At 38.1% G+C, this 264,807-nt stretch overlaps 20 protein-coding genes and 2 non-coding genes across 43 annotated transcripts; 9 read left to right on the top strand and 13 right to left on the bottom strand.

Moving 5' to 3' along the window:
* The first annotated feature begins 11,920 nt into the window (after positions 1-11,920).
* LOC131298369 (thaumatin-like protein 1b) lies at positions 11,921-13,281 on the top strand. The gene is made up of 2 exons (XM_058323798.1): positions 11,921-12,041; positions 12,425-13,281. Exons 1-2 carry the CDS (start codon positions 11,981-11,983, stop codon positions 13,099-13,101), a joined length of 738 nt encoding a protein of 245 aa, XP_058179781.1. The 5' UTR covers positions 11,921-11,980; the 3' UTR covers positions 13,102-13,281.
* Positions 13,282-14,666: 1,385 nt separating this feature from the next.
* On the top strand, positions 14,667-17,370 carry LOC131336311 (thaumatin-like protein 1b). The gene is made up of 3 exons (XM_058372100.1): positions 14,667-14,740; positions 15,339-16,032; positions 16,966-17,370. The coding sequence occupies exons 1-2, from the start codon at positions 14,667-14,669 to the stop codon at positions 16,018-16,020; spliced, it is 756 nt and encodes a 251-aa protein (XP_058228083.1). The 3' UTR covers positions 16,021-16,032; positions 16,966-17,370.
* A 4,674-nt stretch (positions 17,371-22,044) lies between these two features.
* Positions 22,045-29,581, bottom strand: LOC131298368 (probable phospholipid-transporting ATPase 4). Of its 2 annotated transcripts, XM_058323796.1 has the most exons (11): positions 29,461-29,581; positions 26,840-28,834; positions 26,627-26,737; positions 26,137-26,413; positions 25,956-26,044; positions 25,758-25,845; positions 25,480-25,680; positions 25,221-25,346; positions 24,137-24,235; positions 23,078-23,269; positions 22,046-22,985 (listed from the first exon to the last, which is right to left on the bottom strand). In XM_058323796.1, exons 2-11 carry the CDS (start codon positions 28,621-28,623, stop codon positions 22,332-22,334), a joined length of 3,621 nt encoding a protein of 1,206 aa, XP_058179779.1. In that variant the 5' UTR covers positions 28,624-28,834; positions 29,461-29,581; the 3' UTR covers positions 22,046-22,331. The 2 variants fall into 2 exon arrangements, with proteins under 2 accessions (XP_058179780.1, XP_058179779.1); XM_058323797.1 differs by lacking the exons at positions 25,480-25,680; positions 25,758-25,845; positions 25,956-26,044 and having other exon boundaries at positions 22,045-22,985.
* A 23,013-nt stretch (positions 29,582-52,594) lies between these two features.
* LOC131298367 (thaumatin-like protein 1b) lies at positions 52,595-56,457 on the top strand. The gene is made up of 3 exons (XM_058323795.1): positions 52,595-52,895; positions 53,723-54,425; positions 55,895-56,457. The coding sequence occupies exons 1-3, from the start codon at positions 52,745-52,747 to the stop codon at positions 56,073-56,075; spliced, it is 1,035 nt and encodes a 344-aa protein (XP_058179778.1). The 5' UTR covers positions 52,595-52,744; the 3' UTR covers positions 56,076-56,457.
* Positions 56,458-59,538: 3,081 nt separating this feature from the next.
* On the bottom strand, positions 59,539-67,205 carry LOC131298362 (oligopeptide transporter 7-like). 2 transcript variants are annotated; one of them, XM_058323784.1, is made up of 6 exons: positions 67,088-67,205; positions 66,378-66,963; positions 62,448-63,020; positions 61,504-61,759; positions 61,097-61,279; positions 59,539-60,335 (listed from the first exon to the last, which is right to left on the bottom strand). In XM_058323784.1, the coding sequence occupies exons 1-6, from the start codon at positions 67,119-67,121 to the stop codon at positions 59,715-59,717; spliced, it is 2,253 nt and encodes a 750-aa protein (XP_058179767.1). In that variant the 5' UTR covers positions 67,122-67,205; the 3' UTR covers positions 59,539-59,714. The 2 variants fall into 2 exon arrangements, with proteins under 2 accessions (XP_058179767.1, XP_058179769.1); XM_058323786.1 differs by lacking the exon at positions 61,097-61,279 and having other exon boundaries at positions 67,088-67,158.
* A 7,529-nt stretch (positions 67,206-74,734) lies between these two features.
* Positions 74,735-76,573, top strand: LOC131298363 (UDP-glycosyltransferase 92A1-like). The gene has a single exon (XM_058323787.1). The coding sequence runs from the start codon at positions 74,833-74,835 to the stop codon at positions 76,360-76,362; it is 1,530 nt and encodes a 509-aa protein (XP_058179770.1). The 5' UTR covers positions 74,735-74,832; the 3' UTR covers positions 76,363-76,573.
* Positions 76,574-81,196: 4,623 nt separating this feature from the next.
* LOC131298361 (oligopeptide transporter 7-like) lies at positions 81,197-87,280 on the bottom strand. 2 transcript variants are annotated; one of them, XM_058323782.1, is made up of 6 exons: positions 87,050-87,280; positions 86,366-86,963; positions 84,269-84,838; positions 83,149-83,404; positions 82,734-82,916; positions 81,197-82,063 (listed from the first exon to the last, which is right to left on the bottom strand). In XM_058323782.1, the coding sequence occupies exons 1-6, from the start codon at positions 87,084-87,086 to the stop codon at positions 81,437-81,439; spliced, it is 2,271 nt and encodes a 756-aa protein (XP_058179765.1). In that variant the 5' UTR covers positions 87,087-87,280; the 3' UTR covers positions 81,197-81,436. The 2 variants fall into 2 exon arrangements, with proteins under 2 accessions (XP_058179765.1, XP_058179766.1); XM_058323783.1 differs by lacking the exon at positions 82,734-82,916 and having other exon boundaries at positions 87,050-87,261.
* A 2,122-nt stretch (positions 87,281-89,402) lies between these two features.
* LOC131298365 (uncharacterized) lies at positions 89,403-92,024 on the bottom strand. Of its 4 annotated transcripts, none has more exons than XM_058323789.1 (5): positions 91,583-91,952; positions 91,423-91,491; positions 90,054-90,122; positions 89,893-89,961; positions 89,403-89,810 (listed from the first exon to the last, which is right to left on the bottom strand). In XM_058323789.1, the coding sequence occupies exons 2-5, from the start codon at positions 91,479-91,481 to the stop codon at positions 89,633-89,635; spliced, it is 375 nt and encodes a 124-aa protein (XP_058179772.1). In that variant the 5' UTR covers positions 91,482-91,491; positions 91,583-91,952; the 3' UTR covers positions 89,403-89,632. The 4 variants fall into 4 exon arrangements, with proteins under 4 accessions (XP_058179772.1, XP_058179773.1, XP_058179774.1 ...); XM_058323790.1 differs by having other exon boundaries at positions 89,403-89,789; XM_058323791.1 differs by having other exon boundaries at positions 89,403-89,786.
* A 1,529-nt stretch (positions 92,025-93,553) lies between these two features.
* LOC131298364 (putative F-box protein At3g52320) lies at positions 93,554-95,017 on the bottom strand. The gene is made up of 2 exons (XM_058323788.1): positions 94,421-95,017; positions 93,554-94,325 (listed from the first exon to the last, which is right to left on the bottom strand). Exons 1-2 carry the CDS (start codon positions 94,975-94,977, stop codon positions 94,319-94,321), a joined length of 564 nt encoding a protein of 187 aa, XP_058179771.1. The 5' UTR covers positions 94,978-95,017; the 3' UTR covers positions 93,554-94,318.
* A 5,418-nt stretch (positions 95,018-100,435) lies between these two features.
* Positions 100,436-108,433, top strand: LOC131298359 (26S proteasome non-ATPase regulatory subunit 4 homolog). Of its 3 annotated transcripts, none has more exons than XM_058323780.1 (11): positions 100,436-100,643; positions 100,772-100,885; positions 101,533-101,638; positions 102,721-102,835; positions 102,925-103,134; positions 103,217-103,529; positions 105,050-105,173; positions 105,788-105,891; positions 106,045-106,113; positions 107,902-107,988; positions 108,139-108,433. In XM_058323780.1, the coding sequence occupies exons 1-10, from the start codon at positions 100,632-100,634 to the stop codon at positions 107,956-107,958; spliced, it is 1,224 nt and encodes a 407-aa protein (XP_058179763.1). In that variant the 5' UTR covers positions 100,436-100,631; the 3' UTR covers positions 107,959-107,988; positions 108,139-108,433. The 3 variants fall into 3 exon arrangements, 2 of the variants coding, with proteins under 2 accessions (XP_058179763.1, XP_058179764.1); XR_009190492.1 differs by having other exon boundaries at positions 100,497-100,643; positions 107,902-108,008; XM_058323781.1 differs by having other exon boundaries at positions 100,497-100,643; positions 107,902-107,964.
* A 1,267-nt stretch (positions 108,434-109,700) lies between these two features.
* On the top strand, positions 109,701-114,452 carry LOC131298358 (proteasome subunit alpha type-7-like). Of its 3 annotated transcripts, none has more exons than XM_058323777.1 (3): positions 109,701-110,048; positions 112,138-112,639; positions 112,760-112,885. In XM_058323777.1, exons 1-3 carry the CDS (start codon positions 109,876-109,878, stop codon positions 112,868-112,870), a joined length of 786 nt encoding a protein of 261 aa, XP_058179760.1. In that variant the 5' UTR covers positions 109,701-109,875; the 3' UTR covers positions 112,871-112,885. The 3 variants fall into 3 exon arrangements, with proteins under 3 accessions (XP_058179760.1, XP_058179761.1, XP_058179762.1); XM_058323779.1 differs by lacking the exon at positions 112,760-112,885 and adding an exon at positions 114,050-114,452 and having other exon boundaries at positions 109,703-110,048; positions 112,138-112,552; XM_058323778.1 differs by having other exon boundaries at positions 112,138-114,452.
* Positions 114,453-115,318: 866 nt separating this feature from the next.
* Positions 115,319-115,392, bottom strand: TRNAI-AAU (transfer RNA isoleucine (anticodon AAU)). Its single transcript has one exon. It is a non-coding gene; the product is annotated as a tRNA-Ile (tRNA).
* A 5,206-nt stretch (positions 115,393-120,598) lies between these two features.
* LOC131298357 (rac-like GTP-binding protein RHO1) lies at positions 120,599-137,595 on the top strand. Of its 2 annotated transcripts, XM_058323776.1 has the most exons (10): positions 120,599-121,742; positions 122,737-122,930; positions 123,677-123,900; positions 124,758-125,517; positions 135,005-135,092; positions 135,259-135,368; positions 135,570-135,633; positions 136,859-136,923; positions 137,030-137,095; positions 137,188-137,595. In XM_058323776.1, exons 1-10 carry the CDS (start codon positions 121,031-121,033, stop codon positions 137,287-137,289), a joined length of 2,385 nt encoding a protein of 794 aa, XP_058179759.1. In that variant the 5' UTR covers positions 120,599-121,030; the 3' UTR covers positions 137,290-137,595. The 2 variants fall into 2 exon arrangements, with proteins under 2 accessions (XP_058179759.1, XP_058179758.1); XM_058323775.1 differs by lacking the exons at positions 120,599-121,742; positions 122,737-122,930; positions 123,677-123,900; positions 124,758-125,517 and adding an exon at positions 133,640-134,138.
* LOC131298356 (3-dehydroquinate synthase, chloroplastic) lies at positions 126,542-131,860 on the top strand. Its single transcript, XM_058323773.1, has 8 exons — positions 126,542-127,354; positions 128,412-128,562; positions 128,649-128,816; positions 128,902-129,128; positions 129,942-130,065; positions 130,799-130,861; positions 130,965-131,108; positions 131,495-131,860. Exons 1-8 carry the CDS (start codon positions 127,047-127,049, stop codon positions 131,624-131,626), a joined length of 1,317 nt encoding a protein of 438 aa, XP_058179756.1. The 5' UTR covers positions 126,542-127,046; the 3' UTR covers positions 131,627-131,860.
* Positions 137,596-138,454: 859 nt separating the features above from the next.
* On the bottom strand, positions 138,455-141,639 carry LOC131298355 (heavy metal-associated isoprenylated plant protein 26-like). Of its 2 annotated transcripts, none has more exons than XM_058323772.1 (2): positions 141,503-141,639; positions 138,455-139,056 (listed from the first exon to the last, which is right to left on the bottom strand). In XM_058323772.1, exons 1-2 carry the CDS (start codon positions 141,581-141,583, stop codon positions 138,664-138,666), a joined length of 474 nt encoding a protein of 157 aa, XP_058179755.1. In that variant the 5' UTR covers positions 141,584-141,639; the 3' UTR covers positions 138,455-138,663. The 2 variants fall into 2 exon arrangements, with proteins under 2 accessions (XP_058179755.1, XP_058179754.1); XM_058323771.1 differs by lacking the exon at positions 141,503-141,639 and adding an exon at positions 140,131-140,388.
* A 5,402-nt stretch (positions 141,640-147,041) lies between these two features.
* On the top strand, positions 147,042-153,885 carry LOC131298353 (protein FREE1-like). Of its 4 annotated transcripts, none has more exons than XM_058323770.1 (11): positions 147,042-147,638; positions 147,831-148,180; positions 148,327-148,413; positions 148,508-148,639; positions 149,457-149,588; positions 149,709-149,774; positions 149,900-150,007; positions 151,352-151,444; positions 152,502-152,535; positions 152,763-152,833; positions 153,474-153,885. In XM_058323770.1, exons 1-11 carry the CDS (start codon positions 147,215-147,217, stop codon positions 153,549-153,551), a joined length of 1,575 nt encoding a protein of 524 aa, XP_058179753.1. In that variant the 5' UTR covers positions 147,042-147,214; the 3' UTR covers positions 153,552-153,885. The 4 variants fall into 4 exon arrangements, with proteins under 4 accessions (XP_058179753.1, XP_058179752.1, XP_058179751.1 ...); XM_058323769.1 differs by having other exon boundaries at positions 147,048-147,638; positions 147,819-148,180; XM_058323768.1 differs by having other exon boundaries at positions 147,057-147,668.
* A 774-nt stretch (positions 153,886-154,659) lies between these two features.
* Positions 154,660-158,129, bottom strand: LOC131298352 (F-box protein At4g35930). 5 transcript variants are annotated; one of them, XM_058323762.1, is made up of 6 exons: positions 157,851-158,119; positions 157,670-157,746; positions 156,599-156,989; positions 155,710-155,784; positions 155,507-155,616; positions 154,660-155,278 (listed from the first exon to the last, which is right to left on the bottom strand). In XM_058323762.1, coding segments are annotated over exons 2-6 (846 nt in total). In that variant the 5' UTR covers positions 157,672-157,746; positions 157,851-158,119; the 3' UTR covers positions 154,660-155,010. The 5 variants fall into 5 exon arrangements, with proteins under 5 accessions (XP_058179745.1, XP_058179747.1, XP_058179748.1 ...); XM_058323764.1 differs by having other exon boundaries at positions 156,599-157,106; positions 157,851-158,117; XM_058323765.1 differs by lacking the exon at positions 157,670-157,746 and having other exon boundaries at positions 157,851-158,129.
* A 3,490-nt stretch (positions 158,130-161,619) lies between these two features.
* Positions 161,620-186,697, bottom strand: LOC131298350 (RNA cytidine acetyltransferase 2-like). 3 transcript variants are annotated; one of them, XM_058323758.1, is made up of 27 exons: positions 186,430-186,697; positions 185,451-185,562; positions 185,267-185,358; positions 183,238-183,409; positions 183,023-183,145; positions 181,694-181,867; positions 180,138-180,242; positions 179,921-180,054; positions 179,742-179,835; positions 176,990-177,088; positions 175,116-175,252; positions 174,796-174,887; positions 173,470-173,590; positions 173,302-173,389; positions 173,088-173,187; positions 172,956-173,008; positions 172,332-172,508; positions 172,199-172,236; positions 170,056-170,152; positions 169,606-169,785; positions 169,412-169,520; positions 169,207-169,276; positions 168,984-169,113; positions 166,835-166,963; positions 165,190-165,315; positions 162,341-162,406; positions 161,620-162,269 (listed from the first exon to the last, which is right to left on the bottom strand). In XM_058323758.1, the coding sequence occupies exons 2-27, from the start codon at positions 185,553-185,555 to the stop codon at positions 162,036-162,038; spliced, it is 3,045 nt and encodes a 1,014-aa protein (XP_058179741.1). In that variant the 5' UTR covers positions 185,556-185,562; positions 186,430-186,697; the 3' UTR covers positions 161,620-162,035. The 3 variants fall into 3 exon arrangements, with proteins under 3 accessions (XP_058179741.1, XP_058179739.1, XP_058179740.1); XM_058323756.1 differs by having other exon boundaries at positions 180,138-180,248; positions 186,422-186,617; XM_058323757.1 differs by having other exon boundaries at positions 186,422-186,617.
* Positions 186,698-201,857: 15,160 nt separating this feature from the next.
* LOC131298351 (RNA cytidine acetyltransferase 2-like) lies at positions 201,858-219,743 on the bottom strand. Its single transcript, XM_058323759.1, has 25 exons — positions 219,471-219,743; positions 219,283-219,371; positions 217,623-217,773; positions 217,402-217,524; positions 217,039-217,203; positions 215,259-215,369; positions 215,042-215,175; positions 214,863-214,956; positions 213,569-213,664; positions 211,560-211,696; positions 211,302-211,393; positions 210,022-210,142; positions 209,851-209,938; positions 209,639-209,738; positions 209,505-209,557; positions 208,621-208,782; positions 208,488-208,525; positions 205,128-205,224; positions 204,635-204,814; positions 204,440-204,548; positions 204,232-204,301; positions 203,984-204,128; positions 203,476-203,604; positions 202,760-202,886; positions 201,858-202,110 (listed from the first exon to the last, which is right to left on the bottom strand). Exons 1-24 carry the CDS (start codon positions 219,573-219,575, stop codon positions 202,794-202,796), a joined length of 2,682 nt encoding a protein of 893 aa, XP_058179742.1. The 5' UTR covers positions 219,576-219,743; the 3' UTR covers positions 201,858-202,110; positions 202,760-202,793.
* LOC131299361 (small nucleolar RNA snoR100) lies at positions 213,138-213,245 on the bottom strand. Its single transcript, XR_009190746.1, has one exon. It is a non-coding gene; the product is annotated as a small nucleolar RNA snoR100 (small nucleolar RNA).
* Positions 219,744-234,087: 14,344 nt separating the features above from the next.
* LOC131298349 (uncharacterized) lies at positions 234,088-239,387 on the bottom strand. Its single transcript, XM_058323755.1, has 5 exons — positions 239,200-239,387; positions 239,073-239,110; positions 238,681-238,720; positions 234,451-234,582; positions 234,088-234,360 (listed from the first exon to the last, which is right to left on the bottom strand). The coding sequence occupies exons 1-5, from the start codon at positions 239,332-239,334 to the stop codon at positions 234,238-234,240; spliced, it is 468 nt and encodes a 155-aa protein (XP_058179738.1). The 5' UTR covers positions 239,335-239,387; the 3' UTR covers positions 234,088-234,237.
* Positions 239,388-254,688: 15,301 nt separating this feature from the next.
* LOC131336307 (protein FD-like) lies at positions 254,689-255,258 on the bottom strand. Its single transcript, XM_058372094.1, has one exon. It carries the CDS (start codon positions 255,193-255,195, stop codon positions 254,689-254,691), a length of 507 nt encoding a protein of 168 aa, XP_058228077.1. The 5' UTR covers positions 255,196-255,258.
* Positions 255,259-264,807: the final 9,549 nt, after the last annotated feature.

Here is a 264,807-nt window from a genome sequence, read left to right as displayed (position 1 = left end):
CGTCCTTCGAAGTCTCTTCCATCTACACCCTCAATTGTTTCGATTCCACTTCGAGCTTTCCGATCTCTGCAATGTACACCGCAAGATCACTCGTTAGTAACCCATAAACTTTGCACTATAGTGACTCCATATATTTGTCCATCCACATAGTAGTTTTTTTCGAACAATTAAAAAATTCCTGTTCTTGAGTAAAAACTTCTGTAAACTAAAAGAGGTGGCCATTTTAATTAGTTAGATTTTGGCTCAAATTTTATTGAGTTGGATGCTGATGGTCTTATAGGCAGCCAATCTCTTAGGCTAAAGCCTTAAATTATAGGGGTGCGTGAGCTCATTAAGCTTATGCGTGACAAAATAATGATTACTAAGATTTCAAACCGGATTTGAACAGGATTATTTAATTCGTTCAGCTCATTTGACAAACTGCATCTATGTAGTGATGGGAATGCCTCATCACGATACAAAGCATGACATATCCTACCGGATTTTGGCCGCATTGAATTACACTTGGCCGTATCGAATTACTCTCTTGGCTGCATCGAATTGCACTTGACCGCTACGAATTACTCTTGGCTGCGTCGAATTGCACTTATCCGCGTCGAATTGCACCTGACCGCGTCGAATTGCACCTGGCCGCCTTGAATTGCACTTGGCCGTACAATTTGATGCGGCCAAGTGCAATTAAACGCGTCCAAGTGCAATTTCAAGCGGCCAAATGCAATTTGACGCGGCCAAGTGTAATTCGTAGCAGTGCAATTTGACGTGGCCAAGTGCAATTCGTAGCGGTCAAGTGCAATTCGACGCGGCCAAGTGCAATTCGAGGTGGACATGAGTAATTCGTAGCAGCCGAGTGCGATTCGATGCGTCCAAGTGAAATTCGATTCGGCCAAGAGCAATTTAATGCGGCCAAGTACAATTCAATGTGACCAAGTGCAATTCAACGCGTCCAAGAGTAATTCGTAGCGGTCAAGGGAAATTCGATGTGGCCAAGAGTATATTGATTTTTCTTGAATAACCGAATACTTTTGTTTGTAAATAATGCATATTTATTTCATCCCTGGTACACTACTCCTTTTCTTTTTCTTTTTTTGACAAATTGTTTCAATAAATACATTATTTTTAAGTTTGAAAATTACAAATAATTACTTATGTTTTAAAGAAAACTTAGCAGAAAAAGCTAGTCTTAAGGTACTTACAATTGAATTGAATGAAAGTCGAATTTAATTAACTCAAACATGACTCGAAATGAGTTTCAAAACATGTTTAAATCTTGACTTGTTTATTCGTTAAAAGACTAGTTTTTAATGAGTGTTGCTACAGGTACCGAAATTGGGGGACCGAAATCGGACCGACGGCCGCCGGCGGGCCGTCTCCGGCCACCGGACGGCCGATCCGAGCCGTCCAAAAATTCTAAAAAAAAAAACCGAGGGGGCCCGCGCGGGAATCAACGTCATCCGAGGTGTGTAGGGTGCTTGATCGGAGCACCCCTTTTCGTGTGTATATGCACATATACACACGAAAAGGGGTGCTCCGATCAAGCACCCTACACACCTCGGATGACGTTGATTCCCGCGTGGGCCCCCTCGGTTTTTTTTTTTAGAATTTTTGGACGGCTCGGATCGGCCGTCCGGTGGCCGGAGACGGCCCGCCGGCGGCCGTCGGTCCGATTTCGGTTCCCCAATTTCGGTACCTGTAGCATTTTTGGTTTTTAATTAAGGAGAAGAAAAATAAGATGACACCTATTGCAAGTGGAGTGGAGTGTAGTTGGTGTCTTTCTTATTCTCCGACGCACATGGGCAGGGTTCGATTCCTGCGGTTCCTGCGGTAAGTACCCATCCCTCTCTTCAAGTCCCCTAGAATATAGTAGATTAGGAATAACGAATGACAAAAAAAAGCCCAACCCTATTACGTCTCAAGCAATTTTCTTCATAAACTAAATTTGCAGACGTCTCAACATTACATAGCTATTTGTGGGAAATTCTTATGCATCTATTTCAAGTTCGAAGCTAAGATATTACCACGTGATATGAGCGTTAAAGCAGATGTTTAACTCTCCCCAGCAGACTATGCAGACTTGAAACTCAAGTATTGAGCGAAAAATTCCAAGCAGTTAACTTTACGCTCATATATTTATTATGGAAAAAAAACAATTCTCCTTTGTTCGAAGCAAATACATCTATTTTCAATTTATGAAAATCCTACTAGGAGAAAGGAATGTGGGGGTGGGGTTTGAACTCTCATCAAATTAAGTGTCCATTACCTGCTCTACCAACTGAGATGGGAGGCAACTTCACGTTTACCTTTTTTTCCTATTTCGTACATTTCTCCTCTACTTTTTTGTCTTTCCCATAAGTTCAAAGGTCCAAACATGAGTTTGAAAATTCCATCTTTCGTGATGCATGTGGTATCAACGCGCATATCAAGGCGGCTTTCTAGTTGGCACCGCGTGGTTTATTTGGGAAGGAAACTTCTTGAGTCTCTGTTTTGGAAGGAAACCATTAACCATACAGACTTTCTCTAGCTTCCTTCGATTACTCGCACCCCCGCTCGCTCTTTTTGCATTCTTTAAACAGGTTTTTCTCATTAAAATTGAAGAAGAAAGAAATACTCCGGTCTGAAGTGTTTCCATCTGTTGATCAGAAGGGATAACCGTCATCAACAAATCAATTTCACCTTGCTAATCCATAAATACTTCAAATCGATTTGGGGTTCCTTCCATGATACGGATGATCAAATGCCAACAACGGCTCCATGCACTCAAATATTGAGAATTCACACATTCCATTTGCCTTGAGAAGGATCGGGGGACACCATGTAAGAGGGGGATACTTTTTGAAAAGACAACGGTAGCGATCACTGAACGCATTAGCCGGAATTCTAGTGATGCAGTTTTTCTGAACATAGCAAGGAGGAATTGCAGTAAGGTATCTCCGTCCCATTTTGTTTGCCTGGAATTTTATAGTACATTTCGGGGCATTTCAAATTGTTCTTTGAAAAGTCTAAGAACAAAAGTAGAACAAAACCCAAGTTCTTCGTCTCCAGTCTCTACCATGTCCCTGTAAAATTCATAATCCTTAGAGATTGCCATACACTCACAAAGCTAAGAGATCACCCCAAGTTTTACGTGGTTCCCCAAATAGTTTATTGAGTATATCTACGACTCACACCAGTTCCAACTATGTATGGAATGAAAAAAAAAAGTACAACTTACATGATTTACTGCGTATAGCAAGTATTTAAATCATATTCCCATCATGTACCCCTGTTTGTGTTTCAATTGTGCCAAGGTGGGCAAGCTACTGTCATACAAACTCGTGGGCCCATGGCATAGTTGCCAATGAGATTGAGAGGCGGATATGTTAACAACCCGGATAGTATATGTTGTAACGAACGCTATGAATGCAAGCTAAGAACGAGAAATTGAAAACTAAACAAGAAATCACAAAGACACAAGATATACGTGGTTCCCCAAGATGGGTACGTCCACGGGCGAGGAGAGAGAGGATTCACTAACCAACGTGAAGAAGAGATACAAAGAGCCGGCTATAATCCGTAACTCTAGAAAGGCCACAATATGAAAGCCCAAAAGATAATTTTTAGAAGTACCCCAAAAGCCTTATTTATAATAGGCTACAAAAACGGGAACAACATAATTAACCAATGTGGGACTAAAGAATACAAGGCATTCCCAACAATTCTCCACCTTGACTTGAATTCCACCGAACTAAATCACCAAATATAGCTATCCCCTTCTAACCTCTCACTCGCCAAATGCCCCCGAGGGGCGATCAACTGCAAATACCAAGCAAGTCCAAGCAATGCTTGAACTTGGCAACCGGAACCGGTTTAGTCAACATATCTGCTGGGTTATCTGCCGTACCCACTTTCTTCACCTCAACTTGCTTCTGTGAGATGATATCCCGAACGAAGTGATACCTGACATCGATATGCTTAGTCCTCTCATGATACATCAGATTTTTAGTCAAATGTATAGCACTCTGCGAATCACAAAATACTGAACTCACACCCTGTGCAAGACCAAGCTCACAAAGCAAACCTCTCATCCACAATGCCTCCTTCACAGCTTCAGCAATGGCCATATACTCCGCTTCTGTTGTAGACAGTGCAACTGTAGCCTGTAAAGTAGCTTTCCAACTAATGGCACTTCCGGACAGAGTAAAGACATAACCTGTCAGAGACCTCCTCTTATCGTGGTCACCGGCAAAATCCGAATCAACATAACCAACAGCATGATCACCAGAATTGACAATCCCAAACAATAGACCAACACCTGCAGTTCCGCACAAATACCGTAGTATCCATTTCACAGCCTCCCAATGTGCCTTTCCTGGACGCCCCATATAACGACTAACGACACTAACTGCATGTGAAATATCAGGACGAGTACATACCATGGCGTACATAAGGCTCCCAACTGCGCACGAATATGGAACCTGAGACATATACTTCTCCTCATCCTCCGACTGTGGTGACAACTCAGCTGAAAGTCGAAAGTGTGCTGCCAAAGGGGTACTGACTGGCTTCGAGTTCTGCATGGCAAAGCGCTCAAGTACTTTAAGAACATAAGACTTCTGATTCAAAAATAATTTGCCAGCTACTCGATCTCTGCAAATCTCCATACCCAAAATACGTTTTGCCGCACCCAAATCTTTCATCTCAAATTCACCACCTAACTGTTGTTTCAACCTGTTGATTTTTGACACACTCTTGGCAGCAATAAGCATATCATCAACATACAACAGTAGATAAACAAATGAACCATCTGGAAGTTTTCGAAAATATACACAACTATCATACTCACTTCTTGAATATGACTGGCTTATCATAAAAGTATCAAACCGCTTATACCACTGCCTAGGGGATTGCTTGAGGCCATACAAAGATTTACGAAGTAAACAAACGTGATCCTCCTTACCAGAAACAACAAATCCCTCAGGCTGACGCATATAAATCTGTTCCTCAAGCTCGCCGTGCAAAAACGCAGTTTTGACATCAAGTTGCTCTAACTTAAGATCATAACATGCAACAATAGCAAGTAAAGTGCGAATGGAACTATGTTTTACAACTGGTGAAAATACCTCATTGTAGTCAACACCCTCCTTCTGGCTGTATCCTTTCGCCACTAGCCGAGCTTTAAACCGAGCGTCTTCTACCCCTGGAATACCTGGTTTGCGCTTGAAGATCCACTTGCATCCAACAATCCTCTTCCCTTTCAGCGGTTCTACTAACTCCCATGTCTGATTCTTCTGAAGAGACTCAATCTCCTCATTCATAGCAACAAACCACTGTGCAGACTCAGCGCTCAAAACAGCTTCCGTATAGCTTGAAGGCTCCTCATACTCAACTGTTTCAGCAACTGATAAAGCATAGGCCACCATCTCAGAATAAGCCGAATACCTTTCAGGAGGCCGAATCTCCCTCCTTGGCCTATCTTTAGCAATAGTGCGTGGTTGCTCAACTAATGCATCAACCTCTGTGTCTGAACTCTTGAACTCCTCTTCAATTGGCTTCTCAATGTGTTTCTTCCCTGAGTCGGAAGCTTCACCCAAAAACTCCACCTGCTTTGGAACACTATGTTCCTGAACTGTATCATCAACCTGCTTAGACTCCTTAATCAGATAATTTTCATCAAAAGTCACATCCCTACTGATCAAAAACTTCAAATCATCAGAACACCATAACCTGTACCCTTTGACACCTGCTGCATAACCCAAGAAAATACACTTCTTGGCTCGTGGCTCCAATTTACCCTCATTCACATGAGCGTAAGCTGGACACCCAAAAACACGCAATACAGAATAATCAGCTGGATGACCTGACCATACCTCAAACGGAGTCTTACACTCAATAGCAGTCGACGGAGACCTGTTCACCAAATAGCATGTTGTGGAAACGGCTTCAGCCCAAAATTCTTTGCCCAATCCGGAATTGGACAACATACAACGTGCCTTCTCCAAAAGAGTCCTGTTCATTCGTTCAGCCACACCATTTTGCTGAGGGGTTTTTCTCACTGTGTGATGCCTCACAATGCCCTCATCACTACAAAATCTATCAAACTCGCCAAGACAAAACTCCATACCATTATCAGTTCGCAAACGTTTTATTTTCTTACCAGTCTGATTCTCAATCAAAGTTTTAAACTGTTTGAATGTATTAAAGGCGTCACTCTTATGTTTCAACATATACACCCAAACTTTACGAGAGAAATCATCGATAATACTCATAAAATATCGAAAACCACCTTTAGAAGTTACCTCTGCGGGACCCCAAAGATCCGAGTGAAAATAATCCACCGTGCCTTTGGTGCGATGAACAGCTGTACTGAATTTTACCCTGCACTGCTTGCCGTAGACACAATGCTCACAGAAATCCAGTTTCTCAATTTTCTGGCCACATAGCAAACCCTGTTTGCTCAAAACTGTCATCCCCCTCTCGCTCATATGCCCAAGGCGCATATGCCACAAACGAGTCAAGTCTGAATCTGAAACCTTGGATGAAGCAATCGTTGCTGCAGCACCTAAAACTGTACTGCCCTGGAGTGTATAAAGGTTACCACGCTTTTGACCCTTCATCAGTACTAATGCACCCCTTGAGACTTTCAAAACTCCACCTTCACCGAGGAATTTGCAACCATGAGAATCAAGAGCACCCAGGGATATAAGATTTTTCTTCAAATCCGGAACATGTCGAACCTCAGATAAAGTCCTAACAATACCGTCATGCATCCTAAGCTGAATCGTTCCTGAACCAACAGTTTTACAGGCCATGTTGTTGCCCATCAAAACTGTACCACCATTGACCGCCTCATAAGTAGAAAACAACTCTCTATGCGGACACATATGGTATGAACATCCAGAATCTAGAACCCACTCGGTATTAGAGCGAGAATCGCCCTCTGTAACTGATAACACATTATCTGACTCATCTGAACTTTCAGCAATTTCAGCAATTACTTTACCCCCTTTCTGGTCTTCTTTTTCCTTCTCCTTGAGTTTTAAACAGTCAGTTTTCCAGTGCCCGGGTTTTTTGCAATAATTGCACTTTCCCTTCTTCTTACCTGATGATCTGGATCTTCCCATATTACTCGACTCCACCCTTTCTGTTGTTCTTCCCCTAACAAACAAACCCTCCGCATGTGCATCACCCTCACCTGACACTTTTTTCCTCAATTCTTTCGAATATAGGCTGGCCTTAACATCCTCCATGGATATCGTGTCTTTGCCATACAATAGGGTTGTAACAAAGTGCTCATACGAAAGTGGTAAAGAACATAGCAAAATTAGGGCTTGGTCCTCATCCTCAATTTTACTATCAATATTTTTCAGATCCATAATAATACGGTTGAACTCGTCTAAATGATCTTTAACAGATATACCTTCTCGCATACGAAACGTATAAAGACGTTGTTTGAGATATAACCTGTTGGTGAGCGACTTCGTCATATATATGCCTTCCAACTTCAGCCAAATTCCTGCTGCTGAAGTTTCTTCTTCCACCTCGCGAAGAACGTCATCTGCCAGACTCAACTGAATAGAACTCAGAGCTTTGGCATCCGTATCATCCCAATCTTCCTCTTTGATTCCAGAACTAGTCTTGCCTAACAAAACCTTGTGCAATCCTTGTTGGGTTAGCAGAGCCTTCATCTTTACTCTCCAAAGACTGAAACTGCTGCTCTGCCCATTAAACTTCGCAATCTCAAATTTAGCCGCCATAGCCACAATCGGAAACGAAACCCTAGTTTTTGCAACCTAAGGCTCTGATACCAGTTTGTTGTAACGAACGCTATGAATGCAAGCTAAGAACGAGAAATTGAAAACTAAACAAGAAATCACAAAGACACAAGATATACGTGGTTCCCCAAGATGGGTACGTCCACGGGCGAGGAGAGAGAGGATTCACTAACCAACGTGAAGAAGAGATACAAAGAGCCGGCTATAATCCGTAACTCTAGAAAGGCCACAATATGAAAGCCCAAAAGATAATTTTTAGAAGTACCCCAAAAGCCTTATTTATAATAGGCTACAAAAACGGGAACAACATAATTAACCAATGTGGGACTAAAGAATACAAGGCATTCCCAACAGTATATATTCAAGGTACTTATATTCGGTGTTTGCCACCCGAATATAGACTACGGATACAGTATCCCCCAAAACTATATCAACCAAAACTAATCTGGTTGGCAAACTACTAGTGATCTAATTCAGTTATGTGAAAACCAAATATACTATTCAATGATGTTTCAACTTCAACTCAACCAATGTACCAACGGGGTTTCCATTTTACTTAATCCCGAAAATTTAAAACCTTTGAACTAACGGTGTTTCCAATTTTCTGAATCAAGAAATTGTACAACAAAATGCCAGAAGGAAAATTTATGCTGAACACGATAAATGATAACCAAGTACTAAAAGAAATTAAAAACCTATGTAACCATTGCTACTGGGAAATATATGTAGAGAGGTACCTGCTTGTTGTCGCCGGAGATGGGAGGGTGGTACCTGCTTGTTGTCGCCGGAGATGGGAGGGTGGCAAAGAGAAGACTGATCGGAGAGAGGTTGGGTGAGGAAGGCATCAACGTTGTTTTAAGAACCTCGTGTCTCCAAAACGGGAGGTTTACCTTCCGACCGCGTCTTGAAAACAGGAGGTTGTCCTTCTCGGACGTCGTTTCGGTTTCTCCTGACCATATATAAGATCGGTTCTTGTAAACCCAAGTTTTTAATTACACCGACGTTGTTTTAATAACCTTCACATTTTTCAAAACCGGTGGTCAGTGTACGCAAGTGTCGTATATATGGATTTCTCCATTCTTAACATCGCGTCTTAAAAACGCGAGGTTAGTCTATGTCATGTCATTTGGTTTACCTTTTGACCTAAAGATAGCGGCGTGAAAACAGGAGGTTGGCCTACTTCGACGTCGCTTCGGTTTCTCCTGACCATAAGATCGCGTCTTGTAGGCAAATGATTTCTGTACACTGATACTGATGTCGTTTTGGTACCTTTACGAGAAGATATTTTTTGGTTTTTTTTTTTTTTTAACTAGAAAATCGCAACTAGAAAACCGGAGGTTGGTTTACACTGACGTCGTTTAAGCTTAAATTCACCTTGCACCCCCAAAATATTAGGGCTGACACTGATCACTGCAGCTATGAAATCTTGACCAATTGTTTTACTGCATCTATGGAAAGATGGGTGCCTCATTGCAATACTCTCAACATTGTTTAATATGGCCAAGATTCATATCACACTTGAGCAATTTGACTCGTTCAACTCATTTATCAATCTTAGGTGTAAGTACTTGACCGAGTGCGTCAAGAAACAATCGAAACGCTTCCTCGCAATATGGTAACTACAATATAAATAAGGGAGCCGATAATGTCATGAGCATTTCTTTTCCTGCCATGACCCTTTATTGCACGGCAACTCCTTATTTAAAGTTCTTGAAGAACGCATGCCCATCGTCGGCTACTTACGCATTCGATAGTGGGGCTGTCACCTGTACCTCTGCTACTTACACCATTACTTTCTGCCCTATTTAGGGCAAATCTTCTATGTTACCTCTAAGAGTCGGTCCATCAATAATAGTACTCCTTTGGAGCTTGTTTTTACGGATGTATGGGGTCCATCTCCTCTTTTTTATTTTTAGATATATAATAGATATCGTTTTTATGCTATCTTTGTGGATGATTTTTCTAAGTTTATATAATATTTTTCCAAGTTTATATAATATTATCCCATATATGGTGCTCAAATATGAAGTGTTCACTATTTTCCCCAAATTTCAAGCCATGATTGAATGTTTGTTTACTTCCAAAATCAAATACATTCAATCAGATTGGGGTGGCGAGTATCGTAAGATTCACACCTATTTTGAAAAAACTTGGTACTCCTTCATCGGCTTCCACGTCTCCATACTCATGATCAGCAAAATGGTGCAGTTGAATGCAGGCATCGCCATATTGTTGAAATTGGCCTTTTCCTCGTAACTCATAGCTCGGTCCCTGCGAAATATTGGAATTAAGCATTTGAGACAGCGGTGTATATATCTCATAAATCGTCTTCCATCCACTGCCATTTCTGGGCACACTCCGTTTGATCTGCTCTTTAAAAAAATTTAGCCGATTACTCATTTTTTCAATTTAGTTGCCTCTGTTTTCTTTACTTACGGCCGTATCGAGAACATAAGATGGATTTTCAAAAATTGGCGGGCTTATGCCTAAAGATCATGTAATTCTCTGGTGAAAAAAATAAAATGTAAGAATGAACGACTGGAAAAAAAGATCTCAAAGACAAAGAATGAAAGTAAGAAGCACCAATCAACATAGGTATCAGCCCCAAAAGTGCCATTATCTTATCAAATTGAAGTACACGTGACAATCCATTATCAGCCCTACTTTCATCCCAATACAGCATAAAGTCGAAACAAAGGCTCTCTTTATCAGCAAAAAACATTTCTTCTTCTTCTTCTTCTTCTTCTTCTTTTCCCTTTACTAATGCTTTTTAGGGATAATGCCACCAAACAGTTTTGTTTTGGATTATCTAATATTAAAATTATAAACTAGAATATGAGGATAAATAAATTAATGAAGGGTGTTAAAGTCAGGACATAAATGTATTCAAACCGGCCACTATGATGGACACTTAAAATAAGTTTTCTAAATAGGATATCCTTTTAATTCTCTTTAAGAATGAACCGGCCATCGCATGATGACATATAAAGAAAGTTAGGACCAAAACCTTAATATTGAATTCCATGTTCGATCTATATTTGCTGGAGTAAAACGTTAATTTGCTTCGCGCTCCTTTTTCCTGACTCTTAATCACGGGCTGTATTGAGCTAAGGTTGGACAATTGGCCTTTTTTTTTTCTTTTTTTTTTTATGCAGCTAACTATATGGTTAAGTTTTAATTCCATTGAGCTTAGGTTGGACCATTGGCCCTTTTTATTTTCTTATTATTGACCTTTGGGGTTTTGGGCTAGTATGATAATCAATCACCACCGGAGATTTAGGTTTCCATGCATGTACTCTTGTTAATTTTCCCTTGGTTTCTCAGTTGGTTCCTTGCCAACCTTGATTCCTTTTGGGCTTGAGCTGCTTATGAATGTCGGGTTAGAATGCTTTCCCTCATTGTGATGTGTTTGCTCTTGTCCTTTTAATCTCTTGAATCCGTTACGTTTGATTAATAAAATATATTTTTTCGTTGTTCAAAACATACTATATGGTTAAATACTACTTACTATTAAGAGCAACAGATCAATAATTTTTTTTTTTCACAGCAAAATGAATTTTTATAAAACTCGAAAGGATACATCGAGAGGGGGAGGCTGAGGAGCATAAATGCTCAAACTCAATCAGGGGAAGGGGAGACGAGAATCATCCAGCAAGAAGTTGAATGATAAAAGCCAAAACAAATTACAATTTTAGCAAACGGATACCATCTAAAAACCTTTTGAAATCATCCATAGTGTACATCCTAATATTGAATTTGACTTTAATCCACATAGCTATCCTGAACTTAATTATATCCACCACCTCCTTTTGAGCTTGCAGTCGCGTTCTTAAAAATACATACATTCCGCATCATCCAAATGGACCAGATTGTTATATAGAAACAAACTTCCCAACCAATAAGAAGACGGGTCAGACGACAGGAAACCAAATAAAAACACTCGTTACCGGCAGCCGGCAATTCACAGTCAACTTATTCTATTATTTCTAGGACTGCGAAGATGAAACCGAGAGAATCTCCAGTGAGATGATGAAATCTACTGTGATTTGCCACAACTAGATGTGAAGAACTGGTCAAATCAACTGTGATTTGCCCAAATCCGGCTTTGCTAGCTTGAGCTTCTCATTGCGGTGTGTATAAATAGACACCAATTATCGAATTCAATCAACTAGTATATTTTAATTTTCGAATCCAATCAAATTAGTAGAAGTCTCTCAATCAGCTGCTTTCCAATGGCTAGGCTTCAATTGTCTCTTCGTGCTCTTTTCTCCATTTGTCTCCTCTCCACTTCAGGTAATTAATCCAGAGAAATAATCACCTTTCTTACTGTTTATCTGGTAATTTTTTCCTCACTTTTTCGTTGTTATTTTCATGTGTGAGAGACATATTTTTTGAAACAACAAAGAGAAAATGACAATCGTTTTGCATTGAAAATTTTAACTTTTTAAAAATGGCTTTCAATTCAAAGTACACTAGTCACCTCAAATTAGAAGCAAAGGGTAGAAAAGTAATTTTAATTTAGAACATTGATACTTTAAAATAGGTAAATAATTTGAGACATTTGAAAATTAAAAAAGTAGACAAATAAAATGAGATCAAGGGATGGGGTATTTACCAACAATTGAAGTAAATCCTTTGCATGTTTTTCACGTTTTCTTTAATTTTTCAATCCACAGGTGTATTTTCACAAACAACCCTCACAATTGATAATCAGTGCAGCTACCCAGTATGGCCAGCCCTATTATCCAACCCTGGATCGCCTCAACCCTCCACCACCGGCTTCAGGCTCGATTCCCATTATAACACCTTAGTCCCTCTCCCCGCCTCCTGGTCCGGCAACCTATGGGCGCGTACCCGCTGCTACGAAGACTTCCCCAGCGGCCAATTCCACTGTGAGACAGGTGATTGTCGCACAGGCACAATTGAATGCAACGGCGCGAGCAGCGTCCCTCCCACCACCCTCATACAAATGGTTTTCGACTCTGTTGGCAACCTCGAGTACGAGATCAGCGTCGTCACTGGCTTCAACACGCCCATGTGGGTGGTCCCATTTGGTGGGACTGGTGAGTGCAAAATCGCCGCATGCACGGTTGATATCAACGCCGTGTGCCCGGAAGAGCTGGGGTTGGTCGACAACACAGGTGAGACCGTGGCATGTATGAGCGCGTGTACGGCTTTTGGGGACCCCCAGTATTGTTGTACGGGGGCCTACTCGACGGCCGCCACGTGCACGCCGACTCCTTATTCAGAGTTCTTTAAGAACGCATGCCCATCGGCGGCTTCTTACGCATTCGATAATGGAGCTTACAGGTGTACCAGTGCGACTTACACCATCACTTTCTGCCCTAGTTAGGGCGCTAGGGAAATTTGCTTACACTTTCTAGATGTACTATGTCTTCTATTCCTTCTTTGCAGTAGTCCTCTATTTTGTTTTCGGATGTCTCAATACTGTTTGCCTTTGAGGTCCCGATCAAGTTGTTGAGAAAGAAAAATAAATGGGTGAGATAGGCTTTTCAATTTTTACCGGTTAAAATTGGTTTTCAGTCCAAACTGTTCAAAACACTTTTGGACGACGCACGCGATTGAGCATTGTAAACTTTATTTACGGATTACTCCGCAAAGAAGTTTTTCTCATGTACGTTTATGTCTTTCCAGATCAGAGATCTAACAATGCATTCTAGGCACGTACGCGCAAGATCGATGGGGGTTGTTATAGGTAGCCAATCTCTTTGGCTAAACTTATATGGGTGCTTGAAGCTCATTAAGCTTACAACGTGTGAAAATTTTCAATTTATCAGAGATCAACTCCGAACTTATACTATGATTAAAGATTTCAAACTAAACATAAACAAGATAACTTGACTCGCTCAGCTCGTTTATCTGTCCTGGCCCATCACAAAACTCTAAATAAACAACGATGCAGTTACTACAGCGATTCAAACGAGTTGCAATCATTGTGTACAAATGAAGATTTTCGTACGGTCTATCTCTATGAAAAGAAAATGACAAAACCGAAATACTATTAGAGACATGAGAAAATAAAGATACTGGTTAATGAAAACATTAGGGGCAATTCCTCCAATGATTTAACTCTAATTTTTGTTATCAAATATTTCAAATAAAACCTGTACAAGATTATTTGACTCGCTCAGCTCATGTATCTGTCCTGAGGTGCAACTTGACCCATTGCAGCAATTAATGCAACCAAGAAAAGATAAGAAGGCACCATCACAATACTCTAAATAAATTAAAGATACAGTTAATGTAGCAAATGAGACGATGCGTTGCAATCATTGGATATATACAAATGAAGGTCTTCGTTCGGTCTATCTCTATGAAAAAGAATTAAAATGACAGAACGAAACACTATAAGAGACATGATCTAATGATGCAACAATGAGGGGTAGGGAGAAAATCTTTTATACTATATATCTGGGACTGCGAACATGACAACCAAGGATATGATCTCCAAGAATCTCAACGGTGGTTTCCTTGATCGAGCTAGATGTGAAATAATTTTGAAAACTATCTTCAAATAAAAATTGGTGGATTACACCCTAAACTAAACAAAATAATTACGCCGGCGGACATCATTTCCTCAATCAACTCATTCTACTATTTCCCTGGATTGCGAAGTTGACGACCGAGAATTTCCAATAGTAAGATGAAATCATGTGTGATCTCCCGGCCACCATTTGATGTGAAGAAGTTTTAAATATTATATTCAAAAGCTGGTCGGCTTTGTGCCCAAAGCCGGCCGGCCTTGCTGGAGCTTCTCAAGGCATGCAGTGTGTATAAATAGGCAACAAATCTAGTATCACAACCGAATTTCGAATCCAATAGACTGCAATTTCATTTTCGGAAAGGAGAATCGAGTTAAATTAGTAGAACCCTCAGCGGCTTTCCAAAGTTCCTACAATGGCTAGGCTTCAATTGTCTCTTCTTCTTGCTCTTTTCTCCATTTGTCTCCTCTCCACTTCAGGTAATCCAAAGTAATTAACTTTCTAATTGTCTATTTGGTAATTTGTTTTCACTTTTTCTTTGTTAATTTCATGTGTGAGAAACATAGTTTTTGTTTGGAAAAATTACAAAGTAATCGGCAAATCCAAAGAACAATTCCATTATGTGCAAACTTAAAACACAGATTACATGCACGAAACGTATATAAACAGTAAATGAAATGATGATTCAAAACCGATACAGAAATGTGAACCAAAACCTGCATTACACACAGTATCCTTAAAATAGATTCGCCTCTTACCAAAGTGTGTTAAGGTTGAACCGGCGTCTGTCTCTTAGGATTTGGACTACTACCCACAGAACACCACTGTGAGCAACCTTAACGGACTGACCTTCCGCTTGCCTCTCTCATACTTTTTAAGAATGAAACTCGGAACTTTGGTGTATGGTATCCGATATTAATGTAGAACGTTAACTCTGAAGCAGGATTACCAAAATTTAGAGCAAATAGAGACTCTTGAGTTGATGATAGGAACCAATACAATGGGATGAATGGAGTCTTTGCCCACAATTCAACAAAATGCTCTACATGTTTTTCACATTATCCTTAATTCTTCAATCCACGTACAGGTGTATTTTCACAAACAACTTTCACAATACAAAATCAGTGCAGCTACCCGGTATATGGCCAGCCCTATTATCCAACCCGGGAGCGCCTCAGCTCCCCACCGCCGGCTTCTTGCTCAATCCCTTATACTACGCCGACGTCCCTATCCCAGCCTCCTGGTCAGGCAACCTATGGGCCCGCACCCGTTGCGCCACCGACCCCACAACCGGCCAATTCCACTGCGAGACAGGTGATTGCGGCACAGGCTCAATCGGATGCAATGGTGCCGGCGGCGCCCCTCCCACTACCCTCCTCGAGATCACACTTGGCTCTGCTGGCGGCCTCGACAACTACGCGGTCAGCGTCGTCACAGGATATAACACCCCCATGTGGGTGGTCCCATCAGGTGCGAACGGTAAATGCAGCATCGCCGGGTGCACAACGGACATCAACGCCGAGTGCCCGACTGGGCTGCGGTTGATCGACAACACAGGTGAGACTGTGGCGTGTATGAGCGCGTGCACGGCTTTTGGGGACCCACAGTATTGCTGTACTGGGGCCTACTCAACTCCGGCCACCTGCGGACCAACTTCTTATTCGGAGTTCTTTAAGAGCGCATGCCCATCAGCGGTTACTTACGCATTCGATGGTGGGGCTTCCACATGTCCCTCTCCGACTTACACCATCACTTTCTGCCCTAGCTAGTTACGGCGCTAGGTAAATTTGCAAACGCTTACTGCCTCTACTATGTCTTCTATGAGATTAAATTCTTTCTATCGGCGGTGGAAAACTCCATTTTTTTACTATCGACTTTTTCGGTTTTACCGTGTGTTTATTGTTGATTTGAACAGTTCATCTTGTAGACCCCACATAATAGTGTATCCATGCAAAAAATAAACTTGATCGGATATTGATAGGAGTGTCAAAAATTGAATTTTGCGCTTTGTAAAATGGACAATTTATCTTTATTATTATTGACAGAAATCAGATCGTGCATTTTATAAATCAAAATTCAAATTTTGACATATCTATCGATTTTCGATTAAGTTGATTTTTTGCATGGCAATACTATACTGTGGGTCTTATAATATGAGCTGTTCAAATTACAATAATAGACACTTGGTGGGGCTCCATAATGAACAGTGGTGGAAAAGTGAAGTTTTACACCGGCGGTGGATAAAATTTGTTCTCGTCTTTCTATTTGTTAATTACTTTGTTGTCCTAATCCTCTATTTTGGTTTAGGATGTCTCGATACATTTGTCCTTAGTTTCCAGGTCCCGATCAGTTGTTGAGAAAGAAAAATAAAACACGAGAACGTCTAATTTTCTAATTACCTTTTTATGAGTTTTGATTGATTTACAATCCCATTGTAAATCACTGAAAAGTATTTCTAAAACTTATGAATCACTGTTATCTTATTGACTACTTGAAAAGTATTTCTAAAACTTTTTTTTAAAATATCAAGGACGAGTGATTTTTTTTTTTTGCAATATGTGATATGAGTGAGCCACATTTTTACTCCCTGTCGATATCAATGGAGAGGTGGTCATTATGGGAACCCTACTTGTGTTATCAATATTTTTTTTATCGTTATTATTATTAGTATTATTTCTATATTATTGTTGTTTGTATTTTTATTGCATGTGCAGGCTAGGACATTTGGCTCAACCCTATGCATTTGAAAGTTATAAAGATACATGGCATGCTCCTACACATTTAAAACTTGATGAGAAGTTATTTGGACAAGTGGAAGCAAAAGATCGGAACAAGATGAAAAGTAGTTAATGGAAGTTATTTCCTACATTTTTTTTGTTTCCTAGAAATAGCCTCTTAGGTCTCTCCAACAAATCAAAGAATCTATCTTTATTTGTCTTTCAGGTTTTTTCTTACTAACCCAACTTTTGGGTTATAATTAGAAGTAGGAGAAACTTAGAATCTTATGTATCGATTTTGTTCGTGAAGATTGGTGTTTGTCTTGCATCACTGATTTTCTTTTATTTGCTGATACATCATTGAAGATTAATGGAAGAATCTCTTTCGTTAGTTTCCAATTTTAATTCGTGCTATCAACTTCACATTTGATTCGATTGCCACTTCGCATCCGACGAAATCCTGAACTACGGTGAAGAACCATGGATTCACCTTTGGAGACAATCCACATTGCCCTTGTTTGTGTTGTTGACTTTGTTTTTGTAACGCCCCGATTTTTGAGAACGTTAATTTAATAAAATTTCCACATTTATTAAATAGAAAGAAACATAAAGTCATTACAAGTCAAATTATCCCCAAATTTGTGTTACACTTATTTAAATAGATAAGGTAGGGGTACTAGGGTAACTTCTACTCCTCTGGACGTCCGTCTTCTTCTGCATTATTCTGCTCAGCATCAAACTCTTCCAAATTATAAAATTCCCCCTGTACGTCTCTAAACTCTGGCATAAGATGCCAGGGTCACAAAAGTAATACCGTGAGCAATTAAGCCCAATAGCTAACTCCTACCCCTATGTCCCATACACTAACAAAAATAACATATAACAATTTATCATTTCTATAAAAAAAATTAGCATCACAAAATAACCAAAGGTGTCAGTGTCTTTCAGAGTTATCACAGCGTATCATAAACCGTGTCATCATTTTTCAAGTATCGATTCCACTTTCCATTTTATTCCTCGAGCACTAGTTCCGCTGACCATCTTTCAGGACCTATCGGGCTACCAGGCTAAATTCAGATTTTGCCACCCAAAAGCACTGATTCCGCTGACCGTCTCTTTCAGGACCTACCGGGTTCTCAGTCTTTAAACATTTCCCATTTCATAACGCATACACGGCACTAGTTCCGCTGACCATCCTTTCAGGACCTACCGGCTCCTAGGCCACACACGCACACCCGAGTCATGATTCCGCCGACCATTCTTTTAGGACCTACCGGGCTCTCATGCTCACGCACGCACACTTGAGTCATGATTCCGCTGACCATCTTTAATGGACCTACCGGGTTTTCATGCTCATACAATCATTAATCTTTTTCACATTTCTTGTTTCTCGTGTCTCGTAAACATGCATCATTTTCTCTTGTTCACATTATTCTTTCAAAGCTTGCTAAAAATCATGCGATAATAATAAATCACTAATTTCATGCAATTCTATTTCTAACAACATTGAAAATTATAACATCACAACTTATCAACAAACATGCAATTAATTAAGCACTACAACGATAACTCAAACAATTTAATCACAAGATATCATAAATAAATAGTTAACCATATAGCACATCAACATTATACTTAGGTGAGCAGATAGGAGGTTTCTACCGTTCTTCTTGGCGGTAACGGGTTACGAATTCGTTGAGTCAAAACGGAGTGACGTCGCCTCGGTTGGAATTTGATGAAAAGAAAAATAATTTCTTTGAACTACGAATTGGGAATTTTAAAGATCGACTAATGGTTTTGAGTGGTGGTGGAATTTTTCCTCTTCTCCCTCTCTCTTGGCCGCCTCTCTTTCTCTCCCTCACTTTCCCTCTCTTTAAACGAATGCAAGAACAAGAAAGAAAAGAATGAAGAAGTGACGTGTGGTGTGTGGAATAGAGGGGAATGGACCTATTTATACTCATGAGAGGAGAATCTAAATCTTATCTAGAAAATCATAACCATATCTTATATAATTATGACCACATCTTATAATATCTAAATCAAATCTAATAATATTCAAATCAAATCTTATATAATCTAATAAAATTCAACTATATCTAATCAAATCTTATAATATCTTTCCAAATCTAACAAAATCCAATATCAAATCTTATATAATCTAACAATATCTAACGAAATCGATATAATATCCATTAAAATCCAATAAAATCTTGTCCTAATCATATCTAATCAAATCCAATCTAATAAAATCTAATCCAATCTTAGTATATCTTGTAAAATCTAGGGATATCTAGGGAAAATCTATATCAAATCTCCCAAATCTCTCCTAGATTTCTCAAATCTTCCTAGATTTCTCAAATCTTCCTAGATTCATCCATATCTTTCATAGATTGTTAGGATCATGAACTTAAGGCTACGGTTCTATAATAGTTTAATACAAGGATATCAATCTCTCTAGGATTTGTAAAAAAAATCTAGGTTAGGGTTTCCATGTACATACATATCCTTATAGCTTTACATATTTACTAAATAGGGTTTTGGGGAAAAAAAAATGAGTCATTTATTAAAAGAATACCAAATTAACATCTAAATAAAAGAATTTCAATTAAAATATTTAATTTTATTATAAAAATTTACGGTTGCTACAGTTTTCTCAAAATATCTATCGATATTTGAGTGAGGGAAAAAATAGGTAAACAGTACCACATCTCCCTTTTAAGAATTATATTTAAATTTTGTCAACAATTTCTTGTACATATGAACCCGTAAAGGAAAATGCTTATATCCTTTCCTTACTTTCACTAAAATTTTCAGAATAAATTTTTTACTACTTTCTTGACAAGTGATTAGAGAGTCTTAAAGAGTCAACCAAATATCTATGTAGATTTTCAAAATCTAATACTCACAGATGATTAAATATGATCTTAATTAAATTTGACATAGTCTTAAGAGGTAGTTTTAGAATTCTCAAAATTTGATTTGAGCTATGTTTTGAGTGGGTCCCACATGTCTATTTGGACGGACCCACATACCACGCGTTGTGTTCATCTTCATGAGAAGAAAATTATTGCACACTTGGTTGGCTAAAATATCAGCCCCTACAAATCATAGTAGTGTCCACAAAAGAACGTGCATGTACCATAAGTCAAATCACAAAAGTTCATATTAATATATATTTTATGGATATTAACACACTTTCACATATATCAATCCACTTTTTTTTAATATCAATACATCTTTTAGTTTTACCTATTATTTTCGGCCGGAACTTATTGTCAACGCGAGGCTCCATCATAGAAAAGGGGTCGAAATCGAAATCAACGCAAAAGACGAATCCTATCTACCAATTCAAACCCTAACAAAAAACTCTATGTAACAAATAAATAAATAAAATAGAATAAGCCAAGAAAGTTATGCAACGAACGGGGTAATCCGTTTCCATCATAGAAAAGGGAGTCGAAATCGAAATCAACGCAAAAGACAAATCCTATCTACCAATTCAAACCCTAACAAAAAACTCTATGTAACAAATAAATAAATAAAATAGAATAAGCCAAGAAAGTTATGCAACGAACGGGGTAATCCAACGGTCAGAGATCGACTGCGAGTAAAAAAAGCGAATAAGAGAGATTTGGTGGATCAGATGAAGGATTTTGGAGGAGATGCCTGGGGATTTAGAGAGAGAAAGGGGAGAGGAGACAGAGAGAAGGGAGGAGAGATGACGGAGAAAGGGGAGCATCCTGGTATTGAGGCGAAGTTTTTAAGTGCCGGGGGGCACCGGCCACGTGGTGCCGAGCACCATCTTGTCGTTTGGATGGCTCAAGTCTATTTGGGTAAATTTTGAGAATAAAATTACCAAAACACCCCCTCAAGCACAAACAGATCTGAGCCATTCAAAACACGTGTGGACGGTCAAGATGCGTATTCGGTACCACATGGCTGGTGCCCGCTCGGCATTGAAAAATTTCTCGGTATTGAGACACTCACCAAAGAGACTTCAATCCAATATTCCAATCGAAGCAACAAAAGTTTCCACCTTTAATTTAGGATTAATTGCATTTTTACTCCCTGAGATTATTCAGATTTTGTTTACTTCGTCTCTCAAATTTCAATACTTTTTATTCCATCCCTGAAGCATTATAGTTTTGACCTGTTGGGTGACAATGGAATCCTATAGACTGCTCCTATCAATAGAAGCTCTTATTAAATTCGAGTCGTTGGCATCAAAATGAATGGCGAGATCGACCGCCCTACAGCCCCTATAGTGCGAGTTGCACTACAGGATTTGCAAATTTGTATATGTGTATCCAAGTTAGGGTCCAACATTATTCCACATGATGAGCACGGGACTTCAATAACTCACTAAATTTGAGTAGATTATTGGGAGCATACAAAATATGACACGGGACTTCAATAACTCACTAAATTTGAGTAGATTATTGGGAGCATACAAAATATGAATTAGAAAAAATTAAGTGTCATTGTAGAAGACATACTAGAGATTTTTGTACTGAGTTGAATGAAGTGAGTAGAATGAAGTATCGAATTTTAATCAAATTTGACGGGGAACAACACGTTGAATACTTTTCTTCAGAATTAGAAAACACGTGATTGATTGGGCTCGATAGATTGGAATCTAACAATGAAAGACAAAATATGTATAACTAAATATTGAGGGACGAAGTAAACAAATTTTGAATAATTATGCAATTAAAGTGAGGAATTCTTTGTCTAATTTAACCTTTTGTTATCCTCTCCTGTTTTGATTTAGTTGGATGGTTGGAACAACGTTATGCTGAAGATTTGCGCGCGTGAAGAAATTTTATGCTCATGGAACAATCTAATCAACTCGGGCATTTGTTTTTTTATCTTGTTCCAATCGAAGGGTTGTTTTTCTCAATGGACGAAATGGCCATCGGCTTGGTCATGAATGTGTACGTACCACGTTATTTTTATTTCTATTTTACACTATAAGTTAAGCTTTCAACTCATACAAGCAGGAGATGTAGCAAGTGTGTCAATCAAATTTCATGGGCATATAAGCATAAGAAGCTTTGCAGGGGTTCAGAATTCCGAAAAACAAATTGTACAAAGAAAGAAAGTAGGTTAATCAATATGAACAATTTCCACAAGCTGTAATGAGATCATGTTATATAGGAGTTTTTTTTTTTGGTATATAGGAGTAATTACATACAATGGCATCACACCTCTTGTATAATGAATGGGACCTCAACACACCCCCACTAAAATGAATAACACAACCAGTAAAAAATCGAAGCATAAACGGCCAGGAAACCTACATTTATAAATGAGAACAAGGCCAAAAAGAAAAAAAAATCCCAAGAAATGTTACTATGGAGTCATTATGACTTGTGGAGTGACGAATGCTTCTTTGTTAGTCTCCCTTTCAGTTGCCTGATCTTTGCATCTACCCTCGCAGTAAACCCAATCTTCGTCTCCTGTCTTGCTTTAGATCGCTCTCTCATCCACATATGTTGATCCTTAACATCTTTCTTGAGGTACTTTATTTCTTGGATGATGTGATGATCCATTGGATGGAAACACCTTTGGAATGATATATGAATCAGATATGGGAGGTTGCAAGCAATGGTTACTAAAAGAGTGGTGAACCAGTACATAGGAGCAGGAGCGAGGACTTCAACAAGGAGTTGGAAGGCATTTTTAGAATAGACCGGTGGCATCATTCCGTAGCCTAAGAGGAATAGGTACCATGTGGCGACACTGCCCCATATTAAGAGGTGTTGGATCCAAGTGAAGTGACTCATAGAGAGTGCAATCTGGCAATTGACTGCACAAACGATGCACGTAAACATGGTGGTCCCTATGGCTGACATGTCGGCAGTTTGGCCTCCAGATCGGAAGGGTTGGTCATAGAAAATGATTAAGTTGAGGAAGAATATCATGACAGAAGAATAGAGTCCATTCCCCATCCACCCAAATATGCGGTACCAGTCGAAAAACAAGTTTTTTGGGCCTTGTTGATAAAGGGCTGGGAACTACAAAAAAATGCAGGGGGAATGTGTTCATGGGATAGTATTTGAAAACAAGACAACGAATGTTTAAAACGAGGGTGTTCGTGTTGAACTACCTGTAGGCAAATCTCTGATGAAACATCTTGTTCGAATACTCCAAGTGAAATGACAGGTAGTGAGGTGAGAATAACATTGAATAGCAACATGTACCAATCGTCATAAATTGATTGCCCAGAAAAGTTGGCGAGTGCCTCAAAGTAGAAGAGTGTGAGGCCGAAGGCTATGTTCTTGTAGAAGAAATAACAAATCTGAATGCAAATGATTAAAGTTTGTATTAGATGTGAAAATAAACAGAAGCATCAAAGCACCTAACTATGCAATGCTTGTTGAACATGCAAGGGCAGAAACAGAAAACTTTTATTAGAGTGGTTATGTTGTAAGAGTGTTGCTACAGGTACCGAAATTGGGGGACCGAAATCGGACCGACGGCCGCCGGCGGGCCGTCTCCGGCCACCGGACGGCCGATCCGAGCCGTCCAAAAATTCTAAAAAAAAAAACCGAGGGGGCCCACGCGGGAATCAACGTCATCCGAGGTGTGTAGGGTGCTTGATCGGAGCACCCCTTTTCGTGTGTATACATATACACACGAAAAGGGGTGCTCCGATCAAGCACCCTACACACCTCGGATGACGTTGATTCCCGCGTGGGCCCCCTCGGTTTTTTTTTTTAGAATTTTTGGACGGCTCGGATCGGCCGTCCGGTGGCCGGAGACGGCCCGCCGGCGGCCGTCGGTCCGATTTCGGTCCCCCAATTTCGGTACCTGTAGCATTTTTGATGTTGTAAAACTTCTTAGAAAACATAACAGAATATATAGCATTACGTTGTTGATAAAAAAAAAACAAAAAAAATAATAGCATTACGTTTTTCCCTACCGAGCCATTGAAAAGAAAAAAACGGAGACAATAGTCCCCAAACATTTACCAACGTAATTTCTCCGTTCAATTATAAAAAATCTATTGTATTGGTTTTGCTTTTCTACGAGTTTCAGTGCTTACGGAAATTAACCAAAAAGTAGATTCATTTTTCTTATTTTCAATCCAATGTTAGAATTGAATTGGGAAGAAAAAGAATCATCCTTAACATATCACACCAATAAAATTCTCTCAAGTTATTACCATCTGAGCAATTCTCTTGTAACACCAGTGTCCATGGACAACCAGAAGTCTTTCCAAAAATCGAAACTGAGCAATAGCAAAGTCACTAGCCATCACAGCCTGCAAATGAGCTGAGAATTTTGTAAGATTGACTATAAAGAGAAAAATAAAGTGCAAAAAGTAATCATCCAAACATGGTTAATGGTCCAATTCCTTAATCATACTGTCCGAGAAAACAAAGAAATTCGCTATCGTAGAAAGCTAATGGAAGACTGAAATGGTCCATTGAAAAAATATGTGGTAATGTCCGCTAACAGTTTCACGTGGGTAGTACATTTAAGATATGGTTTAGATTTATAACCATTGATATCAGCAAATGGCAACATCTGGGGTTTACAGGACTAAACAACTACTGCTTTTCTTTTACGTAACAGAGAATAAATGGCAGTGCCAGACCATAACAAAGATGTTGAATGATGAAAAAAATAACTACTTGATTGAAAACAACAAATGTTCCCATTGTAGTTGTAGGTGAGCTATTTCCCTATGAGTGATTTTAGGTACCCCACTGAAAAGTCCTCCATAAAAGTCCAGGTTGAATTTATAATCTTTAGACATGATAAACAACCTACGAAGCTAGTATATTGCTTATCTTTCTCTTTTCACACCATTTCTCATATAAAATACTCCCTCCGTTCCGATTAGTTTGTCTAATCTCGGGTTTCTAACTTATTAAGGAAACCAAATCTCATTCATTGATTTGAAAATTTACATAATCTCATCCATTGATTTTAAAATTAGACAGTCAATTTGAGACATCCATAAGTCAAAAAGGGGACAAACAAATCGAGACGGAGGGAGTAAATGACATTTCCAAGGCACCAAACAAAAAAACTTCTTAATGCCCACACCTCAAACCAAGCCACAAGACTAGTTCTAGATAAAATTTACTCCAAGTGGGACTAAATGATATACTATCTCTTGCCTTTATAAAACAAAGCCGTTTCAAAAGCACCAGCAACATTAAAACTCTATAGGACTCATTAATTTTATCAACCATTTCCCAGGCACATTATCCAAGAAGATTCTAAGAGATGTTATGGACCTGCATTCCTTCAACGCCACTGATGCCAACACCAATATCTGCTTCTTGAATCATTCCAACATCATTTGCACCATCCCCAATTGCTAACGTGATTTTGCCGGTTCCTTGTTTTACCAATCTTGTCACCTAGTGATGTGACCAAACAAATTAAACCAAGACAAGTACTAAGAACTTATAAAAAAGATATGGAAGTTAACTACCAGGAAATAGAAAGTCTAGTGGGCAAAGCATATTGATTGATAAGAGAAAAAAATATTACCAAAGCTTTTTGCTTAGGAGAGACACGACAGCATATGACAGATGCACAAACAACCGCTAGGTTCAAGAATTCATGCTTCAGATCATCCTCTAAAACATATGAAAGGGTCTTCCCATCGATAATTAATGCAAATGCAGCATGCGGATCCTTTTCAAGCTTGATCATTTGAGAGGCATTTGTGATTTGCATCATAATATTATCCTTCACAGTTGCAACAAATTATAAAATAAAAGTGTATAAAATTTTGAATATTATCCACATCCCTTATTCAAATGTACCTTTCTGGAATCTTGTGCTGACGTGCCTGTATTCAGGCTTGTTATACAAATTTGCTTCATGCCCTGTCGAAGCAGACTACAGGAAAATCTGCATCACGCAAATAATAGTTTCAGTGCAGTTGCAAGTTACGATGGATTATGCGGAGCTCTCTGACTCTTTTACAGTTTGGTTATGAGTTTGACAAATAGAATACCGACCCTATGTTGATTGCTGTTTCCAACTTATCTCCTGTCAAAACCCAAATTTTGAGACCTGCTTGAGCCAGTTTATCAATACATTCAGGCACCTATTGAAAATCCGATAGTTAAGTTTGGAAAGGATCGAAACACAAGAATGTAAAAAAAATATTATTCCTCTCTAGCAATGACATAGAAGTACCCCTTTCTGCAGTTTGTCTTCAACAGCAGTTGCACCGACAAGGATTAAATCCCTTTCCATCAGATCAGATACCCGTTCAAGCATTGCCTCCCGATCACCACCAATGGAAGTCTTCGCTTTGATAAACTCATTGTTCCAAGCAAAATACTCTTCCTCTTCAAGTTTTCGATAAGCAAGAGCTAATGTGCGCAAACCACCTTCCCCATAGTCCTTTAGGTGTTTTGTAGTAGCTTCCTCGTACATTCTTCCATTCTTTGATAACCGGTCAAAGATGATGCTGCATAACCCAAGCATTGCGGAACAATGCATCAAATTACCATTTCAACATAGCATAAAGTCAGTTAAGCAAAAGGATGGCCTTGAAATATCAGAGGCAATAAGAAAAGCTCAAATTTTATCCCAATGACATCATTATACAGGTCTAACTTCCTCCAATAACAGATGTCAAGGGAGAAATTGGAAGTTAAGGAAAGGATTTCATGAGCCAAACCTGTCTGCACCTTTACAAAAGAGAAAAAGTTGGCCATCCTTGTCCTGAATAATAACAGACATTCTCTTCCTTTTGCTAGTAAAGTCCAACAAATTGAGAATTTTGTACCCCCTGAAAATTCTCCAGATGACACATTAGATGCAAAAAGAAAAAAGATCGGTTAATTAAGAATTTTCGATCCATGAAAGCAAATTATTCATTTGATCATCTAACCTTTCAATTTTCTTTTTAGAAGAAGGATATCTTTCACGAACAAATACGCTGGATTGAGTTCTTTTACAGAACTCAAACCCAAATTCTCTTGCTGCAACAAGAAAAGCACCTTCATCAGGGGATTCTGCTTCATAAGTAAATCCACCAGTCTTTTCATTTGCTTCTGGAATTGCAGTGTGACAAATAGCAAGTATACGGAAAAACAACAATATGACATCTGCATTTGGCTCTTTCGACCAATTTCCATACATAAGGCGGCTATCCTCAAAGCTAAATCCATTTATTGGAGGTTTTTGATACTTCTCGTCTTTACAAGTAACAACAGTCTCCAGCTCAATTTCTGATACATCCATACCACTTTTAGGAGTTGATTCGAAGACTTGATTGTCAACATTTAAAGCCATCTGCCTTGCAGCAGCAAGTTCAACTTCACTAAAACGAGTCCCATAAGCCATACCAGCAATGGAACACTTGAGGAAATCCATCTGGTTGCATGTCAAAGTGCCAGTTTTATCAGAAAGGATTGTGTCAACCTGACCCAACTCCTCATTTAAATTCGACGTCCTTGCTTGAGCAGGAGTTTTGCTTTCTTCGTCATACATATGGGTGTCCTTATTAATGAACATTGCTTGGAGAACCTTCACCACTTCAATAGAAACATACAAAGATATGGGTATCAAATACCCATACAGAATAAGGGCTGTAATCCAATGCAAAAAGGCTGACGCAAAAGGGTCACTAGGATCATAGAGATCTACTTTATCTGGTTGCACATACCACCATTGTGGCATTTGGAACGTTGTCTTCAAACCAAATCCAAATGAGCTGATCAATGAGATTAATACAAGGAGGCTAAAAAGAATGTAAATGATTTTGTCCATTTGTTTTTCAACCCTACTTCTTTTCGAAGGAGATCGTGTTCCGTTTTGCATGACTTTGCTATCATGACCAGTGAATATCACCACTCCATAAATATAAGCCGTATTCCGAAGCTTTGAATCTCTGAGGAGAATCTGACTAGGATCTAACGGATAAATCTGACGATCATACTCGAGATTACCCACAAAAGTGTAAAGGTTGGGATTTGGGTCTTCGCATGAAATTTTTCCCGTAAAATCCTTGAAAGTCATGTCATTGTCCAATGGCAAAGTTACCTCCAAAGCTCTCTTGACTTTCAAGTTTGTCTCTCCATCTAAGTTCATAGTTTCCACGTAACAAATTCCATCCTCATAACTAGACGACACAAGTAGTAAATCTGCAGGAAAAAATTTGTCCTTTTCCACTTTCACCACATCTCCAACTCGAAGTTTCATCCATGGCTTAGGACCAAATACTCCATCCCCTTTATGCACCCTAGCTTTTCTCATATTTACTTTCATATCCTGAATAAACCTTCGCGAATCTTCCATAGCCTCCTTTGCCATACTAAGACCAATCACAAAGGCTAGAGGAGCAATCATACTCACAGGTGAGAACGGAGAAACCTTTGTGATCGACAGACATGCAGCTAGTAGGAAATACAAGTTGGCAACGCGACGGAATTGCTCAAAAATTGCCTTGGGTAGGAATGTGATGACGTTGTACTTTGTGGTTGAAATGTAGTTAGAGCAATATTTAAGAGGTTTCTGTACATGGCGACATGGTTCGTTGCAGATTACAATTCGTGAGAATCCAGGGCCTTGGAATTGATGTGGCTCCTCTCTTTCATTGTCCTGTTGATGAATGCATGCAAATGTATATAGATTGCTCCGACGGAGCCTCGCCCTTAACCTTCCTCGTGTCATTTGTTTAAGGGGCTCAGCTCGTTATAATTGTATTACCATATAACCACCTCTCAGGAAATAATAATAATGATAAAAGCCCCAAAACTCTTGCCTTCATGCACCCTTGTAGTTGAAGGAGCCTCTTGTGCAATGTATCCTCCTCCAAGAATTCAACAAGCCCAGAGGAATGTTTGGTCACAAGATAATTCACAAGTTTACAAGAATGCCAAACCTGACAGAACATCAAACCCATAAATAGATTAAAAAAAAAATTCTGCTAATACATGACATTTTTGCATTCATATGTCACTAAGACTTAATAAAATAATCACATCTGCATTTATAGGTTGCCAAAAAAGACACTAGAAAATGATCAACAATATGGGTAACTAAGGAAAATCTATCAATCACCATTCCAAAATTCAAATTCAGGATTTCATCCCTATTCTTGATTCTTAGATTCTGGGAACAAGATTAACAAAGACAAAACGGAAACAAAGAAATAATGACCCTATTCTAATTGATAAGCTATCCAAAACAATAGAAAAATAAATTGGAGAAAAACAATGTCATCAAAAAAAGAACAGAAAAAGATCACCAGACCTTTCCCAGTTGAACCCATGGTAAAGAATTGCTAACAATTTAAAGAATGTGCACCAAAAGTTATATAATCAAATTATCCAAAATGAAAAAGAGAGAGAGAGAGAGAGAGAGAGAGAGAGAAAGAAAACACCACCGCAACAATTCCAGCTGAACCCATTGTAAAAAAGAATTTCTACAATAGACCACAATTGAATTTGGCCGCAGTCTACAATTGACCGCAATAAACGAAAATGAGAAGAGAGAAAAGGAGGTTACCTAGAAACACGAGCATCATAAATCCATTTCTAAATGGAAAAAACGCAAGACAAATTCATCAAGAAAATAATGCGATCGGAGAGAGAAGTTACAGAGATCGCAATGAGAGAGGAGAGAGAGATGACCCTCCCTCTCCGTCCAAACCAATGACAGGAATAACACCCCACCCCCCTCCGTATTTATTTCTCTGGTGAATCTATGAATCTATTGCTTTTTTTGTGTGTCTTTTTTTTTAAAGAAAAAGGAAGAAAAATATAGTACTAGTCATGCAAGGAAAATGACATGGCAGTAAAAGCTGTTACTAACTAAAAACATCCAGCTGAGCCTGACCGGAGAACAAGTAGTCTAGTTTTAGTTATAACCATACTCCATAATTACTAATTTCATCACCTGGCCATCTTTAAAATGAAAAAGGAAATAATTTCATCACCTGGTATGAGAGTGTGGGTCCCCTTTATCTACGTGGGCATGCTAAAGGGACGAGAAATTTTTGGGTGTCGGGTGGATACCACGTGGTGCCCGACCAGCCTATCTTCGCCGTCCAAAAGTGTGTTGGATGGTCCAAATTAAAACTCTCTCTCCTGTCATCCCACCACTCTCTCTCTCTTTTCTTTCTCCAAATCCTAGCCAATACGCAATAGAATCAGCCGAAAGTGTCTTATATTGACAAATTCACCCTTTTAAATAATTGAATAAATAATAAAAAGCACCAAATTCTCCATTTTTTTATTCAAAAGTAAAATTTTTGTAATTTATGACAATAGTTTTTTCAAGTAGTTAAAAAACAATAGTTATTCACAAGTTACCTTTTTGATCAAAACAGCTTCACCAATGGATAAAAAGGTCATCTTGATTCAAAATATTAAATGAGAGTTAATAGTTTTTTATTGTCCTTTCTTATTAGAAAAGGTAAATTTGTCAAATACAAATCACTTTTGACTTATTTCATCACATATTTAGACAAATTGTCGCTAGTTGGAATTGGGAGATTCGGTCAAATGCACATAGAAATCACATGAAATTTATTATTATTTATCATACAGAAGGGAAATGTCCGTCGTTAAAACAAACAAGAGAGTTTTTTTTTATTTTTAACTTGACCCACCCCACTTCATGATTACTCCTACTATCCGTCCTGGACAGTTAGGTGGACTATTTTTGCAGGGACAAGCTCTCTTCCTACTCCATTACTTACATTTTATAAGAGAGATTATCCGGAGAGTGTCAATTTTTCAAATTTTCTCACTTCTCAAATATTTACTAACCATACTTTCTGGTTAGTAACTTGGAGAGTGCGAAATCAATTTCCTAGATTAAAATGAGGTGATTTCAAATTTCACACTAATGTATGATAGTAGTGGAGCTTGTAGCATCCCGTGCCGGTAATCTAAAAGCACCAAATAATTTTGCTACTTTTATATTCCTCCTATCTTTCATTGGATGAATTCATTTCACAAAACCAACATATTACGAGTGATCAAAAAGTATAGTGAAAATATTACGTATAGTACTAGATACTTATTCATGTGGAACTCGTATTTATTGTGAATATGAAAGTAAAACTTTTCGATACATACTTTGGTATTCGTAGCATCACTTTTCCAAATAAAAAATAAAAAATATTCATACTTCAAGTCGTTTATTTCGTATAACTTGAAAAAAAATATTTACAGAAACTCAGTTTAACGCATATCAATAAACACTTGTGTGTGTATATATATACACGGGACGGTTCAAGGGACACCCAAAAAAACACCTCAAATCTCAATCTCATAGTTCCTGATCAAATTTTTATGATCTGAACCATTCAATGTGTACAGAATGTGATTTTAAGGGTGCTTGCGAGAAATTAGCAAAAAAAAATGACCTGAAAAGACTTGATTTGAGCAGTTTTTATTTGAACCGTTCAATAAAAAATTGTTCGAAACTGTTCGGATCAAGCCTTTCCCAGTCATTTTTTTGGTTGATTTCTCACGGGTACCCTTAAAATCACGTTCTGATCACATTGAGCAGCTCAGATCATCAAAATTTGATCGAAAACTATGAAGTGTTTTTTTAGGAGCCAGTTCTAGAGACAATACATTTGACAACACATTTTTCAGAGCCCCCACGTGAATAATCGGAGCCATTCAATTTGTTTAAAACATGTTTTTAAAGGTTCTCATAAAAAATCAACTCATTTAGATATCGACAAGGGCTTGATCGGCTTATTCAATTTTATCCTATCGAATTTGATAAAAATCAATTAAATCAGCCGATCAAGCCCTTACCGATATCCAAATGAGTTGATTTTTAATGGGACCCCTTAAAAACATGTTTTAAATATATTGAATGGCTCCGATCAATTGTATGAAGGTCCCACGTGGAATTTTGAAAAATGTGTTGTCAAAAGTGTTGTCAAATATATTGTTCCTAAAACCGGCCCCATATATATATATATATATGATCGGCCACTTGTGATATTAATTTGTCCATGTGGTTGTCGATATTCAATCACATTTATTTACTTTGCTTCAAGTTTACGAAATCAACTATTCAGACTATGGTGAGAGAAGTGATCTGTGACGACCCGAATTTTCAGGCCTTTCTTTTTCGAATAAAAATATAGACTTCCGTCCCAAATTTTATTAGCTTATTTTAAAATCAACAATTAATACGTCGTATTAAGAATAAAATTGTTTCAACAAAATAATAATAATAATATTTTGTTAAAAGATATTATGTATAATAATATTTTGTTAAAAGATATTATGTATAATTATATATATAAACACTTACTCCGTATATATATACACCTCACTCTCACATCCATCTCCATCACCAACCCCACCACCTCTCTCTCTCTCTCTCTCTCTCCGTTTTTCTTGGCCACCAACCACCACCTGTACCCCCTACCTCCTGCCATCTCCTGCACCCCTACCATGACTTCCAAACCCTGCTTTACAGCCTGTCTCTCTCTCTCTCTCCCAAACCGCCATCTCTCTCTCTCCACCTTGCTTGGGCACCACCCAACCTCCTACCCTATAAATACCACCTCCTCTTTCCCTCCAAACTCACACCCAACACCCCACCACTGGAAAAACAGAGTACAATGAAAAAAAGGAGAGAGAAAGCTTCAATTTCGGCCATGGAGGTTTAGAGAGAGAAAGAAAGTGGGTTGCTATCGTAACAACGTGCTATGGCCCAATTCGAAGTTCCAAACTTCAATACCATCCTCAAGCATATCACAAGGAAGCACCCCCGAAGTTCTCGTTCCAGTCGTCTTCTCCAAACTTCCGAAAACGCTCCGTTTGCGTTTCAAGCTCGTACAACAAAGACTAAGGTAGATAAACCATTAAAATACCATCTCCTATGTATATTTAAGTTTTTTTGACCTTACCCATGGTCCCAAGAAGGCCCCATGCATCAAAACAAAGTGACAGAAAAATCTGCAGAAAACCAGACTCGACATTGCGGCCACAACACATAAACTTGCGGCCGCTATATTTGACTACGTTTGACCTTGCGTCTCGAGGTCAAGTCATGTAAGACATTGCGGCCGTAAACTTAACCTTTCGTCCAGAACCTGGACCTTGCGGTTTCGATTCTTACTCTTTAAATGTGTTCCGGAGGACCGGGCATAGTTTTATGATCCATTTTGACCCTCGATCGTTATGTTATTTATATTTAATTAGTTACCATGCAACCCTATTATAGTAGGAGTAAATTTATCACCCGAACATGCATTATTCACATGTTATATGATTAATTTATGTATCAAAAATAAAAAGCATGCTTTCTTACTACGTTAATTAATTGAATTGATACCAGGATACTATTGTATGATTGAGTTACTGTTTTTTGTGCATCGTACCAACTTTAAAATGTTAGATTATGATTTCTGTCGTTCATTACAAGTATTGTTTGGATATCAAAACACCGTTATATGATTTTCCTGCTTCGTATTAATTTTAAAGTTTCAGAAATGTTATTTATGATTGATAGATTGGACTTAAGAGCACTAGGTTGGTATACGCTAGGAATCATCTAGACGATACTAGGTAAATGATGAATTTAAAAAGTGATTGAGTTAAGATTTGGAGATGGGTGCGAACAAAGGCCCAGTCTCATGTTAAGATAAGTGCTAACAGGGGCCCAGTCTTGTGTTAATGTTGGTGCGAACAGGCGCACAGCCTTGTATTAAAATGGGTGCAAATAGAGGCCCAGTCTTGATTTTAGTGACAATCCTAGCTGATGGTACACCATGGGCAGTTCCAAAGAGGATATCGTGCCCTTGTTATGGTTATAAACGGAATATATCTTTTTAGAGCCCGTGTGCAAGACAAACAAAGGGGGATTGTCCCATGATACAATCATAGTTAGGGATTGAGGGTAAGATTGTGTAGTGCTAAACCAGAGTCAAACCAAGCAAACACAAACACACAACACAGAGAAACACAAGGATTTACGTGGTTCCCCAATAATCGGGTACATCCACGGAGGGGCAGCGGATTCACTATATTTACTGGAGGAGGATTACAACAATCACTCAGACTCACACAGTATTGCCTCACAATCTACTCGTGTATCACTCTCTTCTCTCTGATTTCTGATACAACACTCTGAACCAAAGGTCTCCATTTATAGCCAGATGAGACCCTGTTCATTTGCCACGGTAGTCTCCCTTCATTTTCCACAAAGGAGGCTGAAGGATACTCCACAAAAGAGGCTGAAGGATACTGGAGTAAGAGTCAAAGATTTCCCTTCATTTTCCACAAAGGAGGCAGAAGGAAATGCAGGCGTGGGTTGGAGCCACAAAAGTCAACAATCTCCACCTTGGCGACAATCATTGAATCAACACTGCCCTCTGCGCCCTTAGGCGCGCACTACTCGAGAGATGTTGATCAAGTCCAAGCAATGTTGGAACTTGATCCCTGTAACCACTTTGGTGAGCATATCCGCAGGGTTATCTGCAGTCGGAATCTTCTGAAGAAGAACATCCCCTTCCTCTACAATCTCCCTGATGAAATGAAACCGAACATCGATATGCTTGGTGCGGGAATGGTGAACCTGGTTTTTCGCCAAACAAATGGCACTCTGACTGTCACAAAAAACCTCCACGTTTTCTTGAACAATTCCCAAGTCCTCAATCAAACCATGTACCCAAATAGCTTCCTTGAAAGCCTCTGTCACTGCCATATACTCTGCCTCTGTAGTAGATAAAGCCACCGTTGACTGTAACGTTGACCTCCAACTGATTGGCCCTCCAGCAAGTGTAAACACATACCCTGTAGTCGACCGTCGCTTATCTAGGTCACCAGCATAATCGGAATCCGCGTAACCAACCAAATGCTGACCAAGTTTTCTGTTTCTCTCGTACTTCAATCCAACATCCACAGTACCCTGAAGATACCGTAGAATCCATTTCACAGCCTGCCAGTGCTCTTTCCCTGGATTGTGCATGTATCGACTGACCATGCTAACTGCGTGTGAAATGTCCGGCCTCGTACAAACCATAGCATACATCAAAGCTCCCACAGCATTGGCATAAGGAACTTGAGCCATTTGCTTCCGTTCGTCTTCCTTCTGCGGCGACATCGATGCACTAAGTTTAAAATGAGCGGCCAAAGGTGTACTGATAGGTTTGGCTTTCCTGTCAATCCCAAATCTCTGCAACACTCGCTTCAGATACTGCGTCTGAGTCAAACAAACTGTGCCTTTCGCCTTGTCCCGCTGAATTTCCATGCCGAGTATTTTCTTTGCCTCCCCGAGATCCTTCATGTCAAACTCCTTACTGAGTTGAGCCTTCAGTCTGTCAATCTCCACCTTGCTCTTACATGCAATCAACATGTCATCTACATATAAGAGCAAATAGACAAATGATCCATCTGGGAGTTTGCAGAAGTAAACACAATGGTCAAAGTGACTTCTTGTGTACCCCTGCTCCATCATAAACCGATCAAAGCGCTTGTACCACTGTCTCGGCGACTGTTTCAACCCGTATAGCGACTTCTTCAGTTTACAAGCCCAATTCTCCTTTCCTGCGATTCTGTAACCATCTGGCTGAGCCATATAGATCTCCTCATCCAGATCTCCATGTAGAAAAGCGGTCTTAACATCGAGTTGGGCTAACTCAAGGTCAAATTGTGCTACCAATGCAAGCAAGATCCTGATCGACGAATGTTTGACGACAGGGGAGAACACCTCGTTGTAGTCGATCCCCTCTGTCTGTGCGTAACCCTTGGCTACTAATCTTGCTTTGAACCTGACTTTCTCAGATCCTGTACCTTCCTTCTTTGCATAAACCCACTTGCAGCCAATAGATTTCTTGCCCTTGGGAAGTTGAACCAAATCCCAAGTCTGATTCTTGGAGAGTGAACCCATCTCCTCATCCATTGCCTCTTTCCACTTGTTACTATCTGTACACTGCACTGCCTCCCGGTAAGTGGAGGGGACATCATCGTCTGTCACTGGAAGTGCATAAGCTACTGTATCAGCATATCGAGCAGGTTTCCGGATTTCCCGCCTCGGTCTGCTGGTTGCAATGGATTCTGGCTGCTGTGGTATTTCCTGTAATGAAGCCTCCTCTTCAATAATGACATCCTGATCAACGGGTTGATCCTCAGGACGGCTGACTGTCTGAACAGTCTTGGCTGGAACAAGGGGAGTCTCAACCTCCACCTGTTCTGAATGCTCCACCTGCTGCTGGGCATTCGGCTCCACATTCTCCTTGGAAGGAACCTGCTGTAACATAGCAGATTCGTCGAAAGTAACATCCCTACTTAGAATCACCTTCCTGGACTCGGGACACCAGAGCCTATATCCCTTAACGCCTGAAGTGAAACCCAAGAAAACAGCTTTCTTGGCTCGTGGATCTAACTTGGACTCAGTTACATGATAGTAAGCAGAACAACCCCAAACATGTAACGAATCATAATCTGTAACTGGTTTTCCAAACCATACCTCCATCGGAGTCTTCCCTCCGATTGATGCTGACGGTAAACGGTTGACAAGATGGGAGGCATATTTGAGAGCCTCACCCCAGAACGCCTTGCTAAGCCCGGCATTTGACAACATGCACCGAACTTTCTCCACCAAAGTGCGATTCATGCGCTCAGCTACTCCATTCTGTTGCGGCGTCCCCGCAACTGTGAAGTGTCTGACTATCCCCTCCTCCCGACAGACTTGGAGAAAAGGATCTGACTTGTACTCGCCACCGTTATCTGACCTCAGCTTTTTGATTTTCCTTCCTGTCTGCGTCTCCATCATTTTCTTCCACTGAAGGAAGATTGGAAGGACCTCATACTTGTGCCTCATGGTATAAACCCAGACACGTCTGGAGAAATCATCAATAAATGTCACGAACCATCGTTTGCCTCCCAAAGTTACATTTTTGGTCGGCCCCCAAACATCTGAATGAACATAGTCAAGAATCCCCTCTGTGCGGTGAACTCCAGTGCCAAACTTGACTCGAGTTTGTTTGCCCAATATACAATGCTCACAGAAGCCAACTTTCCCTGTCTTGGCCCCTTTCAACAAGCCTTGCCTTACTAAACCCTGTAAGGCCTTCTCGCCAGCATGCCCTAAACGCATGTGCCATAGCTTGGATGCATCGTCTTCGTCTGAGCTAGTAGTAACGGCCACTCTCCCTGTGACTGTGCAACCGTCTAGGAAATACAAGTTTCCTTTTCGGCTACCTTTCAAGACAATGAGCGCCCCTCGAACTATCTTTAGCACTCCACCCATCATCGTAATCTTGTATCCTTTCACATCAAAGGCTCCAAGCGAAATGAGATTCTTCTTCAAGTCCGGAACATACCGAACGTCTGTTAGCACCCTAATCGTCCCATCATGCAACTTCAAACGGATTGAACCTATCCCTTGGACTTTGCAAGCGGTGTTATCGCCTAGCAAAACAACTCCTCCATCGAGATCTTGAAAACTCGAGAACCAGTCCCTGTTGGGACACATGTGGTAGGAACATCCCGAATCTAGTATCCACTCATCTGAATGGCCAGGTGATGATGAAACTAATAGTGCTGACTCTAGATCATCCTCTGTCTCCTCTGCAACATTTGCAGCTGGTTGTTTGTTCGGACAATCTTTCTTCCAGTGCCCCTTTTGACGACAAAGGGCACACTCGTCTTTCCCCAATCTTCTCTCTACAGACTTCCCCCTTGATTTTGAGCGAGACCTCCTTCGCCCTCCACCACCAGTCCTCCTAGTGTCGGTTCTGCCTCTTGTTGTCAAAGCTGATGCGGACGGGTCACGGTGAGCTTGCTGATCCCTCTTCCGTACCTCGTTATTCATCAAAGCATTTGAAACGTCATTAAACTTGATTTCTTCTTTACCGTACAATAAAGTAGTAGTCAAATGATCATAAGTATCAGGCAATGAATTTAACAACAGTAAAGCTTTATCCTCATCTTCTATGGAAACGTCTAGATTTTGCAAATCAGCCAAAATCTTATTGAAATTGTTCAAGTGTTGGTTCATAGTCGTACCTTGCACGAACTGGAACCCGTAGAGCTTCTTCTTGAGATACAACCGATTCTCAATACTCTTCGTCATGTACTTGTTTTCCAATTTCTCCCATAGCTCTTTAGCTAACGTTTCCTTCATCACGAAGTATTTCTGATCCTTCGTAAGACAAAGTCTGATGGTGCCACAAGCTTGGCGATTAAGCTTTATCCAATCCTTGTCTGAAATGTCGTTCGGCCTCTCCTCTAACGTAATATCCAACTCCTGTTGATACAGAACATCCAAAACTTCGCATTGCCACATGCCGAAGTTACTTGTTCCGTCAAATTTCTCCACCTCGAACTTAGCATTGGAAACCGTATTCCTTTGCCCATAACTGCTCGAAGTGACCTTGGGATGCTCGGTATTCTTCTCTGCAGATGAAGAAACTTCCGAGGTCTCCTTAAACTCTTCTTCCGCCATTAGAACTCCTTAAACTCCACCCACGTGAATATCCGGTGCACAAAAACACCAAAAAACGGCGCTTTTTAGCCAACCAACGGACAAAACACCAATGTCAGAGCTGAGTTGCGGAAAACGGAGTGCGGCGTTGGATCCGAAACGTCGAGAATAGTCAGGAACGACTACTCACTTGCGCAAATCAGAGTTGAAATGGCTCCGAAATCGCAAAATAACACCTTCTGGAATATTCCTTGGATCAGAGAATATTCCCTCTGGTTAGGACTGACTGGACCTGCTGACTCAGCAATAAATGCTGACTGGGCGCTAATGACTGGGCCTTTTTGCTGATGTGGCGCACACTTGGGGCTGACGTGGAAAGACACGTGGCTGAATACGTGGCTGATGACTCAGCCTCTCTGATGATGTGGCTGGTGACGTGTCTGGTGACTGGGTGACACGTGGCGTGCTGACTGGGCGTAACCTTCTGAAGCTTCTGGATCGATGATGTCAAGCTGACATCAGCGTCTCTAGGGGAGCCAGTAGCACTGGATAATTTTCCCTGGCTTTGACTAGTCAAAAACCAGCACCTGGTTTTCCTTTTGAGAAGCAGGGAATAATTTCCTTCTCCCAAGAAAATTGACCCCACGTTCACAGAACCATCTTCTTCAGATATATAAAAGAAAAACAAAAGATAAGACCCACTGTTCTTATTCTTTTCCTTTAAGCACGCACTGTTCTGGTTCCAACTTCAAACCGCAGGTGCGGCTTGCTCCGACAAAGAACGGCGACGGCGATGGCTGTTCCGAGATCGTCTTCGCCGAGGTGCACAAGACTTAATGATCAGATCTATTTTTCGATCACTTTCCAGTTCTGCGATTTCTGGACAGAACTCGTTGTACACGCAACTCCGTCGAACGGACCGTGTGGCTACTGTGGACCTCCGTTGTCGACGGGCCTTGGTGCGTTGGAATCGTCTCGATGAGATGCACTAGACTCAGTGCTCAAACTGAGTGGAGGATCAGAAATCCGTGCTGTGATTTTCGGACAGAGACCCTGAAACAGAGACAACAATGGTGTTTTGTGTTCTTGGTTGCCACTACACTGCTCTGATACCAATTGTAGTGCTAAACCAGAGTCAAACCAAGCAAACACAAACACACAACACAGAGAAACACAAGGATTTACGTGGTTCCCCAATAATCGGGTACATCCACGGAGGGGCAGCGGATTCACTATATTTACTGGAGGAGGATTACAACAATCACTCAGACTCACACAGTATTGCCTCACAATCTACTCGTGTATCACTCTCTTCTCTCTGATTTCTGATACAACACTCTGAACCAAAGGTCTCCATTTATAGCCAGATGAGACCCTGTTCATTTGCCACGGTAGTCTCCCTTCATTTTCCACAAAGGAGGCTGAAGGATACTCCACAAAAGAGGCTGAAGGATACTGGAGTAAGAGTCAAAGATTTCCCTTCATTTTCCACAAAGGAGGCAGAAGGAAATGCAGGCGTGGGTTGGAGCCACAAAAGTCAACAGATTGATCTTGAGGAAAATACCATAGATTTCATATAAGGAAACGGATAGTAAGAAAAGGATGAAGTGTTATATTTCTGTTCTTCAATTATTATCAATTGTATTATCTGCTAGTTGTAAAGTAAGGGGTTAGTAGGATAAGGGTTTTATCTTCTGAGTTTCGACTCACGGCGTTTAAAAAAGCTAGGTACCAAGGAGGAGCAATACATCTAGCTGGAGGAACCGTACGTCACCGAAAACCTCCCGAACCAGGAAGGGGAGTTGGTGAAACCATGGAGAAACCATTAGAAGTCGTTCTGATCTACTTTTAATACCACACTTTCAAATCCAAGAAATGTGATCATTAGTTCCGTACCTTTTTTAAAACTCATATTATGTTATCTTTATATTTCGAATATTAAGACTTCTGCTGCTAAACTTTGTTTTCGAGATTAAAGTTCTTCAAAATATTTTTGATATTGTTAAATCAAGTGAAATTAATTTAATTAACGTGTCCGAAAATCGGGGCGGTACATGATCCCAATTTTTTGTGAAGCCCTTTGTTACCGTGTTGACACTTAAAACACATATGTACAATTACACGGTTTTTCTTTCTTTATTTGGGGTATTAGGCCCCGTTTCCACTAACAAAAACACTAAAAACTTAACGTATTTTACTTATTTCGTTTCCACTACCAAAAAAATTTCAGCATTTTACCATCTCGTTTTTACTAACAAAAAAGTCTTTAACAAAAACTTTTTTTGTTACAGTAATTCTACTCACAAACCCATCAACAACTTATTCACAACCGAAAACACTTAACAACTTTTCAACCACAAATAAAAATCTACAAAATTTTCATTATCGGAAACACACCCTAGTCAGGAGATTGGCTTATTCACAGAAGAGCCGTGAATTAGCCATTTGCAAAGCTGAGTGGTCTCAACCGTCCATTTCAGCATTGGACGGTCTAGTCCGAATTTTATTGTATTGCTCATTTATAAATATATATAGATTCGACTTTTACCATCTCTGTTTGCATAAGAAACGTTCCTAGGTTGGAATGTGAGAAAGATATTCAGTGAGAGATTTCTAGCGATTCTTTTACTTTGGATATATACATTTCTCATTAATCAAACATTCTATTTGACAGATTTGTGGATTAGTTTTGGGGGAGTCTTCTACACTTGGGTCTACCAGATTCTGGTAAAGCTAACTGTTTTGCTGTTCAAGTACTTCGTCCACATCAAGGATAGAATTGATGTCTATTGTTTCGTGACTTTAGTCCATTCCAGTTTTCTTGGATTGAGTTGGTCAGGAATTAAGGTGGGTGGATTTTGATTATGTTGGTTGTTTGCTCATGCCAATTTAAGATTCAAGGTTCAACATGTGCTCCATTACTCGATGCATCTAATACCCCATTCCACTTAGTTTTTCCAATCGGGATGAATTAATGAGTCACAAAAATTTGGTGCAAATGGAATATTAATGGGGCCTTAGATATGCCTGGGAGGAGTAATTGTAATGATAGGTGCTGAAAAGCACCTATTTAATCCTTCTAATTTATGCCTTGTTAAGTCCATTTATATTGTTATATGGAGAGTAGTTATGCTTTTCTTTTGTTTGTAGATATTTGAAGGCTTGATATTTCAATGAGTTAAAGTGTAAACTTTAATAAGTTTAGGGGCCTGCTTGTAGCATGTGCTAAGCTCTGAGGACCTGAAGTGCATTAACTCTATTATTATTTGGGAAAATCGTGAGCCACGCCAGCGGAAAGTTTTTGTTTTCCTGGCAATTAAGAAAAGGAGGAGGGTTTGCTTTGAGGGAGAGGATATAAAAAAGAAGCAATACACGCACATAATCAGAGGACGCTTTGGAGACCAAAACTGTGACGAATTATTTCCGAACAGGGCTGCGCATAAAACAGGGCTCCAGCTTCCATGGCCGGCTAAATCCCTTGTCTGGGATGAAGATGAAACTTCGCACCAAGTAACTCTATTTTATGTATGGGTTTTAGGTTTATTATTTGGATCGATTGTTTAACTAAGAACCCTTTCCGTTTCAATTGAATGGAATGATTTTGATGGTTTTAATCTATTGAGTATTTGTATGCATGCTTTCAAATACGAGTTATACAATGGTTTTCATCGATTGTGGTTGGAGCTCTGAGATAGATTATACTCGTAAGACGGGCCGTGCCGTTAGGCGGCCAGATCGTATTTCTGAGACGGTCCGTGCTATGGGATAATTTATGTCTTTTAACAACTCAATGATTTTCTTGACGATTATTGCTAGGGTTTGCAAGCCCTCACATAATCCCTTCTGATTTGAATAATTAATCTTTCCTATGCACATTGAAGTTACGCGGTCGAGGTGGATTCGAACCCTAGATTTCTCTCCAATCGTTACAAACTTTCTATTTAATTATTTCTCTTAGTTTAATAAATTCTCCAAATTCAAACAACCAAACTTCCTTTGCCCGAATTAATCTAAAAATTAATCGAATTTGTCGTAACTCAGCCATACTGTCTCAGTTGGATTCTATTCTGATGTACTCGGTTCTTTTGTTACACAGGTTTTTGACCATAATATACTGTTCCAATTGAATTTAGTTAGGTGACATGGACATGTCTAAAAAAACTCTTTAGTAAACGTAGTTTGGTTGCTACGGTGCTAGGGTAAATCTCTTCCTTTTCTATTGTGCTGCTGATTTTGCTTGGAAAATGACCTTGAGGTGCCCCCTCTCTGGTTCAGTTTTGCCATTCAGGTAGTTGGTACTTGGGGTGCTTAAGACTTGAGATTTGTAATTCGTTTCATTTTGCTTTGAAAAATAAATGTATTGTTCCGTTATTATTGCGAAACCAACGGGCATGAATTTCTTAGCACGAAGCCAACCACCTAGTCAGTTATAATGTCCGAGAGAAGCATACACTCAGTTCATCGCATGCTTGAGGCTTCTCAACCGCAGGAACTGGGAATGAATCCTCCAAAAATAAAATGAGTTCGCAATTACTACCACAAGAAAGTCACCCCCTCATCACTTACCGCTATTTATTCTTTGATTCTAGGGAGAATTCACAACTTTTTTTCTTGGCGTTCCTTTTTATTGATAAAGGGGTGACCTCGTGCTCTTCAAGAAATGAAGGCAAAGGGCAGCCCAAGCCCGTGCACATCAGGGATCGGTTCCAGTCGAGAGAGGGGAGAGAAAGGAGGCAAGAAGTTATTCATGACTAATAGCATGAGGTATGTGGTGATTTTAGACTAGGAACAGGGTGGGGTGCTTGTTGTGTTTAATAACATATTCTTCGTATATTTTGAGAAATATTTTCAATAGTCTAGACGCCAGAAGCAATGCTCTCGAATTACTCCATTTGAATCGTTGGATCAAATAGAAAGAAGACAAGAACTTATTTAACGGTCATGCTAATAAGTGCTCCTGGGGCATTAGTTTAACCATAATAAATGCAGTAAATTTATATTTACTATAGCCCCCATTAATTGTTTTGTAACCAACAAAAACTATTAGTTTCGGGGAGGTAAACAACATTAAATGCATCAACGATTGATGATTTCATATTTTCCAATAATATCCCTCTACACAAATAAAATTTATGTTCTTAGACAAGCTATCGTTTCACGCAATTGGCGGCCTATAGTATAGACTTGTTCTTAGTCATTCTCCCCCATATTTTTAACTAGTATTTTTTTTATTTTTTAAAATTTTTTATTTAACTTTTCGCTATAACATATAGAAATGTGGATAAAAGTTGATGTAAGACAATAGAATAGCTAAAAAAAACCACCTGTTTGTTAGTCTTTATTGAAATTTTTTGCTTTTATAATAATTTTTTTACTTATTAGACTCCTCTTATTAAGACAAATATTAATCCTGAAAATATAACATGAATGTAATAAAAATTCAAACAATGTGAACAAAAAAATAATAATAAAAAAAAGTAAAAAGCTTTAGGAATTTGATATTATAAATTATTCATCATATCTCGTGTAAAGCAGACATAAGCCTTGACTTCAAAATTTCTAAAACGAACAAAAACTAATAAAGAACAAGGGCACATTTGGCAAAATAAATATTTGGTACTAATACAATTAATAGCAATAATTGAGAGCCCCTCGTTTACCAATAGTATTAATTAATTAACCTTCGAAGTTAAAAGGGTGGTTGTTAAGTTCTTAACTCAATTAATCCATTAATGTAATGTTCTAAAAATTGTCAATAATTAATGCTCATTTGCTTAGACAATGGCATAGAGCCTACAAATTAATAAGGATATCAATCTATGCAAAAAAATTATGTCAAACACCAATAATCTTCACACACACAGAGATGTTAGGAACTGGAAAAACATCTGTTGTTGGAATTTGGATGGGATTGATGATACTATGCTTAGTTGTGGGGGAGGTACATGCAATGTCATGTGGATGGAAATGTTTTTTCAAATGCATTACCATTGTCGACCCATATGCATGCAACAATAGTTGTTACTACGATTGCAAACAAGAAAGAGGATGGAAGTAGTGTTGTCTCTGCCGCCGCCAAGTAGATTTGCTTTCACTGAAAGAATTAAAAGTGCACCAAATTTGCACCCGGTAAGGAATGGAAACAACCTAAATCATCATCTCTCTTATCCACATATTCATCCTTTTCATTCGATTGGTATATATGCATGATATTATGTTACCATATAACTTTGCTTCTGAATCCTATGTACTAGTATAACTTCAAATGAGAATTCCCTCTCTCTAATGCAAAACGAGGCCCACCAAGGGTCCCATGTTGATAATTCGAACCGTTAATTTTGTAGAGTTCAATGTGTAAATCATTCATGCAAAGAGAAAATTAGGTTGATTGAATGCCAATAACATCTTGGTCAAATTAAATTTGTGAAAAAAAGTTGAACAATAAGAATTTTGACCGTACACCAATGTAATTTGTTCAAATGCCTACCGATATCCGACAATTCTTTGCATAAATGAGTTACACAGTATGACCTAAAAATTAAACAAGGGTTTCTTAGTTTGAACAAGGATCCCTTTCAAACGGGCAACAGATTGAATAATATTAGTATTGGGAAAAAAAATAACTTTTCAAAATTAATTTAGGATCCCTTTCAAAAAATTAATTTTTAAAATTTTCTTCCAAAATCAACACTTTTCTTCCAAAAATTTTAAAATTTTAGTTTTTAAAATTTTTCTTCCAAAACTAACACTTTTGTTCCAAAATTTGATATATAAGATGTATGGAATCAGGGTGGCATATGAGTTACACGTCAAGACCAGACATCTCTTCTCTTCTTTTTTCCTCCCAACTTAGGCGAATGATTAGGTTTAGTTTCTAAAGAAAGGTCCAGGTTTATTGTTACTGCAATATGTGATGTTGTTGGCATTTTATTTGAAATGAAAATGTGGAGCATTCAGTTTCATAAAGGGAAAATAAAAAGAAAAAGAAAACTTTAAGCAAGGGTGTACGGCCACCTTCAACAAATAAGATTGACGCACACTAACAAAATCTAATGCTAATGTGATTGCCATGAAATCTAACGGCCAAAGTTGATAATGATACCCGAAGTGAACATCTCAACAACATTGACCAATTTATTCATTGGCAGGGACAAAGTTTGCATAATTGATGGGGTAATTCAGGCAAAAAGTCCTCTTGGGCATTGGTGTCCGATCAGAGTCCAGAGCTAAGTACTTAAACTTCACGTGGATGTGTGGTTATAAATGTGTTAAGACAATACGCAACGGTAATCCAAGTCGAATGAATAGTTTCTCAAAATTCAGGGTCGCGTGAACGATAGAAAAGCATTACCAAATGTTACAGTAAAGAAGAGAGGTTTATATAGCTCAACTAGGAATCAACCACAAAATATATATACGTGCACCTTGTAAGAGCATAAAGGTGAGATTATTCGTTCACTCAGAAAGCAATTTATCCGAGTCATCGCTGAATTATTTATTGACTTGGGAATGTAAAGATATGCTAAACAATATATAAGCAGCTGACTGCCATGATGTTTCACCGTCAGAGTATCAACGAATTACAACTTCAAAGCTGCTGTCTTATTTGTGAATTTACTCGAAGAATGAAGGCCAATTTGTTTTCTCTAGTTACCCTGATCAGATGCTTCATCTCCTCAGAAGAGATCTTACCAAGTAGTGGTCACATACGGTAGCCAAAGCTTGACTTATAGTCTGCAGATGTTGAACACATGCACAAGTTAGGGTCATGATTATTCGAACAGCCGGAAGCATACGGTCATACCACATGATTTCATTGACTGGCGAGATTATTAATACCACATCTCCGAATATTGAGTACATGATCATGAAATTTACTGTCCAACAAAAATGCAGTTATTCTACTAGCTAATTGTTGCATTAATCCTCCAAGCTAGACATGACTCACCTAATTTAACGAAGCGCACGCGACTTGTCTATTGTGGTGCTAATTAAGGACCACTGTTTCGTGTTATTATCACATCTCAGTTGTTGAAAATTGACCCATGTATCATGCATGGTTGCGGCCCTTGTGGGCATTCCGGCTTCAATAAACTTCAACTGCTAAAATGGCTTCCACAAACTTTCAGGAGAGAACAATATCAAAGTACTCCCCAAATGTAAAATTCTAATTAAAGCTACCCCTAATCAAAAAAATTAAAGCTACCCAAAACTGATTGACTAGCAAAAAAACTACCAATAGCAATCAAGGCAGATTTTGCAAGAGTTATAAACTTGTAACTACCAATGAGGGGTTGGTTTAGTGGTTAGGAACTTGAACTTGGTTGGACAAGGCACAGGTTCAAGTCCCCGTAGCCCCAATGAGGGGCTAAACATACTCCTATATAACACCACCCATAAGTGGTAGGACCTTAGCTTTGGCCCTAATGTAAGTGAGGTGGGGCCCTCTACAGATAGTGATGTGGTGTAATTGGGCAATACACCACCCACACGTGGTGAGACCTTAGCTTTGGCCCCGACATAAGTGCGGTGGGGTCCTCTACAGATAGATAGTGGTGTGATGTGATGGGGCAATACTTCCTGGCGAAAGTGACGGGATACCATACCTGCACTCCCATTTCCCACACCAAAATAAATAAATAAACTTGTAGTAACAATTTATTTTCTGAGAAAAAAGACAGTGAAAAACTGATAGGGAGGTGGGAACATGCAAGAAAACAACAGGTCAATGCATGGTTGAGGAACTGAATGAATCAAATCGGGCAGAACCATCGATAACTACTCTGTGAAAAAAGAGAAAAGAAACAACTGTTCTAAGCAAAGAATGCAGAAGTTAAGTGAGAAATTATCCATTCAGTAAGAGCAGAAAAGAAAGGAGAAAGAACACATTCGTAAGAAAAAACTCCTTAGTTTATTTCCAGAAGTATATGAAAACCGATGCTCACACAATATACGTCAGAGAGTTTATAGGTTAGTGGTGGGCAAGAGTTGAACCTTGACCCAATTTTTGGGTTACCGGATGGATACCACGTGGCTGTGCCCACGTGCTGCCCGAGCAGTCCATTCGGGCAAACCAAAAGTGTGTTAGACGGTCCAGATTGAAACCCTCTCTCTTCTCTCACCCCACCACTCTCTCTCCTCTTTTTCTCTCCAAATCCAAGCCGTCCAAAGCCAAAATAGATGACCAGAAACGCTGAGCAGACACTACGTGGTACCCACCCGGCACTGAAAATTTTCTCCCAAACACCCAATCAATTGGTCAGGCATTAATTACTTTGTAATTTTCTCACTTTGCATTTCTCGTTTTGCATTAGTTGATGATTAGTTTGTTTTTGTCCAATGATCTTTAAAAATACACCGTTATATAAGTGTCATTGGGCTTATATAATTATATTCTTCCTAGATAACGAAAAAAAAAGTACTTTGGATAATTTATTGACGAAAGTATATTACATCTACTCTTCTTCTTATCTGACTACACAAACGACTATCCAACTTGGAACGAAAGATTCATATCAGCAAAAATTAAAAAAAAATAAAAAGGGAAGAAAAGATATTCTAGGTTCATTATTTCCTAAAACAAAAAAGAATCCTAGATTTTTGTCCATACAGAATACTTTTTGTTCACGGGCGGCATTCTCGGCTTGCCTCTTGAGCTCAGTACTAGAGGTGGAAAATTTGGAGAGATCAGAAGATGAAAGTAAGAGAATGAGATCGTCCTCAGCCACGCCTCTGATCTTAGTAAGTCGGAAGCCAGCTTTGAGAAATTACTAGTTTCATGTTGAATAACTATGAATGAGAAAAATGGTCACGTTATCGCTATTGCACTTGTCAGTACCAGCCTTGAGCAAAGGCGAGCAAGATGTTCTCCTTTGGGCCCAAAGATTGTTCTATTAGGTAGTTGCGTGAGGTTAGTTTTGTTAGGTTAACTGAATGCTTAGCACATCAGTATTAACTATGTATGAAGACCGGTGTAAGCAGTAAGTAGGAAGGATAAACGGATCGATTGCTACTCGAGTTCAAAATTGGGAACATTGAAAGTCAAAAAGTAGACAAATAAATTGGTAGGAATGGAGACATGGAGTACTTGCTTGCCAACAATTTAACTAATTCCTCTGTTTGTCACATTTTCTTTCACTTTTCAATCCTCAGGTGTGTTTTCACAATCAACTTTCACAATAGTCAACAACTGCAACTACCCAGTATGGCCAGCCCTATTGTCCAACCCCGGAGCACCACAACCCCCCACCACCGGCTTCTTGCTCAACCCCAACTACTACAACGACGTCCCTATTCGGCTATTCCTGCCTACTGGTCCGGCAACCTATGGGGCCGCACCCTCTGCTCCACCGACCCCTACACCGGCCAATTCGCCTGTGTCATAGGCGATTGTGGCTCGGGCACCATCGAATGCAACGGCGGTGGCGGCAAGTATCCTGACACGCTCGCCGAGTTCACGCTCGACGCCAACGGGCTCGACTACTATGACATAAGCCTCGTCAACGGCTTTAACGTCCCCATGAATGTGGTCCCCCAAGACGGGACTTGCACGGCCACCGGGTGCTCGGTGGACATCAAACGCCGAGTGCCCGGCGGAGCTTCAGGTGATTAGCAACGGGGCGGTCGTGGCGTGTATGAGCGCGTGCGTGGTTCGGGGCCCCATGTACTGTTGTACTGGGGCCTACTCGACGCCTGCCACATGCGGGCCAACTTCTTATTCGGAGTTCTTTAAGAGCGCCTGTCCACAAGCGTATAGCTATGCGTTCGATACTGGGACGCTCGCGTGTGCCCCTACGACTTACACCGTCACTTTCTGCCCCTAGGTAAAATTGCCAACTATTTCTGCCTCTCCCGGCAGTGTCATCTTTTCGTTGCTCCTCCTCTATATATCCTAGTCCTCTATTTTGTTTAGGATGTTTCAATGCATTTGTCCTTTTTAGATCCCAATCGATCGTTGAGACGAAAGAAAAAGAAAACACGACAATGTCTAATTTTTTTACAATTTTATGAGTCTTGAATGATTTACCGTCGAATCCATTGTAAAATAAAGAGTTTAACCGTACAGTACAAAGCTATAAATGCTACTCACAAAAGGGTGTGGGAACTATCTCTGGAGTCCATACTCATACAGAGTATTTGATGCATGTGGACTCAGTCCCAAACATTTAAGGGACATTAACGAGCTAGCGTGTTAAGTGCACTACCAGTTGTGCTAGTGATCACCTGATGTCATCTCTAATTTTGTAGGGTCGCTCCCAATTGAACTGATGGAAACCACTAAATGCTATTCTAGTACGATATTTCATGCAATATGATAGTATTGATTTGGAAGATAGTAACAGTTAAAGCTTAATTATGATTTGTTGTTATCGCATCTACGGTTTGAAAAGTATTTCTCATGAAGAAGAAGAAGAAGAAGAAGAAGAAGAAGAAGAAGAAGAAGAAGAAGAAGAAGAAGAAGGTGGTATTGGTACTATACCTTGATAATAGTAATGAGAAGTTGCCTATCAAAAAAAAAAATGTAATGAGAAGTTGGTACTGCTTCCCCTTCGTCTAATACCGGCTGCTCTTATTCCCATCGATATGCCCGTTGCAATTTCGTTATTATATAATGGACAAGTGACATTTTATTTCCAGTATATGATACTGAGTATACTACGCATGCTTGTCGATTTCTATTTGCGTTGTACGATTTTCTAGTTTAGCGGATTTAATTTGCTTGATGTAATATTTGTAATTTTTTTTTCCCAGTTTTTATAATGAAGCACTAAATGGAATTTTCTCAGCTATCGCTTCTTGCATCATATATATTTTTTATTTAATTAGTCTCTGCAGCTTGGCAAGCTAGAAAAGGCTTACACTGTGAGAGACTTACTGGCCAGTCACTGATTTTAACCCCTAGGTTCGGATTGAACGAACAGACATGGGATGCAACTCTTGGATTCCAAACGGCCATGGGATGTGTGTTTGCTGATCGTCGGGAACTTACGAAAAACTGGATCTGATGGGTTGAACCAAAATGGATACGAATTGAAGGGAAGCAACTTTTCGGAAATAAACTTCGTTTAAATTTTTAAAAAAAAAATGAGATAAAATACTTGAAACAAATTTGTCCCAAAAGGAATTAATACAAAGGCCCAAACCCAAGCCATATCTCAAGGATATATGGGAACTTGTCTCGTTAAATGCTCATGTGAATATAGCTAGGATCCAAAATTTTCTCAGAATTACTGTTCCCGAAATATTGTCTCTTCATGAGAAACCATCACGGGATTCAGAGCTGGACATGCCCCAATCAATCTACTACTATCATCGTTCAGTTTCGGATACCATGTGACAATCTGCCACATGGTATTCAACGAGTATTGAATAATTGACATTAATGTTAAATTTGACACGAGAGAGGGAGTGTTAAATACCACATAAGCATTTGATCGGTTGGTGTTCCTTCAGATGTCAATTCTTCCACTTGACATGTCATGTCAAGTATAACATCCTTGATACTCTAAGTTAAACTCCTAGTGTAGCTACACCGGTTGAGTCAACTTTCCTAATTATGTAACCGCCCTATTTAAAATCCTATTGGTTGGCACCCAATAACCCAGTATTTTGTATTATAGTGGATTAATTTCTACATACCTTAGCGGAGTTCTGTGAGAGGAGGCTCAACTTCTATTTATTTGAAGGCAAAAAGGTTAATGATTTAATTTGTCATCCTTCACAACCTTCTTACTCTGATCTTTATTTACTTGACAGTTAATATATATTTCTGGCTCATCGACTAATCAGACCAACCTGCTCAATTTATTCAAATACGACACAAAATTAACAGGTTATTTTTTCAGGAACACTAGTATGACACGACATAATAACACACAAATAATTAATGATTTCCGGTTAAAGTCAAACTCAAGATCTATTAAAACTATAGTTATAGATATTTAAGTGTATATTAGATAAGGGTTGCAGGTATACATGATGTGGTATGTGACATTTTTCAACTTTAACTAAGATCGAGTTCATTAATTTTCTTGAAGTCAATATATCCTTTTGTTTCATATTGATGTAACAATTTTGCCTGCTCTCAACTCTTGAGACAGAAAGAAAGGGAAAAAAAAAACTTTAACATCTTCATATATTTGAAATTCTTAATTAAAACTAGTTCCTAGCCATGGAGAGATTATTCACTGCCCATGGGGCACTACGTGACATTGCCCCATGCCTCTTTCCACCACATATAGTTGTGGGGTCCTTATACTTAGTCTCAGGCCCCACAGAAATATGTGGTTGAGGGAGAGGCCTGGGGCATCACGTGCAGAGATGGATCTACTTAAGGGCGTATGGGGGCCACGGACCCCACATTGTTTCGATTTTTTTTTTCAAATTTGAATATTAATATTAGTTGTTGTTTTTTGTTTGTTAAGAATTATTTTGCATTTGATGTTATTTAGACATTTAAATGCTTTAAGAATGTGTTCATTTTTTAGTCCCAAAACCCAATTCTTCTCTCTGCTCATGGTCTCCCATAAGTTTTTTCTTCAATTATTAATCTCATTTATCTTTCCATCTTTCTACACTCATTACCCAAAAAAACCTCTCTGAAAATCTAAACCAAACAAACTATTAGATCCCCGAATTTTGAAATTTCAAAATTTTATCGTTCATAATCCGGCCCTTGTATTTACAAAATCCTAATTCCATCCCTAACCACGTGGCAGTGTCACAGGGGCATTAAATTCAATTTTTCCTAGCCATGATCACAATAAAACAAAGCGGAACCGAAATGGCATGACACGTTAATAAGCAGAATTGAGAGGATCTTAACATGACGGTGGCAATGACACGATATGAACACGACACCATTACCACCCTAATATAAGTTAAGGGAAGTGCTACAATACACACCCCTTATTTGGGTGTGTATCATATGCACTCTTATTAAAATACACCAAAATGTTATGAATCCCAAAATATTACGAATTTATTGCTAAAAAGTTACGAATCATATTGTTGAAAAGTTATGAATTTTTAGTATAAAAGTTACGATACGAAATAAAATGTTATGAATGACCGGTCCTGCAAGTAATTTTTTATGAGGTGGCACAATATGAACCACACAATAGGTGCATATGGTACACACCTTAAAGGGGTGTGTATTGAAGACTTTCCCATAAGTTAAACTCTATCTTCGCGGGGTTTAGTCAAATAGTAGCTCTCCTAAAACCACCCCACCATCTTCCATAATCCAATATTCACATACTTAAGTAATTACAGAGAGAGAGAGAGAGAGAGAGAGATATGCCGACATAAACAGTGGCGGTGGGGATTGAGCAGCTAGCTAGCTCTACAACAGAGTCGGTCGAATTGGTGTCATGCACTTTTCATGTATAAATATAGACACCAGTCCCTATTCATCAGGTCACGTGAATTGCATATCTCAACCGAAATTGAAATCCAATCAAATAGTTGTAGGATTCAAATGGCTGGGATTCAATGGTCTCTTCTCTCCATTTGTCTCCTTCTCTTCACTCCAGGTAATTCCCAGAAACTTTCTTTTACACTAATTCGCAGTGATTTCACTTTTTGTTTTTTTGTTTTCATGTGTTTAAAATTGTACGGCGTAATATTTTGTTTTGTAAAATGTTTTTGAATGTTGGCCCAGAACAATACTCCAGTTTTTAATACAACTCGATCGGAATAAGTTCCGCAAAACACTTTTCAAGTAAAAAATGCGCAGTTATTTCATATCTTATTCGTTTTGAAGTGAATTGATTTTTAAAGATACAAAAAAACGTCGTCTTTAATTCTGTCTGTAAAAGATGGATTTTTTTTAAGGGAAAAAAAATAAAAAATAAACCGAGATCAAGCTGATGTTTTGAGAAAACAAAACAAACTTCCATGAGCTTTGTATATTGTACTTATTTTGGAATTGGAACGAAAATGATTTTGGAGGATTTGAAAACATCTTCTTCTTCTTTTTCAATGAAAATGGGTTACAGTAATACTTTCGTGACAGTTGCTATGTTCCTCATTCGAATTAGTTTGGTGAAAGATATTTTGACAAACTTATTGTAAGATAACCTCAAAATGTCCGAAGGCTACGAATTAGTTTGTTTTTCGATTTGGAAAATAGTTTCTGTGTCAAAGAAACAGTGCATGCATGTGAAGTTCGCGTAAGTTGATTCGGAACACTTTGCACAACCAAAAAATTTGACGTGTCTTTTCAAAATTTGCTCCTGTTTTGTTTCTAAAGAATTGAGAATTGAAAATACTGAAGAATACGGAATCTCTCTCCCAACAATAGAATTCTAAACCCCACTCCCTCTGTTTTTTCACGTTTCCTTGGTTTTGTAATCCCCAGGTGTGTTTTCAGCCACATTCACAATAACCAACCAGTGTAGCTACCCGGTATGGCCAGGCCTACTATCCGGCGCTGGAACACCTCAGCTCCCCACCACCGGCTTCGCCCTCAACTCCGGTGCCTCCACCACCATCCCTATCCCCACCTCTTGGTCCGGCCGCGTATGGGGCCGCACCCTCTGCTCCACCGACCCCACCACCGGCAAATTCACCTGCCTCACAGCTGATTGCGGCTCCGGCACCATCGAATGCAACGGCGCCGGTTCCGTCCCTCCCGCGACCCTCGCCGAGTTCACGCTCAACGGCGCCAACGGCCTCGACTTCTATGACGTGAGCCTCGTCGACGGATTCAATCTGCCCATGCTTGTGGTCCCACAGGGCGGGACCGGGGGCGGGAACTGCACCGCCACCGGGTGCGTGGTGGACCTCAACGGCTCGTGCCCGGTTGCGCTGCGGGTGATTGGCGCCACGTACGGGAGCGAGTGCGTGGCGTGCAGGAGCGCGTGTGAGACGTTTGGGGACCCGATGTATTGCTGTACCGGGGCTTACGCGACGCCCAATACGTGCCAGCCGACTTCTTATTCGCAGTTCTTCAAGAACGCGTGCCCGCGGGCGTATAGTTTTGCGTACGATGACGGGACCAGTACATTCACGTGTGCATCTGCGAATTACGTCATCACTTTTTGTCCAACTCCGGCTGTAAGGTAAATTTACCGACACACCCCTCATGCGTCTTCCATTCGTTGCTTTTTTTCGTAATTTTTTCGTTGGTAGTTATTCTTTCGAGCAATGCTAGGCATACAGAAAAAGGGGTTGCATAAGAGTTATCTCAAAAATACTCCGAATAGGAAATCAACAGTTCAAACGGTGAATTTTGATTTCTTCGTTTCGGCTATTTTCGGGGTACCTTCTATGTATGGGTATATAGAATTATTGTATTGTTTAATTATTATTATATTAATTGCAAGAAGAATACCAAAAACACTCAACAGTCATGTTATTGGTTTTTTTATGCATTTTTAACACTTTTTAAGAAGTTTTTGGGTGCCGGACGGATACCACACACGTGGTACCCTGTCAACAATCCTAGCTATCCAAATATAATAGTTCGAATTTTAAAGAGAGAAAAAGAGGAGAGAGAATGGTGGGGTAAGGAGAGAGAGAAGAAATAAATTTGAATTGTCTAAAACACATTTAAACTGTGTCAAGCGAGTACCACGGGTAAAATAGACGTTTTTTGCCTCTTTGGTACAATGACGGTTGTTTTTTGTTTTACCCTTCTTGAAACGGTTGGGTCGTCACTTTCGCGGCCAGCTAGTTGAGAAAGGTGGCGCCGCAATTTTTATAAAGAAAGTTGCTGATCTAATTAAGCACCAACTATTTTTATCACTATTTTAAGGATGTTTTAAAATTACAAGTTGTAAACTTCTCTAAATTTCATGGATACTTAACTACAATGTCCTATGTTAGATGTGAAATAAGAAAATCTGGAAAACGGAAATGTATTTTATTTTGGTTTTGGTAGCGATTTTCGTATTTTTTTATCGTACGTATTTCATTCTCCATTGTATACTTATATGTGATGAAGTAGTAACACTGCCTTATCAAGTGTCGGCGAAATTCAATTTACATTCACATGCAAGAAGGCATAAAAAAGCAATTATATATTAAAAAATGTGAAAATCAATTATACATTTCTTTCTTTCACAAACAACTAATATGATGTAAGAGAGAATAGGAGAATGGAAAGTCAATTTTTTGCCTATCCTTAGTATCAAGATCTCATCCATCAAATAACCTTTCTTTTTATTCCTTGGCAAAAACTAGAGGGGGGTTTCGGCGAATGTGAATTTTGTGAGAATATATAGTTCGTTTTGTGAATTTTATGAGAAGAGTTAAACTCTTGACCCTCTTTCTCTTGACACCTAGCTAAGTACATCGTGATACCGTAGAGCGAAAGGCCTCTGGGTGGCAAAGAAGTGATATGTTTTCCCAGTTTCTGCAGCTTTCCCAGTTTCTGCAGCCACACCCATAAACTATTCTTTTCCTTAGTTTATTTTGATCTCATTTTTTCTAAACAAATATCAACCGTCGAGTCCAACCTAACAATGTTTTACTAATCATTGATTAAATGATTAACCTAATGAAAATGGACTTTTAAAAATGGATGCAGCCAGAAGTCATCAGGAGGGCAAAGTGAAATTCCGGAGGCAACAAACATCTCCAGCAGCAGTCCGGAGGCAACAATCATCTTCAACAGCAGCAATTCGAGATGCTCTACGACTCCATTTCTCTTCATCACCACCTTCATCGCCGCTTTATCGGTTATTTGGCAGTCGAGGCATCTGAACTGATCGTCTCTGTCACAGTCTCTTCACTTTGTTCGTTGTATTTGTTACTCCTTCTGCCCGCGATTGTTAGTGAGGGATTTCAAATGGCCCGAATAGTGAAATTTTGTTCTTATAGAACAATTGTTGCCAGCGGCCTGCATTCGAGCCTGGACGGTTTCTACGTAGAAAACGGAATAGAGAGAATAGACTGTGATAAGTCGTAGCTGGCGTAGGGAAATTATAGTATTAGATTAGTTTTATTTTTTTAGTTATTTTAGTAGTAGGAAAATGAGGTGCGTGAAGAATAGTTGATTATTTCGGGATTTTATTATTGGGTTTTTATATTGTTAAGGTTAAGGTCTACTGGTGCAAACTATATAAGATGAAGTTTTGGTTTGGTTGGGTTGATGTGATTTTCCAACTTGTGGGTACATATGACTTTCGTATTCAGACATTTATTATTTTGTGTTATCTTTCACACCTTATGTATTATAGATTACTCCCTCCGTTCCTAAATGTCCAGACTACAAATCTAGGCCTATAAAAAATGTATTTGTTTCGTTAAAAAATTTGAACTTTTTTTCACAAATCAACAGAGATCAATGAGTTCATTCTAGTTATGAAAAAAAAAATTGAATTTTTTAATGAAAAAAAATTTTTTTTTTTTTTAAAAAATCTAAGATTGCGGACCGAACATTTATTTAGGGACAAAAGGGAGTATTATGGGACAAGCTCATGATCTCTTCATAGCTTGTGAAAGATCAAGTCACTATTGTTTGGTTCATCAATGAGAATGATGTATTTGGATTCTTTTCATTTGATTGGAGGGGCACGACCTAAAATGTATGGGAGAGATTATTGGTGAACAGCCAGATCCGATGTTGTGAGGTCAACAACATTTATATCTGTATCTACCGATGAAGACACAAATGTGTCCAAAACCATTCAATACATATGAATTCCCAAGGCTTCGAATTATATACAACAGTTTGCAGCTTTAGGTTGATAGGTATTAGTTTTCGCACCTTCAGATATGGTTATACCCTAATATACTGGTGAGATTGGGAAATCGCATGCTTATTGTTTGGCTCCCGGTACATAAAGGTTCTTTTTTTCTTCACCTGTCAGTTCATGATTACTATGGCCGTTACTTGACCCCTACGACCAATTGAGACACTCTAAAAAAAAAAAAAAAATAGAAAATTAACAATTGCCATGATCTATTCATGCTACGCATCGTTCTATATTTCCGATATTGTTACCCTACGACTAGCCGACAATGTTATGTGTTTAAGTTTTCGCACGTGCGGGGGAGTGTTAGACTTGTCCCACATCGCTCATCTAAGCCACCCAAACTTGGTTAATAAATTCTAGAGGGCTACTCCACCTATAGCCAATTGGTTTGGAGTTGGATGCTTTAACATGGTATCAGAGCTAGAATTTCGGAGGCTTTTCCCCTTTGTCTGTGCTTGCACTTTATTTCATTGTGATTCGGAACAGTGTTCCGAATCCTTTGTTCACTTCTCCACGTGCGAATCGGGCGTTGCACGTGCGGGAGAGTGGGAGAGTGTTGGGATTTGTCCCACATCGGTTAAATATCTCCTCCAAAACTAGTATATGAGCTTGTGCAGCCTCTCCACTCTTAGCCAATTGGTTTGGAGTTGGATGCTTTAACATGGTATCAGAGCTAGAGTTTCGGAGGTTTTTCCCCTTTGTTTGTGCCATAGTTGCACTTTATTTCATTGTGATTCGTGTGTTCCGAATCCTTTGTTGACCTCTCCACGTGCGAGTCAGGGGTCGCACGTGCGGGGGAGTATTGGGATTTGTCCCACATCGGTTAAATATCTCCTCCAAAACTAGTATATGAGCTTGGGCAGCCTCTCCACTCTTAGCCAATTGGTTTGGAGTTGGATGCTTTAAGAAAAGCAAAAACAAAATAGATGGAGCCTTTGTTTGCTCATCCATGTAGCTGTCTGGCATTGCAAAGTGGGGTCAAGTGACTCACTGAGTTGAAAACATTGCTTAAAATGTCTGAGTTTCTGTTGTGTTTTAATACATTTGACCCCCCCTTAATATCAAAAAAATGCCCAAGAACATTAAAACTACAATATATTTGTAATTTTGGAAACCTTGGGCAGCTGAAGAGTTTCTGACTCTCTAGCTCTTGAACTGAACCAGATTAATCTGGGTATCCAAACCCAAGCCCAATCCTCTTAAACTCGTGAGATGTAAGAAGATAAGGCTAACAGGCCCCAAGCCCAAGCCAGCCAGCGGCCCACGAGCCACAGTCTTGTCTAGAAAGCAGTGACGGATTCAGAAATGTCATTTAGTGGAGGCACTTTGTTAATTATAATGGTGAAAATTTATTTTTTTAGTTAACCATAATAAGATCGTTACATAATTAAGGCATGCAATACAAACTACAAAAATATATAACACATACTTTCACTTAAATTATGTAAAAATAAGTACAAAATCTCAGACAAAATTTGAGAGTGTGTTTTACATGAACATCGATAAATTTTAGAATGATCGATATAGTTTTATTAATGATATTATTTTAAAATATTGCTCTTAGACGGTTAAAAATAAGTACAATTAAGAAAGAATCGATCCAAGTAGACAAATAGTTCAAAAATCAACAAGTATAAATGCACCATATGACGAAATTGAAACATAAAACTAATTTTATATGTATATTTTCAAAATATACACACTTGTTTATATGTAGTAGCACACCTAATTTCATAATTATGCAAAACATAAGAAAATATAACAAAATTATTTTAGTTTCGAGCGGGGACACGTGACCCCCTTTCCCTCCGTCCCTGTCGGGAAGCCGCAGCGGCACACACGGTTATGGGTCGAGGCCCAAAGCCCACATAACATGCGCTCTCTCCTTGAAAATACTGCCCTTTAGGCAACATCCCATCAAAAGGTTTCTTCTCAAACTAACGTGGGACTAGGTGACTTTTTAACATGCCAACTTTGAGAGAGAAAATTTTTGATTCATCCCTAAATGAAATTTATTTATTCTTTCACCAGCTTCAATTCCTTACTTGGCGGTTCAAATAAAAAAATTCCTTACTTGGGATTATCTAAACCCACTTGAGTCCATCTCATGTGGTATGGGGTTCCACCTTAATTTAGAGGTCAAAATTCAAAATCTCTTATAACAAAGTACCAATTTTCCAGCATTAATTAATTTTATAGCCATCAAATTTCATAAAGCTGGAAGGAAACTACTACTAAGCATGTGTGTATCAAACTCAAGAATTCTGTTGAAGCTTCGGGGTCTCAGGGACTTAGTCTATAAATGTTGGGTGAATCCTGGTCCTGGAAATGAGATTCAAGAAGCCGAGTTGGAGATGCCTACCCATTCAGAGAATATCGAGTAGTAGGTTTTTTTTCATAATCAATTTTCGCACTTCTCTTTTTACGAATGTGAAAATCACTACTATAAAATGCATACCGATACATTCAATTCTAATGTTGAATATTGGCAACTTAAATTAAATGAAACACGGGCAAGAAGTTGGATACAACCAATGATGATGACAAATTTCAAATACAACCCATGTACAGTTTATTTACATATGTGCATTTGATGAAGAATCACTTTCATCTTTCTAGCTTTCTTGCTTCTCATCACATTCATCACACTTATCTTATATAACCAGGGCAACCTTTAACAATAATCCCATCCGCGGTAGGGCAAGAAGCCAAAGGGCACCCATCAGGGTCACTCCCCCACCAGCTGAGATCAACATGTTGCATCCCCAAACACAAGTACAACAAAACCGCCATGAAGGCCAAACCGGCATCAAGTGCACCCGACAACACATAGTTGTGGCGGCCCCACCATCCACGGTAATATCTATAAGCAACGAAACCCGACGCAAAGCCAATAATAATCCAGCTTGTGTAATTGACAGCAGTAGCAGGGGGCATCGTTATTGTTGCTCCTAAAAGCACCGGCATTGTAATGAGTCGAATCCAGTGCTGGTCTGGAAAGGCTTTGTGCAAAAGGAAGACTAGTAGGGGAGCTATGGCCCCGCCTAAGAAAAACCAGTTGATAGCGGAGTAGTGGCCGAGATCTCCGAAAATTCTTTGGGGCCCGATTAGGCCCCAGACAACAGAGGAGTCGTAGAAGACGTGGTCACGCGGGCAGGTCCATGGACTGCCTGGGGGCAGAAGGGCTCTATCACATATGTTGGGAATTGTGTCCATTAGCCACCATGCTGTTACTAAATGTACCAGCGCTGATACAAGAGCACCTACCACCTGATAGGAAGTACAGGATCAAACAGAGATATTTGGGTGGTTAAATGAACCAATCTATTGGAAATCGTTAAAAAAGCTCGTTTGGATCGACTCGTAATGCATACAAACCAAGGTTCAAAATATACTAAAGCTCGTTAATTCTTTTAGCTAGCTTGGTATGTCAATATTGGATAAAAAGCAAGCTGGGCTTGTGAATTTGGTAATTCAAGCTCATTTAAGAGCATCTCCACTAGCTTTTGCCATTTGGGCAACACCATCACAGAAAACTTGGCTCGTTGCTCCATCAATCCAAGGTTACTTTGGCACATTTTCTCATTTCAAGCTGTTGGTTCGAATTGTTGATTTGATTGGCAATTTTGTACAAGTCAAACTTGGTGCCAAATTTGGCACCACCAATGCTTTGCCAAAATTTGTCAAAGCTTCTGGCTCACATCTAGAGCTGTTCTTTTGGTGTTTAGTAACCAAAATTTGGCTTTGTCTATGGATTTGGAACATAGTGGAGTTGCTCATCAGCTCAAATGAAAAACAAGTGAGGCTTTAACACACTTTTGGAACTCGGCAAGTATTGAAGAAGCTCGCACAACCACTCCAAGACTCGACTCATCTCAAAACGAAAATATTAACCACCACCACATGCAAACTTGCGAATAGTTTAACAGGTGACCATAAAACGGAAAGAATTTTTCCGCCATGGAACAAGTTTTGGAATCAAACTCGTTTATTTTTCTCAGAAAGGAAAAAGAACGAAAATGGAGACTGACCTGGGCCATAAACATTGATCTAGGAGGAATTTTCATGTAATAACCGAGCTTGAAGTCTTGCAGAAAGGCAATCGCTTGCTTCATACTAACAAACCCATACACCTTAAAGCACATGTTAGCTACTGGATATCCTGGATATATATACCCAATAATGTAGTCTGTTATCACTCTTAAGGCTGGAGTCTAGCTAGCAGAGAGAAAATAGCTATGTCAGAACAGTGAGAATTCCAGAGTCATTTGAAAGAAAACTTAATTCATATCATATCAATTTTTGGTAAATGTCTACCAATTTTCATAACGAGTGGAATAATTCAAATAGACTTCAAGTTCCAATAGAATTTTGTTGAAACATGAATAATCAGATAAAGCACTGTGATAAATACAAAACAGCAGCAGAGTTTGAGTACCTGGTTTGTTGTCGCGGTGATGACCCCAATGGGAAGGGTGAAAAATAAGGCAAGGCCGCATGCTATCAAGACTCCCCACCATGGAAGCTGGAGTTGATCCTTGCAGTACTCGCAAACAAGTACAGTTGCAGTGATGTTTAACAGGAGGATACAACTGAACCACCATTCAGGAACTTGTTCGTACTTTCTCATGAGCTTTGTGTGCACATCCATTTGTTTTTCCTTGAATGCAGACTTGCTTTGCTGCCACAATTCTCTGTACCATTGTACTAAAACTGAGTTCTAAGCTTCTGGAATGCACTAAAAAGTCACAGATGATGCAAGGTTTCATATTACACCATTTTGTGACTCAATCTCGGGACGATATAATCACTGTAGAGGGAAAGACACTTGAAATGTAAGAGACAGGACAAGTTTAAGAAATTTTGCCCCTCCAGACACTAGAAGACCATGAAGAATCTGGTTGAATGAATATTTCAATGACCCTACAGCTGCTAGGTCCCTCTCAATTATTAAATGGAGGACCACTACTTTTTCTTTTTCTTCTTGTGATTCAATGAATGACCACTCCACTGTAACGAGGTTAAAAACGAAGTTTATTAAGAAGATCCCAAGCATTATGATTTCAATTTTACCAGAACCTTCTGCATTGTGATATGTGTGGAGCATGAAAAAAAATTTGAGATTCCAAATGGAGATAGAGGAATAATGTCAGGTAACCCTCATGCAAAACCTATATACAGGAAGCAGCGAAGAGTGATGTGTCAATGGCTTTATTTCGCTTTTGAACCCCACTGATGGACTTTCTGATCTCTGATTACGAAATGTAAAGATCATTCTATATCAGGTTTTGGACTATAAAGTATGTTTTTCAGCATTCTATGTCATTTTAATGGGTACACAAAACAAGAACCAAGCTCAACCAGAAAACTGCAGCTTATTACCTTCCATGGAAGACTAAAACATGAACAACGCTGGCAGTGACGCAGGCAAAACTGAGAGCATATGTCAAAGCAAGGAAAGTACTGAGATAAAGAGGGCCCTCTCTATCATACGCCTGGAAATCAATATGAAAGTTATCGCCTATTATGGAAGTGATATTGTAGTTTTGGCCAGTGGAAGTGAAGAGGCCATCTGAGAAAATAGGGAAAGTCTTGAAGTTGAACATATTGAGCCAATATGCAACTGGAGCGATAACATACGTCATAAGCATAAACCCAAGAGCAACATTGGCAGTAGCAAACCATGGGCTAGCAAGTGGACTCCCAAGGTAAGAGGAAATGCTGGACCAATCAAATCCGAGTGCACCGATCCCTAGGCCATGCAGGCCTGAGCCTAGCTGGTGGGCCAGGATTGAGTTTGGGAATATCCAGCATAGCCAGGAAAAGGAGGTTAGCATTGGGAAGAGGTAGCCCGGGAAAACATAATACGCAAAACTGCAAGTGAAGGCTATGAGGAAGAACCGGTTCCTTGTTAATCCACCACCTTTGGGCCTCTCCTCTTTCTCATGTAGTGCCCTGCCACATATAAATACACAGAAAGAGTAACTAAAGCAAGAATATGAACAAATTTTACTATTTTAACTTTGGAATGAATACATTCCATCACTTTAGGCTCCAGAAATGTTTAGATCCTCTAGGTATATGAATTGGAAAGCACAATGCAGATATATTTGTCTCACGTTGTCCTTTCTCACCTTCTTGTTAAGCAGTATATTAAAAGAGATACAAAACTTAGAAAACAGGCTGAAGAATAATAGCATGGTGGTATTTACTACCTAGAAATGTAATAATACTATCCGTAAAAGATTTTCCAGCTTCTGGTTCTATTTTTTACGCCTTGTTTTTCATGCATAACTCATAACCACACAGTAAATTCAAGTTTGGTTTCATAATGTTTTGCTTTCAATACTAGATCATTACCGAATCAAGTCTTATTCAATCCAGCTCAGAAAATTTCAAACAGTGCCGGAAGCACCGGCACCATATGGATTTTGCCGCAGATGTTCAAGTTTCGCGAAGCAGTACAGACTATAGTGCAAGTATATAACAACGTAACCATAGACTATTCGTAAGTTATTCACCAAGGTTATCATCAAATGAAAAGGTTTCCTCATAATATAGTCACTTTTCGCAGGTCCATGAATCCTCCAGCAAAGTTGTGAGCCTGCCATGTGTCTAGTTTTGATGATCGACTCAGCTTATCTCCAAGATAAATGTGCTCATAGATAGGTAGAATTCCATGGGAAAAATTAGTAAATTAGTCTGATAAAACCCTCTATTCTAATTTCATTTTGAGAAAGGGGCAAAAAATGGGAATTTGAACTGCAAATATAATGGAATCCTATGGCTATCTTTCACAATAGTTTAATCACAATTAGGGCCGGCTTTGAGGTAAAGCCGGAGGTGTGACCGCTTTAGAGCATCTCCAGCCTTCACTCATATTTTTCTTCAAATTTGAGTCAAATTTTGGGTAAAAACTCATTTTGGGTAGACACATCTCCAATCATCAAACCCAAATTTTACGCATCTCCCTCTTTCTCTCTCTCTAACTAGCCGTTGGAGAAATTGGTCAATGCAAAAGGTGTCTCAGATTTGGACAAAAAAATGGGTAAAACCCAAAATTGGGAAGGGTTTGGGTCAAAGATTGGAGAAAGATTTTTGTAGTTTTTATCCCATTTTTAAATTTGAGTCTTAAAATAGGTCAAGGCTGGAGATGCTCTTAGGCCCCAAGATTTAATAAAGAGAAACCAAGGCATAGGGTTGGGAAAATGACGGCCAAGGACGTGTTTGATAATTAATACCCTCTAAGGATATTTTCAGTATTAACAAATGTTCTCAGCATGTCCTTGACGGGTATTAATTATCAAAACACGTCCTGAGCCGTCATTTTCCCTTTTGGCTTACGCCACCGGCCCACCAACAAGTTTGGGCCGCTGCTGGTTGCCCATGAGACCTGTTTATGACTTTAGTGAAAGTGTGAAGCGTGAACAGTACAGGTTGAGTATCGGAAAAAAAAAATGCCGGAAGTCTTTATAAAGGAGGGGCTTATGGCCATTTGGGCTGAACTTGGACGTGCAATCTCCCCTATTATTGGAGATGGACATAGATCCACTAACGGACCCAACTCAACTGTAAATACCCACGTGGGCCAAGATTAGGACAGGTATCTTTTTTCCTTCATAAAAAAGAACAAAATTAATTGTAACAAGGAAAAATCATAGGAATAATAGTCAACCACACTTGGGGGATTCTCGAAATTATGGCCAAGAGAAAGGTATCTTTTTCCATCATAGAAAAGAACAGTACAAAGAAAAAATCATACTAGGAATTATCCTCAACCACACATGCTTGGATTCTCAAAATTATTAATGCTATTGACACCTTATTGTTATTGACAGCTCAACAAGGTGTCAATGAGAATACCAAAACACCAAAATTATTGGTACATTTTTTACACTTTTTAAGACACTTTAATTCATAGAAAATTGCAGGGGTTTGTCCTCCTACTGTTTTTAGCATGTCTTCATTATTAATGCTCCGTCACCTTGACGTGGACTACACAACCAAATATGTAACTCTTGTAGCACCAACAATACAACATGGCGGTGCTCAAGGAGCATTGAATGACCACCCGTGCCATTCCTTGATCCTTCCTCAAACGGTTATTATATGTTAGATAATTACTAGATTACTAGGAGGGCCAATTTTTTTTCCCATAAAAACCTAGGCTTTGTTTGAAACCCATGTACAGAAAAGAAAAATAGAAGAGAAGGAAAATGAAAGAAAAGTGAAAGGAAAAATTTATTATTCACTGCACTTGAAATTCTTATTTTCTTCGCTATTTCTCTTCCAACCAAACAATACAAGGGAAATTTTATTAATTTTTCTTTTTTTCCCTTACCTTTCCATAGGTCCCAGCCAAGCCTCACACACCAAATGAGGGACGCGGGGGCTCTGCTGCCCACCATGGGCAGCAGCCCCAACCCACACTCACACACAGCACCCCACACTCACACACAGCACCGTTTTATCAAAGGAAAAAAAAAAAAAAAAAACTCTTCCGCTTGCAATCCTATGGAGCAGAAACGTGATTATGAGAGCCCTAGAGTTAAAATTTAATTATGTCTCTTTAGAATAATATGATCAGAATAATAAGATCTTCACGTCAATTCAAACGGATTGAAAATTGGAGCATTTAATTTTTTAATCATATTTTTTAATATATAAACGGTCTAAAAAATTAAGTGTCACTTTTTAATTCGTTTGAACAAGTATGAAAATCTTATTATTTTAATCATATTATTCTAAAGAGATATAATTAACTTTTATCTATAGGACTTTCATAATCACGTTTCTGATCTACAGAATCCTAAATAAAGAGCAGATACTTAATTATAAGAGTCCTAGAGACAAAAATTAATTATGATGCTTTAGAATAATATGATTAGAATAATAAGATATTCGTACTTGTTCAAACGAATTAAAAAGTGGCACACTTAATTTTTTAGACCGTTTATATATTAAAAAATATGATTAAAAAATTAAGTGCTCCAATTTTCAATCCGTTTGAATTGACGTGAAGATCTTATTATTCTGATCATATTATTCTAAAGAGACATAATTAAATTTTAACTCTATGACTCTCATAATCACGTTTCTGCTCCATAAGATTGCAAGCGAAAGAGTTTGTTATTTTTTCCCTTTTATCAAAGGGTGCCGTGTGGAGTGCTGTGTGTGAGTATGGGTTGGGGCTGCTGCCCATGGTGGACAGCAGAGCTCCCGCGTCCCCAAATGAGCTCTACACGGGCATGGGACCATCGCCACCGTCCAAACAATCATCAGAAATAAGATCACTAGGTTAGTCAAACGTACCTGAGCAACGACACTTGGACAAGATTCTGGGGCCACCACATGGCGGCGGGCTCCACCAAAAACCGCCGGCAAATCCCCGCCAACCCGAACCCCAACACCTGCGTCGTCACAACGACGACCACCGCCACGAAGAACGTCATGTTCTGCTTGTAAAACACCTTGACGGCGGTGACGACGTGAGTCGGGTGAACGTCTGCCAGGCCGGCGTTCGCGAAGATCGTTATGAGCACGTGCTCCTTCACGTTGAACGGGCCCGGATTCAACGTGAATTCCCACCTTTGCCCCTTGAGAAACACTCGCTCCGTGAGCGTCGCCGCCATGAGGTGGCCGAGCGGCGCCACCGCGATCTGGGCGGAGATGGAGGTGATCGAGAGAGGTTCTCGGCGGAAGAAGAAGAACTGGTTGAGGAACGAGAGGAGGGCGCAGACTAGGGTCCCGAGCGTCCACATACGGAAGGTCGCCGCCGGTAGGGTCCCGTCGTCGGTGACCGGAACTGTCAGTGCTACTTGCTCGATCGGGGAGTTTTCCTCTTCGTACTGCGAGGTGCCGGAACCGGAGGCATCGCGTTGCTCTGCTTCCTTTTGAACTGCGCTTTTGTAACAAATTAGAAGCCGAATTGAATTAGTTAATTTCGAAAAATAGTAAGTGTTCAGTAACAAATTAGAGTTAGGAGCTGAATTGAATTGAATTAGAAGTTACTAATTTCTTACTTAGTGGAGCTGAGATCTCTTGAGCTGATTTCATCCCCCTCCCCTCTCTCTCTCTCTCTCTCTCTCTCTCTCTCTCCTACGAGGTTATTCTACTGTTCTAAGAGCATCCACATTACTCTCGCCACATTCTTTTTGAAACTATAATAACGAGCAAATCCTTTAAAACTGTGCTGCATCAAACTCGTTTCTTACCTCGCTATTCTGCAAATTATGTAACTTTGCTACAGGTGCTCGTGTCTCTTAGCAAGGTACAGTTCATCAACTCCACATTATTTTATTATTTAAACTGTGAATTTGGACCCACTTGTTAGTCTTTTACTGTTATATTCTTCTATTCGGTGCAAGGGTTTATGTATATCTGGTACCTATGCAAGTGTGAATGCATTAGTACTCATCAATTTATTTTACAATCCGATGTCGGGCTAATTTGTGCAAACTTCGATTAATTTCGGGATCTTAAAGTTAACAATCGTTTTACAACCTAACGTCGGGTCAACTTGCGCACATCTCGATTAATTTCGGGATCCTAAAATTAACGATCGAACAAACCTCTCTAGTGACCCCATGGTTGATGGTCGATCGGAAACATTTGATTTCCTTGATATTTGAACATGTAATCTCATGGAGGTTAAGGTCTTATTGGCTTTCTCATATCCACTTGGCCATTGTGGCCCGTGAGACTATTATTACTAATTGATCCTCGCCATTAGACGGGTAAAATTGATTTAATAGATTATTTCAGAATCTAAAAAGTAAATATTTGATAAAATTTAAAAACTTTCATTTGATCTCCTATAATACAGTAAGGAATAGAGGATTAAAATAATGAAATATACATTCAAACGAAAAATGCGAAAATAGTAGTAGCATAAAAAATGAGTATTATAACGAAATAGAGTTAGAATAGAGAGTCTGATGTGGAGTGTATTTAGAAAGGTGACTTGTTAAAATAGAAAAACAACTTTTTGAGTGTAATTTGATCTAAAATTTACCTAGACTGATGCGGATGCTCTAAAACAAGCAAGAGGTTATTCTACTGTTCTAAAATAAGCAATTACTATCTCTAGCGGGCCCTATCTAATTAGGTCCAACTAAGGTGGCCGACCGTTCAGCCAGAGACTTTTAAAACATTGGGGGTTAATCTCTCCGACATCTCGTTTTGAATGAGATTATTCAGTTGTCTTAGAGCATGTCATGTGGTGCCCTAATATCCTTCAACACTGCGCATCTCTGCGGTTTAACACCAGGAAAAAAAACACCACATATCTTTCCATGGTTTAGTGATGATAATGGTGTAATTTGCTTGGGCTTATATCACAAAAGGAGAAAACGAACACGGGCAAGGAGTTGGATACAACCAATGAAGATGATCAAATTCAAATACAACCAACATACAGTTATTTACATATCTGCATTTGCTGAAGAATTAGGAAAATTTTCAAAATGGCATCTGTACTTTACCCCAAATGTCACAGAAACACATGAACTTAAGTTTATTTCAATTAGACACCTGTACTAACAAAATTTCCAAATTTAGACCCCCGCCGTTATACTCCGTCCAAAAATCCAAAAAATCACTGACACGACATCTCTTACCCGTTTAAGTGGCCCCATTGAACATGTTTCTAACAAGGAACAATGCACCCAAGCCAAACCCCTCACTTTACCTCACGTTTTGGAGGGAAAATGACCTTTACCTAATTGATTTCCCTCCATTTCTCTCTCTAGAAGTCTGGCTATTATTCCACCATCTCCGTCAAAAGTGATGGGTTTCTTTTGGGTGCATCGTCCCCTATTAGAAACATGTGCAATGGGTAATTTAAACGGGTTGGAAATGTTATGTCAACAATTTTTGAACGGAGTATAACGACGGGAGTTTGAATTTGGGGATTTTGTTAGTACAGGTGTTTAATTGAAATAAACTAAAGTTCAGGTGTCTCTGTAACATTTGGTGCAAAGTTCAGGTGCAATTTTGAAATTTTCCCGAAGAATTACGCCAAACAGACAAATAACTAAAACAACTCTACACTTATCATACATTTCTTCTTTTGCTACAATCACATTTCTCTCTCTTTTTTTCTCTCTATTAAGTAAATTTGTAATCATATTCATCACACTTGTCTCGTATAACCAGGGCAACCTTTGACCATAATCCCATCCGTGGTAGGGCAAGAAGCCAAAGGGCACCCATCAGGGTCATTCCCCCACCAGCTGAGATCAACATGCTGCATACCCAAACACAAGTACAGTAAAACCGCCATGAAGGCCAAGCCGGCATCAAGCATGTATTAGCATGTATTAGTTTTGGCTTGGTTGGGTTGATGTGATTTTCCAACTTGTGGGTACATATGACTTTCGTATTCATACGTTTATTATTTTGTATTATCTTTCACACCTTATGTATTAGCATGTATTACTCCCTCCGTCCCTAAATGTTCAGACTGTAAATCTAGGCATATAAAAGATACATTTTTTCGTTAAAAAATTTAAATTTTTTTCACAAACCAATGGAGATCAATGAGTTTGGAAACTTTATATCCATCTCAAAATCAATTAGCAATGAGTGGAGAGGTTCCAAATATTATTAAGCGATCACCCATTCCACACCCAAGCAATGTGGGACTTTATTTTCTTAACAAAATATGACTTTCGTATTCATAAGTTTATTATTTTGTGTTATCTTTCACCCCTTATGTATTAGCATGTATTACTCCCTCCATCCCAAAATGTTCAGACTGCAAATCTAGGCCTATAAAATATACATTTTTTCATTAAAAAATTTAAATTTTTTTCACAAATCAACGGAGATCAATGAGTTCTTTCTATTTATAAAAAAAAAAATTGAATTTTTTAATGAAAATAATACATTTTTTTAAAAGTCCAGGATTGCCGGCCAAACATTTATTTAGGGACAAAAGGGAGTATTATGAGACAAGCTCTTGAGCTCTTCATACTTGTGAAAGATCAAGTCACTATTGTTTGGTTCATCAATGAGAATGATGATTTGGATTCTTTTCATTTGATTGGAGGGGCACAACCTAAAATGTATGGGAGAGATTATTGGTGAATAGCTAGACCCGATGCTGTGAGGTCAACAATATCTATATTTATACGAGAATAAATTCTTTACATTGTCGGTGTAAACATTTGTATCCTCCAAATCAATTGCATTGCGCTATGTCGTCATGTTTTATTAATTGGGATCATTATTTTAACACGTGTCACAATGCAATTGATTTGGAGGAAACAAATGTTTACAGTACTGGCGGTGTAAAGAATTTATTCTCTATTTATATCTACCTATGAAGACACAAATGTGTCCAAAGCCGTTCAATACATGTGAATTCCCAAGGCTTTGAATTATATACGACAGTTTGCAGCTTTAGGGTTGATAGGTATTGGTTTTCACACCTTCAGATATGGTTCTACCCCAATATACTGGTGAGATTGGGAAATCGCATGCTTATTGTTTGGCTCCCCGTACATAAAGGTTCTTTTTTTCTTCACCTGTCAGTTCATGGTTACTATGGCCGTTACTTGACCCTTACGATCAATTGTGGCACTCTTAAAAAAAAATATTAGAAAATTAACAATTGCCATGATCTATTCATGCTACGCATCGTTCTATATTTCTGATATTGTTACCCTACGACTAATCGACAATGTTACGTGTTTAAGTTCTATGGTTTGGTTTTCTCAGCAGCCAAGCAAAGCAAAAACAAAATAGATGGAGCCTTTGTTTGCTCATCCATGTAGCTGTCTGGCATTGCAAAGTGGGGTCAAGTAACTCACTGAGTTGAAAACATTGCTTAAAATGTCTGAGTTTCTGCTGTGTTTTAATACATTTGACCCCCCCTTAATATCAAAAAAATGCCCAAGTTAAAACTACAATAATATATTTGCCATTTTGGAAACCTTGAGCAGCTGAAGAGTTTCTGACTCTCTAGCTCTTGGACTGAACCAGATTAATCTGGGTATCCAAACCCAAGCCCAATCCTCTTGTACTCGTGAGATGTAAAGAAGATAAGGCTAACAGGCCCCAAGCCCAAGCCAGCCAGCCAGCCGCCCACGAGCCACGGTCCTGTCCGGGAAGCCGCAGCGGCACACGGGGTTTATGGGTCGAGGCCCAAAGCCTATTTGAATTTCTTTTGTTTATAAAAATAGGGAGAGGGAGGGAGACGTGGGGAGGGAATCTAAAATATAATTATGTATAGAGGAAAAATTATTCTACAAACATGAAGCACCGTCATACAGTACTGCCCTAAACCCAGTCTCCACCACATATATGTTTTCAATAAATAAAACGGGACTACTACTGTTAGCATGCATCGAACGTGAATGGAAAAAAAAATTAAAATTATCTTTTTTTATCAATGTACAGGTGTTGTCGGCGTTCGATACACATGGAAAACATTAATGTGATATTTTTTTTGTTCCGTGCATCAAACGTGCACAACGCTAGTAGAAAAATAAAGGAATGACATTTTTTGTGTGGTCGGGGACCTCTTTTATATGATCTTGGTCTTCTCTTTTTATAGGCCCGAAAATGGCTATTACTTGCCATAATTCCATTACCGGCCCCCACTTTGCAACATGCACGACAAAAATCACACATCGCTATATCACAATTTCAATTTTAAGTTATAAAATAAACGGTGATGCACAGTTTAACTTTTAAATTATTGACAAAACTAGACTATCTATTTACTAAATTTTTTTATATACCCATCGATGTTCGATCAAATTGATTGTGTATATAACTTTGTAAGTTCTACAAGATGAATGGTTCAAGTTATTGTAATACACACACGGTGGAACCCACGAGTGGCGATGGCAGAAACCTTTGGTTTTATCGTTAGATGGACTGAATCTAAACTCGGAGGAGAAAAATAGGAGTATTATATTAGGGAATTTTGATACACTTGGTATTAACTTATTAGCTAAAAAATTATTGGAGGGACTTTTTTTTTTTTTTTTTGATAGGCAGGTTGGACGACTTTTTGGTGGTTACTATGTCCTTAGTTGCTTAGACCCACTAATTACGTTAAAGCAAATATAAATAAATAAGTAAATGGGTTGTCAAATGTACGCTAACCTCGAATCTTCAAAGTTCAATTAGCGGAGATTAATCAACCGATGGAATAGAACAATATGATTCGATTAAGTTTTTTTTATTAATTGATGTTCAATTATTTTGATTTTCGATATGAACAATACGTACATTAAAACTCAGAACGATTCAAATCAATGAATATACATATATATGATTGATTCCCGTATAATTAAAATCACATGAGATAATAATTCTATTTTATATCTCATGAAAAAGTCTTAAGAGAGAACCATGTACATGAGAGATCATTAGGTGAGGAGATTATTTCCCCATTTTTCTTAAGGTACTATAAAGTAGCGTAAAGTATAAACTAGTCCCAACTATTGGTTGTATGTGTTTGACTTAATTTGTGGGCCAGGATGACGTATACATATACGACAGAAATAAATATCTTTATATGTGTATATATTAATGTAATACCACCAGGTCTAACGACTCTCACCTCTGAAAAAGATAGAAAATATTACAGATTGATATAATTGGAGACATTAGCATTTTTCATATGTAAATATTGCATACTGCCACGTATATTTTCTAAGTTGAGTCAATTACCAAAATTTATTTTTCATGCAAAATGCATTTTAAGAAATTAAACAAAATGCATAATCTAAAAATCACGAAGACCATATTATCTTTCCTTTTAAAATTACCCTTCAAATATGAGTTGATATATATGTGAATTTCGATGCATTTTTTTCTCCCACTGTAAATTCTGAATTTGAGAAGGAAGCACAAAATTATAACTTTTCAAATCATTCATCTTGACTAGTCAAAATCGACAAAAGTTAGCACTTGATTTTCCTATAAATTACATAGAGACACCTGGCCTTAAAGAAACATCAAATTAACATCTGACGTATTAAAGAACTCATCAATTAAATTCATACCGTTAACTTCCGTCAAAAAGAAACAGAAAATATGTTTCTCTCTCCAGTTTTCCTACCAAATAGATTTTTTTGCACAAATTCAGAAAATATTTTTGTGGAGTCCATTTTTGTGTCCCACACAAATAATCCAATATGTTCATTAGTTCTAAATTATTTTTTTCGAGCGACTTTGTAAAAAATCAGCTCCATCGAATGAATGTAAATATTTGATCCAAACTTACTATTTTTTATTCAAAATTCCGAATTAAAACTCTAAATGAAAAGGTGTAAAATTGGATCAATATTTATCCGATGGAGCTGATTTTTCACAACTACGCAAAAAAATATTGTAAAATTAATGAACGGATCGGATCATTCTTTGGGACCCAAAAGTGGGCCCCACAAAAAATATTTGTAATATTAAGAGAGAGTTTGAATAAAAAAGTTGAATTAACTTTTTTTTGTCTTTATTCAATTTTTTTTCACATTTGCTAGTTTTGGGTCAAATTTTTGTGACTTGTTGATTCGTCTCGATAAGATGAATAAGAAAAATATAAAATTTTGATCGAAACTCACAAATTTTTGACTTATTTTTTTGTCTCATCAAAATAAATTTTTGAATAAAGACAAAAAATAAGTCAAAAAACTATTAAAAAATTATGAGTTTCGATCAAAAATTTATACTTTTCTGATTCCTCTCATCAATATGAATTAAAAAGTCACAAAAGTTTAACCCAAAACTACCAAATGCGAAAAAATTTGAATAAAGACACAACAAAAGTTGTAATCCGAAATTCTGAATAAAAAGTTGTAAGATTGGATCAAACATTTGCACTTATCGGAAGGAGCTAATTTTTATTAAGGCCGTTTGAAAAATATTTTAAAACTTAAGAACGGTTCGGATCATTTGTGTGGGATCCAAAAATGAGCCCCACGAAAATTCTGTGCAGAATCTGTGCAAAAAAATCTGTTTGGTAGCAAAACTGGAGAGAAACATATTTTCCGTTTATTTTTTGACGGAGATCGACGGCAGGGATATAATTGATGTTTTCTTTAATATGTCAGGTATTTATGTGATGTTTCTATATGTGATTTATGTAAAAGATCGGGTGCTAATATTAAATTTTTCATTTTTTTAATCACATCACCGTTCACCTTTCTTTATCCAGTGATTTCTTCCAACGTTCACCTTTTTTTACACGCCTTTAGGCTCTGTTTGGAACCTAGGGAAAGGAAATGAAAAAAAAGAAAAATAAAAGAGAATGGAAATGGGTGGAAAATTTTACTATTCACTACACTAGAAATTCTTATTTTCTTCACTTTTTTTCTTTGAACCGAACAATGAAAAAGAAAACTTTTTAATTTTTCTTTCTTTTCCTTTTCTTTTCATAAGTTCCAAACAGAGCCTTACTCTTCTTCATCTCGTCGTCTTCCTTCTGAAACACGAGAGGTGCTATTGACACAGCTGTAAAAACGAATCCGAACAAAGCGTTTGTTTTAGTGTTTGCACATACTAATTCCTAGCACCAAAGTAAAAGATTTAGATTTCATTCAAAAAACGACCTGACAGTGAAAGTGTGTGATTTTGGGGTTCAATTAATTAAACTCCCAAAGGCCAAAAGCTCTACTCCTATATACTCCTTCCACAACTACGCATCTTCCATGTTTGAGACAGAACAGAACATTCCCGTTGACCAGAACATTCATCACTCTCTCTCTCTCTCTCTCTCTCTCTCTCTCTCTCATACACGCATTGTCCCGGCGAGATGGGCGCCTCTCAAGAACACATAGTGATGCTACCATTCATGGCCCACGGCCACCTCATCCCTTTCCTAGCACTTGCTCGACAAATCCTCCGTATGACCAACTTCACCATCACTATAGCCACCACCCCTCTCAACACTGCATACCTCCGCTCAGCCGCGGCCTCCGACCCGACTCTCTCCTCCGCGGCCTCCGAATCCTGCCGCCTCCGCCTAGCCGCCCTCCCCTTCAACAGCTCCGACCACGACTTACCACCCAACACCGAGAACCCCGAGTCCCTCACTCCGAACCAAGTCATCACCCTCTTCCACTCCGCCGCAGCCCTTGAATCCCCCTCCCACCGCCTTGTCGCCGACATTGTCGCCGAAGAAGGCCGGCCCCCCATCTGCATAATCTCCGACGTCTTCCACGGCTGGGCAACACGGGTCGCCGAGAAGATCGAAACGGTCAACGTCAGCTTCACCACCTGCGGTGCTTTTGGCACCGCCGCCTACATGTCGCTGTGGCAAAACCTCCCTCATAAGTCCACAGACTCCGATGAATTCCCCGTGCCGGGTTTTCCCGATTCGTGTCGTTTCCATCGCACCATGCTTAACCAATTCGTTAGAGCAGCTGATGGAACCGATCCGTGGTCGAGATTTTTAAAACCACAGTTGGCCCTTTCCTTGGGATCGTTCGCGTGGCTCTGTAACACAACAGAGCAAATCGAAGTACTGGGTTTGGAAGTTCTAAGGAAATATACCGGAATTCCCGTTTGGAGTATTGGTCCTCTTCTCCCTCCAGCTATGCTTAATTCCAATTCATCTACTACATTGACTCTACACAGTGGGAGAGAATCAGGGATTTCAACTCAGAACTGTATCGAATGGCTTGACTCCAAACCGAACAACTCTGTAATTTACATTTCATTTGGATCACAGAACACAATTGGTTCATCCCAAATGATGGAGTTAGCCAAAGGTTTAGAACAAAGCGGGAAGCCATTCATTTGGGTGATAAGGCCTCCACTGGGGTTCGACCCGAAAGGGGAATTCAAATCCAAATGGTTACCCGAAGGATTCGAAGGCCGAATTTCAGATAGTAAACAGGGTTTGTTGGTGAGGAAATGGGCGCCTCAACTGGAGATTCTGCGACACAAATCAACGGCGGCGTTTGTGAGCCACTGCGGGTGGAATTCGGCGTTGGAGGGGATGAGCCAGGGGGTGCCGATAATAGGGTGGCCGTTGGTGTCGGAACAGGCGTACAATGCGAAGATGATGGTGGAGGAGTTGGGGGTTTGTGTGGAGCTGGCGAGGGGACTGGGAAGTGTCGTTACGGCAGAGGAGGTGAGGAGGGTGGTTGAGTTGGTGACGGAGGAGGGAGGGGAGATGAAGAGGAAGGCGGTCGAAATCGGTGAGAGAATGAAGGCAGCGGTGAGAGAGGAGGAAGGGAGGAAGGGGTCTTCTGTGAAAGCAATGGAGGATTTTGTTTGTGCGATCCTCTCCGCCGCTGGTGAGAGGCGGAGGAGAGCAGTTGGGGTGGTGCATGGTTAATTGAGATTATAACAAAGCAGTTAAATTTCTTCTGATTATCCCATGCATATATATGCACCTTGCATATACTTTTAATTAATTTCCGGCCTACCCGTGTGTTTTATTAATTTCCAATTGGAATAACAGACTGTCCATATATATATGCTTGTATTTTCTCTTTGTACAGTAGTATTATTATAAAAAAAAATTGGTCTAGGTCCATTATAGAAAACTTGTAATCCAGTTAGTTTACCTTTAATGTTTGTAATCCCTCCAGCCCACTAGTATTATTTAGTAAGTCCTTAAGTCCACATCTTGAAAAAAAAAAATTAAACCAAGACAAAGTGTCCTCCTATATAAGTCGTCATATAGCTAGAGGGAAATCCTAGATCAAAAATAAATCTGGAGCACAGTCTCCTCTCTTTCTCTCGGAACAAAGCTCACCGCGAACGCCCTGACCGTCAGCTAGCTCCGCCACGGCGGCTCCTCCTTCGATTCGAAATATGCTCCGTCAATAGCTTCGTCCCGTCCAATTCTCTTGTTCTTGTTGTTCATCGTCGTCTAGGTTCTTCTTGTTGTTCTTGGGGTCGGTGTGAGCTGCGCCGTTCTTCAAACTATGTCTCTGCAACTTGCTGCTTCTTTTGTTTCTGTCATTTTTCTAGCAGATTTTAAGAACCACGAACCTGAATTTCCAGGCTGTTCTCTAGTAGGTATCATTTTTTGTTTTTGTGTTTGCTTAATCTTTGTTTACTTGTTATGGGTAATTACTACTCCTTAAAGATTCCTTCTCTTTTTTGCTGTGTGGGTTTTTTTTTTTTATAATGGGCTTCTCATTATTTTGCAGTTGGAAGAAGGTAGAAGTGAACCAGTGACCTCTTCGGGAGGTTCCAGAGATTAAACGAATGGTGGAGATTGATTCTTTTTTAGAACAACCTTACTCGTAATCAGTAAATTCCGCTTCTGAATTTTCTTCTTTCCTGATCATTCTTAAATGGGTCTCATTTTTTTTTTTTTTATCAGCAATGGGTTTCATTTGATGGTCAGGAAAAAAAATGAAATTTCATCTTAATTTTCATGTGATTGTAGTTGAGGGTTGGTTAAAAGGGCATTAAATCTTGACAGCAAAGTTTGGAAAGGGGCTGTGTGGGGGGTTGTTCTATTTCCTTGGAATTATGAGCGTTGGAAGAAAAGGGATGGATGCTTCGATTCAGAAGTCCATTGAGAGAGTTGTTCTTGTTGTTCATCGTGGTCTAGTTTTTTTTTTGTTGTTCTTGGGGTCGGTGTGAGCGGTGCCGTTCTCGATTGCGGAGGCGGGGTGGTCGGAAGATCTATCTTTGTTTTTATAATGTACACAGAATAATTAAATTGTGACATATAAGATTATATGTGCAATTTTTTTAATTTCTTACCAAACATAAGGCAAAAATACAGATTAGGACATATAAGATTATATGTGCACTTTTTCAACATGTAGAAAACATATTTGACAAGGTACAAAGTTCAGATATACACATATAATATTATATGTGTTTGTGTTGGCAAAAAATACGTTCCAGATATCCATAGATAACTTTATATGTCTCATATCTATCTTCGTTTTTAATAATGCACAGATGACAGATTGAAACATATAAGATTATATATGAATTTTTGTTGATGTAGTACCAAACATAAGATGAGAACGCAGATTAAGACAAATAACGTTATATGTTAAAGTGTGATGGATCCAAGAAGGGAATGACTCAAAACAAGTAAAAAGAAAAAGATAAATTTTTGTTACACATATAACGTTATATGTTAAGGTGTGACGGGTTCAAGATAGAAATGGCTCAAAACAGGAATAAAAAAAGAAAAGAAAAATTTTTGTCACACATATATAACGTTATATGTTGGCGTGGTGCTTGGGGTGGGGGTGAAGTGGTTGTGGTGGGGGAGGAAGTGGTAGTGGTTACAAAGTTGCAACAAGATCGTAAAAAATAGAAAAATATATTTTTTTGTGTTAGCCAAACAAGACCCTTGTTTTTTTACATAGGGTAGTTTTGTCATTCAAATAATTAGTGGACTAGAGAGGTTAAGAACTTTAGAAGTGGACTAATAGCATTAGAACAACAGTGCTACTCATACAACAATTCAAATGCAACAACTTATGCAACTTCTCACATACATGTATATAAGAGATTGTGTTTAGTGTTGTGTTTGAATTATTATGTGAATATCATTTTTTAGGTTAGAAACATGTTATAATGGACCTCCCAAAAATTCTTCCCGGTATTAATTGCCTAAAACAACCAATCAAAATGACATAGAAGAAAAATATATATAAAAAATCAAAGGACGACGTTCCTCATTAGAGATGAAGATTGAAGAGGCCAGAAGGCGCCGGTTGAGATTGGAGAGAGAATTGATGATGGCGGCGGTGAGGGAGGAGGATGTTGGGTAAAAAATACCCGATCACCCACACAAATGAAGCGTAACAAAAATAAATAATCACACAAACACACAAGATTACGTGGTTCTCCAAACTCGGGTACGTCCACGGAAAGAACAACTTTCACTAATATTAAATGAGTACAATGAGATACAAAATACCCTACTCTAGCTCTCAAGCTCCTAATATTTTTATCACCCTCAAACTCACACAATATTCTCACAATTTCCCCTCTGCCGTAGCCCACTCTTGCACGGCACACATACACTAAAGTATTGACTTTTCTCTATTGTTCTCTGCCTTTTCCACACACACCTCACAAACGGCACAGAAGCCTATATAAATAGGCATGGCTAGCACAAAAAGACTCTTGGAACCAATTACTACCACAATTACTCCATGCACAGCCGGCTAAACACTTCCAAAAAAACACAATAACTTAAGTCAATAAATGCACCAGCCAACCAACTATAATTATTTTATTTTCTTTTTCTTTGTCACATGGGCAAAATCCAACAAACACCCCCTTTTGCTCATATGAAATTGCACCCCCTTGCTCGGGCGCCTCGCACCCCCTCGCTCGGGCGCCTAATCGAAAATATCGGAGACCAAATTTGGTGCAAAAGAGACCCTTTTCTTTGCACACAAATTTCCTTCAACTTTTTCAAAAGCCAACAATTGAGGCTCTTCCTTCTCAATGTTGCTCGCCACACATAATGCCTCGCTTGTTTGCGCTTTCACACGCCATACTTGGGTAACCCGACGCCCATAATTTTTTCCTGCTCGGTATCCACCATTTGCTTCAACTCGAACTCGAAGCTTGTACAAATTGCCCGCCATTTTTCCTTGCAACATCACTTTATCATTCTTAAAAACCTTAAGAACATCATCCCTTGCACCTTGCAGATACTCCTACCGTCCCAATTGAAGAGTCATTTTTTGAAGTTCGTACTACTTTTTAATTAATTATATCTTATAATTTATAATATACTAGAGAATTGCACGTGCCTGAAGGCACGATGCAATATATTTTGATAGCGTATGTACCTGCTCATGCCTGAAGACGCTTCATATTCGTAACTAATCTCAATCTAAACCAATCACATTGCACTTGTGCTTATTTACCAATTTGCAGATTAACAAACAACCACAACCATGATTGGCTAACCCAATTGAAATATTATCACCATCAACCGACACAGATTGCTTCACACAAAAAAAATTTGCAGCTGTTGTGGTATTTCGGAAAAAAGAGCAATCACAAATGACAAAAAGGCATGTTAGAAGCCCCATTCATTCAACACACTTGCGCAACTCCACAATCTAAGTTGCAACAAACAAACAAAAAAAGGGAAAGAAGAGAGCAAAAAAGAGAACATGAGTTTCCCTTTTGCTAACATTCATTGGATAGGAAGCCGCAAGACAACATTTGAGGCCAGGGTTGCATACCCTGCAAAACAAAAGAGGAAAACTCAATAACTTGTTTCTCTCATAAACTTAATTGGGAGATTTCGAGAGAAGAGGGGAAAAGAGAGAGAGAACTTTGTTCTATCTAATAACTTTGTTTGTTATTTTGCACATAATGTGTCACCTCTCTCTCTATTTATTTATTTATTTTGGATAGGCACCTCTCTATGGGTTTTTATATGAGTTCTTATCATAGTTTCATTTTCCTTCCAGGTTATATTTATCCATACACAAAGCAATACAGGATTAAGAGATAGAAGTTACCTATCCACTCATTAGCATTGAGAGGACCATTTTTGGGTCTGGTTAGAACATCCATCATGCAGATTCTTTCCTCATTGTTTTGAAGAAAAAAAATTAAAAATTTGTACTTTTCCAATTCTTCTCACTGAGACAAATCAATAATTCACAAAAATTTAATGCAAAATTTTCAAATACAAATTTGTTTTGAGTAAAGACCAAAAAAAAGTCATTGTTTCACTTTTAAAGCCAAATTGGCCCTAAGTGGAGATCTCTCTCTCTCTCTCTCTCTCTCTCTCCTATGAGGTTATTCTAGTATTCTAAAACAAGCAATTAATCGGCGATTAATCACTGACGAGGCTTATCCGGTTAAGTCCGACTAACTATAAATCCCATTAATCCCTGAAAGATGACCGACCGTCCGACTAGCGTCTAGCAACTTTTAAAACATTGTGTCCTTCTCTCTAGCATTTTGTTTTGAATGAGTTTATTCAGTTGTCTAAGAGCACGTCACTCAGTGCTCTGGCATTTTATTTTGAATGAGTTTATTCAGTTGTCTTAGAGCACGTCACTCGGTGCCCCAACGCTCTTCAACACTGCACATCTCTATGGTTTAATGCCCAAAAAAACACCACATATCTCTCTATGGTTTAGTGATGGTAATATTGTAATTTGCTTGGGCTTAGATCACAAAAGGAGAAAACGAACACGGGGAAGGAGTTGGATACAACCAATGAAGATGATCAAATACAACCAATATAGAGTTATTTTACATATCTGCATTTGAGAATTACACCAAACAGACATATAGACTCTATACTCTTTTTTTTTTTTTTGGTAAGTAGCAACTCTATACTTAATCATACATTTCTTCTTTTTCTTTCGTCTTTCTAGCTGTCTTGCTACTCATCACATTTCTCTCTTTTTTCTCTCTATTAAGTAAATTTGTAATCATATTCATCACACTTGTCTCATATAACCAGGGCAACCTTCAACCATAATCCCATCAGCGGTGGGGCAAGAAGCCAAACGGCACCCATCAGGGTCGCTCCCCCACCAGCTGAGATCAACATGCTGCATCCCCAAACACAAGTACAGTAAAACCGCCATGAAGGCCAAGCCGGCATCAAGCGCCCCTGACAGCACGTAGTTGTGACGGCCCCACCATTCGCGGTAATATCTAAAGACAATGAAACCCGATACAAAGCCAATAATAATCCAGCTTGTGTAGTTGACTGCAGTAGCTGGGGGCATATTGATCGTTGCTCCAAACAGCACCGGCATTGTAATGAGTCGAATCCAGTGCTGGTTTGGAAAGGCTTTGTGCAGAAGGAAGACTATTAGAGGAGCTATGGCCCCAACTAAAAAAAACCAGTTGATGGTGGAGTAGTAGCCGAGTTCACCGAAAATTCTACGGGGGCCAATTAGGCCCCAGATGACTGAGGCATCGTAGAACACGTGGTCGCCTGGGCAGGTCCATGGACTTCCTGGGGGGAGAAGGGCTCTGTCGCATATATCAGGAACTGTGTCCATAAGCCACCATGCTGTTCCCAAATGCACCAATGCTGATACTAGAGTACCTACCACCTGATAGAAAGGTCATCATCATAAAGGATCAAGCAGTGATAATTAGGCTGGAAAATGAACCAAGCTACTTGAGCGCTTAAAGACCAAGGTGGAATACACATCAAAGCTCTTTAACTTTCTGACCTTGACTCGAGCTTGCTCAATAAGTTCATGTTGGATTAAAAAAATCAAGGTAGGCTCGTGATCAGCTAAATGGTAGCTCGTTTAAGAGCATCTCCATTGGTTTTTGCCATTTTAGCATGCGGTTAACAAAATTTGGCTTGTTACAGTGACATCTTTATTATTTTTAACAGTGCAGCTCCATTCGTTCAATGTTATTAAGCAATACCGCTCATTTTGTATGCCGATAAAAAAAAAATTTACTGCTCATTTTCTACCTTTGAATCAAGAGCATTATTGTGATGTGGCAACAAATGGCTTTGCATGAATTAGCTTTAGCTTTGGCTATGTATTTGGCACAAGAGTTGCTTTAAGATGGGATCAAATGGCAAACAACTGAATAAGTGAGGCCTGAGACACAACCACTACTTGACAAAAAGATTAACACCACTTCGGTCCTATGAATAACTTAGCGGGTGACCTGTAAAACAAAAAGATTTTCGCCGACATGTATTTGGAGTGAAATACTCTATTAACTTTTTCCAAATAGAAGAACACAAGTGGAACTGACCTGAGCCATGAACATTGTTCTAGGAGGAATTTTCATGTAATGTCCAAGCTTGAAGTCTTGCAGAAAGGCGATCCCTTGCTTCACACTAATATACCCATACACCTTAAAGCACATGTTAGCTACTGGATATCCTGGATATATATACCCAATAATGTACTCCGTGATCACGTTTAAGCCTGGTGTCTGTATATTAGAAATAGAATAGCTATCTTAGAACAGTAATACAATTTCAGCTAGCATTTGGAATATACTTAGACATTTCATGCCAATTTCGATCATCTTTTTAACATTTGCATTTTGCAAATATAGTGGAATAATGTATATAGACCTTCTGGAGCAATAAGATTGCAACGTGGACAATACACAAATCACCACAATATGGGAAAATAGCACAGCTTGAGAATGGAGCCATGACCTGGTTTGTTGTGGCGGTGATGACCCCAATCGGAAGGGTGAAAAAGGCGGCAAGGCCACATGCCAGCAAGACTCCCCACCATGGAAGCTGGAGTTGATCCTTGTAGTACTCGCAAACAAATATGGTTGCGGTGATGTTCAACAGGAGGATGCAAGTGAACCACCATTCAGGAACTTGTTTGTACTTTCTCATGAGCTTTGTGTGTATATCCATTTTCCTTTCTTGGAAAACAGACTTGCTTTGCTGCCACAATTCTCTGTGCCACTATGATGGTGAGTTCAACTTTAAGAGAGTAAAAAAATAGTATAACATTTCATACAAATGTTTCAATTTGCATTGCAGCCCTTTAACTGGCTCAATCTCCTAATCAAAGGTACAGCCGTAGAGAGAAAGACGCTTGGAATTTTATAGAGAAATTACAAATAGATGGAAAGACACTTGGTATTTAATAGAGAGAACCTAGTAAACATTTACCGCTACACACACTGAAAATCAAGAAGAACCTAGTAAAACCTAGTTCCAAAGACGCCCAATTTATTGTTTCTCATCAAGCATCATTAGACGGTGAATGAGACTTTTACCAAAATACGGTAAATTCCTAGGCATTGCAATTTCAGTTGCAATTCTCTCTTAAATGAAATCAATAGAAACTCTACTAGACTCCAAAAGGGGTATGCATACAGCACACATAGACTGGACAGTCGTGACTCGTGAGGTCCATTTGGTTTTGCTTTCGATTTCACCAAGTTAGGAACTTATAATGGGACAATGGGTACACAGAAAGAGTATTCAACCACAATCTTCTTATTTTAGATATGCATCGTGGGCAACAAAACAATGGGGAAATCCTCGTGCAGATGGTGGAAACTGTTAGGAAAATGCTATTCGCACCCAACTTAAAGAGAACCCCACCAAGAATGACATGGTAGTGGATTTCTGCCATTTTAACACATACTAGACATTTTGATTTCCAATGAATGAATATAGGTCACATCTTTCAGTATGTAATTTCTTTACGTACATTCTTTTTTTTTTTATGTACATTCTGCTTGCATAGCATTATCAAGAAGAGAAAGTTAATGCATATAAGGAACTGCTCAAATGAAAAAATGCTTATTACCTTCCATGGAAGAGTAAAACGTGAACAATAGTGGCAGTGAGGCAGGCAAAACTGAAAGCATATGTCATAGCAAAGAAAGTGCTGATATAAAGAGGGCCCTCTCGATCATACGCCTCGAAATCAATATGGAAGTTCTCATCTATTATAGAAGTGATATTGTAGTTTTGGCCTGCAGAAGTGAAGAGGCCATCTGAGAAAATGGGGAAAGTCTTGGCATTGTAGATATTGAGCCAATATGCAACTGGAGCAATGACATACGTCATAAGCATAAACCCAAGAGCAATATTGACAGTGGCAAACCATGGGCTAGCAAGTGGGCTCCGAAGGTAAGATGAAATGCTGGACCAATCAAATCCTAGTGCACCAATCCCTAGGCCTTGGAGGCCTGAGCCTAGCTGGTGGGCCAGGATTGAGTTTGGAAAAAACCAACATAGCCAGGAAAGGGAGGTGAGCATCGGGAAGAGGTAGCCTGGAAACACATAGTATGCGAAACTACAAGTGAAGGCAATGAGAAAGAATTGGTTCCTTGTTAATCCACCTTTGGGCCTCTCCTCTTTCTCATGCAGTGCCCTGCCACGTGCAAATATTCAGAAACAGTGGCTAAAACAAGAATTGGAACAGCTGTAACTACTTGAACTTTGAAAACAACATACCAATTATGGGTTTTCCAGCGGATGTTCAAGGGTTGTGACAATGGATATAACTCGATAACCACAAAAAGAAATAGTGCCCTTACTTTTTTTTCATAGGAAGATTACAACTCCCAGACACCAAACAAATTCCCTAGGTATGCAATAACTCACATAATATAGACCATGTGGTTCAACGTGTTCTGATAAAGTTGTTCAATGATCATCACACTGATGTCATACCATGAAATGAAAAGTGTTTCTCAGGTCCATGGCCACAGTTCAGTTATGGTCCTGCCATCAGTCATAATTTTCGGGGGCAGAGCCCAGCAACCTCCCAATGTTGTACAGTATAGTTTGTCAGTAATGTTTCGGTATTGTAAATAGTTATGATATAAATAGAAATTTGCAAGGTCTCTAAAACCGTAATTCAAGTTGAGTTTGATCCTTGAATCAAATATACTAGGTTGCTCCTTGACAGATTCTCTTACTTTTTTCCCATCATATAACCAAATACTCTCTCTGTTTCGATTTGTTTGTCCACTTTTTGATTTTTGCAACCAAATTAGAACGGAGGGAAACATGTGAGAATTTTAGTTAATCAGAATAGTATTGTATAAATACACTACGCACGAAAAGGAAGAATATAATGACAATGTGGTGTTGTCAATGATAATGTATTATTGTCAATCTGACCCTTCCCCAGCATAAATTCTGACTCCGTCACTGAAAAATTTAATGATCGATTCTGCTTCCCAGTTACCTCATAACTTTAACAACTTCCTAAGGCTGAGGAGCTAGTGGGAATTTCAAACCGCCACCCCCTAATCTGAGTATGGGCTCCCTTACCTAGTCAACAGTGTACCACTCAAGTTTGCTTACCTCCTAGATATGTGTTCTTAAACCAGTCTTATTGTATAGGTACTAGGTAGAATTCCATGGGAAAGATAAATAAACTAGTCTTTATTGTTTTTGCATAAAAAATAAATAAACTAGACTGATAACCCACTAGTCTTTTTTTCTTTTTTATATGAAAAAAATGTACGGAATGTGAGAATACAATGGACACTACATATAATGGAACAATAATACTTTGTTGACTACATTTTGGGTACCATATGATGTGTCACCCTTGCATTGGAGGAATATGCTTCATTTGTCATGCAGTGGATTACATTTTACCTATGGATTTGCGACACATTAGATACTATCCAAAATGTGATTCTCAAATATGGTCGCCCATAGCATTGCTCATAATAAAATCTTGTTTTTTTTTTTTTTTTTTTTTCTTCTGAAGATAATGGAACCTTGATCGACTACCACGGCGACAAAAAGACGTAGAAAGCGAATCCACATTTGTCAACTATCTTTGTTGAACACGCCACTGCGTAGTGTCTTGATTCATCAAACCATCACCACCGTCCGATCAATCGTAAGAAATAGTAAACGAGTAGATTCATCAACGTACCTGAACAGCGACACCTGGACAAGATTCTGGGGCCACCACATGGCGGCGGGCTCCACCAAAAACCGCCGGCAAACCCCCGCCCACCCGAACCCCAACACCTGCGTCGTCAGAGCGACGACCAACGCCACGAAGAACGTCAAGTCCCGTTTGTAAAACACCTTGACGGCGCTGACGATGTGAATCGCGTAAACGTTTCCCTCCCCCGCGTTGGCGAAGATCGTGATGAGCACGTGCTCCTTCACGTTGAACGGCCCCGGGTTCAACGTGAATTCCCACTTCCGCCCCTCGAAGAACACTCGCTTCGTGAGCGTCGCCGCCATGAGGCGGCCGAGCGGCACCACCGCGATCTGAGCGGAGATGGAGGTGATCGAGAGAGGTTCTCGGCGGTACCAGAAGAACTGGTTGAGGAACGAGAGGAGGACGCAGGCTAGGGTTCCGAGCGTCCACATGCGGAATGTCACCGCCGGCAAGGTCCGGTCGTCGGTGACCGGGACTGTGAGAGCTACTTGCTCGATCGGAGAGTTTTCCTCCTCGTACGGTTCGTACGGTGGTGGCGTGGTGGAGCCGGAGGCATCGTGTTGCTCGGCTTCCTTCTGAACTGCGGAAATTGTAACAAATTAGAAGCCGAATTGGATAATAAGTTTAGTAAAGTAGAAGCTGAATTGAATTGGGTTAAGTTCTTACTTAGTGGAGCTGAGATTTCTCGAGCAGCGGATGTCATCTCTCTCTCTCTGCTAGGAGTTTGAAGTTTCTCTCTCTTGCATTTCCATTTGAATTCCGAAGCTGAATTTTCTCGCTCTGGTGTTTTTTTTTCTTTCCAACTTTACTTGTCTCAAATCTCGATAGCAGCTTTGAGCTGTCAAACTCGAGAAAACGTTTAGGTGAGAAAATTCCGGGGTATAAAATTCATACGTATGGACAAAATTATACTACTATGCACATGAAAGCGAGGGCGTGGTTGGTTGTGATTCTCTACTTCTTTTACTCCAGTTTATACACTACCCCTCTTTTAGGCTCTCTTTGAAACTTGAAGAAAGGAAAGGAAAACAAAAAAAAATTTCCTCCTATTGTTTGGTTGGAAGAGAAAAAGAGAAGAAAATAATAATTTTAAATTTTGAGAATAGTAAATTTTCCTTTCCTTTTTCCTCTCATTTTCCTCCCATTTTATTTTCTTTCCCTTTCTTTTCTTTTTCTTTTCTTTTCCACAAGTTCCAAACAGAGCCTTAGTTTTTACACACTTAAACTCTCCTCCGTCACATATTGTTTTTCGGTATGCAAAATAATAACGTAAAAATAATATAATTCTTACAAGAAAAATTCAAAAAATAATAATCATTTTTAATAGATATCGATGAGTTTTTTTAATTTATGAAAAAAGTTTGAACTTTGTCTTCAAAAAATACATTATTTTTTAATATATTTTTAGTTCTCGTTTTGCGAACCAGACAAACATTTTTGGACGGAGGGATTACTAGTATTTTGAATATGAATCTAGGCACAGATTGTGTCTAAATTAGAATATGCTATTTTGATATGAATCTGGGCACACATGGTGTCTAAATTAGACAAAGGAATAATTAAACGAAAAAAAAGAAGAAGAAAAGAAGCAATAACAAGATTGGACCATAAATTTGTAGAGAGGGCATTTTTTGAAATCCAAGTACACCAAGAAAAATGATCCCAAAAAAAAGTACGACAACAAGATAGTGTATCGACTCTAAAAATATATATTCTTAATTAGGTGTCCGAACCAATTGCTGTCCACTTCGACTAATTTTGAGAGTGAGGACTATAAACTCACTGTACATTGGCGAGGGCCCCACTTAAAATGGTCCTGACCAAATGAAGTAATAGAACTTTTACTAGTTCGAATCTGAGAACTTAAAGGAAGCAATCCTTAATATCAAGTATTCACATGCCCACTAAGTCAATCCATTGGGTTATTGACTACATATTTGTTGATTTAAGTTACTTTTCATAATTTATATTTAGACACAAAAGAAATACAAGTACAATAATTAGTATACTAGTGTTTACACAAAATAAATACTCCTACAAAATAACAACCAAAAAAGCCTATGGGATAGGACTATAAAATTTATATTCATGGAATTTTATACATCGGAAGTGCTATAGGCACATCATTTTTTACCACACTCCAACCACATCAGCTGAGGTGGCAGCTGAGCCTACTAAAAAAAAACCCAACTCAAAATTGAAATCCGCTCTTCTCCCCCACGCCTAAACACAACGTAGAAAGAGGAGGAGGACAGCGACCACCACCAAACCCTAACCGGCCAACACCATAACCATCGGCGACCTCCACTGCCATCACCACCACCGACATCGAGCAAAAGACACTTGCTTTCCCACTCCAACACTGAACATCTACCCAAATGAACAACAAAGACACACTTATACTCAGCTTTTCCTTAACAATCGGAGAGATTCAGAGAAACATGGAAATATTGGCAAATTAAAACCCAAAGACTAATTTTTCCAACTATATCTATATATCCGTGATGTAGAAGGCCAATGAAACAGGGGTTGAAATCACCAAAGAAAATGCCAGTGATTTTGCCGTCGGGCTCAGACCGAGCCCTAATTCGTTTAAGCCATTGATTTTGACGTAGAAGGCCAATGGAGCAGAGGTGTAGAAGAACAGGAGGAGGCGGAGAACGCCATCGACTTTGTTGTTCCGAGCCCTAATTCGTTTAAGCACCGAATTCAATTTCAAACGGGTACTAGCAGAGGTTTCTCGTAGTCGTGAAGGGGCGGCGCTGATGGCGGCAGAGGTCGCCGGTTATGGAAAATGCGAGTCCAAACTCAGATCCATCGCAGCTTTTTACTCAAGCTACAACACAATTAGACTAATTATAGCAATAAGATTGAACTTTTTGCTTCATCGAATCCAATCAGTCAATGTTCTTCAAACCATGAGGTGAAGATCTCCATTTCGCAAAGAAATAGAAAGGGAGCAAATCCCTTCAGGATAATCCTAACCTTCTGTGTTCAAAAAAAGTAAACAAACTACTAATAAGAAAATGAAAAGGGAAAATATATCATTCCCGCTTAAATCTTAGACCCTTGTTGCATCAAATTCAAGGTCTTAGCACAAAACTAATGGCAAAATCAAACGAAAATGAAAAGCAAAATAGTAGCAAATCAAAAGTCCAAACGAACCTCCACTAGTAGTAGTCATTTTACAGGAACTCCACTCCACAGAAAGTCAGAAAATATTGAACAGAACATGTAGTAAATGAGAAATTAATAGCCCCCCATTCTTTCAGTCTTCAATAAATCCATACAGCTCAGCAAGCCCCTCCAGGGCTTCTGACTTGCCCAGGAAGTGTGCCAATCCAACTTTTTCATCCTCCTCCTCGGCTTTTGCCGAAAGATCTGTGTGGGCAGGGGCGCGGGCCTACTGTCCAAAATCAAATGTTGGCTGTAAACCAGAACAAATATATCTGTAATCCACAAGTAATGTAATATGCAGCAATGCAGGTCACAAAGACAATTCAACTCACCTTAGACTGGCTATGGATCTGACTTGTATCTCTGACAACGCGGCCTTGCTGGCCCACATCAACTCTTGACTGTAAACCAAAACAAATATTTCTGTAATCCACGAGAAATATGAAAATGACAAGTAATGTAATATGCAGGTCTCAGAGAGAATTCAACTCACCTTAGACTGGAGATGGATCTGACTTGTATCTCTGACCACGCGGCCTTGCTGCCCCACATCAACTTTCGGCTGTAAACCAAAACAAATATTTCTTTAATCCACGAGTAATATGAAAATGACAAGTAATGCACAAGTAACAATGAGCAATGAGCAATGAGCAATGAGCAAGTGGTGTTAATACCAAGTACATATAGCTTGTTATGCATTTGCATCAGTCTAGGACAAGGTGCATGATTTTTCTACGAGGTACACACAAATATGGGTTGCTCAGTTGCCATTGTTTTAGGGCAGTTTATGAGAGAATCTCCAACGGTATCCTATTCCTCATGCTGCTGTTGTAATATAGTAGCCATGTTCAAAAATCACAATCTGAGGTATACCAAGTGCTATATACTATATAGGTATTCGTGTTGCTATATTTGGCACGATTTTTGCCTATGCATTCTTGGTATTAACACCACTTGCTCATTGCTCATTGTTACCTGTGCATTACTTGTCATTTTCATATTACTCGTGGATTAAAGAAATATTTGTTCTGGTTTACAGCCGAGAGTTGATGTGGGACAGCAAGGCCGCGTGGTCAGAGATACAAGTCAGATCCATGTCCAGTCTAAGGTGAGTTGAATCGTCTTTGAGACTTGCATATTACATTACTTGTCATTTCATATTACTCGTGGATTACAGAAATATTTGTTCTGGTTTATAGTCGATAGTTGATGTGGGACAGCAAGGCCGCATTGTCAGAGATACAAGTCAGATCCATAGCCAGTCTAAGGTGAGTTGAATTGTCTAGGCACTAGGGGAACCCTTGTTTTAAGTTTATGGTTATTTAACATTTTTCGTTTGTTTGCAATCCAGGAGTGACTGAGGTTCAATTTATGGACAACTCTTTTGTTGTAACCCATAACTTATGGGTTAATGCACATAGTTGTCAATTGATAGAGAGCTCATTTGTATATATAGCTTGGTATGCATTTGCATCAGTCTTGGACAAGGTGCATGCTTTTTCTACGAGGTACACACAAAAATGGGTTGCTCAGTTGCCATTGTTTTAGGGCAGTTTATGAGAGAATCTCCAACGGTATCCTATTCCTCATGCTGCTGTTGTAATATAGTAGCCATGTTCAAAAATCATAATCTGAGGTATACGAAGTGCTATATACTATATAGGTATTCGTGGTGCTATATTTGGCATGAGCTCTCTATCAATTGACAACTATGTGCATTAACCCATAAGTTATGTATTACAACAAAAAAGCTGTCCATAAATTGAACCTCAGTCACTCCTGGATTGCAAACAAACGAAAAATGTTAAATAACCATAAACTTAAAACAAGGGTTCCCCTAATGCCTAGACAATTCAACTCACCTTAGACTGGCTATGGATCTGACTTGTATCTCTGACAACGCGGCCTTGCTGTCCCACATCAACTCTCGACTGTAAACCAGAACAAATATTTCTGTAATCCATGAGTAATATGAAATGACAAGTAATGTAATATGCAGGTCTCATAGACAATTCAACTCACCTTAGACTGGAGATGGATCAGACTTGTATCTCTGACCACGCGGCCTTGCTGTCCCACATCAACTCTTGGCTGTAAACCAGAACAAATATTTCTTTAATCCATGAGTAATATGAAAATGACAAGTAATGCACAAGTAACAATGAGTAATGAGCAATGAGCAAGTGGTGTTAATACCAAGTACGCATAGGCAAAACTCGTGCCAAATATAGCACCACGAATACCTATATAGTATATAGCACTTCGTATACCTCAGATTATGATTTTTGAACATGGTTACTATATTACAACAGCAGCATGAGGAATAGGATACTGTTGGAGATTCTCTCATAAACTGCCCTAAAACAATGGCAACTGAGCAACCCATACTTGTGTGTACCTCGTAGAAAAAGCATGCACCTTGTCCTAGACTGATGCAAATGCATACCAAGCTATATATACAAATGAGCTCTCTATCAATTGACAACTATGTGCATTAACCCATAGACTCCTATTTATAGACCCTCTACTACAAAGGACTCCAAATGACATACATACCCTTAAACCTACTGCATCAAAAGTGGGATACAAAAAAAAAAAATAGAATGAAAGGATAAAATGCCCAGTATCATATGGTTTTGCCACACCTCCGTAGACTAACAGATAGGATGTGAAAACAACACAGCGAATGCAAACTTGGTATTGAGAATCCATTGTTCCAATGATGCACACGAAGCACATTCCTATCCTATTGATATGGAACACTCCTAGCCTTTGGTTGCCTTGCCAAAGAAAAGACCTTTCATTCACATTTTTTGTTTTCACAAAGGCAGTTTTTATAGAAGTCTTTGACCCTTGAATTTGGAGGAGGGTTCATTAAGCTAAAGAATATAGAGAACCCTAAACTCTGCAGATCATGAAACACAAAAAATAAAATAAAAAATAAAAATCAGCTAATCGATAGTGAGCATCGACAACTTCTTATACACTTTATATAAATACTAGCTAGTCGGTAAACTCTAATCCCGGTTCCTAGCAGCAGAATCAGAGATGAAGTTTTTGAAACAGCTTAACCATACCACTTCATGCTAACATAACGAAAGGGCAGGAGTGCAGTTTTCAAAATATAGTTGAATCAGATGAGCCACATTGGTGAAATATAACAGAAAATAGGTTGCTAAATGCTACCTGCTGAAGTTCAAAATGATTGCCACTCAAATGCAACCTTGATTCTCTATCCCTAACATTTTAGGTATTGAATGAAAATGGAACTCCGAACTGTCAACCACAAAATCCTTCCCAAGAACTAGAATAGAAGAGCCTCACAGACAAGAGTTCTCTTACCCTGTAGTTTTTCCATGGTGGATGCCAAACAGGACGTGGCCATCTACTTGGAATTCTTTCCATAATGGCTGAGGTTGAGAAATTCCAGGAAGACAGTAAAATAAAATTATGCCATGCCGCGTGTGTCAACATGTCACATCAACTTCAGTATAGCAATGGATGATTGTCTAAGCTGCTCATTGAGCGTGACCACAAAACTAAAGAGCAGCAGCTAAATGTAATCTATATTGCTCTGTATGCTACTCTAGTTAGCAATTGGTTCAAAAGAGCCTTGCATCAAGCTCAGGTATCATCCCAAGTGGCTCGCCACAATTTGCAATTGCAACAGTCACTCTCTTAGTCTCTTTCTTAAGAGAGGCATTGTTCACTCAGCTGTCGATATTCTATATTATATGTCCAAGCAATAGAATGCACATAACAAATATAACTGCATGACTTATTCATTTTACAACATACAAAAAGGAAAGGAGAAGATAAAAGAAGAAGAATATAACAGACCGGAGTTATAATAAAGAGTCTGATGTATTGTGGATAGTGTCTTGATGTTTAACTTAGTCCAAAATTTGTTGAGCCTTGTGCTGATGCTCTAAGTGATGTAGTCTAGTCTCTTGTAAAACTACCACATGTTCAGATGACTTAATTAATCAGAAGTGCAAGCAAACCATATTGAAATGTACATTCAATTTAGTCTACCTCATAGGAGGCAACCTAATAAACCAAATATAATTATCATAATCCTAGAATAGTCATCCTACTAGAAGCCCCCATTGGGGTTCCTGAGAAATAAATTATTTGTTTCTAATCAAATGATCAAGTAGTGTGATGTCTTCCTCATGATAGTAGATGCGGAACTTCTTGTCATTCTTTCTGACCGAAGCTAGGAAAGATGGGAACTTGTTGCTCGTAACCAACTTTTCAAACTTCCGTCGAGTATGATTGTATGAATAAACACAAATGTGATTGGGTGATGAAGAACGAGAATTAATCTCTCTTTCTTCTTCAGTACTAGTCATTAACATCTCACCAGTAGGGAGGTTCCCAAGCAAGCAACATCCGTGGTCAGCGAAATCATACGGAATGTGGATGAGGTGAAGAGTCCATGGACAGACTGACAGTGTTAGGGGTTTATCTAATACCCATAGCTGTAGTTTTCGATCAACTAACCCAGTTGCCACGGCCAGATAGTCTCCAAATTGAAGTAATGAACCCGTGTAGCGCAGAATTGGTGGTTGGGGAACCAGCGGTAGAAAAATCTCATCTTTAAAAGAGAAAGCAATGATACCGTGTCCGATAGCATTCCACCAATAGAGAGCACCATGGGCATGGATATAAACGCTTTGGAGCCGCCGCGTATCCATTCTCCGATCAACTAATTGGATGCTTCTCCACGCCGCGTCCTTGCCCAAAGTAAGAATCTCACATTCTGAGATACACCGAATACAATCGTTAATTGTTTGAAACTAGCAAGCTTTAAGCAACTTGTATTGGTTGCGAGCCGAATCAAAACCTAGATGGCACTTGCAGTGTTTGAAAGATTTATGTTTCTTCGGGGGAGGACTAGGAAGCTCCATAATTTCACCGGTAGAGACGTTGCAAATCCTCGCCCGACAATCCGTGTACATGCAAAAGAGGCCGTTAACCACCTCCGTAACACCATCTCCTCGTACGTTAAACTGGTGAAGCAACTCTAATACACCTACCTTATTCCTCTTCTTCTTAACTAGTCCTCCTCCTCCTCCTACTGTAAAAGGGTGAAGCGATTCTAACACAGATGCTCCGTAATTTGCGTAGAGGAAGAAGCCTAATCCTGAGACAGGGGGGTTGACGTCCGGACGTACCATTAATAAGCCACGGCGGGAACAGGAACGAGCGCGGTGGGCTTTGCAAAAGGAAGGATCGGTGATGGTTGAACGCCACAGCTTTGAAACACACTTGAATCGCATCAGGGAATTGGCCGGAAGCCTCGTGAGCAACTCTTCGGCCACCAACTCGCGAGGGAGAACTGCCGAAACTGATCCACCGCCATGGCTCTCTCTCTCTCGGGGTTTCTTCGATATCTGTATGAGCATTGGCATGTCTTTCCTTTTTCTTGTTCCCCTCTCTTGCTCTATTTATATCCTGATAATCCCTACTAATCTTCAAGTCCTAATTTAGAATGGATTTTTTTCCTCACGGACAGTTGAATCTCATCCGACGGACGACAATCTCGACTGTCGGCCATTGAATGAAATTCAACGGCTGAGATTTAAAATCTGCACCCCTCATAGGTAGGATATATATATATATATATATATATATATATATATATATATATATATATATAATACGAATCTTCAAAGCCGAATTGAAATGGTTTCCTGCTTGATGTTGGAATGTTACTGGTCATATTGGTTTTACCATAATTAAGGTGGGGCCCATTTGGTTTTAACCCAAATTTAATATATATTTGGTTTGGAAAAAAATGCTTACCAAAAAAAAAAAAAAATGAGAACAAAAGTTTGTTCATATTTTTTTCACAAAACGTTTTTAACATAAACTTTTAAAACATGGTAGCACGAATTATCACAGAGTTCCCAATTTTTTGGCAATTTTTATTTGTTTTTGAAACCAAGCAAATTCCATAGATGATAAGAGCATTACACATTGGCCATGGCTGCCTTAGCAAGTTTTTGGGTTGCTACAACTTCAGAGCTAGGAACTTAAATTTTACAACCTCAAAACTGGTAGTGGTAGTACACTGGTACACAAATAATATAACAGAATAAATTTTTTCCACCGTCAGTGTAAAATTCTATTTTTCCAACCACCGCCTATTATAGGCCTCAGCGAGTGTCTATTATTGTGATATGAACCGTTCATATTTTAAGACACACAATATAGTATTGCCATGCAAAAAATCAATTTGATCGGAAGTTGATAGATATATCAAAATTTGGATTTTGATTTTTAAAATAGACAATCTGATTTTTGTTAATAATAATAAAGATAAACTATCTATTTTACAAAGCAAAAATCAATTCTTGATACTCCTATCGATGTCCGATCAAGTTTTTTTTGCAGGGACACACTGCTATATGGAATCTACAAGATGAACGGTTCAGATCAACAATAAACACACGCGATAAGACCGAAAAAGATGGTGGTGGAATAGTAGGATTTTCCACCGCCGGTGCGAAGAATTTAATCTCATAGCAGAAATCCAAGAGAGGAGGGAGCAAAGTGGGAGCTGCTACTGGATTGATAAGCCTCTCGACAAAATCCATGCTATTGGCAAACCTTCGTCACTTCTTTGTTGTTAACCCATTGCAAAGCCAATATACCTGCTTTAACTTCCACCCAAAACCGCGGAACTAGCTTGAAATTCCCTCACTTGCTGAGCTGCCTCGATGTCTTGACCCCTCCTTTTAACCCAAGGAGCAACTCCACGCATTGACTCAGCATCCCAAGCCTCATCCATAATGAAGTGCCAAGCTTCATTCAAGATCACCTCCTCATTCAGCAAGTTGAAAATGCACGAAGTCTCAGAATCCTTCCCTGTATAACTTTTAGTCATTGTTGAGACCTTAGAATTCTCCAAAACCCTCACTTGCTTCTTCTTGTCTTGATGAAAACCTATTCGCAAGGCTGCAAACCTGGCTAAAGCATCGTCCAAACTTGCCAACTCTCTTAGAATTTCCATATCATTTCGACTGCACCTAACTTGCATGGCTAAATAGAAAGACGAATAATTAAAGGAAATTTTCACTTTGACCCCTCATGGTTTGCACCGGGTGCGGATACACACCCTCCTCCTTTGAATATCAACACATAACAGCTCCTGGTTTCTGAACTAATGTGCACAGTGAGCATTTCCATCCACAATAACAGATCATGGTGTACACGCTCTTTTTCAGCAATTGGATCAACTTTTTCCTACTATGGATTACCAAAATGCCCTTAATTAATAACAAATATAAGAACAAAACCCTATCAATCCATTTGGTACCTTTCCCATACGTCTCTCATTCTTCGTTCATCTTCTGCAATCCAGCCATGGCTTCCTCATCCACAACCAGCTCTAAGGGTTGTGATGCTCTAGACTTAAGGTACGTACCAAAGAAGTGTTGATGTGGGAAGAGAGCTGCAATTCGAGTGGTGGAGTCCGAGAAGCCATCGAAGGGGAAGCTCTATTACGTCTATGATTCTGAACCAAGGGGTTTGTAATACCTGGGCTTGGTGCAAACCTGTTCAAATCATTCATGTAGGAGACAAGATGGTAGAAGAGAGCCTAATGGTGGAAGAGAGGCCAAGGGTGGAAGAAAGCCCTAGGGTGGTTCATGAAGACCCACATTTAATGGCTAGACTGGTGATGGTGGAAGCAAATGTGGAAGCATTCAAGACGATGATGAAGTGAATCTGGTGGACATCTGCATTGTGCGTGCTTTGCACAATTTTGGTGTTGATAATGAATGAAGCTGAGCAGCAAGTAGGGTTTGGAAGGGGATTAGGTTTTTTTTGGGGTTTTTTTTGTTGGGTTTGGTGTACGTAGCTAGGGAAGTAGTTGGGGACTGTGAGTGTTTTGGTGTAATGCAAAATTGAAAGCCAATGTTCCACGCGAATGAGTCTTTGTATTGAACTTATGTGATTGAATCGTAATAGTGCAGCATGTTATTCTAATGTTTTGCATTACAGTTCTAACATACAAACTCACATTGCACATTATAGTTCTAACATAAAAAAAGCTGGGTAGAATATAATTCTAACATACAGTTCTAACTTATAAAATCATACGCATAGCAGTTCCATTGCAAACACACATTCCATTGCCAATAATAATTGGAATTCCATTGCCAAAAAGACTGCATAGCAGCAGCCAGCATTAGTTCACAGTTCCTAACGCCAAAAAGACTACATAACAGCCACACAAAGAGTTCCTAATGAAGTAGCAACCTACCTAGCAGGCACACAAACATTCGTAATGTCAAAAAGATTGCATAGCAGCCACATAATTCAGTTTGTACATAATTAACCATTGGCAACTACACCACCAATGTCAAAAAGACTACATAGCAGCAACCAACATTACTTAACAGTTACCATAAGTAGCAGAAACCAAAAAAATAACAGATACATAGCAAAGCCTAAGCCACTACATCCCAGTGACTCCAGCTTGCTTTTTGCCCTTATGTTCTGAAGCACTGTTGCCAAAGAAGGTCCTCCAACTAGTTTTGATGATGAAGCTTGACCACCTCTTCCAACACCTATTCCAGTCACACCTTTTCCGGTGCATTCCAGTCGAGGAAACAGAAAGCATACAGTGATGGCCTAGAAAATGCGAATGCATAGTAATCATTATTCAGTCAACAATAATCCAAATCCATTTTGTAAAGCATATCCTGCCTTAATAGTAATTCATGTTCCTATTATTCTCTTAATACTCAGAGTACCATGGATTCAACCTCTTAGTTACACCATACCCAGTACCAAAGTATCCTCCTAATCGTGAAAGGAGACTTCAAATACCAATGTAACTGATATAGAACTCAAGAAAATTAGTTCCTAGAGAGACATGAACTGGCATTAGCCTTACAATTAACCAAATTTCAGATACAAGTCCACAACCCAAGAATCAAGTGAAAAGATACATACAATATGGAAGAAAAAAGTAGGAAAATCGAAAGGGCACCCTGCATTACCCAAAACAAAAAATTACCATTGAGGTTGGCCATGTCATGATGAGCTTCGGCTTCAGCGTTGGAATTACCGACTCCCGTTCGAATCCTTCTTCTTCTTCTTCTTTTTGAAGAGTTGGCCTCTAGTGAAATTAGCGAATTGAGTTGGATTTCGTTGGGGATATATTTGGAAATGGAGAATTGAGGATCAAAGTATTTGATAGGTGGTGATTGAGGGGGGTTGAGGAAAATCGAAGCAATCGCCATGGACACATGTGCAAGAACTGAAAATGTCGGGGGGCTTTTATTTACAAATAAAGCGCGTTTGTTAAGTGCGAATTTGATGTATATTAACTTCACAGATTGAAGATGCGAAGATAGTACAAGTTCATGCATACCACATTGAGAACTGAATATGGTTTATATTAAGATTATTTCATAAATCGAAATCGTCCATTTTGTATATATTGTATAGAACATTGACGGTATTAAAAATCATATTAATCGGATACGAATCAAAATCTCATCGGGAAGTAAAATAAAAATTTTACATTTATAATCTTGGGTTAGACTACATTGGAACAAATCCAAGAAAACTAGCGAGTTTTCGTCGGGGAGAGGGAACCTCGCGGGTTCAATACAGGACCTCCAACTAAGGGTAAACTTCATTAGCACCCCTAGATTTCACTCAAATTATATTGTATACTTTTTATCATCTAAAATCACATTGCGTCTCTTTATTTTTGTGTAATCATTTAGCACTTGAAGCCACCTTTTCAGCAAAACAATTTTCAAAATACCAACTTTTTCCTCATTTTCTTTCTTTTTTTTCTTAATCACCGCAGGCATGTTCTGCACCTATAGAAGTTTCCAAACATAACCAAAAAAAAAAAAAAAACCCTAAAGACAAAACCCATCTTTCCATCCATCCATATATATACTCACCTAATGGTATCAACATCTTAATAGCCTTCATATCCACCAAAATTGACAAATAATTAGAAAACAATCAACCCCGTCAATCAAAATAATGGTAAAACCAAGCCAAACAACAATCGAATTGAATAGGTCAATAATGAAAATTGAATTCCACTACATAAGTGGATCAAACTTGGTGCCCTTGGTGCTTCTGCTCATCATGCTTGGTTTCCTACACTAGGGAGTGGTGTGGTTGATCGGTCAACGGTGCCAACGGTTTTCAACTCCAGCGGTTCGGCAACTGACATTGGAATAGGGTTAGGGTTTTTTGATTTCCTTGGGTTTGGGCTTAGCCCATCTAGGTGTTCGAGCTTCGGCCCTTTTAGGTGTTTGGGCTTCAGCCCATAGGTGTTGTCCTTGGTTGGTTCCTTACCAATCAAGGAATTGGGTCTCAAATTAGGCAAAAAATTATTCTTAGTTTTGTTAGAAATACAATGTCATTCTCATTGTCCTATTAGTCAATATAGAAATCCTATTTGCATCGATGAATAGTGTAGGGAAACGGTACCGACCGCCGCGCGCGGCCGTCTCCGGCCACCGGACGGCCGATCCGAGCCGTCCAAAAATTAAAAAAAAAAAACCGAGGGGCCTAGCGCGGGAATCAACGGCATCCGATGTGCGTAGGGTGCTTGATCTAGACACCCTATTTTTCGTGTATATATGTGTGCATACACGAAAAATAGAGTGTCTAGATCAAGCACCCTACACACATCGGATGCCGTTGATTCCCGCGTTAGGCCCCTCGGTTTTTTTTTTAAAATTTTTGGACGGCTCGGATGGGCCGTCCGGTGGCCGGAGACGGCCGCGCGCGGCGGTCGGTACCATTTCCTTACACTATTCATCGGTGCAAATAGCACCACTCTGGTCAATATATATTCAAGTGGATCAAACACAAGTAAACTGGGTAGAACTTGTGAATTTGATACTACTTACGGGGTATTCGTGAAGTTTAACCCTTTCTAAGCCTCCTCTACAAGTAAACATATACTTCTTCTCACTCCGTCGTCATACAAAACACAGAGAGAAACAAAGAGAGAGAGAGAGAGAGAGAGAGAGAGAGACGCCTCCAAATCCTTTCGCTCATTCTTCAATTTCCAATCATGGTGCTCGAGGTAACCTCTTCAATCCATCTGTTCCCTCCTCCTAGTTTCTCTCTCTAACTTTCCTCGTTCCGTTGCGTATTGTACGAATTCTAGGGTTCCTGATTGATCCTTTTTCTTTGCCATGTTTTCTTGTTCAGGCGACGATGATTTGCGTTGATAATTCCGAATGGATGCGGAACGGCGATTACCCCCCGACAAGGTTTCAAGCTCAAGCCGACGCCGTTAATCTGATCTGTGGGGCCAAAACTCAGGTCACCGATCTCAGTAGCTCGATTTACAATCCCATTGTTTTAATAGGATTTTTGATGTACATGTTTCCTTTTACTTCCTGTGTGGTGTGTTTTTAGGGTTTGTAGCTGAATGTAAGTAAGTGGAATGTGATTTGCAGTCTCAACCAGAGAATACTTAGGGTGTTCTGAAGAATGGAGAATTCACGTTATTAGCTTGATTTATGCTCACACACGCCCTAGATGTTTAGAATTCACTTTAAAATGGAGACCACTGATTCACTATCCGATGTTTTAGTTTCAAAGCTGTATTCTTTTTGCATTTTTAGTAAGTTGTATTTTAGGGTTTGTATATGGTTGTTTTACAGTTGCACACACCATATGTGTTTAGAATTCAAGTTAAGATGGAGACACTGTTGTTTTACTATCCAGTGTTTTAGTTCTATAGTAGTATTCGTTTTGCATCTTTAGTAAATCTGTGTTCTAGGGTTTGTAATTTGCGGAGACAATTTATGTTTAGCAATTAAGTTAAATTAGTGATAAAGTATTAACTGTTTCACAGTCTGATGTTTTTTTTTTTTTGGTTTAATATATATATTCCCTTTTGCTTCCTGTGTGTTGTGGTTCTAGGGTTTGTATCTGAATGTGACTGATTGGAATGTGATTTGCAGTCTAATCCAGAGAATACTGTTGGAGTTCTGACAATGGCAGGCAAAGGGGTTCGCGTTTTGGTCACTCCTACTAGTGATCTTGGCAAGATCTTAGCTTGCATGCATGGTCAGCTTCTTCACTTGGCTATGCTTTGTAGATTGATTAGAATTGTTTCATACAAGAATGATAATTTAAGTGCTGCCATGGGTCAAGTTTGTTTGTTCGTCCCCTTGGCACGATCACAAACAGTTTAATGGGACTCGTGTCTTTTTCCTCAGTACCCATGTCCGACTGATACAACGCACGGGTGTGAGTTTGTTACATGTGTCCAACCCACTTACCTAATTTAAACACTTGGATCCTCTAATTTTTATTTATTTGAAGAAAAAGCAGCTCACTTAGATAGAAATAAACGTTTATACCGTTCAACTGCATTTGCGATAGAATTCCAATGGTTTTCCTTTACCCCAAGTTTGATTTCTGAAGTGTTTAGAATGTGCCTTGCTCCAATACCCAAGTTTTGCACAAATCTTAATATCTCAAAATTGAAGTTTAGGACGGTTGACCCTTGGATACACGGCTGCAGACACACCTGGTACTTAATATTTATATCTGGGTCTCCAAGTCCGTGCTCACTAGGACTATGTTCGCTTTGGGTCTCTAGACTCAACCCCTCCCTCTGCGCACAGTCCCCAAGGAGCTATCTTTCCAATTATTACTCTCATTCTTCTTTCTATCTCTCTCCACTCGTTACCTAAAAACCTCCCTCAAAAATTAAACCAAACAAAGCCTTTCCTTTATTTTCAATGCATCTTGGACTTGACAAGCTTAAAAGATTTGTACAAATCATTAGGTACTCTTTTGGAGTATGAAACTGCTGGTTTCGTCCGTAACATATTAGTTTCTGTGGTCATACTTGCACATTCTCCTTGAGTAATGATTTAGATAATCCATCTACAAGAGTTGAATTTGTGTTATTTCACTCTGAGTCCTGAGCATAAAGGTTTTGACTGAGTTTATTGATGTTGTCAGTCAAACTGCGGTGAGAGATTGTATGTAGGTATATACCCAGTATGCCTTGGTGGCTTAATGTTGGTTCAAGCACAATTTTTTTGATAGTCTAACAATATGATATGATTGGTATCTTTCACCCTAAGTGTGTCTAGTGTTGTTCCTATTTGCTAGAATTTCATTCTGTCTGAGTTCAGGTCTAGAAGTTGGCGGTGAGTGTAACTTGGCAGCAGGGATACAAGTGGCACAGTTGGCTCTCAAGCATCGCCAAAATAAAAAGCAGCAGCAAAGGATTATAGTATTTGTGGGGAGGTAAGTGCTCCTTGACCCTTTGTCTTTTTTGCATTTCTGTTTTGAGTTTATTATTCTTTTTCACTCAGCTTTTAAATGTTGTCTTTTAGTCCTGTCAAATATGACAAGAAAGTACTGGAAATGATTGGAAGGAAATTAAAAAAGAACAGTGTAGCGCTTGATATTGTTAATTTCGGTGAAGAAGATGAGGGAAAAGCAGAAAAGCTCGAGGCCCTTCTTGCTGCTGTAAACAACAACGACAGCAGTCACATTGTTCATGTTCCTTCTGATTCAAGTGCTCTCTCTGATGTCCTTATAAGGTTGCTGGCCTTGGCTTCTCTTATTTGCTTGAGTTGAAATTGTATTCTATAGGAGTTACTAATTTCCTATTCCATATGGCAGTACTCCTATTTTCACTGGGGATGGCGAAGGTGGAAGTAGTTTTGCAGCAGCTGCTGCTGCAGCTGCAGCCGGTGGTGTGTCTGGCTTTGATTTTGGTGTGGATCCAAATCTGGATCCTGAACTGGCTCTTGCTCTTCGCGTTTCAATGGAAGAGGAGAGAGCAAGGCAAGAAGCAGCTGCTAAAAAGGCTGCAGAGGAAGCTTCGAAACAGGAAAAGGGAGGGGAACAGCCGTCTGCATCACAAGATGCCACTATGACTGAGAATGTCAATGCTGCGGCTCCTGGAGCTGAAGATAAGACAAGTGATCTAATGGTAGGTATCCTGTTCCTCTTATTTACTTTCGTAATTCCCCTTTCTGAGTGCTGTTCCACTTATTTATTTTCACAATCCCCCTTCTTAAGTGACGTTCTTGATACAATTTGGCCTGTGCCAAACTACTTAAATGTTTAAAAGGTTTGTATTGAATATGCCAGTTGAGTATCACAGCCAGAGGTATATGCTTGAATGAATATCATAGGGTGTGGAAAGTGCCAGAGTAAGGAGGGAGAAGCTTCCACTGAAGCTGTTGTTTGGAATTTTCCATGTGTTTTATCAACTACCCTGTTGAGAAACGGGCACAGAGTTTAGGCATCACATGCCTATCAACCTATCAACTATTCAATCGAAAAACTTACTTTTAAGTTGCCAAAGGTGGCTCCTCGTTCTATTCAGTCTGAGCTGCCATCTTTCGGCATCACATGTCCATCAACTATTCAATTGAGCTGCCAAAGTTGGCTCCTCTTTCTAATGTGGTATATTACTAGAAAAGTTGGATTTCTGGTGTCTTATGGTCATTTATATAAGTTTGACTTTGAGAAAGGGTGAGAAAGAATGTGTAACTTTGGTTCACAGATTTGTAAAACTTTTGCTTCTGATATCTGGTAGTGTTAGTTTGAACTGTTAGACGAGCTTCTCCACCCCGCCAAAGGAAACAAATACTGATCTTGCAAATTCCTTGATCACATAGCTTGATAGCTATAATTATTATGTGTACACTTAGTACTTATGAGAACTCATAAAATATCTCCAGCTATGTTTTTTGTACATGCATTATCTACGCATTACAACTCAGTTTCTGTTTTATTATGATCTACTATCACAATTCAATCCATTCTCCGACTTATTATCTGTTTACTTGCCAATATTTAGTCGGGAATAATAGCTTTTATGTTCTGGTTTTGACTTTTTGAAATTTGATCCATCCTTCCGGTGGTTTTACATCTGAGCCTGGTCGGCTAGTTGTCATCCCATCAACTGCTTCAGTTTGCCGTAGACTTAAATTTGTGTGGTAAATGTTCCACCATGAACTTCTTGGTGTTGAATGTAACCTGAATGTACACATTTCTTTTCTTTCTCCTTTTTCTGTTAATATTTGCAGGAACCGTAATTGTCTTGTGTAATTTTATGTATAGGCAGTAATTATAACATGCATTTTCCTCATAGAAAAATCACTTATGGTTTGCTCCTACCATTCATTTTCCAAAAAAAGTAAAGGGGAGAGGAATAGAGATTAAGGTTTTAACTCCATTCTATCTTGTTAGTGATGTCCCATGAAAGTTGTGTACCTCTTAGCTTTGTGTGATATTGTCGCGTCGCCGCCTTTGAACGCTCTCTCTTACGGTCTTGCGCAACCATTACTTCCTCTATCGGGGTGGTAATTGCAGTGAAAGAATTTCACAATATTTTTAACCATCTAGTTGTTGAGCTCTTTGTCTCCTCACTTAGCCCTTTTGGTTTACAGCCGACAGTTGGCAGCATTGGTACTCATGTTATCTTCCTTGAATTGTTCACAGGATGACGAGAATGCTCTGCTACAGCAGGCCCTTGCCATGTCAATGGATGACCCTGTTGCTAGCGTTGTTACGCGAGATACGGATATGTCAGAGGCAGCCGCAGAGGATGAAGACTTAGCTCTTGGTAATCACTTACATTTGTTTTATCATCATTTAGTTTATGTAGGATTGTATGGTGTGTTGAGTCTCATAGACATCCACATCTAAAGTTAATAAAAACTATCTTTTCCCCTTTAGACTCTAGCGTGATGTTTAGTGACGTCCTTATTGCTATAGACCATCTAGTTTGTGTCGTTGTCAGTGTCTAGGCGTTGTTCTTTTTTGTTTTGTCATTGTAACTCGGTATTAGTCTATGGGACCAACGAATCCTGGGGACCAATCCTACCAAGCATGTATAGCTTCTTGTGCCCTACCCTGAGGCTACACTGGGACATGATGTTTTGAGCTTTTGAAAAGTGTGATGCTATTGTTGTTATTTTCCTTTTACGAGCTGAAACTGCCATGCTGTGGTTTAAAATTTACTCATCAGAGAAGCTGTAGAAAACATCACTTTCTTCATCTCCAAGTGGTTTCTATCACAGAAAGGAGTTACTATCACAGAAAGGAATTGTCATTTTGCTTTCATTTAGGGAGGACCATGCCACTATAGCATTCTGCATCTAATTTAATTTCTCACTGAGATCAAGATTCCGCTTGTACGTCTATGCTTAATTTTTTCCGCTGATGGGGAACATGCAGCTCTACAGTTGTCTGTTCAGGACGGTTCAAAAGATCAAGCAAGCCAGACAGATATGAGTCAGCTGTTGGCCGATCAGTCGTTTGTGTCTTCAATCCTTGCTTCGGTAATTTTTTCTGCACCAATGGCATCAGATATTAATGTGGTGGTTTCATTCCTTGTGGCGGATTCATTACTTTCTTTTCCCTCACCAAAAAGAAAAGACTTTCTCAGAGAGCTTTGTTATGTTTCAATGATATTATTATTTTTTGTTTCGCAGCTTCCTGGAGTTGATCCAAATGACCCTTCGGTCAAAGATTTGCTCGCATCCATGCAAAGCCAGTCTGAGGTGAGTGAAATTATCTTTTAAGTTCATCATGGAGACGCTCCAAATTCTTGTTTATGTTGAGATCTGCATATTACCTCTGATTTTATTTCCTTGACCTTTCTTCAATCCTTAGTTATATGGTACCTTCCTTGTCTTGAATGTCACTTATGCCTCCCGGTGACTGATTTGCTTCACCTCTCCAATGATACATTTGTCATTTTTATATTTCTTATGCATTACAAAAACATTTGTTCTGATTGCGGCCTTCCCCACTTGTGTCAATCATCATTATCAAGTGTATTGTGGGTTTGACCAAGGTTTATTCTGCTTAGTGTACTATGGATTTGACCATGGTGCATTCTTCTTTGTATTTAAGTCCACGGGTTAAGGTCATTTCTCAACAATATTAAGCTCTTTCTTTCCTTCATGTTAATTGGTTGAGGCATTTGAATTCAAGCATTCTTCTACTTCCAATTTATCCTAGTTAATCTTAGCCCCCTATGATTGTCTCCGGCCTTGAAAGGTTGGGAATAATATTAGGAGAATGACGTGAAATCTCAAAAGTTAGTAAATCCGATTTTCTTTTTAAGTTTCTTATAATACCATGAGTTGGAGTCCCTTGGGTGATGCTTGTGGACGTGGCTCATACCCATTAAATCTTAGGCACCGCCTTCTTACCATTATGCTTTCAGCGGGGCTGGTTCAGGCTACGGTTCACACTTGTGAGGGAGCCATCCTCCCTCTTGTCTAGCTTTCTAGCGGATAGGGGATGGTTCGGTTACACCCAGGGAATTGTACTGCAAGCAGTGCCCGCTGCTAACCCTTGTCCGCTGCTAACCCTTGTCCACTCAGCAAAAAAGAAAACACCTTCTTAGGATTGAAATTACATAGGGTGCTTGTTTTCTTATGCATTCATTCTGGGTTGCTTCCCTTTGGAATTTCTGTGCATACAGGCATTGCTCCCCCTTGCTTTGTTTTGAGATATGTATTTGAATAATTATCACCCAAAATAGAAAGAGAAATAATGCAAGCAGCAAAGTCTTGTTTCTATTGTGGCATTACCTGAAGTTGGGCATGTCAGTAGCTTGTCCCTACCACAAAATGTTTTAACTGACTCCTTTGTGGTAGAGTTGGACTCAGACTTTGGATTTGATTGCTGTCAACTGTGAGTATTTTTTTTTGCGAGTTTTTTTATGTTTTTATCCCCTGAACTATGCTCTGTTTGTCTACTTCATCCTTAAACTACAATAATCACCTATTTCATCCCTTAACTTTCTCATTGGAACCAATTTGGTCCAATGTTAAAGGCTTCCCTTCCTTCAACTATTCTCCGTTTGTCTACTTCGTTCTTAAACTATGCACCGTTTGTCTATTCCGTTAACATTGGACCAAAATGGTTCAAATCAGGAAGTTGAGGGGTGAAATAGGTGATTTTTGTAGTTCAATGATGAAGTAGAAAAACGGAGCATAGTTTAGGGAAGAAAAACAAAAAAAAAAAACTCTTTGTTTGCTCATCCTTGGTTGCCCTTCATTAGTATGGGATTCTTATTCTATGTTTTGACGTGTATCTAGCTTTTAACTATAGCCCCTAATTGTATCTACTTGTATTTTAGTTAGGTCCTTGCTTGTAGAACTGGATGCATTTTATTTTGTGCTTCACTTGTGAGTTGTGACCTTGGTGAATGCCGATTCAAGGACTATTGTCCAAATGAGTATTTGATTTATGTGATTATGTGATGAGAGAGCTGTTTGTTACATGCAAATTAGCCAATGTAAATTGATATCTAATGTCACTTGTAATTTCTGCAGTCCGAGCAGAAGAAGGATGACGAAGACAAGGCACCAAAGGAAGAGGACAGTAAATGATGCTTGGTGTGTTGATGCCTAAAGTCACTCGTAATTTCTCAACCTCCTAAGTTGGGAATCTCTGCAGATGCGTTACAGAAAATGTTGAATTTGATGCCCAAAAAAATGCCATCGTAATACTAATTTTGTTGGGAGATTTGGCACCTAAACTCATTCTTCGTTTCTACTTTTGTCATGCAGATCAGGCTGTGCTCCTCTGACTAGTGATGCGAGGGAACAGTGCATGGGGATGTTACTTTACTCTATAGAAAGGAGACTGTAGAATAGATTGTCCTCGAGCATGGATGTTTCTTCTGTACTGCCTTCATTATAAAACCTTGGTTTTCATATTGATTTCCTGCGTCTTTCTAATGAAATGGTGTAGTGGCTTTTGGATTTGTGCATTTTTTTACTTTGATCCACATCTTCATGCTTGATTCTCAGTTGCATGCATTAAGGGCCCATTTGGTATAAAATCCTGTACGTTTATTGTCTTTTTTCTTGTTTTTTGTCTGTATCTAGACATGAAGCACGTCTGATTATATCCTCGAACGAGCATCTACGGATGTTACTTTTGTCTTGATACTGAATCCTGCTTTAGCACTGGTTTCTATGAACATGGCTCCAAACTCACAAAGCCTTACCGTCTCCTTCTTCGATGGACACTTTGCCTTTTTATGGCAAGAAAGTTTGCCTATTTTGACGTTGGCAATGTCAATTCACTTTCGACATATGGGTTGGAGGTGCTATAAATTTGAGACGAAATTAACCACCAAAACAAAAAGAACTTATATCCTCCTCCAAAGTACTTCCTTCAAACCCAGTACGAAAGCGTGCTTACAAGTGTAAATATATAGTAATTTTTTCTACATTCAATGTTACATCACGTCATTCAATGAGGATAGAACTGGTAACAAAGATGGTAAAACTTGGCATTTGCATTATTGCAGATGTGCTTGTTTGATGAATGCTGATACCAAGCGACGATTGTCCAAAACACAACTGGTCTTCGGCACAATACCAAGAAGGACTCGTACATTAAAGTAATTGTGTTGTTTTAATGGCTGTCGTAATGAGCAAACAAAATTGGAAGGTGGGAGTAACTACAAGAAGCCCAAATACACGGGATGAGATAAAAGGTGCGTGAAAATAGCAGCTCCCAGTCATTAGTGAATAAGAATTACTCTTGTCCGTAAAGAATTACACGTGGCCGCAAAGAATTATTTTCAGCCGCAAAGAATTACACGTGGCCGCGAAGAATTATTCTTGGCCGCAAAAAATTACACATGGCCCCGAAGAATTACACTTGGCGTGAAAAATTACTCTTGGCCGTAAAGAATTACACGTGGCCGTGAAGAATTACACCTTGTGCGAAAAATTATTCATGGCCGCAAAGAATTACACCTGACACGAAGAATTACTTTTGGCCGCAAAGAATTACACGCGGCTGCAAAGAATTACACCCGGTGCGAAGAATTACTCATGGCTGCAAATAATTACACGTGACCTCGAAGAATTATTCATGGCCGCAAAGAATTACACGTGGCCGGCAAATAATTACTTCTAACCCATGTGGTGCCAGCTCATCTAGGCCGTCCAAAAGTGTGTTGGACGGTCCAGATTGAAACTCTCTCATCCCACCACTTTTTTTTTCTCTTTCCAAATCTGAGCTGTCCAAAACAGAAATGGACAGCCCGAATGTGCTGAGCGGACACCACGTGATACCCACCATGCACCCAAAAATTTCTCGACTAATTTTATAGATTGCCACTAATGAGCTCCATAATGGCAAAATGGTCCTAGATGATTTGGGTGTCTTCTCCCCCAAGCCCAAAAATCGTCTTCACCTTCACTACGAAGAAAACCTCAGTAGAAGTGGTCCAAACCAGGCGATTCAAATAAATACAGCAACATCGATCAGTAGCTAAAAACGAAGCAATGGCAAGATACGACAGAGCAATAACGGTGTTCTCTCCCGACGGCCACCTCTTCCAAGTAGAATACGCCCTCGAAGCCGTCCGAAAGGGTAACGCCGCCGTCGGCGTCAGAGGCACCGACACCATCGTCCTCGGCGTCGAGAAGAAGTCCACCGCCAAACTCCAAGACTCCAGGTTAACGCTGTGGTTGAATTGTGATGTTTTAAGTTGTTAGGGTTAGGGTTTTGAAAGCCTTCGTAAACCTAGATTTGATCTTTTGAGATTGTGTTCAAATGGAATTCGGGGAAGCAATTAAATGTTTCCAGAGGCGGACGCAGGATTTGTGTCTAGCATGGGCCTGAATCACGTGTATTTTCATGTTGGCAATCCAAATTTAATTTTATAGGTATATATTGCTACCCGCGGAGTCTGAAGAAGAGATGATATTGTGTGTATGTGCGCAGCCACCATTCGTACAATCTAAAAAAAGGATTGATAACTTGGAAGTTTGGGGGATTTTTACCACATGTAGAAATTTCAAGAATTTTTTTTACTCAATAGGACTAGCAAGGGCCAATCCCCTATAAAATACGCGAGAGTATTTGGAGTTGTGCAGGGGCCGGGTCCCCCCTTGGACCGCCCCTTATATGTTTGAAATAGTTGCCTTGACGATCTCATTACAGAGTTGTTAGGTTCGTTTCGCTTTTCAAATTCGTTGGGTTGTTTTGCTTAGCGTTACTTACTTTCTCCTATTAGCTCTCTTGATTAGAATTCTCTCTTAGAACTGGTATAATGCAATTCAATATAGAATACTGATCTTCAATCCAGAAACATCTAGCAAAAACAGCGTATTATTGCAAAATGATTCATTTAAAACTTTTTTCTAGAGCATTTTGACGAATTCTTTAATAGGGTGCCTAACTCTCCACTTCCCTTGTTTCCAGTTTATCACAGCTGATTACTTTAGTCCGTGGCAAATGTTAAGGAAATAAATAAGGGAATACGTTTGAGATTTAAACTTAAATGGCTTTGTCATGAGCATTTTCAGTTAATGGCCTAATTCTGTGCAAAAGCTCTGTTTTTTCCTTGGTAGCTCTTGACTTGAAAGGTTGCAGTAGATTGATTACTATTGGAGAAGTGAATTTCTTTTTCTGATGTTGAAGTTGGTTGGCAAGTAACAATTTTTTGAAGACTCATCCATGTATTTAGTAGGCAGGCAAGATGGTATTAACGGGGGTAGAAACTTACTCTTATACTGCAAATTGGCGAAGAGGGTCCTATCTGTTTCATCATTACTATCACTGATGTTCTGCTCTCTTATAATGTTCCGGTGCTGCCACATGAGGACGATTCTATCTGTTGGGCATATTTTGTTAGCGTGTTGTGATTTAATGGCCTTCTCATAAGAAATTCCTTCTTGACAGTGATATATGTTGTATATGTAAATCCTTTATATGAAAATATGCGGAATTCGTCTATGAAAATGGAATCAAATAAGAAATATTCCTTTTTAGGTGGTGTACGGGCTGCTGCTCAATCAATTAGTTATGAGAATAAGATCTTTTTTGTAATATATAGTTTTGTTGGTTGGTTAATTGGTCACGTTTTCTTTTTTATTTTTATCTATCCGCTTTAAATCATTGATGATTCCATTCCAAAAGAACTAGAGATACCTAATTGCATTGTATACAAAGAAATGAATTCATTGGAATAACAATCTCACACTTAACATTTCAAAAGTGCCTTCCTTTGGAAACCATTGTGTACGAACAAACTGTTTTAGGCTCCTTGTATGCTGTTAACAGCAGGACTTATTTTTTATTAGCAAAAAAGGATATTAGAATAGAGAAAGACAAATCATTCGAGATGTTGCTGGGAATGGGATCACAGTGGACTAGAAAATTCCTTCAGAGATGCAAAACCTGAAGAATCTCTATATTTGAATTACCTGGGCTGCTATGCATGCTGTAAAATTTTAGAATTCCATGGGAGTGCTTGTAGTTTTTCAACGTTAATATGGAAAGCACCCTTAAGTATCAAAAGTTGTGTCTCTCGAAAATGAGTTCCACGATGAGCCGGAGGGTCATGTTTCTTTCACCACGAGAGTTCTTACACACTATCCAATCCAGACATGTCCCCTCATGGAACTGCTGATTAAGTTCCGTTTCCCTATATGCGGATGCATTTGTGCTATGCCTTTTTCGCCCATTGTGGCATGATATGAACACTGAATGTTTTTTCAGAATGATCGTATTGTTACTAACTCGCTTACTTTGTGTTGCAGATCAGTTAGGAAAATTGTAAACCTTGATGACCACATTGCATTGGCGTGTGCTGGGCTTAAAGCCGATGCTCGTGTTCTTATCAACAGGGCTCGTATTGAATGTCAAAGCCACAGGCTTACTGTTGAGGATCCAGTAACTGTCGAGTATATTACGCGTTACATAGCTGGGCTTCAACAGAAGTACACACAAAGTGGTGGTGTGAGACCATTTGGTCTTTCAACTTTGATTGTGGGCTTTGACCCTCATACTGGGGTACCATCTCTATATCAGACAGACCCATCAGGTACATTTTCTGCATGGAAGGCTAATGCAACTGGGAGAAACTCTAATTCAATGCGAGAATTTCTGGAGAAAAATTATAAAGAAACCTCTGGGCAAGAAACTGTGAAGCTTGCAATCCGAGCCTTGCTCGAAGTAGGTATCTTTTGGCTCATCTTTTTACACATTTGTTCGAAAATTTCCTGCCCTGCAGAATTTCATGACTCTTATTATTTCTTCCAAGTTCCAACTTATGATGTGCCTTTTTGTTTGGAATCTCATCTATCTGCGGTCTGTGCTAATAAATTTCTCCTGTCCAGAGTATTTTTTGTACCATGTCACGTACATTAGAATGAATGTGAGTTTATGATGTGCCTTTTTGTTTGGAATCTCATCTTCATACATCTGCGGTCAGTGCTAATATTTTTCTCCTGTCCAGAGTATTTTTGTACCATGTCACGTACATTAGAATGAATGTGAGTTTATGTTTCCTTTATTGGAGGAACTTTGCAGATTTCTGTAGGATGCAAAGTCTTTTTTCCTGAGGGGCCATTGCTTGTGCAATCGTTAAAACTCAAATCTGGCCAGAAGCCATTGTGTGCAGATAAAATTGGATGATACTTCTGCCCATGATGGTCAATGCACCCCAAAGTGAAAGCTGTGATGCCTTTTTGAAATGGCATTCCGTAAAGTACTTGCATAGTTACATATGATATTGTCTCGGATCAATTCAATGAGGGAAGTGCTATCCTAGTAGATAATTGCTGTAGGTTTGGACAGAATACCCCAATTTTCTGTGTCTGCTATTCCAAGTTTGCTAATCGCTTCATTTGCTTGCATATTAGCTAGTTCTGGATATGTATTGGCTGATTCACTAGTGATATGGTGATTCTTGACCAATATGGCCAATTTGGCTGCTTTAAAGCTCTTTTTTTGCTGCTGATGACTTTAATTAAGTCACAACTGCGATTACACTGTATCTTGATAATGCGCTTTATAACCACGCTTCTAGTGCCAAAATATTGCGTCTAATATTAACACTCTTGTATCTTCGGATTTATTTATGAGCTCATGGAACACCTATTCAGACTGGCGGACTCCATTCAAACTTTTTGGACAGTGACCTAAAATCGTAGAATAGACTGTGTAACCGCAATGCTATATTTGTAATAGCCGTTACTCGGTAGGTGTAATAAATTTGTAATAGCCATTAGGTATGATAGATTTGTAATACATTTGACTTGTGTTTTTGAGTTCGTCAGATTCAAGTAGATGTTTGCAAGTGCATATTAGCGAATTGATGACGAGTACGAATTAAAAACTTAGTATAAGATTATAGAGGATACTGTAGCTTGGATATTCTCAATTGGTGCTCTGATCAGTTTAACCTATAGCCATCTAGAAGGAATAAGTTGCCATGTAGTTACTTATCACAAAAAAAAAAGTTGCCATGTAGATTCTGCATCTAACCTATTGCTTTCCTTCAGTTATATGCTAAATGAGTGTCTGATGTATGCACAATTAACAACTTCATGTGAGTTAAATTCTACCTGATGGATGCCACAAGCACAACACTGCAAGGCTAAAAGAAGACGACTAGTTGCCCTTGTGTTTCCGACATCTTCTCAACTGGAATATCTTAGTTGCCTTCAGGTTGTTGAGAGTGGGGGAAAGAACATTGAAGTTGCTGTGATGACCAAGGATGGCCTGCACCAGCTCGATGAGGCTGAAATCGATGCAGTTGTTGCTGAGATCGAAGCGGAGAAAGCAGCCGCTGAGGCAGCGAAGAAGGGACCTCCCAAGGACACATAATTTACTTCATTTTCGCCTTGTTCCTTTAGTGGATTGTTCTCCATTCTGATGATTTTGCGACTTGTTTGAGTTAAATTTCTATTATTTTCTGGTTGATGTGGATTAGACTGATGTCGGTCGGCATTTTTGTGCCGAAGTATTCCTGTCCATTTTGTACTACAACTCTTCCCCTCTGAATGGCTTGAACTCTACGAACTGATCTTTTTTCTTTCGAATCATACTTAATGGTGGAAGTTGTAGCAAACCGGATGTGTAAGCATGGGGTTTTTTATTTTTTCCTGGGGAAAGTTCCAACAATGATGTGGTCATTTGATTGATATGTTTATCTCTTTAATCTGAGTCGGTACCTTTATATTTTCTCCAAAATACTCATGCTTCATGTCCGAAATCTGAAAAGTTAAGGGTTCGCTCTCTTAACTGAAAATTTAACTCAATGTCTAGGACTTAAGGATTTGCTCCCTCTTAGACTTCATGATCGAAATCACTATGGGTCGGTTCATGTGGGACTTTTTCCCGAGTCTTCGGACTTTAAACAAATTGCTAGTGGCAATGCAATTGGCCCTGGGAATTGATTGGGGCATAAGTTGGGCCAAAAACTCTTGAGCTATCGAAAAATAAAATAAAATAAAAAATCCAACAATGCCAAGTCCTTCGTTACAAGTGTAAAAAAATTTACCGTCACTCCAGTGTCAATTAGTTTACTTATCGAAATTAGAGGTGTGAGCTTAGTCTCAATGGGTGCTCCTTGATTGGCTTCTTGTCAATTAAGTGATTAGATCTCGGGTCCTTGGGCACAGCATTACACCTAGATTAAGGAATTTTTGTTCTTAGATTTAAGAGTACGATGCCATCAACCCTTGTTCCTTTAATCTTTGTATCAATTTCAAAGATTATAAAATTTTCTTTTTGCCGCTCAAAAAAAAAGTTTACTGATCGAAAACAAAGAATATCAATTGGATTGGAAAAAAAATTACTGACAATAAATATTAAAGGAAAATGATAATGTCAAAACTGTTTTTGTTATGTTTAGGCATTATCACAATATAATAAATAACCATTGTTTCTGGGTGTGTTTTTAATTTAGTTTGTAAAAAGAATCAAAGGAGTGGTTGGCCCATGCAGGTCTCGAACCTGCGACCTTCGCGTTATTAGCACGACGCTCTAACCAACTGAGCTAATGGGCCGCTTGTTCTGTTCTTACGATTTAGAAATACTCTACTCTCAATAAATCTGGCCCATTAACCTAAGCCTTCAAAGAGATAGAAGTCTTTGGGAAATCCCGCCAAGCGAGAGGGAGAGATTTTGAAGCTGAAATTCTTTTGGACCATCAATCGGACGACACCACCATGAAAGAAGATTGCGAGGTGAACTTTTCCCGCACCATTTTCTCCTTCTGAATGATTCCAATTTTTATTCCAATTAATCGGATTGTTCTTTTCATGTGTAGATGTTCATGGAGTGTTGTTAGGTTGAGTAATCAACGAGTCTTAAAAAGATGTTCATGGCATATTATTAAGATGAGTAATCAACGAGTATTAAAGCAATGCCTTTGGATTGACCAGTGGTGGTCTTGTGCTAGAGCGTGTGTTCATCAACATATAGTTGTAACATTCATGGTTTGGATATGTTTGTGTAGTGGCGGTAGCCAAGCGGTAAACGACTCTCACTCCCTTGTGGGTTTGGGATCAGGAAGTGATTGGTCCCTCATGGGGCCTGCTGCGAACTTAGGGTTCCTATGGTCACGTCAAGGAGAGGTTGCTATAGTTGATCGATGACTCCACCCTTTTGGCTGACTAAGAAACTGTCACTAGTAAAAAGGCTTGTTCAGTTTACTTTTGGGATATTGTTTATGCGCCAAAATATGGAGTCACGATTGAGAAGAAGTACTGTGAGTCTGTGACTATATTCTCATGTGTAAAAACTAAAAATGTTTAATGCATCTTCTTGTTCCTGTTAAGGAGTTGGGGACACCACAATGTGGTTCCATGTTTCTGCAAGGTTTGTGAATTGGGATGTAATTCCTGAATGGACCTTTGGGTTGCTGAGAAACAAAAAGTTTTGAATCTTCATATCTTTTGGTTCCCAAGGAGTGTCATGGTGCAGATTTATTTGTGACTGCTTTTGTGAGAGTTTTCTTCTTCCACGATATTTCTCATTCCTTAGGTGCTTTTGTTTCAGTACTTTATGCCTCTCATTCTGAAAGTGCAACTTGCTACTTCCCACTTGGATGCTTCAACCATTATACGCTATGTTTGGATATCTTGTGCTTCTTGTGAACAATGGAATACCATACATGGTTTTGTAGCTGCGGGCACTATCTGCTTATACATTCTTCCTAGATGTAATTGTGCTTGAAAATGTGTAAGAGAACCTGATTGTGACTACACATGTACCAGCGGCTTGAGTAACTGGTAGGTGTGAGGCTCATGCGAAAAGACAGTGCAAGTTTTGTTATCGGACCCAGCTAGTGTTCATTATAGTGGTTCCTTCAATAAGGAACACATCCTTTTCCATTAATGTAATCTGTAACCTGTGTTCTTACCAGCACACAGAAAGAGAAAATTTTGGTGAAATGAAGCGGAAATGTCTCTCTAAGTCACCAAAATAGTGTTGAACACTGTTGCTTCCCATGGAAATATATGCTCCTTGTAACATCTAGCAATCAACCCTTATGTGTGTCGAGATTTTGTTGCCATATCCATCTGATTAATCACATTCAAATTGAACGTGGGAGATGGAAAATTCATAATAGGGCTATTGAGTCTAAACTTGGTAATTTTGTGGCCTTACTGAATGTAACTTACTTTTGGTGTGAGAATTGATTGTGAACCGGCTGCACTTGTTACTTTCTGTTCGGAGAAAAATCATCTTAGTTCCCTTTTATGGGTTGGTAGTCTTTCTCAATTTCTGTACTCATTGTTCATAAATTACGCAGATTGAAGAAAAGAAGCAGGCTGCTGCCGATGTTTTGTATCAATACTCACAATTCGTGATGGCATGTATGGGAAATCAAGTTCCGCCCTGTGACTTGAGGTTGCATGTAATGAAGGTAATCTGATATTCATGCTCATTTTGTATTCTTACTTCCATCTAAATTTAAGGTAAAAGTCAAATCTTTACCTTTTGAGTATGCTCGGCTGTAGGTGGTATTGGTAACTACTATGTCAGGTGGTGACCCTGTGACTTGAGTTTTTCGTCTGGAATGTTGGAAGGTGTAATGGATCATGCAGTATGGGAATCAACCAAAACATGGTTTGATTTCCGAATCTGTCAATTGCCACTTCTTTTGTCTGAAAAGATAACGGTGATTATATTGTACTTCTTGGAGGAGAATTAGAAGACGCAACTCCTAAAATGATCACGATATCAGATTTTTGCCTTGATTTTTTTTTTCCCAAATTTCGTCAGGAGATTTCAGGTTTGCCAACTTCTCTGAGGAAGGAGTCGTCCCAAAGAGCAGGCGAGTCATCAAGCTCATATCTTCCAGAATTGCTGAAGTAGATGGTTTTTGAGTAGTCTGAAGCATATTTTCAGCATGTAATTAATATGCTTGACCTCCATCCCCTTTCTTAGGCCCCCTACGCATCTACAGTAGTACTTTTCTCGGATTTGTGGTGTATTATATGGCATTCATGTGCTCAGATTTACGGAGTATTAGTTTTTCAAACTAAGCGTGAACAACTTGTTTTTTCCGGCTAGACTCGGTTTACTACTATAATTACATTGTGCGTGGTAAAGTATATCGAGTCAAATGTAAGGATCCCAAATGTAAATGGGAATATTGGTACCAAGGATCCCTAGCCGTATTTTTCTAAGAAATCAGAAAAGTAAAATTTTGCTGTTGAAATCTCAAAACATTTGGGACAAATGTCCCATGCTTCAAAACGGTGAATATTTGAAGTTAAACCTCAAATAGTTCCGTCTGGGAAGGCTGGAGTAATAGTTGTTACTCTCTTATCTAAGGTAAGAAGACGGATAAAAATTTCTCTTTTTTTTTTTTCCGAAATGAATATGCAAAGTTAAGGTCGGCGTATGCTGCATGGATTCGGATGCTCTATGAGGATTCTCTGGATTCTCTTTCAAGTTGAGAAGCCTCATGTCAGGTGCATGGCCTATTTCTAGTTCAAGTCGAAAGCCTCATGTCAGAGTCACGCTTCGAATGAAATGTTGTGAGCCGTTTTCGATCTACAAAGGTGACATAGCATAAATAGAAAATAACGGATATTGTTATGGATTTAAAAAAGCTCACGTATACTCTCGAGAATAATTTTGTTTACCCTCCTTGTGATTGGCAGGCCGCAGAAATTGAATGGCTTCCCATCACAAACTCACTATTTTGCAATTTTGAGGAAGGTAATTTTGTCAGAATACTGGATAATGTGGCAGTTGCCCTGAAATGCTCTCTGTTGCCTTTACCCATTCCTTCCCTAAGAAAGGTCTGCAATTAAAATTGCAACTATTCAATGAGTACAAATTTGCACCTGGGCCTCCTAGTAGTAACATCCAAATTCTGCCAACTCAAGGGTAATAATGGGGTACAAAACTTCCAGGCCCGCCAACTTGCCTAGTACTGCAATTATAGCTTGGCAATATCACTTCACTTTCAATTTTTGGTTTGTTGTACTTTTTGGAAATCGGCTAATGCATGGGTGCACAGCACCGTGTTTTGTGCCTTTGGACCATTGATCTCAGAAATTAACGGTCCAGATTTTTACAGCGCCGTGCACAGCACAATAGCTCCCTTGTGTCCCTTGTTAGATAAGTCTCGCACACAGGAAAATTTCCAAGGAAACAAATACTCCATCGCCATAATCCCAAATTTAATTTGGGCATCGAATGGGTATCGAGGTCGAGCTCGTGCTCAACTGTTAAAAAGTTAACATTTTCTAAAATTTGTTAAGCTTTTAAACTAAGCTCAATAAATTACGTACTACTTAGTTCGCTCGGCTTACAGTGTGTAAAATATTCATCTATGCTAGTATATAATAAGAAAATCTAGCTTCCAAAAAATAAAATCAAGTTCTCTCTTTAGTTCTCTCCCCAGTGTGGCATTCTTTTAAAAAAATTCATGTTCTCTTTTTCCTAAACTTCTCAAATATCACACGTTAGAACCAAAAAAAAAAAAACTTACAAATTTTCTTCTATGCTCAAACATACTCTCATTAAAATCTTTACGTTTAATGTTAAATCATAAATAATGAGGAAAAATGAAATAACAAGACTTCATCCGCAACTATAAATAACATTAAACATACTCCATAATATATTGTACGTATTTTTTTTTCTTGCTGCCGTGCATAACACGGGTATGACCCTTATACTGCATAATTTATCTGATTAAGGCTCCGTTCCGGAACGCGAAATAAGTACTTATTTTGAAAGAAGGCAATTTTAAGCTCAAAAATGATGGGTTTATTGAAATATAAAAATATACAATATGGATCTTGTTTGAAAGATCTCAATGAGATCTTTAATACGGTGTAAAAAAAATTGAACAATTATTTTTCATTTACGCTATTTTTTAGTTTGAAAATATGAAATAAGTACTTATTTTTTAAGAAGGTGTTCTAGAACGGGCTCTAAATCTCGTTTGAGTTCAACTCTTTATATGGAAAACCAAACTTAAACATTCATATAAACACATGAGTTTTTAATTGACTACTCAGTAGTCAGTTTGTTTGACTCTTTTTTTTGTTTGACTTTTTTTTTCACACTTGAGACACGGGTAAAAAACATATTAATTAAATAGTAGAAAAATGGTAAATACATAAGAAAGTTACCCTTTTTCTACTATTTTTTTTATTAAATACATACCTTTTTTTATTAGGAAACTTAATAAAAAAAATAGTAGAAAAAGGGTAACTTTCTTATGTATTTTTTGTTTACCTCCTCCCAATTTTTTTCCCTGCAACATTCAATTTTCTCTTTTCCTACCAAACATGTACTATTTGATTTTCAAAAAATTACCTCCCCTCCTTTTAAGATGGGAAAAAAAATTACTCCCTACTCCTTATAAATATGCCTTGGCAATGTCAGTTACATTCTTCAAATAGTATCATTTATGACCCCCTCTCTTTTGAAGAATTTCACTACTTACCGTAACAAGCTGGTCATGGCCGTTGAAACTTGGAGTTACCAAAGTACCCTCGCAGCTTCCCATATCAAGCACTGTTCTCGTACCACTTTCCACTCCTTTGACCCAACTGGATGTACTACCACTCCAAGCCTGTGTTGTCTTGTTCCTGCATAGAAGCCTACGCTGTAAATTCCAGTCAACCAGAAGGGTAATATCGTCATCGTATTTCAAATATAAATTTTTTGGCACTCTGCCCAAAACCCAGTGCTCCGTGTATGTACCTCTCTCCAAAGTTGTGCTGTACTATTCATCTCCCCCCACCACATCTAGAGAGAGAAACACACATTCAGAGATAAGAGATAGAAATACAGGAGAGAGGTTTCTTGAAGTTGCAAGAAATTTCAAGGGTGTTTTGAAAGGGTGCTCTTTCTCAAATTAAGATTCTTGTTGACAAAAGATTCAAGACCGAAATTGTGCAAAGGTAAGTCCATCATCAGTACATATATATAGGAGTATATGGGAAAATAGTACTACTAGTACGAGTACTTGCAGTTGTACTGGGGTCTCCATTGATGAAAGCATCAGAGGTCAAAGCCATGCTTATTCTGCTGTCAAAGTACCAACAGAACCAAAATACTCCTACTACTTTTTGTTTTCCCATTGGGTTTTGAGAAGAGTTTTTAGAGAGAGGGGTTGAAGAAATCTGAGAGAAAGGAGTTTTTTTAGAGAAAGGAAAACAGGGGGAAATGGGTTGCTGTTATTCAAGAATAGAGAGAGAAGAAATGGTGTCAAGATGCAAAGCAAGAAAGCGTTACATGAAACAGTTTGTCAAGGCTAGACAATCATTCTCCGCCTCTCACTCCATGTACTTGAAATCCCTCAAAACAACCGGCTCCGCCCTCCTCCAATTCGCCACCGCCGAAATCCACCACCACCGCGACGACCACCACCACGCGCCGCCGCTCTTCCCTTCCCCGCCGCCGCTACCCATCACTCCCCTGCCACCGCCACCTCCTCCTCCAATGAGCCCCACTTCATCCACGTGGACAACCACCTCGACCACCGCCTCTACCGCTCTCCCTCCGCCGCCGCCGCCGCCTCCTCCGCCGCCACCGGCGGCGGAGTCGGGGTGGGACTTCTGGGACCCTTTCATGCCGTCTTCGTCGAGGGCGGTGGCGGAGGAGGAGTGGGAGGCGACGACCGTGACGGTGTCGGAGGCGGCGGTTACGACGAGGGTTGGGGCGGCGAGGGCGGCGCCGTTGTCGGTGGTCAGTGGGTATTCGAAGGACACGTCGACGACGAGTGAACTTGCGATGGTGGTTTCGAGTAAGTCGAAAGATTTGGTTGAGATCGTCAAGGAGCTGGACGAGTATTTCCTGAGAGCAGCTGATGCTGGGGCCCATCTCTCATCACTGTTGGAAGTTCCAACTTGTGGTTTTCCTGATCAAAGATCACCAGGTAGTCTACTCCCCAACATATACGTACACCTGTGTGTGTGTCTCTCTATGTTACATCGGCGTCGTGCTGCGGCCCGAGCAGCGGTGGAATGCTCGAAAACATGTAGCTATTTCTTGAATAAATAGTGTTCATAAGAGTTCATTGTAGATTAAAATTACAGAATAGGCTCACTAGGTGTATGTCAAAATTGCGTGTCCGATACTGATACTTATTTTGTGCATTGAGGAGGGCCATGTAACGTTGTAGATCACTAGAGAAAGGCGGATCATATCGGAAGGAATTAAACGGTGATAAAATTTTGGTGATATATAATAGCCCTTGTATATATGCACACATGGGAACCAACTTGGTTCCTTTTGAATTTCGAGGGCTGAACTTCGTTATTCGCGATTTTAATGCGTTTAGGGCAGTATATGCAGAAGATTGCTTCAGTTAAGAAAGCATAATGAATGGAATGTTTTTTAACTGAATAGCGGATTGACCCGCCTTCTCTAAGAATGTCTTAACATTCGATATTGGACACAGATTTTGTGAATAGAGAAAAGGAATCACATTGCAATGGAGTGAAAAATGGTGATAAAAACTTGTGGTGTATTGTACCGGTAACATATATGTATGAACCAACTTGATTCTGTTTCAATTCAATTTCACCACCAATAGTCAAATTCACTCATTATTTCGAGTTAAAATCCTTTGTACCCAAATTTCTTTATACACCTGCTGTGATGTATTTCTGGCTGTTGGATCAAGTTGGAACCTTTTAATCTTTTAAGATTCTCATGCAACAAAATGGATAAAAATGCACCTAAACAGGGGTATAGAGAAATTTAGGTACAGAGTATTTCAGGGGGTTTAAGCTAGTATATATGTAGAATGGGCTACATGTAATGGATGATAGCGAAAAAGCCTTGGACACCGTCGTGAAAACGTATGATTCATTGTATATATACAATTATATGTCCTCTTTACTCAATTCCATTTCTTTTGTTTGCAGCCAAGGTTAATGGGTATGGGAAGAGTTTGAGTCCATTGCTGTGGACGTCATGGGGTACATGTCAAAAACTGGAGGGGTTTGGGGAACTGGGTGGTGGAAGCAATTTTGGTGGTGGAGATTTCGTCCGCGGGAGTCACTGTTCTACTGTGGAGAAACTATATGCTTGGGAGAAGAAATTGTATTTGGAAGTCAAGGTATTATTCCTAATTGCTTTTCACAATTTTCAATTCCCATTGTCTGTTCACTTTTCTCCTCGTCTCATTCTTAGGCTGTGGCCACTCTCCTTAGTCCTTGCAAATGAATCCTAATCTTCATCCCGAGTTATACACACATAGAATGATGTGGCATTTTGTAATTCTTACACTTCAAACCTTGAGGCACGTAACTTCATACGATTGCGATTTTTGGAAATTTGTATTTGCAATTCATTATTAATCATGCTAATATGGTGCTCCCAAACCAATATGAGTGGACACCTAACCCAACTTTTTGTTATCTAGGGTGTAAGACTGGCCCAGCCATCCCTTTTTGTGATACCCTTGTTGGTTAGGAGAGCATCGCGTGCACATGCCATATGGACAGAAAATATCTGAAAGAGCAGTGCTATGGGAATAGATGTCTGGACACTGATATGGACAAGTTTCAGATGTGCCAGAGCTTCGATAAAATGTGGGCCCCACATGATGCACGTGGAACCCACATACACTGAATGGTTCCGGCACATCAATGTCTCAAGTATTATCCTGTCTAAAAGATTGGTGATATTTAAATTATGGACATGAATTAAGGAGAACATGTAATTGTGCTAGTGTCAGTATTATATTGTGAAATTCAAACACTCGACTTTTTGATGCGAGTAAAATATTGGACAAGTATCCAACAATGGAGAGATTTAGTGATATTTATGTCCTTTTGCTTCTTGTTTTTTGTGGGGTCTTAGAATGCTGAGACTTTAAAAATGGAGCATGAGAAAAGGACTGAGCAGCTGAGGAAGCTAGAACTGAAGAGGGCGGACTATGTGAAGATAGAGAAAACCAAGAAAGATGTTGAAAAACTAGAATCGAGAATTATGGTGGCTTCCCAAGGGATTGAGACTACCACTGTTGAAATAATCAAATTGAGGGAATCTGAGCTATACCCACAACTTGTTGACCTTGTTAAAGGGTTAGTTCTCTCTCTCTCTCTCTCTCTCTCTCTCTCTCTCACACACACACACACACGCACGCATTCACACACACGCACATATTTGGGCATTTGCAGGCATTGAGGGACAAACGGGGGGCTGGCTAATGAACGGCGGTAGTGGTGCATCTCGGTGGGTTCCACCGAGATCCCATTTTGATGATCTGAACTGTTCATTTTTATGGATTTCGGTGAGGTACACTACACTTTTTAGCGTAGTAGCGCACTACTGGGACACCTTGTCCGCATTTTTCAAGAGGTGACCTTATACTGGTGAATTTACTGCATGTGACTCCTTCACCAACTCACATGGCTTTAAGTGCACCCCCACCCAATGAAAGGAGATTCTTAAATCATAGATTATGACTGCAGACAGCTGAGCTTTTGTAATTAACTACTCCAAGTTTGTCTTTTTAGTCACTGTTAGACTCAGGAGAATGAAAAAGTATCAGAAAGACTCTATAACATACAGGAAAATTGAGTTGAGTGACTCTGTAAGATTAATCTATCCTTTAAGTTGATCAGGGCGGATTCAAAAAATTTGTTGTGTGGCGGCAAACATCATTGAGAAGCGTGCATGAAAATTTTCCTAATTAGCAAGTAGAAGCAGTACTCGGGGATAGTAAGTAGAACGAAAACTACTATCGACTAATAAGAAACTGATATATCTCACCTTAATGATGCATGATGAACGCAGTGCTACAGGAGAAAATGTCTTTATTCAATATATACAATGAAGCTGTTCATCGTTTTCATCAGCTTAGGACTCGTAAAGAAGCTTGCACAATTGCTATGAGAGAAGTGCAATTTTCTGTGCTCTAATGTGTCTGATTTTACAGATTGATGGGCATGTGGAGAACCCTATACGAATGCCACCAAGTCCAGACACACATAGTAAAGCAGCTCAAATATCTCAACACCATTCCATCCACCAACCCAACATCCGAAATTCACCGCCAATCCACTCTCCAACTCGAACTAGAACTCCAAAAATGGCACCTTGCCTTCTGCAATCTAGTGAAGTCCGAGCGCGACTACATCCAGTCTCTCTCCGGTTGGCTCCGCCTTAGCCTCTTCCAATTCAACAAAACCGCCCCAGTCCCCAAAACCCTAGAGGATTCTGCAATTTACTCTCTCTGCGAAGAGTGGCACCTTGCGATGGACCGTTTACCTGACAAAGTGGCGTCTGAAGGGATAAAGAGCTTCTTAACGGTGATCCATGCCATTGTGGTTCAACAGACGGAAGAGCAGAGGCAGAAGAAGAGGTCGGAATCAGCGTTTAAAGAGCTTGAGAAGAAGGTGGTTGAACTCAGATCACTCGAGGCCAAGTATGGCCAATACTCGATGCATGGAGCCTCTACTAGGACTAAGGACCCGATTGTGGCGAAACGGGAAAAGGTGGTGTGTTTGAGGGCCAAGGCCGAGGAAGAGAAGGGTAAGCATGAGAAGGCTGTGAGTGTGACAAGGGCAATGACGATGAACAATCTTCAAATGGGGCTGCCTCATGTTTTCGAGGCAGTGACGGGTTTCGCAAACGTTTGTATCCATGTGTTTGAGTCAGTATGCAACGAGGCCAAAAATACTCACGGAATGCATGACGTAAAGAGATTACTCTTTTAGAGAATAACCCGGCAACTAGTTCCAGTAATTAAACAACACATGCATCTGGAAATTGAGGGTTTTGTATAGATGTTTGTGGATTCACCTTTTGCATGGGCTAATCGAACCCTGGAAATTTTTGCGAATGTTAGGGTTTCAAATCGAGCAGGTCTCTCTGCGAAGCCTGATGCTGTCTTTTTGGGAAGGTGAAACAGATGGTGACTCTCATAACTTAATTTAGCCGGGTATAAAAGTGGTTGCAAAATGGTAGGTGATAGGAAAGTAAGAGTCTTTATATATTTATGTCTTTTATAGTTTGTTCTGTGGATGCGTTGTGACATATTCTAAGTGCTTTTAGTCTAGTTTTGAGAAAGTTAATGTGAAAATAGTTTTGGATTCAGACTTCTGTTTTGTGCAGTTGGATACTACTGTTAAATTCAAGTGGAAGGAGCTTCTCTTCGGTTGGAAGACAATTGGACGGGTCCAGTATAGGGGTAGAAGGAGCTGAGCTGAGCTTATACAAACTAGTTGAGCTTCATTTGTTTACTACACGAGATTCACCTCAAGCTTGAGCTCAGCTCGACTACTAACGAGACGAGCCTGCTCAAGCTGCTTGCAAGACTCTACTTGGACTGTGCAACTTACTTGAGTTTAAATCACGGTGAATCAATTAGTAAAATTTTACCCATTAACCTGTTTCGTAAGATTTTCCAACCATCGTAAGTCCAAAGGGGACTGAGGGCTCATTTGGTTAACAGTATTATTTGCTTATTTTCTGTCGGAATTTAAATGAAAAATAAGCAAAAAATTATAAATAGTATAAGTGGGTGTTTGGCACAGGTAATGAATTATAGATTCTGAATTATAAAAATCTCATGATAAGAATCTTTGAAAAATGTTTAGTAGAGGTGTGAATTAGTACAATCATCTTACTATTAGATTCTGAGTGACCATTTGACCATAAAGCCCTTCATATTACGTCTCTTTCTATGTTGTGGAACAAAAATCCCAAAAAGACGAAATTAATATCAAACCAAAACATTTATCGTATACAGAAAAACTCATTTATGAAGTACTTCGTAAATGTGTTTTTACGGAACTCAATGGTGAGCGTCCAAAAGTGTTTTGAATGATTTGAATTAAAAATTAATTTTTACCGATAAAAGATATTTCTTACCAATCAAAATTTTAAAACATATCTCAACTATCGATTGTCAAAATAGACAATTACGATTGCACGATTTTGTGAATAACTCATTCACTGCGCTATGGTATATGCTCCATCTAACAAAAGTTTAGGAAGAAGTAATTAAGCTGGTTAGATTTTGTGCTGGGTGCTGTGGCAGGCAAGTCTGTATCCGGACCTACAGGTATACTCTCCACCTACCACCACCAACACTTCCCTCTCCTCTCCTCCTCCAACCCAAATTCCCCAAACCCAATTATGTAAAGCCAAACCAACCCAACCCAACCCAACCCAACCCATCTCTCTCTGTCTCTCTCCCTGCGCCCAATTAGCACCAAACCCCATGGATCCCTCCTCTCTCTGTCCAAGAAATGTTGTTTCTCTCTCCACCCACCGCGCCTCTCTCTGTCCAAGACACGATTCTCTCTCTGCTCGATTTCCTTCTCTCCCTGCGCCCTCGACCCGTAACGGTTTGAAATTTGCTAAATTGCAGTTGAAGGTTTCGGCCAGTTCAACTGCTCAGGTGATGGAACAATCGCCGAGGGAAGCGAGTTCAAGTGTTCCGACCACTGTAGACGTCGATTTGGGTAACCGGAGCTACCCGATCTATATCGGGTCTGGGCTTCTTGATCAACCCGATCTTCTCCAAAGGTATTCAGCTTCTCTCTCTAAGACCCAATTTGGGCGAAATAAAAATATGTTTTTTTTTCTGTCATTCCTTTTTTTTTTTTTCCTTCTTTCTTTAGCGTTTTGCGTTGCATTTCTGTGGATAATTGGTTCAACTAGACAATAGCATTATAAAGAGTTAAGTTATGACCAAAGTTTTTGAGCATCCGTACCGTCTCTCTCCGTTTTAGACTAAATTACTTTTTAAAAAGTCACATTATTTAGCTACTTATTTTTAAAATATCTACTATGTGACGTTTTTTACGCTCACTTTTTATTCAATTAAATATTCATACTAAAAAAACCCAAACCCGCAGAACCAAAACCGAAAAAGAAGAAGAGAAAACCAGTACGTTGGAACCAAAACCCCCCGCCTCTCTCTCTCTGGGCTTCAAAAGCAACAGACTGAAATTCCCAAAAACTCTGATAAAAAAAGAAAAAGAAAAAGACATCGAAAGCCTTCCCATTAAAAAATCACTCTCTCTCTCTCGTCTTCATCATCTTCAGCTTTCTGTTTGGAATACATCACCGCCCATTCCGTGCAACCATTACCGCCGTTCTGTTTGAAAGCTGATTAAAATAATGGATGACACTTGATGAACAGTAACTCGTGGGAATAAACGAGTTACTGTAGCAAAGTTAGAATTTTTTCAAAGTAGAGAGGGAGGAAGAGAGCCTGATGAAGGGTTTGTGGTTTTTTTTTTCTCCTGTTTTGACTCTTTAATTTATTGAAGAGGTAAGTAAAGAGGCAGATGATGATGCTCTTACGAAAGTCCACAAAAGTCTTTCGATGAGTTGGTTCATATTTTTTTTTTCCTCTCGTCAGGATGAACTAACTGTCTGATAAAAAAAGTTCAAGCAAAACTAACAATAAGGTTAAAAAAAAGGGATAAGAAGAAATAATCCGAGAATAAAGTTAGGTCAAACTTAGTCTAACTCTTCAAGCGACAGAACTAGCATTAAACTACTTGAGCAGCTTTCTAAACACCATGGTCTTTTGCTTTGATTGAGTTTGAAATTGATTCAATTCATTATTGTGTAGGCATATTCATGGAAAAAGAGTCCTTGTGGTCACTAACACCACCATTGCACCGATATACTTGGATAAAGTTGTTAGTGCCATAACACATCAGAACCCAAATATTTCGGTTGAGAGTGTGATTCTACCAGATGGTGAAAAGTACAAGAATATGGTATGTCTCATGAGGTTTTGTTTTATGGTATTTCTGTGGATTTTTGTGGAGAAGTTGGGGTTGACATGAATGTTATACCATGATAGGACGTTCTAATGAAAGTGTTTGACAAGGCAATCGAGTCACGGTTAGATAGACGTTGCACGTTTGTTGCCCTTGGTGGTGGTGTCATCGGCGACATGTGCGGATATGCTTCTGCCTCCTTCCTCAGAGGAGTTAATTTCATTCAGATTCCCACAACTGTTATGGCGCAGGTATGTCACCATTTGCAAAACCTATCATCTTGTACGCTTTTGTTTGCAAAGGCCACTTCATCGTTGAATATTTCTTCTGTTCCAGGTCGATTCTTCTGTTGGGGGAAAAACTGGCATAAATCATCGTCTTGGGAAAAATTTGATTGGTGCTTTCTATCAACCTCAATGTGTGCTTATAGATACCAACACATTGAGTACTTTGCCGGAGAGAGAATTAGCATCAGGATTTGCTGAGGTTATAAAATATGGGCTCATTAGAGATGCTGAGTTTTTTGAGTGGCAAGAGAAGAATATGAAGGCATTGATGTCCAGGTGAATTATACATTTGCTCTTATGCCTGGCTTTTTGTTGATTGTGAAAGTGATCAATATTTCTATAGCATGATCTCTCTCCCTTGGAGTCACTGTCTTTTGTTGCGAATTGATGGGATCTCTTTGCATATCCAAAAAGAAATGGAAAGAACATTATGAAGGTTCCTTGTGGTGACCTGACGCATAGATGTAATCAAACCAAAAGGACTACTTGTTAGAAATGAAGTTAGAAAGTAGAAACTATTAGTTTCTATTGTTCCTTTTAGAAGCAAACTTGATGTCATTGCTTTCAATGTGGTGTGCGTTTATAACACGCATTGGGGCCTACATAGACTTTGGTTCCGGTATGGGGTGTGGGACTGTGGGTGTGCATTACTAGATTCATCTAATTTTGATTTCTAAGGCAGGGTACCCCGCAAGCGTTAAATTGCTATTTGTTTTTATTATCTAATATAAAATGGTATTTGTAAATAATGCCTAATAAAGAGAATTGCATACCTAATTTGTGAGCTTTAAACATAGTTGTGCACTTGTGTAGTAAACTCGAATTGGCAAAAAGGTTTGTTTGGTGTATGGCCAACCTGTATCCCATGATCTATACCCAAATCTTGTCACCTTTAAAAGCGCCCATGTAATCTCAAGATGACACAAAAAGGACATGAACTTGTCCAAGGTTGAAGTATTCTGGTTGCAGGAAGAGGTTGTGTGGGGGTTTATCCCTAGAAAGGGAAAAAATGGTGCCCAGGTGCATTCATGTTTATTATGGATTTCTATATGAATCTTATGCAGAACTCACTGGCTTGCTCCTTTGCAGGGACCCCAATGCACTGGCTTATGCTATCAAGCGATCATGTGAAAACAAGGCTGAAGTTGTATCCCTTGATGAGAAGGAAAGTGGGCTGAGGGCAACATTGAACTTGGGTCACACTTTTGGACATGTAAGTTGTGTGTTCTTTGGAATTGCATAGATCAATGTTCTGGATAGGGAAATGTGCTTGTTTATGTAAATTTTTGGCACCGCTGCATGAGCAATTTGTCATTCGTTATGTTGAGTTTGAAGAACTTTGAAGTGCTTCAACAACTTCATAAGAAAATTTGGTTCCTAAATCTTGTAGAAGACATTGAACATCATTCGTATTGTTCTAGCAGATGTACACAATTTAGCTTGGTTTTTGGTTAGTACCTTTGTTGGATAATCTTTGTTCATCTCATTATTTTTCCTAGTATACATTCCTTGTTTTTAGATGATGAAAGCTGCAATATTAGAAAATTTGTGGGCTGCTTAGTAGGTTGTCAGAACTAAAATTTGAGCTACAATTGGTGTGGCCAACATCTAAGAAATGTTTGCAAGTATATACCTGACACTATTGCTACACCAGTACTTTGACTCATGAACTTACCCGTTGAGATTGGCACCCACGCCCACCAACCCCACTCCGCCCAAAAGAGATGAAGGAAAAAAAGAAGAGTGAGGCTGAAACGCCATGGTTAGCTTGTAGCGTCTGCTGCTATTTTATCATACCTCTCTCTTTTCTAACTTCAGGCACAATGCCTGATTGTGGGCATACTCTCTTTATTTTGGTTATTTTGTCATTATACGTTCTTTTTTTTTTCCTTTAAAGGAATTTTTAGCTGTTCTTTTGTTATCGTACGGGACGTGCTATTTTACAGGCTATAGAAACGGGTTATGGCTACGGAGTGTGGCTTCATGGAGAAGCTGTTGCTGCTGGCATGGTAATGTGTTCAATATTTTCATCACCATGCAGGGAGAGAGATAAAATAGTTGTTTTGACATGCAGCGTGTTTATGCTGAAGGTGGTTGAGTGCATTTTTGCAGGTTATGGCTATTGACATGTCATACCGCCTCGGCTGGATCGACGAATCCATCATGAAGCGAGCTAGCAATATCTTGAAGCAGGCTAAGCTACCCACTGCTCCTCCTGATACAATGACAGTTGAGATGTTCAAGTCTGTCATGGCGGTAAGATAAACTAAGTTGTTTGGAAGCTAAAAACAAATACTCCCTGTGTCCCTTAATTTTGGCCATCTTGGGGTATTCTACTTGTATTTTTTTGATCAGCAGGGTATTCTACTATTTAATTAGACAAAATTGTTGCACTTTAAAAGTTACAACATTTCATAAATACCCTTCTGTAACCCATTGTGAGTTTGAAACGAAAACACTGTCAAGAGTTGCCCATCCAGTCATTGATTTTTCAAAGTGAACAAACAAAATGGTATAATGGACTAAAATCAAGGGACAGAGGGAGTAGATTTAGGTCTTAATATACCCCTATGAACTTTAATTGTCTCTCACGATTGTTTATCTGCATAGATATATACCCATTTATATATTTTGGATCGCAGGTTGATAAGAAGGTAGCTGATGGGCTATTAAGGCTCATCCTCTTGAAAGGTCCATTAGGCAATTGTGTGTTCACAGGGGAGTATGATAGAAAGGCTCTTGATGAAACCCTCCATGCTTTCTGCAAGTCTTGAAACCTAAGCTTTAGCAACTATATTAGATTTTGTACCAAATCTTCGTTTATGTAGTTACATCGTTGCATTATCAAGTTTCCCGTGTATTTTAAGCAGTTTTTTTCCGGCTTCCTTGTGTCCCAATGGTACGAAGCCTGCCTACCACATTGTATTCTATGGCCAATTAGCCACGCTGCTACTTGTTAAGCATTGGCCTTTATCAATAAAAGATTTGACATGATTTTTGCATCTTCACCTTCTGTTCATCCGTACCTTGTCTTTGTTTTCTTCTTCTCCGATCTATTGTAGTCATGGTTGGTTTCAAACACGGTGCAGAAATGAGAAAATTGAAGGGGAACCATGCTGAAATTTGCGTCTCTAAACTCTAAAGTGACAATCTCAGAAATATCAGCACTATTTTCTGCATTTTCATGGAAGCCCCACAGATGTCACTACTACTTTGAATTTTCTGTAGCATTGTTTTGTGTTAAAAGGACTGCAACATTTTCCCTGCGGTCAGTCTCCCTTCTGGAAATATAGGCTTTCCTTTTCTCTGTGTTTTTGTTTTCACTTGTTAAGCGCCGCTCAATTAATCCCTAGCGGCCCAATGGGCCAATCCCGCTGTCTACTACGGGGGTCTGATTAAAGTCAGTGCAACGTTTCATATGGATTGATAACACACGTGTAAGATTTCGAACCTTAAACCTTTGGAGGGAGTAAACCTGTAAGTTTCAAGTATTCTCAAAGCAAACCCTCAGGAGCTAGTTTTCCCCTTTTTGGTCAATGTTTCTGAAATCGAATGATGTGCGGACCATATGCTTTTGCTGATCATGGTGCATCTCTCATAACTGCAAGTTCAATTGGTTAGCTGCATGCAACATTAGTTTTCAACGGCTATAAATCGTGTTTAAATTCTATGAAGCCAAGAGAGAAGGTTTACATCGGATAATGCGAAGGGCCGTTTTCTTATTTGTTTATGTTAAATGCTAAAGACAACTCAATGGGCTGTCGGTTAGGATTAAAAAGTGTAAAAAGTATACTGGAGTGTGCATTTTTTGTTGTTGTTGTCTTTTACTTTGCTTATTCGGAAAGAGCTTAAAATAAGCACAAAAACAATATAAGAACAAGCAAAACCATTTGAAACCTATTTTGATTGTTTGCTTGTATAGAAGAGAAAATGTCAATATTTGAAGTATTAAGTAGTTAAGCAACTTAACTCAGGTAAATCAGGTTTGAGAAATTATTTACACAACTTAGCTAGTTCCATTTCCGAAAGAAACCGGGGTCTGGGTGTAGTGCATAATCCAAGCCATCTATCTCGACTATTAATAGTTTAGGTTTCATCTCAACCCTGTGAATTGTGATGCACCCCTACACTGCATGAACCCTGGTTACAAATAAGACTAAAACCAAACAGGCCCTATTTATGAATCGTGCTATAACCTAACGGTTGGCCTGATGTTCAAAATTTGGTACTCCACCAAAAGCTATAAATTTTGCTCAGTCTCAATCCGTATGGAATTTTGCTTCAATTTTAGTTCAGCTTCCCTAATGATCGATGGAGTTGGTTCTTCAAAATTCGTCAAGATGGGCTAGTCCGGACACCCTGGTAATTAAAAAAAAAACCTGCTCTCTTTTTTTCCGGTATTCGATTGTTAAGGGTGTCTGAATCGATTTACCGCACTTTAACTAATTCTCTCCCTAGTCTGTTCAAATGTACGTCATCCACGCTAAGACCACCGAATTGACAAGAAATTATGTTATTGCGGTCTGACACCAATAATCGAACTTTAGTTTAATCGTGCGGGAGCAAACCCACCAACTAATCCGACTAATCTCAAACCAAACGCTCTAATTATAAAGAAAAACAATAATACTACGTACACTTTTACCGACCACTTCTCTCTCACATATGTGTCGGCTCCACACATTTAATTGTAAAATGAATCCCACTATATATGAGAGGGGATTAATCGGTAGTCGTGTCCGTAGTATTATTGTTATTGAAAGGGAAAAAAAAGCAAAGTCGCTGAGATTACGGAAAATGCGCGAAGACAGCCAATGAGAGCCAGTAAGAGTGCGGTTTCGTTGGGCAGGGAGTTGGTCTGCCCCCAACGAACGCTTCAACGGCATTCTTTCCCGGCTTAAAAATCACACCACACAACAACTATACATACAACACACAAACACATACACCTCTCTCTCTCTCTCTCTCTCTCCACAAATTCATCATTTTCCCTTCTCCATTTCCAGTTTATTGCCCATTAGGGTTAGGGTTGGCGTTAAGCGCGTAATGCTCTGCCGTTCTCTGTGCACGTGTGATCGGAGTTGCTGAACGGAAGGGGGAGATAACGGAACGCACATTGGTGTGAATTCTTGTGATCAGGTCTTCTGAAGAAGATCTGAGGGATTTTTTCTTTGTAGGGCTGGAAAAATGAGTGCTTCGAGGTTCATCAAGTGCGTGACGGTTGGCGACGGCGCCGTTGGAAAAACATGCCTTCTGATATCTTACACCAGCAACACTTTTCCCACGGTGAGTCTCGGATTTGTATCTCTAGGCTTCTTCTTCTCTGCTTCAATTACGTTCGTCATTTTTTGAATTGCTTAATCTTTTGTGATTTAATGTTGTAGTGTAATCAATTGCTTCTCTCTGTTCTCCACGCAATTGAACAGGGTTCGATTCTTGGCGTTAGGCCGTAAGAAAGTTATTTCTTGTGAATACCCTAGTCCAGCGTAGATGGCCTACGTTTGACCGGACCGGGGAGGGGATAATTTGGGGTGCGCATAAGCTGGCTCGGACACCTGACCGTTGAACCGAAAAACAAATTTGCTTGCTTTGTCGGGTTTCATGACTGTTTGTGGCTGGATTTTATGATTGGATTCTGCATTGCCATTTTCTTCGTGTATTTGTTTGGGAAATAATAAAAGGAGCAAGGTAGGATGGGCATTCCAAAAGAAATGGATCTTTTTGTGTAATGGTTATTGTTCCCATACAATTTGGGGAGTAGATAGAAGTTGATGAGCAATGGAAGGAATTGAATTCAATGTTTGGGTATTTCGGAAATTAAGTTACATTTGTTCATCAATGCATCATTATAGTATCGCTTGCATAAAGGTCGTAAAAGGAAAGAACCAAGAGAAATTTTTGGAGGGATCATGGGTTTCTTGGATTTGATTATTGTGCATGGCTATTGGCCTTTTGTTAGTCTATGTTATGAGTTTTTTGAGTTGTTAATCTGTGAGGCTGTTTTATGTTTTAGTGTAAAATTCTAGCCATGTATTTTGGTTTCCGTGTACTTTGTGATTTGTGGAACCACCGGGGAATTATTGTGATTCTGTTTGTTGTCAGAGAGTTTAGACACCTCTTACAAATTCGATTTTTTCAATGGATGGGAACAGGATTACGTGCCGACTGTTTTCGACAATTTCAGTGCTAATGTCGTTGTCAACGGGGCTACTGTCAACCTCGGGTTGTGGGATACTGCTGGTATGTTTGCAATTGCAGTAGCTGGTTTCTTTGGTTACACAGTTACACTTGTATCAACACACGGTAGTCTGATTGTAATTTGTAGCATGAAATACTGTATATATATTTTTTAATGCATGTGTGTGTATTTGTATTCTTATGGGTCTGGCTTTGTTTTCTGGAACAGGACAGGAGGATTACAATAGATTAAGACCTTTGAGTTATCGTGGGGCAGATGTTTTCATCCTAGCATTCTCTCTCATTAGCAAGGCCAGCTATGAAAACGTTTCCAAAAAGGTGAGGAGTTGATGGTTTTGTTTGAGACAGCTCTCTCTCTCTCTGTTGATGGTTTTGTTTGAGACAGCTCTCTCTCTCTCTCTCTCTCTCTCTCTCTCTCTCTCTCTCCCTCTCTCTCTCTCTGTGATTCTATCGATAAGAGACCCTGCAATTTATTTATTTATGATGAAATGCTTGTCCTTTTTTCCTCTTTTATCGCAGTGGATTCCTGAGTTGAAGCATTATGCCCCTGGTGTCCCTATAGTTCTTGTTGGCACAAAACTTGGTTAGTCTCCTCTTGATTCGTTATTGATCCTCATAACTTGCAACACCTTTAACCTTTGTTTCTTGTTTCTTTTTTCCCTCGAGTAAGTTAACACTTTTACTTAACATCAGATTTCCTGAAATTGAATTTGCTCTCATAAATGATCATGTGTAAAAAGTAAGTGCTGCATCATGCATGGTTTCATTTACTTTCCCCTTTTTGTGTGTGGAAGTTTTTGAAGATTGCTTAATAAGTTTCATGAGTTTTGGAGGTCATTATATTCCGAATTGGTTGAAGCGTTCCGGCCCCTTTGGCTTGTGTTTAGAAAGTTACCTCCCAAGTCCCAGCCACATGGCTAATAGGCTACCTGCCTTTAATGAAGAATGAGAAAGACAGAAAGAAAGAATAATCATTGATATTCCTGTGATGCATGGAAGTGTTCCAAGCAAGTGAGAGTTTCTTGATGCTACCAGAATTGAAGCAAATAATTACTCTCATTCTTTACTCAAATGAGGGGAAGGTTTTTTTGCAATCTATATTTGTCTTTTGAAAATTCGACTTACACCTTTGTGATATCCTTGATTTGAAGCTTGTAACTGTTTCTGCTGGCAAGCCTTCTTTCTGTAGCATGAGTGAACCATTTTACTCACTTTGGTTTGATGTCTTTATGAAAGCTTGGGAGTTGGGAGTATTAAACTACCTTGTCCAATACTTCTTACATGCTATTGTTTCGGAAGGAAATATAAAAAATTATTCTACAGCTGTTTAATTATTCAAGATAGGAGTAACTTGGTAGTAGGTTGAGAGGGCATATTAGAGGACGAGAAGGGGGAAAAAAAAGAAGAAGAAGAAGAAGAAAGCTCAACCAGGATGGTAAGTTGGTCACTGGTTGGATGTGATTCCATTTCATGGATACGATGCCAATGTTCAATAGACGATAAATGTATAGTCTTCATTGTGTTTTTGGCTGTATGACATCCTAGAATACGTGAAGAGATCACATAAAAATTAACATTGCCTTGCGAACTAGGGGAAGCTTTGATCTAAAGCAAAGGTTGACCTAAGATTGAATTCAAATCAAGCCGGAACTTTTGCTTAATATCAGTCTAGCTCAGTCCCCATTGCATTTTCATGCTCATTTGCATGCTGTTATTCTGTTTTAGTCAGTTTGTTTGAGTACATGATCATCATCAATGATTTCACACAATGAAGTGGTATTTCTCATACTTTGTCATCATAACCTCAGATCTTCGGGATGACAAGCAATTCTTCATAGACCATCCTGGCGCAGTGCCAATTTCAACCGCACAGGTAAACACTACAGACTACTGCTTCTCGTGTTCTTTTCAAGTTTGCATGGCATTTTCTTACCTCTGCTTTTCTGATATACTGTTTCTCAAACTCTTTTGTCTTCAAGGGCGAGGAGCTAAGGAAGCTGATAGGGGCACCTTCTTACATTGAGTGTAGTTCAAAAACACAGCTGGTATGCGTAACATACATCAACCTTCTCTCCCATTTCCGTCATTTTTTCTCCTCGCTGAAGTGTTTCTCGGAATGTGTCCTTTGTTGTGGCAGAATGTGAAGTCCGTTTTTGACGCAGCCATCAAAGTCGTGCTCCAGCCACCCAAGCAGAAGAAAAAGAAGAGTAAAGCACAAAAGGCCTGCTCCATATTGTGAACAATATAACAGGACAGAAGAGATGATCACCCTCCCATCCATTCCATTTAATCCCCTTTGTATCCTCTTGTTGACCCCTTTTGTCCAATGCTATGGACCGGGGATCGATCTCCTTCAGCTGTGGGGGTGGAAGCAGTATTTTGTGCTATTGTGTTCTGTATTTCTAGAGCCACATTATGTTTGATTCACTTCATTTTTCTCCCCACCCGGTTTTGATTTGTTCTCTTTATTGGTAGTGAGGAAAATCGAAGTTGTGATAACGAGTTTGTCTTTGCCATTTCCAATGATGCATTTCTATTTGTTGCACTTTACAGAGTCCCGCAATTAACTGTAAAAATGGAAACCGAAACTTTAACCAATGCACCGGATCCAGAATTTCAGATCTGTCCAGAACCGTTTGATGCTTGTAATGTCAGAAGGTCTCGAGAACAGTTTGATAACTGTTTCTTTGTATTGACGTGAAATTAACAAAAAGACAATTTAAAAAAGGACTACAAAAACAAATGTATTAGGCCAAACACCTCTTAGCTGCACACATACCCAGCATTTTCCTGCATAATTCATTCGAGCATAAGAAGTTCCGAAACTATCTAGCCTGGTAAGTACAGTTACTTCGTTTTCAGAAATACAAGTGGGAACATTTGTATTTAAGATTGACATCCGCTTTTCACGATTAAAGGCGAAATAGAGGATGGGTTGGAGTTGCTCTTATAGTTACTTCGTTTTCAGAAATCCAAGTAGAACTGCATAGATTTAGAACATCTACAATTAAGATTGACATCCACTTTCCACGAGTAAGGTGAAATAGAGGATAGGTTGGAGTTGCTCTTTCAGGTACTTCGTTTTCAGAAATCCAAGTAGAACTGCATAGATTTAGAACATCTGCAATTAAGATTGACATCCTCCTTCCACGATTAAGGTGAAATAGAGGATGGGTTGGAGTTGCTCTTCCTCTATATTTGAAGAAATAGAAGGTGGGTTAGAGATGCCCCAAGGAAAAGTCTATTAACACAACACTTTTGCACAACAATATACGTAACATGCTTACGTGACATTGTATCATTCGGCACCGTAAAATAGCATCTCGTCCCTTACTCAATGATACAGTGCCACCTAACTATGTTGTGCATGTTGTATCATACCTCATAAAATAAAGCATGTAAAATACCTTGAAATTAATCAATTTACTGTGAATCTGGTAAGATTATCAATCTTATAAGAGGTAATAATAACAACACTATCAAACAAAAATCTCTTTACAGGAACCCTGCTTACAAGACAATCTTCTGGCATATTTTACAAGCTACCATTCAGCCACCACAACACAAACCATGTCTGCTTATTTGTATACACCTATTACACAGATACATATAATCACATCACTGAGCAACCAGTTGGATTGTCATCACTGAACGCAGTAATATACTTCACTTCAGTAGAGCTAGCCCTTGCAAGGCGGGTGATCTGAGGATCCGGCACAAGCTCGACGTTCCTCACGTACCCCGGCGGCGCCTTCCTGTCGTAGACCCCCTGCACGTACGGGTGGTCCACCACGTCGTACGGCACGTACGGCCACATCTCGGCATTCTTCCCCGTCTTGTGCCGCACCCTCATCAACACCTTCTTCGGGTCGACGTAACCGATCACCGTGAGTTTGTGCTGCTTTGGGTCCACTTCTATCCGGGATACTCCTTTCATGCCTTCCACTGATTTCCTCACCTTCCTCTCGCACCCATGGCAGTCCATTTTAATCCTTATTTCCACTGTCTGATACCATCACAAATCAAATATACAATTGCTATTACAAACTTTGAGTTACATATATTTTGTGAGCAAAAATACTACTATCAATTAATGAATTTACACATAATCAAAAAAAATTTTTTTTACTATATTTACACATCCATTCTTCTGAAGAAAATTACGGTAGATTCATTATAATTATTCCGGTAATTTTTGTCCGTTCATATGCCTTGTTCGATGCGAATTGTGAGGCATGACTTGAATTGTTATGGTTGTATATAGGCCTGTTTAACAATCCAACCTACAATTCGGTGCAAATCGAACACACCTGAGTGGACTTGCAACTTTACTACTAATTCTTACTCTCTACCAGTTTCAATCTTAATCCCGATTCGAGTTCCTTCTTCGCTATCAATCTCTTGCAACCTCTACCACACACCAAACGAGGCCGTATAATACACAAGCCTAAATGGTTTTCCTGGTAACAAACCAACTACTGCTTCCGTCCCTTTTTAAATGTCCCGCTTTGTAACTCCAACTTATTAAAAAAATATCATCATTACACCTTTCAAATCAACTTTTACCTTCACTTTCTCTATTAAACCTCTATGGAAGCATCATCATTATATTTTTACTAACTTTTCAAAATGAAATCTACTTTTAGAGGCAAAATAAGCAAAATAAAAAATGTACTAACTTTTACCCACTAACTTTACAAAATAGACATTTATTAAGGGATAACGCAAAATGAAATACTGAACTTTAAAAAAGAAACGGAAGGAATACAAAGCACAACAGCTAGCTAGGATCTAATACCACACTCCATTCTTCCCCATTTGTTGGTTCCTTTTGGAGATTCCAATATAATAAATATAATAATGCGAGATTCCAATATAATAAGGGAACACAAGCTTTCCTTTTTAATCACTTGATTTTCCATTTTACCCATCAATGAATGGAAGGGAAAAAGTGGAAACTCAATAACTATTGCCCATTTAATTTTGGAGCGAAATAATCTTTTCGGGACAACAAAAAATACTAACTGAGACCAACAAATAGGAGCGCAGAAAGTATATATGTATATGTACGTAGTAGTACCTGCAGTTGTTTGTTTCTCTTGAGCTTTTTCCTTCCATAATAACTAGGAGGGCAGTGTTTTAGAATATCGTCAAGAACACCCATCTCCACCACCCCTTGAATATTGCAAAATATTGAATGTCCCAAACGGGCTTTTGGTACAAATGAAATGAATTGGGATTTAGGTACACATGCTTCAAGAGTTCATGTGTATATATAGTGATGGAAATTGGCAGGCTAGCGGAGTATTAGCTAAGCTGTTGTGTCAAAAGGCTTCTGAATCTGGTTTGTACGTGTGGCAAGTAAGGGGTACCCAAGTCAATGAAGTCATCATGATCATCCAGCACTTACTGGAAGTCCGAGCCTTATCTATTATCCATTCTTTGGGGTTTCAGGACAAGTGTGGGTCAAACACTAACAACTCAATTATTGACTCGTGTGTTTAATGTCTTCGGGGCTCCTATGGGAATATGGCCACCGCCCCGAGAGGGACGCGGGGGGCTGCTGTCCCGTAGGGGACAGCAGCGTGATGCTGCCCAAAATCAATTTTGGGGTTTACTTCGGTCTCGCTCCGATAATCTGAATCGTTCATTTTGTAGAGCTCGTCGAGTAGAACAACTATGCAAAAAATCAGCTTAATTGAATATCATTAAATACTTGATCGGAGCCCATATAACTCTCAGTGGGTTACAGTGGATTTGATCCAGTGTTTCGGATCCATTCTTTTTAAGATAAAAAGGTTCCGATCAGATACTTAATAATATCCAATTAAGCTAATTTTTTACATAATTGATCTACTCGACAAGCTCTACAAAGTGAACGATTCAGATCATCGGAGCGAGATCGAGGTGGACCCCAAAATGGGGTGCAGCAGCCCCCCTCCCTCCCCCCGAGAGATTGATTATCTAGTGTTTTACATTTAGTTGCGATGGAGTCATATATTGTAATTGTGTGTTAAAGTGGATCACAACGTCGCATGACAGTGTTGTAAAACCTACGCCGCGCGCCACGTAATTCTTCAGAGATGAATCATTCGCTTTCGTTAGCTCTGCACTTTCCCTCTCAATCAGTTCTCGCTCTCGTAAATTTTGTATCTTGGAATAATTTGAAAAAATGTGCTTACACTCTCGGACCCCAGCTCGTGCGTGCGTGCAACCTACCCCACCGTAGAGCCACCCAATTAAATTTCTCCAACTCTACTAAGCTTTTTTGTAACTTAATTTTAAACCTCAAAAGTTCTAAACTTTAATTATCTATTCATTTGATTACGTATGTCCGCGTTTAATCATTCATTCAAAATAACTTAAGCTAGAGGGTGATATGGCTGATGATGTGACGTATATTTCAAATCGACTAATTTTTAGCCGTAGAAGTAAATATGTGATAATAATACCTGCAGTTGCTTGTTTCTCTTGAGCTTATTATTGCTTTCATAACTTGAACGACAGTGTATGATATCAGAGAGTGCACCCATCTCCACCACCGCTTGAATATTGCAATGTTTTGAATATTGTTCCAAAGGGGTAATTCTTTTCCAAAATGAAAATGAAAATGAAGGGGATTGAGTGATTATATATGCATTATATACTTTATACAGTATATAGATCGAGTTCATGTGCGTATTTTGTACAGAAGTGGTATAAAGGCTAGCTAAGCTATTCAGCAAGTTGTACGTGTCACCGTCTGGAAAGCTGGTTTGTACGCGTGGCAAGTAAGGGTACCCACGTCATCATTAATTCTCCAGCACCTACTGGAAAGTCCCAAGCCTTTATCTCTCTCCATTCCTTTCTGCAAGGGCAATAGTTTTCACCGTGTTTGGTTCACAGTTTTGGAGTGAAAATTTTAAGTTAAAATGTAAAAACATGTGATTGAATGTGAAATCTCAAAAATGGGTGAGAGATGAATAAAAGGAAAAAAAAGTCTGTTCAGATTTGATTTTGAACGGAAATAATCTAGTGATGGGTCCCTCGAAAAGGGAGGCGGGGGCTGCTGCCCCTTTTGGGCAGCAGCGTGCTGCTGTCTCGGGTTTATGTGCCCACTCCGGTCTTGCTTTAATAATCGGAAACGTTCACTTTGTAGAGCTCGTTGAGTGGAATAACTGTGCAAAAAATCAGCTTAATTGGATATCATTAAATACCTGATCAAACCCTTTTTATCTTAAAAAGAATAGATCCGAAACACTGGATCAAATCTACTGTAATCCATGGATCGAGAGTTATATGGGCTCTGATCAGGCACTTAATGATATCCAATTAAGCTGATTTTTTGCATAGTTGTTCTACTCGATGAGCTCTACAAAGTGAACGTTCTCGATTATCAGAGCAAGACCGGAGTAGGCCCAGAAATCCGGGACAGCAGCACGCTGCTGCCCCCTTGGGCCAGCAGCCCCCCGCCTCCCTTGAAAAGCAAGGCAACCGTCTCTCTCTCCAACTGTTGAATTTAGAAATGTCTATTCTGAACCGACCTTTTTTTTTTTCTTTTGAGAAATGTCTGTTCTACCTACTTTTTGGTCTCACAACTTTTCAAATAGTTTGCATTCACAAATAACTTTATGAAAATAAAAATTGAAAAAGGGGAACCGAAAACAGTCAAATGCAAAGAATAGTTAACTTGAAGGGGCAAGGGCGGAGCCACCATAGGTCTGCCGGGGCACGGGCTGCCACTGCATTTTATTCTTTCCGTTTTAGTTTTTTTTTTATTGGTAGTTTAAGTTTTACTTTAATCAAACATATTGATTTTATACAGTTGAACCAACTAGTTAACACAATTAACTACAATACGTGGATATATCAAGAAATCTTGTCAATAATTGAAAATATGGTGAAAATTATCTATTTTATTTAGAATTCATACTAGGTCCCCCTTCAATAGTCAAAGTCATTTTTTAACATTTTAATCGTTTATTAGACATTCCTAATTAAGTGCTTAATCAAACTATCTAACTTTTTTTTGCAAGACCATGTTATTCAATAAAATACTTATAGAAAATAAGAATGCACTACTTTACATTTTTCTTCTGGAATGTCGGTTGTAAAATCTCTATTATATGTTAGGCTTGCGTGGAGAATTCTGAAATATTCTAGAGATGTGAACAAGAAAATATATTTTTTATGAGAATTCTAAAAGGAGAATATGTGTTGTTAGATTAAAATAATCCTAGTCATTTATTGAGGAGGTGGACGACTATAAAAAGAAAGTGTGTGCATGTGTATAAACTATTGTAGAAGTATTCGTCCACCTAATATTAATTGGAAAAATTTGCACCTACTTTGAATTTTAAAAAACATACGAAAATATGAAGTTTGTTTATATGAATTTGCACCTACTTCATGAGGTGGTGGCCTTATTAGGTGAAAAATATGATTGGATGTAGTAGTCGTATGGTTTTGGTACATTTGTTTTGAAGTTTATTCTCAAAATTACAATAGGCGTTTTGAATTTTTTCAAGACAAATGTATTTTCTTCGTGTTGATACAATTTCATATCAATGCACGTAATTTTTGACAGAGACAACAAACACTAGCTTTACACTCGTAAGAATTCTTGTACTCGAAGGTAATCGAAGCTTTTTTTTTTTCATAGATATGGAGAATTCTGAGTTTGATTGGACAGACCCAACTTCTATTGTGGATTTTATGGGTAAGTTTTCTCTGCCTATGTTTAGTAATGTTGGTCTTTTTTCAAGATCCTAAGTACATGTCTGTGGACACATGCACGTCTTTTGGATATCTTTTAACCACTTTTGTCAATGGTATCAAGTGATACAAGGATGGATGGTTCTGTCAATGATGAAAAGGAAGTGGATGAGATGATGCAGGATGGTGTGGATGAAGTGGATGGGACGAGGCAGGATGGCAGTGAAACAGAAGTGGACAATGCGAGGCTCAATGTAGGTGCGACGGGGCTGGATGATGAAGTGGATGCGACGAGGCTGGAAGAGCATGGTAATGTGCCTAAAATCCCTCTAGCTGCTTCGTTTTTTAGTATGGCAATTTTACCAAACTAACCTTAAAAATCAATAGAATTTAGAGAACTTATCAATTTAAAATTGCCCACCCACGTGTACCAAAGGAACCTCCACAAAACCGGTTTGGGGTATTGCCCACCTCTTGTTAGGTTTCACATACACATGTTTTCTCCTCAATTGATTCTAGGGTCTCTGGGAATTGGTAATGGAAAATATGTGATCTTTCAAAGGGATAAAGAAATTCGGTTTGGCTCCTGGTACAGAGAACATGGTTCTCTTTGGCTTGCTAAGTGAGAATTTTATCATGTATATATGGTCAGGCTACGAAAGCATGTTACATCCAAGTAACAGTTAAACAAGTTATCCAAACAAGTATTCAAGCATATATAAGTACATGTCTGTGGACATATGCACATCTTTTGGATATCTTTTAACCACTTTTGTCAATGGTATCAAGTAATACAAGGATGGATGGTTCTGTGAATGATGAAGAGGAAGTGGATGCAATGTTGCATGAAGGTGAAGATGAACTGGATGCGACGAGGCAAGATGGCAACGAAACGGAAGTGGATAATGTGAGGCTCGATGTGGGTGTGATGAGGCTGTATGGTCGTGAAACAGAAGTGGATAATGCGAGGCTCGATAGTGGTGGTGGTGATCCATCGAGGCTGGTGGTGGATAATGTGAGGCTCGATGTGGAAGAGACAAGGCTAGATGTTGAAGTGGATGCGATGAGCGGCGAAACTAACGTGTATAATGCGAGGCGCGATGGTGGTGGTGGTGATCCATTAAGGTTGGATGGTGGTTATGGTCCATCTACAGTCGGTCGGGTTTGGAGAGGAACCATTGTATACCGGAGGTTTCGGAAGCGACCCCGTCCAAATCCAGAAGAACAAATAGCCCTGCCAGAACATAACAAGCAAAATTCAGTAAATCAAGATGGTCCATCTACAGTCGGTCGGGTTTGGAGAGGAACCAATGTATACCGGAGGCTTCGGAAGCGACCTCGTCGAAATCCAGAAGAACAAATGGCCCTGCCAAAACATACCGAGCAAAATTCAATAAATCAAGAAGAACATCCAAAAGAACAAATAGCCCCAGAACATAACAAGCAAAATTTCGAAGGTGTAAAGCAAAATTCAGCACAAAGTGAGGTGGCCTGCTCGATATAGTTTTCGTTCAAATATTAAGGCCCCTAAAGGTCTTTACTCTAGGGATCCTCCATATTTAAGAATGCATAAAATGAGGCGAGAGAGGGTATTACTTGCACGAGAACGACAGTTCAAAGCTTCCCAAAAGACTGTTGGTTTATTTCCTGATTGAGGAGTTTAAAATTGTTAACAGCATATACTTTCATTCTGCCCCTTTTGTATTAGGGACATGCGTTTAGATTTCTATTGTCTTTGTTTTGAATTAAGTAAAAGTGGCAATCTCAATCCATATTTTAGAACCCGCCCAGAGACAGAGATAAAGAAATTTTCGAACCACTTATAAACAAATTTGAAAAATAATTTTCTTTGTATATTCATTTGATAAACGAATTTGTGAGAAAGTTAAAAAAAGGTAACACTAATTTTCAACTTGGTTTTGGTCTTAATTTTTTTTTTAAGGTATTGCCTGTGAATGTGATAGCAAATGCTGCTGATGATGTGGGTCATAAGGGTGTAGCAATTAGTATTTTTAAAGCATTTTTATTACTCTAACTGATTTTAATTTTCTATTAATTACTTTTCTGTTTTCTATTTACAAGGTCGAAGGATATGGCCAGGATTAGAAGTGGGATTGATTTGTAATAGGATTGAGTATTAGGGTTTGGTAATCAGGGGATTTGTAATAAATTTGGATTTTGAACCACTTATAAACGAATTTGGAAAACAATTTTCCTTTCTGTATTCATTTGATAAACGAATTTGTGAGAAAGTTAAAAAAAGGTAACACTAGTTTATTGTGTGGTAAACTTTTGAGAAAAATGTTTATTGTTAAATTTTACGTGTTTTTCGGGACAAATTTTGATGAAAAACTAATTCTGATAGGATAGTTGAAGACTCGATTTCTACAACTTTTTTTGTTAATTGAACGGTCTAACATCATGAGGAGATATCCACCTGGAGGGCTCCAGACATAGGCAAATTCAAAGCCAATTGCGATGTGGCTTTTCCAATGCCTGGAAAAAAGGGTAAAGCTGTCGCGGTTCTTCGAAACTAGAAGGGAAAGGTGATGGAAGGCGTAGCGAGGTCAGTTCATACTACATCCAGTCTAGGGGGTGAGCGTTTTGCCATTAGAGCGGCGTGTGAAATGCTTCACAGCTTGGGCTTGAAAGAGGTAGAAGTTGAGTCTAATAACAAGCAAGCGATTACACTTAGCATTTCTGAGTTGGTTCCCCCGTGGTTTGTGAGAGCTGTGGTGATGGATATTCGTGATTATGCAAAGGAGGGTGCTCTCTTTCTCAAATGGGTGAAGAGATCGGCGAACAATGTGGCCCATGAAGTTGCATCTTTAGCTTTAAGAAAATCTCTACCTTGTAATTGGGTTTTTAATCCCCCTACTTCTCTTGTAGTAACAGTTTTGGAAAAGGATATTAATGAAAGCCCAAGGCGTTTTTTTTTTATCAAAAAAAAAAAGGGTCTAACATGCGATAATTAAAAACGTATAAGAATTAAGCCTGTATGGTTTGAATTTTGAGAGAGGTTTTGGGGTAATAAATGAAGAGAAGAGAGAAAAAAAAATGATAATAATAATTGAAAAGAAAACGTATTAAGAACCGAGCCCAGAAAAATGGGTTGTTTAGACTCAAAGCGAACAAGTTCGTTTCTTGTAACTATTTTTTTTTCTCCTTTCTAACAACTGAAATGGGCCTTAGTAAGACGAAAATTTAAACCGACTGTTAAGATCCGGACCCAAGTATTCCCAATCCGAACCGTCGACGGACTTTGGCGGGCATCGGTTGACGCCAACCAGACGTCTTCTCTCTCTCTCTCTCTTCATTTCCCACCCTGCAGCTTGTCCACCACCTTCCTCCACCGATTCAATCTCCACCATCTCTCTCTCTCTCTCTCTCTCTCTAAATTTCGTCCTCTCACATCCTCAAATCCCCCAATCACCACAACCCAACAACCGATCCCCTAAGAGAATCCCAATATGCAGCAAAGCGATACACCCTCTTCCTATTACCAATACTACCAATCCCACCTCCAAAACCCTAACCCTAACCTCATCGATCCTTCCTTGGCTTCTGCCCCTCCGGTTTCCTCCACTTACTCTCCCTCCGATTACTCCCCTTATTCTAATCCTTCCACTTACCCTCCATATCCTCAATACACCGATCATGCCCCCAATTACCCACCAAATCCTAATCCTCAACCCTATGATTTCCCTCACCTCAATCCCCAGACGACGCCGTATTACCCGCATGATCAGAATCAAGCCGCTGTGAATTACGATCAACCGGCTCTGAATTACGATCAACCCGCTCCGAGTTACGATTATACAAACGCTAGCTACAATGATTCCAATCAAAATTCGTCATTTTCGTCGAATTTGTTTTCATCGGTCCCGGATTACGGTAACTTGTACGGGAGTAGTTCAAATTTTGGTATTCGTTTTGCTTGACTTCGACCTTTCGTGGAGTTTATATAGTTCTACCCTCCATCCAGGGATAGAACTTTGTTTTTTTAAATGTCCTTTCTTGTTTTCATTTCTTAATGATTTATTTCTCATTTATCGGATTTCATAAATCTGGAAGGAACAAATACAGGTTATGGAGATGAGGGTAAGCAGAGGGCGGAGATTGGATCAGGGTATGATTATGGAATGGATGGTGTGTATGCATATAAGGGGGGAAAGGTTGCACCTTATGGTGCTGGAGGAAGCGGGTCTGGTTCGGGTCCAGGTTTGAATTCTTCTGGTGTGATTTTTGATGATTATGGGAGGCCAATTGGTTTGGCAAATGGGAAAGAGAAAAATGGGTCTGGAATTTCGGGTAAGGTCGAGAAGGCGATCCCGAAGAGTGTGGCACAGGAGGATGTATATAGTGGTGTGCAGAAGTTTCGCGTCAAGTTATTGTCGGAAGGGGTGGGTCAGAGTGATGTTGATGTTCTTTGCCAGGTTTGTGAGTTTAAGGATTCCCTGTATTTTGATGTCATGATTCTTGGAATGATGGTTTCTAGTGTTTTGTCTGCTGCCATAAGTGGTTTTGCATTTCGTTTTTGGTGAATCTGTTATGAGGGTTTTGTTTTCTGAGTTGATTCCAGATTGGATTGGATGGGATCAGAATACTTGATTTAGCAACTAGTCGAACACTACGAATATATCCACTAGAGACAGTGATAAGATGTGAAGTAAGCTCCCTTATTTGTCTTTTGGTGTTCATGATTTGAACTGCAACCAACTTGTAGAAATGATGATTGAGGAATTTCCCCAACTCTCTTTCAGGTGCTAGATTCGTATATATTTGCCTTTTGGGCCAAAACGTCCATTGACGTTGAACCGAGGCGTATCAGGCTTAAATCTAACAGTTATACCGCAAACAACATTCTAGACACGGTGACAGCAGCAACTTTTCAGGTAGGGGATGTTGTATTATTGTTTGCAGGTTCAGGGTTTTCAATTTTGTTGGACTTTTGGGTATTGGAACATACTGGGTATTGGAAGGGTGCGGCTACTAAATGTGCTAAAATGCAAATGCTGTAGTTCCCTCCTTGAAAGCTAATTTCCAATCTTGGAAAGCCGTGTTGTACTGCTTCCAATCTTGGAACCCGTTTTGTACTGCTTTGAATTGTTTTTATGCGATGCTGGGATTGTTTTTGGTGTCTCACAGAAACAATTAGGCTTTTTTGAGTTTGGCACAGTTTCTAGTTCTGAGGCATGGTAATCTGCCAAAACCAAGCAGATTATGTATAGGATACCCGATGCATCTCGTTGATAGATGCATGTTGATTTAAGAACAAGTGAGTAGGATGAGCTTTATAGATTTAAATCATAGTGGACAGCATAATAACTATCCTCGAGAGCTCCCATCTTAAGGAGGTGGCTAACCAACTGTTATACACAGTTCTGTTAACAGGATGTTTAATCATTCACAGGTCATATCATTCACATGTCGTAACAGATTCTACCAATCACAATCAATCATACAAAATGAAAATTTTGAAAGAAATGGGACATTTTTGATGTGGGTGTTGGACACGTTGGAAGAGTGTCTGACACTGGTACTTGACCTCTACCGAGGTGTCCATGCTTTATAGGTATGCACCACAGGGACAAGAAGAAGGGATGATTATACATGGCTTGTTGCATGGATCTTTCTTGCGGCACATTATGGCGTTTTTTTTTCCATCTGCTGATGTTTTAAACAACTCCTTGTTCTTTCATTGGTAAACAGATCAAAGAGATGGGTGGAAGAAATAAACCCTCGGATATTTCCAAGGTCTCTGAGCAACCATCTGAGAAGAAGAAAGGCTTTGTTGATTGGGTGAACTTGATGAAGCCAAGCACTGAGGAGAAAGATCACTGGGTGAGATTTCTAATGCCATTGTGTTGATTTAGTAAAGGTTTTCTTGTGTTGTTTGCATTTTACAAATAATCAATTGTCTCTCATGAATTCCAAATTTTTATTAATGTTTTCCTTATGTAGATTCCTGATGAAGCAGTTGCCAAGTGCAAGTCTTGTGGGACAGATTTCGGAGCTTTTGTGCGAAGGGTAAGAAGTGATATTATAATTTTATTTTCGTAAGTGGCACAGCTTGATTGGGGCGTGATTCATGTCTCCTTTGATTTGATTGTCCTTCTGTTTGCTTTTTTTGATGTTGTTGTCTCCATTTTCAGCATCACTGCAGAAATTGTGGGGGTATTTTCTGTGACAAATGCACCCAAGGTAGAATCGCCCTCACAGCTGATGAGGCTGCAACGGTTAGAGTCTGCGACCAGTGCATGGTATGTAATGATGTTGTTTTGAAGTGCTTTTATTTCACATTAGCAACACGGGGAAAGTTCCCTCTCTCTCTGAACTTATTGGGTGTAACTCAAAGGTCGTGAATTCCTGAGGAGCGTAGAAAAGATTTTTTGTCAAGGTTGGTCGAGACTTTTGGAGGCAGGATAAATTATCTGCATTGAAGACAGGACCTTAGAGAGAGGTGGAGGAACAAGAATACAGGGCTTTATTATCCCAGCTGGTCGATGAGGCTTTGAATTGAGTCCTTTGGTAACACGTGTGTGGAGTTTGAAGGCTGTCACAAGGATTTTAGTACACAACCAACAAAAGAACTCACCCAGATTTAAAGCATAAATTTTTTACCATGTTTGGTCTGTACTTACCATGGCTCGGGCTGGCTTTATGGGAGCAAAGCATCAATGGCACGCGGAGCACATGCTGGATGGGCAACCATTTATGTGCGGGCTTTTCCATTACACAAGATAAAACCAACTCAACTGTGTTTCATCTCGGTCGGGGGTCATTGGGGTTTTGATGCTCCAAATAATGATTATGAAGTTCTGTTTGTTGGGTAAAACACTGAAAGAAATAAAGGAAAGAAAGAGGAGGTAATGAGGATTGTAGGACCTTAGGATGTTATCCTTTCGGAATGTAGGTACAACTATTATGCGCATGGAAGGTGCCTCTGCACTTAAGAATAGCTGTGATTAATTTTTTTCAGAAATATCAGTACCTTTAATATGACAATGCGAGTCCCATTATTTCAGATACGATTTTCTGCTGGGTAGATGATTCCTTCATTTGTGGCTGGACGCTGCAGCTGTTTTCTTCTTTTCGGGAATTTAGTTTCAGTATTCTGAATTGATACATTTTTTTTTTGAACTGCGAATTTTTTTTTTATTAATCTCAAATAAAAAGATTTCAGAGATTAAATGGGCCCAAGGCAAGATGGCATCACAATGCTGGCCAGAACTGGAAAAAAAAAAAAGGATGGCAAGAGGCCAACCAAGAAACAAAGAGAAAAACGCCTGTATCCCAAAAGAAACCACACCTAGAATCCACGAAAAAATGCAAAAAATCTAACTCCTACACCTCTACATAGATCCCCAAAACAAGAAACCTCTTCACCAATAGAACACAATCACTCAAATGAAGATGCAACAAAGGACCCAAACTAGGACACCACCCTATTGATTAGAGCACCTCTAGAACACCACCAGAGCACCAGCAAAAGCCAGCGAGGTTTTTCTTTTGACTCAGGAAGTTTGCGTCTTTTTGTTTCTGTCTCATGATTAGCATGGTATTGATACCGAAATACCTTTTCCCGCGCCTGTGTGTCCTTGCAGGCAGAAGTTACCCAAAGGCTGACCAATGCAAAGGAAACAGCTGGAAAAGTCGCTGCATTTCAGAGTCACGAGGATCTTGCAAAAACACTCAAGGTGAATGCAGTTTTTTGTCCTGAATATTACGTTTGAATATGCATTCCAGTTTTCATTCTACACATCACATTTGCATTCCTAGTGACTCCTAACAAAGAGCTTTGCTTCTTATTCTTTTTTAATATATGCTTATACTTCACATTCCTAATTATTGAGGACAGATTTAGTTATCGCAGAAGTTATTTCAAAGCTAAATACATGTATCTACTACCAAAGGCTTGTCTTGTTGTTCTCAATGGTATGAACATTAAATATGTAATGACTTACACGGTGTTTAGATATTCTTAAGTTTTCTAGAATTTATGAACAGATTTAGTTATCGCGGAATTTATTTCAAATCTAAATATGTGTACCTATAACCAAGGGCTTGTCTTGTTGTTCTCAATGGTATGAACATTCAATATGTAATGACTTACACGGTGTTTAGATATTCGCAAGTTTTTTAAAATTTATGGGCATATTTATGTCTAATAACAGAGAGTTTGAAGTGTGTAGTATGCTACATAATTGGCAGGCAGGCAATTTGGGATGTCACAGTTTGAAGCTATTTCTTGTATATTGATACTCTTGTTTATTTGTGTTCCTTGAGAACTTGGCACATCATGAAAGAAGGTGCCAAATGGTGTTGTTTCAGAGGAATATTTCCAGAAAGGTCACGGTTTAGGAATTGACCCCTTTCTTGTACCGAGCTCATTGTGGTACTCCTGATATAAGTTAAACTTTTTTATGAAGCCAACCCTATCAACTTTATGGATGGAAACGAGGATCGAACATTTAAGCTTATGCTTAGTGTTGTTTGGAAATAAGTGATTGTTTTATAGAACACTCTCTCTCGCCCCATCACCTGAATACGCGGGCTTCAAATTTGCTTTATTAAGTTGAATACAACAATTGTACTACCTGTATTCAGGCTTCAGATTCGCTTTATTAATTTGAATACAACCATTGTACTACCTCTTTCTGATTTGCTTCAGTATCATTGTTGTTATTATTTCCTCCTTTATGAAGTATGTGAGGTAGTTAATGCACTGCTGACATGCTTGATTATTTCTAACAGGAGGAGATGGAAAAGAATCGCAAGACTTCCACAGGTAGTCATCAGTTCTGAAAGAGTTGTCTTCCCAATTTTAGAGGCATTACAATCACATTTTCATGTTACTTAACCAAATAAAAAACGAGCCTTCAGTCCCAATCATATGGGTCGTTTTCTCTAAATGCATGTGATCCAGCTCCCCTAACCTTGCCACTTCTGATTGCGATTCTGCTTAATTGGATAGTTTTCTCTGTTCTATTGCTTACACGGAACGACTGTTAACAGGTTTGACATTCAATGGATCTGGAACGCGGATGAAGGAAGTTGCCTGTCCCACTTGCACAGTTCACTTACAGGTTTGCATCCTTCCTGCTGGCTATAGGGTATATGGATTTTGTATTTGTAGGCTAGATTACCAAGAGAGTGGAAAATAAAATGGGAACCAAACAAATAAAAGTTACTTTCCGTCACGTTCGTTGTCTTCTTTTATCTATTTGTTTTTCACATTTTTCTCTCCCTTAATAAATCCACAAACCCATCATCCAAAGTTCCAAACACAACCATTTCGTTTCTGGAGTACAAATGGAAATGAAACAGAAACCAAAGAACTTTCTTCGGCTTTTTGGTTGATTATTTGCTTGTTGCTCAATTTAATAAGCTAGTCTGGCTGGGGCGAATGGCTTTTTTTTTTTTTGATTAAAATCTCCACTCTCTCGTCCAAATAAGCAAGGTGAATGCCAAACGGTTTTGCCTATTTTTTTAATGTGAACCAAACAGGGTCACTCATTTTCTGTCTTTTCCTTTACGCTTCCTTCTCCCTTCGCATGTACCCATGATCCAGACAAGGCTGTAATATTTCTGGAAAATGTGGATCAATGATAATAAGCAATCCATAGCCAACTCCTGCTCTAGCCTGGACAATCAGACATCCAACCCATAGTTGCATTCAGCTTGACAATATCTTAAACAGCACACATCAATGGGTTTTTTCTGCAGGTCCAGGTTCCAGCCTCTGGCTCCGAAACAATAGACTGCAGTGTTTGTCAGCATCCATTCCTTGTAAATGCTCATTGATCTACAATATCTCGTGTTCCTGAACGTGACCTTATGATACTGCCACGAACAGTTCATGGGTTCTTATTGGAGTTTCTCTAATTAAGAAGAATGTGCAACTGGGGTTTTCTATCAATGTATATCCAATAATGTGTTACTATTATTACACATGAATCTCAGTTGCGTGTGTGTGGGCTTGTGCATTCTTTATTTCCATTGAATATTTCTTGTTGGCAGGTTAGATGAACTCGTGTAATTATTAGTCCACGTGAATCTCGGTTGTGCGGGCGTGGCCTTGTGCTTTCTTATTTCCATTGAATATATCTAGTTGGTAGGTTATATGAATTCAGACCCATCCGCATGTGTTGTCTATGAAGATTTGTTCAAATATCTCTTTGCCCGTCAGTTTTGCCCCGTGATACTATGAAGGGGGTCATGAAATTTCCTCATCTTTTGTCGAGTCCATGTTTGATTGGCCAGACTAATAGTGTGAAGATACATAATCTCATGACAAGTTATCGACTAATAATCGAGGATCAATACCCCCTCCTCCGAGATACTGGATATTTCATGCTTCGTAGATTTGTTTGTGAAACATGCATGTTCTCTCTACTAATCACTGTATTGCACTGCCAGAAACGCCTCTCATGGTATTTGTGGTCCTATGAAGAAGTAAACAGGAATTGAAAATTTGAAAGTAATGACTCCATAACTACAAGCCGTTTGAGGCGCCAACTATTTGAGCAATTGGCATATTAATGCAAGGGTATTACTTCGACCGTCTGAAAATAACATTCAGAAGCAATATTCTAAACGCCAACTAATCGGCTCCTGAATCTGGGCATTAGACCATCACTCAGATAGCGAGCACAAGTTGGCCTAGGCAGACGACTTTTAGAACAATCTTCAAAAGGCAAAAAATATTACTTTTTGCCAGCAAACCTAGCGAATGAACTCCTACGGGTGGAAAAATTATCCCCTTCAAATGATATTTTACACTGAAAAAATAGCAATCGGAATCAGTAAAACATAGAACAGGATTACAAATTCTGCCTGAAGGCTGAAAGTAAACCATAAGCAGCAGTAACAGACGCAGCACACAAGAAAATATTCCCTTGTGCACCTGAAATACTTGCACAATAATAATAACATAAATTAATACCAACTCTGTTACTAATACTGAGTTCCATGAACAACTACCATTTCCTAAAACCAAATATACTAACTATACACGAAACCAGTTTGAATGCATTATTTGCATAACAAGCACCCAATCCTTCAAATTTCTACCGCAAGCCCGAAATCCCAATATAGCCTAGGACTGCTCCACCAAAACTGCAAAATTGCAACCATAGTCTACTCCAACTAGTACTAGAGGATATAGAAAGCAGAATATACACATCGGAATAGAGATCCATAAGAAATAAAACTACCCCGAAAACCAGAGATCGATACTAAATCAGACTGCTCCATGAAGAAATCAACGAAGTTTATTCTGAGCAACAGCCTGACATAACTCATCCTCGTAGAATAGAACTCGATTCCGATTGGAAACCAAGGATTTGCATAGGGGCTTTGCTAAAACAGAAGGCACCATGTATCTTGAAGGGAATGTGGATTCCTGGAAAAGAACAGCAGCAATCTGGCGCATCTCGGTGCACTTGACACGGGTAGGCGGGCGGGGTCCATGCTTTGGTGCTTTAGGGGTGTGTGGGCTAGGAATCCAGATACCCTTTCCATCTCTCTTGCTACAAGAAAGAGTATAAGACAGTCAAACAAAGTTAAGGCTGTCTTTGAAACAAGGATTTGGGTGAGCAAATGAAAAAAGGTATTCCAATAAAGTATCTAAACTGTCTAACTCTTCGGCATTCCATTTCTCCATACCATTCTCCTTACATGGATACCGTGATCCAAATACAGCCTAGTAGAATCATACTAGTAATTTCGAGGTAGACAAGTGTGATATTGAATATTACCCTAGAAAAGGCCAGTGTTCTGTGGGGAGTGGAGTCATTGCCCTTAACATCTCTTGGCGAGACCGATCTGGAGTAGTGTAGTTGAAGTGGAACTGCCTAGCTATCACAACCTGATCCAACAGCATGAACGAAAACATCCTTCTTAGCCATCAGCACATAGATAACAAAATGAATACCTTAGCCACAAGGATAGAGATACTAACAGCCTTTCTGACTCTCTTGGAGACATGGAAAACTGCTCGGAGTTGGTCATGGTGCAGGTGGCAGAGTATTTTGACCTCAAATCATGAAATGATTAATAATTAGTTTCCTCCAAGACTGTTCAATGCACAGCGTAACAGATAAATGCATGTGTCACTAATCCAGATTCAGTTTTGCAGAAAAATGAACACGAACAGTTGCATAAAACACTGAATACCATGTTGAGATGTCTTCTATAACTATTTTTTCTGTTGGTGGTCATCTGAGGTTAATAGGCAAGTGGCAAATATCTTCAGAATTGATCATTAAGTGGCTAAGCTTCATTTGAGCACAATTCAGAAGCATCTCTTGCGCTAAGCAAATATAATGCAGGCAACTTTTAACTAAGAATGTAAAATGAATAGCACAAACAATAGCAAATCTCATCAATGGAAAATCCAATTTCCAAAGGACCAAAGTCTGTCAACTTAGCAAGAAGTGTCTTCAAAGCCTCAAATAGGACCATGGAGACAGTGTTTGGGGAGAAAGAACATAATGAATCATAACAACTTTAAGCGAAAATAAAACAGCATGCAAAAAATGGATTTTGGAAGGAATGGTTTCTGCATATCATGCAGAATTCAGAACCCAACAAATAGTTCCCTAAATTCTCTAACTGTGATGTGAATCTTTTTGTTTACAGACAACGGCAACTTTCTGAAGTGAACTTCACAAAACAACCAAAGCACAAGTATCCTCAAATTCAATCAAAATATGGAGTAGCCCCATACTCAATGGTATCACCAAGCTACCAATTGCTAATGAAAAGTTGATGCACATCAATTTATTTGACATCAGCTTTTTAATTTCACATGAGATCAGCAACCAATTAGGGAAGAGGACGTTAAATACCAGTAAATCAATTGGCAGAGACTCAAGCCTTGAGTCGCACTCGAACTCTTCAGCACAAGGGGTTTTCGGTGTTGTCAGCACATCATTCCTGTTGTTAATCATATCAAATGGTCCAGCCACCAGACTAAACCCAAACCTTTCAGGCGATAACATCGAAGGGCTCCCACAAATACCCTTGTTCTCAAGCGCTAACGAATTGTCTGTCTCTGGGCCATCCAACACAGCAACCCTTTTCTTCCCGAGATCTGTACAAGATTTGGCGGCCAACGCTTTATTGTAACGAAGCTGAGCAAGAGCACCTGGCTTCAGATACTTGTTGCTTGAGTTTCGCATCCGCCTTTTCTGTTTTGGAGTCTTTGATTTCTTATCTTTCAGAGCGACTTTTCCCATCCTGTTTGTTTCAAAATTCTCTAGCTTTAGGAGTACTGTGATTTCAAGTTTTCATCCTTTTTTCCTCAACATATCTTAGTTTTCATTCAAATAACTTAATAACCCCTACCATTTCGACCTGAAACTTACATATTCAATAGACACCAGTTAAAACCAAGAAAAACAGATCTTTTCAGCAGAAAATAACATGAAGTTCTAAAAAAACACCATTAGGGCCTAAACGAATAAATCTCCCATTTACTACCCTAAAAAAGGGAACACTTCTTTATGGTGTGGAGGTGAGTTCGAGCGGGGAAAAAACTGCCCAGAAGGACAAAAAAAACTAATTTCTTCTCCCCTCTTTTCTACTTTCACAAATCAGGTTTCATTAGAAATTGATTACAATTGAAGAGGAAAGGTTTTTCTCCCCTTTTTTTCTACTTTCACAAATCAGATTTCATTATAAATTTATTTCAATTGAAGAGTTTTCCTCTTTTGCATAACACGATCTGCAAACATAGTGTGTGCCCGAGCGTCTCGTATGATAAAAACGTAAGGAGACAACCATCAAAATCAGATCTTTGCATCAAAAAACCAAAGAGCAGTTCTAAAATACGACGGATACATAAAGCACTGCACAATAACTTGAAATAAGCTTGGCTTGAAATGAAGCGTTAAAAACAGAACACAACCCGCACTTACATGACTCAACGTCACTCCCGGCCAGAAACAGCTAGAAAAATCATCAAAACCCCATAAATAATCAGGAATCGAAAACCCTAGAAGAGCACTGAAATCAGACGGCGAAGAAAATCTCCCTCTTACCTAAGCAAAACAGAACAGAGCAAAGCAAAGCGAATCGAAAATGAAATACTATTCAAACCTGAAACCGACAACGGATCGGGGAAATCAGAGAGGTGCGAACTCCACAGCAGCTTTCATTAATTGGCAGTGGCGATAAACGAAAAACTCCAAAACCCTAGGAAACAACAGGGCAAACGCCGAGAGAAACTAGAGAGAGAGAGAGAGAGAGAGAGAGAGAGAGAGAGAGGGAGAGGGAGGGAGGGAAAAAAATGGGGCCTAGGGTTTTGTTTCGGAGTGGGGGAGGGTTTGAATTTTCTAGCAAATTTGCCCGCCAAAATTTTGCAAGTGAAGTGGAGAGTTATTAATAGAAAAATGAGAAAAAACGCAGACCGAAGGGCTTTGAAGAAGGGGACACGTGACTTGTGTGGATTGGAGCCTACTTCTCGAGAAATTTTCCAGTGCCGGGTGGGTACCATGTGGTACCCGCTCTGCACATCTAGACTGTTCATTTCGATTTTGAACGGCTCGAATTTGTAGAGAAAAAAAAGAGAGAGAGTGATGGGGTGAGATAAGAAAAAGCATTTCAATTTAAGCCGTCTAACATACTTTTGAACGGCCTGGACGGACTACTCGGACACCACATGAACACGGCCACGTGGTACCCGTTCAGTACCCAAAAATTTCTCCTAGTTCTCTGTTATGTGTTCTTGGGGAATCCTAGGTAGTATTGGATTCTTTATCTTAGGCCGGTGATTGCGGCTGGATAAATTACGTGACTAGATTTGATCACTTAAAATATTTCAATTTTATTTTTGGCAACTGATTTTCGCGCTTCAAAATTTACTGCAGGCGCTCCACCTTTTTATTTTTATACTGTGATGTTGCTGGCAACATTAGTGTATATTTTGTTTTTACACCAGCAACATCACAGTGTAAAAACAAAAAGGTGGAGCGCCTGCAGTAAATTTTGAAGCGCGAATATCAATTTCCTTATTTTTTTTAAATAATATATAGTATTTTAATGGAATAAAGAAATTATTTTGTTATATCCTTGTTGGTTTGTTGTGACGTACTTTGTCCTAAATTGGTGGAGTTATTTTTGTTAGTAATTTTTTTATAACCTTATTCTACACTACCCTTGGGGAAAGGGAAGTGGGATGGGGTGTGATTCGTGTGAACTCACCCTTTAGGGCTACCAACGAGCCAAGTTTTGTTGTGTTCGAACTCGGCTCGTTTACTGAATGAGCCAAAAATTCGAGCTTTGTTTGGCTATAAACGAGTTAAGCCCGAATTATTTATTGCACAAGCCAATGAAAACAAGCTGAGCTGAGCTTTGCATAGCCAAACCTCAAGTTGCTCGCAAGCAGCTTGATTGTTTTGTTTCGTTTGCAGTCCTTCCCTCACTAAATCAAGTTTCAATAACCTGCTCTACCAACTGAGTTAGAAAGCAAGTTCAAATTTGGTGGAATAATAAAAGTGCTAAAAAATTTCTTCGTATTCTGTGAAAAATGAAAAAAAAAAAAAAAAAAACTCATTTAGTGACGAAAAAAAGACATTTAATTACTTTTAGCATTTTTTTGGGAAACTAGGGCTAAGACTTGCTTCATGGGCTTGGTATATAGTGAGGCTTGGACTCTATCCCGGGATGGTGGGCTTTCGGGCACAACACATATGTCGAGAGTGCAAAATGACTTGACCTCAAGCTTTTGGGCTGACTTACTCGGAACCCGACTAATCTTTAGATAACCAATCTCACTGTTTACTGGTAGGAGCCCAATTGAAATCAGAACAAATTTTGTCGGCCCACAATAGTTAATGGGGCTTAAAAGATTTCGAACCTAAGATCTAAACGAAAACAAATTATGAAGTCTCAAGCGTTCACTTCCCAATCTCCCTTTGTTTTCAAGTTATTAAGATATTACTAGGCATTCAATTTGATGAGACCAAACTTACGGGGCCGTTTAGTTTGGGACCCAACCAGTTTTATGATTTTGAATTCTAATAAGAAAATATTTGGAATTTACGTAAGTGTTTTGAATGACATATATAAAAAAGATTTTGTGTCAAAGTAGTGATTGGGGTAAAACAGACTTTCTATTAACAAACGTAGTCCGTCTCTTGATGTAATCTGAATGGGTAATGAATAACATTTGTTATCGTTTTTGGCCCATTAACAACCCAATAGTTGAGAAAATGACAAAAAAACAAAAATCAATTTACTCTTTACATTTTTCATTTTTCACAGACTTCCATACACTTTAATAACAGTGCAGTGGGCTAGGCTAAATGTTTCGCATTTTCCTTCTCAAATTGACAAATTGTGGCTCTAATTGTTCAGTTTTGAGATTACTCCCAAACAGCCACAATTCCATAATAATGCAAAGTAGAAAATGAGATATTGATCCCCCCAAACACCCCTTAATATGACCATGTGACCATTTAACGTATAATACTAATAATAGACTCGATAGTTTAAAGGGACGGTCAACTCGACAAGCACAACATCCTGTGCCTAACACCGCCAAGGAGATTCTGTTAACAGCTAAAAAACTAATAAGCACTAAACTAATTAAGCACTCGAAGTAGTACATGAAAATCTACTACTTTTTGACTTATGAGGCCCATGAAATCTTCAAGGCTATTATCGTCCAAGAATTTAGGTGCAGGAATAGAAAAAAGCCAAGAATCAAGTACACAAATAACTTGTCACAGCTTCCGAGCTTTAAAAAAAAAAAAAAACACTTTAGACTTGAGAGCGTCTCCAAACGCTGGCATTTTATAAGAATAGCTATTGCTATACTATAGTGATGACTATCGATAACTATCAATCTGTCACATTATGACAATGTTGCTTCAATGGTTTCCTAGCTATCTAATGTTACCATCACCACTTTTCCTCCGTTTTAAACAATCTCACCCAACAAGAGTTATTATCTAATTTTCACATTAAATTAAATGCAAACTTCACTTCATTTCATTAACTAAATTTGGAAGCTACACAACAAGCACAATATAAATTAAGATAGTAGATATTAGTTAGCCATCATAAATGAAGTTAAGAGAAGCATATAATCTCGAAGTCAAAGAGAGCATATAATCATGGAGAAGGCTAACTAATAGAGTATCTATCTTAACTTCCCCTTCTCCATGATATCACTGGAGTTTTGGTAGCTTCAGTGGCATTCGTGAAGGTGCATTAGCTGCATCGGAGATTTTTTTCGGGCAAGAGAATGAGGACCATCTGATGTTGCTTCTCAGAGAGAAAGGCAATGTTCGTTGATTGAATTTGATTGAATTGTGTGCTTATTTTAGTGCATGATATCATCTGTCTGTCAAAATCATTACCACCTTGCTGAGTTCGTTTGAACTTTATTAGTTCCTATACTTATCTTAGAATCAGTAAAAGCCAATACTTGACTATTTATCTTAACACAATTGTATTTCCGTATAACCTCTGGGAATTGATTCAGCAGTGGAAGCTTAGACGATCATGACAGTTTCTTTGCAATTTTTCGAACCGAGTGATGACTGTAGGAGTAATTTGGTTTCAAAAGTGAGCATGACAATGAGCAACGAGCACAAAAGTGAGAATGACAATGAGCAACGAGCACATGGTGTTAACACCAAGTGCGCATAGGCAAAACTCGTGCCAAATATAGCACCGCAAATACCTACTATATATAGCACTTCGTATACCTCAGATTTTGAACATGGCTGCTATATTACAAACAATAGCATCTGGAATAGGATACCGTTGGAGATGCTCTCATAAACTGCCCCAAAACAATGGCAACTGTGCAACCCATATTTGTGTACCTCGTAGAAAAAGTATGCACCTTGTCCCAGACTGATGCAAATGCACACCAAGCTATATATACAAATGAGCTATCTCAATTGACAACTATGTGCATTAACCCATAAGTTATGTAATTACTACAACAAAAGAGCTCTCCATTAATTGAACCTAAGTCCCTCTTGGATTGCAAAAAAAAGAAAAATATAAACATAAACTTAAAACAATGGTTCCCCCCTAAATAAACATAAACTTAAAACAAGGGTTCTCCTTGTGCCTGGACAATAGGTTAATTCACAGAATAAATATGAACTAGCCATCCAAGAAAACTGGGTATGGCCCCTGCAGAGTGATACCCATCCATCATTTGACGTGTGGCACTTTCTAACCTATCCAGTCATTCCGGTGTGGTAAATACAGTCTGCAGTCTTGTAGATTTTAACAGCAATGCTCATCAGACATCTACAGCAACTACTTGCTTGGATGACGTTTGCATGTAGCCTTTCCTTTTCTCTTTTTACTATCAGCAGTTTTGTTGTTTTTCACAGCATTATCCCTGGTGGACTTTACACTAATAAGGCCACTGGAAGATATTGTTGAGCAACTTCTGAGAGCCTGTTCAAACCCAGCCTCGCGGTCTGCAATAGAATATTGTTGCAGCAACTCCGGGTTTAACTGGCCTACGTTTTCGGTTTTCATCTTTTCCTGGATGGAAAGCACATTACACTATTAGTCTGAAGATATCAAAGCATTTGTCTTTCAGAAACATAACTCACCATTATTTGCTTTGCACCATCTTCTAAATCATCGTCCACTGATATGCTATGAGGCGTCAATGAAACCTGATTGTGAAAAGGGAAATCATCAAAACCATGTTTGGAAATTAAAGCAAAGCTCACAGAGAAACCTATTCCAGGCACCATAAAAACTGCACAAGCAACTTGGATTCTATTTTCATTCCCTTCATATGCTAAATCCGTAAACTCTTTACTATCAATGGAACCAATATTCCTCAATTTAGGTAACGTTTATTCCATCAGCAGACCCAAGACTGACCACACAATATCTTCCCAAATTCATCAGAGATTACGGAATGAAACTCCCACAACAGCTGCAGGAAAGAAATGCCAAAAACAAACTATATGCGAGACATTTAAAAAGCTGGAGATCTCTATACTAGACACTGCAAAAAATGCGTAAAGGTGGTATTCCATCACAAGTCTTACAATTACCTTATCAGCCTGTCTGTTAGAGACGTATGGGAGGAGGATATAGACTTTGCCTGGATATAGATATCCGGGTTCTCCATATCCTTCATTTGTTTACAACTTCCTTATTTTTAGACACCGCCCCCAATATCCTTACCACATTACCAAAATACCCCCATGGTCCTACCTTGATGGCCCATTTACTGTGTTCACACACAGAGAGAGAGAGAGAGAGAGAGAGAGAGAGAGAGAGAGAGAGCAGAAGAAGAACTCGTCGACACAGACAAACTCGACGACGACGACAATTCAAACACTGATTCCGGCCACGATTCCAACTCCGATTTCACTTTTTTGTTGCACACGACGATTCCAACAGTTCACAACAAACAAACAGCTCCAATTTAGAGCAAAAAGGAATTAAACTAGAAGCTGAAAAATCAAGGACTTCCTCAGCCATCACAAAGGACACAGGATTGAATTCAAAAAAACTAACTCTAACACATATCCAAATGTGCATTGGATTAATACCTTACTGGTAGGGCCTTTCGGTGGGATCAGACTCGTCATTCTCGAGTCCGTCGAGGTTGTCTCTGATCAGAGTAGTAATAATCTTCCTTGCCACTCGTTCTCGAGTCTGTCGAGGGAGTCTCGATCGGTGGTTCGATCGGGTAAGGATGGGAGAAGAGGGGGGAGGGTTTTATTTTGAGATCAAGGTGGATTCCGGCGAGCTGGCCGGCAGGAGGAGAGAGAGAATTGGGTGGAGGGAGAGAGAGAGAGAGAGAGGGGTTTGGAGAGAGAAAAGGGATGAGGATTAGACATAAGAGAGAGAGAATAGGATAAAGGGACGAAAGGGTAATTGCATTTAAAGGGACGAAGGGCAAAAAAGGAAATTCTCAACGTTATCCCTCTTCTAAAACTACAAAACAAACAAAGTAACTTCTAGTCACCCCTTTTAAAAATATAATCCCCCATCATATCATATCCCCCTTCTCAGCTTCTCCCTCCAAAATTTTAAGGCACCGGAGAAATATAAATCTTAAATCGCTAGTAAGACCCCTACGGAATATTCTAACTTGGTCCAAGTATGATATCCTATACAAAGTAGTACAAGTAAATATTAAGCCAGAGAGAGAGAGAGAACACTTCGACAGTCCTCCATGTCCACAACTCCATGCATCCAAATCTTAGAGGATTAGTGGAGTTCAGCTTTTATACAGTCTCAAGCCCACACTGAGGCCAATACAAGTTTACCCAATGATGAAAGCCTTCCAGACACAAGCTAAGGCAGTAAACTCTGGACAGGGCAGAACTCCATCCTTTTGACCAAAATCCGTCTGATCTAATTTCAGGCCTTTTTAGGTATGGGCTGAAGCCTCAACAGACTCCAGCCCTGAAGTTTCAACCTGACTGAGCCAAATCTTTTCCAGCCAAAGTACCAAAAGAGAAACAAGCCTTAATTTTTATTCTTTACTGCAACGTTTAATGTCCCAAATAAATATTGAAATTGCATAAACGTAGCTATGTGGGTTTCAACTTAGGACATAGGTTAAAGCAGAGCTTCTGGTAAGGACCTTAAATGCGGACCTCATAGTTCGGAGCCCCATGCTACAAATCGGAGCAGTTCAACTTGTTTAAAACATGTTTTTAAGGGTACTTGCAAAAAATCAGCGCAAACGAATATCGTTAAGTGCTTGATCCAAACAAGTTTTTTCATAAAACTAGATCAAGCACTTACAGATATTCGTTTGAGCTGATTTTTTGCAAGTACCCTTAAAAACATGGTTTAAACAAGTTGATCAGCTCCGATTATTATTAGCATGGGGCTCCAAACTATGAGGTCCGCACCGTAGGAAAGCAAGGGATCCCTTACCGGAAGGGGACTGTAGGTTAAACCTTTGCTAAATAATACAATGAAAATGTAGTTTCAATTCAGCTTAAAAAAGATCAGTTTCAACTTAGACCATTATCATGTAGACTTAAATTGCTTTAGCGAAGGCTCAGTTTCACCTGGGGTGTATGCGGGACCACTAGAATACAGGATCTTCCAAACTAATGAAGAAATTAAAGACAAATATCTAATGTGGGATGCTCCACAAACAAGATTTAAGTACATAATTTTCATACAAAATGCCATCACGCCGCCAATTGAAATTCTCAGAGTTCAAATCAAATACCCATGATTCTCCTAAGTCCTAACCATTAAAGTAATGCTGCTGCAAACATCCTAAATGGAATTTAGCATAAAATATTCTGTGTATCACTGTATCCTAATCCAGCTTCACAAAATATACCACAAACTACTTGTAAGATATGATACTCAATTCTAGCCATGTTTTCTACCATGAAACCAGAAACCACTTGGTTGTACTAGAAAGGATTGGGGATTCCATGATATATCTTAAACAAATCAAGCTTACCATCCTTTCTCGAGGCAAACTTGGCTCAAAATCTTTCGTTAGAACATCATACAAGTATTTGTAGATTTTCGTCATAACTTTCCTGAACAAAGACAATATTTGCTGCTTTTCTATCTTCATCCTTCCCTGTCATGAGATAAACCAATTAAACTTAAACAAAATGTCCAAACCATGTTGGATGAACCACAAGAAACAAACAAATAAGAGTGAAAACTAAGCTAAGTCTCGCACTGCTTTAGTACGAAACATATTAATGAAAGAATAACACTTGTCCCGCAGGCCTTGACCATTCAGCATAGTTGCAGTAACTTTTCAACTTTTTCAAGGTAAAAAAGAAACATGCATGCAAGTGGTAGCACCTACAATTGTCAACTAATCTATGCAATTGATTCATTGCTTCACTCGGAGCCCTTTTGAGCTTCGATCTGTGATTTCAGGGGTCACGATTTGCAAGTTACACAAGCAATTTTTTGACTTGGGACATCCTCCGACCTTCAATTACTGATTTTGGGCTTGCTTTGATCAATGATTTGGGTTCTGGACTAGAGCTTGGGTTTCTGACATGGTTTGGTTTTGCACTCTCAGACTTCAATCTTCAATATTGATTGGGGTTTTGGTTGGGTACTCATCTCTGTCAATTAACTCAACTTTGTGGTTATGTCACGTATGTTTGAGGTTTTTTCCTGTTGCAGTGGGATTTGTGTAGCTTGAATCAATAGAGGAGCAGAGTGCAATGTCAGGTGTTGGGGAGGGATTACCTTCCAAGGGTGCTCAGTTTGAGGTTTCATTTCACTTTCATACTAATGGATCTTTACTAATACAAACTTGACAAACTTAATGGCACTAGTGCACCGTACACACTTTGCCAACAACAATCACCGTTCTTCAGATTCTTTTATCTTTTCCTTGATTTCATCTATTTTTTCATGCAGCTAGCAGTTACAACGAGACGGAAGGGCTTCTATTGACATAAAAATAAGCAAATAGATCCCGCGTGGTTAATAAGTTGATGGAATGGAAAGTAGAACTCAAAGGGTGTGTCGTTCGTTATGAAAAAGCAAAAGAGAGGATAAATCTTCAAAAAGGGAGAAGGAACGTAAAATGCTTCAATAAACAGGAAACTAAGACGGAAAGAAAGGAGGTAAGGCGTTAATGGGCTTGGTTGAAGAAAACAAAAGATATGTAAGCGCATAATTAGTTTACGACAGAGTTTAAAGAAACAACATATACTGATCAATTCTGCAGTTGATATGAAAAAGACGCTAGAGCATAACATGCACAATCTTGAGTACTTTTGGTTGCAGTGCATGTTTTTTGATAGCTTCATGCTTTGGGTTTTTCTGTGCAAGTTTTCTTCTTGTTTCCTTTCTTTTCCTTCGATTGTACTCCTCAATCGTCAGAATGTTTTGTCTTAAACCTTTCTTAATGTGACATAAAATTGTAGTGCTAATGTTGGTTTCCTAAACCTAGAAACACATCAACGGTTGTGTATACTTCTTGCCTCTGCCAACCGAGTATTAAAGACACACTTGCACTTGGCTATCGCATCATGAAGTTGAAGATAAAAAAACCAGAGCAGCCAACTCCACTCTTTTTTATTTCAAAATTTCTGAAGAACTTTGTGTAAAGAGAATGGAATATGGACCTCAATATATGCAATATCCTGCAGCTGCAAGCCCATGCACAGTAAAACAGAAGCTTCGAGGTGTGATAAGGTAACTGGAAGCTTCTCCTCAAAATAGCACTTAGCAAGCTCTGGAACCAGATGGATGACCTGCACATTGCAATGAAATTGAACTTTGATTCATTAAAAAATCTGATAATGCCATCTCTAACTGAGATACGGACGGCGAAAGCGAGATACACTAAAATACAAAAGAATGCTTCAAAAGACCAAGCAAAAACTCTTAGACCATGTTTTAGTCTTGACTCATTACACTATTGCATAACTGTAACTACACAAAATAGTAGGCATACCTAAATAAACAAAAACAAAATTATCACTAAAGCATATAACTAGGGCACAACAGTATAACTGTGAGAAACTGAACCAAGGAGAGCAAGGAAAGATGATCCTACCACTGGGCTCGCTGATATGTTCTAGCTTCCATTTACCACCAAAATGCATACCAATGTTTTGACAATTGGAAGGAGAAAAAACCGAAGATCAAGAGAGAACATAGTAAAAGATCAGTTGTAAATGGATTCTCCAGAAAGCACATTTAACACCATATAACTGAAAGAGTAGGGATTTTTTTTTTCCCAAAAGAACTGATCTCATGATCTCCATTATAGTTAGGAATTAGGACTTTAGACTCGAGAAACAGTTTCTCTTAGCATAGGCTAGCTTTTGCGAATTCCTGACACTTTTCAATTAGTAATAAAACACCTCGATTTCCCTGGAAACTTGTGCAACTAATGGACCATCAAAGTACAAAGCAATAGTCGTAGCTCAATACAATTGGCAATGGTGGTTGCACACCAAAGAATTTTTTTTTTTGAATTTTATTAGTAGAAATTTTATTTCAGGCTTTAATTGAACACAAAGTCCTGTATCATGAATACCCCATCAACCCATGTAATTCATAATTGAACTTCTAATACATTATCCTAAAACAAGGTATACATCTTGATGACAAAAAAATAGAGAGGAAAAAAAGAATCTATTGGTATCAGTCTCGTGCTCTAACTAATGATACACGGATCCCCGTTTTTGGGCTAAGTACCAGTGTCGACACAACATGGGTGTGGGTGTGGGATTCATTGGAAAATAATCGGACACGTTGGAAGAAGAAGAAGAAGAGAGGGAGAGAGAGAAAGGGAGAGAGAGAGAGAGAGAGATGGATGAAGACTCGAAGAGCTGCTGGCTGCGATTGGCTGCGAAGAAGGTGAGAGACAGAGAGCTGACGCGCCAATCTGCTGCTGTTGTTTGTTTTAGCATGGCGGCTAGGGCATTCTAGTACTTTGTCGGGCCATCTATTCTGGGTTGGGCCACTATTTCTTGTTTATTTCGGGCTCTATTCTTTTATTATATGATTTGGACTTGGGCCATTTTTATTAGTAAATTGGACCAGAACTTCTTTTATTAAGAAGGCTTTCTATGTCAAAAGTATAAATAAAAGAAAAGAAAAGAACGTACTATCCAAAAAACCGATATAAAAATAAATATTTTGTATAAAATACATGAATTTATATAAAAATAATACAAAAATTTATATATAGATATTCAGCGGATCCCCGCACCCGTATCCAAATTTGGATACATATCCCCGAATCCTCTATTTCAGCTTTGAGGTGTCAGACCCTTAGATATGTACCCGCACCCAATTCACGTACCCGAGTCTATGTAACATAGCCTCTAAGTTCTCTCTAAACAATAGACAAATCCATATATCGAAAAACCAGAGCATGTGCCCAAAAAATCTGTGCCAACCTATTTACCACATTTTCCCCCAAAAGAATAGTCGTGAATTTATCCAGCGGTCTAATCTTGCTTGGCTCAAAATATAAAATTTTGTCGAGAATAATTGTAAAAATTTATGAATTTTTTATCGCACTATGTAGTCACACTAATATAAGAAATATTGTATACATATTACAGGTTATAATAGAGCTAGAGCTAAAGAAACTATTGAACACCCTATTAAAAGTTCCTGGAGACGCCATTGACAAGTACTAACCACAAAAGTGGTAACCATAGGCCAGGATGCATCAAAACCACTTGAATTATAAGTTGAAACATCATGGGCCTATTGTGACAAAATTCAAAAATTACTCTGGCTAAAAGTTATAACCTCTCGATAACTAGTGTAAGCTTCCAGCTGCTTCAAATCATCTGAAGAAATCATTGACTTCACAAGCATTGTATCTTTTGATGATACTGAAGGTTCACCTTTAGAGAAGTTGATCTTAGGATCCAATATGCTACATGAGAGAAGAGAGATAAGTGAGTGTGTTCATATTCAACATGTGAAAACCGTCGTCTGGTAGAAAAAACATCTGGGAACAGAAGTTTACCTCATGACAAGCTTGTAATCTAATTCCCTAAAGAGCACAGTCAAACTTCTCACAAACTGTCTTTTGAAACCTGTGAAAGATCAGGGAAGTTAAAATTTAACCATTTTGAAACCGGGTAAGGAAGAAGTCTACCAACCCAAAAAAGAGAGAGGAAGGAACGAGAAGGAAAATTAACCTTGTGTTATCCACAGAAAAAAGGACTTACGCTGATAAAATGAAGTAAGAAAACCCACTGGGCCATTTCCAGTGTTTTCAATGTCGGAAGTGTTCAATGGCTTAAGGACAATGCAGCTTTGCTCTCCAGTCACATTATTCTGAAGCATTAGAAATGGTCGTTCAACGAAAAGTAAAAGTTTTAAGAATCTGAGCTAAATTATAAAGAACTCGGAATATATTTACTGGATGGTCACAGATGTAGAAAGGATAAAACTTATGTTTCTTCCAGAACCGGAATAGATCAGCACCAAGCCCGAAAGAAGCACCAATGTAATGTATCCTTTCAGGCAATCGTTCAGAGAGATGAACAAGCAGAGGGGGTAGATTCTTCCTTGGAGTTATCGTCTCCTCTAGCAATGAAACCTGCAAGTTTTGGCGATTTTAAACGGATGCAACATAACTAACATGTACAAAACAAAGAGAAAACATCCACAAGTAGGATAATCGGTGCATCTCATACACACGTCCAGAGAATGCAATTCACTAGTAGCTTAAAACAAAATCACAAAATGGAAAGATCAATGACCCCTCAGCAAAACAAATCCACACACATTACATAAGAGGGGAACACAGAGAGAAAGGAAAGGAATTTGTCGAACTCTATAAGCTACCCTCTCCTCCCAAAAGACAAACCTCTTTGGCAGCTTCTCCCACATTGACCTGGACATTTGCGCCACCGGCTTTCTTAATGTCTAATTCAGTAATATCAGTTAACTGGCCTTCATAATACCTGAAAATAATAAAAGCACATCTTCATTAAAGGTAATATCAATAAACCAAGGCTATCAAAAAAATCATGTGAACAAGAAGAAGAACGCCATGCAAACAATTGAGAATAAGATGACAGGGTTACAAAAATTAACTAACATAAGCATCCAAATGATAAATAGGTTATTTCCCTTCATACAGAAACGGGCTACTAATCAATACTGAGAACCCTGCTCTTCCTCTCGTCAATCTATAGGAAACCAGGAGTTTGGTAACAAAAATCCCTTATAGTGAGTTTCGAGTAATTTGAAGAATTGCAGCAATAAAACTATTGTTCCCAAGGTGTAGTAACAGGCTCTCCACTTCTCTTTGGCCCTTTCTTTTGAATGATTCTGAAATCAGATGCACTTTCTGTTCTCGATGCAAAGGACCATCACACAAGGAAAGAAGTTTAAACTAAAATTTTAATGGCAGTTCAGACAGTCATGACTGTCACTTGGGACACAAATGACAAATTATATGGTGAGGATGACTTAGACCTACAATACTACGTATTCTCACACAAATGACAAATTATACGGTGCACCGTGCATGTCTTCGTTCTGCAACTTGTGAACCTAGGGTGTACTTATTCAAATGGAAGTAATAATAATAATTTTCTAAATAATATTGCTTTGTTGACCCGAAATAGACTTCACTTGCAGAATTCTCAACAATGTGTTTGCTTCTTAAATACTGAAATTGCTTTTGTTACAATCCACAAGGTTGTCTGCAAGAAAATACTACCAATTTATTCATAAAACCTGTGAGTTTTGACACAATTTTACTTCAACAAAGCATAGTGTGAAACTTTGTTGAGAATATCCAGAGGATCTTGGCACTTCCAATAATCTGGTCAAAGTTAATAGTATCTTTAACTCAAAACACTTTATACGCCATTATCTGGGTCAGTATGTACTGATGTACAAGTTTTTGGGAATACAGAAACTTACTGGTTACTATTCTCATGAATTCTTTCAACTCTGAAAATGCTGTACTTCAGCCAATATTTCTTTAAATAAATCAATTTCATTCCACCACATATTGCCATGAGTTCCAAGTTTCACTTTGATTGCGGCACTCTTTGTTTGGTTCATTTTTATTACTCCTACCACTCTTTATTGGTGTCCAAAAATTGCTCTTTCAAGCAGATGACCGAGGGGTCTTGCTTAGAGCAATGGAAAAACCTGAAGCTGCGAAGCATGAGACACTGAGAACAGGCCCTTGGAGGAAATAATGGGTAATTTTATGTTTGTTCCCAGCAATCTGCACCTACCCCACAATTGCTTAAGTGGGAGATGTCTCCTTTAATTTGGAGTCTTTGCACAAATCCATCTACAACCGTTGAAATTCAATGTTACAACTTCAACCTATAAGATACAATTTTAATTTCCAATGCAATAAAACCCAAATAATAAGCAATTCTAAACCACCTTTCAGACAAAATAAGTCACAGAACCAAGTTTATAAATAACAAGTCAATATACACATACAAGCACAAATATCACGAGAGAGAGAGAGAGGTCCTTTAGTCCTTATCATGATTTCTACGAATTGTTCCATTCTTCTATGAAAGAATGCATTAATTCTTGGATTGAAGTGTTCCAAAATGAATTTTCACCTCAAAACGGGGGCGGAGCCAGGATTTGACTGGAGCGGGGCCATTAGGAAAGCAAATTTTTATGTGCATTTCTATAATTTTTACAGAGTGATTTTAACAAATTGAAGAAATAAATCTCGAGAAATCGACAAAGTCAATGCGATATTCTTTGAACTACTGTGATATAATTTCATACTTCAAGGCATCATGACTTAATACTTGACCAGCTAGATTGTAACATTGCAATATCCAGCACAATCATGCGTCTATTTAAATTTTCACAAGAAACAGTTCACCTAGATTGAAGTTTGCAAACTGAAAAGATGATGAGAACTCCACAGTTATGTATTTAATCCAATGGCATTGATAAAACTCAAGGACTATGGCGAAATGAATTCTGGAGGCAAGAGTCATAAAGTATCCACAAACCTCGTGAGTTGATCCAAAGCAGCCGATCCATATCCATGCTACAAACATAAAAAGTGAAGTCATTATTGTACTGTTCAGAATCATGAGATATTTGTTACTTGGAATTTTAGGAAGTGCAAGGACAGATAGATACCCCCAATGCAAGTGGGTGCACGGCTATTCTTACAATACGTACACCAGAGAGGGAGGGGAAATCAGTCTCCTTATACACTTCACTAATTTTCCATGGAAGTAGATCCCCAGCAGGTTGACGACGCATACGCAAGCTTTGCAGTGCAGAATCCCGAGAAATCTGTCCCTCCAGGCAGACCTGTTTGGTTGAAGATTAAGTGATGTAAACTTCAACGAAACATATTTTGTAAAAACTTGGAACACTGTACCAGATTACAAGAAATCAATGACGTAACGAGTATGTGATTATGGAATATCTTGCCAACCTTATCATATAGTCAATCGAATTTTTATTTTGCAAAGAAAAAGAAAGTCATCGTATATGCAACAAACTGGATAACATGAGAACATATTCTAGGGAGGGGAAGGAGAAGAAAAATTAGAAAATCACTTGATTTATGCTAAATATGTTGTATTCCAATAAGGACGTAAAACTACGCTACAATCAGAAATCAAAACAATTTTCCATGCGAACCTTCACATCAACTTCATGTAAGAGAAAAAAGGGAAGGAAAATAATATTGCGTAACAAGAGAAATTAAACAATAAAAACAGCTCTTAAAAAATTGTGTATCAAGATACTCACTTGAATTACACAAAGGATATCTGGTAGAATATTTTTAGATTCATCAACAGGACCTGCATAGAATTTGTCAGTGAATACTTTTATTTGGAAGAAAGTACACTGTACACTTGCATATGGGATAGGGAAATATACCCAGTAACACAAATAGGTGGTGTGCTGGAGCATCAGCCATCAATTGTAAGTCATTTGGAGAATTTTTGTAGTGAGATGCAACATAAAGAGCAACCATCCGCTATAAAATTAGTAAAAAGGGGGAAAAAACAAGTTACAGACAGAAATGGAAGTTGGTAATAATGAAAGGAAATTAGAAAAGCTTGTTATAAGTTTCACTAAAGGTTTTAGGTACCTGCAGTAATACTTCACTTTCTTTGTGGAAGGAGAACAGAGTATCTCTTTCAACATAATACAAATTGCATTCACTGGGATGAGGAAACCTAATAGCTCAACAGAGAAAACACTAAAACACAGGAGGAACAACCATCTTTTATGTGATGTTAGCTAGACCAATGCTAACCTGCTGATTGGAGGGGCCGAATTTGTAATATCCAAGCAAAGTAGACGGTTGAGCCAAGACTCTATAGGATCCCCACAAGAATATCTGATGGCCTCCTGAAGTTCCAATTTCCGAAAACTCCCTATCGTAAAAAGAAGGTTATAGCAGATGACTGCATGGTTTCCACAGTAAAAAGAAGAAATGAAGAGTTTTTTTATCATTGATATCGAGTCCTTATGCCGCATAGTGAAAGAAAGACACATTGACTGTTGCAAAATAATAAGTTGATCTTAGACAAGGGAACAGATTATGAACGAATTAAATGTTTATGCAGCAGACAAGAAGCAAAGCCAGTAATCAAAATAAGAACTTCTTTGTTTTACCATATCCACAGAAAGAATAGACATGCCCAATACGACAGACACTGATAGGCGTCCAACACACATTATTATTATTATTATTATTATTGTTGTTGTTGTTGTTGATATTATTATTATTATTATTATTATTATTATTATTATTATTATTATTATTATTATTTCTCTGGAGTCTGGACAGTCAAGGAGATGCCTTGGACATACTTGTCCACTTCCCAAACACACTGTATGCCACGTTTGGGGTGTTATTGAAGTTTTGAAAACACTTCGGTGGCAAAATATATCTACACAAATCAACGGGGCACAAACTTGTAAACCCCCCAAAACACCATTGAACACTCACAAAACACCCAACCTGGCTTAGCCAAAAAAAAACACCCAACCTGGCAACCGACCAGCACCTCCACCAGTGATGGACATCCAAGCTTAGGTTTGATGCCTAAAGGGGCCATGGTATGATTCCTGGTCTTCTCTTCACTATCTGTGTCTTATCCGTTTATCTCTGAACTTTACTACCACTGAACCCTATGAGCTAGCCCTTGAAATGTCTTCATTCGATGCATAAGTAGACCATGCAGAAACATTTGGCTACAACCTCAAGATTCCTTTCCAAACCCTATATTTCTTGTCTAATATTGATATGTGTGATTTGATTTTGCCATTTCACAATATTTTCCATCGTTCAGCCCTATCTACTGCTATGATGTTGGAGAAGTTTAATAAACTCCCCGAACCAATGTAAGCAATTTAATATCATTTGGATTCAGCACTCCTAAAAACAAACGAGGCGATAAACTCTTCCATCACCTAAAAGTGGCTCTTTCATGAATAAATAAATAAAAAGAACTTGAATCACTTGATGAGCTTTTTCTATTAGGATGGCTTCAAGCTTTCAGCAATGAGTGAGTCTCAAATCAAAGACTTATGAACAGATGAATGCCTTCACAAGTAGAGGCAAATTAATTCATACCATTTTGACTCTCATTAGAGCCAGAAATCTGACTTTGCTTCTCCAAATGACTAAGAAGCTTCAGAGACAAAGAACGACCGGTGCCTTCGTATCTGTATAAATAAAGCACAAGAAAGTGATTAAAAAATATTTCAAGTAAAGTACCATAAAAACATTGAAAAGCAACAAACGAGGTTGTTGTGAGGTTGTTGTAATGTAGACATACTTGCAAGAATAGAAAACAAACAAAGCATATATGCATCAAACTAAAAATTTAAGTACAGAACAAACAAGAAATTGTGAGTGAGGCTCGAGCAAGGATAATAGGAAGCGCAACATACCCATTCACTGTTGACGACAGAAAAACCATGTAAGGCCCGAGCAAGGACCGCACTAGTGGTAGGGGAATGGCAGCTGCTTCATCAATAACCAAAAGCTCAACTTGGGAGAGTTTTAAATGGTCGTGGGGCTCTATATACTGTTTCAAATGCACAGTCAGATCAATGATACAAAAAATGCCAAGATAACCAAAATCACCAAAAGAACATAACTACAATATAAAGAACAAGAGATCCACACCATTCGTCTACTTGTTTCCCAACGAAACTGAAACCAGTGAGGAAAATCGTATGCAAGTTATCTGGCCATCCAGATAACCCATTGATCATTGTACGAGTATTCAACTTTCATATGTATGTTCAATATGTTTGGATAGTCTAGAAGAAACAAACAATGGGCATGACATATACAGCAAATCGGACGATTTGGAATCCATGTATACGTGCATTGTAGTGGTAGTGACTCAAACATTTAACGTCAACCGTTATAAAGACAAATAAAAAGTCAGCGCAGCACAGGTTATGAATATGGGTAGGCTCGATGAAAGCATGCGGCGTTTGTAGCAAAAGGAACAGGGGATGCAACAACCAGGGTTATGGTGGTTTTGATCACGGTCATCCTATGGCAAGTAACGTAGTTCACAGTTTGTAAAGGTTTCCTTCAAAATTCCAACCATCCATTCTTATGGTTCAGAAAGGGAAAGAAAGAGAGAAGAGAGATTCAAAAATTACCAAAACTGATCGAACATTAACCAGAATGGCATCCTCTAATCTAAGTGCTAAATGCAACTTGGTATTGTAATCTAGACAATATAACACCAGAACGTCCTTGTCCATGGACTAAAATAGACTGCCACCATCCAAATAAAACCGTTGGTCCTTTCTTCCATTCCAGAACTTCAAGAAAATTGATTATGATAGCAAACTAAGCACATCGAAATGTCTGTACTCTCAACAAGTGCTGCCAAAAGGCAAAAAGATGCCAACGTGTCAAATTGTTTCTTATTGTGTCCCATTTGTTTGTCTTTGCCTTTCAGGACGCATGCCAATGACATATGTGACCACTATCCAGCCAAGATTTATACAACCCTACACTATTTTCTTCATTGTTAAAAGACAGACAATCTTCGGGTGAATATGAAGCACCTAGATACAGGTTATGCTTTTGGAATGAAAGAGAACTTCAAATCCGCTTTGTCTACGAACGAGCTATAAGTCAGATCAAGTAAGTCACAATACAGAAGCAGAAGCAGAAGCAGAAGAAGCAGCAGAAGCAGAAAGGAAATAAAACACGGTTCTATAGGGTGAAATAGAAAACAGGAAATAAAACAACTGAATTGGCAGGAACATAGAAGTAAATCAGCCAACGCACCCAGTTTAGGCCGAAATGACTGGTTGATCACAAAGATAAAAGCTTTGAGGTCTTACGCAAATGTCATGTGAGTAAAATTTTCACAGTAACTGGTGCGACATATTTTGTTGAAGGAATTCCTTTCATAAGATCCAATAGTGCAATGGCCACAGCTGCCAAAGAAAAAATGTAATTCTGCCCACACCCAACTTGTGAAGTGGCATGGCTAAATTCTGATATACTTGATACCCAGGACTTAAATAAAATGAAACACATCAAGGTTTCCGAGTTTCATCAGTTTAAAATAAATCTCAGAACAGATGGATCAAGCATGAGAAAAAATAACAAAGGCCAATGCACAAAGAAAGGGTACACCCTTTCAAATTAGTTTCGCATGTGGTGCAATTTAAAAGGTAAATATCATTTGTGTTTGTGGATGCAAGTAAATTTCAGGAATAAACAAATTGACGAGCAAAAAATAAGATAATAAATGACAAATTGCATAATCCGTCACATATCCATTTACCTGAACTGTTTGTCTATGCTGCTTGTATATATTTATCTGTCTAACTGCTTTGCGGCACTCTGGATTACTACTTCTTAGCAAATCATAATCAAAATGCTCCTGGAAGGAGGAAAGACCAAAATGAAAAGGAAACTAAATAAGGAAATGCATAATACTAAGAACGAATTTACTTCAAACGAATCAACTAAATTGGAGATAAACTGGAATTCAGGATTCAGATCACTGAAGGGCGAAGGCATAGAGCATAGGACATAAAGCAAAAGACAAGTACAATAAAATTCCCAAACAGAAAGCGAATGACACAATTTCCAATTCCCGAAACATTGTACACTCTTGTGCAGACAAAAGAGGTTTCATACATGTAGTCCTTCCCCAGATCTTTCGGCGCCGTGAAAATGCACCACTTACCAACATAAACCAGTCCTCGAAAAGTTGTTTTGTTCTTAATGACAGAGAAGTGCTTCAGTGACTAGTGAGCTAGTCTTTCAAGATACCTGATAGACACCAGAATCTCTGGATAAAAGAGAAATAACAAGAGCCCTGATAGACACCAGAATCTCTGGATAAAAGAGAAATAACAAGAGCCCTGATAGACACCAGAATCTCTGGATAAAAGAGAAATAACAAGAGCCCTGACAAGCTGGCTTTGAGTTACTTTCGGAGGAAGAAAACATATAGCCCAAGGACCATAGTAATTCTTACTAAACCTCCACTTAGTTCTACCAATTGGGTCCCCTTCTGAATTGGACTTCCACTAAGGTTTGGATAGCTGGACTTCAAGACAAACATTCACTCCTAAGAAGCTGAATCCATGTCAGGCACCATAGCAGCTTTCTTATACGAGTGACCATGTTTAAATATGTAAGAAACACTGTATAAGGATTTTCTATTCATAATTTACATCCAACTCAGAACCAATTGGGAATGAGTGGAGAGGCCGCCCAGGCTCATATACTAGTTTTGCAGGTAATAATTAACCGATGTGGGACAAACTCTAACACTTTCCCGCACATGCAACCCCCAACTCGCACATGGAGAGGTAAACAAGATTGAACAAATACTCCAAAACCACTCTGATATCATGTTAAAGCATTCGAACTCAGTATAAATTGGCAATGAGTGGAGAGCCCATGCTCATATACTAGTTTTGGAGATAATAAACCAACGTGGGACAAACTCCAACAAATCTATTGTTCTACATAAAAAATCCCGTTATCGAAAGATTGAATACTTGCATACTATCATGCTGCTCTTGCTCTGTCTTTTTAAATAGCAACCTTTCTTCTATCAAAAACTAATTAGTGTATGCTTAATTTAACAACACCACAAACCAAAGGGAAGAAGGGGGCAAGGGAATCAAACAAGTCAGGGGGTGTATGTGTGTTTATGTTCTTTGTTTGGAGCACCAAACATAACAATGGCTGATTATCCAAACTATGACACCTAATTTTCTTAATTCACATCTCTAACAAATGCAACATACTTGAAATGTCCACAAATAAAGAGGATAAATACGACGTTCCGCTGAAGTAGAGGAAGGCCCGTAGAAAATGCTTATGGGACATAGACTTCTAAACTAAATAAAAGAAAACAAGGAAAAAAGGAAAAAAGGAAAAAAGGATAAATAGCAGACAAGGTCTCAACACCCCAATTATAAGCCAAAACATCCACACCAATAGCTAAAATCTTTAAAAAGTGCAATCTTCACAGAAGGAATCCTTTCAACCTCTGACATCAATTTCAATTTATAACAAACAGCCTTACTGACTACCCGGCAGATTTGACATTCATATGCTTCTTCTTGAACTTCCACTTACACTCTCTAAAAGCATAACAGGCTTTTTAGGAATGATCCCCCCCATGAAGACAGTACTCCAACCCCTGAGAAGATATCTTTGCTTAATTGCTCATAGCAAAATGCACAACCGTATCCTTCTAAATGCATTGCCCCTCAAAAGACCTGCTTTCCTATGTCTGCCATAATCAGAGGTAAAGTGCAACCTCTTGAGATCCCTCTCCTTTGAGGTGTTACTGGTTCAGTTATCTCAATGGTTCTACTATCATTACTAGTAAGTTTAGTCCAACGATATGCAATGATGTTCTTGAAACATATGGAAGGCAATGATGAAACATTTTCCAGTACCCCTCCATGCTTGTCTCCATAGTCAGAACTCAAAACCACAACACGCCATTCCATTTTCATAGTTAAGCTAGATGATTGAATCACAATCCAAACAGGGACACATTGCTTAGCGAGTTCCATTGCCCCAAACAGTATTCCCCATAGCAACAAAAATGGTTTCATGGAACATTTGCTCTTGCAATCAAGAGTCAAAGTTCCATCCATAGGAATTAGGAATTTATTTGCAAAACTAGTCAATGGGCTTTTGTCGAAGTCCATTCATCAATGACTTCCATTGTTCTTGTTTGTTTCAAGAACTCATCACACTTTTGCCGAATAACCTGATCTTCAGCAAATGGGGAAAAAAAAAGGTATCCGTACAAACCATGTAATCACAAATCCGTACCCCGAGCGCACACACATTAGATACAAGAACACATAAAAGTCAATGTGCACAACATATAGGATCTGAATTTCAAAAAAAAAAAATTTAAAGGATGGACCGATTTATCTAAAACAGAAATGTAACATCAAATTCCCAAAAACCTAAAAGCAGTTGCAATATGAATGATAATACACACAACATGCTCGTCACTACATTTGTCAATCATTACAAAAGGAAAGACCAACCTTGTATTTCAGCGCCTGTAATCCCCGACAAACGAACTCAAATAGGGACTTCAAATTTTCCGGTGTAGGAGCAGTTACAAAGATATTTGAGTACCTACATACAGTCATAAGGTCTTTAGAGAAGGAGATAATAAGAGGAAACTGAAATATATAGCTTTTTCATCCTGCGTGTAACACACCCAGCAGCAATAGCTCCTGCAATTCCTAAACCAAGAGCCGCTGATTTCCCTCGCCCACGTGCTGCAGTAAGTGCAGTAGTGCTCTGAACTTTCTCGTCCAAGATAGCATCCAGGAATGTAGAAACTGCTTTACCCTATTTTACAATAACAAGCAGATAAGCATGGTCACTCCCTTCAATAAATTTTCCCATATGATGACTATAACATGGATATCTACCTGATCAAATGTTGTACACATCCCAACCAATGGACCAACAGGGAAAACATCAAGAAGCTGCTCCTTTAAACTCAATAAGTCTTGCTCTGCTCCCGGGAGAGACTCCTGGTCCTTCATCGAATGGAAGTAGAGAAACAATAACTAAAGGAAACTGGATTCACATGGTACAACCAAAGGAAAAAAATTAAAGTAACCTATACTACAAATTTGACACCACCAAGGATACCTTCTTATAGTAAATCTTCTGCATTTGACACAACACGACATTTTGCACTGAAGAATACTTACTACGATCCTACAGAAGAGCGCAAAGATTTTGAAAATGGGCTTCAAGGATGCTCATGAATAGCTCATGAAAACACGTCCCATTGGTAATTCTCGAAAAAAAGACCGAAATACCCCTACCCTGAAAGGTTATTAACCAGTCTTGGCAAGGCAAAGCACAACTCTGTCGATATCCTACCTCCAAGCCTATCTAAGAACCAATCTCTGTTATAAAATGGACCTTCCGACTATTCTTGAATTTCTTCACTACCATTCATAAGAATGCAGCATAGCCTATAAGCAATAATCGTAATTTTATGACCGCTAAAAGTGGACCTCGATTACTTGAAGTTGCCTATCTTTTTTGTAAGTCTAAAAAATGAAAATGTAGAAAGACTAAAAGCACAAATGCGGACACGAACATCCAAGACATGGATACATTGATGCGTCATTATAACAATTGTTAAGGCATCCAACTCCAAACCAATTGGCAATGAGTGGAGAGCCTATATTTAACCAATGTGGGACAAGCTCTAACAACAAGAATTAAGACATGAAACAGAAAGGACACAACAATTAGTAAATGGTTTTCTATGTGCAGGCGAAACAATAACAGATACTGGATTTCCATGTGTAGGCAAAACAATAACAGATGCTGGATTTTTACATTGTATCTCCATTCATGACTTGCATATAACCAAAACAGTTTTTTCTTACGTCAAAATGTTTTTCTTTGTGTTTTGGTAACAGCAAAAAGCTATTTTGACAGTCTACGCACTTGAAAACAAGTGCACACATTTTAGGTGATGAAACACCTTCGTAACAAATTTGAATGTTTTGAGATTTAAATTTTGCAAAATTAACGAAAATAAAGGGCAAATAAATAGGTATCACTATAAATTGTTTTTCTTGAATCACAGATCGCAAATCAATGTCTTCAGTACTTTTACTGTAATTCTTTTGTGTCTAGGTCAAGGAGAGACATGTGATCCTCAAATGTCCGAAGCTTGTCTGGTCTCAAAATCAACTTAATAGGACACACTTCAGTGTTTGCTACATGTTAACCGCCGACACACCACGACCACCCACATAGAATAGATTGTAAAGTCAAGTAAACTTCTTGATAGGATAAGTAACAACACAGAAGGCCAAAACCACTATTACGTTAAATGACAAATCAATATGCACAGTTTTCTCTGCATCATGTATACTCACATCACTAAAATAAGTTTCAAAGAAATTGCATATTGCAAAATAAAAGAGATGTTGTCCAGGTTTTAGCATAAGCTTGCCTCGATAATGGAAGACACAGTTGTCAACTTCATATGTGATGAGATTGGTAGAATGTTAAGCTCATCATCCATAACCAGGCAGGCTTTGCATGATCCAAGAGAGAGCAAAAACCGTTCATTGAAACGAGAAACTATCTCTGAATGTGACTCTGTTCTAAACCTTCCATGAACATCCTGCAAAACAGTATATAATAACGTAAAATGAATATAGCCTAAACATTGACATGGAAAATGAAATCATGAATGCTTCTACTGAACATCACAGAACAAATGTCATTGTATTTGATTCAAATGGTTACCAACCTTACTGTCAATTGAAAGAGGTGCCAGAGAACAATGTGCCATAAACCATAATTTTACGAAGCCAAGGGAGATATTACAGATGCAAAAGAGAACTGATGTGAGGAAAAGACATCCTAATAGCTCTCTAATAAGCAAAGATGAAGAGAAGATTGCACATGTTGGCTTAATGAATTTTGATACGATGTTGGATGGAAGACCTTTGGAAGATGGAGCAATGTTCATTGGTGCTACCAGGTTGGCAAATTCATGACTTGAATGTGAAACCTAAGGAAGATTGGATCACTCAGTTGGAGAACATAAAGGGCTACGGAAGTTCTTCATCTGCATGTGTATGGAAAGAAAAATGGCAAGAAGTATGCCATGTGTTTTGGTCCATCACAACAAAAGGCCAGTCATTTCACGGAAAAGAACATGTTGCAAGCTTGATGGACCTACTTCTTAAAATATGGTCGACCAAGGCAGCTTTGCCGCCGACCATCCTAAAAGGATTAGCCAAGTTATGTCCTTTGCTCCACTACTACGAAATACCGATATATCCCCACGATTCCCATGCAAACAATCTGTGAGGGACTCAACAAACAAGTCACTTCCCTCAATGCATGCACTAAAAGAGAGGATAGATCGCAAGAAATAAGTACTTAAGGTTACTAGCGATTAAATTTACATCAACTCATATTTTAATGTGACAAGTGAAATCAGCTCTTACATGCTATCTTCAACGATCTGCTACAATCACATTAAGAGATGTTTTTGCATATATGACATTTGTTCTGTGATGTTCAGCAAAATGAATATGTGTATGTGTATGCATATATACACACACACACACATATGCTAGAATGCTGTTCAGAGATGCTTTTGCAGGTATTGACCCAGATTTTCTATATATAGATAGATATATATATATATATATATATATATATAGAGAGAGAGAGAGAGAGAGAGGGAGGGAGGGAGAGAGAGAGAGAGAGGGACGGGAACAAAACATATACAAATCATAGGACAAGGATGGGGTTAGTAACAAACCATAACCATAGTACATAGACTGCTTAGAGAAGAAAGCGAACGAAGAAGCAACACGACCAAACCACCACCTTCCACTGTCTCAATGGTTCTTGCAAGGATATTAGGTGTCAAAGCCTCAAAGTCCTGAATCCATTGAAACAAAAACTCTCTATCACACCACAAATATAAAATAAGTTGATACGTGTTGATATACAAGTATTAAGAAGGGACCAAACCTGTAAGATGCACATGCCATATGTGTTTCCAAGGATTCTATCGGATTCTCGGTACAAGCAATAAGATATGGCCCCACTTTCAAGGAAAATTGAAAATGGATCAACCTTTTCAGGATCTAGAAGACCCCTTTGCATTAACTTCTTGACCTGCTTTGTGCGTTTTCTCTTGTGGCTGACAATTAAGTAGCAGAATAAGAACATAGTTGCATTATAATGGTCGACATGATAAAGTACAGGCCTTAACGCTACAAGGATAAGAAGAATTATCATCAAAAGAGAGGAAATGCAAAACATAACCATTTGCATGCACATGCAGCGAATCCAAATAGTACCAGCCTTAAACCCAAATTCTAGAACCCAAAGTATGAACCGCAGCCTAAGCTTTAAACAACAAAAGTCTTACTATATATTGGTCTCAGCCCATCGAATAGACTGTCCTCGAACCGTCGAAGGCAGTTCCTTTCAACACCAGCCTGGGGTTCCTTTTACAGTACACAACTCCGACCTATAAAGCATTCTTACCATATTTGCCGAACATAAAGCTGCAATTCAAAGCTTCACCTGTCGTGCTCTTGTCAAAAGGTCATCCTCAATGCTGTCTAAGATCCATTTCTAAATCGAAGCAGGCTCCGATATACGATTACGTATTCAATAGATCATATGGAGATGTTAACTTACAACAAATGAGATCACTTTGATTTTAGTAATATAGAGCCAATTGATAACCTTAATACTGGTATACTATGTAGCACGGATACGGACACGGATACGGACACGGACACGGCAATTCTAAAAAAATGGGGACACGGACACTGCGGGGGAAACGCCACGTGTATAAATAAATAATAAATAAATATATGTACATATATATATAAAAAATTATGAACCATTGTATATGAATAATTTCACAAACTGTATAAAAAATTTTCAAGGGAAAAATTACAGTTTAACCCAAATGTTTTGAATAATTTCATATTAACCCCCAAAAATTTAAAAAATGTTACATTTTAACCCCCAGCCGTGTCCCCGCTGTGTCCCCTATCAAAAAATAATAAAAATTACCCGCCGTGTCCCCGTGTCCAATACGTGGACACGGCGCCCCTTTGGAGTGTCGGTACTACATAGCTGGTATAGTAGTATATCAAATATAGAGCCAAAAAACTCAGCCCAATGGTTGGACGTAAGTTTACAAAAAGACAACTGAGTAAATATAACACGGGGAATTATGACGTAAGTTTACAAAAAGACAACTAAGTAAATATAACACAGGGAATTATGAGAATCCAAGGGATCAACAAGCAAATCACAGACAAAATCCTTTCGGCACAAGCAGCAAGGGCTACCCAAGCTTCTCCGTTACATGTTTGACGTAGTTGCGATGTGTCAAAATAACTACCTTTACGCCAACAATGGATAGGAATAAACCATTTTCAGCACATTTTCAGGAGAGAAGGAAGAGACACGTGACCAACATCTGTCAGATAAGAACATGGAACCTAAGAAGAATTTACCCCAGCTCTAAAGAATGGGAAGTCAACACCACTGAGGGAGACTATTTTAGAACTACGTGTATTACAACAATACAAGATGCCCCTTGTCTTAAGGAAATTTTAGGCCCTTGTAGTTAAAAGATACAATTTCAATGTAAACCATAATCGATGGGCTTAAAGGACTCTCACTTTCCTTCCTTCTTATATCAACTTGTCACCTCTATCTTCTTTCCTCCTCTCCTACATGAGAGGCGGAAGCAACCACAGCACCCTCCCTCAATTCTTTTCTCTACTCCTCCAATATTTTTTTCTTCCTCATAGGAGTCACAGCTTAGAATGTTTCATTTGGATATATAATGTCCCATACTCCTATCAGAGCTTACAAATTGATGGTCAAATATTCTCATCAACCTAGCTATATTCTTCTCCATACGGCAATGTTCAAAACCAATTTTCGTTTAGTATCATTTTGCTTGTGAAAAGACTCACAAAAAACTCTTTAACAAATTTACACTCAATTATCAAACTAGTTTATGTACCTGCTTAGTTCGAGTTTCTCCTTGTAACACCATAAGACGGTCGGGCGAGATTTAATGACTGCCTTACTCAACATGTAGTGGAGATTGACAATCTGCAGGACCCACATTATTATCAAAACTCATAAAGCCAAAAACAGTTAATGAATAGAGAATAGCAATAGCCACGTCAAAGTAAGAATTGAACCTGATCCCGTGATTTGTCACCAATGATGACAAACATGGACCGATTCCTTGTCTTTACTCCATTTTCAATCAACGTCCTAATGCGATCATCAACCTTCTTCCTCATGCTGTACCTGAAAATAAGATGGATAAAAATCACTCTATGAAAAACGAATTCCCACTTGTTAAATTCTAAGCAAGCTAAGCACAGATCCCATCCAGTTGGTTCCAAGCACAAAAGCAAAGACAACCCAAAATAGTTTCAAGTTAAAAAGACATTCCAGTAACTAATAAAGACAACTAAATCACTGCGGTAACCACATATACACAGGCATTACTTTATTCGCTGCGTCTCATTAATTGGCAATGTCAAAGAACGTATGCAACCAATCCAATCCCACCCCATAGCAGTAAACAATTCATCCACCTTTCCCAACATAATAATCTTCCTTCCTTATCCCACCACGAAACCATTGATTGGAGGTCGAGCTTACAATTTAAACCCTTTTACCATCACAACTAAATATCAAATCGTATATCCAACTACAACAAGTAACTCAGGTGCACAAAGTCATTCAAGACAAATAGCTTCATGGAATGAGTCTTTGCCAACTTAAACATCATTCACAGCATCAACACAAACTGCAATCCCATCATAAGTTCATAACCACAGCATCACTTCTACGTACCTTTGGGGCACAAAATTTTTACAAAGGGCAAGATTCTATTTCGGAAATACAGATACAGAAATAGCAGAGCATTGCCACAGTGCTATAAGCTTTCTTAAGGAATGATTTGGGGGAAAAACAGTACTCCGTTTCAGAAAATAGTCTGAAATTTTGAGAAAAATACTCTGTTACTAATTCAAAGTGCACCAAAAAGCAGGGCCGGACCTCAGCAGAAGCGTAGAAAGCTACCGCATCAGCCCCCGAAAAATCGCTACAAATATACTTCTATTTACTAGACCCCAAAATATCACCAGACAGTACGTACCAAGTTACCTAAAGGTTTATGATTGAGCTGATTTTCCACAGGCCTACTCGGATTTTTTTTAAATTATTGAATGGCTGATTTTCCACAGGCCTACTCAGGAGTGAGCCACCGTGGCTGTCGGTTCTCACCGTCGGTGTGTTTGGTTGGTTTCTCTGGTTTTTCCGAATAAGAAAACAGAGAGAGAGAGAGAGAGAGAGAGAGAGAGAGAGAGAGAGAGAGAGAGAGAGAGAACTTCCTGTACGTATCGTCGCGGCGGAGCTGCAGCTTGCTCGGATTAAAGAACTAGGTTGTGGGCTGACACAAATATATATAGAGCTATTCGTAATTAATTTTGGCCGCTGATTTTGTGAATTTTTTTTTTTTTAATGCTACTTAAAATACACTTGTATGAGAGTGGCGGTAACAAAAAAAAAAATAATTGGCAAAATCATTTCCCATAATTTTGACACCCTTATTATAGAGTACTCCCTGTCCATTAATAAATGTCCTTCATACTTGATTTGAATGCATCTGATCATTTGGATGTTTGGTATTTTTTGTCCTTAACTTTGCATATTTTCTCTTTTGAGACCCCCTAATTGAATGTTTGACAATTTAAAAGTGTCGTTGTTGCGTCAAGTCATATCCGGGTTAGGATGAAAAATATCGATTGTCTTGTGATTTAATTGTTTTGTATTTTTTAGACGATTAGTTTGGTTTTGTCCAAATTCTCTAAAGTAATCTCCGTTTTATAAGTGTCGCTGTGCGATTATCAATACAATCTTTTAACTTTTTGACCAAAAAAAAAGAAGGAGAAATGGATACATTTTTATATTTTGAATCTATTTTTTTAATGAAAAATAATAATACTATTTTCTGCCTCCTAATCTTCTTTAATTTCTTTTTCTAAATTTCAAAAATAAATTTTAACAAGTATAAATACCAAAATAATAAATTTAATAAGTCATGCTAAAATAGTAAATTTAAATTTATTATTTTGATGCTAAAATAATGATATATTTATATGCATGAATTATGAAAAACTAAAGTAAATTTTTAGAAGTTACTATGAAAAATGTATATCTATAGACTACGGAAAACAAATACTCCTCACTCGATGTAATATTTCAAATCACATACGTTATACAAAACATAATAATGCATAAATTATGCACACGTGCATAGACTACTTTTATCGAGTCATGCAAAATATAAACATAAAAAATGAATCATATTATTCACGAACTATAATCAATTTACTTCAATAATTGAATACAATGTAGCACAATAACTCTACAACCACAAACACACAAACCTTCTCCCGCTATGTGTGGCACCCACACAACTACACCATTAAGTGTGTGTGGACCTGGAATTGGGGACCCATGCCAAGCAGGGGTGCTGAGCGCATCTCGGCAGTCAAAAAATGTTTTGAACGGCTCGAATGCAAAGGTACTAAACGAATTTAAAAAAAAGAAAAGGAAAAGGGTGTTTCAATCTGGACCGTTGATTTCGAGATGAATGGCCGGATTGATAGCTAGGCACCCGCTTGGCAGGAATGCCGCTCGGCAGGTTCCCTAGGTCCGTGTGGACCTACAACTTAATGCGAGGGAGTTTGTGTGTTTGTGTGTGTATGCAATTTTAGTTGTAGCACTACAACACTGTAGTAGTAATCTATTGTAACTTTTTTCGGTATTAATTTTGTGCTATTTTTGCTGCCGAGAAAATATATTAGGGATTCAAAATGATATAATCAAAAATTGATAATCAAAAGTTGTCACATCAATTTTTTATTAGGAGAAATTAAATAGGCATCCTACCTATTAGACTTATTTAGGCGTCCATCCTAAAGGGTTTAAATACTTATGTTTTCATCCTCAAAATACATTGTTGCCCCATTGTACCCCTATCAATATATTATTATAGTATATTTGTGTATAGAATATTATCACTTCCCATATTTATAGGGGTTTATTGTTGTTGGTTCCTTGATTATAGGGATTTCATTTGCCGTTAAAAAAATATGCTATGTTATCAGATTCTAGGTCATCCTCATATTCAAATTTTTTTTCTTTCGATAAGTTTACTTCATGAAGGTAACTTTTTCACGTCTTCGGCTTCAAAATTCTCCTTTATTCCTCTGTCATAGGCATTCATCACTTCCTTGGTGGCTTTTAATTTTTATGGTGCTGCGAATAAGGTAATCTTCCTCTTCTGAAGATCCCGTTAGTACCGATGCCGGAGTTAGCAAATGCGAGAGGGATCCAGTGCTATGCTACTTCCGCATGTGGCTCTCCGTCGGTGGAATCATTCATAGGCATGGAGCTCCGGCTGCCAGTAGTGGTAGTGCTCCTACCCCGCCCATGCCTCGCTGCCGTTGCCCGCAGCCTACCATAAACAGTCATGAATGGTCGAGGAGCTGGTCGAGATTCTAAGGTTGTGTCACTATCGCTTCCGTCCGGCCTCTTAATTGTTGCTGCAGCCGTTACCGGGATATAAGTTTTAGGTATTATGTTTTTCAATTTTTGTCTTGTTTGTGAATTGATGATTTTATTTGATATTTAGAAAAGAGAGTGAACGACATCAAAACAGTCATGAATGGTCGAGGTTCTAAGGTTGAGTCACATTGATTCCATCATTTTAATCGCCGCCGGTACCGAATTCCATTGTTGGAATATCAGTTTTAAATATTATGTTTTTCAATTTTTGTCATGTTTGTGAATTGATGATGTTTTGTTCATCTACTTCGATTGAAACCTACACTTCTCAAAACTTGTCATGTTTTCTGATTTTTGTCATTTTTTAATTTGATCATGTTTTGTTCATCTATCTTGATCGAAACCTACGCTTCTCGAAACTTGCCATGTTTTTCAATTTTTACATGTTTTTTAATTGATCTTGTTTTGGTCATCTATCTCAATCAGATTTTGTGAACTGATCATGTTTTGCCATGTTTTTCAACTTACACATTTGTTTTTGTAAGGGTTGTGTTTTATTTTTAGATTTTAGAGGAATGAAAATATGAGAGAGAATATTAGGAGAGAGAAAAAATTCAAAAGATTAGGCGAGAGAAATGTTTGAAAGAGGAGAGAGAATTGAGATAAGATAAAAAAAAAAAAAAAGAGAGAGAGAGAGAGAGAGAGAGTAAGATTTGAAAATTAAGAGAAAGAAATGGTAGTTTAGGATTAAATTGAATTTGAGAATAGAAAGATAAGTATTTAAACACACTAGGATGAGCACCTAAATAAGTAGGGTAAAAAGGATGTCTAATTAAATTTCCCTTTTTATTATTCATTTAAGAAATTGCTAAGGTTAGCAATGTAAATGTTTACAGTGACATAATCGTCTACTTCTCACATAGGAGCTTTTTTCGTTGATGACTTGATTTATGCTATCAAATCAATTGTACTTAACAAGAAGAGGTGAGATTTCAAAATTGGATAACCAAAATTTGTCACATCTTCTTTTCAAATTACAAAGAAAAATTATAAACTATGAATAGTAGAAAATAGTTTTTCTAAAAATAATTTTGAAATGAATAAAAACTATTTACAAGAATAGAAAAAAACTATTTAAAAAAAACAAACTTTTTAATAAAATATATATATATTTTTGGAAAATATTGTTCGAAAGGAAAGAGAGAGAGGAAAAAGAAGTGAGATTGAACATTTTTGTATAATGATTGGTATATTTGATTGAGAATATATACGATATGTTAAATTTAGTTATTGTCAAAAAATTGCTAGTTTTGGACCTTTTGGTTATCCAAAGCCCACAATTTTGATTATTTCTAAGGAGGTTGTTAAATTTGACTATAGCATTGTGAGTCATATTTTGCACCAACATTATCAACTTTAAAAACCTTTTCCTTTTGATTTTAGCATTGTGGATACTCTTAGAGTTTAATACTACCTCCCAAATTGTTGATCATATTTACTATTTGGGACCTCTCAAAAAATTGATTAAATTTTTAAATTTATAATATTTTAATATATATCACTTGTGGATCTTATTTGATATATCTCAATTAATTTTATTAAACAAAGCCTTGAAATTATAAAAAATATTAGAGATTGTGATATATAAACAATTATTTGAGTAACATAAAAAATGAAACATAATCAACAATTTGGAGCGGAAGGAGTACAAATTTATCAGCCCTATCTTAGTATTCACGTTTTCTTTACTACTTATTCGTTTCCTTCTTCGTCTATATTCCCGCTTGAAACATTGAATAATAACTTCCATGTATCAATCGGCCGGTTTTATTTCAAAATTGAGTTTCCATTTTTTTTAATACTTTGGGCGGATCGGTTCAGTTTGAACCAGATCAGATCCACGTCCGACTCGATTCGCCAGATTGGTAGTATTTTGGTTCCACTTCCATCCGTCGCATATCTCGATTTGGTTCAAGATCGAATCAATTTGGTCGGCTTGGTTGATTTCAGTGTTCGATTGAAAGGATGATACAAATATATTTTGGACCTTAAGATTGGTACACATTTTTTCAACGGGCTGAGATTACATGGTAGAAGGGCTAACGATATATTTGGAAAGGATGATATATAATTTCTACCTTCTATCTAGCTAGCCGAAAATATGGAAAGGATGATACAATGATTTTGGAAAGTCATCACCTAAACGGTTTAGGCTAAACCTGTATGGGTATTCCCACGCGTGGGATTTTGGAAACGGCAATTAGTTGTATATGCATTCCATTGATTGGCTAATGGATTTTGGAAACGGCAATTAGCTATATATGTATTCCATTGATTTTGGAAACGGCAATTTGTATTTCATAATTTCCATTGATTGGCCAATGTAATTAATTAATCAAATTTGCTTTGAATGTTTGAAAATAATCCTTTTAGGTTAATAAATAAGTAATTTATGGAATTATTGTCTCAAAATTGGAATTTTTTTTAAAGGGATCCTTTTAATTAAGGCATGATTTGTATTTTGTAGAATGAATGAAACCTAATAAAACATTTACGGTAGTAATGAGTAAGTTAACCTTTCTAATTTCTTTTTACGTAACAGCCAAAACAAAAAAATCATTTTACGTTAATTTAGATTCCAATTAAGATTTTCAAATTTCAAGTTTAAATAACATCACATTTATGGACATTAAAACGCAAGTGTTCTTTAATTCTCTTGATTGCATTTCTCGGTATCAATTTTTCCGCAAACTCCCTGTAAGTGTTCGAGTTCTTTTTCTTCAAAGCCATTAGATTTCAATGTAGAATCATTATTGTCTAACATTTTAATGTTTGGTTCTCTCATATATTGAATCACTTTCCTAATCATTCACATCCCACTTATTTGAAGTTTTCTTCTGTTTTATTCTTCTCATATTTTGATTTTTGGCAATTGACTTGGTGGGTGTGTAATGGTTTTGAACAGGCTACATTTGGTCATCAATGGCTATTTTTTTCCACTTTATTGGATAGCGTTATTTTTTCCACTTTCAGTTTTGTTGATGTGGTTTTGATCAACTTCTGTTCCGTTAAGTTTTGATCCTGAAGGTGGCACACCATGACACATCTATGACTTTAGTGGTAAGTACAAATTAAATTATTGCATATTGTATTGCTAATTCCTTCGACTCTTCTTCTTCTTCTTTTATTTATGAAAATGACTTTTGGTTCATTTTGGGTTTCAATTCATGAGAAAATGGTACCGATGATTAACGATTGCTTTACTTATCTTTTATTGTTTCTGCATTGGTCTCGATGGGTTTAGTCAGAACCCTAATTGTTTGTTTGATTTTTTGGAAAGAAACTTGCATGTATCGAACTCTTAAAATATAAAATGCAACAGCCCAATAAAATCATTAATTTGGACATGCAAGAAAACAAATAAGACTAATTACGTAATTAATTTAGAGCTGACATTTTTACTACTATTCTCACTAAATTTGTGATTTGCTGTAAAACTAAATAAAAAGTAATGACAAACAAAGAAGCTTTTATGCCAATGATATTTAAAAGGTGCATTAGTTGGGAGTTATCCTCGGAGTTAAAAGGACCAAGTTTCATCAAAACATGGAAGAAGTGGTGGATTCATTTTTAAAGAAAATTTCATAACGAGAATTCTAGCTCATTACTTAGTTATATACACTTGTGGTGCATATAACTAACAAAGAAACTAAATTATATACACCTGCGGTGTAAATATTTATTTTATCCAAATCAATTACATTGGGCCATATCATCAAAACAGTGGTCCAAATTAATAGAACATGATGCCGTGACGCAATGTAATTAATTTGAAAAAAACAAATGTTCACACCCTCGGTGTAAATAATTTAATCTCTACCAGAAGATAACTCACATGTTCTCATGCTTAGTTAAATTTATTGTGTCTGTCCATTTGCAGGATGAATCATGAGATGTTTTGATCCTATAAATGGCACACCAATAATGACGGCCGGCCCTTCTTTTAGAACAGCAGGAAATGGAACGTCAAAAAAAAAAAAAAAAAAACACATCGTGTTAGCTCGACATCATTGCGTTGAGGCTAAAATTGATGAAATAAATTTCATTAGCGCTATCATGTATGTAGACAGTAGATACGTACGGTAGATTTTCTACTAAGAGGATCATAGGCACCCTAAGAGTTCATTGTACAATTTATACCATTGTCCTGTGCATGACATTGATTTTATTTATGATTTTCTTTCTGAGGATAGCACAAGAAATTGGTTCGGGGTGGTTAGGAACTGACCCAGACCAAAAAAACAATGGACCGAAATTGTTTTGGGGTGGTTCGGGAACTGATTTTGGTCCGGTCGATTTTTTTGTCCTGCGTTAAGATTGAGATGACGACTGAGATTTGTTGTTGTTGTTTTTTTTTTTGGGATTTAAGATGGGCGTATTATATATGTTTAAGTTGGTGTACTAAACACATATAATATATCATCCCTTAAACATATGACTTGGCGTACTAACTAGGCTTTTGTTGACATATCATTCTTTTTTAGGATTGTGATCGAGAAGCCTAGAAGCTCAAAAGGATCAATATGCTTGAAGATTTTTTAGTCTTGACATATTTCATGTTCTCTTTTTAGATGTCTCCTCGAGGCATGCATTTTCATTAATCTATATCATTTTTTATTTTCATCAGTGTTTTGGATGGTATTTTTTGATTTGATCAAGATTTATGCATTTGAGTTTGTTCTATGCGTCTTAGTTGGTTAAATTTGTTATTCAATTTTAATTTGCGTGTGTTGAATGTTCAAGCCGTACCTTCAGGCACGGGCATTCGCTGGTCTATATAATATGATAGGGAAGTTTTTGAATTCGTATATTTTGGACCATTAGATTGGTTATCTATTTTTTAAACGGCTGAGATTTACGGATACAAAACCTAGCGATTGGAAGCCATTCTTACTACTACAATGCCCACTTTAATTTTCGGCCATGCAGTTAAATGTCCCGCATTTTCGGCCACAATTTCAGGATGCAATTATATGAGGCTTACAATAAAGCTACGCCCACCGCATGGCTCGGCCACCGTACGCCGTTCCGGGCCCGCTCCGGCCACCGTACGGGTGATCCGAGCCGTTCAATAATTTAAATAAAAAAAACGAGTGGGCCACATGTGAAATTAGCTCAATCCGATAATTATATGTGCTCGATCCAAGCTATCCTCAACTGAAAAATCAAAAAACCCAGTTTTTCAAATTTTCCAATTTTCAGTTAAATGAAGCTTTGATCGAGCATCTACGCACATCGGATCAAGCTTATTTCTCGCTTGACCCACTCGATTTTTTTTAAAATTATTTAATGGCTCGAATCACCCGTACGGTGGCTGGAGAGAGCTCGGTGGATGGCCCATGCGGTGGGCGTAGTCTGACTGATGATGCTTACTACTATAACAAGGAAGATTATCCCACGATTTCGGCTCCTATTTAGGCGTTAGGTAAAATATCCATATAAGATACAGGGAAGATTATCCCATAATTTCGGCTCCTATTTAAGCATTAGATAAAATATTTTCAGCTCCTTTCTTTTTTTCTAACGTTTTTGGCTCCTATATGCAAGGAGACTTATAATGAATATATACCTTCTATTTAGGACTAAAGGAAACCTAAAACTTTCAGCCTTTTATTGGTTCCCTGTGATTTTGGGAAATTTATCACATAAAATAATTTAAATTTTGAATATATCTTCTATTTAGAAGGTCCATGTTTTTTTGGTTTGTTTGTCATATGCATAGGTTTTCCACATCCTCCAACTTTTAAACGACCATTATCGATAGTGAGGTAAGTTCAATTTTTTCAGTTCTCATGCAAGTTTGATTTCTTTGTTGAACGATTTTTAATCATATTGGGTTTCCTTTGCCGAAAGCGACTTCTGAACGACCATTACCGATAGTGATGTAAGTTCGATTTTTTTAGATCTCATGCAAGTTTGATTTTTTTCTTGAACAATTTTTACTCATATTGGGTTTTTTTTAATGAAAATTGGGAGTTTCGTGAACGATTTTTTTACCTGTAAGGGAAAATTGTTTCTGCGACACCAGGGGTGGTCACATAATTTTTTTCACAGCTGATTAAACTATAAAATTAATCTACGTAATTAAATTTGAAGTCGTAGGTTTCAAGGAACAAATCACAAAAAATAAAATAACCTTTGTCGGAAAATTGCAAGGGATTCAAACATCGAAAGATTTTTTTTCAGTTCTCATGCAAGTTCGATTTTTTCCTTGAACGATTTTTACTCATATTGGGTTTCTTTTGCTGAAAAATGGGAGTTTATTGAACGATTTTTTTTCAGTTCTCATGCAAGAGATTCAAACACCGAAGAATTTTTTTGTAGTTCTCATGCAAGTTTGATTTTTTCTTGAATAATTTTTACTCAAAATGGGTTTCTTTTGCCAAAAATTGAGAGAAAAAATATGAATGCGAGAGAAAAAAAAATTCACAACCTTAGGTCTTTTACATTAATCCTAACTTTGTTATTTTTTCTACCATCTTCTTACTTTCTAATATTTTACTGCAGGGGTGATCACATAATTTTTTCCACATCTGATTAAACTATAAAATTAATCTATGTAATTAAATTTGAAGTCTTAGGTTTTAGTAAGGAATAAGTCACAAAAAATAAAATAACCTTTGTCAGAAAATTGCAAGGCAGTCAAACATCGAAGGATCTTTTTCAATCTTATGCAAGTTCGATTTTTTCCTTGAACAATTTTTACTCATATTGAGTTTCTTTTGCCAAAAATTGGAAGTTTCTTGAACGATTTTTTTCAGTTCTCATACAAGGGATTCAAACATTGAAAGATTTTTTTGTAATTCTCATGCAAGTTCGATTTTTTTCTTGAACAATTTTTACTCATATTGGATTTCTTTTGCCGAAAATTGAGAGAAAAGATATGAGTGTGAGAAAATAAATTTGACAACCTTTGGTCTTTTACGTTAATCCTAACTTTGTTGTTTTTTCTACCATCTTCTTACTTTCTAGTATTTTACTGTAGGAATGATCAACGAAAATATTAAATATATTTAGAGAATTCTTGCTTCGAGCTTAAATTCGAGGTACTACTATTTTTTTTTGGATTGGAAGGTTTTTTTTTCTTTTTTTTTTGATAAGCAACAAATTTTATTAGAACTCGACAAAGGGTATATCGAGGTAACCAGAGGGTACATCTGGTTGACATTATCTGCTCTGTTTCTGACTGTCATTTATATGGGTACATTGAAATCCTGACCAGAGGGTTATTTTTTATATGATAGCTTCTTCCTGGAAGTCAGAGGTTTTTGTCATGGACCTGTCCCTCCTTAGATTGGTCCAATTAGCTTAGCTTTTTGCTTAATGTGGATTACAGGCCTCATATTCAGTTGAGGTGAATATTAATTTTTTTTTCCGTACTAATGCTAAGTGAACCAATCTTCCAAGGAACATTTCTTTCTTTATTTGTGTGATATTTTTTTCTTATGAGACAACTTCGATATGTGTTAAATTATCAGTTAGTCACTAGCAACCCTTAGTAATACTATAATAAAAATTGATAACCAAAAGTTGCTGCATCAGTTTTTGATTATTCATTTAAGATATTGCTAAGGTTAGCAATGTAGATGCCTACAATAGTATAATTAAAATTGGATAACCAAAACTTGTCCTATCATTTTTTCAAACTACAAAAAACTAAAAACAGTAAACAGTAGAAAATAGTTTTACTAAAAATAGTTTTTTGAAAGTAATAAAAACTATTCACTAGAAATAGAAAATAGTTTTTAAACCTTTTTTTTTTTTGGAAAAAAACTATTTTTTAAAAACTATTTTCTAAAAAATAACAATTTTTTAGTAAAATAATTTTTTTGAAAATATTATTCGAAAAGAAAGAAAAAGGGAAAAGGAAGAGAGATAGAACATTTTTGTAATGATTGGTGTATTTGATTGAAAATATATAGGGTCTATTAAATTTGATTATTGCCAAAATGTTGCAAATTTTGGTTATCCAAAGTCTAAATTTGATTATTTCTAAGAAGATTGTTACGTTTGATTATAGCATTGTGAGCTATATTTTACACCAACATAGTTAACTATAAATACCTTTTATTTTTTATTATAGCATTGTGGATACTTTTATGGATCTTCATGAAAGCTTTGTTATGAATTTAATCTTTTTTCTAGTATGTCTGTTTTCTTTGCAATCATGGCACAGCATATATCCAATTTATATAACAGCTTAGTTTCAAAACAATACCCAGTAACGAGAAAAAAGGGAAAACATAGTATAACTTCTGTTCTTTTCGTTTCGACATGGAATCTGATTCTCATCCCTTCTAAGCATTAAAATTAACACATAGGAATAAAAATATACTTAGGAAAAAATAGGAAAGCGATTATTCTACCTTGGTTCTAGCCGAAAAAGCGGATAACGAGTTCAGACTGTTTTGGACGGCTTTGAAAAAATGGGAGAAAACGACGGAGCAACGGGACGCCGGGGCTGACTTTGGGTAATTGGTTTGGAGGTGCTCGGGTCGTGCTAGAGTGGGTGTAGCATGGATTTGTGTTTGGATGAGTGAGCAAGCGAAACCCACTTCGTATTCTCTCTCTTGACAACCATGGGAGAAGCTCAAGCTTTCTTCCTTTCTTCTCTGAATTGAATTTCCAGTGAGTGTGGTGGTGTGTTTTTGTGTGAAAATTTCAGATGGAGAGGAGGGGTGTGTTGGGTGGGTCCCTCCTTAATTGGTGGGTCCACAAGAGGCTCATTTGTTGGGTCCAAGAAGATATGGGGTTATCTTGCTATTTTTGGAATTGCAAAGGGAGAACTTGTAATTTCTACTATGGGATTACAAATGAAGTCAGACTGTCAGAGACTTGTCTCATTTTCTGTACGTGTGATAAAGTGAGATACAAAGAGAGTTCCAGAAACGCAGAATAGGGGCCAAGGGTGTTGGTCCAAGTCGATCAATGATTGGGTACTCGTTTGAAGTCCGATTTTGATGAGCTTTTCGCATGTTCACGTCGACGAGCTCTACGTACTAATCGGAGCAGATTGGCAAGGTTCTCTCTTGATTTAGGAGTTCTGGATATCCATTTTTGGGGAGATCTAAATTTGTATCTAGTTGTTATGTTAAAAACTACCTTTGCCAGGGAAGAACTCTCGTAACCCCATTATCATCATAGTGAAAGATTTGGTAGCGATTACGCTCCCGTGAAAACTACGTGAAAATTCCGGTGTTTCGTGATTTGCTTGCTTGTTGCTATTTATTTTTCGGCTCCTAGATTTGTTTCTTGTTATTTTGGTTTGTAATATTTAGCCTATTCTCTATTTGCACGAGGAGGGGAAAATATTCGCAGTGTTTCGGATATTTTTTCCCACCAGGGTGTATTTACACAGAGGATATTGGAGAGAGGGACGAGGTGTGGTGAGCAAGTTTAAACCGAAAATAGGGAGAAGAGGGTGGCAGCCGAATTTCCTGCGAAGAGGAGGTGATGGTGGCAGTTGTGATTTTGGATAAGGGTATAGGGTTTTCGGTTGGAAGAGGTAAGGTGGTCAGTCGAAAAAAATGGAGTCGGGTAGGGAGGGGGTGGGTCGCATAATCCCTCATTTTCAGAAAACAAAATATTGTTAAAGTTAATAATAAAAACTACTAACACGTAATCAATTAATTTTTTTTACATAATAATTATTAAACTAACTAATTAGAAGAAATTAATAAACTAACTAATTAGAAGAAATTAATAAACTTTGGGATAACAATAAATGTTTTATTCAAAAAAAATTAGGGCCAAAATTAGGGCTGTTATAACTATGTCCACCAAAACTCACAATTAAATCTAAAATTATAATATTTTTTATGATTCAAAATCTTTGTTTAAAAAAATAATTGAGATTTATCAAACAAGATTCATGTTGAATATATAAAATATTATGTTCTTAAGGCATTTTTGCAGATAAAAAAAGAATATATAAAATATTATAAATTAAAAGATATAGACAATTTTTTTAGACATCCCAAAAAAGAAACAGGCACTACATTCTGGAATGGAGGAAGTATTATTAGAGGCTTGAGTACATGCTATTAAGTCCAATACCGCTTTTTTTTTTTTTATCAACACAAATAATAAGCAATATTCGACATGGTATGATAGGTAGCATGTGGACCTAAAATCATACACGCCATGTGTATATATTGAGCGTGTATGTTAATCTCACCCGTGCATGTTAGCTTTGCTCATGCATAGAACCGGATGAAGAGGAAAAGTGAAAGTTGCATTCATGGGAAAAGTGCGGAGGAGTTGCGTAAGAAGAGGATGTGGGTGGGTTTTTTTACGTTGGTAACTGTATAGAAGGTGAACATGAAAACAAACGTGGGTGGTTAGATTTCCCACTCCCACATAATAACTTGAAAGGAAAATAAAAATAACCAAAATCAGCCAGTGAGGTAGGAACGTGGGTGTCAAATGTCAAAGGAGAGGAATAGGAAGTGGGGTGCAGTTGTGTGGAACATGTTCCACGTGGATTTTGTAAATGAGAAATAAGTCTGTATTCTCAAAAAATAGGGATTGAGTTTTGGGTGGCTTGGAGTTGGAAGCATCACTACATTTGCTTAAGGGTGCTGTTAAATACAACTGCGAATTTGCTACATGTAACCAATTCATAAAAGGAAATTTTTGGATTCCTTCCTATGAAGCATAGTTATCGATACCGTTCCGTATCGGCCGGTACGTACCGTTTTGACAGAAAACCGGTACCCTAACCCCTCAATTTCGTTCCGGTCCCAATACCGGTCGGTACCGGACTTTTCGAAAAATACCGGCCGGTATCGGGATACCGAGATTTTGCAGCGTTTTTTTTTTTTACTTTATCTGGTACCAAAAAAAAAAAAAAAAAACGTTTCAGGCCTTTTTTTTTTTTTTTACTTTTTCTTGTCCCAAAAAAAAAAAAACATTTCAGGCCCAAAAAAACTAAAATTTTTTTTAGCAAAACATAGGCTTAACCTTAGTACGTGCGCGAGGCTTAGATCCCGGATTTGCACCCCCCCTGCGCACGAATAATCCGTGACGCGCACCCGGTTAATTGGTTTCCGAATCAGTTTTCTTAATCCGTGACGTGCACCCGGTTAATTGGTTTCCGAATCAGTTTTTTCAAATTGCCTTCGGCCACGGCACATTTTTCCGAGCGCGCGAGACCTCTTATTAGGTTCTCATTCACAAGTTCACTAGTGTGCAAAGTGATTTAAAGTGGATAAGAGTTTTGTAACTAAGCAATGTGGGACTACAGAATCTCTAGTAGAGATATTTTATGATAAATTGTATGATATGGGGAATTTTTTTGAATTATAATTATATATAATTATTATATATATTGTAGTTGCGGTAAATCCGAAACGGTACCCAGTACCTGACCGGTATCGGTACGTACCGTACCAGTAGGAAAACCGGTACCCTGTCCGAAACGGTATTCAGAACTATACTATGAAGTGGCTACATATAACAAATTCGCAGTTGCAAATAGTCTGGCCCTTGCTTAATATAAAGATAGATTTGAAAATTTTGTGGGATGTTTTTTTTTTTTTGGATCGATTAATTTGGTATATCTAAAGTTTTTGTTTCAGAGCGTTTCTCCATCTGATACCATGCATACGTATCAGTTTTTGTTGGGACAAAAGTTAAGATGATGAAATTCGAAGGCTTTGAACCGTATCTAAAGACACTATCTTTAGAACGTAATTTGCCCCCACTCGATAGAGTTTGTTGTTGGGTTCAGGCAAAATCGTCCCCAGGATTCAACAAAGCCTAAGGGTGAAGAATTGCAACCAACAAAATTGAAAGACTTCCAAGAAATCTTTTGTCTACTGCAACTATTATGAGAGAGATGGATTTTCATGTGGAGTAGTAAAAAACGTTGGGGTGGAGGAGTTTATATTGATACATAAGTGCTCTTTGGGAAAGGTTACAACTTTTGAAAGAATCACATCATTTGGAAGAGTAATCACACCCTTTCATTTAAGCAACGCACCCCTGGAGCAATTAGTTTCTTTCACACTCCTCTGTTGGAAAAACACACCCCTTGAACAATTAGTTCTCTTCACACCCATTCGTTTAAAAGACATCCATTCGTTCAATTAAAATCGGACCGTTGATCAGGAGCTCCAACTCCAACAGTTTTAGACCGTTGATTTTTGTTAACGAACCGGAACCACGCGATGTGTACGAAGTGTATAATCAAACATGAGACAAAATGTCTCAACAGTTTTCGTAGTAGTTTTGGTAAAGGATTTTTTGTTGTCTGATAGCTATAGCGCTGTTGTTCCTCATCTTGTGAAAATGCAACACTCTTGTAATATAGTATCGAGCCGGGTTTCCAAAAAAAATAAAAAGATTCCGAAGATACTCATTTCCCTTTTTCTTTTTTTGTGTAGCGGTAGTGGGTAAAGATTGTCCACCCACCTTATGCGCACTTTAACTAGTGTCTTTCAAGATTGGTGAAGGGCAGACCATTCATTCCAAGACCAGAAAATTCTCATAGCTAGTGACGACGTACTACAAACTTCGTGGTGGAAAATACTCTCCGTCCCAATTTGTTTTGCCTATATTTGACTTCTCCAAAATTTACGGGAACATAATAATTACATTGACTTTTTGTTAATTTTACCATTTTACCCGACAAGTAGTAGTCTGTCATGTCAAATCAAGTTTAAATTTTAAATATGAAAGGAAGAAAATGAGGTATAAAATGGTACTATGACATCCAAAAATGAAAAGTTTTGAAACAAACACATTATTTTGAAACATCCCAAAAAGAAATAAGGGCCTACCAAAGTGAGACGGAGGGAGTAATTATTTAGTATCTACCACTTGAGCTAATCATTTGGGCTTATGCGGACCCATCATTAGAACTCCCTGCAATTATAGGAAAATTTATTTTGTGGTCTTGGGATACCGCCACATGATACCCACGTGGCGGTGCCCACGTGCATATATCACAATAGATATTGTATCGGAAGCATCTTTGCCCATGAAATTCCCAAGTTCAATTATATCAACATATCATATCAAGCAACTGCAAAGACATATGGTCGCGAAAGACATGCAACACAACGTATATGAAGGCCACAAAAAGACAACAAAGTTCTAAGTTCACCAATTCAAAATCAAATAAGGAACACCAAGAAATGATAATTTCCAGCATCTTCAGAATTTGATCCTTGCATGTGCCTCTCCCTCAGTCATCAACCACCTCAAACTCTAAAAGTGAAAAACAATGTTTAGTAAGAGAAGTCATAGTTAGAAGATCACATTACAAAAGTTCAATGCAATAAAAGAAAGTTGAGTTGCATGGATGAACCTTCCTAATCCTTTGGAAAATCAACACATTCTTGTAAAGTGGGGTGTTTCTGCTGTATGTTTGAAGCATTGCCCTTCTGTTTCTATTTTTTACTTTAATTGTCAGTTCTTGGCTAGTTTTGCCTGGAATGTTACTCCCCTTCTCTTTTTTCTTAAGTGCTTCTTGGTTTTTGTAGGACTCTCAAATCTATCCCCTCAGTCCACGTCCCTTGGTTAAAATAGAAAATCGAGTCACAAGATTTATGCACATAATTTTTATACAAAATGATGCCATCACGCTGCCAACTAAAATTCTCAAGAGTAATCAAACACCCATGATTCCGCTAATCATTAAAGAATTGCTGCGGAAAATGTCCTAAATGGAATTTAGCATAACAACTTATGTGTATCACTGTATCCTAATCCAGCTTCCCAAAATATACCTCAAACTACTTGTTAGATATGCAACTCAATTCTAGCCATGTTTTCTACAATGAAACCAGAAACCACTTCATAGTACTAGAAAGGATTGGGGATTCCATGATATATATCTTAAATAAATCCAGCTTACCATCCTTTCTTGAGGTAAACTTTGCTCAAATTCTTCAATTTAGAATATCATACAAATATCTGTAGATCTTCGTCATAACTTCCCTGAACAAAGACAATATTTGCTCCTTTTCTATGTTCATCCTTCCCTGTCATGAGACAAACCCATTAAACTTCCAACAAAATGTCCAAATCATGTTGGATGAACCACAAGAAAGAAACAAATAAGAGAGAAAACTAAGCTCAGTCTCGCACTGCTTTAAAGTACAAAACATATTAATGAAAGGATAACACTTGTGCCGTGGGCCTTGACCATTCAGTATAGTTGCAGTAACTTTTCTCAACTTTTTCAAGGTAAAAAAGAAACATGCATGCAAGTGGTAGCACCTACAATTGTCAACTAATCCATGCAATTGATTCATTGCTTTGCTCGGACCCCTTTTGAGCTTCGATCTGTGACTTCAGGGGTCACGATTTGCAAGTTACATGTTTTTGCAATCGAGCAATTCTTTGACTTGGGACATCCTTCAACCTTTAATTACTAATTTTGGCTTGCTTTGATCGATGATTTGGGTTCTGGACAAGAGCTTGGGCTTCTGACATGGTTTGGATTTGCACCCTCAGGCTAGATTGCAACATTGCAATGGAAAGTAGAACTCAAAGAGGGTGTGCCATTATGAAAAAGCAAAAGAGATGATAAATCTTCAAAAAGGGAGAAGGAATATGGATTGTTCAGACCTCAATACATGCAATATCCTGCAGCTGCAAGCCCATGCACATTAAAACAAAAGCTTCGAGGTGTGATAAGGTCACTGGAAGCTTCTCCACAAAATAGAGCCTAGCAAGGACTGGAAGCAGATGGATGACCTGCACATTGCAAGGAAAGATGATCCTACCACTGGCCCGCTGGTATGTTCTAGCTTCCATTTACCACCAAAATGCATGCCAATGTTTTGACAAACGGAATGAGCAAAAAATGATATTTTCACAACAATATCAGAGAGAACATAGTAAAAGATCAGATGCTAATGGGTTCTCCAGAAAGAACATTTAACGCCATATAACTGAAAGAGTAGGGTTTTTTTTTTTTTTCCAAAAGAACTGATCTCATCATCTCCATTATAGTTAGGAATAGGATTTTAGACTCAAGAAACAGTCACTCTGCTTGGTTCCCATTTTTGAGAGTAACTTTTAACTCTCGGTATTGTGAAAAAATTCAAAAGTTAATCTGGGTAAAAATTCTAACCACTTTATAATCTTTACGATGACTGGTGTAAGCTTCCAGCAGCTTCAAATCATCTGAAGAAATCCAAGACTTCACCACCATTTTACATTCTTCTGATGATATTGAAGGATCACCTTCAGAGAAGTTAATTTTTGGATCCAATATGCTACATGAGAAAAGAGAGATAAGTGAGTGCATTCACATTCAACATGTGAAAACCATAGTCCAGTAGAAAAAACACGTGGAGACAGAAGTCTGGTAGAATTTACCTCATGGCAAGCTTGTTATCTAACTCCCGAAAGTACATGGGCAAAAGTCCCACAAACCGCCATTTGAAATCTGTGAAAGATCAAAGAAGTTAAAATTTAACCATTTTCGAAACCAGGTAAGCAAGAAGTCTACCGACCCAAAAAAGAGAGAGGAAGGAATGAGAAGGAAAATTAACCGTGTCTGTTTTCCACAGAAAAAAGGACTTACCCTGATAAAATGAAGTAAGTAAACCCACTAGGCCATTTCCAGTGTTTTCAATGTCGGCAGTGTTTAATGGCTTAAGGACAATGCAGCTGTGCTCTCCAGTCACAATATCCTGAAGCATTAGAAATGGTCATTCAACCAAAAGTAATGGTTCTAAGGATCTGAGCCAAAATATAAAAAACTCAAGAATATATTTACTGGATGGTAACAGATGTAGAAAGGATTAAACTTCAGTTTCTTCCAGAACCGGAATAGATCAGCACCAAGCCCGAAAGAAGCACCAATGTAATGTATCCTTTCAGGTAAACGTTCACGAAGATCAACAAACAGAGGGGGTAGATTCTTCCTTGAAGTTATTGTTTCCTCTGGCAATGAAAACTGCAAGTTTTGGCGATTTTTTAAACGGATGCAACATAACTAACATGTACAAAACCAAGAGAAAACATCCACAGCTAGGAAAATCAGTGCATCTCCTTTGGCACAACATGCACACGTCCAGAGAATGCAATTCTCTAGTAGCTTAAAACAAATTCACAAAATGGAAAGATCAATGACCCCTCTCAGCAAAACAAATCCACACACATCACATAGACAGGGGAACACAGAGAGAAAGGAAAGGAATGTGTCGAACTCTATAAGCTACCCCTCCTCCCAAGTGTCATAAAATTTAAGTATTCAGCAAAAGACAAACCTCTTTGGCAGCTTCTCCCGCATTGACCTGTACATTTACACCATCGGCTTTCTTAATGTCTAATTCAGTAATATCAGTTAACTGGCCTTCATAATACCTGAAAATGATAAAAGCATATCTTCATTAAAGATAATAATCAATAAACCAAGGCAAAAAAATCATGTGAAGAAGAAGAACGCCTTGCAATCAATTGAGAATAAGATGACAGGGTTACAAAAATTAACTAACATAAGCATCCAAATGATAAATAGGTTATTTCCCTTCATACAGAAACGGGCTACTAATCAATACTGAGAACCCTGCTCTTGCTCTCGTCAATCTATAGGAAACCAGGAGTTTGGTAACAAAAATCCCTTATAGTGAGTTACGAGTAATTTGAAGAATTGCAGCAATAAAATTATTGTTCCCAAGGTGTAGTAACAGGCTCTCCACTTCTCTTTGGCCCTTTCTTTTGAATGATTCTGAAATCAGATGCACTTTCTGTTCTTGTTGCAAAGGTCCGGAAGTTTAAACTATAATTTCAAGGCAGTTCAGACAGTCGTGACTGTCACTTGGGACACAAGACACATTATATGATGAGGATGTCCCAGATCTACAATACTATGTATTCTCACACAAGTCTCCAACTGCTACACTAGGTGCATGTATTCGTTTCAGCAACTTGTGAACCTAGGGCGTACTAGTTCAAATGGTTTTCGTTCATCTATAAACCCAGGTAAATGTAGGCAAAAAGGGGGGCACTACTTTTAACCTTTTTTAATAAGTAATAATAATACTTTTCTAAATAATATTGCTTTGTTGACCATAAATAAACATAACTCCCAGAATTCTCAACAATGTGTTAGCTTCTTAAATACTGAAATTGCTTTTGTTACAATCCACAAGGTTGTCTGCAAGAAAATACTACCAGTTTATTCATTAAACCTCTTTGAGTTTTGACACAATTTTACTTCAATAAAGCATAGTGTGAAACTTTGTCAAGAATATCCAGAGGATACTTAGAAGTTAAAATGTGATGATGCCACTCACTCTTGGCACTTCGAATAATCTGGTTAATTTAATAGTATCTTTAACTCAAAACACTTTATACATTGTTCCGTACATGCATTCATGCCTCCTGGTCAGTAACTTTGTACTGAAGTACAAGTTTTTGGGAATACGGAAACTTACTGGTTACTACTACTCTCATGAATTCTTTCATCTCTGAAAATGCTGTACTTCAGCCAACATTTCTTAATATAGATAAATTTCATTCCACCACATATCGCCATGAGTTCCAAGTTTCACTTCGATTGCCTGCACTCTTTGTTCGAGTTCATTTCTATTACTCCTACCGCTCTTTATTGGTGTCTAAAAGATTGCTCTTTCAAGCAGATGACCAACGGGTCTAACTCAGAGCGAAGTAAAACCTGAAGCTGCGAAGTGTGAGACACTGAGAACAGGCACTTGGTGGAAATAATGGGTAATTTTATGTTTGTTCCCAGCATTCTGCACCTATCCCGCAAATGTTTAACAGAACCTATGAAGCACGGGTACTTCAGAAATGTCGCCGTACCCGTACCGGGTACGGCGCCGGTACGGCAAAATTTGATTGGGTACTTTTGATAATTTTGCGTACAGCATGGGTACGGCAAGGGTACAGGATGGGTACGGCAAGGGTACGGGATGGGTACGTTTTAGCCCAAAATGATTTTTTTTTAAAATTTCAGGGATTTTTTTGTAAATAATTATAAAATATGGGCTTATTGTGTAATTTTTTTGTCTTTTATATACACACACACGTTTACTGAGTCACTGAGAGAGGCAGCGGTCTAGGGCTCCAAATCGGAACAGAAGACGTAAGTTGTCTCTCTTTTATATACACATACACGTTTACACTGAGTCAATGTTTGTAAGTACTGTTGGTATGTAAGGAACAAGGAACTCGTCTAGCTTTGATCTAGGCACGTTGAACTTGATGTATGAACTTCGAACTTTTATCTATGTTACTTTTTGTTGGTAAAATGGGTTTATATTTCATTTAAAGCAATAAAAAATAGAAAAAAATTATATATCTATTCGCCGTACCCCCGCCGTACCCGTACCCTACTTTTTTGGGGTTTTGCCGTTTCCTGTACCCGTACCGCGTACCGGTACCCGTGCTCCATAGAACAGAACAATAAATGGGAGATGTCTCCTTTAGTTCAGTCTTTGCCCAAATCCATCTACAACCATTGAAATTCAATGTTACAACTTCAAATCTATAAGATACAATATTAATTTCCAATGAAATAAATCCCATATACTAAGCAATTCTAAACCTTTCAGAACAAAATAAGTCACAGAACGAGGTTTATATATAACAAGTCAATATACACATACAAGCACAAATATAACGAGAGAGAGAGAGGGGGGTCCTTATCATGATTTCTACAAATTGTTCCATTCTTCTATGAAAGAATAGATTAATGCTTGGAATGAAGTGTTCCGAAAAGAATTTTCACCTCAAGACGGGGGCAAAGCCAGGATAGGTGGGCCATTAGGAAAGCAAATTTTTGATAAGGGGATATTAAAAAGTATGTTCATTTCTTTATACAGATTGATTTCAACAAATTGAAGATATAAATCTCGAGAAATCGACAAATCGTTGATACCCCTTGTATCAATGACGTGGTATATAATCATGTAACAGTAAAACCACCATGTGCGCAAGCAGAACCCTACAAAACTTAGTATACTACGAGTAAAATTGTTTCTCTATGTTCTCATGATGGGGAAAAAATTGTATCATTTTGCTAAGTGACAATTGTAAAAGAATAATTTTTCATTTTTGCGCAGGGGCCCGTTATGCCACTACCCATGATTGAAAAGGTAAATATACTCTAGAAATAGGGAAAATTTGTCGATTTTTTTTAATTGTAATATATAGTTATCTATAGATTGAAACTTGAAAATATTGCTTACTGGTTTGCAAAAGAAAGTGTCCAAATATACGATGCCATGGACCATGGTCAAATCGTTTAAATTCAACAACATATTATCTCAATTAAAGTAAAGGAATTAGCAATAGGATGACAGATTAACACGTCACATTATCCTAAGTCAATGCAATATTCTTTGAACTATTGTGATATAGTTTCATAGTTTAAGGCATAATCATTACTAAATACTTGACCAGTTAGACTGTAACATTGCAATATCCAGCACAATCATGCATCTATTTTTAACTTTTCACAAGAAACAGTTCACCTAGATTGAAGTTTGCAAACTAAAAAGACGATGGAAACTCCTCAGTTTTGTATTGAATCCAATGGCATTGATACAACTCAAGGAGAATGACGAAGTGAATTTAGAGGCAAGAGTCATAAAGTATCCACAAACCTTGTGAGTTGGTCCAAAGCAGCCGAGCCAAATCCATGCTACAAACAAAAAAAGTGAAGTTGTTATTGTACTGTTTAGGATCATGAGATATTTGTTACTCGGAGTTTTAGGAAGTGCAAGGACAGATAGATACCCCCAATGCATATGGGTGCACGGCTATTCTTACAATACGTGCACCAGAGAGGGAGAGGAAATCAGTGTCCATAAACTCTTCACTAATTTTGCATTTAAGTAGATCCCCAGCAGGTTGACAATGCAGTGCAGAATCCCGAGAACTCTGTCCCTCCAGGCAGACCTGTTTGGTCGAAGATTAAGTGGTGTAAACTTCAACATAACATATTGTGAAAACTTGGAAGAAATCAATGACGTTATCTAAACCCTTCCGGTTCGAAAGCCAGACCAAAATATCGAGCTAGCAGCTTAAGAAGCAAAGGTTTGGACAGTGGTATAGGTGGTGAAAGTGACAACAGATGCTGTAGCCGCTTCAGAACGCACTGATACTAAATGACGGACAAAGTGACTCCGCTATGGCATAGGATAAGAGGCCTATGCACGTGGAAGTAGGTGTCTAGGCAGAAACGCTAGTGAGAGAAAGAAGGTAGGTGGTGTTCATGCCCGAGTGAATACTAAAGTGGGTTAAGATGCACAAGAAGAAAGTCGGGCTGGGAAAGAGTATGTGATTATGGAATATCTTGCCAACCTTACCATATAGTCAATCAAAATTTTATTTTGCAAAGAAAAAGAAAGTCATTGCATATGCAACAAACTGGATAACATGAGAAGCTGAGAACATATTCGATGGAGGGGAAGAAGGAAAATCACTTGATTTATGCTAAATATGTTGTATTCCAATAAAGACGTAAAACTATGCTACAATCATAAATCAAAACAATTTTCCATGTGACCCTTCATAACAACTTCATTTAGGAGAATAAAGGAAAGAAAAATAACGTTGCATAACAAGAGAAAGTAAACAATAAAAACAGCTCTTAAAAAATTGCATATCGAGATACTCACTTGAATTACACAAAGGATATCTGGTAGAATGTTTTCAGATTCATCAACCGGACCTGCATAGAATTTGTCAGTGAATACTTTTTATTTGGAAGAAAGTACACTCGCATATGGGATAAGATACAGAAGAAATATACCCAGTAACACAAATAGGTGGTGTGCTGGAGCATCAGCCATCAATTGTAAGTCATTTGGAGAATTTTTGTATTGAGATGTAACATAAACAGCAACCATCCGCTACAAAATTAATACAAAGGGGAAAAAAAAGTTACAGACAGAAATAGAAGTTGGTAATTAACAAAGGAAATTAGATTAGCTTGTTATAAGTTTCACTAAAGGTTTTAGGTACCTGCAGTAATGCTTCACTTTTTTTGTGGAAGGAGAACAGAGTATCTCTTTCAACATAATACAAATTGCATTCACTGGGATGAGGAAACCTAATAGCTCACCAGAGAGAACACTTTAACACAAGGAGGAACAACCATCTTTTATGTGATGTTAGCCATACACCGATGCTAACCTGCTGATTGGAGGGGCCGAATTGGTAATATCCAAGCAAAGTAAACTGTTGAGCCAAGACTCTACAGGATCTCCACAAGAATATCTGATGGACTCCTGAAGTTCCAATTTCCGAAAACTCCCTAATGTAAAAAGAAGGTTAGAGTAGATGACTGCATGGATTCCACAGTAAAAAGCAGAAGAACTGAAGAGTTTTCGATCATTGATATCAAGTCCTTATGCTGCATAGTGAAGGAAAGGCACATTGACTGTTGCAAAATAATAACTTGATCTTAGACAAGGGAACAGATTATGAACATATTAAATGTTTATGCAGCAGACAAGAAGCACAGTAAAGCAGTAATCAAAATAAGAACAACTTTGTTTTACCATATCCACAGAACTATATACCATGAAGCACAGACATGCCCACTATGACAGACACTGATAGGCGTCCAACACACCTTATAATAATAAATAATAATTTATCTGGAGTCTGGACAGTCAAGGAGATGCCTTGGACATACTTGTCCACTTCCCAAACACACTATGACACATTTGGGGTGTTACTGAGTTTTAAAAAAACACTTCGGTGGCCAATTATAACTACACAAATCAAGGGGCAGTAACTTGGAAACACCCCCTCCCTCCTCATTGATAAAAAAAATCCATTGAACACTAAGAAAACACCCAACCTGGCAACCGACCTCCACCTGCACCAGTTATGGACATCCAAGCATAGGTTTGATGCCTAAAGGGGCCAAGGTATGACTCCTGATCTTCTCTTCACTATCTTTGTCTCATCCTTTTTTCTCTGAACTTAACTACCACTGGACCCTATGAGCTAGCCCATGAAATGTCTTCATGCACCATTCACGGGTTGAGAACAGCCTAAAAGCCTTTTGCTTGATGCATAAGTAGACCATGCAAAAACATTTGGCTACAATCTCAAGATTCCTTCAGAAACCCTATATTTCTTGTCTAATATTGAAATGTGTGATTTTATATCGCTGGTTCACAACATTTTCCATTGTTCATCCCTATCTACTGCTACGATGTTGGAGAAGTTTAAGAAACTCCCCAAACCAATGTAAGTAATTTAATATTATCTGGATTCAGCACTCCTAAAAACAAATGAGTCGATAAACTCTTCCATCACCTAAAAGTGGCTCTGTCATGAAAAAATAAATAAAAAGAACTTGAATCACTTGATGAGCTTTTCTATTAGGATGGCTTCAAGCTTTCGGTAAAGACTTATGAACAGATGAATGCCTTCACAAGTAGAGGCAAAATAATTCATACCATTTTGAATCTCGTTAGAGCCAGAAATGTGGCTCCCCTTTTCCAAATGACTAAGAAGCTTCAGAGTCAAAGAATGACCAGGGCCTTCGTATCTGTATAAAGAAGCACAAGAAAGTGATTCAAAATTATTTCAAATAAAATAGTAAAATACCATCAAAACAAACGAAAGATAAATGCATCAAACAAAAAAATTTCTTATAGAACAAACAAGAAATTGTGAGTGAGGCCCGAGCAAGGATAATAGGAAGCGCAACATACCCATTCACTGTTGATGACAGAAAAACCATATAAGGCCCAAGCAAGGACTGCACTAGTGGTAGGGGAATGGTAGCTGCTTCATCAATAACCAAAAGCTCAACGTGGTGGAGTTCTAAATGGTCGCGGGGCTCTATATACTGTTTCAAATTCACAGTCGGATCAATGATACACAAAATGCCAAGATAACCAAAATTTGAATGTTAGAATGTGCAGCAACCACCCTCCACCAAAAGAACATAACCACAATATGAAGAACAAGAGATCCACACCATGCATCTACTTGTTTTCCCACGAAAGTGAAACCAGTGAGGAAAATCGTATGCAAGTTATTTGGCCATCCAGATAACCCATTGATCATTCTATGAGTATTCAACTTTCATGTGAATGTTCAATATGTTTGGATAGTAGCCTATAAGAAACAAACAATGGGCATGACATACCCAGTAAATCGGACAATTCGGACTCCATGCATAGGTTGCATTGTAGTGGTAGCAACTCAAAAATTTGACGTTAACCATTATAAAGGTAAATAAAAGTCAGCACAGGGGGTGAATATGGGTAGGCTCGATGAAAGGATGCAGCTTTCATAGCAAAGGGAACAGGGGATGCAACAAGAAGGGTTATGGTGGTTTTGATCACTGTCATTGTAAGGCAAGTTATGTAGTTCACAGTTCGTAAAGGTTTCCTTCACAAATGCAAATATCCATTCTTGCGGTTTAGAAAGGGAAAGAGAGAGAGAAGAGAGATCTGAAATTACAAAAACAGATTGAACATTAACCGGATTGGCATATCCTCTAATCCAAGTGCCAAATGCAACTTTTCTTGATATTGTAATCTAGGCAATATAACACCAGAACGTCCTTGTCCATGGATTAAAATAAACAGCCACCATCCAGAACAAAGCTTTGATTCTTTCAATTACTTCATAACTTCAAGAAAACTGATTATGGTAGCAAACTCAGCACATTGAAACTTCTGTACTCTCAACAAGGGTGCCAAAAGGATGCCAAAGTGTCAAATTGTGTCCCACTTGTATCTTTTTCTTTCTGGACGCATGCCAATGACACAAGACCACTATCCAGCCACAGAAACAGCAGAAGCAGAAGCAAGAAGCAGAAGAAAGGAAATAAAACACGGTTCTATTGGGTGAAGCAGAAAACAGAAAATAAAACAACCGAATTGGCAAGAACATAGGAGTAAATCAGCCAAAGCACCCAGTTTAGGACGAAATGACTGGTTGATTACAAAGATAAAAGCTTTGAGGTCTTACCCAAATGTTATGCGAGTAAAATTTTCACAGTAGCTTGTGGGACATATTTTAGCCATATAAATGCCAAAGAAAAAATGTAATTCTGCCTACATCCAACTTGTGAAGTGGCGTGGCTAAATTATGATATACTTGATATACAACATAAACAACATAACATAACCCATCTAGTCCCCACTCATTGGGGGTATGGGCGGGGGATGATTGAAGACAGACCTGACTTTTGGCAATATATGCACAAAGTGGCTGCTCTCAGAATACCATTGAAATAGTTGCCCCCCTAACCTCCAAGAACCGAGGAGCTACAGGGACGCTTTGTTGTAGAACCATGCCCCCAAATCAAAGCTAAATGGCATCAGAGAGGGCAAGCCTAGAGACCCAAATCAATTTATGTGCACATTACCATGCTTCCTTCATTAATAGTCCAGAGCATCGGTATGCACAAGTATGATATACTTGATATCCAGGACTTAAATTAAATGAAACACATCAAGGTTTCTGAGTTTCATCACAGGTCAAAACAAAACTCAGAAGAGATGAATAAAGCATGAGAAAAAATAACGAAGGCCAATGCACCAAGAAAGGGTACACCATTTCAATTAAGTTTCGCATGTGGTGCAATTTAAAAGGTAAATATCATCTGTGTTTGTGTATGCAAGTAAATTTCGGGAATAAACAAATTGACGAGCAAAAAATAAGATAATAAATGACAAATTGCATAGTCTGTCACAAATCTATTTACCTGAACTCTTTGTCTATGGTTCTTGAATATATCTATCTGTGTTACTGCTTTGCCACACTTAGGATTGCTACTTCTGCGTTTATAATGAATATGCTCCTGGAAGGAGGAAAAACAAAAATTAAAAGGAAAATAAATAAGGAAATGAATAATACTTAGAAGAACGAATTTACTCCAAACGAATCAACTAAATTGGAGATAAAATGGAATTCAGGATTCAGATCACTGAAGGCGTAGAGCATACGACATAACGCAAAAGACAAGTATAATAAAATTCCCGAACAGAAAGCAAATGACACAATTTCTAATTCCCAAAACATTGTACACTCATGTGCAGACAAAAGAAATTTCGTACATGTAGTCCTTCCAGATCTTTCTTTTTTTTTGGTCAAACGGAAATATCCTTCCCAGATCTTTCGGCGACGTGAAAATGCTTATATGCAGCAAGATCAGCCCTATGATTAATGCATTTGTGCTCACTTGGTTTTCAAACCATTTCCCACCACCGGGATCACATGCACCACTTACCAACATAATCCAGTCCTGGAAAAGTTGTATGTTCTTAATGACAGAGAAGTACTTCAGTGACTCGTGAGCAAGTTTTTCAAGATACCTGACAGACACCAGAATCTCTGGATAAAAGAGGCATAACAAGAGGCCTGACAAGCTGGCTTTGAGTTACTTTCAGAGGAAGAAAACACATAGCCCAAGGACCATAGTATTTCATAATAAACCTCCCCTTAGTTCTACATATTGGGTCCCCTTCCGAATTGGATTTCCACTAAGGTTGGGATAGCTGGACTTCAAGAAAAAAACATTCACTTCTAAGAAGCTGAATCCATGTCAGGCACCATATCTTGAAATCAAGAGTCAAAGTTGCGCCACTAAAGAATGCATAGGAATTAGGATGTTATTTTGCAAAATTAGTCAATGGGCTTTTGTTGGAAGTCTGGTTATTAATGACTTCCATTGTTCTTGTTTGTTTCAAGATAACATCACACTTTTGTCGAATAACCTTTTCTTCAGCAAATGAAAAAAAAAGGTATCCGTACAAACCATGTAATCACAAACCCAGAGCACACACAAATTAGATACAAGAACACATAGAAGTCAATGTAAACAACATATAGCATCTGAATTTCAAAAAAAGAGTATTCAGAAGGATGGACCAATTTATCTAAAACAGAAATGTAAACATCAAATTCCCAAAAGCCTAAAAGAAGTTGCGATATGAATGATAATACACACAACATGCTCGTCGCTACATTTATCAATCATTACATAAGGAAAGACCAACCTCGTATTCCAGCTCCTGCAATCCCCGACAAATGAACTCAAATAGGGACTTCAAATTTTCCGGTGTAGGAGCAGTTACAAAGATATTTGAGTACCTACATACAGTCATAAGGTCTTTAGAGAAGGAGATAATAAGAGGAAACTGAAATATACAGCTTTTTCATCCTGCGTGTAACACACCCAGCAGCAATAGCTCCTGCAATTCCTAAACCAAGAGCCGCTGATTTCCCTCGCCCACGTGCTGCAGTAAGTGCAGTAGTACTCTGAACTTTCTCGTCCAAGATAGCATCCAGGAATGTAGAAACTGCTTTACCCTATTTTACAATAACAAGCAGATAAGCATCGTCACTCCCTTCAATAAATTTTCCCATATGATGACTATAACATGGATATCTACCTGATCAAATGTTGTACACATCCCAACCAATGGACCAACAGGGAAAACATCAAGAAGCTGCTCCTTTAAACTCAATAAGTCTTGCTCTGCTCCCGGGAGAGACTCCTGGTCCTTCATCGAATAGAAGTAGAGAAACAATAACGAAAGTTTTGGGGAAAATAAGGACCCAAATTTGCACACAAATATCACCAAATTACAGCCAATAACTGAGCAAAATTGCAGCAGAAACGCAGCAGTAACAGATCAAGTTTTCAGCACACTATCAAGCTACAAACATGCAGTTTTCCGGCAACAAAACAGAGCAGAAAATTTCAAGAGTAACAAGACTTATCTGGGCACTAGAAATGCAGATTTCTTTCGCTTGATTAAAGCTTTACAAAGCCTTCTTGCTTCTTCACCTTCAAACACAGCACACACCCCACTCTTTTTCCTTCACTCTTTTCTATCTCGTTTTTTTTTTACCTTACAAAGAACCAAGAAAAACACACAGCCTTACCTCTGTACAAAGTTCTAGAGTCTAGACCCACTTTTTAACATATTACATATTAAGTACAAAAGTATACAGATATTACATAAAAGCCCCCCAAAAATAAGACAATGAAATACCCAAATTGGGTTTACACTTGACATATTTCTAACAGAAAGGAAACTGGATTCACATGGTACCACCAAAGGGAAAAAATTACAGTAACCTATAGTACAAATTTGACACCACCTAGGATACCTTCTTAAAGTAAATCTTCTGCAATTGACACCACACGTGATGCACTGACTAATACTTACTACGAACCTACAGAAGAGCACAACAGATTTTGAAAATGGGTTTCAATTCCTCAAAACTATTCTTGAATATCTTTCCTATCCTACCATTCAAAAGAATGCAGCATAGCATATAAGCAAAAATCGTAATTTTATGACCACTAAAAGTGGACCTCGATTACTTGAAGTTGCATATTTTTTTGGTAAGTCTAAAAAAATGTAAATGTAGACAGACTAAGAAGCACGAATGTGGACACGGATATCTAAGACATGGATACATTGATGCGGCATCATAATAAGAATTTAAGACATGAAAAAAAGGGACACAACAATTAGTAAATGGTCCGATATGTAGGCGAAACAATAACAGATACTGGATTTTTACATGATATCTTCATTCATGATTTACATATTAGCTAAACAGTTTTTTCTACGTCAAAATGTTTTTCATTGTGTTTGGGTAACAGCAAAGAGCTATTTTGACAGTCTACGCACTTGAAAGCAAGTGCAAACATTTAGGTTAAGAAACATCTTCGTAACAAATTTGAATGTTTAGATTTAAAATTTGCAAAATTAATGAAAATAAAGGGCAACTAAATAGGTATCTCTAGAAATTGATTTTCTTGAATCACATATCACAAATCAATGTCTTCAGTACCTTAACCGTAATTCTTTTGTGTCTGGGTCAAGGAGAGACATGAGATCCCCAAATGTCCGAAGCTTGTCTGGTCTCAAAATAAACTTAATAGGACACACTTTAGTGTTTGCTACATGTTAACGCCAACACACCTCGACCACCCACTTAGAAGTTAAAGTGTTGTGCTTGTTATTGAATGGATAATAAAGTCAAGTAAACTTCTTGATAGGATAAGTAACAAAACATAAGGCCAATACCGCTATTAAATTAAATGACAAAACAATATGCACAGTTTTCACTGCATCATGTATACTTACATCACTAAAATAAGTTTCAAAGAATTGCAAAATAAAAGAAGTTGTCCAGGTTTTAGCATAAGCTTGCCTCGATAATGGAAGATACAGTTGTCAACTTCATATGTGATGAGATTGGTAGAATGTTAAGCTCATCATCCATAAACAGGCATGCTTTGCATAATGCAAGAGAGAGCAAAAGCCGTTCATTGAAACGAGAATAATATGTTTCTGTTCTATACCTTTCATGAACATCCTGCAAAACAAAATATAATAATGTAAAATGAATATAGCGAAAATATTGACATGGAAAATGAAATCATCAATGCTTATATATATATATATACACACACATAGAGAGAGAGAGAGAGAGAGAGAGAGAGAGAGAGAGAGAGAGAGAGAGAGAGACCAAACATGTACAAATCACAGGACAAGGATAGGGTTAGTAACTAACCCTAACCATGGTACATAGACTTCTTTGAGAATCAAGCGAACCAAGAAGCAACACCACCAAACCACCACCTTCCACTGTCTCAATGGTTCTTGCAAGGATATTAGGTGTCAAATCCTCTAAGTCCTGAATCCATTGAAACAAAAACTCTGTCGCACCGCAAATATATGAAGTAAGTTGATACGTGTTGACACACAGGTATTATGGATAAGAAGAGACCTAACCTGTACGATGCACATGCCATATGTTTTTCCAAGGATTCTATCAGATTCTGCGTACAAGCAGTAAGATATGGCCCCACTTTCAAGGAAAAGTGAAAATGCATCAACCTTTTCAGGATCTAGAAGACCCCTTTGCATTATCTTCTCAATCTCGCTGACAATAAAGTAGCAGAATAAGAACATTATAATGATCGACATGATAAAGTACAGGCCTTAACACTACAAGGATAAGAAGAATTATGTTCAAAAGAGAGGAAACGCAAAACATAACCATTTGCATGCACATGCAGCGAATCCAAACAATACCATCTTGAACCCAAAGTATGAACCGCAGCCTAAGCTTCAAACAACAAAAACCTTATATTGGTCTCAGCCCATCGAATGGACTGTCTTAGAGCCGTCAAAGGCAATCCCTTTCAACACTAGCTTGGAGTTCCTTTCACAGTACACAACTCCGATCTATAAAGTATTCTTACCATATTTGCCGAACATAAAGCCACAATACAGAACTTCCCCTGCCGTGCTCTTGTCAAAAGATCATCCTCCAATGCTGTCTAAGATCCATTTCTAAATTGAAGCAGGCTACGATATACGATTACGTGCTCAATAGATCTTATGGAAATGTTAAGTTACAACAAAGGAGATGACACTGATTTTAGTAATATGGAGCCAATTGATAACCTTAATATATCAACTATAATGGTATAGTAGTATATCAACTATACAGCCAAAGAACTCAGTCCAATAGTTGGACGTAAGTTTACGAAAAGACAACTGATTAAAAAATAAAAGTAACACGGGGAATTATGAGAATCCAAGGGATCAACAAGCAAATCACAACAAAATCCTTTTGGCAAAAGCAGCAAGGGCTACCCAAGCTTCTCTGTTACATGTTTGACGTAGTTGCAATGTTTCAAAATAACTACCTTTACGCCGACAATTGATAGGAATAAAAGATTTTCAGCACATTTTTAGGAGAGAAGGAAGAGATATGTGACCAACATCTGTCAGATAAGAACATGGAACCTAAGAAGAATTCAACCCAGCTCTAAAGAATGGGAAGTCAACACCACTGAGGGAGACTGTTTTAGAATTTGTTCTACGTGTGTCACACCGATACAAGACGCCCCTTGTCTTTTGGAAATTTTAGGCCCTGTAGTTAGAAGATACAATTTCAATGTAAACGATAATCGATGGGCTTAAAGGACTCTCACTTTCCTTCCCTCTTATTTCAACTTCTCACCTCTATCTTCTTTACTCCTCTCCTACATGAGTGGCGGAAGCAACCACAACACCCTCCCTCAGTTCTTTTCTCTACTCCAATATTTTTTCCTTCCTCTTATCTTCTTGTCTTTTCTCCCTATTCTCCTTTTCTGTCCTATGTCTTTGAGGGAATACCAGGAGCCAATAATTGCTGATCACAAGCTGCAATTATATATAGGAGTCGCTGCTTAGAATGTTTCATTTGGATATCTAATGTCCTATACTCCTATCAGAGCTTAAAAACTATTTGATGGTCAAATATTCTCATCAACCTAGCTATATTCTTTTCCATACGGCAACGTTCAAAACCAATTTTCGTTTAGTATGCATTTTGCTTGTGAAAAGACTCACAAAAAAAAACTAACAAATTTACACTCAATTATCAGAGTAGTTAATGTACCTGATTGGTTCGAGTTCCTTGTAACACCATAAGATGGTAGGGCGAGATTTATTGACCACCTCACTCAACACGCAGTGGAGATTGACAACCTGAAGGACGCACGTTAATCGTTATTATCAAAACTCATAGAGCCAAGAACAGTAGATGAATAAAGAATAACAATAGCCACGTCGAAGTAAGAACTGAACCTGATCCTGTGATTTATCTCCAACAATGACGAATATGGACCGATTCCTTGTCTTTACTCCATTTTCAATCAACTTCCTAATGCGATCATCAACCTCCTTCCTCATGATGTACCTGAAAATAAGATGGATAACAAACAGTATATGAAAAACGAATTCCGACTTGTTAAATTCTAAGCAAGCTAAGCACAGATCCCATCTCTTAAACAGGACAACTCAGTAGAAGATCCAGTTGGTTTCGAGCAAAAAATCAAAGACAATCACTGTGATAACCCCATGTACACTAGCAGAAATGATACACCCACCGCCTCTCACCCCCGCACGCGCGCCTGGCCCACTCCGGCTACCGGATGGCCGATCCGAGCCGTCCAAAAATTCTATAAAAAAAACGAGTGGACCTATGCGAGAATCAACGGCATCTGACATGTGTAGGTGTTCGATCCGAACTTTCAAAAATCAGATGATCCAAGCCGTTAAAAAATGGAAGATTGTGAAATACAGATACAGAATTACTTCTACGTATAGAATTGCTTCTACGTTCCTTTGGCGCACAAATTTTTTCAAAGGGCAAGAATCCATTTGTGAAATACAGATACAGAAATAGCAGAGCATTGCCACAGTTCTATAAGCATTCTTAAGGAATGATTAGGGGGAAAAACAGTACTCCGCTTCAGAAAATAGCCAAAATTTTTGAGAAAATACTCGGTTACTAATTCAAAGTGCACCAAGAAGCAGGGCCGGACCTCAGCAGAAGCCTAGAAGCTACCGCATCAGCCCCCGAAAAATCGCTACAAATATACACTTCTATTTACTAGACCCCAAAATATTTTAATGAAGTATCGACGGTACCGTATTGAAGTATCGACAGTACCGTATGAAACAACAAAACAGAGAGAGAGAGAGAGAGACCTGTATTCTCACAAAAGAATGCATAGACGTATTTTTTTTTTTGGAAAAAATCCCCAGAAAGACTCCAACAGTTAAGCACAGAAGACCTGATGTTTATTGAGAACTAAAAAACCTCAAGAGACCCAAACTACCCATCGACACGAGAAAATACAAGTTCTCTACCGTATGAAATAACAAATCAGAGAGATAGAGACCTGTATTCTCATGAAAGAATGCACATATGTGTATTTTTTAGAAAAAACCCCATAAAGACTTCATCAGTTAAGCACAGAAGGCTGATGTTTATCCAGAACTAGCAACCTCAAGAGACCCAAAAACTACCCATTGACACGAGAAAAACTACAAGTTCTTTGAATCATCTGAGGAGATACTAATCAAGCTTAAACGGAAGCCATATGTACGATCAAGTCGATCACCCCTAAACTGTAGCCCCATTGATTAGAGAATACTAATCGTAACTTCAGATGAGGGAGATTAGAATATACCTGAGTCCTGACCGCTCTGGAGCTAGAGAGAGAGACTCTCTAGAGTGGAGCTATAGAGAGAGAGAGAGAGGGGATGAGAAATGGAGTGAAGAGAGAGGCGGCAAATATAGAGTAGCTCAACGTTAGGAGTGCACACGGCGCACGTTAGCAACGACGGTTACCAACAATGGGTACACGTTTCATCACAGGTTGATGGCCGGTAAAAGTTTTCATCATTGCGGGTTAGTCCTGCTATATGCACGACAAAACCCATTTCTTGTGCCCCAATCCAGGCCCTTCTTACAAAAATAAGTATTTATTTTCATATTTTAAATTTAAAAATAATATGTTTACGAAAATAAAATTTCAATTTCTTTGACGTCGTTTAGAACCTGCCATCGAAATCTTTCAAACAAACATATTTTTTAATTTCAATAAGGTCCATTATTGTAGAGCTTAAAAGTTACAAAAAAAGTTCTTATTTGAAAATAAGTGCATTCCGATGGGCACGAGGGCCCACTCCGAATATCACATGAATGATTTAAGCTGTTCAATAATTTTTTAAAAATCGACTTGGTTCGAATAAAAATCAGCTCAATTTTTGTATGTGTAGGTGCTCGATCCAATATTTCACTTTTTCATTCATATTACATTATCCTAAAATCTGAATTAAAAAATGAAAGATTGAATCGAGCACCTACACATATTTGATTGAGCTAATTTACTACTGAGTGCACTCGGATTTTTAAAAAAAAAGATTATTAAACGGCTCGTATCATTTGTGCAAGACTCAAAGTGGGGCCTCGTATGCCCGTCAGTACAACATTGATATGAGATAGGTGGGTTCCCATAGCATTATAGATCAAAAATACTAGGTACACTACTCATTTACACTACATCCACGTGTGATCCATTCCGGGTCTTAAAAAAAAAAAAACCATAAATTTTACTCCTAATTTTTTTGCTAGGGAGCCTTATAAAAAAATAGCTCAATTCGATACAGTAAATATGTTTTCTAAATTCGTAGAGACAAAACTACTTAACTGCTCCATTTCACCCGACGAATTAAGAATAAATTATCGGATTGAATTATTTTTTTACAAGGCTCCCTAATTTTGTCTTAAAATTTATGAATATTTTTTTATATTTTTGTGAGAGCTGGGACTGGCCCCACGTGAATGTACTGAAAATGAATAGTGTGCCTAGCACTTCTCTTCACAGATTTACAGTTGATCACGGGGAGTGTCATTCACGCGCGACGAGAATAGTACTACTATTCACCGAATCCTCCACTATTGATTCTTTGATTCGTACATGCAAATGCATGCTTTTAGTCAGCTCGAGCGCGCATACGGTGCATATTAGACTAATTGCATACGTATGCCGACTTATCTCCGGTAGCCCTATTTCATCCCTTTTTTATAAATTGATTTTCACATGCTATTTTTTATTAGAAAAATTGTAAAATCAGTCCAATAGGCTAACAATAATAAATGTGTAAATGTGTATTAAATGGTACAAAAAGTACAAAGAAATACATGTTTTTCTTGTCTTCTAGGGTACTTATCGCCAACCTAGTGTACTGACAATAGTAAGATCATTTTTAATATTCACATTTCTTTTCTCTATTATTTTAGTATTGAAAGTATATATATTTTTTCTTGTTTTAAAAGGAAAAAAAAAAAAGGAGAGTTGGGATATAATAAAAAAGAAGAGTATGAAAATCAAATCTCTTTTTTTTTTTGGTAATTCTATTTTATCCAATTTTGATCACACTTGTTTAGAAAATTAATGTTTGGCCAAAGGCCAAAAGGTTAGTCTGGTTGGTTCGTGGATTTACTCCTTAAATAGCTCAACAGTGTTCGATTTCTTTTGAATTCCCTCATCCCAGCGTGGATGATATGTTTTTGACCGAACCGGAAAGAGGTTAGTCAATGTGTAAGTAAGTTGATCCGGATAATCTGACCGTCAAACCAAAAAAAAAAAGGAAAAATCATCCATTTGTTTTTAATCTTTCAGGACAATTGCGGCGAAACTCCAATTACGGATTAGTTGTTTTTTTCCATGGATGATAGTACGGAGTAATTGATATGCAAATCAATGTCTTCAAAAAGGCCATTAATTTGAAATATCAAAATATTGATCAAAACTGTCGTTATCAAAACAGAAAATGTGATGGGCGCTACGAGCCAAAAATAAAATAAAAAATTGCAAGATGAAGATTGTTCATTTTTATTGTTAATCCATTTTTATTGTTAATTGATGTGTACCCTCTACAAAATCGATATTGTTAATCCATTTTTTGAGCGGGCGAACAAAATTGCATTGGTATTATACCTTCAGAGAGTCGAAATCCTAATACAATCCCAAAGTAATCCCCCATCTTGGTCGCAGGCCAGTATCTTGCCCACGCGGATCAAACCGTAGCGCTTGGGGCCTGCTGTACGCTTTGGCATAAGAAAATAGAATTGCGTCTTTACCACTATCTGCGAGTTTTGGTAAAATGGGTAGGTGTTTGGGGGGGGGGGGGGTGGAATTGTTGGTCGCGGGCCAGCATCTTGCCCACGCGAGTTGAACCGTGACGTTTGAGGCTTGCTACACTTTGGTAGAAGAAAATATAGTTACTTCTTTACCACTATCTGCGGGTTTTAGTAAGATGGTAAGCGCTTGATCCTACACCCCACTCGAAAGGGCCTCTAAAACCACAGTTGGAAATTCAAAACTCCAATGATAAGCCATTTCTTAAGTTCCGTTTCGTTAAAGTTCTTATTTTTTATATACTTATTTTTGCTTTACGAAATAAGTCATTCACTCACATACTTACCCCCAAAAAAAGAAATTAACAAAAGGTGTTTCTTGAGCTGAATTCTCCATCGGTAAGTTGATCGACTCTTTTCATCACTGAGTTCTTGATTTAGAATTATAGGCTCTATCTGGTTCCAAAAAAAAAAATTTGTAGGCTTTATGGCATGTTTATTCAATAGTGGATTTGGGTCTAGTAACAACAGGTTATTGTAAATTCCTTGGGGAAAATGACAACCCATGACATGTTTTGATAATTAATATCCGCCAAGAACAAGCTAAGAATATTTGTTAATACTGAAAATGTCCTTGACGGGTATTAATTATCAAAACATGTCCTTAGCCGTCATTTTCCCAATTCCTTGTGGACTTCGGCCCAAGTCGCGCCCAACACGACAATTTTAGTGTATTTTTTTTATAACCCGGGGCTTCGGGCTTGCTTACGAGAATTTTGATGAGGAAAAATGACAGTCAATGACGTGTTTGATGATTAATACCCGTCAATTCCACCTCCCACTTATGGGAGAAGTCCAATTAAGGTAAAAATAATGCTCCATATAGATCGACCCAAATAAGTTAATGACACCTGAGAAATTTCAAACCAGAAAACAAATTCCTATGTCTTAAGACCACTAGGGCAACCACTTGAGGTTACAATTATAGGGTTTGACGGTTTGTCCTTATGTGTATAACCACTTGAGGTTATAATTTTGGGGACCCAATGCAATTTTTTTTTTATTTTGTCAATCGATATGATCGGTGATAGGGTATGTATGGGGTGCTGAAATTTGCAGCGGTAAGATTCGAATCTAGGCATTTACTTGGTAAGAGAGTGTCATAACCATTAAGCCAACCCCTTGGTCTTAAGCCCGTGCTTCGCCATATAAAGAGAAAAATTACGATGGTGAATCATTTTGAAGTAATTATTTGGTCAACTTCTCAATGTTTTAATGACATATTTCTCTAGCTATTTGAAATCATCTCGTGTTTTGCTTGATTAAAGTTTAATATTTAAGTTCGGCTGATCATAGCATAAACAAGCTTACCCTGAACACATTTTCGAAACTTGTTAAATTTTCAAACCAAACTTATTAAATAACCGCGTGATCTACTCTTTCGGCTTGTTTAGCACCCCTTGTTATGTTCCCCAATATTTAAACATCAAAGTTCTTGTGAACACTTGTTCGACACTGTCCCATGACTAGATCAAATTACTAAAATTACTTGAACAGCTTTACCCAATAGAGGCCAAATTTTTAGTGTAATGCTAATTTGGTTTAAAAGTGGATTAAACTACGCTACTCAAGGTTAAATTCGTACTCTGCTCGTTACAATGTTGTTTTTTTTTTTCCTCGGCAAAATGAAGATTTTATTAGCTCGAAAGGGGTACATCGAGAGGAAAACTTGTTAAGCACAAAACGCTTACGAGCAAAAGAGAGTAAAAGACCCAAAACAAGGCACAAAGGCATAGAGGATCGTCCAATAGAAAATTGGACCACCCCACTCCTCAAATTAATACATTACAATTTGACCTTCCTCACGCCATCAAGATATCCCTTAAAGTCTTCCACCGAGTACACCTTTATATCGAACTTCACTTTAACCCACATTGCTACCCTGGTTTTAATTAACTCCCTAAGATCCTTCACATGTCAAGAAATATTCTTGAACACAAAATCGTTCCTTGCCAACCATAAAGACCATGTAGTGGCATGGAATGTTGTTTCCCATAGATATTTCTCCAGATTTTTGAAACCCATACCCAGCCACCAATTAAACAGATCTAAAAGGGAGGCAGGGCACACCCAAAAGACATGCCACCAGTCCAACACAAGAGACCAAACTTCCCAAGAAAATTGGCATAGTAAGAATAGATGCTCAGGCTATTCAAGGTGTAATGAACAGCGTGGGCACAACACCGATTGGCCTATGGGAAGCAAGTTTCTATGGAAAAGTACCGTTCTCGATGCCACTCTATCTTGGAGAGCCAACCACGAAAAGATTTCCACCTTTGGGGGGCTAATGTTCTTCAAAATCGATCCCATCGCCCAATTGTTTGAAAATCCCGATTGCTCCCATTTGTTATAGACTGATTTAACTGAAAAACAATTATCTGAAGCCCATCTCCACCTTAGCTCATCCTGTTTGGATTGATCCAAAATAACTGATTGTAATCTCAAAATCAATTCTTCAAATTGTTGCACTTCCCATTCCCGAAGCCTTCTCCTAAAAAGTATGTTCCATCTACCTTCCCCTCTTGCATCTTTAACTTCGCTGATCCCCATCTCTTTTTGAATAGATATTAGGTAGAGGCGAGGAAACTCCTGTTTAAGAGTTGTGTCCCCTAGCCACACTTGATTCCAAAAAGAAATCTCCCGACCAAATTGAACCACCAACCTAAACCCCGTCCTGAATAATGGAGCCAATACTAGAGGATGAATCTCCGATCGAACAGATATCTCTCCACAAAGCTAAAACCTTACCAGAAGATGGCACACGGGGTACCCAAGAGCCTTGCTCTAGATTATACTTGCTTTTGATTACCTTAACCCATAACGAGTCACGATCTTTATAGAATCTCCACCACCACTTGGCCAAAAGAGCAAGGTTTTGGATTGCCAAGTTTTTTACCCCTAACCCTCCAAATTCTTTCTTTTTAGTGATTACTTCCCACTTAACCAAGCGTAACCTTTTCTTGTCCAGCGAGTCACCCCAGAAGAATTGTCTCTGAATCTTAGCTATCTTTTTTGCAACTAACACCGACATTTTAAATAAAGACAAGAAGTAAATAGGCAGACTGGCAAGAGAAGAGGTCATTAAGGTAAGCCTACCCCCTGTAGTGTTGAATCTCCTGCGCCATACACTAAGCCTTTTTGCCATTCTTTCAACCACTGGATCCCATGTCTTGATTCTATTTGGATTGGCTCCCAACGGTAAACCCAAATACTTTATTGGCAGGCGGTCGACTTTACATCCCAAAACCAAAGCAAGGGAATTTACAACCTGATGACTAACTTTAATGCCACACAAAGAGCTTTTGCAAAAATTTATCTTCAGTCCTGACATAAGTTGGAAACAACGAAGAATTCTTTTGATGTTTGCCAACTCTTCGTTACAATGTTGTTCAAGTCTTCAAGATCAGTTTATTCGTGTTTAATTAAATATATATGTTTAAAACTTGCTAAGTTTTCAAACTAAATTTGGAAAATCTATTATTGCTCGGTAAGCCTATAGTTTTTAAAATAATTCAAGTTTCTTGATCTCCAGTCTTGACTGCTCGATTGAAACACGTTTGAAATCGACTTGCCTCCAAAAAATTAAACTAATTCTTAAAGTTCATTAAAGTTTCAAATTAAATTTGACCAACTTACTGCCAACTTGTTTAAGAGCCTTCCTCAAGAATTCAAAGACGGATCTAAAGATTGGCTTACGGGTGCAGGCCAGCCTATTAGGAAAAGTTCATAATTATTTAGTATTATTTATAAATTTTTATAGAGGAGTGATTTTCGCAATGAATTTTCGAAATTCATATCAAAGGGTTCCATGAAAAAAGAATGAAATAAATGGTCCAGATTCATAGACCATTCATTCATTTTTCATGGATCCTAACATTTTTGTTTTGTTTTTATGTTGTACGAAGTGGCAGAGGGTGGTCCGGTGGTGGTACCGAGAGGTGGTGGTGGTGGTGGGTAAGGAAAAGGTTGCTTGGTGAGGCTAGGTAGAAAAGAGGGGAATGGGCGAGAGAGAGAGAATTACGTGGAGAGAGAAAGGAGGCGTAGTAGCACTAGCAAGCCAAGCTGCAGCAAGTTGCTGCGCACGGCAGCATTATGCTGCGTCGGCGGCGGGTTTGGGGTGGTTCTGTGCCGAGAAGAGGAAGAAGAAGAGAAGGAGAGGAGGGGAGAGGGGAAACGCTGCCTGAAGGTTAGCCGGAGGAACCGCCGGGGAGTAAACTTTTGATGGGCGTTGGGTGGTTCAATGATATGAATCACTGTCATGCATTGTAAATTAATAGGTGGTTTGTTTTAAGGAAAAAAAACACTAGAAGAGAATGCTAAAAGGTTGGGGAGTTTTTTGCATTCCAAAAAAGACGAAGGGATATTCTCGTTGGTGTGTGTGTGTGGGTCCTTTTTGTTGCTTCTGTTTCCCTGCTGTATAATGTCTCTAATTTGAGTCTGGTCAGGTTGTGGGTTTACTTTCCTCTAGAGATTAATTTTTTGGTTCAGGTCACAAGAAAGTAAGTAATTTCTTACGAATACATTTGTTTTGGTGTGGCTGTTTTTGATCGGATCAGTGAAAAAATTAGTTAAAGGTGTGCGTAAACTTATCCGGACTCTTCTTATCATCAAATTAAAAAAATAAATAAATCAAGACCTCTTCTTTACATTGTTGGAAAAAAGAGAAACATACGTAGCTGGATCCAAGAATTAGGAACCACCTCCACTTCATGCCCCACATCGTCAACTTTTTCTTAATACTATTTTCGGTCTTATTTCAATCCATAACGATTATTGTTAATTAGGTTCTAGATCTTGTTGAGTAGAACATTAAATTAAAAAAAAAATTTAATCGGGCATCGACATGCTAGCACATGAACGGGTATCATATTTATTTTGAAAATTGTACAACGCGTATAGTTTTTGACCTTAAAGGGTCCATTTTGATACTTAAGTTGTGGACCACAATTTTTTGGGCTCATCGGTTTTTCGGGTTTTTTTCTTAGATATTGTTAGGATCCAGGGTCACGCAACAACACAATGATATGAGAAAAAACTCCTTTAGTATGATTTACACAATAATACAAAATAAAAAAAAATCTCTTTGGCAGAGCCACAACCGGCTCCCCACCGCTCCGGTGAGCCATGCCGCTCACCCACTTGACCTCCCTCTCCCTCACATGGTTTTTGTCACACCCTTCTCTACTCTCATATACATCAATATATAGGCAAAAAAAAAAAAAAATCCTAATACGCGTAAGGAAAAAAGGTGGGAAGTAATCTTGTGCTTTGCGCACACCACCCCACTTGGGTGGAATCCCATCAGATATTTCACAAATGCTTGTGTAAAAATCATACTAATTTTTATCCAATCTTTTGACTACACTTCTTTAGAAAAATAATGTTTGGCCAAAGGCTAGGTCGGTTGATTGGTGGGTTTACTTCTTATAGAGTTCACAAGTGTTTGATTTCTTGTTAATGACTTATCTTTGACCGAGCCCGAGAGAATAGAAAATTGTGCGTAAAGACGACCCTCATAACCTGACCGTGAAACCCAAAAAAGTGGAAATGTGGCGAAACTCCAATTAACGGATTAATTAAGTTGTTTTTTTTCCATTGGTGATAATTAATATGCAAATAAAAGTCCACAAAAAGCCCCTCCCTTTTTTTTCCATTCGTTAAACATATACTATTCTATCTTAGGGGACTCGGGGGAGGAGATGAATGCTTATGGGAATCAATCTTGCCCATATGTATGAGAGTATAAAAGAGATACCAATTACACTCCATTCTACTTGCTACAAAAAGGCCATTTGAAATATCAAAATACTGATATTCAAAACTGTCTTTTATCAAAATAGAACATGCATGTGATGGGCGCTACGAGCCAAAAAAAATGCAAAATGAACTAATGAAGATTGTTCATTTTTATTCGTGATAATTGATGTGTAGTCCCTGCAAAATCAATATAGTTAATCCATTTTTTTTGAGCGGGCAAACAAAATTGCATTGGTATTATACCTTCACAAAATCGAAATCCAAATAGCATCCCAAAGTAATCCCACTCGAAAGAGCCTCTAAAACCACAGTTGGAAATTCGAAACCCCAAATTTTTTTAAACAAAAGTTGTTTCTTTTTTCTTTTTGATAGGCAAGGGGAGGGGAATCCAACAAAACATTGGACAATACAGCCGTTGGGACAAGCCCAAACACATCTAAAGGGACAAAACCCTATATACCCGTGGACTTAAAATGCCCAAATACAACGATAAAAGCTCTAAACATCCCTGGGCCAAAATGCCCAAAAAGAAACCCAGCCAGATAAAGCCCTAAACCAAGTCTTCCTGTGCAACATCAAACCGCCGCCTTCCACCACCGCCCCCTGATTCAGACAGCACCACCAGTAAACATCGGATTGCCTCCTCCAAACAAAAGTTGTTTCTTGAGCTGAATTCTACATCGGTAAGTTGATCGACTCTTTTCATCATGAGTTCTTGATTTATAAAGGAAAATCATTCACATCACCCTTTTTACAATACACACTCATTTTCTTTTCTTTTTTTGTCTTTATCTATGTGAATTTACAATATTATCTTTGGATGTGTGAAAAATGCATTGATAGTGGGCAAAATAGTAAATCAATATGGATTGATTTTGCCACTCTCCAAATTGTTAACTTTTGGGGAGTGGCAAAATCAAATTCAATATGAGTTGATCCGTTTACAATTTGGGGAGTGGCAAAATCACTCCCTTTTAAGGGAATTGCCGCTGCAAACGTTCTAAATGGAATTTAGCATAACAAATTCTGTATATCACTGTATCCTAATCCAGCTTTCCACAATACTACTTGTAAGATATGCAACTCAATTCTAGTCATGTTTTCTACCATGACATGAAACCAGAAACCACTTGGTTGTACTAGAAATGATTGGGGATTCCATGACATATATATCTTAAATAAATCCAGCTTACCATCCTTCCTCGAGGCAAACTTTGCTCAAAATCTTCCGTTAGAACATCATACAAATTATCTGTAGATTTTCGTCACAACTTCCCTGAACAAGGACAATATTTGCTGCTTTTCTATCTTTATCCCTCCCTGTCATGATCAGACAAACCAATTAAACTTCAACAAAATGTCCAAATCATGTTGGATGAACCGCAAGAGAGAAACAAATAAGAGTGAAACCAGTCTCGCACTGCTTTAAAGTACGGAACTGTTTGTACCCAAAAAATGACCCTAATAAAAGCATGCCACGTTGAGGATAATGGGTAACAAAACGACAGCAAAGCATGAAATACGTTCTCATTGATCCGTGCGATAATATTGGTGATCATGGCAGTTGTTCTGGTGAGATCATGGGTAGTGGAAACTAGTAGTAGTATTACACGGCAACTTGATGCCAATTTTGCTCTTTATTTGGTTGAGTAATGGCCTGTTCATGGAGGCTATGGAAGCAAAGTAAAAAAACGAGGGTTAGGCCTATTGCTCCCTATGGCAGTATAAATGTGCAACGAAGAAGACTGAGAAGGGGTCCCCGACCACACGAGTACTCAATCATTAGTTCATTTTTCAACTAGTGTTTGTGCCCGTTCAATGCACGGGATTAAAAAATCATACTAATTTTTTTTGGCTCCGTATATCGAACGGACACAACGCTAGTGATAAAAAATATATAATTTAATATTTTTTCGGTTCGGCGTTCGATTTACGCTTGCATTGATCTCATTCTATGTACTGGAAGACATGTGTGGTGGAAAATAAATTTGGAGTACCACGTGATGGTACCCTTGCAAGGGCATAGAATAATTTTTCCTCCGTATTCAACCCACCCCTCTCTCTCTCTCTCTCTCTCTCTCTCTCTCTCTCTCTCTATATATATATATATATATATATATATCTTTATAAACAAAAAAAAGTAAAAACCAAAAATGTAGAACATTAAGATCGAAGGTTTGGAAGCTTTTGAAGGAAAAATAAATTTGCTTAGTATAAAGATAGAAGATACCCTCTCCCTCTTTATCTTTATAAACAAAAAAAAAAGTAAGAACCAAAAATGTCGAATATTAAGATTGAAGCTTTTGAAGCTTTTAAAGGAAAAACAGATTTGCTTAGTATAAAGATAGAAGATAGATAGGTTGAATATTTCAGTTTTCGTAGTCTAGTATTATTTCCTTTTCTACAACTACAAAGTTGTAACCTTTATTTCGTTAATATAAATCCTAAGCATCTTCCATTTCTAGGATGATCTTTATGCTTGAGCTCTGCGCTCGATTTTCTTTTCCACATTGCGTGAGAAAAAACATTACACGTGTAGGCCAATTTTAGACCTAGCATCTCAAGTTCACACCCATATTGGATTGGTGGGGCACATCAAAGCCTATTTTTATTCATGTGGCTTACACAAAAGCAACAAAGCGACTTCAAGATTCTCATGTACTGTGAATTTTTCATGGCCAAACAATGGCATCTTGCCATCTCCAAAATTGGAAAATTTTGTAAAAGTACGGTCAAATTCGACTTCAATTCAGCTCTTCAAAAATTTCAAGACTTCTCATTTTTAAAGAGCCGAGGGGGGCAATGTTTGTACCCAAAAATGACCCTCTGATAAAAACGTGCCACATTGCGGATATTTTGTAACAAAAAAAAGAGAGCAAAACGTGAAATACGGGTTCATTAATCCGTGGGATAATACTATTGATGATCATGGCAGTTGTTTTGGTGAAATAATGGGTAGTGGAAACTAGTATTACACCACATGGTGGGACACATGGCAACTAGATGCCAATTTTGCTCTTTAGTTGGTTGAGTAATGGCCTGTTCATGGAGGAAATGGAAGCAAAGTAAAAAAACGTGGGTTAGGCCTATTGCTCCCTATAGCGGCCGTATAAATATGCAACGAAGAAGACTGAGAAGGGGTCCCGACCACACAACTCAATCATTAGTTTATTTTTCAATTTCAGTTTTCGTAGTCTAGTATTATTTCCTTTTCCGCATTGCTTGAGAAAATTGGAAGTCCACTTTATTGTGGCATGCAAAGAGATCCGTAATCTCTTGTTTGAATTCGATTTTTTGGGCACTCGCCTCAAATTTCACAATAGACCAATCGTGCTTTTGACACATCTGCGCATTTTCTCAATTACAAGGCCAATGTGTTGTTTGGCTTTTTCCAGGGAAAAAAAACATATATATTTATGAAAGGATAACAATTGTCCCGCAGGCCTTGACCATTCAGCATAGTTGCAGTAACTATTCAACTTTTTCATCATGCATGGTAAAAAAGAAAACATGCATGGTAAAAAAGAAAACATGCATGCAATTGATTCATTAATTGCTTTGCTCGGAGACCTTTTGATCTTCGATCTGTGACTTGAATACTTTTTGGTTGCCTCCCCCTAGTTATCATCATCAACAACCTAAAAGAAAAGTCATAGTTAGAAGATCAAATTACAAAAGTTTAATGCAAGAAAAAAAAAATTGAGTCGCATGGAGGAACCTTCCCAATCCTTTGCAAAATCAACACATCTTTGTAAAGTGGGGTGTTTCTGTTTTTCTTTTTTTTTTTCAAGCCCATCTACGTAGTAAACCTATTGATAAACTTAATAAACCTATTGATTTTAAAACATGATTTTAAATTGAGTCAACTCAATAAACCTATTGATTTTATGGGTGCGCGGATTGGTAACGGGTTGGGAATGGGTCCAAAAAACTTTACAAAACACAAAACCAGAAGCACACCAAACGCGTAATTGGTGGTAAGGACGTCGCTGCATGGCAACATCAAGTGCCATGTTTTGTGCGATCCAGCTGACACGTGGTCAGATGACGATTTGAGGGCCACGTGCGGTCCGAATTAAAGATGGAGCTGGTAATAGTCTTGTATTGTGCCCCATGAAATTTATTAATTAGGGAGTTTTTCTAAATAAGTATTTTTTTTGTTTTTATTTAAAATAATTGAGTTTTGATCGTAATTTTTTTTACTTTTAAGATTTTTCTCGTTACGAAGAGACAATAATCTACAAAAAATTTTGAATAGGGACAAAAAAAAATTTCAAATGAATTATTTATCCAAAGAACCCCGTAGGCTATTTTATAATTTTTTGGGATTATTGCTTCGTCATGATAAAAAGAATCTTAAAAAATAAAAAATTACGATCAAAATCTATTTTTTTTTAAAAGCCAATAAGCCGATTTTTTTGTCATTATTTAAAAAAATTGGGATTTCGATGTAAATTTTTACTTTTAAAATTTCTGTCGTCATGACAATACGATAATCCACAAAAAATTGACAAAAAAATTATGCCACTTTTCTTATTTAGCAAAAATAGGCCTTAACGGGGTTTTGTCCCTTTGTGAACGTGTTTGGACGGTGGGACTATAGAAAAAATTAGGAGAAAAGAAAATGAAAAAAAGACCAACGACTGGTTAGGCTGCAGGGAAAGGGGGCAGATGTACATGAAAATTAGAATTTGAAAGCATTACTTATCTTGTTTTGATCAGGGGAAAAAAAAGAGCATTATCTTTTCTTTCTGAATATAAATGGTTGAATTCTCCCAATTCGATCTTTAGTGTATGGGGTTGATACACTAAGGAAGCATGTCAAAAAAATAAACAGGAGGGAAAGAAAATAGGTCGGGTCGGGTTTGGGTATAGCTAGACCTATATTCGACCCGACCTGTTTTAACTCATCTACTATTAATCCGCATTTTTTTTCCCTCGCCCATATTCAACACATAACCCGTTTTAATCCATCCAAATCCGCCCATTTGCCACCTCTAATTCTAATCCAGCTCCCCAAAACATACCACTAACTACTTGTAAGATATGCAACTCAATTCTAGCCATGTTTTCTACCATGAAACCATAAACCACTTCGTTTTACTAGAAAGGATTGGGGATTCCATTGCATATTACCTCTGGTGCGTTGAAATAGTCGACTGCAGCAATGAAGATCCGACTAAGACATGAAAGAAGTTCAGCTTCCTCCAAGTAGTTCATCGCTTCCTGTATATATCAGAAGCAACAATTATTAAAATTAAGAAATATACGTATTTGGTAAAATTTCAGAAACAAAAATAAATTTTATTCTCTAACCTGCACTCGGCCGAACACATAACCGTTCAACCCCATGAGGAGCAGAACGTACTCTTCATTTTCGGCCAAGTCGATGCGAAGTTTTCCACCGAAGTACGATTGAGCAATTCCCGGTACTAAATCAGCAACCAACTACGGGAAAAGGATATTATAATTGCAATGGCCAAGGCATATTAGTCTTACAAGATCAGCTAGGTATTCTTGAAACATTTAAAAAAAATATTTGGTGGATATTTAATGTAATTATTGGTGAACAGGTTTAAGCAAAATGGTGTATCTATAAATAGACACTACTATTGGATTCAACCGGGTTAAACCAAAAGGAGTGTCTATTTGAATGAATAGGGTGTGGAAATTCCACATCGGAAGTTTGGGTTGTGTGTGTGTTTATAAAATCCACTCACACTTCACCTCGTCAGCAATTGCCTAGGTGCTAGGGTGAGTGAAATTACCCTTATGTCCTTCATTCAAACAAAAAATAGACTTGATCATTGGATTTAAATGAATAGGCATATATGACTATTCGTAGACAATCACACTGGTTTCAATGTAAAGGTGTGACCATTAAAATATTGGTGGATGGTCACAAGCCCATGCCCAATATAAAGGCTGGGGATTTCAGTAATCTAGAGATAGACTTCGATAGAGAATCAGAACAATTTTGATTGATATTTTTCTCTAGAATAATCTCCTTAATTTATTCTTGGTGGGCTCAGAAAATTCAAAGCTATTCTAGTATCTCTTGTGCATAACACAATTAGACACCAATCCTAAGGCTATGTTAGCCTAGTGCACACCAAATTCTCATGAATTACTAGGTGCTATTATCGTCTTACGTACAACGACTATGTAATGCGCCTTGAAGCATCTCTTAAAAATTGAGTCCGTGGTCACTTAACATTATTTTAGGACCTCTTCACTCATTACTAATTGGTTTTAAGCTAGATACAACATTTTCACAAATTCCATTCCATTTTAATCATTAATATAGCGTTTGCACCAACAATATATAGGCATGGATTGTGACCATTATTGGCTAAAAGAATTTAATGTCTGTTTGTTAGAGCATGGAGAGAGACGTAGGCAGAACACATAATGAATCATTTTAACAAGATAAATCCATGCATATCAATACCCCTAGTTAATTAGTTTAACATATCATTCGGAAAAAACTTTAGAGTCAATAATTCATTAGCATATAATACTAACGTCTAATCCGTTCGATACAAGGGGACGAAAAAGGATAAGTGAGAACTTTTTTTTTGGTCATGTACATCGATGGTTCGGCGCGTATAACTCTTGGAATTTATTCCCTTTTTTGGCTAGATAATTAAGTAAATTTTACAATAACAAAAAAACTAATAAATGAAGAAATAAAGATAGGTTTTCATTCAGTATATCACCTCGGTATTGCGATGATTCCCAATGAAAGCTTCTATTCTCTGTTCAGCAATTTTCACTATGTTATTGGCCCACGGTTTTTCAACTACTCCTTGATCACCTTCTCGGACCAACGCCATATTGTGCCTCAAAATCCTAAATCAATTAAATTCATTTAATTTGGCAAAAATTTAAAAAAGGATTTTGTTGTAAAACGGCATTAGAAACCAATTCTTACCTCAGTGCTAAAACACGATCGAAGTCGCGCCAAAAACTTAATAAACTGATGAACATTTGACCGAATCCTGTCAAATAGTGAACAAGGTTAAAGATATTAATCTGACGGAAGGCTACACGATTTTGAAAAAAAAAAAAATTACAAGGTTTTTGTACCTTTAAAGAGGTCATCAAGAGAGCAGTGATTGTACACCCTGTTAATGAATGTCTCGTAGTCATTCAATGTCAAAAGCATGACACACGTGACCTCGTCATCCTGTAAAAAATAGGGAGCTAAGAACAAGAATCACAACAGCTTCACTAAACTTTTTTTAAAAGTTATAGTTTTGCCATTATTTGAATTTTTTCGCGTTTGTAATTAGTATTGCGCCAAACTTTTTATGACATATTGATTTGTTTTGACGAGACGAACCGAAAAATTATTTTTTTAAAACTTTTACCAGACTATTTTGGGAAATAAATAAGCACTTTTTAACTTTTAAATAAAAAAAAAGTCGAAAAGGTCAATTTTTAGTGGTTATTTCCTAAAATATTTGGGTAAAAGTAAAAAAATTTACTTTTCCGATTCGTCTCGTCGAGACAAATCAACAAGTTACAAAAATTAAGCACAAAACTGACAAACAAGAAAAAAATTCTAATAAGGACAACTTTTAAAAAGTGGAAAAAGTTGTTAGGGGCAATAAAAGAATTTAAAAAAAAAAAAAAACAATGTTTACTACCTGAATTTGCCCAACAAAAAATAATTCCAAACCATTCCTCTCCCATTGTCGAACGTCATCCACCAAAGGATTTGTGAAAGTACCAATGTAATGAATCTGACCTTGCTTCGTATGAAGCGGAGTAAGTATATTTTGCTCTCTTTGAGGAACCTTCACATATTAATGTTAGACTCAATTAGATACTCAACAAGGTTACTAATAGGAGTAATAAATACAATCAGATAGTCTTATTTAAAAAATAGTATAGCCCTGTTTGATTGGAGGGATTGGGGTGTGATTGGACTATTAATCCCCTTCCCTCTCCTAATTCCATGTTTGTAATATTTTTAGTAACGGGTCTATTAGTTCCGACCGGACTAGTTATCATTTTTGCTTGGGACAAAATAATCCTAGGGGGGAGGGTGGGACTATTAGTCTTGGGATTAAAAGGGGAGCTCCAAATTAGAGCTTAGATTACCAAAATGCCCATATATGGCTTAGGAATATCACATTAGGGCTATTCTATGTAATTTAAAAATAATTTTATTTATACTTCTAGTTAAAAAAATAAATTTTCTATCGAACTTGACAAAAAAAAAAATCAAGTCTTGACTTTCATTTGCAGAAAAGAAAAAAAATCAAGTCTTGATTGTCATTTGCAGGAAAAAATCAAGGCTTAGGAATAACACATTAGGGCTATTCTTTTGTTTGGTAAATGATTAATTGAATGCAGTCTATTTCGTGGAGTGTTTAATGTAGTCAATTGCAAATCAAGTTTATTTGGGTTCTTACCACTTTCTGTTTTCTAAGAAATAAGAAAAGAGAAATGATTAAAAACTTCAAAGTTGGTGATGCAGTATGGAGGTTGGTCATAAACTTCAAAGTTCCTATTGTGCTACATGAAGGAGGATAATTTTTTTTTCCTTCCTTTTCATAAGTTTCAAACGGACCCTAAAATTTATAAGTTTCAAACGGACCCTAAAATTTAGTAAAGAAGAGAATATTTTGGAATCAAATTAACTAAAGTGGTTGTAAAGAGAAATTTAGGTTAGAGAAAAAAATTTGGGTTCAAATAGCATCACTCAACTATAAAATGCACTAGGGGTAATATGGAGAAATGAGCCATTAATTTTTGTCAAGCGGTATTCAAAACAAACATAGGGTACACAAGATTGAGCTTATCCGTTGTTGAATCTCATGCACAAACAAACATGAGATATGATAGATTATACTCTCAAATAGTCTCCTCACTAATAATCATTTGACCACAATCCTATCTAATTCAATTTTTCCTATCAAACGGGGCCTATATGTCTTATCACCCAATCTCCGGATCGGAGGTCGTATTGAAGTAATGGATCAATTACCTTCCCTCTCTAAGAAGCACACCCAAATTAATGCCTAACATCCTACTGCTGGAATCCATTGTACCTGTCCCAATCTATTCCTACCTTCAAAGAACAACAGCAACCAAATAGCAGTGTTGCATAGATTGATAGGTTGGAGATAAGAGGCTAAGAATCCGAAATCTTTAGCCTCATTGGACTCAAGGACTTCTAAAAAAAGGAGCTAACCCTCATCCAGTAAGGATGCAAATCCGGAAATGAAAAGAACTAACAGAGGAAAGGAGATAAGCATAGGAGAATCTGTTTGTTGAACAATAGAAATTAACCTCATTCACGGAGGAGTGAAGAGGGTTTTTCTTACTTACTTACTTTAGGAATCCGGAATGAAGTTTTTCAAGAGGAGATGAACTTCCTAAGGAGGACTATGGATAGAACTTATTATTTAGATATTACAGGTCTTCCTGCCTTATTCAAATAAAAGAATGTCTTAAACTGAATAAATATTTAAAGAATAAACAACAGTGACAGTAGGAATTTTTTAAATATAAAACTTAGTTCAAACTTCAAACCTCTTGTATCACATGTTGGGCCGCCTCCCCGTTGAAATACCTGAGGAGGGAAAACAAAATGGAGCACAAAGAAAGTAAACCTTCCAATTACAAAAGACCTGCCATCTACAAACAACATATGAACTAGGTAGAGAGTTTAAATGAGATTTTCCACGATTAACTGTCCAACATCAATAATGATTTTGTCAAGCGTCCTTGCTGTCCTAATTCATGCCCAAAAAGTGATGCCCAAAGTCTCTATCTAAAAAGTACCAGTACTAAAGAGCATATGAAGAAGATGAGTAACACAAGGTTCCTTCCGAATTTTCTTTACAAACCAGCGAACAATATATATCCCATCATGATTTTATACCGTAATAAGAACTAAAATTCCAAACCCACAGGAAATTTACCTTCTCAAAAGAATTAGTGCAGTTGACTCATATGCTTCCTGCAAAAAAAACCAAATTGATGTACTTGAGCAGAGCTTGGGGGGAAAAAAGTGGGTGATCAATCAAACTTTTGGGGTTTGTATATTACCTCCAGCAAATTTGGAAGCAAAAAAACTTCTACAACTCTGACACCAACGAGCAAATTGTTAGGTAGTTGAGGGAACATCTGGAAGGACTTCCTTATCTCCCTTTTAAAGGGGTCATTTTCATCCAAGTCAGGCATGTCATTGATCTCCCCCTCTAGACATGCCTGCGTATGAAAGAATGTTAGTTAAAAGACTCAAAACAACAAACATAATTGAAACGTATGGAATTATTTATGCTTCCGCATATCGCTATAGACATATTTCAAGCCTCTCATGGCTCAAGACCAACTATATTTTGGCCCACTACTACTTCACATGGAATAACGACCCACTTGGCTTGCATTTTGTTAAAGAAAAATAAAGGAGCAACAAGCAACAAGCAAAGAGTAATGCTATATGATCACATTTTGAGATTTTCGCACTCTCTTCTTCGCTTAATTTGGTGTTCTCTTAAGATGTAACTTTACAACGTTGTTCTTCCAAATAGTGCAATTCACAAATAAAAAGTTAATCTTGTAAATTTGCATCACTATAGAATGACAAGGGAATGTGAAAATATAAGAAGAAAAGTGTAAAAATTAATTTTCTTTTGAATTTTATCTAATGTGTCATTAATGCATAGGTCGATTGTGTTCCACTGAAAAATAAATAGGGTGCATTCAAAAAATATATTATCAACAAATCACATAATTCCCAAAATTATTTGAATAAGCTGCCGTAGCCAAATAATATGCTTCTTGTATTTTCTTTTCCTGAATCAATGTCTACAAAGATTAAGAGAAATGATTTTCACACACCTCTTTTTTATATCTACACTTCTTTTTTTCAACACTAAAAATTAAAAAAAAAGAGTACGTGTGAAATCACTACCCATATTTAATAATTAATACTACCTGAATAGCACAATAGACTGTGGGCCCATGTTCATCCCATGTATCAGTGGGTCCTGCTCAGAACACAGAAGGAACAAAATAAGGAACTGAGGAAAAGAAATCTACTTTCGTTTGTAGAATAGAGTTGAAGGAAATATTACAGCAGACAATAAGCGAAAGTTACGGTAAATTCCAGAAATTTCCCTAAATTTAATCGTTAATCGTTATACATCAAGCCCCATCAACTACGAATTACACCTATTCCAAATAGTTAATTTAATTTAATTTTTTTTAAAGTTCCCTTATCGTGTGACAAGTGGCCACATTAAACTAAATTCAAATTTAGTTCCCTTATCTATTCCGAATAGTAAATTCCTCCAAGTAACAATTACATCCACAAACTAGTACAGTAATTTGTAGAACTTGTATAATTACTTGGGTACTCACGGGTTTTTGTGACTGAAAGCATCTCTATTTTTTAAAGAGTTAAGAGTTAGTAATTACCACATGGGGTGACCTCCTTTTGGTAAGAGTGAAAATCACAATCTCTCACCCCAAAAGGGGAGCTACACGACTGCTCAAGCTAGGACGTCCAAGAGTCAAAGCATCTCCGATGAGTGGAGCCTGGAGCCATTTTTTTGGAGGGCCAAAGTGTGTTTATTTTTCAGTTCAAAACAGAGTTTATTTTTCTTCATCCCATAAAAATTGGTATATTACGAAACTACGCATAATTTTTAAGGATAAAAATAATGTACTTATCGAAATAATTTTTTGTGCAATATATATGAATCTTATTTAATAAATTTTGATAAGATCTTTTGAACAGTGCAAAAAAAATTATTTTAATAAATGCATAATTTTAAGTTCAAATATTGTAGTATAAAATTTCATAGGAAACTTAACGGGAGGGATGTAGTGTAATCTAGCCAAACTGCTCCAACAGTGGCATATCATCGATATTTTTTCAATTTTAGTAAACTACTGCTATAGCAAGGGAAAAATAACTTTCGTTTGAAAATGACTCCAATCATTAGAGATGCTTTTAAAGAGAAATATCGGCATGATAATTCTTCCAAGTAGTCAATGTAAATAAAATAAAAAGCTAAAAAATAAACAAAACAGTCAGGAGCTTACCCTAATTTCTTAACTGGATTGAACACTTGAAATGGAACTCGTGCAATTTACAACGAGTCCCATTTTAATAGTTCAATTTGTATTAATCCCTTTGAATAGATCTTTCATACGAAAACTAAGTTGATCTTAATAAATGATCAATCCAAAATCTATTTTCTCTTACAAAGAAAGGCCGTCAAGAATTTTGATGGGTTTTTTTTAAAACAAATGATATTCAATTAAATGATTATTACTAACTTATTATTTCCATTGATGAATTTCATATCGAACGTCTCGTAGGTAATGAGTCCCACAGAGGCAATTGTTCAGTCGAAATTAAGGAATATATTGTCTACAAAAAACGAAAGTCATACTTAAATCGAACAGTAGACTAGACAGTACTATCGAGATCATTTGTGCCGAAAAGCACTTATTAGTAAAACAAAAAGGAAACGAAAAAGGAAATACCCAGCAGCAGGACAACTTGATGTCTAGGATTTGTTGCAATCCTCTCCAAGTGCTCTTCAGTAACCCCAATCATTCCAAGCGACTTCATGGACCAAAATGAAAAAAAATGAAAGAGTGTTTGAACCAAAAAAAAAACCCTAAGGTTGCATTTTTCTAAACTTATAAGTATGAAATTTATTTCGGCAGTTTTTGCTTTCGTAACTTTTTTGTGTAATTTTTCTTCGTAATTTGTGGTATTAATCGTTCTTCTTGATGAGAAAAATCAAAAAAATATAAAAGTATAAATCAATGTTGAGAAATTTAAATAAAATGATACTTTAGACAAATAAGATAGCTGCTTGATATTTTTTTCCGTCTTTAATGAATTTGTTTTTGCTTTGGGTCATAATTTTGTACTTTTTAGACTCCTCTTGCCAAGACGGATAATTAATCCAAAAAATATAATGCATATCTAACAAGAAATTCAAAAAGATGAATAAAACATAAAAAATGCAAAAAAAAATATTAAGCTTACAAGATTTCGAAAATATCCTGAAATTTTGAGAAAATACTGTGTTACCTCCAAAATCCCATTGTACTCCTCCGTGTCCCGAAGGAGCTCTACCACATTCAAATCATAGAGTCTGCAGCTTTCAGGTCTACATTCAATAATCACAAAAACCAAATTTCAAACCACAGATTTCTCACAAAAGAATGCATATATGCAAAGGCCTTGCCGTATTATATTTGTTGATTTTTCTTATAGGAAAAATCCAGAAAAAACACCATGAGGTAACAAAAAAAACAAGGTCAAACAGTTCAACAACTCAAGACCCAGACATTATGCACAGAACACAATAAATAATACGGCAAGGCATAATGTCTGGGTAGGGTTCGAAACCTGAGTCTCACTCATCACACTCAACATTTTTTAGAGGCAGCATTTCGTTTCTTTGATTTTTTGAATAGTTGGGGAAGCATGTCAAAAAAACAACGTTGATGAAATTCAAACTCATAACCTATAGGAGAACATCAAGCATCTTAACCATTAGGAGGATAGATTGCTGCTTACTTCACAACATAGCAAAAATGTTCATGTACTAAAATAGAGAACGTGATTTAAAAATACATTTCCCCCTTAAATTTGTTCTCATATTTGTAAGTTGAATTTTCTCAAGATATCTTTATACACAAGATTTTCACAAAAAAAATAAAATTAAAAAGATAGTAGAGTACTAGTATTTTATATCCTTAAATACGTAGTTCCTAAAAACCAGCAAAAAGTTATTCCTAATTTTTTTAACAATAAATAGAGGCCCCTATTGCAAAATGGCCTAGGACCTCATAATATGTAGGGCCGGCCCTGGATTGGAGGTCGAGCTTAGAATTTAAACCCCTTCTTGCCATCACAACTAAAAATATCAAATCGTATACCCAACTACATGAACAAGTAACTCAGGGGCACAAATTCATTCAAGACAAATGACTTCATGCAATGAGTCATCAATAACTTTAAATAAGCATCATTCATAGCATCAACACAAACTGCAATCCCATCATAAGTTCATAACCACAGCATTACTTCTACGTCCCTTTGGCGCACAAAATTTTGACAAAGGGCAAGAATCTATTTGTGAAATACAGATACAGAAATAGCAGAGCATTGCCACAGTGCTATAAGCTTTCTTAAGGAATGATTTGGGGGGAAAAACAGTACTCCGTTTCAGAAAATAGTCGGAAATTTTGAGAAAAATACTCTGTTACTAATTCAAAGTGCACCAAAAAGCGGGGCCGGACCTCAGCAGAAGCGTAGAAAGCTACCGCATCAGCCCCCGAAAAATCGCTACAAATATACTTCTACTATTTGCTAGACCCCAAAATATTTTATTGAAGTATCGACTGTACCGTATAAAACAACAAAACAGAAAACAGAGAGAGAGAGAGAGAGAGAGAGAGAGAGAGAGACCTGTATTCTCGCAAAAGAATGCACATATGTACGTTTTTTTGGAAAACAAAATCCCCAGAAAGAGTACTCCATATGTTTATTCAGAACTAAAAATCCTCAAGAGACCCAAAAACTACCCATCGACACGAGAAAAACTACAAGTTCTCTACCTTATGAAATAACAAAACAGAGAGAGAGAGACCTGTATTCTCACAAAAGAATGCACATATGTATTTTTTTTAGAAAAAACCCAGAAAGACTCCATCAGTTAAGCACAGAAGACTGATGTTTATCTAGAACTAGCAACCTCAAGAGACCCAAAAATTACTCATCGACACGAGAAAGCTACAAGTTCTTTGAATCATCTGAGGGGATAAATCAAGCTTGAACAGAAGCCATGTGTACGATCAAGTTGATCACCCCTGAACTGTAGCCCCATTGATTAGAGAATACTAATCGTAACTACAGATGAGGGAGATTAAAATATACCTGATTGCCATAGCTCGGCTCCGGAGCGAGAGAGAGAGGGAGAGAGAGAGAGAGAGGGGGAGTGGAGCTAGAGAGAGAGAGAGGGGATGAGAAATGGAGTGAACAGAGAGGAGTCCAACGTATATAGCTACACGTTGGGAGTGCACACGGCGCACGTTATCACCAGCGGGTACGTTGGCAACGACGCCAAGTTGCCAACGGGTACACGTTGCATCACAGGTTAGTGGCCGGTAAAAGTTTCGTCATTGCGGGTAAGTCCTGCTATATGCACGACAAAACCCATTTCTTGTGCTCCAATCCAGACTCTTCTTACAAAATAAGTATTTATTTGCAAATTTTAAACTTAAAAATAAAATAATATGTTTAAAAAATAATTTTTTAATTTCTTTGACATCGTTTAGAACATGCCATCGAGATTTTTCAAATAAGATCCATATTACATGTTTTTTAATTTCAATAATGTTCATTATTGTAGAGCTTAAAAATTACAAAAAAAGTTCTTATTTGAAAGTAACTGCATTCCGACGGGCAAGAGGGCCCACTCCGGGTATCATGTGAATGATTCAAGTTGTTCAATAATTTTTAAAAAATCGAGTAGGTTCGGATAAAAATCAGCTCAATTTTTATATATATAGGTGCTTGATCCAATATTTCACTTTTTTATTCATATTACATTTATCCTAAAATCTGAATTAAAAAATGAAAGATTTGATCGAGTATCTATACATACTGGATTGAGCTAATTTAGTACTGAGCGCACTCGGGTTTTTTTAAAAAAAAAGATTATTAAACCGCTCATATCATTTGTGCAGGACCTAGAGTGGGCCCCGTATGCCCGTCGGTACAACATTAATATGGGATAGGCGGGTTCCCTTAGCATTACAGATCAAAAATACTAGGTACACTACTTATTTACACTGCATTCACGTGTGGTCCATTCCGGGTCCCAAAAAAAACAACACATAAATTTTACTCCTAATTTTTTTTTGTAGGTAAAAAAAAAATAGCTCAGTTCGATACAGTTAGTATGTTTCTGAATTCGTAGAAGAAAAACTGTTCAATTTCGTCCAACGAATTAAGAATAAATTATCGAATTGAATTGCTTTTTTACAATGCTCCCAAATTTTATCTTAAAATTTATGAATATTTTTCTGTATTTTTGTGAGATTCGGGACTGGCCTCACGTGAATGTAATGTAAATGAATACCGTGCCTAGCACTTCTCTTCACAGATTTACAGTTGATCACAGGGAGTGTCATTCACGCGCGACGAGAATAGTACTACAATTCGTCGAATCTTTTTTGTCAAGACGTGGTGGAGGCATTACTACACTATGGATTCTTGATTCGTACATGCAGATGCATGCTTTCGTGCCTTTTTTTAGTCGGCTCGAACGTGCATACGGCGCATATTAGACTGCTTTCGTGCCTTTTTTTAGTCGGCTCGAACGTGCATACGGCGCATATTAGACTGCTTTCGTGCCTTTTTTTAGTCGGCTCGAACGTGCATACGGCGCATATTAGACTGATTGCATACGTATGCCGACTTACCCATGGATGATTCTGGCAGCCCTATTTCATCCCCCTGTTTTTTGAATTGATTTTCACATGCTATTTTTTAATATTCACATTTCTTTTCCTGTATTCTTTTAGTATTGAAAGTAATATATTTTTCTTGTTAAAAGAAAAAAATAAGAGTATTTATATAATAAAAAAAAAGGAGTGTGAGAATCAATTCTTTTTTTCTTTTTTTTTTGTTATTTTATTGGCTGCTGATTTTGCCACTCCCTTTTTTGTTAACGTCACTCCCCTATAAGTATAGAGAAGTGGCGTTAAAAAAAAAAAAGAGTGGCAAAATCATTTCCCATTTTATTTTATCCAATTTTGATGACACTTAATAAGAAAATTAATGTTTGATCCGGTTGGTTTGTGGATTTACTCCTTATACAATTCAGTAGTATTCAATTTCTTTTGAATTCTCTCATCCCAAAGTGGATAACATGTCTTTGACTGAACCGGAGAGAAATTAGTCAATGTGTGCGTAAGTAGGTCCGGATAACCTGACCGTCAAACCCAAAAAAAAAGGAAAAATCATTTTAAACTTTCAGGACAATTGCGGCGAAACTCCAATTAACGGATTTAGTTGTTTTTTTTTCCATTGGTGATAGTAATTGAAATGCAAATCAAAATCTTCAAAAAGGCCATTAATTTGAAATATCAAAATATTGATCAAAACTGTCTTTATCAAAACAGAAAATGTGATGGGCGCTACGAGCCCCCCAAAAAAAATGCAAGATGAAGATTGTTCATTATCGGTGATAATTGATGTGCCATTAATGCTAGAGACAAACAAAATTTATCTTGAAAATGCCCCAAGAAAATCAATTATAGTGGTTGAGATTCACTTTGATAGATAGGATTTAATCATCAAAGTGAATCTCAACCACCGATAGCATTTTTCAAAGTACTTTCGAGATAAATTTTATTTGTTCTTAGCATTCCTCACCATTTGCACTTTTTGAGCGGGACAAACAAAATTTCATTGGTATTAGTCCTTCGCATGCCTTCACTGAGTCGACATCCAAATACAGTCCCAAAGTAATACCCCACTCGAAAGGGCCTCTAAAAACCACAGTTGGAAATTCAAAACTTCCATGATAAGCTATTTCTTAAGTTCTGTTCCGCTAGAGCTTTTATTTTTTATGTATTTATTTTTGTTTTACGAAACAAGTCATTCTCTCACACACTTACCCCAAAAAAGAAATTAACGAAAGTTGTTTCTTGATCTGAATTCTACATCGGTTAGTACGTTGATCAACTCTTTTCATCACAAGTTCTTGATTTATAATTGTAGGATTTATGGCCTTTTTATTCAATATTGGATATGGTTGGATTTTTTCCAGTCTAGTTATTGAGACAATTGAAAGGGTGTTTCCTTGTTCTGGGATCCCATATCTTTTCTTTGTTTTAAATCATTGGGTTTAGATATAAACTTCATAGTGATTTTTAATCCTTTCAAAATGGCAGCAACCTACTTTTTTTGTGATTTCATACCCGTCAAGAACAAGCTGAGAACATTTTTTAATGCTGAAAATGTCTTTGGCGAGTATTAATTATCAAAATACGTCATGAGCTATCATTTTCCCTCGTAAATTCCTTGTGGACTTCAGCCCAAGTCGCCCCCAACACAACAATTATAGGGTTTTTTTTAATAACCTAGGGCTCCGGGCTTGCTTACAAGAATCTCGACTAATTATGGAGGCCCAATTTCACTGCCCACTTGCAGGAGAAGCCCAATTAAGATCAAAATAATGCTTCTATAGATTGACTCAAAGAAGTTAATGACACCTGAGGGATTTCGAACCAAAAAACAAATTCCTAAGTCTTAGGGCAACCGCTTGAGGTTACAATTATAGGGTTTGTCCTTGTGTGTATAACCACTGGAGGTTATAATTATGTGTACAACCCAATTAAGGTCAGAATAAACTTTCATATGGACTGACTCAAAGAAGTTTATAAAACCTAAGATATTTCAAACTTGAGAACAAATCCCTAAGTCTCAAGATCACTAGGCCAACCACTCGAGGTTACAAAAATAGTGTTTTTTTTTTTTGATCAAATAAAACCCAATTAAGGTCAGAATAAACTTTCGTATGGACCGACTCAAAGAAGTTTATAAAACTTGAGATATTTCAAACCTGAGAACGAAGCCCTAAATCTCAAGATCACTAGGCCAACCACTTGAGGTTACAATTATAGTGTTTTTTTTTTTTTAATCAAAGTTACAATTATAGTGTTTGTTCTTATGTGTATATGCAGAGTTCGGCTGCTCTTGTTTTTTTGGTAGTTGAGTTAGGCTGCTCTAAGTGTAGGGCTCGATTGGTTTTTTCGGCCCAAGATTTGAGACAGACTTGGCCCGTGCAAATTAACTTATTTAGCCGGAAAGTCCCCAAGCGTAAGACTCGATTGATTTTTCCGGCCCAAGATTTGAGATAAGTGCAGAAGTCAGGCTTGGCCCGTGCATTTTTTTATTTTATTTTGTCAATCGCTATGAGGTGATAGGGTATGGAGTGCTTAAATTCGCAGCGATAAGGCTCGAACCCATAAATTTATCAGGTAAGAGAGTGTCATAACCACTAAAGAGAAAAATCAAGATGGTGAATCATTTTAAAGTAATTATATGGTCAACTTCTCAATGTTTTAATGACATATTTCTTCAGCTGTTCTAAATCGTCTCGTGTTTTGCTTGATTAAAGCTCAATATTTAAGTTCGGCTCATCGCATAAACAAGCTTACCCTAAACACATTTCCAGAACTCGTTAAATTTTCAAACCAAACTTATTAATTAACCGCGTGATCGACTCTTTCAGCTTGTTTATCACCCCTTATGTTCCCCAATATTTAACATCAAAGTTCTTGTGAAACCCAGTTCGACACTGTCCCATGACTAGATCAAATTACTAAAATTACTTGAACAGCTTTACCCAATAGAGGCCAAATCTTTAGTTCAAAAGCATGGCATACATAAGAAATGCGTCAAATTGGCAAGTTAGTGTAATGCTAATTTAGTATAAAAGTAGTATAAACTAAGCTACTCGAGGTTAAAATTCGTATTCTACTCGTTGCAATGTTGTTCAAGCCTTCAAGATCAGTTTATTAGTGTTTGAATATATATTTTTAAAACTCGTTAAATTTTCAAGCTAAATTTCGAAAATCTATTATTGCTCGGTAAGCGTATAGTGTTTAAAATAATTCAAGTTACCCGATCTCCGCTCTTGACCGCTCGATTGAAACAACACGTTTGTAATCGACTTGCCTCCCAAAAATTAAACTAAGTTTAAATATATTCTTAAAGTTCATTAAAGTTTCAAACTAAATTTGACCAACTTACTGCATGCCAAGTTGTTTAAGATAAGAGCCCTGCTAAAGAATTCAAAGACGGATCTAAAGGTTGGCTTATGGGGGCAGGCCAACCTATTTGGAAAAGTCCATAATTATTTAGTATTATTTTTTAAATTTTAAAGGGGAGTGATATCCACCTTCTCTTTTTTGTATTTTAATGTTAAAAATGTAGTATGTAAAAAGTGTGGATATAAAAAATGAGAGTGTAAAAATCATTTTCCATTTTAAACCTACATGGTTGAGGTAAGGGCATTGAGAAATGTTTACTTTTTGACGTTTTAGTTGTTTTATTTTTGTTAGAAGCACCTAGATATTGTTGTTTTTATCGAGTATTATTATTTATTTGATATAAATGTTTTAGATTTCTAAACCTTCAAATTTCGTAATCTCCTTTTCATGTCGTTTGCTCTCTGATATATAAAATTCTCATTCCGTCCTGTGATTTTAATTACGTATTATGAATACGAAAAAGGACTTGCTGAATTAGGACCACTGCGAGGGAAGAATAATTGGTTTGACCATTTTCCACACCATATATATCTAGGCTTTGCCCTGCGTGACAGGATTGTGGTTCAATTGAATCATGGAATCCAGCAAAAAGGCAAACAAACCCACACTGTGTGCGGGCGGAACAGTCATAGGTTCAACTTTCAAGCAGTAGAAACAGCCTCTCCGTTGGAGGAAGTAAGGCTGCGTACATCCAAACCCTTTTCTGGGTCATGCATAGCGGGAGCCTATAGTTTTCTTAAACTCATAAGTCATAAAACTATATATGTTAGAGAAAAATGCAAAACAGGGAGACACATTCCTGTTTTGTAGCCTTCGACTGAGCGGCCGACTCCCTGTTCTTAATCATCCGCTTATTTCTCTGGTCGCCGGAGCTACTATTTTCCGCTTCCTGGTACCTTTTCCGTCCAAAATCCGGCAAGCTCGAACAAGACGAAGCCAAGCCATCAAAAGGTTCTACGTTCAAAGAGTCAGGCCCATTTAGGAACCCGGGTGGGGGCTGGTAAAACGGGTTTGATCCAAGAGGGAAGCTGAATTATGATTGTTCATTTTTGGTGATAATTGATGTGTACCCTCTGCAAAATCAATAATATTGTCAAATCCATTATTTGAGCGGGCAAACAAAATTGCATTGGTATTATACCTTCACAGGGTCGAAATCCAAATACAATCCCACTCGAAAGAGCCTCTAAAACCACAGTTGGAAATTCAGAACTCCAAAAAAAAAAAATATTACTAACAAAAGTTGTTTCTTGAGCTGAATTCTACATCGGTAAGTTGATCGACTCTTTAGTCTTTTCATCAAGAGTTCTTGATTTATAAAACAACATCCAAGTCACACCGATATAAGACCACACAAGTCTGAAAGCACACATCCGTTTTACTAAGGTTCTTATTTTTTAAGTATTTATTTTTCGCTTTACGAAATAAGTCATTTTCTCTCATACTATATCACTTTTTAATTCAACAAAGAAGTACTTATTTGAAACATAAGAAATGCTCCGTATAGACTAATCCAAAGAAATTAATAACTCCTGAGATATTTCAAACATAAGAACAAATTCCTAAGTCTCAGATCACTAAGCCAACCACTTGAAGTTACAATTTACAGCGTTTGTTCTTATGTGTATATGCAGAGCTCAGCTGCTTTTTTATCCAAACACTTTGGAACGGTCACGATTGGCTCTGTAAACATGTGAAGAAGTTTTTCTCATAAGAGAATTTGTCCAATTCAATCACACCTACGGACATGTGAAAAAATTGTGTTTGAAGGCTCCTTTTGTTTTGACGTAAAATATTCTACAATATAAAATATTTACTCCCTCTGTCCCGAATTGTTTGTCCGGTCCGCAAAACGAGGACTCAAAAATAATGCACTTCTTTCAAGAAAAAATTCAATCTTTTTTCATAAATTAAAAGAACTCATCAATATCTAATGAATTGTTGAAAAAAATTTAATTTTTCCTTACAAAAACTATATTATTTTTACATCCTCGTTTTGCGGACCGGACAAATATTATGGGACGGAGGGAGTATCATGTATAATATTTTTCGTAACAAATAATCGTGTTTTTTATTTCCTTGTGTTTGGTTAGTAGTTGGAACATATTTTACATAACCAAAAAAACCCCTGAAACGCGGTATAAGACGACATACCGGATGTAGTTCCTAATTCTTGGATCCAGGATGGGCCATGTATGTTTGCCTTTTGTCCAAACACCGTCAATGTAAGAAGAGATTTTCTTTTTCTTTTTATTCGATGGACAGACACGGGGTGTCCGGATAAACTCACATATTTTGACTAATTTTCTCTCTGATCCGGTCAAAACAGGCCATTCACACCGGAACAAAGGTATTCTCAAGAAATTACCCCACCTTTTAGCATTCTCTGCTGGTCTTTTCCTTAAAACAACGACCCATCAAAAGTTTACAACCCATAAGTTTCTCCTCTCTCTCTTTCTCCTCTCTCTCTCTCTCTCTCTCTCTGGTAAAGAAAGACGCATTAATAAGTACTAAGAGTTTTACGGTTATAGGGGTAAACAACCCCAGTCAAATCCACACAGAAACCATTAGCTAATGTACAACTAGGAACGCTATGATTAACATAGAAATCTCCAACCGAAACCGGCACATCTTTTGTCAATGCATCTGCACATTGATTTGCTTCTCTCTCTCTAAATGACATTTCTCAAAATGGTGCTGTTGATGACCGATGGAGCCCGTGTTTCTTCGGAACTTGAGAAGCTGCAGGTAAATATGACTGAAACACACACACAAAAGAAGGACTGGAAGTGATTAAAAAAAGATTTGAAATGAATAAAACAGAAACCAAGTGGGTGACTACATACACTTTTTTTTTTATTATTATTATCAAGAAGAAACACATGATTTTAATTCAAGAGTGACGAACGTATAAACTAGAGGGCCGTGCCGAACTATACATGTCCTTCTGGCTCACCATCATTGTGAGTATTGTGTGCCAATGCCCAGGTCAAGAACATAATGCATTGCGTGTTTCAAAAAGTCGGCCACCTAAGTCAACTAGTATCAGCCTAGACGCTAGACGATTCAATACCTAGATTAGGCAACTAAGTAGTTAGCACTAGGTGTCCCTTTTTCCACCCGATTAGCACCTAGTGATTTTTAAATATTGGCGTGTTCTCAAAGTGGCTTGCATACATACCCCGAGATCCATCCCTTGTGGGTATTCTGTGAACACATCCAATTGTTCGGTTATCAAATTGGGTTCATAATGTAAGGGCTTAAGGGGGGCAACGACCGCAACTCTCGTGTTTAACTGTCCTTGCGCTCATTGTCCCTAAAAGTCCGTCGTTCATATATAAATTTGTCTAATAGGAAAGGTAGGAACAACCTTTCCTGCTGCTGCCTTCTGCCACCTTGAGCTTGAATTCCCTCCCGGAAGTGAATACTTAGCCAGGAATGCCAGATCCAGATCCAGCGCTGACGCTTGAGCCCACATGAAGAGTAAATAGCGAATGCAGGCAGTTTCAAAAACGGATTGTTCCAGTGGTTCGGGCGGAAGTCCAGACTTTGAGAGTACTCCTTAAGTTCTGAGGTTCGATTCCCTACAGAGTAAGTACTTTGAAGTAAGTGGGAAGCCGTGACTAGTGTGGTCGCACTAACTCCTCTGGAGGTTTGGGTTGGACAATCGTGTCCATTTTTAGGGGTCGTTCGGCTAAAAGAATAAGCCAGGCTTTGCTGGCTTCCTAAAAACGAAACATGTGTGAGACCTTGGACCAATAGAAAGCCAAATTACAGTCACACCCCTACACAAGTTCTTATCCTATATTGTATTGCAATTTATTGTGTAAGGACATTATAGTAATTTGCTGGTATAAGAAAGAGTCAAAACTATCCAAAAGCCAGCATCATTTCCCACCCTGGGTCGGCACCTTGGCTTTTTAAGCCAATAAGCGGAGAAACTTTTTGGTATCACTGGTATAACAAAGCCTGGTATCTCCCTTCACAAAAAAGTAACATGTGGCAGAGTATATTTTTTTAGGACTTCAACTATAATTATTCCACTCCAATTCACTATTCGTGCTAAAACAATTGTCTTTTTTTCCGCCTCCGTTCACAAAAAACTAACCCCCGCCCAAATTACTCCTCTGCCTATCCCAGCAGGGTGGGAATTCCGAACACGATCCGTTAATACGACACAAACACGACACGAATATGACGACCCGGCAACACAAAAATTAAATGGGACAAATACGAATTTGACTCGTGTAACTCGATAAGGACACGGTAACTGGTTAATTTTCCGGATTGACACATCAACCCAAATCAACTCGACTTGAATACGACACAACACAATTAACTGTGATTCTTTTCAATTTCCTAATTAGTATATGACTTGGTTTTTCCAAAATCATACCAGGTTAATTTGTATTGAAAAAAATCAATGAATTACTAAAATACAAGTCATGCATGTTACTTTAGAACTCATTGTAGAATATTTTTTTCTAAAAATCAAAACCAATTGAATATCTAATTTTCTAATTATTTGAGTTTCTATGCTAAAAAATTCCAAAATTAAATAAACATCATTTAGGCTGGTATTCTAATTACTTTGCAAATAAGATTTCATACAATTATAAAAGACCTATGACATAAAAAACTCATAGTATCCCATAATTATTACGCATCTCTCTCATTAGGGATAGATCATTTAGTTGAAAAAACTCAAGAGTATACCATAATTATTACTCACAGTATCATTTCATCTTTCTGCTTTCAACGGAAATTTTACTACTGTTAAATTTGACTACGGACCTTTTATTTTTTTAGAATGGTTTATGTCCTCAAGATTTATGTTTTACCTTTAAATTAAAGTTTTAAAAAAAATGGATGAGAAGAAAGCAAAGAGGTGTCGTTCAAAAAAAGAAGAAAGCAAAGATGTTAGCAGAGATAGGCACACGAGTAATTTTGGCGGAGGTAGTTTTTTGAGTATAGAGGCGGAAAAAATAATAGTGAATTGAGGAGAAATAATTACAGAAGTCTTAAAAAATTATAGTTTGCCACATGTCACTTTTTTGTGAATCGAATACCAGGTATTTAGTATACCAGTGATACCGATACCAAAAAGTTTCTCAATAAGCCTGGCTTATTTTTTTTAGCCGAAAGTGGCTTGGCTGAAGGAGTGTTCCTCCGTTGCTAAAAAGAGGGAAGGAAAAAAAAAAAAAACTCTGTTCAATCAATCTACCTGTTGTTGCTGTCTTTTTAGCCTTGCATTCTCTTCCGCCAGTTGTGCCACTTCCATCTCCAACTCATTTGTGTAAGCCTGTAAATAATAACCGCAATATAACACATCAAATAAAACCATCGTAAAAAATAAAAAAAAATTCACACAAAATCAACGAGTAATTATTCAGTCATCCTGAGCACCGTAACGGCCCAAACTTTCACCCTCAAAAACATTCCTCCGAGACCCAAGTACTAAATAGTGAACCCCACATAATACGTGATTGTGGAGAGAATAGAAACGACACGTGCCAATGCCTCCTAGCACCCAATAACTTTTCATAATAAAATTCACACTGTGTGCGGGCGGCTCGACTAGTCAGAGGTTCGAGTAGTAGAAACAGCCTGTCTGTTGGAGGGAGGGAGTAAGGCTGGTACATTCAAACCCTTTTCTGGGTCATGCATAGCGGGAGCCTATAGTTTTCTTAAACTCCTAAGTCATAAAACTATATGTTAGAGAAAAAAGCAAAACAGAGAGACACATTCCTGTTTTCTAGCCCTCGACCGAGCAGCCGACTCCCTGTTCTTAATCATCCGCTTATTTCTCTGGTCGCCGGAGCTACTATTTTCCGCTTCCTGGTACCTTTTCCGTCCAAAATCCGGCAACCTCGAACAAGACGAAGCCAACCCATCAAAAGGGTCTACGTTCATAGAGTCAGGCCCATTTGGGAACCCGGGTGGGGGCTGGTAAAACGGGTTTGATCCAAGAGGGAAGCTGAACGGGTGACCGGGGCCAGGATTCAGGCTCAGAGTGGTGGCCGGCGGCGGCGAAGGACACTCCGACGTTGTGTAGCCGCCGCCGTGGATGGTGGTTGTTTGTGGGTTGGTGCTGTTCAAGGGCCGGGTGAGAAATTCTTGAAAGGTGAGGGGAAGGAAGTTGCTGGTGCGGGACGGGTCGGGCCTGGATCCCGGGTTGTCGTGGAGGGAGGCCAGGTTTATGTCTCCCCATTCGTCTTCCATGGTATTGGCAGTTTAGAGAGAGAGAGAGAGAGGGGAGAGAGTGGTTTTGTCACATACACTGGAGAGAAAAAGGAGGCTATTTGTGAACTTCAAAACTGTCCTTGGTGTCACGTGCCTAAGGCGTGACCCCTTGAACTATGCCATGTTTGGAATGGACAAGGGATGCTATCGAGTATCTCTCTTGAGAGGGATGCTGAGGAGTCGATCCAGGTGTTGAAAATATGGACACTCAGCCCCAAGGGTTTGAGGCCGTTAAGGGTGTTTGTAGTTTAGGACTATGTACAACATTTAAACCTTCGTAGACTAATTTATTCACTATCCCCTAACTTCCACTCATGAGTATACCACTTGGCATGAAAAAAACAAAAACAAGCGTCAGTCCGGTTGATTGATTGATTTGTTTCCCACACAATTAACTAAGATTCGATTTTCAGGATCATGCCGCAAAAAAATAATTTTTTAAAAATTTCGTGGTCTTGACGTGAATAACTTATCTTTAACCGGTTCATAAAGGGAGTTAGTTAAAAAGCGGATAAGCCAGCCCATACATCCTAACATTGTAAAACAAAATAGGAGTAAAATAAAAAGGACGGACACCCATAATTGGTCCTTGAAAAAAAGGTGGACGTGAAGCAATAATATGCAGCTTCCATGCCCACAAGGCACAAACCAACCCCAAGCGGTTTGATGCGTACATTCAGACATCATTTCACTAACTACTTTTTTTTCAGTTTTTATTTGAATTTTTTTTGCGTTGATTAATTTTATGCCAAATTTTTGTAATTTGTTTCATCGAGATGAATCGAAAAAGTAAATTTTTTTTACTTTTACCCAAATATTTTAGAAAATAACTACTTTTAAGTCAAAAAGGTCAATTTTTTTTGGCTAAAATGTGATTATTTCTCAAAATATTTGGGTAAAAGAAAAAAAAATTCCAATTCGTTTTGACAAGACGAATTAAAAACAAAAAAAGTGAGGCACAAAATTAACAAATGCGAAAAAAAATTCAAATAAAGACAAAAAAAAAAAAAAAGTGAAAAAAAGTTGTCCCCTCTCCCACTTAAAAAGGTATTACAATGGCTTGAAAATTAGGACACCCATAATTGGCTCTTAAAAAGGTGGGACGTGCAATGACATGCAGCTTCCACACAAGAGAAACAGACAAACCCACAATTGGTTTGAAAGTGCACATATCTCTACTTGAGAAAGAGGAATGTAGTAGGTATAAATTTGTCACAACAAAACTGTTTCCACTTTCCATTTTTTGCCCTTTGTATTTTTGGCTCGATAACATTGCTGCTATGCACATCAGTGAGACATGTGTGTGCAACATATTTAATAGCGGTACATCAATCTCTGTCATACAATTAGGCACACACCAGTGTGGAAACAAACTAAAGGAGACATTTTCCGCGAATGGCTAAGTTTGATTTCTAGTAATCAAAATGGTCGAGGTGCATCAATTTAGAAACGAGAAAGAGTCCTGAGCTTTGTTCGTTTCTCTTTTTAACTTTGTTTTAGTTTTATTATCATTATTCTATTTCTCTTTCCAATAATTACTTTATTTCTCAAATCATTTTACTTTAATTTATCTCTCTATGTCTCTCTACTTATTATCATTCTTTTCAATCATTATCCTATTTCTCTCTTCACTCGCTACTAAAACTAAAATACTACCAAAAACTAGCAAACGAACAAGGCGGCATCCTTGAAACTTGCTCTCTTTCATAGAAAAAAATGCTCCCCTTTCTCAAAAATGGCTTGAATCAAAATAAAAATCTCAATTCGTAGGACCTTTGGATCCAATAAAATAAGGAGCCCCAAGATTGTCATATTCTTTCTGCTCAGGACTGGACTCGAGTGATGTATCCATGACTAGCTAGGACGAAGTTTTGACTAACAGTTGTTTAGGGGCCGTAGATGGTAATTTGGGCAGAATGCTAGAAATACAAATTCTAGTAGACCCTAGCTATACCTTACTAATTTGTGGATCTCTTCACCATTATTTCAGAAGATAGATTGTAAAATATTGGATATTAAAGTTAATGTGTAATGTTTCTTGACTAAGTTGAAGAGTATTCTTATGGTTGAACTTGGCATGCAAGGGTAATTAAATAGACCAGGTTTTTCTTTCTGCTTTTAATAAAAAATAACTAGATAACATTAAATAACTTAAATTACAAGAAGCTAGGGCAAAACAATAGAGTTTTATTGTTTATTTTTACCCTGACTATCCTCAATGCACTCTTTAAATGATTTTTAGAGTATCCACAATACTATAATCAAAAGTAAATGGTTTTAAAAGTTAACAATTTTAGTGCAAAAAATATGACTCACAATGCTATAATCAAACTTAACAATCTCTTTATAAATAATCAAATTTTGGGTTTTGGATAACCTAAACTAGCAACCTTTTGACAATAATTAACCAAATTTAATAAACCCTATATATTCTCAATCAAATACACCAATCATTATACAAAAATGTTTTATCTCTCTTCCTTTTTCCTCTCTTTCTTTTCAAACAATATTTTTGGGGAAAAAATATTTTACTAAAAAATTGATTTTTTTTTAGAAAACAGTTTCAAAACCTATCTTCTATTTCTAGTAAATAATTTTTATAAGTTTCAAAACTATTTTCTACTGTTCACAATTTTTAGTCTTTTTTAGTTTGAAAAGATGACATGACAAATTTTGGTTATTCAATTTTGATTATGACATTGTAAATATCTATATTGCTAGCTTTAACAATCTCTTAAATGAATAATCAAAAGCTGATGTAGCAACTTTTGGTTATCAATTTTTGATTATAGCATTATGGATACCCTTAGGTGAGGCTCCTAAATATTTAGCAAACCATTAATTTTCTTAATTGTGGATTTCAATGAGCTCCCTAAACAAGCTCTCAAGGATAACTCATAATATACGATCTAGGTAGTATTAACTAGCTCTAAGCGGGAACCAAAGTCTTTAAATATTTTTTTATTATGAAACTTCCAAAAGATAAGGGTCTTTTGCACACAAAATATAGAATGCTCTTACTAGTCCCTTGAGTGCACATGCACTCCCAAAATTGGATCCGGGGGCTCTGCTGCCCAGAGGGGGCAGCAGCCCCAACCCACACTCTCAAAACGATGTCGTTTTGAGGGTAAACTGTTGGAGCAGTGCCAAAACGGCAACGTTTCGGTGTTAAAAAAATCTATTACCTTCTGTTTGCAATCCTATGAAGCAGAAACGTGATTATGAGAGCTTTAAAGACAAAATTTGATTGTCTCTTTAGAATAATATGATCAAAATAATAAGATCTTCACACCCGTTCAAACGGATTAAAAATTGGAGCACTTAATTTTTTAACCATATTTTTTAATATTTAAACGGTCTCAAAAAATTAAGTGCTCAAATTTTTACTCCGTTTAAATCGGTGCAAGATCTTATAATTCTGATCATATTATTCTAAAGGGGTAATTTTTTTAGACCGTTTATATATCAAATTTTGTCCTTAAAGCTCTCATAATCACGTTTTTGCTTCATAGGATTGCAAACGGAAGGTAATAAATTTTTTTGCCACCGAAATGTTGCCGTTCTGGCACTGCTCCAACAGTTTACCCTCAAAACGACGTCGTTTTGAAGGTGTGGGTTGGGGCTGCTGCCCTCTGGGCAGCAGAGCCCCTGGATCCCCCAAAATTAACAAGATCTTAGGAGTGAAATTTAGACCTCACTTACGCTTATGTGTACGCTTTAGGATTCAACTTAGGAACCATTTGTAGAGAGTGCATTGAGGGCTCTAATATGTTTTATTCAAATTTCTTAACCAAAGATTTTTGCATGAACATGAAAGACATGTAAAACAAATTCCCAAGAACGGAGAAAACACGTCTGGACGACTGAAACCGTTGACGGGTTAACACGTGGAAAACAAGCAATATAATTATTTTTTGTTTTAAATCTAATGGCCGAAAAATCTATCGGCACAGAGATGCTGGATTTTCAGCACAAAAGATTCTGCCTCCTGAGAACGTCAAATGAGACAGTAATGAGTTTTTATTTTGGGACACGGCAGTAGGGGTGTAAACTAGCCGAGCCGAGCTTCGGCGAGCTTGGCTCGTTTACTTAACGAGCCAAAAACTCGAACTCGAGCTCGGCTTGAGACTTAACGAGCCGAGCCCTTAACGAGCCAAGCTTAGCCAAGCCCTTAACAAGCAGAATACTCGAGCTCGAACTCGACTTGTTTACTAAACGAGCCGAGTCGAGCCAAGCCTTAACGAACCGAACCGAGCTCGCGAGTAGCTCGGCTCACTTACGGCCTTTGACGGCAGTAATATTGGGAAGGGGCGTGGCACTGTTGTTTCGAGTTTCGATCGGTTGAATGAAATTTGGGAATTGATTCGCTTTGTTGTTTTCTATTTTCAAAAAGAATTTTAAAAAAAATACCCCTTAGATTTTTTCTACTTTCAATATTTATCTGTCTATTTCTCTACACTTATCACTCCTACTATTTTTCAAAAAAAATTTCAAAACACAAACCAAACAAAACAGAAGTAGAACAATTTATCCTGAATAACCATTGGTCCATTTGTCCAATCAAGAACTGGACGCCCCCGTACGTCCCTAGGCACTCTCATCAATTCATCGATAATGTAGAGAGAGAAAGCAACGGATACGACCTAGGAAAGCTAGATTTCGCAGGCAGGAGAGAGAGACAGAGAGAACAGCCCTGTCGTTCATGTTTCCTCCCCGCATCTTGTTCGGCTTTACAAAGCGGATTATTTTTTGCCCTCACTTGAAATTTTATCGCGTTTGTTAATTTTTTGAAAATTATTGTTTCATCATGAGAAAAGAAATTTAAAAAATAAAAAATTACGATTGAAATTTATTTTTTTGAATAAAGACGAAAAAATTGACTTATTTTTATCTTTATTTAAAAAAAATTGAGTTTCGATAATAATTTTTTGCTTTTTAGATTTCTTTCGTCATGACAAAGCAATAATACTCAAAAAATTGACAAAAAACTTAAAAAATGCAAATTTTTTTTTGAATAACAACCAAAAATATTTCAAAGTGACTTTTTTATCCAAACAAGATAATCGAAATTTTCAATTCTTAAAATCAAAATGCAAAAAAATAATTTTTTGCGAACTCCCTAGTCCCGGTATGGACAGCCTGCCCGGACCAGGGAGTGAATCACAAGTAGTTGAGTTGAGTTGAGACGCGCATGACTAATCCAGACATTCCTGACTTGAAACCAATAAGAGAGAGGGGGGGTACCATGATGTTTCTGCAAAGGGAAGCATGCCGCCACAAAGACAATCGAGTCCGAGTTCAGTCCCTATATATACAATGGAAAAATTTTCAGTGTCGAGCGGGTACCACGTAGTATCCGCTTACGCATCCGAGCCATTTACTGCGTGTTTGAATAACTCATATTTGGAGAGAAAAAAGAGAGAGAGAAAGTGTTGGAATGAGAGGAGAGAGAGATTCAATCCGAATCGTTCAAAAGAATATCGGACAACTCGGAGATGTCGAGCGGGTGTCACATAGAATATACCCACTCGGCACCGAAAAATCACTCATATACAATAGTACTGCAAAGGGAAGAGAGAGATTCTGCAATCTCTCCTCCATCGCTATCCTTTCAGCAATCTTGCTAGCTAGGGAAACAAGGGAAACAGAGGGCATACCCTACACACTTCAAATCTGTGGATTTCCACAGAGCATAACCCTTTTGTTTTGTTTCTGGGGACAGTATTCTGTCGTTTATTTACTGATAGTAGTTAAGTTGGTGGAGTAGCTCGTGGGTCCTCCGGCGAAACATCACCAGTTCGACCCGCCTGTCCCCTCTCTCTCGGTTGTTGATCTCACAAATTAACGACTGAAATGAGCCGACCCATTTGCTTTGAAATGACGTCGTTTCAACACGTTACATCTTAGCCGTTCATTTGCGAGATCAACGGCCGAGAAGGCAGAGACAGGTGGGGCAGACAGGTCTCAAACCGGGTCTTCTTATCCATAGTTTTAATATATTCTTATATCACGTCCAATTTTTATTTTTATTTTTTTGACTTTTGTACATATTTTACAATTATGATTTTTTAACCCAAGATGCAGAAAATCCAATTCTTTCTTCATATGTTAATCCAATGTTACACAATTATTGCCGAGAAAAAAAAAATGTTACACAATTATCACTTGTTTAGGCTTGTGTTTTTTTTGTTTATTTTTTTGGGCGGGGGAGGGGGGGTTTGTCTAATTTTCTTGTGTGTTCAAAAAACAATTGTCAGGACAACGACCCGGAAGTCGCGTAGCTTCATTTTATGACATGAGATTTCGAGTATAAGTTGATGATGAGTATCGATACCTTTAATAGTAATCTAACCAACTAGCTCACCAACCTCTTGTATTCGGCGAAGAGATATCACGTTTTAACTTCAGCTCAAATAAGAGGAACTTAGTTGTGAGTTAACTTCTTATTAATCCCAAACACCTTATCTGTATGACCCAAACATGAAACATATTTTCTTGGCAAAAATCTTATATATCTTCTGATAACCTAAGTGCGTGGACCAACCTATGCACACTTTGACCAATCTTTGGGGTCAATCTCACGGTCCATTAACGGGGGCAATTAAAATTGGAGTAAAACATCTTACATTGTTGGATACTACGCAGTTCCTGTTTAGTTAAGATTTTTATTTTTTATTTTACAAGACAGGTCATTCTCTAATAATGCATCGTTTTTAATTCAAAAAATAAGTAATTTTAGTTAGTGGAACACACTCTTAATAATACACTATTTAGCCTGTGTTCAGGAGACATTATTTAAATTCAAGAAACAGATTAATTTCAAGTTCCTAGTAGAATATAGAAAGCGGTCTTTCTATTGTCAACCCACCAGGCTGACGATAAACACATTAGAAGATAATAAAAACACGTATTTTTGTATACTTTTTACACCATATAATACACATTCACACACCTACTATTATCAGCCCATTGAGCTGATTTTAGAATTTTTCCATGAGAGCTGCTATCAGTACCGACCGAGATGTATATACACATATATACGAAAAATAAGGTGTTTAGATCAAGCACTCTACATACATCGGATGCCGCTGATTCCTGCTTAAACCCCCTCGTTCTATTTTTTTAGAATTTTTGGACGTCTCGAATCGGCCGTCTGATGGCTGAAGACGGCCCGGCGCGACGGTCGGTACGATTTCCCAACGTTTTTGATCGGTAACCATAGGTTTTCCGTTTTCCTACAGAAATTACTCCGTAGTAGATAGATAAGGAGGAGTACACATTCAGTGTGATGATGGTGGAATAAGAATATCTGCGCCCGAAGATAAAACAGTTACTAGTACCCATGGAGATTCCAGAAATTCAAGGGTAAGGTGGTTGCTTCGACGAGTCTCCATCACCATGGTGTACGTCCGCCAGTATATATGCACAGCATGTTTGTCCCTTGAATCTCAACTCTCTCTCTCTCTCCCTCCCCCCCTCTCTCTCTCTCTCTCTCTCTCTCTCTCTCTCGTACTAGTACCTTTGGTTCACCAGTTATTGGACACCTCTTTCTGAGAGTTGCTTTCTCGAACCTTTTAGAGATTAATATTTTTCGGTTTTTTTTTATCGATCTTGTTATTGTCAGCCTGACGATGAGTATATTAGAAGAGAAAGAAAATATGTATTTTATGTGTACTTTTTACATCATTTAATACACATTCATACACTTATTATTATTAGCCAATTGAGCTGATTTTAAAATTTTTCATTTTTTATTACTATGTATTTTATATTTTGCTTTTTCGGTTTTTTTTTTAATTTAAAAGTTACTGTACAATAATTTTATAGCCACACACAAACACTTATAAACACACTCACAAAAGCAAGTGGGCCCCACACATGTTGCACACATCCAGTGTGCGTGGGGCCCACCCCTTTTTGAGTGTAAATGTTTGTGTGTGGTTGTAGCATTTCCGTATCTACTACTCCCATTTTTATTATCTATTATTTTATTTGTCTCTTTTATGTTTTTTTGCCTATATCTTTTATTGTGTATCTTGAAAAATATGCAATATGGACACTGTTTGATAAATCTCGATTAGTTCTATAATATAAATTTTTCAAAATTACGAAAAATATTTTAAATTGAAAGATATAAGCAATTAAATAAATGACACGCAATTTAAAAATAGACAATGAAAATGGGGCGGAGAGAGTATATGTATATCTAACCTTTATTTTTTGATTGATCGGGAATATCTAACTTGGGCGTTTTCAATAAGTTTTTGGTAAAAAACGTAGGTCATTTTACAATATTATTCACATAAATCAATCATTAAGTTTCGACATTTTAGCTTGTTGTTCACACTAAGTCACACCATGTTCCAAAGTTTAAAATGCATAATTCAAAAGTAGCTCCGCTCGTGTTTGTTGGTCCGTTTTCAGTATTCGTGCCATGTTTTAAATTATCTATATATTTTAATTTATAACGAGTTTCATGATTTTGAAATTTTATTTAATAGAGCTAATCGAGATATATCAAAATTGCATATTTTTAGAGATTTGTATTGAAAAGGTATGTACAATTTTTTAAGGTGTGTAAAATAGTGAAAGTGGACAAATAAACACGAACAAAAGGAGTACTATAATAGAGCTTCCACAGTATTTCTTTTCTTCCAGCTAGGGGTGCAATCGAGCCGAGCCGAGCCGAGTTTCGGCATGTTCGGGCTCGGCTCGCCTCAAAAACAATGAGCTCGAGCTCGGCTCGAGCTCGTGACGAGCTGCAGAACTCGAGCTCGAGCTCGGCTCGATAGGTATTTTCGGAGCTCGAGCTCGGCTCGTTCGGCTCGTTTATGAAACAAATATATATAAATATATATATAAATAAATATAAATATGTAAAAATATATATATATAAATATATATATAAATATATTATATAATCGAGCTAGCGAGCCAATTCGAGCCGAGTTTCGACTAGCTCGAGCTCGGCTCGTTTATGAAACGAGCTCAGGACTCGAGCTCGAGCTCGGCTCGTTTTTGTCTTGAACCGAGCCGAGCCGAGCCGTTATCGAGCCGAGCTCCGAGCCGCTCGCGAGCGGCTCGGATCGTTTGCAGCCCTACTTCCAGCTCATTTAAGCTGTTTTTGCCTCGTAAGCAAAAACAGAAAGTAATTTCTTGTGAGTTTTCTAATTTCATACCTCTTTGATTGGATCAAGAAGAAAATTAGTCGAGATGCGCATAAATTGATCCGAACACCATTTATCGTCGAAAAAAGAAAAAGAAAAAGAAACAGTCTTTTCTTCCAGCTCATTTAAGCTGTTTTTGCCTCGTAAGCAAAAACAAAAAGTAATTTCTTGTGAATTTTCTAATTTCATACCTCTTTGATTGGATCAAGAAGAAAATTAGTCGAGATGCGCATAAATTGATCCGAACACCATTTATCGTCGAAAAAAGAAAAAGAAAAAGAAACAGAAACAGAAAGAACAGCAAACAAGTTGTAAACTAGGGGCTTATCCACATGAGAAATTTTTCGGTGCCGAGCGGGTACCACGTGGTGTCCGCTCGGTGCATCCGGACCCTCTCTATTCACATGGTCCGTTATGAGAGAGG

Source organism: Rhododendron vialii, chromosome 8a, assembly GCF_030253575.1.
Source record: "Rhododendron vialii isolate Sample 1 chromosome 8a, ASM3025357v1".
Lineage (NCBI taxonomy): Eukaryota > Viridiplantae > Streptophyta > Magnoliopsida > Ericales > Ericaceae > Rhododendron > Rhododendron vialii.
This window is presented reverse-complemented; position numbering and strand designations above follow the sequence as displayed.

Excerpts from the sequence above, each read along its gene's own strand:
- LOC131298369 (XM_058323798.1), top strand. The coding sequence starts at position 11,981 with ATGGCTAGGCTTCAATTGTCTCTTCGTGCTCTTTTCTCCATTTGTCTC. Across the intron at positions 12,042-12,424 it reads TTGTCTCCTCTCCACTTCAG|GTGTATTTTCACAAACAACC; the intron begins GTAATTAATCCA and ends TTCAATCCACAG.
- LOC131336311 (XM_058372100.1), top strand. The coding sequence starts at position 14,667 with ATGGCTAGGCTTCAATTGTCTCTTCTTCTTGCTCTTTTCTCCATTTGT. Across the intron at positions 14,741-15,338 it reads TCCACTTCAGGTAATCCAAA|GTGTATTTTCACAAACAACT; the intron begins GTAATTAACTTT and ends ATCCACGTACAG.
- LOC131298368 (XM_058323796.1), bottom strand. The coding sequence starts at position 28,623 with ATGACACGAGGAAGGTTAAGGGCGAGGCTCCGTCGGAGCAATCTATAT. Across the intron at positions 24,236-25,220 it reads GTGGCGTTGAAGGAATGCAG|GCTGTGATGGCTAGTGACTT; the intron begins GTCCATAACATC and ends GCTCATTTGCAG. Across the intron at positions 23,270-24,136 it reads ACAAGAGAATTGCTCAGATG|ATTTGTTATTTCTTCTACAA; the intron begins GTAATAACTTGA and ends ATTTGCATTCAG.
- LOC131298367 (XM_058323795.1), top strand. The coding sequence starts at position 52,745 with ATGTATAAATATAGACACCAGTCCCTATTCATCAGGTCACGTGAATTG. Across the intron at positions 52,896-53,722 it reads TCTCCTTCTCTTCACTCCAG|GTGTGTTTTCAGCCACATTC; the intron begins GTAATTCCCAGA and ends TGTAATCCCCAG. Across the intron at positions 54,426-55,894 it reads TGTCCAACTCCGGCTGTAAG|CCAGAAGTCATCAGGAGGGC; the intron begins GTAAATTTACCG and ends AAATGGATGCAG.
- LOC131298362 (XM_058323784.1), bottom strand. The coding sequence starts at position 67,121 with ATGAAATCAGCTCAAGAGATCTCAGCTCCACTAA. Across the intron at positions 66,964-67,087 it reads AGAGATCTCAGCTCCACTAA|TTCAAAAGGAAGCAGAGCAA; the intron begins GTAAGAAATTAG and ends ACAAAAGCGCAG. Across the intron at positions 61,760-62,447 it reads GTTTTAGTCTTCCATGGAAG|AGAATTGTGGCAGCAAAGCA; the intron begins GTAATAAGCTGC and ends ACAATGGTACAG.
- LOC131298363 (XM_058323787.1), top strand. The coding sequence starts at position 74,833 with ATGGGCGCCTCTCAAGAACACATAGTGATGCTACCATTCATGGCCCAC.
- LOC131298361 (XM_058323782.1), bottom strand. The coding sequence starts at position 87,086 with ATGACATCCGCTGCTCGAGAAATCTCAGCTCCACTAA. Across the intron at positions 84,839-86,365 it reads GTCCAGGTGTCGCTGTTCAG|GGCACTGCATGAGAAAGAGG; the intron begins GTACGTTGATGA and ends TGCACGTGGCAG. Across the intron at positions 82,064-82,733 it reads GAACAATGTTCATGGCTCAG|GTGGTAGGTACTCTAGTATC; the intron begins GTCAGTTCCACT and ends CCTTTCTATCAG.
- LOC131298365 (XM_058323789.1), bottom strand. The coding sequence starts at position 91,481 with ATGTGGGACAGCAAGGCCGCGTTGTCAGAGATACAAGTCAGATCCATA. Across the intron at positions 90,123-91,422 it reads AGATCCATAGCCAGTCTAAG|CCGAAAGTTGATGTGGGGCA; the intron begins GTGAGTTGAATT and ends TTTGGTTTACAG. Across the intron at positions 89,811-89,892 it reads AGATCCATAGCCAGTCTAAG|CCAACATTTGATTTTGGACA; the intron begins GTGAGTTGAATT and ends TCTGGTTTACAG.
- LOC131298364 (XM_058323788.1), bottom strand. The coding sequence starts at position 94,977 with ATGCCAATGCTCATACAGATATCGAAGAAACCCCGAGAGAGAGAGAGC.
- LOC131298359 (XM_058323780.1), top strand. Across the intron at positions 103,135-103,216 it reads CTCTCTGATGTCCTTATAAG|TACTCCTATTTTCACTGGGG; the intron begins GTTGCTGGCCTT and ends TCCATATGGCAG. Across the intron at positions 103,530-105,049 it reads ATAAGACAAGTGATCTAATG|GATGACGAGAATGCTCTGCT; the intron begins GTAGGTATCCTG and ends AATTGTTCACAG.
- LOC131298358 (XM_058323777.1), top strand. The coding sequence starts at position 109,876 with ATGGCAAGATACGACAGAGCAATAACGGTGTTCTCTCCCGACGGCCAC. Across the intron at positions 110,049-112,137 it reads GCCAAACTCCAAGACTCCAG|ATCAGTTAGGAAAATTGTAA; the intron begins GTTAACGCTGTG and ends TTTGTGTTGCAG. Across the intron at positions 112,640-112,759 it reads ACTCTTATTATTTCTTCCAA|TTTATGATGTGCCTTTTTGT; the intron begins GTTCCAACTTAT and ends AATGAATGTGAG.
- LOC131298357 (XM_058323776.1), top strand. The coding sequence starts at position 121,031 with ATGGGTTGCTGTTATTCAAGAATAGAGAGAGAAGAAATGGTGTCAAGA. Across the intron at positions 135,634-136,858 it reads TCTTGTTGGCACAAAACTTG|ATCTTCGGGATGACAAGCAA; the intron begins GTTAGTCTCCTC and ends TCATAACCTCAG. Across the intron at positions 136,924-137,029 it reads TGCCAATTTCAACCGCACAG|GGCGAGGAGCTAAGGAAGCT; the intron begins GTAAACACTACA and ends TTTGTCTTCAAG.
- LOC131298356 (XM_058323773.1), top strand. The coding sequence starts at position 127,047 with ATGGATCCCTCCTCTCTCTGTCCAAGAAATGTTGTTTCTCTCTCCACC. Across the intron at positions 129,129-129,941 it reads ATGAAGGCATTGATGTCCAG|GGACCCCAATGCACTGGCTT; the intron begins GTGAATTATACA and ends GCTCCTTTGCAG. Across the intron at positions 130,862-130,964 it reads AAGCTGTTGCTGCTGGCATG|GTTATGGCTATTGACATGTC; the intron begins GTAATGTGTTCA and ends GCATTTTTGCAG.
- LOC131298355 (XM_058323771.1), bottom strand. The coding sequence starts at position 140,214 with ATGGGTGTTCTTGACGATATTCTAAAACACTGCCCTCCTAGTTATTAT. Across the intron at positions 139,057-140,130 it reads AGAGAAACAAACAACTGCAG|ACAGTGGAAATAAGGATTAA; the intron begins GTACTACTACGT and ends TGATGGTATCAG.
- LOC131298353 (XM_058323767.1), top strand. The coding sequence starts at position 147,215 with ATGCAGCAAAGCGATACACCCTCTTCCTATTACCAATACTACCAATCC. Across the intron at positions 148,181-148,326 it reads ATGTTGATGTTCTTTGCCAG|ATTGGATTGGATGGGATCAG; the intron begins GTTTGTGAGTTT and ends AGTTGATTCCAG. Across the intron at positions 151,445-152,501 it reads ATCTTGCAAAAACACTCAAG|GAGGAGATGGAAAAGAATCG; the intron begins GTGAATGCAGTT and ends TATTTCTAACAG.
- LOC131298352 (XM_058323762.1), bottom strand. Across the intron at positions 155,785-156,598 it reads CTCTGCCAATTGATTTACTG|GTCAAAATACTCTGCCACCT; the intron begins GTATTTAACGTC and ends TCATGATTTGAG. Across the intron at positions 155,279-155,506 it reads GAACACTGGCCTTTTCTAGG|CAAGAGAGATGGAAAGGGTA; the intron begins GTAATATTCAAT and ends TCTTTCTTGTAG.
- LOC131298350 (XM_058323756.1), bottom strand. The coding sequence starts at position 185,555 with ATGAGGAAGAAGGTTGATGATCGCATTAGGACGTTGATTGAAAATGGA. Across the intron at positions 170,153-172,198 it reads GCTTTGGATCAACTCACGAG|GTATTATGAAGGCCAGTTAA; the intron begins GTTTGTGGATAC and ends TATTATTTTCAG. Across the intron at positions 162,407-165,189 it reads GTTTGCCTCGAGAAAGGATG|GTTTCATTGACGCCTCATAG; the intron begins GTAAGCTTGATT and ends TTTCACAATCAG.
- LOC131298351 (XM_058323759.1), bottom strand. The coding sequence starts at position 219,575 with ATGAGGAAGGAGGTTGATGATCGCATTAGGAAGTTGATTGAAAATGGA. Across the intron at positions 204,549-204,634 it reads TCTACATCTGTTACCATCCA|GATATTGTGACTGGAGAGCA; the intron begins GTAAATATATTC and ends CTAATGCTTCAG. Across the intron at positions 204,302-204,439 it reads ACTTACTTCATTTTATCAGG|ATTTCAAATGGCGGTTTGTG; the intron begins GTAAGTCCTTTT and ends GATCTTTCACAG.
- LOC131298349 (XM_058323755.1), bottom strand. The coding sequence starts at position 239,334 with ATGCCTGACTTGGATGAAAATGACCCCTTTAAAAGGGAGATAAGGAAG. Across the intron at positions 234,583-238,680 it reads CCCAACATGTGATACAAGAG|TTGGTTGCTGATTTAGTACC; the intron begins GTTTGAAGTTTG and ends CTTTTCCCGTAG. Across the intron at positions 234,361-234,450 it reads ATGTGTTCGGCCGAGTGCAG|GAAGCGATGAACTACTTGGA; the intron begins GTTAGAGAATAA and ends TGATATATACAG.
- LOC131336307 (XM_058372094.1), bottom strand. The coding sequence starts at position 255,195 with ATGGAAGACGAATGGGGAGACATAAACCTGGCCTCCCTCCACGACAAC.